The 267,572-nt window shown below is 42.3% G+C and overlaps 1 protein-coding gene and 1 long non-coding RNA gene across 2 annotated transcripts; one reads left to right on the top strand and one right to left on the bottom strand.

Annotated features, from left to right (window-relative positions):
* Positions 1-36,896: 36,896 nt before the first annotated feature.
* Positions 36,897-156,219, bottom strand: LOC120915679 (CXADR like membrane protein). Its single transcript, XM_040326387.1, has 7 exons — positions 155,671-156,219; positions 47,466-47,620; positions 44,985-45,180; positions 42,930-43,097; positions 42,686-42,802; positions 39,495-39,636; positions 36,897-39,097 (listed from the first exon to the last, which is right to left on the bottom strand). The coding sequence occupies exons 1-7, from the start codon at positions 155,696-155,698 to the stop codon at positions 38,908-38,910; spliced, it is 996 nt and encodes a 331-aa protein (XP_040182321.1). The 5' UTR covers positions 155,699-156,219; the 3' UTR covers positions 36,897-38,907.
* On the top strand, positions 79,880-164,711 carry LOC120915680. Its single transcript, XR_005743901.1, has 3 exons — positions 79,880-80,022; positions 135,510-135,616; positions 164,546-164,711. It is a non-coding gene; the product is annotated as an uncharacterized LOC120915680 (long non-coding RNA).
* Positions 164,712-267,572: the final 102,861 nt, after the last annotated feature.

Below are 267,572 nucleotides of genomic sequence, written 5' to 3'. Positions count from 1 at the left end.
ATTTTTTTTTACCTTTACAACCCTTTTAACTGTAACCTACCACCTATCCTAAACACTAAATCTTAAAGTCTTTGTAAAGATTTTTTATTTATTTTTAAATAACAAACATGTCGAGGCGCTTCTTCATGGACCCGGAGGCAGCTATGTCATGGTTGGAGGGTCGTTAATGGATCTTCCCCTACAGCAAGTATCTCAGCTTGATATACTGACAGTCACCCCCTACGTTTTTTGGCATTTGCTTTCTCCCTGGGGGCCCTGAGATGACCCCCCCCATTTTTTTGTCCCTGTTTTATTGTCCTTACTTTTCACTATGGCCGCTGCTGATTCCACCCTACCCTCAACCATCACTAGCCTGTGTGGGGCTGTCAACACGTCCTTGTGGGGTCGCTTCTGGCCTGGGGACTGGGGTTCGTTGACCCCTGCATACTTCCGACACTTTGAATTTGTTCACGATGGGGAATCTTGCCAGGCACTATCATAGGAGTTCTGTTGCTCAGTGCTCTGATCTGGACACACATCACCTCGGTTCATGGACATAGTAGCATTCCAGGACTGCTACCCCCCTGTTTTTCTTTTTCTTTTTTGCTGTTGTGCCCCATTTTTCCCGGATCCCGGACACTGACCGTTGGGTCATTTGCTCTGTACCACCGTCTGGCTGCAGAAGCGGGCGACCTGGCGCCTGCCGTGTAGGGCCCCCAATTTCGGAGCTCATTTACACTGTATTTTTTGTAATTTGTTGGGGAGAGAAACTACTCCCAGCCCCCCTACCTGTTGGTGGAGGGATGGGACATAGTAGGATAGGCACCCTGTGCCTGGGAAGTTTAATACTAGTTGTGCTGTTTTTTTTGTATGATGCTTTTTTCTGTTCTGTACATGTGGTATGCTTAAAGGGTCACTAAAGGAAAACATTTTTTTTGCTGAAATGACTGTTTACAGGGTATAGAGACATAAAAGTTAACTGATTCCTTTTAAAAATGATTAAAAATAGATTAAATTCTATCATATAATGTGCCTCTAGTTTCACTTTCGGTTTTAAACTGGTTTCATGTTTATGTGAAGTAAAGAGACCCACAGAACAAAAACAAACAAATCCAGGGCAGTGTTTTGTTTTTAAAATGAATCTGATTGGTTCTGAGGAGTTTTAGACACACAGCTTAGACCACAGTGAGAAGCTCCCATGAGTTTTTTCATAAGGAGCCAGACAAGCAGCAAGTGTGGAGATCAGAGCATAATTACAGCTACTTCAAAGCAAAAACGAGCAATGAGGACATGAAACCAGTACTGCAGTAAGGTAAAGGAAGCTATTTAGCTAAAAAAATGTTTTCCTTTAGTGATCCTTTAAGTGCTGTTGTCAATATTCAATGCAGTGTGATCAGGATTTTGCTGCTCCTGGGGTGCCCCAGGGTGCATCTTCTACGATATCCTTTCGTTTTCTTGCCCCCCTGCCAGATGTCTGACCGCTCGCCTAACTCCTTTACCATCCTTTCCTGGAATGTCAGAGGCCTCAACTCTAAGTTCAAACGAGCCCTCCTTTTTCAGTACCTAAAATCCCACTCCCCTCAGCTCATTCTCCTCCAGGAAACTCACCTTACTCACCTGACTCCTTAAAAACTTTGGATACAGCGAGCGATACACGCCACGTATTCTACATACGCTAGAGGTGTATCGATCCTCATTCACAAGAGTTTCCCCTGTGTGATAGAGGAGGTCCGCACTGACCCCCTTGGTAAATATGTGATACTGGTTTTCACACTCTGGGCGCAAAGGTATATTGTTGTTAACTTGTACATCCCTCCCCCGTTTTCATCTGCTCTGTTATATGATGTAATTGAAAAGATCATGCCGTTTTGCCCGGGGAAGGTTTTGATGATGGGTGATTTCAATGCCATTCTGTCACCGGACCTAGATAGACCTATGCCGCCCAAACATCTATGTATGGACCTGCCTGCCTGGGCTCAGGCGGTGGGACTGGAAAAGATCTGGAGGTTGAAGCACCCTGCCGCGAGGGCCTATTGCTGTTTTTCGGCTTCGTACAAAACCGCATCTCGGATAGATATGGCCTTCTCCAACCCCGCACTGGTAGCAGATGTGTTGGAGGCAGACTATCTTCCTAGCGGTCTGTCGGACCATAGCCCCTTGGCGGTGGTGCTCCGCTCACCGGCATCACAGAGTGCGGCGCTCTGGAGGTTGGGCGCCCAGTGGGTCACCCATCCGGATATCTCTGATGTTCTGCCCCCCTGCTAGCTGAATTCTGGGAACAGAATGTGGATTCCTCCTCCCCTGACATTATTTGGGATACCTTTAAGGCATACACCAGAGGGCAATACATCTCTTCCATCGCCAATGTTAAAAAACAGCATTCGGCTACGACGCGGGCGCTGGAACAATCGGTTACTGACCATACTGATACATACAACTCTGACCCCACCCTGGATCATTTTGATCTTCTGATGGCGGCTCAAAGGGATCTACAATTACATTTATCTGAGGCCACATGCTTAGAAACATATAAGGGTAAACAAAGGGCTTTCGAGCAAGGAGATCGGAACGGCCGTCTGCTGGCCATGATGGCCCAGCATGACCAACCTCTCACGCTGGTATCGATCTTGCAGACCCAGGGAGGTGGGACAGTGTCCTCCCCCGCGGACATCCTACAGACCTTCAATGACTTCTACAAGAATCTGTACTCTTCTAGCCTGTCCGCGGATTTCCGGCCTGAGATGTTAAACGACCTAATGGACCCATTGGCGCTCGGCTGGCTCTCCCACCACGAGAGGGAAACCTTGGTTCAACCATTTATGGCCTTTGAGGTTCAGAAAGCCATCCAGTCCTTTCCGCCTGGCAAAGCGCCTGGGCCGGATGGACTCCCGCTAGACTTTTATAGAGCACATGTGGGCCTCCTGGCCCCCCCGCTAGCACAATTATATTCCACATGCTTGGCGGATGGCAGTCTGCCTGCGTCCATGTACCATGCCTACTTAACGCTGATATACAAACCTCCCAAGGAACCCAATTCTGCGCTTCATACCGGCCCATAGCACTTCTTAATACAGACTTTAAAATACTAACTAAATTACTGGCCCTCCGGTTGCACCCCATGTTGCCCTCAGTGATAGATCCGGACCAGACGGGTTTCATGCCCCGGAGGTCCACTGATGTTAACCTCAGGAGGCCTTTCACTAACATTCATGCTCAGCACATTAATGTGGGAACGCGGGCAGTGGCTTCGTTGGACGTAGAAAACTGGGAACTTTGCGTATGATGGGTTTTCCTCTACTTTTTATAAAATGGCTCCAGGTGATATACAGGTCCCCCACTTCCTCGGTGTGCCTGGGTGGTGGACTATCCGTCCTCTTCAGGCTCTTCAGGGGAACTAGACAGGGTTGCCCTCTTTCTCCGGCCCTATTTGCCCTTGCTATTGAACCAGTGGCGGAAGCTCTGCACACTTTACCGCACAATAAAGATCTCTGTGTGGGGTTGCTAGAGGAGAGGGTGGCCTTCTACGCGGACGAGGGTGGCCTTCTACGTTGCTCTTCCTCAATGACGCGGGTCCCTCGCTGCGGGGGACATTGACTGTCCTGGACACCTTTGCCTCGGTCACAGGACTCAGGGTGAATTGGTTCAAGTCCCTACTCTTCCCGATTGACCGAGCGGCCATGTCCACCTCCCCACCTGATAGTCCCCTTTGCTGGGTCAATTATTTTAAGTATTTAGGTGTGCACGTCTCCGCCTCAGCATCAGAATATATATCGCTGAATCTGGCCCCAGTGCTTCTAGAGGCCCAATCAAAGCTTAAATCATGGAGTAATCTCCCTCTGTCTGTTTGGGGAAGAGTGAATCTTATTAAAATGAAGATTGTTCCCAAGCTTACTTACCTCTTCTGTCATTCCCCGCAGTGGGTGCCCAAATCCTTTTTTCGGAAATTGAACCAGATTTTCACCTCTTTCATATGGGGCCTCTCACCGCCCAGATACTGGCTGACAACATTAATGAGGCCGCGGACGCAGGGTGGCATGGCATTTCTGGACTGTTATAAGTACTACTTGGCCACACAGTTGGTGACTGTGGCTTGGTGGTTGCGGCCGGACGGGACGAATTCTTCCACTGTGCTGGAGGCTTCAGTGGTTGGCTCATACAGGGGCCCCAATGCTCCGTATCCTTTGACCCCATCCATGCTTACCAAATGCCCCAATCTGAATCAATCCTAGCCTGAATCAATCCACTTAAACTTTTAGATCCCTATGCATGGTCAAAATACGCCATTAAACTCGTATCTCATATAGTGTCACAAAATGCCTTGTTCCCCTGCTCTGATCTCTCCTCCACTTTTAACCTGCCCAATCATTATCTTTTTAGATACCACCAGCTGTCAAATGCTTTCACAGCTCAGTTCCCGCTTTCCTCCTGCATTGTGGCTCAGTCGGAGTTGGAGAGAACACTTAGGTTTAGCTGTGATGAAAAACCCACCTCGCATTTGTACTCGTACTTGCTCTTTGTGTCTCTCCCCCCCCTTGACAAGTTGTGGTCCAGTTGGCAAGGTGACATCCCCACTCTAGATACAGACGACTGGGACGATGTCTGGGATCTCCCAGTCCGCTATCTTGTCCCTATCAAAGACAGGTTGATGCAGTATAAAATAGTTCATAGAGCATATTTCACCCGCACAGACTTCATAGGATGAACCCCGCGCACTCTCTGGAGTGTTGGAGATGTGGCTTCTCCCCAGGCGACTTCTCCCATATCTTCTGGCAGTGCCCGGGGTGAAACAGTACTGGGAGACAGTGTTAAAAATGATCAATACAATTGCAGTGGTCCAGATGCCATTGGTGATGGAAGTGTGCCTCTTGGGAATCATTGAAACCATTTTCCCGACTTCCGCAAAACGCATTCTAGTCAGCCTGTTGCTTTTTTTATGCACGTAAAAATATTGCTATGCACTGGAAGAAACCCACACCCCCCTCTTTGGTGCAGTGGAAGCGCTTGGTGAACACCAACCTTCCCCTGTACAGGGACACGTATACCAATCGGGGCTGTCCACTGAAGTCCACCCGAGACTTCTTGCTGAAATGGAGCGCACAGGTTTGGCCCTCGTTACCGTATAGGTGGATTTAAATGTACCTGATGTATACGGGCGGTCCCGGCCGGGATGGCATACAGGTGTACTTTGGGCTGTTACTAGGAAAAGGTTCGATGTACCCCCCACCCTGTCTAATACACGTCAAGTACACATTGCAGCATTGTATTATGTTAGCCATTCCTGGGACTGTATTGTAAGCACTTGAGCTATGTATGTTTTGTTTTCTTTTGTTTTATGTACAAAACTTCAAACTTAAAAAAAAAAAAAAACAAGCAGGTCATACTAACCTCCACTGTGCAGTTTGTTTTGCACAGCTGTTCTGGGGTCCCACGGTGGCTCTCGTGGCTCCTCCCCGCAATAGCTAACCCCCTCTGGGAAGCTGTCTCCCGAGGGGGTTAGCTTGCGGGCCCACTCCCATGTTATACAGTCACCGTCTATAGACGCCGAGTGTATGACTCGGTCCCGCCCCGGGGAGGCCACGTCATTATATTTGATTGAGAGCAGTGGGAGCCAATGGCTGCGCTGCTATCAATCTATCCAATCAACACCGAGACTCCGTGGAGAAGAGGACACCGGGGGATGCGCAGAGCAGGTGAACGGGCTCAGGTAAGTAAAATGGGGGGGGGGGGCTGGGGGGCCCGTGACAGCGAGGTATTTTTTCAAGGTAAAAAATAACACGAATCTTTACAACCCCTTTAACCTGACAATATATTAATCCCAAAAGGTCATTCCTTTCTTAGTTGGGTTCAGATTTTCAGCACCCCAAAGCGTTGATATACTGTTCGGCTGCTTTGCCAGATCCTCAGCTTTAAGAGCAAACAAATCCGCCAATAAAAAAAGCAGCAATATCATTATCACTCCCCTGACGGTAATTCAACAGTTTGCTTAAGCATAGTCATAGGGGTTGATTTACTAAAAAGCAAACAGACTGTGCCCTTTGCAGGTTCAGTTGCACCAGAGCTTGATAAATGAGGCGAAGCTTCACTTTGCAAAGAATATTCAATCACATGCAAGGACAATAGAAAAACAAACAAACATAATTTTTTCCTTGCTTATGATTGGATGATGGAAGAGCTTCCCCTCATTTACTAAGCTGTGGTGCAACTGAACTTGCAGAGTGCACAGTCTATTTTCCTTTAGTAAATTCACCCCAGAATATCTAAATTAAATAGGTGATTTATGCAGAGGTTTAGCATGTCTTTGTCATCACATGTAAAGCAATAGGAATTATGGAAAATAGAAAAAATAAATAATATACTGTGTGCCAGTTATATGCTCATAAAAAATGCCGGGTTATTTAGGTGATGTTCACTTGGGTCATTGAATCCTGGATCTCCCACTGCTGCGTGTCGGCTGTTTCAGCATATAATGCTCAGGAAGTACATGCAGGGTGGGGTTTCTGTAATGTCTCTGAATTGTGAGTCACGTTCTTAATATGCAATTTCCTGACTTGATTCTCTCTTGGTTTTCTCTGCTGTTTACTTTGCACCCCCTTCTGGTAACTATGGAAATTTTGTGGTACATTTTTGAATGAATGTGACTCTTCCAAGATGAAGAAATAAGATGGATCAAATACATTTTAAAGCAATCAGACCACTTAAATCGAATATTTCAACTAGCGAACTCTACCTTTAGGCATATAAAGGGGTTCAGATAAATCAAATTCTATATTTATTAATAACAACTGTTATGTTGCTGAGTTTTTTTTTACCTTTAAAAGAAGAGGGTTACTCATGTGTCCTGCTTCCCATTCACTCTCTTGTAGCGCAAAAGCCTCTTTATATTAAAAACTGTGTGTATGATTCCTGATCCTCCTCTGAGCTCTGTGGATCCTCACAACATTACAAGACACAATAGGTGGTTCTATGTCCATTAGGACATAATGGGTCAGTGGCAAGAACGGGCAAACTCAGCGGGGGGGGGGGGGGGAGATGGCTCGGGCACCCGATGCTCCCAGAAGTGTTGAATGGGAAGATTTTTCAGGCAGCCAAAGCTCTTGAACAGAGTAATGGCAGTGGGACAGGTGAGTAGGTGAGTATAAATCCTCTTTTGTAGATTGCGCGTTTTGCCTTTTTTTTTTACTTGGATTTAAGATTGGGTTCATACCATTGTGAATTGGATGTGGTTTCCCCACATCCAATTCGCAATAGCAGGAGATTTTGACTGGCTCTCTATGGAGCCCATTCACATATCTCCACTGCAGCTCCGGTGCGAATTTGCACAGGAGCCCTGTGCGTCTTTTGGTCCGTTTCCGGTCCAAATTCAGCCAAATATTTGGGATGAAATCGGACCCCAAACGGTGAACCACGATGCACCGAACTCCTGCTAGGAGCCGCATGCAGCGATGATGTGAACCCAGCCTGATTGGTTTAATTGTATTTTTGCATAAAGTGTTGCATGACCATGCAATTGTCAGTTAATGTGGTAGCAAACCGTGGACTGCAAGGCTAAGGCATAATGTGCTAGTATGCATCACATGTAATTTTTTTGGGGGGAGGGAGTGAGTACCTTTTTTAGTAGGGCTTCCTGTCCCACTTCCTGCTTCCTCTTCTTGGCCACCTAGGCGACTCCTCTGGGACGTCACAGGTCCCAGAAGATTGCCTTGCCAATAGAAGAGCGCAGCGCGACTCGCCGCATGCGCAGTGCACGGCTGGTCGTGAAGTCGTAAGCTGTCACGCCCGGTGTCCACAGTTTCTATAAGACACAGAGAGGAGGGGGGGGAGAGGAGCGAGGCTCTGGGCGCCCGCATCGCTAGACCATGGGACAGGTAACTGTCTGTTTATTAAAAGTCAGCAGCTCCACTTTTTGTAGCTGTTGACTTCTAATAAACTAAAAAATGGGTGGAACTCCGCTTTAAACTGTTTGCCTGTTTGCTATAAGAACTTATTTACTGTTTACTAAAATAAAAGGTATTTTGTAATAAGTAGTTTAAGTTTAATGTAGTATTCATCCAATTGTGTATCACCTTATTTACCTTGTAAATAAAAATGCTGCATTGAACCAGATTTTTGGTGTGATTTATGTTCAAAATGCAGTACTGCCAAATGACAGAAATGGAATCTAGTGTAAAATCCTCCGCATGCCAATTTCCCAAATGAGCCAATCACAAAGCAAGTATCCCATTGAAAAATTGCATTGTATATGACCAGCACTACAAATATCATTTTATGTGTACGCAGTGGCGTAGCGTGGGGAGGGGGGGGGGAGCCAGTGCGGTCACCCCAAGGGAATAACAGAGAAGGAAGCACTGAATGCATTCAGAGAAGTTCCAGAAGTCAGAGGCCAACTCCATTTAGCGCAGCCTGGCTGCAGTGCCCCTACAGGGCCATTTAGTGCCGCTGCACTCCCCTCGCCTCCTGCCTATATATAGAGTGACAGTGACACTTTGGCTGTCAGTAGTCAGCAGCTGGCAGTGTCATTTGGTCGGAGAGTCCAGTGATTGATTGCACAGAGTCAGGTCAGCTGGCTATAGGAGCTCCATGGAGCTAGCCAACTTCTATGAGGTTGAATCCTGGCCATTCATGAGCACCCAGTCAAACTAGAACCCCGCCTATAGCTACAAGGAGCCCCCCTCTGCCAGGGACATTATCAAGCTGAGCGAGATAGACATAGACATCAGCGCCTTCATTGACCAGGCCGCCTTCAATGGCAAGTTCCTGGCTAATCTCCTCCATAACAGCAAGCAGGACTGAGCCAAGGCCACTAAAACTTCCATCATGGTTTGGAGGGGTGCTGGGTATCTGGGGGTGTGATCATGGTGGGGGTATCTAAATGTCCATGGGTTAAGGGGCACAAATTATTTACCTTGCCTTGTCCCCGGTGCTGTCAATCTACGGTACACCACTGTGTGTATATATACATTTCCTTGCTAAGGCCCACATATAGAGGGGTATGTTGCAGATAAAAAGGCCATGGTACTTTCTGACAGTTTGTGTTGCTATAAACATAACTGTTTAGCTTGGCGTGCATTGACAGTTGGTGCTGAAGGTATTTTAGATGGGATGAGTAGAGTCGTAAAACAGGTAATGGGACAGGTTTCTTTTAACCTGTTTGATCAATGTCCACAATATGATCAGTTGGCCAGCAGACACGCCTGTGCTACTGTGTGTTTGTCCCTACAGACATAAGACCATAAAACATCATGTTTTTAGCAAGGTTGAGGAACTGTCAGATGATGACCTTGGGCTGCTTAGAGTCATTCAGAAGAGAACTTTATGTAACCTACCTTTCACAGTGTGACAGAAGATTCTAGGCAGGGCGAGGCAACTTATATCAGCTCTTTGTAATGTAAACCTACAGGTCATCTTTCAGTTTCTAGATGGAAACAAAAGGCTGATATACGTAGTTAACAGCTGTTATTTCAGCCTGTTGTTTAACCCAGATAGCAAGTAATTGTGCTGCAAGTTTGAAAATGACTTTTTCCAGACTTGCCAGGCTTCACAAGTTTGTTGCACAATTGCAGCAAGTCCGCATTGCGTGACTCCAGATCAACTTTCTTTGTAAACATTCTGCAAGTCTGCTGCAAGTTCTGGTTCAGTTATGTTGTGTAATAGTTATCCCACCACAGGGGTTACTGTGGCTGAATTTTCATCATTGCTCCGTGTTGTGTGTAAGGTTTTTCTTTAACTGGTACTGGGGCAGCCATAGAATTACTTTGGGAGTGGAGAGCAGAGAGGTGAGTGGTAACCATGAGATCTGATATGGAGTCCAGGGAGGTAGAAATCAAGAAGTGACTAACCCTAATATCCCATTGGTGTAGCACAATTTGGAATGTTTTATTTTTCATTGTTTATATGATGAGATTTAGCAGAAAATGTGTATGTAGCACTGCTCCCTTGGGGACTTCTTGGATTTACCGGCACCTTCATGACCCTGGGAACATTCCAACCGACCTGACACTCCGGGTTCAGACATCTTTGCACCACCTTAGAGTAAGGCCTCGTACACACGACCGAGGAACTCGTTGGAAAAGACACATCGTTTTCCTCGACGAGTTCCTTGTTAGGCTTGTCGAGGAACTCGACAAGCTTGCATTGCGTACACACATAGTGATTCAAGGAGGGGAGGGGTTGGTTAAAGAACCTGGGGGAAGAATAAAGGAGAGGGGAGAAAAGAAGAGAGAGAAGAAAAATGAGAAGGAAGAAGAAAAAGGAGAGAAAGAGAGAGAAAGGGAGACGCAGAGGGGGAAGAAAATTAAAGTGGAAACACAAGGATAGCACTCACATGGGCCACATCTGTAGTAATATTAGGGGAGAAACAATATCAAGCAAGTGGACATTGATGGTCAGACTTTAAGGCCAAGGAAGTATGGTTTTGTAAAAATATATAATTTAATAGCATATAAATAAATTAAACAGGATATACAAAAAATAATAATAATAAATAAATACAAGAAAAATTATCACAAATTAATCAACAGCAAGTGACCACTGTACATTCCTCCGAAGTCGCCAACGCACGTTTCGCCGTGGGGCTTCTTCAGGGCGAGGATGAGGAATATAAAGTTAGCAGAGAGATAGAAACTTATCTGCAATGATACAGTGTGGCACATTAGTAAAACAGAAATATTAATCGAAATACAGAATTAAAATAAAATGAATTGAAGTGTCATAGTGTGTATTTACATGGCTGGTGGTCCCTCGACGGATGCGTCCACGGGGCATATAAGATACAGATGAAGATAAAACAGGTCGGGAGATAAGCTTAGGCACAAGCTTCCATATATCGAGAGTCTAGTTGACAAAAATATATATATATATATATATAGCAGTGATTAAATATGATATATGAATTCTTATCGTAGCTGCTGTCAACGTGCAGACACAGATACCATATAAAAAATAGTGAAGATAGAGTAAATAGTAAAGATAAGGGATAAAACAGAGAAAACACTAGAGACCTGCATATGTGTATATGCATGTATAAACCTAGATGCACATACATGCAGGCACATATACAAAAGAAAAAAGGGGGGGAAGAAAAAAGAAAAAGATAGAAAAGAAAAAACTATATGTAGATAAAATAATAAAATAATATGGAGGAAATGAAGTAAGGTAGAGAATCATGTGAACAGATGCACTGGATATCACTACTACATAGCTCCTGCGGTGTTAATATAAAGACAAAACAGCCACCATAATCACCTTGGATAAGTCGAAAGAGTCAAGACTACAAGTCCAAAGAGTGGAAAATATGTACCACAGGGAGAGTAGTTACTCGGACTGTAATAATAAAAAAATATAACGAAAGAAGCTATTAGACAGCCTTTAAAGACTAACATTTATGATGGAAGTAAAGAGTTAACCAAGAGATCCAGGTTACCTATTTTTATGAAGTCCTGAGCAAACTGGGACAGCAGATGGCAGTATAACAGCAATGTGGGGGGGCTTACATAAAGAAACCCTTTCTGTAGCAGCATTTACATGGGGCGTTAGTACAGGCCTGTTAAGATGAAACAATGTGTACATTCAATAGGTCATTCTCGAGTGTGATGAAATTGAGGGAACAATTTGGAGCAGGAGAAGTGACTTACCCTATAACTGATTGCAGCAATGCGTCTGTGTCCCAGGGTGTACACACGGTAACACAGCGCCATTGCATGAGCATCAGGTTTATATAGGCTGTGGGATCACATGGACGTATGACGTGATGACGTCATAAATGCGCGCCGTTTCGATAGCACGGCGCATAAATAAAGATCCCACTAAGGCGGAGTATTATGGCATATCGCCCAAAACGGCCTATAAAGTCCAGGGCATAAAACAACAAGAAACATATATGTCTAGACAGAAACCGCACAGGAATGGCCATTATGGTTTGACTACCCAATGAACATCAGGCATATAGTAGTGAATTAGGATATTTAGCATAGCTTAACTATAATGATTAGTATTGATGCTAGGGCTGCCATCTAGCGGTTATGTAGGGGAATTCATCCCCAATAGTAAACTGGATGGAAAAGACCTAGTTAATGGTCCATTAGGTATAGTATGTAGTAGTATGTTTAGTGTCACTAGTGTGAGTGGAAAGACGGTACACATGATATTCCAAATGAAAGGAAGAAAAGAAAAAGAAGAAAAAATAAAAATAAATATAAAAATAAAAATAAATAAAAATGAAAACTGTATCTGCACATAGAAAGCAGCATATGTCAATTATTGACAATATTGACAATATTGACTAATACCGCTGTAAACCGATTATCAATTAGGAAAGCCTTAAGATATGATGGTTATATTGTGAGGGAAGAACTAGTTAACGTAAATTAACCCTCACAGACCGACATTACTGGTCATACAGGTACCCGGTGCATCCGCAGAGGGGCGTCTGAGCAAAAAACACACACAAAGACACAATTTCATTAAACAAAGTAGACAGAATATACATAATGAATATATAGAGGTAAATATCTACAAATAAGTAGTTACAGAGTACTTCCTGTGTGGGCATGGAAATTCCATCCCATTATATCAGTTTAGTATATCTTAGGATGTATTAGGTTAACAATAACGAATGTAAAAAGAAAAAGAAAACCATTGTAGTAATTATAGCGATAGCAAAAAAGCAGTTTGCTAACCCATAAATACCCTCGAATTACTATTAAAGTCAGCGTTGATGAAAGCGTTGGCCGACAACCTGTAGCAATCCTATCCTATCACGGGGATGTATTCAAGGTGAAAAAATGATTGGTGTAAGTGATTAGAACATATATGTCTAAAAGCACCTATTCTTTTTCGATCAAGAAGATTATTTCTCACGAAAAAGCGGAGACATGGTCAAGAACTTCAAATGTTCAAGAAGGGTTTAAAACTCAATGAGTCGTTCAATCCTGGCCAAAAATTCGCCTTTAGGCGATAGATCCATTGAGTCTCGCGCTGTAGCACTTTCTGATCGAGATTACCACCTCTAGGGTCCTCTGTAATATGGTCCAACACGGCGAACTGAACTGATGGAGTTATATATTTGTGTGAAAAAGCAACATGGTGTCCCATGGTCTTGTTAAGCAGACCGTTTGTAATGTAATACATGTGGTCTTTTACCCGTTTCCAAAATGGGCGGATGGTTTTACCTACATAAAAGCAGCCGCATGAGCAAAAGATAATGTATACCACCCCATGTGTTTGACATGTAACGTGTTTATATAATCTATGTGTTCCACCGTTGGGGAGGTGGATGATGTGGCCTTCTTTCATAAGGTGGCAAAAATTACATTGACCGCATCTAAAGAGGCCCGGTGCCTCTGGAGTGCCTGTTGAGGGTTTATAGTAGTTACTTTTCACTAGACGATCCCTGATTGACATAGAACGTCTAAAGGTGATACTAGGATTTTTGCCCACATATTTTGATAACGTTAAATCCGTGGTAATAAGGTGCCAATGTTTTTGTAATAGCTGACGGATTTGGGTGTGTTGATCCGAAAATGTAGTGATAAATCGCGTAACAGTACTATCGGACACTTTTTTGTTGCTTTTGATAAGTGTGCTAGCTCTTTCTCGTCCGGCAGCCCGGTTGTATGCCTTTTTAAGGCAGGATTTACTGTATCCTCTCATAATGAGTCTAGTATAGAGTTTGTCTGATTCAAGTTTGAATCCATTATCGTCTGAGCAGTTGCGTCGCAACCGAAGGTACTGACTGTAGGGTATGGATCGTAGTAGTGGAGCAGGATGAGCACTTGCTGCGTGTAGGAGGGTGTTGCCCGCCGTGGGTTTACGGTAGAGGGATGTTTGAATGCCATTGGATTCATCGACATATATCAAGATGTCCAGGAATGCAATAGCAGAATTGCTGTAGTTCATTGTAAATTTTAAGTTAAACTCATTACGGTTCAAGAATTTCATGAATGCATGTAAGTCATCTACTGTACCCGTCCAGAACATCAGTACATCGTCGATGTATCTAAACCAGCTTAAAATGAACGACAAAAAATATAGATTAGACTCAGATGAAAAAAGTTTTCGCTCCCACCCCCCCAGGTACAGGTTCGCGTAGCTAGGGGCACATGAGGTGCCCATAGCGACGCCCTGTACCTGGAGGAGGTGGGACCCATCAAAGGAAAATACATTTTTAGTGAGGATATGGGAGAGGCATTTAAGCACAAAGCAGTTAAGTTTATCCATTTTAGGTCCTTTCTCAACAAGAAAGCCAGAAACCATTTCCAGGCCCTTTTTATGGGGTATTGAGGAGTAGAGGGCTTCCACATCTATTGACACCAGAAGGCATCCAATAGGTACTGAAAGTCCGTCAATAGTCCTGAGTAGGTCCGGTGTATCCTGAATATAAGATGGTAAGGATGTTACATGGGGCCTAAGGTATTGGTCAATGAATATGCTGGCTCTTTCGGTTTTGGAGCCAACCCCAGATATTATAGGGCGGCCTGGAGGTTGTAGTAAGTTTTTGTGTGTTTTTGGGAGGGCATAGAAGGTTGGAATTCTGGGATGGGGAACTTGAATACCATCAAAAATAGCTTTAGTAATTGACCCATCAAAGAGTGCTAATTGAATTAAATCATCGAATTGTTGATTGAATTTAGTAATAATTTCTTTGTTAATAGGTAAATACCAAGTGCGGTTTTTTAGGATGTCCCAACACATATTCCTGTATTGTAGGTCATCCATTAGAACCACATTTCCGCCTTTGTCAGACGGTTTAACAATTATTTCTGGATTTTTACTAAGTGTGTCTAAAGCTAGTTCATGTTTGGCAACAAATTCAGAGTTTGTACGTTTGACCAGGGAGAGTGATTCTACCTCTTTTATTGTCTGGATGAGAAACGCCCAAATATTGGAGTTTGTATGGAGGGAGGGGAAGTTGAGAGATTTTTTCTTTACTGCTTTTTCCAATGTTTCTAGGTCCTGCTTGTACATGGAAAGCTGCAATCTCTCTCCCCTCACTTCATATGTCTCAGGTACAATCTCCTGTTCTGGAGGGACATCGTTCTCATCCAGTAAGGAAATGAGGGTTTTGAGAGCTCGAAAGTCGGCAACTGTGAAGTTTTTCCAGATCTCCTGGTTGACGACTTTTTCTTTTCTTTCCCTGTCATACATAAATTTCAATGTAAGTTTTCGTGCAAATAAATATAAATCTTTAATGAGGTTAAATTTGTTTGTTACGCTATTTGGACAGAAATTTAGACCTAAGCCGAGGAGTTCCTCCTCGGGTTGGTCCAAAGCAAATTTAGATAGGTTAATCACTTCAAGTTTAGGTGCATCATTGGTTACTACCGGTGGTCTAGAAAGGGTAAGAAAGGGTGGTCTCTGGGCATTAAAATCAGGAAAAACCTCGTGTGTGTTTTGAGTATTCTTGGTTATTGGTCCAAAATAATGATCTATCTGTCATTTTTTGGTAGTGTCTTTTGATATTGCACCTGACAGATTTACATTATGAGATCTGGCTAAAGTTTGTGCCGAATCTAAGATGTTTTGACGTAGGGTCGGGTCCGTTCTAGGAATGAGAGAAGAGAGACAGCTAGAATTCTCAGATGAGACACCCGGTGAAGAGGCGGGAAACATAGGCGTCAAGTTGGTTGTAGATGGTAATTGACTAGATGAAGTAGCCTCCAATGAGTTACTTACACTTTGTACATCATCAGTGTCCGTAATTCGTTTTTTCATAAGTGCGCCGTTTAAGTACCCACCACCTTGTTGTGTTCTCTTTCTGTTACTACGTCCTTGTCGTTGGCCTCTCTCGCCAGTCTTCGAACTCTGTGAAACATGAGAGTTAGTGGAAGAATCAGAGTCAGTTTTATCTTTATTATTGACTGTTCTTCTCTTTTCTCTAAAGGGGCCAGGGTTCCTACGTCCTATTTTGGGGCCATTCATAACTGGCCAGGAATATGCATAGAGACCGGCAAATGCCATTTTGTCTCGTGCTAATTTCTCTTCTTTTTTGACCAATAATTCTCTAGTAAACCTCTGAATGTTCTCTTTTAGTCGCGCATCATATGTTGCAAAACCTTCCTTATTGAGAGTAATAACATTATCATCGTAGATTCTTTTAATTTCACAATCTACTACTTTTAGTTCTTTCATATAGTATTCAACCATCAGTTCCATCATTTTTTTCGAGCAGACTAAAAGGTTTTGTTCCCATCTGGTCTTGAATTCTGTATCGATAGACCAGATATTGGGAAAAACCTGTACCCGTAAACCTTTAGGGTTCATATTTTCAGTGATGTATTGCTCGAAATATCTGATGTGCCAAAAGAGGCTAGATTTTCTCTCGAAGGTTTGGAGCAACTTATGATAGACAATCTCAAATTCAACCTCTGAGTTCGCATTAGCAGAACACGTCTTCTGAATGTCTAGCATAAAACCTTCCCAATTGTTCCCTGTAAAGTCAGCCATCAGTGTCACCCTGCTAACTTATCAAGCAATAAGAGGGATTGTATAGGAAAAATTCTTTTTTGATTAGAGGTTATTGTATAACCGATTAAATAAAAGGAGATTAATTAATAAACTGAAGAAAGGGGGGAGTGATAGCCTCAAGAACAGAGGACTTAAAACACCCCTGAGTGCGAAAAGACAATAGGTGTTTGCCACCTGATATATATATAGTGATTCAAGGAGGGGAGGGGTTGGTTAAAGAACCTGGGGGAAGAATAAAGGAGAGGGGAGAAAAGAAGAGAGAGAAGAAAAATGAGAAGGAAGAAGAAAAAGGAGAGAAAGAGAGAGAAAGGGAGACGCAGAGGGGGAAGAAAATTAAAGTGGAAACACAAGGATAGCACTCACATGGGCCACATCTGTAGTAATATTAGGGGAGAAACAATATCAAGCAAGTGGACATTGATGGTCAGACTTTAAGGCCAAGGAAGTATGGTTTTGTAAAAATATATAATTTAATAGCATATAAATAAATTAAACAGGATATACAAAAAATAATAATAATAAATAAATACAAGAAAAATTATCACAAATTAATCAACAGCAAGTGACCACTGTACATTCCTCCGAAGTCGCCAACGCACGTTTCGCCGTGGGGCTTCTTCAGGGCGAGGATGAGGAATATAAAGTTAGCAGAGAGATAGAAACTTATCTGCAATGATACAGTGTGGCACATTAGTAAAACAGAAATATTAATCGAAATACAGAATTAAAATAAAATGAATTGAAGTGTCATAGTGTGTATTTACATGGCTGGTGGTCCCTCGACGGATGCGTCCACGGGGCATATAAGATACAGATGAAGATAAAACAGGTCGGGAGATAAGCTTAGGCACAAGCTTCCATATATCGAGAGTCTAGTTGACAAAAATATATATATATATATATAGCAGTGATTAAATATGATATATGAATTCTTATCGTAGCTGCTGTCAACGTGCAGACACAGATACCATATAAAAAATAGTGAAGATAGAGTAAATAGTAAAGATAAGGGATAAAACAGAGAAAACACTAGAGACCTGCATATGTGTATATGCATGTATAAACCTAGATGCACATACATGCACGCACATATACAAAAGAAAAAAGGGGGGGAAGAAAAAAGAAAAAGATAGAAAAGAAAAAACTATATGTAGATAAAATAATAAAATAATATGGAGGAAATGAAGTAAGGTAGAGAATCATGTGAACAGATGCACTGGATATCACTACTACATAGCTCCTGCGGTGTTAATATAAAGACAAAACAGCCACCATAATCACCTTGGATAAGTCGAAAGAGTCAAGACTACAAGTCCAAAGAGTGGAAAATATGTACCACAGGGAGAGTAGTTACTCGGACTGTAATAATAAAAAAATATAACGAAAGAAGCTATTAGACAGCCTTTAAAGACTAACATTTATGATGGAAGTAAAGAGTTAACCAAGAGATCCAGGTTACCTATTTTTATGAAGTCCTGAGCAAACTGGGACAGCAGATGGCAGTATAACAGCAATGTGGGGGGGCTTACATAAAGAAACCCTTTCTGTAGCAGCATTTACATGGGGCGTTAGTACAGGCCTGTTAAGATGAAACAATGTGTACATTCAATAGGTCATTCTCGAGTGTGATGAAATTGAGGGAACAATTTGGAGCAGGAGAAGTGACTTACCCTATAACTGATTGCAGCAATGCGTCTGTGTCCCAGGGTGTACACACGGTAACACAGCGCCATTGCATGAGCATCAGGTTTATATAGGCTGTGGGATCACATGGACGTATGACGTGATGACGTCATAAATGCGCGCCGTTTCGATAGCACGGCGCATAAATAAAGATCCCACTAAGGCGGAGTATTATGGCATATCGCCCAAAACGGCCTATAAAGTCCAGGGCATAAAACAACAAGAAACATATATGTCTAGACAGAAACCGCACAGGAATGGCCATTATGGTTTGACTACCCAATGAACATCAGGCATATAGTAGTGAATTAGGATATTTAGCATAGCTTAACTATAATGATTAGTATTGATGCTAGGGCTGCCATCTAGCGGTTATGTAGGGGAATTCATCCCCAATAGTAAACTGGATGGAAAAGACCTAGTTAATGGTCCATTAGGTATAGTATGTAGTAGTATGTTTAGTGTCACTAGTGTGAGTGGAAAGACGGTACACATGATATTCCAAATGAAAGGAAGAAAAGAAAAAGAAGAAAAAATAAAAATAAATATAAAAATAAAAATAAATAAAAATGAAAACTGTATCTGCACATAGAAAGCAGCATATGTCAATTATTGACAATATTGACAATATTGACTAATACCGCTGTAAACCGATTATCAATTAGGAAAGCCTTAAGATATGATGGTTATATTGTGAGGGAAGAACTAGTTAACGTAAATTAACCCTCACAGACCGACATTACTGGTCATACAGGTACCCGGTGCATCCGCAGAGGGGCGTCTGAGCAAAAAACACACACAAAGACACAATTTCATTAAACAAAGTAGACAGAATATACATAATGAATATATAGAGGTAAATATCTACAAATAAGTAGTTACAGAGTACTTCCTGTGTGGGCATGGAAATTCCATCCCATTATATCAGTTTAGTATATCTTAGGATGTATTAGGTTAACAATAACGAATGTAAAAAGAAAAAGAAAACCATTGTAGTAATTATAGCGATAGCAAAAAAGCAGTTTGCTAACCCATAAATACCCTCGAATTACTATTAAAGTCAGCGTTGATGAAAGCGTTGGCCGACAACCTGTAGCAATCCTATCCTATCACGGGGATGTATTCAAGGTGAAAAAATGATTGGTGTAAGTGATTAGAACATATATGTCTAAAAGCACCTATTCTTTTTCGATCAAGAAGATTATTTCTCACGAAAAAGCGGAGACATGGTCAAGAACTTCAAATGTTCAAGAAGGGTTTAAAACTCAATGAGTACACACAGTCAAGACAAAATCTCCTCGTTCTCAAACGCGGTGACATACAACACGTACGACGGCAGGGGAAGTTCGATTGCACTGGCACAACTCTTGGGGCTGGTTTTGCTAATCTCATGTGTTTGCGTGTTAAGTAAAATTTTGTTAAGAGACGATTTGCACTTTTCAGTCTGTTACAGCTTGAAAAATGTGTTATCTCCATTACAAATGCTACTTTTACTCCCGTCTCATACTTTATTCTGAGCAAGCGCGGGTTTTTTAGCATACACACGCTCGAGTTTCTCGTCGAAAGCCAGCCCGACAAGGAACATGACGAGCAAATTCAGACTCCCGTCGAGGAAAAAGAGAACTTGCTCTCTTTTTTGCTTGTCGTGTTCCTCGACAGTTTCCTCAATAAAAAACGTACACACGACCGGTTTCCTCGGCAAAAAAGCTCTCCCACCAAGTTTCTTGATGGATTCTGCCGAGGAAACCGGTCGTGTGTACGAGGCCTAATAAGTCAATCCACTCATGGAGTTTATATTCTATTAACGTTTACTGAATAACTCAAGGATTGTATTGTACAAAGGAGGTAATAGATCAACTGAACTTTGGATAACAGTCCTAGTTCAGAGGAAGAATTCCTCCACAATGATACAAGGTAAACAGTTTTGAGATAACAGTGTCTTATACACATGTATGTACAATGGAGCACCACTTGAATATGACCTGAAAGGATAAGACATTAATTTTAGCAGGACTTCCAAAGGGGAGACCCAGGCAGGCCGATTCAACTTTAATCCTAATGAAAGATCAATTGAACAAGAACAGTATGAGGGCCCTTTAAGTAGTAATGACAGTAATGTCCCAGTTGCAGGCCTGATAATCTTTGCCATCAGTTGAAGCTCGTTAACTATATCCAATAAGGTGTAGCAACAAGGTATTAATACTTCTTAGAAAAGGGTTGATACAACAGGTGTATATGTACAATGTTCAAATAGAGATGCAATAAAGTGTTTCCCCAGGGTAAAGCTGTCTGTGCACAGTCCCAGTGAAGCAGCAAAGAACGGTTTGTAAAGGTGGGCAATTGCCCTCTCACCAACGGCCAGGCCAATTTAATACCTTCCGAAACAGCGATTCCCGAAGAGGTGTCCTTGCAGCGGTTCCACTCGCGACGATCATCCGATGAACAGCACAAAGCGCGGGTTGTTGGACTATCAGGGTGATGCTGGATAGATGCCCGATGATCAGCAAGCAGGGATGGACCCTTCTCGGCTGGGTTTGAATGTCGTACACCGCATGGTATGCCACAACCTCACCCTCTCGGAATGGAGATGTCTGTCACACGCCAAGCCCAGGAGGAAAAGAGCGTAGCGCGCGTCTCTGGTCTCTTTTATGCTGAAATCCTTGCTAACCGCAGTTGTGGTTCAATCCCGTTTCCCTAGTGCTGTTAGGCCCCGTACACACGAGAGGATCTATCCGCTGGAATTTATCTGCGGATCAGTTCCAGCGGATAGATCCGCTGGTGTGTACAACCCAGCGGATATTTTTCCGCGGATTTTTCTCGGGCCGACCGATTTCCAGCGGATAAAAATTTCTTAGCATGCTAAGAAATCTATCCGCTGGAATCGGCTCCAGCGGATCGATCCGGTGGTCTGTACAGACTCACCGGATCGATCCGTCCGAAACCATCCCTCGCATGCGTCGTAATGATTCGACGCATGCGTGGAATTCCTTATATGACAGCGTCGCGCACGTCGCCGCGTCATCATCGCGGCGACGGCGCGACACGTCACCGCGGTGTGAATTCGGCGCGGATTTCGATCCGATGGTGAGTACAATCCAGCGGATCGAAATCCTCAGAGGATTTATCCGCGGAAACGGTCCGGAGGACCGTATCCGCGGATAAATCCTCTCGTGTGTACTAGGCATTACAGTTACATACTACTGACAAAGAAGTAAGGTACATAGACTTGATATCATCGACATCTTTGCAGCTTCATCGAGTAGGTATGTATTGGAAGTGTACCCAAACACAGAGCTTAAAACATAACATAATATTAATAATAATAATAATAATATAACTACACAGTCATTATGAATATCTTTAACCCGATAAATTTAGTATATATATACCAGTTTAATGTTAAGGGCATTGGGTCTTTCTGTACCAATCACACCATGTTCCCCAAGATGAGCTGGCAACCTGGTATTTGTTAACAGAAGAAGCTGTCTTTCCAATGTCTTACCAATGACAAGTGGATCGCTAGTAATATATTACTTATTGGACCCCTCACTTTGGGTGGCACTTTGTCCAATCCTAGAGAATATAGAGCTGTGCCTGGGGATATGGGGATTATAAAGCCATAGATCTGTTTTTTTTCTGGATCGGAATATTGCTAGCCAGAGGGGTGATATTGCTGGACAAGACCATAATATGTGAGTACCCACAGCGCCATATTGTCTAGAGCAAGTGGGCGATAGGATTGGTGAGAATTTTGAAATTCTATAGGGCATCAGATACCAACATAGTAGGATCTGTTGAGTAAGCTCCCACAAGTTTATAATTGAAGTTGATTGCAATTTGCCACAGCTCAGGTGTATAAGTTGATCCTAGATTGTTTTCCCAGGCCATTCAGGATGTAGATTTAATGAATTTGTCTTTGTTGTTGAGCGCAGTATATATTAAGGAAATGCCCTTTGTTTTAGAATTGGGCAAGGCAAAAAATTGGACTATCCTCCAGGGCAATGAGATATTGGTAGACTGGGTGGATCTTAGAAAATGTGTTATTTGTAAGTAGGTAAAGTAATCTTGAGAAGACAACCCATACTCCAGTTGTAATGCTCTAAATGTTTTAATGGCTGGTCCTACCTGGATATCATCTTAAAGTGGAGGTTCACCCTCAAAAGAATTTCTGCCATCACATGGAGTCGAGCCATCCTACAGACAGAATGCCGGTGTTTTTTTTTTTTCTCAGCACATACCTTGTTATCACGATTTTCACCTCACGGCAATCCCGCGGGAGTGGGCGTTCCCAAGCACTGCCTGTGATTGACAGGCTTCCGAACGGCGCATACTGCGCGTCACAGGTTGCCGAAAAAACCCGAACGTTGGTGCGGCTCTATACGGCGCCTGCGCACCGACGTTCGGGTTCTGTCGGCAACCTGTGACGCGGGTGAACCTCCACTTTAAAGGGTGAACCTCCACTTTAACACCTAATCCCCTTTAATCCCCGTTAGACAACGGATATATTAGGAATAATAGAGGGTAGACTAAAGATAGGAATGTGGATAGTGGTTCTAAATGAGTCGTCTAAAGGAGTATGTAGTAGTTCATGCCATGCTTGTACGGCAGCCTTAATAGTGGGAAATAACACAGTGGTAGTGCGCTGGGAAATGCGACTGTCTAGTACATGGGTGCTCAACCTGTGGCTCTCCAGCTGTTTCAGAACTACAATTCCCATGAGGCATTGCAAGCTACTGACTGTTACAAGCATGACTCCCAAAGGCAGAGGCATGATGGGACTTGAAGTTCTGCAACAGCTGGAGAGCCACAGGTTGAGCACCCATGGTCTAGTAGGTAGATAGTGGTATTGATTTTTGCCCAATACTTGATGACTCTCCAGTTGTAACCATCGATTTGGGGGGATTAGGGAAACTACGCTTTTAATTGTGTGAGGATTGATGCCGGGTAGTAGTCTTTAATTACTACATGCCTGACTCTACACTCTCGTCTAGTAGGTATGAGTTTACTAAATGCGCATCTGGCCTTCTTGCCCTTCCACAGGTATCTATTGATTGAAGATTGAGCAGTCTTAAAGAAGGGCCTAGGTACCAAATACGTCAGGGTTCTATACAAATAAAGTAATTGAGATAATAAAACCAACTTGACGGCTGCTTTTCTTTCATTTTAGCTTCACCTTGGCAAGCTTACAAAGCTTACACCTTTCCTCCTGTTCCTCTGGCTCACAAGTTTCTGAACAGGCTTGACCAGCAGTCACTGACAGTAATTGCAGTACTACCATTCTGTTCCAGACAGCCGTGGTTCTCCCTCTTGTACCAGCTCAGCATTTAGAATCCATTTCCTCTGCCTCAAGGCAGCGTAATCCATCTGTGCTTGGCTCGACTGAAATTGACGGCCTTGACCTTGAGAGGAGTAGGCTCTGGAAATAAAAAGGAATCAAGAACAGTCTAGAGCACCTTGTTGAAAGCCAGAGCACTGGGAAAAACTGGGGGTACCATATAACTGAATCTGAGAGAAATTCAGGAGGTTTGGGGTAATACCAGACTTCCATCCAGAGAAGTACAAAACATACTTCTCTTTCTTCATTCAGTGCTAGATATAGGTTCACTGAATGTTTAAGTATCCACCACACTGGCTTTCACAGACTTGCGTTGTGGACAGCACAGCAGACAGATCGTTGATGCAGTTCTAGGGCTGTTATTCATCAGAGGCCACCAAGAAAACCTCACTATCTTGAATGGAAACTGTCTATGTTGCTTGACTACCCTGTGGGCCCACTCTTTGACGTCTACACTGGGCAATCAATTGTCAGCTTTGATATGTTTGTTTAAAAGATTGAATTGCAACAGAATTTAAATGGGGAGAACAATGGCAATTTTGTCTACAGTAAGGATGGGTTTACACTTATGGGAATTGGATGCGGGTTTCCTCAGCATCTAATTCGCATGACAGGAGACTGTGAATGGCTTTCAAAGGAGCCACAGGGCGGCCGCAGAGCGCACTGGATAAAGGGTCATGCATGTCTTTGGCTGTTTCAGGTCTGAATTCAGTAAAAAATTAGAACCTAATTTGCACCTGAAATGGAGAACAGGGACGCACCTGACCCCCTGCTGTGCCCCGCGGCCACAGCTAGTGTGAACCCAGCCTAAATCTAATCACTTTTCCTACAACATTTGACCAGGACTTGTTCTATCCCATCTGTCTGCAGTTTATCTAAATTCACCATTTTACCTCTTCAGCTGCTATGCAGTTTGCACGAAAATAAGATTAAAAGTTTGAATGTTCTATTAAATTTCCATGTGTATTGCCAGCATTATGCTGGTCATATATACTGTATACTCAGACACTTTTGTAAAAATTTCAAACCCTTTTAACCTCCCTGGCGGTATGATTCTGTCTGGAATTACGTACCAAAAGCGGTACAATTATTTTGCAAGGAAATTTGGTGATTTGTACTGTAGGCCTGTAATTTTTAGGAATAACTTACTTAAATCTGACCAAACAAGAGTCTTGTAGCCATCCCGGGTATGACATTTAAAAAAAAAAAAAAATTATAAATTATAATATAATAAATAATTATAACAAATAATAATATAATTATAATACAAATTATTCAATAATGTAATCAACTCAAAATCACTGAAATTTGCTCAGTTGCAGAATTGTCGCTGTCAGTACTTTTTTTTTTTATGACGAATTTCCCCACAAATCGCTATTGCACAATTCTGCAAGTGATTATAATTTATTATCGCTGTTTTCTAGCTGATCTAAAACCATTTTTGACATAAAGGGACACTTTTGGACAATCTACAGTTTGCAGGCAGAAAGAACAGTTTTTATTATATAAAAGGGTAGGGCACTGGGCAGACCACTAGGGACAAGGGGGGTGTATTTTTTACATACAGTATACTGTATGTATTGTGTTTCTTTACTTTTTTGAATTTGGCGCCGTTCTCCGCCCCCGTGCGTCGTAACGTCGCAGGGAACGGAGATCGGCGGCACAGGAGGACACTGTGAATCGAGCAAGGTCCCGCTCGCTCACACAGCGGGGTGGCATCGCTGGATCCAGGGACAAGGTAAGTAACTTGCCTGTGGATCCAGCGAGAAGGTAAGCCGCGCCGCTGCACACTCTGCACGTCCACCCCGAGCGTGACTCGGGGATACCGATCCTAACATTGAAAACCCACCCCAAGTCACGCTCGGGTTTACCGCTAAGGGGGTTAAGTAGCTTTTGACCACTAAGTTGATTGATCAGATCAAGACAACCTACCGTCAATAGTTTTTAGCATTTTGCAATTTAGATACAAACTGATATTGATGGATTGCCTTGATCCATTCATGCGTTATTGCTGTAAAAAGATAGTTGAAAGCAGTTTAGCCCTCGTTCACATTGAATGTGGCTTTGAAATTGCACAACTTCATCTGAAATTGAACAATTTCAAAGCCACATGTCAGTGCGACTTTAGGTGCAAATTTGAAGACATCTGTGCGGCTTCATGCACAGATGTCTATGCAAGTAGCACCCTAAATCGCCAAAAGTAATGCAGGGACTACCTTTTCAAATGAAGTCGGTGGAGCATCGATTTGAACATGGCCATTGCCAACAAAAGGGTGCGACCTGTCAAATCGCATGACAAGTCGCTCCAATGTGAACTAATGGCTTAGATAAGAGTGAAATATTGTCAAATAGTGACTGGAATTGCTCAGAAATTTCCCACATGTATAGACAGCATAAAGTATTTAGTATGGTGCATTCCAGGAAAAGGCTTGGATCTCTGGTATGACACCTTTGCATACATACATTTTAAGGCCAGTACACACGATACGAAAATCGAAAGTAAAATTTCCTCCGACGAACGATCTGCCGATTTTCGGATTGTTAGTACGGTGCTTTCGGCAGCCGATTCCCATTGCCAAAAAACTGGATGTGCAGACTATAAAATTTCGGATGTGAAGACAACGTCTAAATTTTATTTAATTAGTACAGTTTTAGTCCGAAAAAATCATAAGACCAAGACTATGTTGAGAAACGAAAGAATACTTACAAAAATTTTCTACAAATTACGTCACTTCTGAAGTTGAATTCTGTTGTACGAACATTTTCTTATGGTGAGTAACCTCTTCACTTTTGACATGAAACTAGCATGCAACAAAAAAATGGATGAACGTTTGTCCGAATATCTGATCATGTGTTTGAACGAGGCTTTAGACCAGGGGTCCTCAAACTACGGCCCTCCAGTTGTTCAGGAACTACAATTCCCATCATGCCTAGTCATGTCTGTGAATGTCAGAGTTTTACACTGCCTCATGGGATGTGTAGTTCCACAACAGCTGGAGGGCCGTAGTTTGAGGATCCTTGCTTTAGACAATAGTGAAATATTGTGAAATAGTGACTGCAATTGCTCGGAAATTACCCACATGTATGGACAGCATAAAGTATTCTGTATGTTGCATTCCAGGAGAAGGTGTGGATATTTGGTATGGTATCTTTGCATATGTTTTAGTCAGCTGAAGTTGTGTCCACGTGTAGGAAAACAAACACGGACGTCTGAATTGCTGCTATGTGCAAAACATTCATTTTTTTTTTAGCATTAAGGCATTAGTTCTGTAGATCTTTGGCATTTTTTTACACACAGCTGTGAATGCTAACTTCAGTCAATTGTAATTGTCATCAGAATTGCAGTATTAATAGGTTGCGCACTTACCGCAAGATAAAGAAGCAATAAAACCTGACTTGATATAGATTTTTCCATTAACATTTAACAGTTTGTAAGAAGGATACATCAGTAAAATCTCTTTCCAATTAGACAACCGTAAAAAGAAAATGCTAAGCACTAAATGAACGTAATTGCTTATTTACTTATTTGACATTTGTTCTACAGTCTATGTTGATCATACCTGTGGCCGGTTTGAAAGCTTTCTGTGAGCTTTTGTTTAAAAATAAAAAAGGAATTGTGTAAAATAGAGCAGCAATATAGTTTTCAATTAATTCCCAGTTACAAGCAATCAAAATTGGGGTGAACTTGATTGAAAATCAATTTAGTCTGGTCTCTGTCAGTTTTCAATTGGTATCTTTTTGTGCCTCTATAGCAGGGATCCTCAAACTACGGCCCTCCAGCTGTTGTAGAACTACACATCCCATGAGGCATTGAAACACACTGACATTTACAGACATGACTAGGCATGATGGGAATTGTAGTTCCTGAACAACTGGAGGGCCGTAGTTTGAAGACCAATGCTCTATAGTAAAGACCAGTTCACACGATAAGAAGATTGGAAGAAAAATTTTGTATGAGAATGATCGGCACAAGCTGATTTCCACTTTTTGGACAACAAAACCTGAAGGTGCAGGATAGAAAATATTTTCGTAAGTGAACACAATGTTGGATTTTTGTTTGATTAGTACAGTTTTCGTCCGAAAAAAAATCATAACAGCAAGACTACGCATTCTCGGAAACTAAAGAATACATTACAAAACAATTCAACACATTAAATCCCTTCCAAAGTTGTATTCTGTCATACGAGAATTTTCGTAAGTTGAGTAACCTCTTCATTTTCGATTAAAAAACGGATTATTCATCTGATAATCTCATTTAGCCAGATTCACGTACGCCGGCGTAACTTTGTGCGTGTGTAACGTATGTCATTTACGTTACACCGCCGTAAGTTAGAGAGGCAAGTGCTGTATTCACAAAGCACTTGCGTCCTAAGTTACGGCGGCGTAGCGTAAATGTGCCAGCGTAAGCGCGCCTAATTCAAATTGGGAAGAGGTGGGCGTGTTTTATGTTAATAAGGCATGACCCCACGTAATTGACGTTTTGAACGTACAGGGCATGCACCTTCCGTGGACGTAACCCAGTGCGCATTCTCCAAATTACGCCGCAAAGACTCATTGGTTTTGACGTGAACGTAAATTATGGCCAGCCCCATTCACGGACGACTTGCGCAAATGACGTAAAAATGTCAAAATTCGACGCGGTTCCGACGTCCATACTTAACATTGGCTGCGCCATCTTTTTGGTGGTTTATCTTTACGCCTGAAAGCGCCTTACGTAAACGGCGTGTCTTTACTGCGACGGGCAAGGGTACGTTCGTGAATAGGCGTATCTCGCTGATTTACGCATTCTAGGCGTAAATCAGCGTACACGCCCCTAGCGGCCGGCGTAAATAGACAGCTAAGATACGAAGGCGCCGGCGGTCGTATCTTAGCTACATTTAGGTGTATCTCAATTTGAGAATACACTTAAATATACGACGGCGCAGATTCGGAGTTACGACGGCGTATCTACTGATACGCCGTTGTATCTCTACGTGAATCTGGCTAATTGTGTGTAACAGGCTTAAGAAATAGTTAAAATCCTGAATGACAAAAAAGTGAAATGTTTAGTTTGTTGTAATGATTTGTTTTAAATTGAAATCTGGTGAAGGATTTTCAGAATAGTCAAATGTTTGGCCAACATAAGGCTAGGGATAGATGCATTGATCATTTTCTACACTGCTAGGCATTTGTTTTTGTGATTTTAATTATAACTTGCTATTTAATTAAAGGACAACTTCTTCTTTTTTAGTGGAATTGGTAAATCCTGTGATCTTCACTCTCTGATTCTGCTCAGTGCTTACTCTTTTAAAACAGTCAGCACCAGAACCTGTGTTTGCTGCTCATGAGCTCATTGTGGATCTGCATTATTTTCTTATATTCTTGCATTTTTTTTTCTAATGCCGCGTACACACGAATGGTCATTAAAAACGATCGTGTGTAGGCTCCAGAGCATTTTTCTCGACGTGAAAAATGGGCATAAAAAATTTAGAACATGCTCAAATTTTTCTCGTCTTTTTTTACGCTGTCGTTTTTCACGTCGTGAAAAATGGTCGTGTGTAGGCTTTAACGACGGGAAAAAAAACGTGCATGCTCAGAAGCAAGTTATGAGACGGGAGCACTCGTTCTAGTAAAACTAGCATTTGTAATGGAGATAGCACATTCGTCACGCTGTAACAGACTGAAAAGCACAAAGACTGAAAAACGCGAATCGTCGCTCACCAAACTTTTACTAACACAAAATCAGCAAAAGCAGCCCAAAGGGTGGCGCCATCCGAATGGAACTTCCCCTTTATAGTGCCGTCGTACTTGTTGTACGTCACTGCGCTTTGCTTGAGCATTTTTTTTTTTCACGATTGTGTGTATGCAAGGCAGGCTTGACAAGAATCACGTCGTTTTTTCTAGGACATTAAAAATGGTCGTGTGTACGCGGCTTAAAATTCTTTAGGCAGGTCCAGTAATGTCACTGTTCATTCCTCTTTACAGTCTTTCTATCTGGACTGAGTTGTAAGGTGTGAGTGCTGCTCAATCCTAGAGTACTGTGAGCCGAGGTTACATGATAATGTATGCTGGGGAGTGGGTCCATGAAAGCCTGGCCTTTCAGAGGAGGTGAGTTGAATGACATTGGCCATCATTCAACCCTTAAGACTGGGTGGCATCTAGTGGTGGAGAAGTAGTGCAGGAATAACTCTAGACTGAAGAGGAGTTTTGCAGCAAAAGTTTTTTTGTTTTCTTTTGAGTTATTTATTTTTTATTCTTGACTGGAGTTCTGCTTTACGTTAAGATTACATACATAAGTTTAATGCAGTGCATACATCAGTGCTTACCTTATCTAGATAGTGCTTGTCTCAAGTGTCAAATCCTGTGCAACCTTTAGACATTAAATGATAACACAACAAAGCTCAACATTGTATTTTATTTATTTTTTATTAAATTATACTTAGAAATTATTTCATACTTTATAGGCATATCATCAAACTCTGAATAACCAATTCATTCTATGAGAGAAGAATGAGGCCTACACCAAAGAAAAATCTTCTGTAGTTAAAACTAAAGTGCAATAACATAATAACAAGAAATAAACTTTGGCGAAAACAGAAAAATAACACTTTTATTTTTAAATGGTACAAAAATACAACAGGTAACCCATGATGATAACAGCCCAACCACACACCTATTATAAAAAATGTCAACTTCACTGCAGGATAATGGAGGACAGTACAGTTGAACCCTAGCATAAAAGCTGGATTGACTGTAATATCGACTTGTGAATGTCGGTTTGCAGCACCTAACTTTAGTGTAACAATTATATTTTCCTATTACATTTTTTTTTGTTTCCCTTTAAAATACGTTCCCTTTTACTTGCATGGTAAAAAAAAACTTCAATTATGCCCTTGCAACCTATCAATGACATATGGTAGTAGCCTTTGCTGATTTGTTGCCTGTCAGTCATTGTAACCACTTCACTTTGAAACACCAAACTTAAAGTGATATTACAGTAAATTTCTTTCTGATAAATGAGATGCTAATAACAGAACATACATGCACTTGCTGTTTTTTTTTTTTTTCTGTTTGAGCCTTTAGACAGGCTGTAGGCAACTACCAGTGAGGGAAACAAGTATTTGATCCCCTAATTATTTTGTGGAGGGTATGACAGTTGGCAGTATTTGGAGGAGAGGAGTGTGGAGGGTATGACAATGGGCATAACGTGCAGGAGAGGAGTGTGGAGGGTATGACAGTGGGCAGTATGTGGAGGAGAGGAGTGTGGAGGGTATGACAGTGGGCAGTATGTGGAGGAGAGGAGTGTGGAGGGTATGACAATGGGCATAATGTGCAGGAGAGGAGTGTGGAGGGTATGACAGTGGGCAGTATGTGGAGGAGAGGAGTGTGGAGGGTATGACAGTGGGCAGTATGTGGAGGAGAGGAGTATGGAGGGTATGACAGTGGGCAGTATGTGGAGGAGAGGAGTGTGGAGGGTATGACAGTGGGCAGTATGTGGAGGAGAGGAGTGTGAAGGGTATGACAGTGGGCAGTATGTGGAGGAGAGGAGTGTGAAGGGTATGACAGTGGGCAGTATGTGGAGGAGAGGAGTGTGGAGGGTATGACAGTGGGCAGTATGTGGAGGAGAGGAGTGTGGAGGGTATGACAATGGGCAGTATGTGGAGGAGAGGAGTGTGGAGGGTATGGGAGTGTGGAGGGTATGACAATGGGCAGTATGTGCAGGAGAGGAGTGTGGAGGGTATGACAATGGGCAGTATGTGGAGGAGAGGAGTGTGGAGGGTATGGGAGTGTGGAGGGTATGACAATGGGCAGTATGTGCAGGAGAGGAGTGTGGAGGGTATGACAGTGGGCAGTATGTGCAGGAGAGGAGTGTGGAGGGTATGACAGTGGGCAGTATGTGGAGGAGAGGAGTGTGGAGGATATGACAGTGGGCAGTATGTGGAGGAGAGGAGTGTGGAGGGTATGACAATGGGCAGTATGTGGAGGAGAGGAGTGTGGAGTGTATGACAGTGGGCAGTATGTGGAGGAGAGGAGTGTGGAGGGTATGACAATGGGCAGTATGTGGTGAGAGGAGTGTGGAGGGTATGACAATGGGCAGTATGTGGAGGAGAGGAGTGTGGAGTGTATGACAGTGGGCAGTATGTGGAGGAGAGGAGTGTGGAGGGTATGACAATGGGCAGTATGTGGTGAGAGGAGTGTGGAGGGTATGACTTGCCCTCTCCAGTTTTAGTAAATCACCCCCACAGTGTAAACTCCCACTAAAATATAGTGGTGTATATAATGTACATTATCAATGCAGTTGCTTTTATTTATACTATGAAAGAACAGAATCAGAACATTGGTTAAATGGATAGAAAGATGGAGTAGTCCTTTCTGGGTGCATCCTGTTCCCTGCACCTACTTCTGCCTTTTTCCATCAAATCTACAAAATGTACTTGGTTATATAAATTCTGCTTCAAAAGTAAATGTTGTCATAGACCCACGGAAAGAAAATCAACATCCTGACTCACTTCTCTTTATTTTTGACTATCCTTTAATTTCCTCTCTCAGGAAATCAGTATTTTCAGTGCATTAGACAGGATTTGCCAGCTATTTTTTGGGTGTTGCTGTTGTTTTAAAACAGTTATCTGAAAAATGAATGATATTCATAACAAATGTATCAAAGGCCAAAAAAGCCAGTTGTTATATTAGACCCAAGGACCACAGCGGCCCCCTGTATACTTTTAAATGGATTTTGAATGCTTCATAGGAGCAATGCATATTCTAGTTTTACTTCAACGTTTTTTTCTATTTGATACCCATTAAACCTGCTTTGTAATTTTTGTTTACAAGTGTAATCTTTTAGCCACCTGCCGACCACTCACGGTAAATATACAGGCATGGCCATAGACATGTATGTCACCAGCAATCTTCTGGGTTTGGGGTGCGCATTCGGGGGAAGGGAATGGTCTAACCAGTAAGAGCATACCTCCCAACTTTTTGACATGGGAACGAGGGACACCTATTGGCAAATGTATGTAGGCATAGGACACACCTCCTGCCATGCCCCCTTAAAGGAGAATCATACCAAAAAAATCATTAGTTAAACCCACAAGTGCTTTACTTTTACCACTACTATTCCTTTCTATTGGCTTTTGAAGTTTACAAATGCAGCAATTAATTCGATATAAGATTTAGCACTGGGAAACACTTTTTGAAAGATAAATAATGAATTTTCTATACATCTATATAGATCAGACCAAAATGAGGGACAAATGAGGAGGAATGAGGGACAGAGGGACATTGCTCCAAATCAGGGACAGTTGGGAGGTATGTAAGAGGACCTTGAATTTCGAGGCAAGGTCTGCTTTAAAAAGAAGCTTAAGGCCCCTTTCACACGGGCGGACCGTTAAGGTCCACCTGTCAGTTTTTTAGGCAGACCTGAACGGATGCTCCGTGCACCTCTATGGAGCTACAGTTGTCAGCGGTGACATGCTCGCTGACATCCAACCCGAAATTCCACCGTAAATCGTCATTGCTTTCGACGTGAACGTAAATTATGTCCAGCCCTATTCGCGAACGACTTACGCAAACAACATAAAAAATTCAAATTTCGAAGCGGGAACGACGTCCATACTTAACATTGTATAATAAGAGGGGGAACCAATGCGCAAATCAACCTAATCAAGGATAATTCTGAACTAAAATTAAAATAAATAAATAGCAGCCACGACGAAAAGTGTTCTCACACTCAAGACAGATATGAATAATGGTAAGGTGTAATGGCGCTAAAAACACTAAAAAAACTAATAAGCAATAAATATTCTCATCACTAAACCCATAAAGTAATAGAGAAAAGAGTGGCTTGGCACAGCTGTTCACTTATCATTTATTATTATTTACCACTACCAATACCCTCCACATTTTTATTGATGTTGGATGGTATTCCAGGATTTACCCAGAGTGGAACACATTTTATTCACATCCATTGGAGGATTCACCACGGAATTTTTTCTCTATTACTTTATGGGTTTAGTGATGAGAATATTTATTGCTTATTAGTTTTTTTAGTGTTTTTAGCGCCATTACACCTTATCATACTTAACATTGGCTGCGCCTCTTAATAGCAGGAGCAACCTTATGCTGAAAAAGGCTAACGTAAACGACGTAAATAAATTGCGCCGGCCGTACGTTTGTGAATCGGCATATCTAGGTCATTTGCATATTCTACGCCAAAAACAACGGAAGCGCCCCTAGCGGCCAGCGTAAAATTGCACACAATTATACGCCGCCGTATTCAAGTTACATCGGCGGAGGAAGCCTATTTTTTGAACGTATCTGCCTTTGAGAATCGGCGTAAAGATACGACGGTGCAGATTTGAAATTACGGCGGTGTATCTGGAGATACGCCGCCGTAACTACTACCTGAATCTAGCCCAGTATGTCCTCAGCCTTCCTGGTTGAGCAAGGCTGGATGTTGCTCAACCTGGAAGAGTAGGACATCTTGTGATGAAAAAGAGGTACTGCGGGGAACAGCTACTGAAGGTAAGTTTTGTAGCCTAAGCTATTTTTATTTTATTTTTTTAATACTGGCTGATGGACACTTTTGTGAAATAAAAATTTAGCCTGGAGTTGGGTTTAGACATTCCTTGATTCACAAATGACCACAAGAGGGATCTTATACAGATCTGTAAATAAAATGCAGTAATCAATATATGAAACAGCAAACAGCAAAACAAGTACAAAAACCTTGAAAATCTTGTCAAAACGTTTTCAGTTTAATAAAAAACTGAAAATGTGTATTTACTGTAAATTCATTATAATTTCCATTTGAAAATACCTATGATATTTCACGCATTATCCATCAGTACATTAATTAGTTATTAAAGAGAACCAGTGATATTGGACCTATATATGAATACATGATGTGTTTGCCCCCCATATTTTGGTTTACATACTCTGACACTTTAGTTTTGTATCAGCGAATCAAATTTCACATGAGGTCATGCCAACCATTGTATACTCAGAAACTGGGGACTAATGTGTGGAAAAAAAGTTGACAGGGACACAACTGTCGGACTTCAGGTGACCTTTGACCCCTAACACAAGCTGTATTGTCAAACTCTGAGCCAGTCAAGCTAAATAAAATAGCAGATATAAATATGTCATAAACAATCTTTTCAGACTGAATATTTAGATGTTTGCACAGGCTCAGTAATGACTGGTTACCTTTAAGACTTGGAAGCTCTGGTAATGAGATCTCTGTGCTGGAGTCCCTGAGTTATATAAGAAGTGGTTAGGTGATTTATTCTGCCGTCATGCAGCAGTATGTGAAAATATGAAATATCAGTTATTGCTGGGCTTTCATTTTATTAAAGTAGACAGGCTAGGAAGTATATATAGTTGTGCAGGTTGTAAAATATCTCTTTTCCCATAAATGTCATTCTTAGAATACTATATTCCAATAGTCTCCAAACTGCGGCCCAAGAGCCAGATACGGCCCTTTGCCTGTTTTTATCTGGCAGTTGGGGCATTATTCCCCCCACTATCAGCAACAGTGGGTCATAGTTTCTGACTGACACCAACAATGGAGCACTATTCCTCTCACTGACACCATTGATGTGGCACTAGTCCTATCACTGACACCAATGATGTGGCACTAGTCCTATCACTGACACCAATGATGGGGCACTAGTCCTCTCTCTGACAACAGTGATGTGGCACTAGTCCTCCCATTGTAACCAATGATGGGGCACTATTCTTCCTACTGACATCAATGATGGGACACCATTTCTATCATCGACACCAATGATGGGGCACTAGTCCTGTCAGTGACACCAATGATGTGGCACTATTCCTATCAGTGACACCAATGATGGGGCACTAGTCCTCTCTCTGACAACAGTGATGTGACACTAGTCCTCCCATTGAAACCAATGATGGGGCACTATTCTTCCTACTGACACCATTGATGGGGCACTATACCTCCCACTGACATTGACGGTGGGCCACTATTTCTATTGATACCAACGATAGGGCACTATTCCTCCCATTGATTATATTCTCTAATACCAATGATTGGGCATTGTTTACTCCCACTGACACCAGTAAGTTTTGTTTGCCCACTGGCCACAGTCTGGCCCCCCTAAAAGGGGTTGTAAAGGTTATTTTTTTATTTTCTAAATAGGTTCCTTTAAGCTAGTGCATTGCTGGTTCACTTACCTTTTCCTTTGATTTCCCTTCCAAATGTTTTTTTTCTTTGTCTGAATTTCTCACTTCCTGTTTCTCCTCAGTAAGCTTGCCCCCGTGTTCTGGCTGGGGGATAGTCAATCAGAACAGCTTACTGAGGAGAAACAGGAAGTGAGAAATTCAGACAAAGAAAACAAAGAAAAAAAACATTTAGAGGGGAAATGGAAGGAAAAGGTAAGTGAACCAACAATGCACTAGCTTAAAGGAACCTATTTAGAAATTAAAAAAAAGAACCCTTACAACCTCTTAAACTCCGAAGGACAGTAAACAGACCCTTTGTTTAGAAAGTTTGGAGACCCCTGCTATATACTCACTGGGGCTACCTTTGAAAGACGTTTCAGATACAGCCACCATAATTATGCAGAGAACTCATGACATATCTTGGCTGTTGGATAGAGAGTGTAATGCTGTCTTCAATGGGTAGACCTCTCATACTTCCTGTCCGAGAAATACTACAGGAAGTGAGCTGAAAGCTCTTCAAGGGTAAGCACAATCCCACCTTTCACAGCTGTCACAGGAACAGGGGTTCTCATTGAGAGATCTTCCCTTGTCACCTAGTTTGCTGACAACTGTTATCTCTCTTGTCTTTATGATAGCGAATGAGAGAGGAATCAGTAGCCGAAAAGTATTCTCTTATGCTTTTTTAAGCTGAATTCTAGGCAGATATAAAACACATATATTTTCAACATTGTGATAAATAATACATCAATTAATGTAGTTTTTAGGTACCTGAATTTAACTTTTTGCATTCCCTGTACACTACCGCAGGGCTGGAATGTGAGAGGAAGAAGCAGCACAAGAGTTCAATCAGTTTATGTGCTGACAAGAAGAGAAATGGGAGCAACAGAGGGATGAGCTAATCATTGCACTGCTTCTCCTTTCACTGTCCAGTCACAGGGTGGAGAGGGAGTGGGTTGAATAATGCTGGTCATCAGTTTGAGGGCATCTAGGGGTAGATAAAAAATACTACGAGGGAAATCTCTAGATTGAAGCAGCAAAAGCTGGTTTTGTTATTTTATCCTTTACTGGGCTATTTGTTTTGTAATATTTTTTGCTGGAGTTCTGCTTTAAACTATTTCAGAGCAAGACAAAAGCTGCTGAAATAAGAAAATGCAGGTCATGTAAACTGATATACTTGTAAGAGAATTTGTAAGGTCAAAGGAAAGACGTTTATAAAAGCTGTTACATTTTTTTTCTGTAACCCACAGAATGCAATCTGATCCAAGCTGTATTTTTTTTTGCAATGCATTCATCTCTATACATAATTCATACTACATACTGTAATTCACAATGGCTACTCAAGTCACAAAACCAATATCATACTAGAGCAGTAACTTGGTGTTTATCAGCACGAATATATAAAGGCTTCATAGATGACTCCATATAAAAAGGTAATCACACTAGTTTCCAAATAGAAAAGTTAAGACATAGGACTGTTCCTATGATGTAGCAATTCGCATAGGTTTCTATTTTTTTGTTGTTGCAAGCTATGGCTTATATGTGGGCTGCTCCTTTGTGTAAGAGCAGGTAACAGCCAGAAACACACTTTGTATGTAAACATACCTGTTAGCAACTGTCTTGGTTGTTATTTTTCGTCCAAGAGCAATTGGGAAGAAAAATGCTGACAGTGGTTCCGTAAGGGAATACTCAGGAGTAATTACCCTTTTTAACCAACGTGAGCCCTTACTAGTATACAAAATATTTTACCTTTTTCATTATTGCAAAATTAATAGGTATTGTCTGAGGTTTTTATTCATTAACACCTTGGCTTGGCATGTTATCTTTTTTTTTTCTCTTTTAAGGCTGTTAATTTTAAGGGACCTGGATATGAACTGTACATGTTAAATTGAGCTTACACGTTATCAATGATGTCACCGTAGGAGTGATCTCAGCTTGAGGTGTTCCCTTACTGGCAAATTTGATAAATATTGGGGCAGCACTCAAAGGGAAAAAACAAGAAACAGAGGGCACATAAGCCTACCGCATTACCTTTGTAATTGCTTTATCAACCGCCGAGCGCATGCAAATATGCGGTCTCTCGGCAGCCAGGCCATGGCCCAGACAAGCGACATATTTGCGTGCAATAGCGCTGTGTCGAGAGTGCATACCCTGCGCATTCCCGACAGTTACAGGCGGGTAACTGAAAGCTGAGAGCTTTCTGATCATGTGACTGCCATGACAGCCAATCACGGCGGTCACATGACCATAACCCCTGCTCCGCTTCCCAACTTTTTAAGTCCCTAAAGGGTCGGTGTTCTGTCAAATTAGCCAACTTGTCAGAAACTCCAACCACCTCACTTCCGTTTTCTTTAAACGATCAGTAATTCGAGATTTCGACGAATTGCTGTTTGGACACAACATTGGCAACCAATTACAGTCTGCTGCATGATATTATGAGCAGAGATTTTTACTCGCTCTGATACAAACTAGCAGAATGGTCTCCTCCAAGGCGGCGACAAGTTTGTCCTCCTTAGCCACTGTGGTGTCAAAACAGCAAAATCTTTCTGGTACCAGACTGTATTCGGTTGTACCTGTGTAGGTGGCAGATGCACATTAGTCTATGTCGTTAGTGGCCACTAGACAACAATAAAATGGAAATTTTGGCAAGTTGTCGGTTCCCTTTTTGTCAAGCTAATTTCTTAAAGTCCTTCTTTGCAGACTAATCTGCTGCTAGAGGTTTTGGCTTCACAAGACATTGAAATGCACAAAATCAAAACAGTTTGAAAACATAAAAATAAAATTCCTTCTCATAGAACAAATGCTGATCATCAAAAAAATGTTTTGTACCTTTGTCGTAAAGAAGTTTCCCTTACAAAAACAATTCACATTGCTACATAGTTCATTGAAGTTAGTTACTTTACCTTCCTTGTGTTGTTCACAACACAAATCATAATAAGTTGTACCGCTTTTGTTCACATTTCCTTGCAGCTTTCATAAAAGGTTTTATTTTTTGTTGTACCTGTTTGACAAGAATAAATTGTTTTGCTCTTCCCCAGGTCCGTTTCCTTTTTATGCTTTGTAACTCCATATCTGTTTTCTGAAAAAAGGTGCAAATTCACTACTGGTGATGCAGTAAATCAAATAAAACAAAGATGTGGTTTTAAAGATGTACAAGTAACCCAGGCATCCTTTTATAGTCTTTATCCTTACAGATGGCCCACTGTTCTTATTCCTGTGTCATTAGACACATACATTCTTTTTAAGACTCCATGTCTCATGTTATCTTTGCTGGACTTTTCCCGCTATATCTGATCCAGGCAGTGGTGTCTTAATTCTCCGCGAGGAGTTTCCTGTGTTGAAAGAGTTCGTTGGCTACGAGAGGCACTGTTGGTTGTGGAGCGGGTGGATGAAGAACCTGAGCGTGAGCTTCTGGAGCCTGAGGAGCTTGATCCAGGTTTCATCAGCCGAGCTTTAGGAGCTTCAGCATCTTCCCTGAAAAAGAAATTCACAAAACGTTGGCGGACCTGAACTCAGAAAGTGGAAATTTGCTCTCTTATACAGAACATCTAGAAATGTTAATTTGAGAAAGTGGCTGATATGTCCTCGTTAGATACAGCACCTCATCCCAAAATGTAAAGGAAAAAATAGAGCAGGGAGGGTAGGGATTATTGCGGTGCCAGAACAAATCAATGACAAGTAATTTAAAATTTAACACATTTTATTACAAAGTATTATAAAAATAGTGCAAAGAGACAAAATATATTGAAGTCAAAATACAAGGAGAGCACATTTAATTTACTACTGGCCGAGATGCCTTTAGTTCTACTTTAAGGGTTGCTGTGTTTACCAAGTGATTTCTTTGAGGGTGTTTAGCATTGAGTAAATTTACCTAATTTCGTTGAGGAATTCATCTTCTTCCCTTTTCTTGAGCTCTTTTTTCCGTAAAACAAACCAGCAGATAAAAAACAAGACAAACACACCACCCACTGTACCACAGACTGTTCCGGCAAGAAAAGCCACATTAGTAGGAGCTGTAAAACAAATAAAAAGAAAAACATGCATGTTTTAATAATTTTTTTTAAGAGCTTCACACTACTAGTTTCTAGATAATAGTACTACTTATCTTCTAATTTTTTCCTAACTGTATGACAATGTCATCAGATTAGCAATGTAGCTAACTACTTTTCCAGGTTCCAGATTTATTTGAACTTGTAGGCAGATTGCCTACTGGGTTTAGTTAGCCAGCGCGGCTGCCCAGGTTAGGGGGAAGGGGTTAATGAATTTGCCACCTTCCATAGTGAGGTTTGCAGGCTTTCTGGGGTCCTTCCTCCCTTCCTGTGTCACATGAAAGGGAAGAGGCTGAGTCAAGAGATAACAGGAACTATTGCAGAAGCTTTCTGGGACCTCTGGTCTGCCTCAGGAGTACTACCGTACTAATGAATATCTCCATCCGACATTCTCCAACTATGGACTACTCCTATATAGAAAATTGATCAATCATGATGTACTGATCTCATATCTTGAGGCTTAAATACAAATACAAATATCCCCCAAATGACCCCTCTTTGGAACGTAGATAGTCCAAGGTATTTGGTAAGAAGCATGGCAAGTTTTTTGAAGCCGTCATTTTCTGTCAACATTTTTTCGAAATTGAGAACGAAGAAATTAAATATATATATATATATTTTTTAATCTGTCATCAGTGCAGTACAGCGTCATCATATAACTGGCGTAGGGGTGATCAGGCACACTGACTGGTGACAGTACGAAATAAATAAATAAAAACGTTCAAAAATATATATATATATATATATAAAATATATATATATATATATACAGTGGGTACGGCAAATGAGAATCATGAGGTCAAAGGAACTGCCTGAAGAGCTCAGAGACAGAATTGTGGCAAGGCACAGATCTGACAATCTGGCACAGATCTGTGCTCTTAGGGAACTTAAGGTTCCTAAGAGCACAGTGGCCTCTATAATCCTTAAATGGAAGACGTTTGGGACGACCAGAACCCTTCCTAGAGCTGGCCGTCCGGCCAAACTGAGCTATCGGGGGAGAAGAGCCTTGGTGAGAGAGGTAAAGAAGAACTCAAAGATCACTGTGGCTGAGCTCCAGAGATACAGTCAGGAGATGGGAGAAAGTTGTAGAAAGTCAACCATCACTGCAGCTCTCCACCAGTCGGGGCTTTATGGCAGAGTGACCTGACAGAAGCCTCTCCTCAGTGCAAGACACATGAAAGCCCGCATGGAGTTTGCTAAAGAAAACACCTGAAGGACTCCAAGATGGTGAGAAATAAGATTCTCTGGTCTTATGAGACCAAGATAGAACTTGTTGGCCTTAATTCTAAGCAGTATGTGTGGAGAAAACCAGGCACTGCTCATCGCCATTCCAATACAGTCCCAACAGTGAATCATGGTGGAGACAGCATCTTGCTGTGGGGGTGTTTTCCAGTTGCAGGGACAGGATGACTGGTTGCAATCAAGGAAAAAGATGAATGCGGCCAAGTACAGGGATATCCTGGACGAAAACCTTCTCCAGAGTGCTTAGGACTTCAGTCTGGGTCGAAAGTTTACCTTCCAACAAGACAATGACCCTAAGCACACAGCTAAAATAATGAGTGGCTTCACAACAACTCTGTGACTGTTCTTGAATGGCCCAGCCAGAGCCCTGACTTAAACCCAATTGAGCATCTCTGGAGAGACTTAAAAATGGCCGTCCACCAACCTTTACCATCCAACCTGACAGAACTGGAGAGGATCTGCAAGGAGGAATGGCAGAGGGTCCCTAAATCCAGGTGTGAAAAACTTGTTGCATCTTTCCCAAAAAGACTCATGGCTGTATTAGATCAAAAGGGTGCTTCTACTAAATACTGAGCAAAGGGTCTGAATAGTTAGGACCGTGTGATATTTCAGTTTTTCTTTTTTAATAAATCTGCAAAAATGTCAACAATTATGTGTTTTTCTGTCAATATGGATGGGGTGCTGTATGAAAAAAAATGATTTTAGCAAATGGCTGCAATATAACAAAGAGTGAAAAATTTAAGTGGGTCTGAATACTTTCAGTACCCACTGTATATGTACACACTTTGAACAGAGCAATATAATGTTATTATAGTAACATTATACTACTCTGAGGAAGTGATCAATATTTATTTATTTTTTACACATTATGTTTGCTTATAGTAATGAATTTCATGGCTGTAAGCAAGTGTTTTACTGAGTGAAATTGATTAAAGCGGATCTCCCACGCCAGATAAGTTTTTTTTTAATTGGCTATGTAAAACTTAAAATTACCTTAACCTCTGCAACTCATGTGTCCTGTCTCCGCTGGCCGCTCAGCCGCTTTGCAGTGTGAAATAATAAGTTATATTCCCCCTTCCGTTGTAGGCACCATTTTAACTGTGGGCATAAGCCCACAGCCCGGCACTTCCTTTTCCAAGTGGATGCTGATGTCCCAGCATCCACCGCTAGATCTCGCGCATGCGTGCGAGCAACAGGGACCATCGGCTTTGGCGTGTATTGCCATGAAATTGCGCGATATCTTGTCTAACATGGGAAGAATACGATATCAAGGGAGCTATGGAACGAGCTCCCAGAAGACACTGCGCGGGAGAGGAAACGAAGAGAAACCCGAGCAAAAACCTGAGGAAGGCAGACCGGAAGACCATCTAGTTTTATGGTACTGTGAATATTATTTTCATTGAAAATATCGGTTTCTGCATCGTTTTGGAGCATTATTAATTATGCGATCATGTTAAATTTTGGGTGGAGATCCGCTTTAATTCAGTTTGTTTGGTTGTGATTAGCTGTGATTGGCCACAGCTGATCACATGGCACAGATGGACTGTGATTGGCCCACTCCGTACCATGTGATTACTGTGATCACCAAACACAGCTAACAACACAATTGTACACAATGGATGTCCTATAAGGAAGGCTGTGTCCGGTGGAGAGTCACAAGAGTCACTCCCAGTTGTCATTTTGCAATAGGCTGGGTGGGAAATGGTTAAAAATTATGCATCCCCCATGTGGAACATAACCCCTTTTAATACCTGCTAATATTGTGACTTACATTTTACTGTCAAATTTATATTACATGTTTTTTTTCCGACGTCATTGCTCACAACACAACGGTAAGAGCCATTGTCTGCTGCGCTCACATTTTTCAGCACTAGTCGCTGGGCTGTGTCTAAAAGAAAATATAGAAACATATTGTAAATTGAGAATGCCTTGAGAAAAGCACACAACTTTGCAGAGTGCGTGATATTTAGTTTGTACATTAATCGTGATAAAATTATATGAATGGGGTGTCTTACCCAAGTGGGCAGTACTTGGTAAGGCCACTGCGATATCACCCATTTGCTTTATCCGCTCCCACCGATAGGACATGGGTTGTGACCCAGTTAATGAATGGCAATGCAAAGTGATATTTCTTCCTACTGTCTGTTCTCCTTCAACCCAACAGTCAGGTTCAGAAGGCTTCACTGTAAAAGGAATATAAATACTTACAAGTCAGAGAAACTTCAGCTATTCTGTTTTCTGCAGTCTTGTCTATAGAAAGGTATGCACTGTTGTATAAAGGATTATTATGGCTAGGATTGACATAAGAAAATTTAGATTCAATTATGGAAGAGCCCTGGGGCCATCATAAAAAAAAAATACAAAATTCTGAGTTTCAAAGTCAGAATTCTGAGATTAAAAGTCAGAATTCTATGTTTCAAAGTCAGAATTCTGAGATTAAATGTCAGAATTCTGACTTTGAAACTCAAAATTCTGAGATTTAATCTCAGAATTCTGACTTTGAAACTCAGAATTCTGACTTTTAATCTCAGAATTCTGACTTTGAAACTCAGAATTTTGTATTTTTTTTTATGATGGCCCCAGGGCTCTTCCATACTATACCATCCCATTTAAAAAAATAATTATACAGCCCTATGGTTTTGCAAGATTCATTTTGAAAACATACAAGTTGCCAATCTATAGTGTGGAAAAAATAATTTGATCCCCTGCTGATTTTGTACATTTGCCCACTGAAAAAGAAATGATCAGTCTATCATTTTAATGGTCGGTTTATTTTAACAGTGAGAGACAGAATCCCAACAAAAATATCCAAAAAAATGCATTTAAAAAAAGTAATAAATTGATTTGCATTTTAATGAGTGAAATAAGTATTTGATCCCCTATCAATGAGCAAGATTTCTGGCTCCCACGTGTATTCTATACAAATAACAAGCTGAAATTAGGAGCACTCTCTTAAAAGACACCTGTCCACAGAACTAATCAATCAATCAGATTCCAGATTCAATCAGATTCCATTCTCTCCACCATGGCCAAGACCAAAGAGCTGTCCAAGGATGTCGGGGACAAGATTGTAGACCTATACAAGGCTGGAATGGACTACAAGATCATCGCCAAGCAGCTTGGTGAGAAGGTGATAACAGTTGGTTCGATTATTGGCAAATGGAAGAGACACAAAATAACTGTCACTCTCCTCAGTCTGGGGCTCCATGCAAGATCTCACCTCTTGAAGTTTCAATGATCATGAGAACGGTGAGGAATCAGCTCGGAACTACACGGGAGAATCTTGTCAATGATCTGGGACCACAGTCACCAAGAAAACAATTGGTAACACACTACAGCGGGAAGGACTAAAATCCTGCAGTGCCCGCAAGGTCCTTTTACAGGTATGTAAAACATTAAAAATAAGTGCCTATACTGTTTAAAATCCAGTCTCTCACCCTGCTCTGCACATGCCCAGTTGATCTCTATTTTTAGGCACTGTGTCGAATTTGTAGAGGCCGATCTGTTGACAGCCTTGAGATTTACTGCTGCTCAGGGGCTGTGGGCTTCTGCAAAATTACAGCATCCAGCAAGAAGAAACCATAACAGTGCTGGAGGCAATTTACAACACAGTCCAGGTTTTGAATCATGTGTCCAGGTTTCAGTCTGCATAAAACCCTGACACATTATTCAGACTGGGCTGTGGTTCCCCAAGTAACAGAGATAGTCACACACATATCTGTTGTCGTCCGGAAGCTGCGGGTGGCTATCTGGGGGCAGGTTCTGCATCACTTGGGGGAGGGGCGATAATGTCAGCAAGAGCAGTTTGGCCACACCCACTGTTCCCTGAGTTATTTCTCTCCTTGGGTCACCCAACGATTTTATAATACTATAGTGTATACTATGGGAAAAAATGTCCCTCTGTCACTAAAGTGTTTGGGTTTGGCTTGAAGAAAAGGTGGCAACCCTAGTAACAAACCAGTGAAAAAGGGCCAGCAGTGAATGAAAATTGATGGAACAGATGAACAGGTGTTGTAATTCATGTCAAATGGACACATTTGAGCTTTCAATTCCATTTCACAAATGCTCACCAAGAATCTTCAGTCTGATATAGCTCCATTCATATTGGCCAGCGTTTTTCACTTTGCAGGTGTACAGGCCAGCATCACTAGGCTCCAGAGATCTGATGAACATGGCAGCATCTCCAGCTAAGAAGTTGGAGCTAAAACTATAACGGCCCTTCAGGTCTTCATTTTCATAGACTTGACCTCCACTGTAACTGAGGATCTGTGAAGTACATAACACTGGTTATATTCTCTTCTCTGCGTTTGGCATTTTCTGCAGACACTTATTGATGTCTTTTATAACCCAAGTGTGTGAACCACTAAGTTCAAGTCCTGTACTTTTACAGCTTGTTATGTGTTTCTAATTATAGGAAGCAGATACTTCTTCTTATCATACGTCATAGAAGGTGCAGTATTTATATCTCTTGTCACAACATAATATAATTATAGAACAGTTTAAAAAAAACATGTTAGAAGATAACATGTTTATGATGTCCCCATGTCTCCAACAGGTCATTTATATGTACTGTATGTAGCACCCTGTGTACAGTGTAGGAAACTTTATTTGGGCTCCTCTGTAGGTAGAGGAGCCAGAGTTAATTTGTTCAGAGTTAGCTGGCAGAGTCCCCCTGGCTTCTGGAACTGCTGGAGGATTCTAGAACCTAGAGGGCAGAGAAGCCCAGAAGGTGAAGAGAGGGACCATAAATGTTCTGGAGCCTGGCCAGGTGTGAGCAGAGCCCAGGGTCCAGTTGCCTGGAGAGGACCCCTGTGCTAGGCGGTTCTGCCCCAGGGCAGAAGAAAGTGACAATAGATTGACCTTGGTCGGGTCAACATCCCAATACATTGTAAAAGAAAAAAGAGGAATTCTCCACTGGGGACTTTTAAGGCCTAAATATACCAAATACAAAATTCTTATATATAAAAAGTATAACAAATTTTATTGAGAACAATAGTTCAAAGACAGGTATGGCTAATATTTGTACAACATGAACAATAAAAGCAAGGCATATAGGCGCAGTACTATATACTGTCTAGGGATGAGCCGAACAACCAGCGGTTCGGTTCACAGCAGAACATGCAAAAAATTTGTTCGAACACGCAAACACCCTTAAAGTCTATGGGACACCAACATGCTAATTTTAAAGGCTAATATGCAAGTTATCGTCATAAAAAGTGTTTGGGGACCCGAGTCCTTCCCCAGGGGACATGTATCAATGCAAAAAAAGTTCCACAGGCCACAGGAAAAGAGGGGGAATGAGAGAGCGTCCCACTTCCTGAACCATACCAGGTCACATGCCCTCAACATGGGGAGGATGTCCCCATGTTGATGGGGACAAGGGCTTCATCCCCACAACCCTTGCCTGGTGGTTGTGGGGGGCTTATCTGAATCTGGAAGCCCCCTTCAACAAAGGGGACCCCCAGATCCCGGCCCCCCCTATGTGAATTGGTAACGGGGTACATTGTACCCCTACCATTTCACAAAAAAAAGTGTCAAAATGTTAAAAACCACAGGAGACAGTTTGGGACAAGTCCTTTATTAACCACTTAAGCCCCGGACCTTTAGGCAGCTAAATGCCCAGGCCAGTTTTTGCGATTCAGCACTGCTTTGCTTTAACTGGCAATTGCACGGTCGTGCGACGTGGCTCCCAAACAAAATTGGCGTCCTTTTTTCCCCACAAATAGAGCTTTCTTTTGGTGGGGAAAAAGCACTTTATTTGCAGTGATTACATTTATTCTCTTCTTGTGGTGGGAGGTGGAAGCCTGTACCGATTAAGTGGAATCATCCTTCAAGCATTTGCTTATTATTCACTGTTTGGACTTTTCTTCTGCACATTATTGGTTAAAGATATCTCCCTAAAGGGAGTCTGTATTATGATGGACATTATTGTTTTGCAGTCTTATCAATAATATTATTCACTTTATATTTTCTCACCAATTATGATGAATCATTGTTGCTGATTATTCACTATTGATTATTAATTATTTATTTATTTAAATTTAGATGATCAATTATTCCTAGCGCCCCCCTTTTCTTCACTCATTCACATTGTTACATAACACTGTAATTTTGGGGTAGCAGCTCAGGTTGTTTATTATATTTTTATTTTTCTACTTATATTTTGGCGCCAGATTCTACCTTCCATATTTCCCTTCAGATTGTCTGATTCCCCATTAGGGAACTCAGGAACCCCACGGATGTGACTACACCATTACATTTTACCTTCTCTTGTTACATTTCACCCAACCATCTGTTACACCACTACACTATAATGAACTCTCCTGCAGCCTCTGTCTTTTTCTCCTTTTTCCTTCTTATTTTTGGAGGCACCACAGTTACGAGCAATTAGTTAGAGGGGGGTCAGAGATGATTTGCTGACATCCCAGGGATCAGTTTAAAGCCTATAATGTTCGAAACTGCTTGATAACCTGTTGCCTCTACCTTGTTTCAGTTTCTAGATATGTAGGATTTCATGGAACAACCAACCAATAAGGAATTGTATAAATTACCACTTTTTGACTGTGGTCAGAAGCATTTGACAGCCACTCAATGTCCAAGTTGGCTCCCACCAATCCCAATCTGTGCTGACACGGCAAGGTCACGTTTTCCTCAGATACACGTTTAAACTCTGTCTGTGCTAGACCTCCAGTCAAACAGCAGAGACCTGTGAATGAGAAAAAAAAATGTGGGGGTTATTTTAGCAATAAACATGCTTCGTACATATGTATATGTATAAAGTGAAGCAATTCGCTAATACACACGTTTAAACAAGGTTACAAATGTATGCATATTATTTGCATAGATCACTCTTTGCACTTTCAGCGATTGTTTTGGGAGCACCCTTTATCACATCATCATGCTTCGTACATGATTTTATAGACTATTAGCTGGATTCACGTAGGGCGGCGTATGTTTCAGCCGGCGTAGCGTATAGTATTTACGCTACGCCGCCGTAAGTTAGAGAGGCAATTGCTGTATTCACAAAGCACTTGCGTCCTAAGTTACGGCGGCGTAGCGTAAATGTGCCGGCCTAAGTGCGCCTAATTCAAATGAGGAACAGGGGGGCGTGTTTTATGTTAATGAATCATGACCCGACGTGATTGACGTTTTTAACGAACGGCGCATGCACCGTCCGTGGACATATCCCAGTGTGCATTGCTCCAAAGTACGCCGCAAGGACTTATTGGTTTCGATGTGAACGTAAATTACGTCCAGCCCCATTCACGGACGACTTACGCAAGCAACGTAAAATTTACAAAATTTGACGCGGCAACGACGTCCATACTTAACATTGGCTAGGCCAGCTTTTTGGTGGAATAACTTTACGCCTGAAAACGCCTTACGTAAACGGCATATCTTTACTGCGACGGGCAAGCGTACGTTCGTGAATAGGCGCATCTCGCTGATTTACGCATTCTAGGCGTAAATCAGCGTTCACGCCCCTAGCGGCCGACGGAACTAGACAGCTAAGATACAACGGCGCAGGCAGTCGTATCTTAGCTACATTTAAGTGTATCTCAATTTGAGAATACACTTAAATATACGACGGCTTAGATTCAGAGTTACGACAGCGTATCTACTGATACGCCGGCGTAAACCTCTCTGATTCTGGCTATATAACTGCAGTTAAGGGTTTGACCACAAGAGTGTGCAAAAGATCTAAATTTGTTTCCTGGCCGCCATCACATCCAACAGAATTCCTAAAATGCTTTCGTTTTCTGTGAGTGAGCTTGTGGAAATGTTACAGATCAGTACATCTTTGAATGACTTGTATACTGATAATTGTGTGCATTAACAAGCTTGCAGCATAAGGTCAACTCTTTCCAACATTTTATTTGAACTAGCATGTTTCTTCAGTTGTTTGTTTTTGTACACAAATATACAACTTCACTTTATTGACCTTCATACACACTGGCATTTGGTTTTGAAACTGTGCAAAGTACAAACTGTTCTCTTTTACGACTTATGCAACATTTACAGTATATTACAGGAAGCCTCCAAGGATGAAAATATGGGGCTTGGCATTGGCACAGTTCTGTAACACATTCTTAGATTTTTTTTCTCCTCAAAAGTTAACAAAATAAGGCATGACATTCTCACCACATCACTTCCTGATCCACCCAGTCTTACTGGGTTCTTCTCTCCTCCACTTCTCTCTACTTGACTCTGCATTTCTGATTAAATTGGTCTCTAATATGAAATCACCCACCTGCATACCTGATACTGTTCCCTCCCATTTATTTAAATCCTGCTTTACAATCCCCATTATTCTCAATCTCATAAATGACTCCCATAACATCGGTTTTGTACCAACAATCCTCAAAACTGCCTCTATCACCCGGTACCAAAAAAAACAAACAACAATGGACAATTTAACCTCCCTGGCGTTATGATTCTGTCTGGAATTACGTACCAAAAGCCGTACAATTATTTTGCAAGGAAATTTGGCGTTTTATACTGTAGGCCTGTAATTTTTAGAAATAACTCACTTAAATCTGACCAAGCAAGAGTCTTGTAGGCATCCCGGGTATGATTTTTTTTTTAAAACAAAATTATAAATTATAATATAATAAATAATTATAAATAATTATAACAAATAATAATATAATTATAATAAAAATTATTCAATAATGTAATCAACTCAAAATCACTGAAATGTGCTTAGTTGCAGAATTGTCGCTGTCATTATTTTTTTTTTTATGACGAATTTCCCCACAAATCGCTATCGCACATTTCTGCAAGTGATTATAATTTATTATCGCTGTTTTCTAGCTGATCTAAAACCATTTTTGACATAAAGGGACACTTTTGGACAATCTACAGTTTTTAGGCAGAAATGACATTTTTTATTTTTATAAAAGTACACGTAGGGCACTGGGCAGACCACTAGGGACAAGGGGGGTGTGTATTTTTTACATACAGTACTGTAATCTATAAGATTACAGTATACTGTATGTAAAGTGTTTGTTTACTTTTTTGAATTTGGCGCCGTTCTCCGCTCCCGTGCGTCGTAACGTCGCAGGGAACGGAGATCGGCGGCACACGGGGAGACTGTGAATCGAGCGAGGAGGTCCCGCTCGCTCACACAGCGGGGTGGCATCGCTGGATCCAGGGACAAGGTGAGTAACTTGCCTGTGGATCCAGCGACAGGTAAGCCGCGCCGCTGCACGTCCACCCCGAGCGTGACTCGGGGATACCGATCTTAGCATTGAAAACCAACCCCGAGTCACGCTCGGGTTTACCGCCAGGGTGGTTAAACAACAATATCTAACCCTTCCTTGCCAAGATCATTGAATGGGCTGTGATATCTCAGCTACATAACCACCTGACCCTGAATTACCTTGTTGAACCCTATCAGTCTGGTTTTTGGCAACTGCACAGCACAGAAACTGCCTTGGTCAAAGTCACCAACAAACTTCTGTAAGCTTCTGATTCCAGCTAACTAACTATTCTTATTCTACTGGATCTTAGTTTTGCCTTTAAAACTGTAGACCACAATCTTTTACTCTCTCCCCTTGAAGCCATATTTGGAGTCTCAAGCCTCGTACACACGACCGGTTTTCCCGTCGGGAAAACTGCCATGAGAGCTTTTGGCCGGGAAAACCGGCCGTGTGTATGCTCCATCGCAGTTTTCCCAACAGGAAAACTGATGGAAAAAAGAGAACCAGCTCTCTTTTTTCCTGCCGGGATTCCCGGCGGTTTTTAACCCGGCAGTTATCCTATGGGAAACACTGCGATGCAGCATACACATGGCCGCCGATTCCCGACCAAAGCTCTCATGGCAGTTTTCCTGTCGGGAAACCCAGTCGTGTGTAGGGGGAAAAAGTTAACGAGCAGGTTCTCGGTTTTCCCCTCTGGATTCCCGGCGAAATTTTTACATCCGGGAATCCCGTATGTGTGTACGAGTCCCTCAAGGCTCAATCTTGGGTCCCCTACTTGTTAGCATTTACATGTTTCCACTTGACCACCTGCTTAGATCTCATGGGCTCAATTGCCATTTATAAGCTGATGACATTCAGATATAAATCCACACTAAACCGGATTATACTTTGGCTTGGATGGCCCATAATTTCCTTCAATTAAACTGTGACAAGACTGAAGTCATGCTTATTGGCAGCCCCCCCCTCCCAATCAATTATGTAAGGCCAGTCCTAATAGCTTATCTATAGATGGCACTGTACTTGAGCTTCAGTCTAAACTAAAAAATCTAGGGGTAATATTGGATGCTAATGTAACCTTTAACCCACATGTACAAAATGTTGTCAGAACATCTTTTTTCCACTTGAGAAACATTGCTGGGCTGCGTCCTATGCTATCATACACTGTAGTTGACTACTGCAATGCCAGTGAATCAAGGAGTTGGGAGCGGGGTGGGGCTGAGCTCTATGTGTCTTATGGATGCATAGAGTCGTGGCTCAAGAGTGAGCACGCAGCAGTGCCCCCAGGGAAATTGCCTTTCTCTGGGGGCACTGCTCGAGGGGGCGGAGCCCTGGCTGAAGACCCGAAAAGAAGAGGATTGGAGCTGCTCTGTGCAAAACCACTGCACAGAGCAGCAAGTAAGTATAACATGTTTGTTATTTAAAAAACAAAAACAAAGCTTTAATACCACTTTAATATCATCGAGTCACTCTGGGCAGATCTCAAACGTGTGTGGTTCATGACAACTAAAAACAGTTTGCATGACCTGGAGGCATTTTGCCAAGACGAATGGGCATCTCTACCACCTGCAAGAATTCGGGGGCCTCATAGACAACTATTACAAAAGACAGATACTGATGGGGGGCAATACACAGTGTTAAGAACTAAGGGGATGCAGATAGAGCTCATTTCATTGGTTTACTTGTTGCCATGTTTTGTTTTAGAATTGTGTCATTCTGTTATGACCTACAGTTACAGAATATGAATCCCATAAAAAAAAAAAAAAAAATGTGTTTTTCCTGCTCACTCATGTTTTCTTTAAAAATGGCACACACTGTATACTACCAATTCTCCAAGGGGATGCAAACTTTTGAGCACAACTGTAGCATCTAATTCCTGTGGGTGTCCAGACATCCAGTTTTCTGCATCCAGGTATCACGAGTTACAAGCTTTATGTGCACCCGCTTTCCTTGGGCAAATGTAGACCGACCAAAAGTGGAACCTGTATAGTTTAGAATGATTTAATTTTCAACATTCAGTTCTCCTGGGGCTCATTACACAGCACAAAAACCTGAAGTAATATAGCCTTGCCTCCCAGATGACTTAGATGGTCAAAATCCTAAAATCAATAGCCTTGTATTAACTGTATTAGCCCTGAAGACTACATGATCATTGATTCTGGAGTTGCCCCCACATGCAACCCTACTGGCTTTCCCTTCTCTTGCTCATATTACTGGGATTGATCTGCAGGTCTGGATTTCCTTTAGCTACAGTGTGCTGATCTTAGATTTGGGCATTTTAAAGAGGTTGTAAAGGTAAAAAAATGTTTTCCTAAATCGCTTCCTTTACCTTAGTGCAGTCCTCCTTCACTTACCTCATCCTTCAAATTTGCTTTTAAATGTCCTTATTTCTTCTGAGAAATCCTCACTTCCTGTTCTTCTGTCTGTAACTACACACAGTAATGCGAGGCTTTCTCCCTGGTGTGGAGTGTCGTGCTTGCCCCTCCCTTGGACTACAGGAGAGTCAGGACGCTCTCTACGTTGCAGATAGAGAAAGGAGCTGTGTGTTAGTGGGCGTCCTGACTCTCCTGCTCGCCCCCTCCCCCTTAAGGAAGAGAGCAGGCATGACACTCCACGCCAGGGAGAAAGCCTTGCATTACTGTGTGGAGTTACAGACAGAAGAACAGGAAGTGAGGATTTCTCAGAAGAAATAAGGACATTTAAAAGCAAAATGGAAGGATGAGGTAAGTGAAGGAGGACTGCACTAAGGTAAAGGAAGCTATTTAGGGGGAAAAAAATTACCTTTACAACCCCTTTAACTTGGGGGGTGGTAACCTAATAAATTAATCAAGATGTTTAATCTGAAGCTTGAATAATCTGACACCTAATAGATTTGGCATGGTGTTTTTGGTGCCAAAAATTTGCTTCACCATTGGACCCTTCGGGGCCCCCATCACACATAGCCCTTCCCTTGCCTTAAACCTAAAGGTAATTTATTACACAGGCATTTTGGTGTGATGTGTTAGGAAAAAGTCCTGTTTGCTGAATCTGTAATACAGTTTTCAGCAAAACACACTCTACACAGGGATGAATGGTAGGGCTCCTAAAGCATGTAAAATGTGCCGCCCACTGTGTGTCTCAGCCATTCAGGAAGGAGAGTCCCAGACAGCCGAGTCTCTCATACCTTCTGACTTTGGAAACTTTTTAAACAATATGTTAGCCCAAAATGTCATACTTCTCCTATGTGCCTGCTTTACCATTAAAAAGTAGATCCTGCATTTCCTCAAATGGAGTTGGAGATTTGGTCAGGAGGTGATTCATCCATCCACGCTATTTATGTTGACGGAGAAATCTGTTTCTTTGGTTCAACCCAGAGGTTGAACATAATGAATCCACTAGTGAATGGCTAGCTTCAAGCTGGGTTCACACCATTGCAAATTGGATGTGGATTCCCTTCATCCAATTTGCAATAGCAGGAGATTTTGACTGGTTCTCTATGGAGCCAGTTCACATATCTCCTCTGCGGCTCCGGTTCAAATTTGCACAGGAGTCCTGTGCGTCTTTTGGTCCGTTTCAGGTCTGAATTCAGCCAAAAATTCAGGCTGGAATCGGAACTGAAACGATAAATGGGGACGCACAGGACCTCTGCTGGGAGTCCTATCAGTATTAGGTGTGAACCCATCCTTCAGGTCACATTTTAGGTAGAAAAAAGGTTTTATATATTTATGGCCAGATTCACGTACGGCCGCTCAAAGTTGTGCGGGCATAGCGTATGTAATTTACGTTACGCCGCCGCAAGTTAGAGAGGCAAGTGCTGTATTCACAAAGCACTTGCGTCCTAAGTTACGGCGGCGTAGCGTAAATGTGCCGGTGTAAGCGCGCCTAATTCAAATTGTGAAGAGGTGGGGTGTGTTTTATGTAAATAAAGCATGACCCCGCGTAAATGACGTTTTGAACGAACGGCGCATGCGCCGTCCGTGGTCGTATCCCAGTGCGCATGCTCCAAATCACGTCGCAAATAGTCAATGCTTTCGACGTGAACGTAACCTAGGCCCAGCCCTATTCTGAATCGACTTACGCAAACAACGTGAAATTCGACGGCGGTTCCGACGTTCATACTTAACATTGGCTGCGCCATCTTTTTGGTGGTTTATCTTTACGCCTGAAAACGCCTTACGGAAACGGCGTATCTTTACTGCGACGGGCGAGCGTACGTTCTTGAATAGGCGTATCTCGCTGATTTACATATTCTAGGCGTAAATCAGCGTACACGCCCCTAGCGGCCAGCGTAAATAGACAGCTAAGATACGACGGCGTAGGAAGACTTACGCCGCTCGTATCTTAGCAACATTTAAGCGTATCTCAGTTTGAGCATACGCTTAAATGTAGGACGGCGCGGATTCAGAGTTACGACGGCGTATCTACTGATACCCCGGCGTAACTATACCTGAATCTGGCTATTACTGTCAGTACAAGTGTAAGTATAGGTGGGAAAAAGAGAAACATTTTCACTATTGCTTCTTGGCCCTACTATGGGTAAAAGCAACAAAGAATGAACACATATATGGTATCCTGATTCACATTAGCAGTAATGTTTATTTATTTTTGGTGATAGGTCATGGTAATGGCATAAACAAATATGTATAAAATGTAAAAAAATAATATTTTTTGTTATTATTTTGGAACAGATTTCCTTTGATCATTAAAAATAAATATCAGGGGATATCAATTAACATTTACCACCAAATCAATGTCCAATTTGTCCTAAAAAAACAAGGTATAATTAGCTTGGGTGCCTTGACACTTCACATTATTTTAAAGGTTGCCGTGACTGAAAAAAGGTTGCGAAACGATGTGTATATATATAGTTTACTGGATAAAACCAGCCATGCTTCTGTATGCAGCTGTGATACACTAAAGACCTCCCTTTCTTCAGACATCCTGAAAAATGACTTCATGCTACAACTATAAACATCAATAGTAGAAAGGGTTGCTAAGTTACTGAACGCTAATGACATCGCCGCTGCCATTCTGCAAGGGCTGCTCATTTATTTGAGCCAGCATATAAGTGTTTCATCTATGCCTTTCTGTGTCTCTCACTAAACTCTATTGGTATGTAAATTTGTCTCATGACATAATTCTATTATAATTATAGCCACATTAAAACCCTTTCATTGAAAACAAACCTTTATGATGTCATAATGAGTCTTTTTTTGTCATTAAAACATGTAGGATTTTGAAAGCTTGGCTCTGTTGGTGGGTTTTCTGCTTTCTTAGCAGGTAACAGTTGGACAGATAGGTGTCAGGTAAGTAAAAAATGAACAATTTGCTTGCTGCAATTGGAGCACTATGAAAGCTGTGCTGTTGGTGAGCATGTTTTAGTAAAACAGCAAGGACACTGCATACATGGCAAGCCCTGGGCAGCATACTGGCTTGCTTAATCACTTCCGGACCGCGCGCCGTCGTTATACGTCGGTAATTTGATGATGAATACCGTTGTTATGGCAGCAGATAGCTGCCATAACCCCAGTATTTTTTTAAATGGCGGGCAGTCTGCTTTCAGTTAAAAGTGGTCTCTGCGGCGGGTTTGCCGCAAGATCACTTTGATCAGTGGAGGGAGAATTATTGCTCTCGCTCTAATGATCGTGCGATACCTTACATGTGTGCTTTGAACACTGTTTACATATGCGGGCGCTTTAAAAAACTGCCTCCTCATCCTTCTGATGAGGAGGCACGGATGAGGCTGCACTGATAGGTGGCACTGATGAGGCTGTACTGATAGGTGACACTGATGAGGAGGCACGGATGAGGCTGCACTGATAGGTGGCACTGATGGGCACTGATGAGGCTGCACATATAGGTGGCACTGATGAGGCTGTACTGATAGGTGGCTCTGATGGGCACTGATGAGGAGGCACTGATGAGGCTGCGCTGATAGGTGGCACTGATGAGGCTGCACTGATGGGTGGCACTGGTAGGCAGTACTTATTGGCAGTGGGGGCCCACACTGAAATATATTTTTTTTTGTAATTTCCAGAGTTCGGCTTTAAGGCTGGATTCACACCTATGCAATTTTTGTGCTTTTTGCAGATTTGCACTGCAGTCCATTTAACATGGTTTCCTATAAAACACGTTCTGTAGTGCAAATCTGCACAATGCAAAAAGCACTAATAATGCATAGGTGTGAATCCAGCCTAAATTCTGAATCTGTACATAAGTATCAAACAAATGCTGTAAAGGTAGTCCTTTTGATGAAGGTTTTAGTGTATTTTGGACATGCTGCATTTTAGACCTGTGTGTGCATACCTCCATATGTTGACAGTACAGTAAAAGATAGATCTTGAGGAATAAGGTGAAATTAGCTCAGCTGTCAGAAAATTAAGTCCTGCTAGATCCCAATCAGGTTGGCCCTTTTTGCAGGTATAGCTATGTAAAACATTACAAATAAGTGTCTATAACAGTGATGGTGAACCTAGGTTGTTATATGGCTGCACTGAATGGCCTTGGCAGGTCTGGGGACTTGTGCGGTGTATCTTTGATAAATCAACTTCATAGACTGTAAGCTCTAACGAGCCGGGCCCTCTGATCCCTCCTGTATTGAATTGTATTGTAACTCTGCCGTCTTCCCTCATGTTGTAAAGCGCTGCGCAAACTGTTGGCGCTATATAAATCCTGTATAATAATAATAATATGCAATGATCCTTTACTTGAAGCTTTCCAATTGACATCGGGATATCATGATCTGGCTACTGTTTCTCTCACAGACAGTATTTTCTGATGCCCAAATACCTTCTTTTATGCAGTTTTTTGTTTTCAATACAACTTACATGCACCTTGGAAATGCCTCTTTTTTCCATATTAATTCTCTGATTATATCAGATGACTTGGGGTATACAGTATATTCCTCTTACTCCGATTCCCACCTAGGGAGACTTTGCATGCGTACTCACATTCAGGCAAATTAGGCCTGTTGTTTTTTATACTTACCCCTATGTGTGTCCTGAGGAAGCGGACCAGCAAAACGCGTTGATTCACAGGGGCTCACTCACCCGAGATTATGTAACATGAATTATAGTTTGGAAGTATCTGGCTATTGCTGGCCCGACTGTATATATATTTGTCTATGGGTTTTTAAATTAATTTTTGGCTACTTTGCATGTGTAAACTTATTTTTATATGTATAAATAAAATATACATTTTCTTTACAAAAATACTATGGTCCAATCTGCCTCTAAAGTCCGACTTAGTGGTTTTCTCTTTGGTTCAAATTTGCTAAAAAGCACACGCAAATGTGACAGTTAGCAATACTGGCATGCCCGGACTGTAACTGTTTGTTTTTTAAAAACGTTAAATTGATGGATTTAGGTCTGTTTGTTTGTTTTGACATAAACAACAGTGAGTTATTATAGAGACATGAGGCATTCTGAAGTAGAGTTTGCTGTTGGTGTAGTAATGACAGCACAGGTTTGTTTAGCCGTTGTTCTGTCAGGTGAAGGTCACAGGGGGAATTTCATCCTAAAGATGTATAAAATGCACTGACAGAGTGGTCAGACAATGATTTAATGCCAAGGAGGCATGCTGTGCTGGTGTTTAGTGACACACACACACACCCAAAAGCAGAAAAGAATGCTATGATATACAGTACATCTTCCTATGTAAACATTCAATATATACACTATGGGCCAGATTCATGTAGAATCGCGGTCGGCGTAACGTATCCTAGATACGTTACACCGCCGCAATTTTTCATCGCAAGTGCCTGATTCACCAAGCACTTGCGATGAAAATTACGCCGGCGGCCTCCGGCGCAAGGCGGGCCAATTTAAATTTGCGTGTGCCATTTAAATTAGGCGCGCTTCCGTGCCGGACCTACTGCGCATGCTCCGTTTCTTAACTCCCGCCGTGCTTTGCGCGCCGTGACATCATTTTTTTGAACGGCGACGCACGTAGCGTACTTCCGTATTCCTGGACGGCTTATGCAAATGACGTTAAATTTAGAATTTCGACGCGGGAACGACGGCCATACTTTAGACAGCAATACGCTTGCTGACTAAATAAAGTTAGGGCACCAAAAAAAACGACTAACTTTGCGACGGGAAACTAGACTAGCGGCGACGTAACGAACGCGAAAATCCGTTGTGGATCCGCCGTAACTCCTAATTTACATACCCGACGCTGGTTTACAACGCAAACTCCCCCCAGCGGCGGCCGCGGTACTGCATCCTAAGATCCGACAGTGTAAAACAATTACACCTGTCGGATCTTAGGGATATCTATGCGTAACTGGTTCTATGAATCAGTCGCATAGATAGAAACAGAGATACGACGGCGTATCAGGAGATACGCCGTCGTATCTCTTTTGTGAATCTGGCATTATAACTTTTGCGCAAACCGATCAATAAATGCTTATTGCGATTTATTTTTTTTGCCAATATTTTTTATATATTTTTGGGGGATATTTATTATTGCAAAAAGTAAACAATATTGGATTTTTTTCAAAATTGTCGCTCTATTTTTGTTTATAGCGCAAAAAATTAAAACCGCAGAGGTGATAAAATACCTCCAAAAGAAAGCTCTATTTATGGGAAAAAAAGGACATCAATTTTGTCTGGGACCGCGCAATTGTCAGTTAAAGCGACACAGTGCCGAATCGCAAAAAGTGGCCTGGCCCTTTACCTACAAAATGGTCCGAGGCTTAAGTGGTTAAAGGCTGTCAGAAAATGGATGAACATATGCCTCTTGTTTTAGTGCGCTTATACAAGTATAACATTATAGGTATGAATGTTCTACATTATTATTGATTATTACAGCACCATCACCTACAGCAAGGAAATTTGTGTTTTTTTCCTTCCTGCATTTGACTTTTTCTTTGACCATTAAATGACACAGGCTTATTGACTCTAATCAAAGCCACACGTGGGCTCACGTGAAAAGTAAAGCTGCTGCACATAACAGGTGATCATTTTTAATGGGGGAATTAATAGAGAAATCTCACAGAGCAAAACGCATTGTTGAATTTATTTTTGTAATTTTGCACATTTCAGACCATCATTTACAGAAACCATGCAATTACTATAGTGAATAATGCACACCTTACATAAATAATTTAGATTATAGAGCTGGCATATTCCAAATGTGCCTCTAGGTTATTTGTAAATCTGTACAGGAACTCATTAAATAAGCAGGTGCTGTTCTAAAACACTTAATTTTTAAAATGCGATTTTTTTTTTTTTTTTTAACAAAACAGCCAGGCAACTATACTGACATCACACTATTCAACTCACCGTATATCAACACTGTGTATTGTAATGGCTGAGACGGTGACTGGGGTGTTCTGAATGGGGGGGGGGGGGGGGCAGATCGCTGTACTAACATCAAATAGTTAACACAGCAGCTCCTCCTGAGCTGTCAATTTTTTTCATGCAGCCTTGCTGGGTTGAAAAAAAAAAAATACCAGGCTTTAAGGTAAAAAACCCTCGAGCCTTTAGAATCACTTTAAGCCATGTTGCCCATATCACCTGAACCAATCTCCAGAAACACTTTGGGCCAGATTCAGGTACATCGGCGTATCTTTGTGCCGGCGTAGCGCTTCTAATATGCGCTACGCCGACGTAACATTGAGAGGCAAGCTGAGTATTCACAAAGCACTTGCTCGCATATTTACGCCAGCGTAACGTAAATGGGCCGGAGTAAGCACGCCTAATTCAAAGTAGGCATGTAGTGGGCGTGATGTATTGAAATTAACCGTGACCCCATGCAAATGAATGGCCGATCGAACGGCGCATGCACGCGCATGCTCAGAATGACGTCGCATATACTCCCTAAGATACGGCGGCTCAATGCGTACGACGTAAAATACGACGCTGTTCCCGCGCCCATACCTTAACATGACTTACCCCTGCTTTATGAGGGGTAAACTTACGCCGGACGTACGCCTTACGTAAACGGCTTAGCTTACTGCGACGGGCGCAAGGACGTTCTTGAATCAGCGTAACTAGGTCATTTACATATTCGACGCGTAAATCAACGGAAGCGCCCCTAGCGGCCAGCGTAAATATGCACCCAAGATACGACGGCGTAGGAGACTTACGTCGGTCGTAGGAAGCCAAAATTCAGGCGTATCTTGTACTGTGAATACGGCGCATAGATACGACGGCGCATTCTAGAACTTACGCGGCGTATCAACAGATACGTCGGCGTAAGTTCTCTCTGAATCTGGCCCAATGCTGCTATGGACATGGACAACAAATTCACAATCCAATGCCTCAATTTTTGTAGAATAATATGATTAGCAATCCATGTACTGTATGTGTCAAAACAGCAGCTGTGCGACATGCTGGAGAGATCACTCATAATCCAAATAACAATTTGCAGTGGGAAACAACAGCCATGTATTATTTATTCAACTTGTCATGACAATAGTTCTAGTATGGCAATCCTTAGCTATTGTTATTTCTAGATAAGTGATTCCTCCCCCTGCTATTCAACTCTATCACATCTGCAATAAGTCTTCATTTTTTTCCACAATCATGTTTATTGCTTTTCAAGTAAAAGGTAATGGCAGGACCCTATAAATGTCAAAAATGGCATCAATGTAAAATATTTTGAGCATTCGCAGGAGATATAAAGGGAAGTAAGACTGAAGTGAGAAGGAAGTATTTTGTAAAGAGCTGCACAAACTGTCAACACTACATGATTCCTGTATAGTAATAATTACAACAAAAAATAAAAAAATATATCACTTGGGTCAATGTCAAAGCCGCGGCATATGTGAGATGTTCAGAGGATCCAGGATACGGACAAATTTACATAACCATTATCTGAAAGCACATGAAACCCCTCACCCCACCTTTCTACATTTTTCTAGTCTTATGACAGAGCAGAGTATAGTGACACTAATTATATTTGATTAAGAGCTCCACGTATTAAAAATACATTACAGGGTTCCATAACAACCCATCACCAATAGTGACGTATACATTAATACTTGGTTTGTTTAGAGAAAGAAAGCGCAATACCATGTTCCAATAAACAAATAAAGAAATTCTAATTTACCAAAAATAAAAGCTTACTTTTAAGAGCACTTGCCTGTAAAGTTGCGGCGGCGTAAATCCCCCGGCGCAAGCCCGTCTAATTCAAATGATCGGGTAGGGGGCGTGGATCATTTAAATTAGGCGCGTTCCCGCGCTGAACCCACTGCGCATGCGCCGTCCCTAAAATTTCCCGACGTGCATTGCGCTAAATGACGTCGCAAGGACGTCATTGGTTTCGACGTGAACGTAAATGGCGTCCAGCCCTATTCACGGACGACTTACGCAAACAACGTAAATTTGTAAATTTCGACGCGGGAACGACGGCCATACTTAACATTGGCTGCGCCTCATATAGCAGGGGCAACTTTACGCGTCGCAAATCTTACGTAAACGTCGTAACTTCACTGCGTCGGTCGGGCGTACGTTCGGGAATTCGCGTATTTTGCTAATTTGCATACTCGATCGGGAAAACGACGTCGGCGACACCTAGCGGCGGAAAAAAAAATTGCATTTAAGATCCGACAGCTTAAGAGCCTTACGCCTGTCAGATCTAATGGTTATCTAAGCGTAACTGATTCTATGAATCAGGCGCATAGATACAACAGGCGGACTCAGAGATACGACGGCATATCAGGCGATACGCCGGCGTATCTCTTTTGAGAATCTGGCCCACAGACTCTGGCAGTCTAGGCCCAGGATCCATGTTAAGGGTCTAGGTGCCACATTTCCAGCAATGACTGTGGGACTGCTAATTAACTCACCTATTGTCTGCTAGCAAACTACGTATGATAATGGGAATGGCAATGGGAATGAGATCTCTGATTAATCACAACATTGTCCAGGTGGCTAGTTGTTTAAGTAACTTAATTGTTCTAGTATATGTTGGTCGCATGGGGGGGGCATAATTTTACGTTCACCTATGCTCCGCTTCTTTGACAATGTCGTGAAGGGGAGGGGCTTAGTCATTATCCCATAAAGCGCAGGCATGTGCCCATGATATGCAGCCTCACTGTGCTGATCAAATGTACAATACAGAGGGTGTACATTATGTTTATATAGAAGGGGTGGATTGTATTGGTATATAGAGGAAGGAAGGTGGGTATATACAGCTCTATATTGAGGACAGATGATGTATATCTGCAGTCAGTGATGATGGAGGAATGCAGGAAGGAAGATGGGTGTATATAGCTGTATACAGGACAGAACAGGACAGATGATATGATCTTTCCTCTATCTGGCACCCCCCTTCACCGATCATACCTGTGTGCACTCAGCTGCCCCCCTCATCTGTATATATGTCTGCCCCCCCCCCCCCATTGTACACAAACAGCCTTCTCCCTTCACTTGTACTCACAGCCCCCACTTGTAAAATCACAGTGGTCTTCCTTCTCCCAAGTCCCGTTTCCACATGTCCCTTTGAAAATACATTACAGGCAGCAAAGCAAACACGGGGGTGCACATACAGGAAGCAGCCAGAGGTGGCAGTAAAGAGCTCTGTAACTCAGTGACACTGATCTTGCAACAGCTGTGGAACCGACTGGCAAAAACACAGAGAGAGTCAGCACAGCTACAGATGCGACCCTTGCCGATTCCAGGGGGGTCACTCGCCCCCCCTTACCCCTATGAGCCCATGGTTGGTCGTTGTTTAGCTATGGTAATTATATTCCTGTGTACAGTTTGTATTGTTAGGGTAATATGATCAGGAGGGGGTGTGTCCTCCTGTAGTGTATAAAGTATGTATCTGAGTTTCAATAAAAGTAATTCCTTTGGTTTTTACCTCACATCTTGTCTGTGTACGATGTTTGGGGTAAGAAGGGCTGATATTAGCTCTCGATCTGCTCGGAACGGTTTGGAGGGCAGGAGGCGCTTGTTGGCGTAAAGAAGCATCTAGTCGGGGGGCCCAAGCGGTTCGGTCACAAGTCTGAAGGCAGAGGTCATGTAGTGACTCTGGAGGTAACAATGCATTAATGACAGCCCTGTAACCTGCACCTTAAAAAAAAATCTGAAAGGCAACCCCATATTTCTATCCTTACAGAGTAATTTAAATGTAAGCCTATTTTTCTAATGCAGTCCTCTATTCCCGACCGTATGGTAGCCCAATTATACTGCATGCTGAGAGAGGGGACATCCAGAGAGACAAACCTTTCTCTCTAAATGAGAACAATACCTGAAGATCTTTCTCAGCTGAAGAATGGAGAAAATGGTTTATCTTAACACATAAATTAACTGTCTTCATTCTTCCAGGAAAAATGCTATACGCTTGTCTCTCTCTGGTACAAGACTCCACTGGAACTGAGCCATATATTTCCTCCATCCCCAAAGGGTTTGCTGGAGGTACAAGGAAACAGATGGCTCCTCCATACATGTGTGGCAGGGATGTCATCTAATTACTCCATTCTGGCAAGCAATTTCTAAAATATCTAAATGTGCATGTCTGATGTTGGTGCCCCCCCCCCCCCCAAGGTGGCTCTACTATCAGTGATTTCTGGACCCATCTCTAAAATCAAACAAGGAATATTAAGATATTGGGGTTGATTTACTAAAACTGCAAAGCATCCGATGCAGCTGTGCATGGTAGCCAATCAGCTTCTAACTTCAGCTTGTTCAAAAGTGTTACTAATCCCACAATAGTAACATCAGCCTGTATATGCAGTAAAGCATGCTTGTTATACTCGCTGTGGAACCTAAGGGGTTAATCCTCTGCATTTTGCAAAAAGGCTGTTTGATCCTGTATTCTCTGATGCTCCCATTCTTCCAGAGTCTCCATTTCATCTCCTGATAGAACAGAGCCCATGCTCAGTTTGGTGTGTATTGCTAGAGAGTTGTTTTTCTCTTGGGAGAGTGCATGTGATCAACAGAGGGCCAATCAGCGCTGTCCAGACAGAGGGTCAGGGGTCCTGCATACTCATAGGACAATCAGGGGAGAATGAAAACTCTTTTGTTGTTGTCTCTGTTTGCCGCCCTTGGACATCGTGGTTTCTGGCTCTGGGGTAGGTGCAGGCGTCTGTGTGCATTGGGTCTGTGTCTGAGGCCACCATAATTGGACCCTTTGCGTTCTGACATCTTTTAATCTTCAGCTTTATTTTGAAAATTACTGTATGCAATTTTACCAATATTGTGTTTTTTCTTATTGACTATATTTACTACACTGAATGAATTTCACACCCCTGAAGAAGCCAATGTTTTGGTGAAACATGTTGGGATATTGTGTTATACTCAATACAATTCAGTGTATATCTTTTATGAATCATTACCTTCATTCTTACGCAACTGAGTTGAATAAAATGTTGTCTTCATTTAATTTTGTTTCCAATGTTTATGTGACTTGTTTAGGCACCGTTATAATCCCTCCATCCCTTCCTTCACTTTTTACCTATTGTACATGGATGAGGTGCCGAATCTATTAGAGGACACACCCACCACTTCCACCTTTAGGCTGATGAATACAGCTGAAAATGCTAGTTACCTGGAGGTTAATACTCAATATTTACCAAGCCCCTAATCTTGAATTAGTCTCTAAGGCTAGGTTCACACCTATGCATGTTGCCTTTGATGTGTTTTCCAAGTGCGTTTTTCTTTTTTTTTCTTTAACCCATTTTTTTTTTTTTTAAGTGTATTTTTGTGCGTCTACTCGAGAGAGGAACCAGACTGCAGGAGTTGGGAGTAGGCAGGCCTCCCCCAGAGGCAATCTGCCACCTTTCTCCATGCCCCGGGTGGCAATGGTGGGTGTGTGAGGGGGTCCTCCCACACAGCCCGCCCTACCTGCTCCGCTTTGAAGCCCAACGGGGCAGAGGGACTCCCTATAAGTGAGTGAGAGGATCTAGCCCGCTCAACCAGCCTCTCTTTTTTAGAGACCGCGTGGTCAAAGTGCTTGCATGTTAACCCAATTTCAAGTGCGTGTAAGTGTGGTTGTTTTATGTGGGAGGGGGGTGGGCGTACTAAGGGCAGGCTTACCTCGCATAGCACACCCACCGGGAGCCGGGCTGAGACCACCAAACTCAATTCACATGTAGCCGAGACCGGGATCCGAACCTCTAGCTGCAGAGGTGAATGGCTTGTCAGCGCAGTGCCAATCGCGTTGAGCCACCGCAGCTCCTTAACCCATTTTTTATGTTTTTTTTTATCCCTTTAGTATTTTATGTTTTTGGGAGGTGTCTGTTGTCATGCAGGAGAAACTAACAAAAACGCAGCGGAAACGCTTCAAAAACACAAGCACTGCATTTATGATGCGTTTCTGATGCTTTTTCTATTAAATTCTATGGAACCAAAGAAGCAACCTGCTGTGGGAGAAAAAGACTCTGACCCTTTTCCAAAAAACACACTGGTTGAAAACGCAAAGATGTGAACATAGGAAATCATGTTAAATGGAGTGTAGCGTGTTTCTGCATAACTGAAAACGCATTGCAAAATGCACAGGTGTGAACATAGCCTAACTGCATTCTTATGGGTTAGTGACTTCAAGTATTGAAGCAAGGGGGTTAGCAAAATAGCCAGGCAACCGGGATTTTAAGGAGAGCTCAACAATGGCAGGTTCCATTATACAGGTATATCCTTTAAGTAGAAGGTCTGTTTTGCTTTTCCATTGACTGGTAGTGTCCACGTGAGGTCAATACTCCAGGCCTGCCAGTCTCTTATTTTCCTCTGATTTTGCAGATCTAATTCCCTTTTAGATATGGTGGTCCTGCAAACAAACCAGCCATTTCTCTTCAAACTGGCATCTCTCCACTGCTCTGTAGAGCTAAAAGTGTAATGAAGGAGAGATGGGCTACTAGTGATGCTTAATTGCTGATAGCTGTGCACTGTGTATTCAAGGTCAGCTATGGCCCTAGGCTGAATCATCAACAAGCCATCCTATATCTCTTGGGAACTGAAATGGTGACATTTCCTAGCAGTAGTTTGTGAGTCCATCCCCTCCCACAAGACCATTACAGAGGTGACACTCTTGCAGATGAATATACAATTTTTTTTATTCCATATTATAAAGACTCCACTCTGGCAGTGCGACTCTATCTGTTAGCATATGAATTGTGGTGGCAGTTGGGTGGACAAGAGTGCCGGGAATATTTAATTTCTGGAGCCATATTGAATTCCTTTATTCAAATACAGTGAGCAAAGTTTGCACTACTGGCAGGGATACTTTAAAGAATATCTAAACCCAAAAGCCAAAACAAATTATATATTGTAGGTTACCAATCAGTGGCTGCATTTGTTTTCCTTTTTAAGCTTTTTTTTAGCCTGATGATCCTGTCTGTGTCTTTTAGTTTAGAACTTCCTTCAAGGCCCCTTGGACATCCTGCAGTGCATTCCTCCTGGAGTTTTAGTGCACCTGGGAGTGACAGGTGCCACATCCAGCCCTGCTGCAGGCAAGTCATGGTACGTTGCAGCTGGATAGGGCCGGATGCTGTACTGAGCAGTACTGTTGTTTAGGGCCCTGTGCATTCAGGGACGAAGGTCTGGAATACCAGCTGCAGCCTGCTATAGACTTTGACAGGCTGCCTGCAGTGGGACTGGACACTGCACCAGTCCCTTTTGGGCACATTAAAATGCCAGTAGGGTCACACTGCAGCTGGAGGGCCCCTCATGCAAGGGGTCTAACAGATCAAGCTGTCCAGCAAAGTGGCAATTAGAGGGTTGAGACAAACTATTTAACATTGACAGGGGTGCCTTCAATGGTCAGATTTTATTAATCTATGTAAAACCTTTATTCCAAAAGAAAAAAAATGTTGCTGTAACTGCTTAAAAATTGTTACCTGGAGTTCATCTTTTTGTTAGTCAAGTCCATTCGAATCTGATAGTTCATCTTACACTATCCTCTTCACAGGTTGACAATGCTGCTAAGACTGGCTCTGTTGCTTTTGCATAAAGTGGAGCCATCCCAATGATTGTGACTTGTCCTTTGACCAATCAAAGCAATTCCTTTGGCTCTGGAATGGATGAAACCTCACACCGAATTTATGAAAAAAATTGCATTGCCCCCCCCCCCCCCCCAAATCCATACCAGGCCTTTTGAGTCAGAACTCCATGGCAAGAAAATGGGGGCTTGGGATGCCCCCCAAGACCAAACCATACCATAAGTCTGGTATAGATTATGAGGGGAAATTCTGTGCCAAAAAAGAAAAAAAAAAAACAGCGTGGGGGTCCCTCCCAAAATCCGAGCATGCAGCCTGGCAGGTTAGGAAAGGTGGGGCGAGCAACCATGCCAAACCACATGCCCTTAACATGGGGGGTGCTTTGGGCAGCACGGATAGGGCACTTGGAGACCCCGCCCCTTGTGACATCACAAACCCATCATGCCCGAGTCCGTGACGTCACAACGGGGCAAGGTCTCTCCGGGATAGGTCCCTGCATGGCCACACCCCATAGCTATATAAGAACTGTCAGACCCCCATAACCACAGCCCAGGTTTGTGGGGAAGAGACTCTTGTCCCCCTGCTCTCTCATCCCCCCCTTTTCTGGCCTGCCGGGCTGAATGCTCGGATAAGGGTCTGATATGGATTTGGAGAGGGGACCTCCCGTCGTTTTTTTTTCTCCAATGCATTTAGCATTGCTAACATTACCTCTGAGCACAAGTTAGAGAGCGCTGGAGAGGTGAGTATTACAGTGAGATCTAATTTTCTTTTATTTTTTTTTACTTTGAGAAAGGTGAAGTTTAGTACTGATGTACTGTATGTTTTTCAAAGCACTCTGAAATCCAGAATTTAATGGAATTGCTCAGTCATCCCCTACTCTCTTTTTGTACATAGCAGTGTGAAATATATTTCTGTTCCCTGCTTGGTTGCTAGGGATATTGGTGTCATTTAGCCAGGCATGCAGACTGTACTTTTGAGACACTAACTGGAGCAGGTTTATCACCATCCATCATATTGTTCCTTCTGAGTACAGAAATGGTTAATCTATTTACTATTGCTGCAATATGTCATCTGTGTTTTTACTGTACATCAGCCAGACCCGTCACTTGTGTAAGATGTCACTGCCAAGTTTATAAATGGAAAACCACATCCTTCCATCCAGGAGGTGCCAATGAGCTGCATTTCTTTTTTTTTTGTTAGTTTACCTATGAGAGTGGATAGATTTCTCCTGCTACACACAGTCTGATTCTTCTTGGCCATTTTTTAAAATGTATTGTAACCGAGTGCAATTCAGTATTTTTAAAGGGTTGAACATCCTTTTCACCGGCCAAACATCTTCTTTGGCTGCAGTCTCTCTATTAAAGGCATGGAATGTTTGTTTCCTTTGGAGGTTCTTCTGGAGAGGCAGCCAGCCGTGGGGGAAATATTCGACATGTCAGTGTTTAATATGTATGTTCTGCAAATGATGAGATCTGAGCATATGTGCTGCGCCATAACATTCTCACTGTGTAAACAAACCGTTAACATCTACCGCTTATCTGTGTCCACATTGATTTTTTTTTTTATTTGCGCTCATTTCTGGTGTCTTTATTGGAGCTCATTGATTTTTTGCATTATTAGTAGTTAATTGGACCTATTTATCAAAGTGTCTACAATTGTAACTTTGACCTGTGCCCAGGGCAGCCAATCACAATCTTATTTCCATTTTGCAAAGGATGAAAGTGAGAACTTTGCTGCATTTAGCAATCAGAACAGTAATTTGTTGTACGGTTTGATGTGTGAACCATTGAATAGGCCAAAGAGTAACATTATAGAAGTACAAGGAAAACCTGTTCTCATTGTTGCACAGCATTACCATAATTTTTAATGAGCTGTCTACACACACAATGAACCCAAAAAGCACCATTTATCCTGGGAGTACTATATACGTTGTATGTGTATGTATGTGTTGTATGATGCCTTTTAGAATAAATGGCACAGCAATGCACATATATCAATGCATTAGGGGTAAGTTCTCCTTTATAGAAAAACTAGACCCACTAATTGGCTCACAGCAGGGGCAGGTCGTCAGCGGCGCGCGTGCATGCCCCAGACCCGGAAGTGCAGGATCACTTACTAGGTATTCTTATAATAAAGCTTACCTAAAAAAGTAAAATTTCTATTTCCTAATCATACACCCTTTTGGAGATATTCTAGTAAGCAGCAGCCGGTGACATCACTGGAACATGCACTCGGAAGGAACGGCATACCCGTGTCATTCCTTCAGAGCATCTTGCTGCGGCCGCGACTTCTGTGCGCACGTGCAGGAGTAATGTTATTGCTGCTCGGCCATTCAAGCGGCTGCAGCCAGGAAACGCGGAGGAAAAACTGGGTGAAGATGAAAGCCTCTGCATATGTGACAGTGTGCCCCTGGGGGGCTTTGTTTCAAGGGAAGTATTTAATAATGTGCTAGTATGCAATGCATGCTAGCACATTTTGGCTTTACCTTTCAGGGAGACTTTTTTTTTATCCTGAATATTTACAACCGCTTTAATAGCTGTTACTGGAATAAACCTGTTTACTTCTCATCTAAGACATGCTCACTCTATGACATAAAGATCTAAAAATATTGAAATCCAATTTTTTTCTACAGTGTGTTAGTAAATTATTTTGTATTCTGCACCACATATAAATGAGAGAAAATAGTATGAATAGATAACCGGAATGGGTTCACAGCCTACTGAACTCTATAAATCTCTGCTTTGCTTTTCATCTCCAACTGTTTTGAAACCCTTTGCTCCCTGGTGGCACTCAGCCTTTATTGCACCTCTATAAATTGCATGTTACAGTGTAATGTTCTTTTTCCAGGCTGGAGAAAGGATGGTGAAGAATCACTGAGCATTTATCCAAAGACTGAGAGTGCTCTGGTTCTGAGGGAGTTCTACACTGTTAAGCCTAGTACACACGATCGGATTATCCAACAGGAATTGTGTGCTGACAGGCTGTTGTCGGAAAATCCGACTGTTTGTACGCTCGATCGGACAATTGTGTGTTGTCGGATTTTCCGATCCTGTGTACACAAGTCCATCGGACAAAACACCAAAGTACAAACAAGCATACTCAGAAGCAATGCTCACCATAATGCCACGTACACACCATCACTTTATGTGATGAAAAAAAACGACGTTTTTAAAAACGTCACTTTAAATGACCGTGTGTGGGGGGAAACGCCGTTTTATGTCTTGTGAAAAACGACAAAAAAAAATTGAAGCATGCTTCAATTTTATGTGTCGTTTTTCAAAACGTCGTTTTTTACTTCACAGAAATTGACCGTGTGTAGCAAAAAAAGGCGTTCAAAACGACGTTTTTACACCCGCGCATGCCCAGAAGCTAGTTATGAAGCGAGCTTCAATGGAAAAACGTGGTGAACGTAACCTCGCTTTGCTAGAGCATTGTGAAAAAACGATGGTGTGTAGGCAACTTCGTCTTTGAAAATTGAAGTTTCAAAAACGTCGTTTTTTACTTCACAGAAAATGTTTTTTTTTTTCATCACATAAAGCAGAAGTTGCCCAAAGGGTGGGGCTAAAGAGCTAGAAAACCACATTGTTTCCTGTTTGTTGGCCGACGATTCTTTGCCGTTTGTATGCAACACAAGTTCCTGGCCAACTCCCTTCAGACAAAAGTTTTACGCTTTGTCTGCAGAAAATCCGATCGTGTGTATGAGGCATTAAACTGGTCTGATTCTGCAAATATAACATGGTCTTCCTCAGTAAAGTAGCTCTTTAGGTCCTACTGTCTCTCTCATATTCTACTTTGTTCTGACTTGGGTTGTTTATCTATTTTGTCTGTCTGTATACATAATTTTATTTCTGCTGTTATGATGGAAAGATACTTAATATGCAAAATGCCTGCATAGTAAAAATGACAGTTTACCTTTCATATGCTCCATTGCTCTCTATGGCCTCGTACACACGACCAAGGAACTCGTCGGAAAAGACATCGTTTTCCTCGACGAGTTCTTTGTTAGGCTTGTCGAGAAACTCTACAAGCTTTCTTTGCGTACACACGGTCAAGACAAAATCTCCTCGTTCTCAAATGCGGTGACGTACAACACGTACGACGGCAGGGGAAGTTCGATTCCACTGGCACAACCCTTGGGGCTGCTTTTGCTAATCTCATGTTACTGCGTGTTAAGTAAAAGTTTGGTAAGAGACGATTTGCACTTTTCAGACTGTTACAGCGTTACAATCTCCATTACAAACCCTACTTTTACCGAAGGTGCGCTCCCGTCTCATACTTTATTCTGAGCATGTGCGGGTTTCTTAGCATACACACGAACGTGTTTCTGGGACTCCCGTCGAGGAAAAAAAGAACTTGTTTTCTCAATGAAAAGCATACACACAACCGTTTTCCTCGGCAAAAAAGCTCTGCCACCAAGTTTCTTGATGGATTCTGTCGAGGAAAACGGTCGTGTGTACGAGGCCTATGTCATAAATATCTGAAGTTGCTGCAGTCAGAAAGCCGTTAGTCAGCTGTGATTGTTATTGGCTTCCAAGCAAATATTTTAGCACTGTCGCCCCAAAACAGCTGTATCATAACAGTCAGACAGAAAAAAACAAATAAAGGCCAACCATAGAAGGAGCCACTTTCTTTCCTGCAACCAAGGTTGCAAGAAATAAAATTGCTTGATTCTCCCATCAACACAGACAGTGCTTACAGGGGAATCCGTCCAGTGGAGCCATTGTGTTGTCCCGGCTGGAGAACATAGTGATTATGTCTTGCAACTATAACAGCCGCTAGCAATAATTGCATGTAAAATCCATCAGGCTGATTGTACCCAACTTGGGTACATTTAGCCTGCCCATACATGGTTCTAATGTTGGCTGGTTTCTGCTGAACCAGCTGAGATTCGAACCATTTATGGTCGGCGTTACCCTTTAAAAGTTGGCCACTGAAGCCACATACCAGTCTCCTGTTATTAGTGAAAGAAAGTTAGGAGGATGAAAGGTCAAACTTGCATTGCAGGAAAGTTGCATTGTGTGCAGTGACTAGCTGTCATGGCTAAGCCTAAAACACTTTAACCCCCCCCCCCCCCCCAACAATCCCACAATCATCGGTGGTCAATGTCATTTTAAAATCTCACTACAGCGTGCATGCACACAAAAGAAAACTGAAAAAACATACAGGTATGTCCGACCGCCTAGTAAGGAAACCAACTGGCCATTTAATTGTAATGTTGTTAAATACTGTATATGGTTATTTGCAGCTAGAAATGCATTTACTGAGTTACGGCCTTTCATTTAATTAGATTTACTGCATAATTTATTAAGTGCATCTGCCTTAAGGCCTCGTACACACGACCGAGTTTCTCAGCAAAAACCAGCAAGAAGCTTGCTGGGATTTTTTTTTGGGCGAGGAAACCGGTGGTGTGTACATTTTTCGACGAGGAAACTGTCGAGGATCCCGTCGAGACAAAAAGAGAGCATGTCTTCTTTTTCCTCAATGGGAATGGAGAAACTTGCCTTGTCAAGTTCCTCGACAGCCTAACAAGGAACTCGACGAGGAAAACGATGTGTTTCGCCCGTCGAGTTCCTCAGTCGCGTGTACGAGGCTTCACAGCGTTCTCTTAGTACTGCAAAGTCCCCTAAATGCCTGTTGATGCTGCCGGTAGTGTTCACCTAATTCAGCTTCCTGTGATGAGGTGCTCTTGAATTGAGGCAGGGCACAGCATGGGGTCCGGCGCGTCCTTGTTCAATATTTCAGGTCCCGAATTCAGGCAAAAATGTTGTCCTAATTCAGGACCTGCAACGGTGAGCGAGACGTACAGGACCCTGAGCCAAAGATGGACAGGACCCTTCTGGCTCCATTGAGAACCAGTCACAATCTCCTGTTATACGAATTGGATGCAGAGAAAGCCACATCCAATTTGCATAAGTGTGAACCCAGCCTCAGAGCAGAGCTGCCTCTCTTAAAGCAGAGTTCCACCCAAAAGTGTAACTTCCACTTATCTGTCTCTTCCCCCCATCCGGTGCCACATTTGACACCTTTCGGAGGGGAAAGGGGACCTGTTTTTCACAGGTACCCTGTCCCCACCTCAGTCGGACCTCGCCGCAGCGAGGTATGTCAGAGGTTCAGCCCCCCTCTTCCTCCTGGCTCCTTTCCCTGCTGCCGGGCCAGTAAGAGAGCACAGTGCGCTTTGCGCAGTCGCAGTAGGGACCTGGCTGTGAAGCCGCAAGGCTTCACTGCCAGGTTACCTTACCGGCAATGGTGGCGGTAGCACCCGACAGCCGATGGAGGCATCGACTGTGGTCAAGACATCGCTGGATTCCAGGACAGGTACGTTTCCTAATATTAAAAGACAACAGCTACAGTATGTGTAGCTGCTGACTTTTAGTTTTTGTAGGGGGCTCCCCTTTAAGTAGGCTTTGCATGCTTCCACTACAATGGAATGAACAATAAAATGTTTAACCCACTGTCAATTCACTGCCTGCCTCGGGGCTCATGATTCCTGAGAGGAGCTATGTACAGCACCCTGCCGGCCCCAACCACCAGCCATGATCTACCTTCAAGTATATGTAAACCCTCACCTTGTAGAACAACCTATTTAGTTAAAAAAAATTAAAAATGTAAACATTTGTCTGTATACATATAAAAAGCATTATAAATACATTTGTCCCCTTTTTTTATAAGTGATCAGAAAAGTAAAAATATAAGGAGATTAAACTTCAGTGTTAATTTTATATCTAACGAGTTGTCACTGGTCTCTTTGTAAATTAAATCACTATTGCAAATAAAACAGCCATGTTTCTAAGACTCCATAACCTCCAATCTCTAGACCACTAATGTGTTTCTTGTTCGCTTTGAAATGTGTACAGTTTGTGCAGCACAGTATCATGAAAGAAAAATAGGACCGGCAGTCAGGCACTCCTAGTGTAATTTGTTTCTGTAACAGCCAAGATATTACTCTTATAAATCCCTTTTGATATCCATTGTGATACTTAGCTTGCCATAGGACAATAGTAGATACGAACCGACAATAGAAAATTGCATAAAAGCTGTCATGTACCCATCTGAAACCGAAGAATTCTACTAAAGATCATAAAAAATGCTGTGCAGGTTGAATTATTATATATATTTTTTTATTGTAGCTGTGATGTTGTTTGGGTTATTGCTGCCCTGTGACCTCCGGAAGATTTACCCCCCAGGCCATTTTTGTGGCGTTACTTTAACTGACAATTGCGCTGTCATGTGATGCTGTACCCAAATAAAATGTATGTCCTTTTTACCCACAAATAGAGCTTTCTTTTGATGGTATTTGATCACATCTACATTTTTTATTGTTTGCACTATAAACAAAGGACCGACAGTTTTGAAAAAATATTGTTTACCTTCTGCTTTAAGCTTGATATAAAAAAAAAAGGGGAGGGGCAACAGTAGCCCACAGGTCGGACTTTAAGGGCACAATGAGCAGTGGTGAGTATACAAAATTATTACAATGTTTATTTATCGCAGTACATGGTACAAAAAGAACATTTGGGAGAATTATAAAAAAGAATATAAATATATATATAAAATACACGATAAAGAGTGAGCCCCTGTGCGTCAACGCGTTTCGCTGTCTAGCTTTGCCAGGACACATTCAGTGATTGTTGGAAAAGGAAACAGGTCTCACTATCTTGTGGAAAGAAGGAGTCCGTGTGAGATAATCTTACCCATGGAATTTCAGAAGATTACCTCCATTGGTGTATCAAATATTCAAAATATTCAGGGAAGCCAGTAGCTTATACGCCCCATATACCCATAGGGTACCAAAAACCAAATACAAGTCCAAAGGAGAAAGAAGGTTTGCTTTTCAGGGTCCTAGACTATGGAACGCTTTACCAACCAGCATTCGGTTGGAGGAAAACCACCTGACTTTCAGAAGACAGATCAAAACTCTTCTCTTTTGATGTCATGAGACACGAACAACTAGCGCCCAGAAGCGATTCAGTTCGCATGCGCCGCGCTTTATAAGTTTTTCATTCATTCATTCATATAGCAGGTTCTGATGTTGTTTATTCCCAAAAATATATGGGAAAAATCGATTCTGAGGTCAGTATATACTTCCTTAAAATGGAATCTATAGCCCTTAGGTCAGTTCCATATGTATGACCCCTGAAGCAGGAAAGCAGAAAACCGACGCAAAGTCCAGTAGGGTCCAGACCCTTGAAGCCATTGTGGCTAACAAAATCATCCGGTATACCCCCCAGGAGAAAAGATGCATGCTCATCACCAAATTTTTGGGAATAAACGTAACATCAGAACCTGCTATATGGGGCGTATGAGCTACTGGCTCCCCTGACTATTTTGAATATTTGATACACCAACGGAGGTGATCTTCTGAAATTCCATGGGTAAGATTATCTCACACGGACTCCTTCTTTCCACAAGATAGTGAGACCTGTTTCCTTTTCCAACAATCCCTGAATGTGTCCTGACTAAGCTAGACAGCGAAATGCGTTGACAAACAGGGGCTCACTCTTTATCATGTATTTTATATATATGCTTTTTTTTAATTCTCCCAAATGTTCTTTTTGTACCATGTACCGTGATAAATAAACATTGTAATAATTGTGTATACTCTCCACTGCTCATTGTGCCCTTAAAATCTGACCTGTGGGCTACTATTGCCCCTCCCCCTTTTTTATATTTATATGAAACTTTCATATGGATGTGGCCTTTCAATTTTCTGCTTTAAGCCCAGGTTCACACTGAGCTGCGTGAATGAAGCCATGTGAGTTCAGCTGAACTCGCACGATTTCACTCCCGCATGTCAGTCCCAATTTACAGACATCTGTGCGGGTTTCTGCACAGATATCAATGGAAATCGCAACCTGAAATCGCAAAAAGTAGTACAGAAACCACTTTTTTAAATCGGTGTTGCGCCGCAAATGCCACCTATTTGACATGTCAAATCGCACCAGTGTGAACCAGGGCTTACGTCGGCTACGTCGGCTCAGAGGGAGATCAGTCCGCAGATCTCCGCTGAGCCGACGGATGACAAGCTCCTCTCTGCTCACTGAGCGGGGAGGGGCTTGTCGGGCACCACTGTCTCCCTATGGAGCGATCTGATGAAAACGGACAGCATGTCCGTTTTCATCAGATCTTACCCGATCAGATACGCATGGACGGATGGGGACGTGGCCCCCATACGTCTGTTTTTAGTGGATCGGGTCGGATGTCAGCGGACATGTCTCCGCTGACATCCGACACTCCATAGCGATGCAGACGGACCCGAACGGCCCTAAGTGTGAATGAGGTCTAAGGAGTGCAGGCTCTGCTTGCGTATTGTAATCACTGCATGGGCAGAGAGAGGCATTTGAGTCCTCTACTGGCAGTTCATATTCTGTACTCCAGGTCTGATCTGGTATGAATCTTTAGCAATTCTCTATTTTGACAACCACCGCAATTCCTTTGTTAATAAGGTGCTGACCCTGCGCCAGTTTCACTGAAATAGAAACTGATGCAAGTGGCACAGATAGACCTGACATATCTCCTTTGTTAATGTGGCACATACCACTCATGCCAATTTCCTGTACCATTATGATGCGGGAAGCCTAGTTAATTATGTCTCCAACTGAAACCTTAGCTGGAGCCATGTGAAAGAAGGGATGAGTCACTACTCTGACCCTTACTCATGTTTGTGTAAGTATCGGCTTGAGCTGTTGAGCTCTGTAATAATAGGTCTTCCCACAAAGAAGAGCAATGGAGATACTAGAAAATATGAAAAGGATCTGTGAGTTCCACCTGCTGGCTGCATATAAAAATGCAATCAGTGTCACCATGCTTTCCCTTAAGGGGGTAAAGTTCCAATGCTGCTATTTTAAAACATTTGTTAACCCAAAAAATAAAATAGATCCTGCTCCATTAAAGCATGGTATATGACACAGTGCTTGCCCTGTGTCATTTGGCCTCCTGTAACACCTAAAAAAGCCTGGCTGATCCTGCCAGTTTCTCCCCACTGACCACAACAGTGTATCATGGCTGCTGAGACCAGACACTGTGGTCAGTTTACGTGCCTCTGTCATCAGCAGCCTGCTATCTGCTCTCCTCTCTGCTCCTGTGTCCTCCTCTCCCTCCCCTTTCTGCTGCTCTCATTAAACTAACCTGTATACACCATCAGCACTGATACCTCATTTAAGAGCCAAGATTGCGATCACATGACCAGCTAGCTATCTCCTCCTCTCCTCCTCCCCTCCAGACTGACATCAGCAGAGGAATCTCATCCCCGCCCGCTGCATCTCTCAGAGGAGGAATGGAGAAAGCTGGACAGTCATGTGATTGCAATCTCGGCAGTGAAATTAGGTATTTGCAGAACTTATTTTTACAAATCACACACATAGGGGGATACTACAATAGGAGGCAGTGCTGATGGTGTATACAAGTAAGAGTGGCTTAACAACCACTTTAAGAGATAAAACAGTTCCATTTGATGTGTGAGGACTGAAATCAATCGTTTCCAGTATCCTTGCATATTTTCAGGTTACGTGTTATGGACAGTTTTTAACATTTACCTCTGAAAGTGCAGAGAACTGTGAATTTGAACAATTTATGGGTAACAGTCTGTTTTTCCCACCTGAGATTTCTTTGTCAAAATTCACTGAGCAGAAATTTCACTTCCTATCCCCGACTTTCATCCATGCAGAATGCAGTAGGCAGTCTGTATTCCTAAATTCTCTTCTAAAATTAAGTGTTTAGGGGCCGAGGGGTAGTATTTTCATCGGCCGGTATTATTATCCTTTCGGTTTTTTGAAACTTTGCCCGAATAGCAGCAAATATAAAGACTCCCTCTGTGCCCTCCTCATTTCTAATTAATACCTTAATGAGACCCAAGTGAGCAGCATTGTGGATAAATAGCTACATGTGGAAGCTGTTAACTAACCTGATCACTAAAGAATAATTTGGGAAACTGTGATAAGCTGAGGAAATGTCCAGAATGGGCAGTAATTTCATGTGGCATTGCATGACTCTCATCATATGATAAACATAGAGAGAAATCTGTAACCTGCCATTGCTGACCTCTCCTTCTGAACATTTTTCAGAAAATTGATGTGGGTCACTGACCCGAAACAACTATTGAAATTAGCTGTTGTGTCACTTACTGCATTCCTATGCTGGTCGGGGACTAACAATTGAACTTTGGCTGAGCCCCCCTCCCTCCTGAAGCTCCCACCACCACCACTTTATGCTGCAGTCTTTAAGTTCTTCTTTTTTTCCTTAGTGGCATCCAGTGGTACCCCACATATTGCTCAGTCTGGGAGGAATGACCATGTCCAGACTGAGCAATATGTGGGGTACCACTCAGTTCAGGAGTACCCTGAGCCCAGTGATGCTGTCACATGGGAGTTGGGTCCATGACTGCCTAGAGTTTTAGAATGCTGGCTGTTGTTTGATCTCGAAGACTAATGACATCTAGTGGTGGAAGGAAATTATACATATCACAGCTCCAGATTAAAGGTTAGTATTGTAGCAAACAGTTTTTTTCTTTTCTGTTTCTAGCAGTTGCAGCCTGTGGTAATTTTCTTTTGGGGGGGGGGGGTGACAAACAGTTCCACCCCTGATCGGATGGGTGAGTCTGGTGCACTACTATGGTGGGCAGCGCTTTTCCCAGGCTTCACCGACGGCTTCCCTTGCTTGGCGGCAGAGACGGCTTTACCTTCCCCTGCTCTCCACGGGCATTGCGGCAGCTTTCATTACCTCCTTCCTCCTCGGCAGTCAATTGGGACTCTTCTCTTGTCGGTCAATTGGAAAACGGGTCTCAGACCTGCTTCTGATTGGCAGGATTGAGGATCAGTGTTTCAATAGCAAATATTTATTCGCTGTTGTAACACCTGGGAGGGCTCCTGGTGCAATGCTCTGCACTCCTAGCCCACCCTATTTTGAAGCCTGTTAGAGCCTCTGGCTCTAATCAGGTGTTTCAAAAAAACACACCCCACAAAAGAGATTCACGCATTTGGCATCCTGAAAGGGGTCGGACGCATGAATAGGGGGTGGTGGTGTCTTCTCAAAATAGCGGTCATGGATGGCAGCTGTGGATAGAGGTGGCAGCGCTTTGATACCCCTAATGGCCGGTTGCTATTGGTTCCTAGGCATCTTTTTCAAATTGGGAGTTCTGCTTTAAAGTATCAAATCCAGAGAAAGCCAGGTAACTAGCATTTTCTGCAGTTCTCTCAGTACAGGTTCCCTCAAAGCTATTGTGTTCTATGGCATGGTGTAAGGGTCCATTCACAACTATGCATCAGCAAATCAGCTGCTTTTTTTTTTAAAGCAATTTTTAATACATGTTGTTATGCATCATGCTATTCCACACACCTCATAACTCTTTAGAAAGAAAAGAAAATCAGACAGGTCATAATATTTCTCTTCTGCTCATTGGCAAACACAGCTCTTCTGAATCTTGACCAAAGCGTTTTATAGCAACACCTACAGGAGTAGGACAGGAGTAGGACACTAGACAGAAAAGAACATAGCACCACCTGTGGGCAGTCCACTCCAGTATAAAACCCACTCTCTGCCATAGGCAATCCAGTTCTCATGCCTAGTGTTCAGGAGTACAGACCCTTGTTCAGGCGTACACTATTAAGGGGCAGGCTCCTCTCTTTCCTGTTATGACGCACTCCACCAGGGCGATTACTGCCTCCTGGGCTGGGTAGGAGTCTGTGTCTTAGGTTTGCAAGGTGGTCACCTGGTATTCTGTGCACACGCTTACAAAATTTTAACAACGTTGATGTGTTTGCATCTTCATATGCTTGTTTTGGCCACAAAAATTAGCAGGCTGCAGTTTAAACGAGAAGTACAGCCAAAGCTCATCAAAGCTGGATCACAGGCATGCAGTTCGTTCTACACTCCTGTGATCTGTTTTCAGCAGACAGCTAACTGGCAAAGACGTTTTTATCAAAAATCATGTGAGCAGACTGCAGTTCTTCTTTAAGTGAATAATGTCTTATTCCTTTAGGTGGCGATATAAAACGCCCTGGTGGAGATGCAGAAGAGCAGTGTCCATCAATGAACTGAGAAAGGGAATTTTTGGTGAGTAACAAAAAATCTATTTTTTTCAAATCACATGGCAAAACAACGCAGAGATGTGAAAACATCTTTTTTTTTTAAACATTATAAGTACAGTGGAACCTCGAATTGCGAGTAACGCGGTTAACGAGCGTTTTGCAAGACAAGCACTGTATTTTTTTTAAATCGTAACTCGGTTTGCAAGTGTTGTCTTGTAAAACGAGCACGATTCAGGCCAAAGGTGCAGTAGCGTGTTTGGCCTGAGGTGGGGGGGAACCAGAGCAGAGCCAATTGGCGCCGTTCAGAGATGTACGGAAAGGCCCGAGGACAGCTCGACTGACCTGGGCAAATCTTGGGAACGGAGTCTTTCCGAGGTTTGCCAAGGTCAACCGAGGTATCCTCGGGCCTTTCTGCCCGTTTCCGAGGCTCTCCGGCGCCCCCCCCTCCACCTCTGGCTGCATGTGGTATTGCATGCCATTGAAGTCAATGCGGAACAAATAATTTTTGTTTCCATTGACTTCAATGGGGAAACTCGCTTTGATATGCGAGTACTTTGGATTACGAGCATTCTCCTGGAACGAATAATGCTCGTAATCCGAGGTTCCACTGTATGTGCACACAAGATATCAGGGTGTTGTAGTGCTTACATTGCAATGATACTTTGTGAATAGGCCCTTAATGGAAGTGTACCTTGAGTACAAATAAAGCCGCAATAGCTGCCGCCTACGGGCTTAGTTAAAGAGCACCCTTGCAATGTATTTAAGCTTGCAACAAATGAATATTAATTAGAATTCCTCTAGTAAATTGAGATGACAGAGTAATGTTGTTGTGGATAATTAGTTTGTCTCCCTGAGGAGTGTCCGCTTTCTGCAATTTATACAGAACTACATCTTTCAAACAGCTGCTTCTCATCAGTCTTCTTTGAAACTCAGGGTCAAGAGATGAAAGGTCACCTGCTCCCACGAGCCGGAGAGATCCCCAGTGCGTGCAGCCTGCAGCCAGCTTGCAGCCCGGCTCGCTACTTCATCTCCCAAGGGAAGCCAGTCCTTATATTAAAAAAACAATGTTCAGTCAAACTGCACACATCCAGGGAGACAAACTGTTTCCTCATATGTGCCTCTCAGAAGAGAATTGTGTAAACAAGCCCGGTCCTTTCCAGCTAGTCAGGAATGTTTGTCTCCTTCCAATATTTTCTAGACGCCTGCCTACACCTCCCAGGAGGAATACACTCATAGCAAAGAGCAAATTGAAGATAGTCACATGGGAGGAATTTGGCTTACACTTTTAGATCATTTCAAATAGTAACATATGTTGTATAGCTCCATGATGTTATAACGAGTACTTAATTCTTTATGTGGCTTTGCACCTTGAAATTTACTGTATGCATGTACTACACTTGTAATATTTATTTGTTTTTGACATCAGGCACAGCATATAACCATTTCAATACTGAAACATTTAATTAAGTTATTAATATTCCTGGCATCTGAACACAAATGCTGCTGGGCTCACTCAAATATTTTTCATCTGAATTGTGTGTTGTTCTTGCATGAATGATGCAAAATTGCACACAGAAAGAATAAAAAGATGGTCGGCTCATGCTTCTTTTTATGTTTTTCTAGCCATAAAACTGAGTGGTTCTATGTTCTAGTAACCAGTCACATGCATCCCTTTGTTCTCCTTCTTTGTACTCATAGATGAAAGGAGTAGGTAGCAAGAACTAATATTTTCTGGTATACAGTGGGTATAGAAAAGAATCACCCACCTTTAAAATAATCACATTTTGTTGCTTTGCAGCCTGAAATGAAGACAGGCACAGTTTTTGACCAACATGTCAGAAAAAATAGAAATAAATAAAAAAACAATGTCACTGAGTCGCCCCTCTTATGTCACCATTGAGTTGAACCACCTTTTGCTATAATTACAGCCTTTAGTCTTCTGGGGGTTTGTCTCTACTAACATTGCACATCTAGACTTTGCAAAATGTGCCTACTTTTCGCTCAAGTTAAGTTAAATTTGATGGCGATCGTTTTTGGACCGCAGTCTTCAAATCATTCCACAGATTTCCAATGGGGTCTGGGCTCTGACTAGGCCATGTAAGGATATTATTAGTATTATTATTATTATTATTGTTATTGTTATTATTATTATTATTATACAGGATTTATATAGTGACAACAGTTTCACCTTTTTCTCCGTCAACCTTTTTCCCATTGACAACTTTCTGGCAGAGGGCAGCAGACTTTCCTCAATAATTTGACAGTATTTTGCAGAAAAACACCACCATAACAGGATATTACCCCCCCCCCCCCCCCTCTATAACAGGATATTACCACCTCCATTCTTTACAGTAGGAATGGTGTTATTTGGATGGTGAGCTGTATTGAATTTCCGCCAGACATATCGTTTGGTGTTGAGGCCAAATAATTCCATTTTGGTCTCATCTGACCACCTTAAAACGCACCTTGAAGATTCTGAGGCCACATGGAAAAAAGGTGTTCTGGTCAGATGAGATTAAAATTTAATTATTTTAACCACTTAAGGACCGCCTAATGACGATATACGTCGGCAGAATGGCACCGCTGGGCACAATCACGTACCTGTACGTGATTGTATAAAGCCCAGCGGTGGGTCAATAAATGCAATGCAATAAAACGATCCCTTATTTTGTAAATGCTATAAATTTTGCGCAAACCAATCGATAAACGCTTATTGCGATTTTTTTTTTTACCAAAAATAGGTAGAAGAATACGTATCGGCCTAAACTGAGGAATTTTTTTTTATATATGTTTTTGGGGGATATTTATTATAGCAAAAAGTAAAAAATATTGAATTTTTTTCAAAATTGCCGCTTTTGTTTATAGTGCAAAAAAATAAAAACCGCAGAGGTGATCAAATACCACCAAAATAAAGCTCTATTTGTGGGAAAAAAAGGACGCCAATTTTGTTTGGGAGCCACGTCGCACGACCGCGCAACTGTTAGTTAAAGTGATGCAGTGCCGAATCGCAAAAAAGGGGCCTGGTCCTTTAGCTGCATTTTGGTCCGGGTCTTAAGTGGTTAAAGGGGAGTGATTATTTTCTTTGGGTCAGAGGTGGACAAGCAAGAAACTTAGAGACTTTGTGACAGGGCAAAGTGACAGTCTCACTGCAATACATAATAGTAGTCATTTGTCTGCCAGGGTGTCTTTGCCTCACAGGGTAAACTGTGCCCACCTGTCCAGTGCCACATCTCATATCTGGTGGCACAGTAGCTTGCACGCATATTACAACTAAACTAATCGTCATGGTCATGGTGCTGTGATTCCCTTTGGCCCTAGAATAATGCCCAGTGTTCAGAGGCCACGTACCCTGAACTCGAAAAGTTCTGAGGACATTGTCAGAGTTTGGTCTTTCACTGTGAACCCTAACCCTATTACAGACAGGGTTAGGGTTACAGATAGGGTTAGGGTTACAGATAGGGTTAGTGTTAGGGTTACAGATAGGGTTAGGGTTACAGATAGGGTTAGGGTTACAGACAGGGTTAGGGTTACAGATAGGGTTAGGGTTACAGACAGGGTTAGGGTTAGGGTTACAGACTGTAACCCTAACCCTATCTCTAACCCTAACCCTGTCTGTTAGGGTTAGGGTTACAGACAGGGTTAGGGTTACAGATAGGGTTAGGGTTGAAGACAGGGTTAGGGTTAACCTAACCCTATCTGTAACCCTAACCCTATCTGTTACCCTAACCCTAACCCTGTCTGTAACCCTAACCCTAACCCAATCTGTAACCCTTTCTGTAACCCTAACCCTAACCCAATCTGTAACCCTTTCTGTAACCCTAACCCTTACACTACCTGATCGATACAACATCATACCTGATGTTTTAAAGCACGTTATTCCAAACAATTTATGAATGTTAGGTGATTTATGCCCTTTATGGATTAAAAACGGACTATGCGACAACTACATAATTTTCCATGGGAGTTTTCCCATTGATCCCCCCCCGGCATGCCACAGTCCAGGTGTTAGTCCCCTTGAAACAACTTTTCCATCACTATTGTGGCCAGAAATAATCCCTGTGGGTTTTAAAATTTGCCTGCCCATTGAAGTCTATGGCGGTTCGCCGGGTTCCTGAACATTTGCGGAAGTTCGCGTTCGCCGTTCGCGAACCGAAAATTTTAGGTTCGCGCCATCACTACCCAGCATTGGGGCTTTATTTGTCTGCACAATAAACAGTTTTAAATGATATTATGCCATGGAGTTTCTTTTTACCATTTTCCATGTGAGTAGACAGCACCAGTAAGCAGCTTTGAAACAGACAGCCTGTCTAGAATCCTTAAAGTGATTCATAAGCGTGTTTGACCAAACTTAGCTGTGAGGTCACACGCTCAGAGGTGAGCAGCCATTACCTGAGGGTTGGGAGCACCAGAGTGTGAACACCGCAGCAAGCTGTTTGTCACATTTTTTTGAAGTCACTAAATATTTATCAAAAGAACTTTATATCAACTACACTGGATGGATTTTCCATCTTGAATTAGAATATCACTGTTTTATGCACTACAGCACTTTATGATTCATGTTTGTGGCACTATAAATTATCTATTTATTATATGCAAAACATGGGGTGATATCATACAGGGAAACTCCAAGATGTAGAGAAACCCAGAAGATATAAGAGGCTACTTATGGTAGTGACGGACAATACTCAGAATATAGGTAGAAAATATAAAATATTTATTAGAGTTTAAAGATTCCCTACATCAATAAAATCACAGCTGCATGCTACTATTAGCCAATCACCAAAACCAGCTTCTAAATTCCAAACAGTGTTACACCAGTAAACTCCGTTTACTGTGTGCGTGCAAACAATTAACACATAAGGACATAGACTGACATAAAACAAAGTAAACAAAAACCGTCCAGACGAAGCTACGCGATCACATTTGCAAAACGCGTTGACGTAATAGCTCCAGGACGCCACCTACTACTCCCCGGAAGAAGGGGGAGATACACGGAGATACATAGCGGTCTGGCTTTGAGGCGATACCGTGCGGCCAACGCCAGTCATCTGGACGAAAGGACAGCGTCCATCCACCCACCAACTAATAGGAAAACACCAAGGTCCAGTATACTTCGGAGCTTGAGGCACGTCCCACTCTGCGAGCAGAGGATGGGCCAGCCCAGGACATTCCTATGACTACGGAAGTGGTAAGGTGGAATGAAACTATAGCTGTCGGAGAGCCGGTTGTTTTACCACAAGTATTGCGCTGTGCACTGCTATGAGTACTCCTTCAAAGACATTCATGTCTAAAAGGCAACTGCATTAACCCGCATGGTTCTTTTCGGGCAGCAGCAACACTTTACAGCAGACCTATACAATAAGTACCCACTGAGTTGCATCACCCATGTCCACACAGGGAAACTGCTAATTATCAGTGACTTTTAGTTCAGTGGATGCCATGTTTTGCAAATAATTGGAACTATTTACATGCAGAAGGACACTCTGTTATTTAACAGTATCTCTGCACCAATTGTTTTGGGTCAATTGCAGCAATCTGGTCATCAGTATTCAAGCCCTAACATTATTCATTATATAACCGCTATCTCCTTTCATCCCCCGCGGGGACGCACTTGTTGGCCTACTCCTTATAGCAACATCATTATCATTATTTAATGCAGACACACAGAGGTTTTCCGTTAGGGACCCCAACAAGTGCGGATATTTAGGCGTCCGAACTGTTTTTGTTCACTTTGTTTTATGTCAGTCTATGTCCTTATGTGTTAATTGTTTGCACGCACACAGTAAACGTAGTTTACTGGTGTAACACCGTTTGGAATTTAGAAGCTGGTTTTGGTGATTGGCTAATAGTAGCATGCAGCTGTGATTTTATTGATGTAGGGAATCTTTAAACTCTAATAAATATTTTATATTTTCTACCTATATTCTGAGTATTGTCCGTCACAAAAGCAGACCACATCCCTTGATTTTCCCTTCCAATGATCACTAATTTAGGAGTATTAGAGCCGGTTCACACAGGGGCACCACGACTTGCCGAGCGACTCGGCAAAGGCGATCTGCACACGACTTTAGAGGCGACTTGCAAAATGACTTCTGTATTGAAGTCGCCCTGAAGTCGTCCCAAAGTACAGGAACCTTTTTCTAAGTCGGAGCGATTTGATTCGCTCCTATTGGAAGGGTTCCATAGTGCAGAACGTAGTGCGAATTGTGAGTCGTCTGACGAGTCACCCCTGTGTGAACCGGCTTTTAGACAACCTTTTATAACACGTACTTGTGCAAAATTGAAACAATAATTTAAAAAATCCTTTATAAAACCATAGTCTCAAATCTTAACCCCTTTACATATAAATATTAATTGTAAAAATAGTACAATAGTTCCCATAATAAATTAAATAGCCAAACTAAAAAACAAAATGATAATCACACCAAAAATATAGACACAAACATTATAGAAAAAGCTTGTATCTAATCATTTTGACTAATAAATGACATTATAAAGTAGTTAATAATCCTTTACAATATTAAATGTAATTCCAAATCATTAGAACCGCTAGGAATTTACATTTAAATGTATTTAAATCCAGTAGGTCTTCTGTTCGCAAAGTTTTGGTATCTATATTCAGTTAAAAAGACATATGGAGAATTCAATAAAGCTGTTGTGCCACTTTTCTGGTGTTAATTGCTCTTGTTAATGTGTTCTGCCTGATTCAAAAAACATCTGCGTCAGTTTTGGTTCTGACAGCGACCGGTGCAATAAATTCAGGTAGTTGTAATTTGCTTCAATTCTACATTGTAGCACATCTCCTACGCCAAATTCAAAATAAAATGCTGAGAGTTTGTATCTTATGAAGGTGGAGTTAATTAATACCAAGTGTCTCGCATTTGTTCTAAAAGTGGCGCAGGTAGACAGGCACATGAAATTTTTGTAAAACTTGTCTACGCTAGTCTATATGAATTCAAGGTATGGAGTTTCATTTACTAGAGTAGAGGCTAAAGTGACTGTAAATAAGGTATGTTCATTCTTAAATTTTAAATAATTTTACATTTTAGAAAAGCTGTGTTAATTTTTATATTGTGTTTATTTTAAATACTCAGCTATCTGCAAGGGAAATAAAAAAAATTGACGTTTGCTAGTACATGATTGGTTGATTGTGCGTGGGAGCCTCCAGTCACGGCACAGGCTTCTGAATAAACGTCACAGATGGCCATTACTTCAGAGCGCATGAGCCTTTGACATCAGGGCAGTATACAATAAATATCTCCTAAACGATGCAAGTTTAGGAGATATTTACAGTACCTATAGGTAAGCCTTATTATAGGCTTACCGATAGATGCAAAGAATAGGGGAAAGGTTACTTTCTCTGTAAATGATTCAGATAAGGCATCGGCATCTTCAGTAAGGGAATCAGGAAGTGAAGCCTTGCGGCTTCATAGCCTGGTTCCCAAATGCGGGTCACGCTGCGCATCCTGACCGGTCCCCGCTGTCTTCTGTGACCCGTATGTATGTCTCCCAGAAGACAGTGGGGGGACAGAGGAGGGGCTGGAAATTACGTAGATCGCCGCAGAATCTATCGCCGGAAATGGGAGCAAGTACCTGTTTTAGGCAGGTATCTGCTCCCCCCGGAAAGGTGCCAAATGTGACACCCGAGGAGGGGGAACTGGATAAGCAGAAGTTACATTTTTGGGTGGAACTCCCCTTTAATCAAATTTTTGGCAAAGCTGAGTTAAGTTTCATTTGTCACACCGAAGCCTGATTACTGCCAGACCTGTTGAATCAAGAAATCATCTAAATAGAAGCTGTCTGACAAATTGAAGCACACTAGAAGATCTCAAAAAGCAACACGTCATTTAAGAACAGGCGAGAAACAAAGTAATTTACATGTATCAGTCTGGAAAGGGTTACAAGGGGTTCAAATACTTTCTCACATCACTGTATAATACTTCCCTCATCACCTTACTTTCGTCAACAAGAAAGGTGATATTGTAACAGGTAGGGGGATTGGCTGAATGGTTGATCAGACAGGGGATAACTTTAACTTGGACTTTACTAAGCAGGTGGAAAGTAGGGTTTACAATGTAATAAGGGACAAAATGGCAAAAGGGTATGTGTTCACCACAGAACTATGTTAAACTGATTATGAAGCAGTACAGGAGCTCATAAGAGCAATGTCTCTGTGACATTAAGAACACTAGGTGACAGTACAGAACGGTCTCTATAAGGCTTCGTAGACACAGATACTAAAGAACGACCACTACTTCAGTAAACGGTACAGTACAAAAAGAACTACTTCTTTTAAAACAGTTTCTCTCACAGTGAAGTCCAGGATAGGTCTGGAAACACAGGCGAAGTGTGGGAGGGATCTCTGGGATGTCACCATGGGTAAGAGGCTGTAGGTGTCCCAGGGCAGATACCACAGGTGGGCAGCTAGAGATACAGAACCACCCTACTGTACCTAAAGCGCAGTATTGCGGTATAATTGAAGCAGTGCTCCCCACAGTGGCTGAGTCTTCCATAGAAAAAAAAAATAACAAAAAAGTGAGTGCAATGGAGAAGGATCACCAGTACGAATTCAAGCCACAAACAGGCAACTCACAAGCTCGGGGACCAAATGAGAACAATTGACACACTAAACCATGGACTGCACCTATAGGCACTCCATGGTTTAGTCTGTCAATGGGTCTTCAGTAGAATCCGCATGCTGTTGGCTAACAATGAAGAACCGTACAACTGGCTACAGATCACATGCCCAACCATTTCTGTCTCAGGCGCAGCCTTTCTGAGCTGCAGAATGTAGGACATAAGAAACCTTATATTCCCTGGGTGTGTCTAGGAGTCAGGGGCTTGTAGGAACCCAGAAACTGTGTGAACCCAAGGGATTGTTGGAAAAAGAGTTAGAGTATCCCACCCCTTCATCTGAGCATTGTAAGTCATGGGCATTCCACTGCAATAAAAAACAGATGTTCTTTGCCAGGGACTAGGGCGGCCATTCTAAAACAATGATTGACTCTAAAAATTATAGGCATCTGGTCACTTCACTGTAGGTTTGCAGAAAATGGTGTGCCACGGGCTGCACTGTAATGCCGCGTACACACGGTGTTTTTTTGTGATGAGAATTTTTTTTTTTTTTAAACGTCAATTAAAATGACCGTGTATGGGGAAAACGTTGTTTTATGTCTTGTGTAGCTAAAACGACATTTAAAACAACGTTTTTAAACCCGCGCATGCTCAGAAGCAAGTTAGGACGCGAGCTTGAATGGAACAGAGTGCCGCCGTACGTGCTTTACGTAACCGCGCTTTGCTAGAGCTTTTTGAAAAAACGATGGTGTGTATGCTACGTCGTTTTTTAAAATGAAGTTTGAAAAATGTCGTTTTTTTATGCTAAAAAAAATCGTTTTTTTTTCATCACAAAAAACGACCGTGTCCGTGGCATAAGACCTGCAAAGGGCATATATGTTCTACATTTTGTACTTCTAGTTACATTGAGGTTGATTTACTAAACTTGGAGAGTGCAAAATCTGGTGCAGCTCTATATAGAAACCAATCAACTTCCAGGTGTTATTGTCAAAGACCAAATTGAACAAGGTGAAGTTAGAAGCCGATTGGTTACCATGGACAGCTGCACCAGATTTTGCACTCTCCAGTTTTAGTAAATCAAACAGTAAGTGCACCTGCAAGACTGCAAGACATAATAACGTATGATAAGGATCATAATATGTCAGGGCAGGATACACTCAGTCCTGATGCCCACCACCAATTTATAGAACTGTCTCTCCTTCCATTTCTACCTGGTTGTATTTCTATCTATCCTGTTTGTCAGTGAAATGGTCTGGGGACTGCTTATCTACATTTTTACAGTGCATTTATCTGTGAAACTGAAAGCTCCCTATATGACCATATTATCCATTATATGTTATTAGTTTATTGTTTAAAGCCAGTGTGAGATACAACTACTATATTCTTGTTTTTCTGTGCTTTTGCGTCACTGATATTTCATTCTGTTCTCTGTTCAACCACAATTAGGCAAAAAGAGTTGGAAAAAATCTATCACCAGTTCAGCTGCTTTTTAAAATGATTGACATGTTGCTTAGCAACCCTGCTGCACCATGTTGCAGCATTGCAAGGATAGTATTAATCAGTGGTCTGATCCCCTAGCCAGCGGCATTGCAACAAACACAGAAGAGCTAATAGCCGATCGCAGTTGAATAAAGCTTTCTTTTGCCACCTCATTGCACCATTGAACACAACATCAAGATATCTTTATAGCTGCTGTCAGGGGACAGTCCAGGTATTGGAGTTTTGTTCCTAGGAATGGACAGCTGCATCATGAACTTCCCTTTTGTCAGCTAATTTGACTAAATTCTTACCTATTAATTCCTTTTTTATATCTCTGTGATAATATCTATGTGGCTTTAAAAATGCAAATATAGGCCCAGATTCACGAACGACTTACGCCGATGTAGCTTCTTATACGCCGCGTAAGTCCACGGATGCACCGTCGTATCTATGCGCCGTATTCTTGAAACCAGATACGCCTGAATTCTGGCTCCATCCGACCGACGTAAGTCTCCTACGCCATCGTATCTTGGGCGCATATTTACGATGGCCGCAAGGGGTGCTTCCATTGATTTATGCATCGAATATGTAAATGAGCTAGATACGCCGATTCACGAACGTACTTACGCCTGTCGCAGTAAGGCGTACGTCTTTAGCAGATGCAAAGGGGTGGCATTTATTCTTAATAAGACCCCCATGCACTGGAATGCGCAGCATGTTTTCAGGTGTGCAAAACCGCATTTTTGCTGCAGCACTATGTGGGTCCGTGCGACATTTTGAGAAAAAGAGATCTGGACTTTTTTCCCATATTCACTGTGCAAATGCAGCGCACAGGACCTGCACAATTAGGAACCTAACCTTAGACATGCAACTATTTGTCCATTTTCACCAAGGCTTAATGTGATCTGAAATCAGAATAAAAGTAACCAGTGAAAATGTGGTAGCTAGCATTACTAACTTGCATTTTAAAGGTCCAGACCCTAGGGCTGTCATTCTTCTTCTAGTTTCTCTACCTAGTGAATCATTGACCCTGTGCAAACAGACAAAGTTTTTACTGACTTTTTGTACTAGGTTATACTCTTTAAAAACCACTAGTCGAGAGTGGCAGCTTTCATATTTCTGCCTTTACTAGGTAAATTTAAGGTACCTACAGAAATAGAATCAGTTTTGCTTGATAGGTCTGATTTTGATGAGATGAACAAATTATCTTTTGTATGATTCAGATAACCATCCCAGGCATCACATGGTTGGGTCTTTTTAGGGGAAAATTAATTGGATGGTTGGTTTCTCCCAGTCAGTTTTTTCCTCCATGATAGACCAGTGTCGGGGATGTCTGCTGAGCGGAAATCCTAGACGCAAATGGTGCAAGTGTGGCCTACTGATGGTGTATGTTTTGTAAAGATCTTTCAGTTTGCACATCCTACCACCATCTAATGTCATTGTGTACAATTGTCAACTAACTTTAATGTTGAAAGTTTCTGTTTTCTTTTTAAATTTTAAAGTACAGTGGGGCAAAAAAGTATTTAGCCAGCCACCAATTGTGCAAGTTCTCCCACTTAAAAATTGTAATTGTCATCATAGGTATACCTCAACTATGAGAGACAAAATGTGGAAACAAATCCAGACAATCACATTGTCTGATTTGGAAAGAATTTATTTGCAAATTATGGTGGAAAATAAATATTTGGTCACCTACAAACCAGCACGATTTCTGTCTCTCACAGACCTGTATCTTGTTCTTTAAGAGGCTCCTCTGTCCTCCACTCATTACCTGTATTGATGGCACCTGTTTGAACTTGATATTAGTATAAAAGACACCTGTCCACAACCTCAAACAGTCACACTCCAAACTCCACTATGGTGAAGACCAAAGAGCTGTCGAAGGACACCAGAAACAAAATTGTAGACCTGCACCAGGCTGGGAAGACTGAATCTGCAATAGGCAAGCAGCTTGGTGTGAAAAAATCAACTGTGGGAGCAATAATTAGAAAATGGAAGACATACAAGACCACTGATAATCTCCCTCGATCTGGAGCTCAATGGCTCTGTGGGGTCAATCACAATAACAGTGAGCAAAAATCCAAGAACCACACAGGGGGACCTAGTGAATGACTTGCAGAGAGCTAGGACCAACGTAACAAAGGCTACCATCAGTAACACACTACGCCGCCAGGGAGTCAGATCCTGCAGTGTCCCCCTGCTTAAGCCAGTACATGTCCGGGCCGTCTGAGATTTGCTAGAGAGCATTTGGATGATCCAGAAGAGGATTGGGAGAATGTCATATGGCCAGATGAAACCAAAGTAGAACTGTTTGGTAGAAACACAACTCGTCGTGTTTTGAGTTGCAACCAAAGAACACCATACCTACTGTGAAGCATGGGGGTGGCAACATAATGCTTTGGGGCTGTTTATCTGCAAATGGAACAGGACGAATGATCTGTGTACATGAAAGAATGAATGGGGCCATGTATCGTGAGATTTTGAGTGCAAACCTCCTCCCATCAGCAAGAGCATTGAAGATGAACCGTGGCTGGGTCTTTCAGCATGACAATGATCCCAAACACACCACCCGGGCAATGAAGGAGTGGCTTCATAAGAAGCATTACAAGGTCCTGGAGTGGCCTAGCCAGTCTCCAGATCTCAACCCCTTAGGAGCGAGTTGAAAGTCTGTGCTGCCGAGCGACAGCCCCAAAACATCACTGCTCTAGAGGAGATCTGCATGGAGGAATGGGCCAACATACCGGCAACAGTGTGTGACATCCTTGTGAAGACTTACAGAAAATGTTTGACCTCTGTCATTGTCAACAAAGGATATATAACAAATTATTGAGATTAATTTTTGATATTGACCAAATACTTATTTTCCACCATAATTTGCAAATAAATTCTTTCCAAATCAGACAATGTGATTGTCTGGATTTGTTTCCACATTTTGTCTCTCATAGTTGAGGTATACCTATGATGACAATTACAGGCCTCTCATCTTTTTAAGTGGGAGAACTTGCACAATCGGTGGCTGACTAAATACTTTTTTGCCCCACTGTAAATACTAAAACAAGAAGAAGAATAGATGCTATATTTGGCACATTTCCCCTTTTGTTTATTAATCCCTAAAAATGAAAGTGGAATTGACTTTAAAATTTATCTTATACTTTTTCATTCCAAGAGGATATGATTAGATTTATTATGTGCGTTTCAAATTTCACTTTTGCTTTGAAGGATTAGCATAATTTACATATCCTTATATAATGATCTATTTGCTTCATTATGGCTTGTCGTTTTTTTTGGACTATATTTCAATCTTTTCCAAGTTCTTGGTTAGTTATGAGGGTTTTAATGACAACTGTGTAGTGATATAAAAGAGTGCATTTGGTGCACTTGTAGTCCGATTAGATAATTGATATTTAGATGTTAGTTTGATGACTATAAATTAGGTTGTTCCGCAGCAATACCCCTGGCTCTCCAGAGAGTGCATTTATTTGATTTCCAATACAGAACAAAGTCCAAATTCCACAGATGATACATATCCAACAGAGTAATTCAAAGTCTCATCTTTTCCTAGACTTGTGCCATACCCAGAGAATACACAGAGGATATTCTCAGTGACAAGACTGACTGAATGCCAGCTTGAATGTCTCAAATACTGGTCTCACACTGGAGGGAGGGGTTCTTCGAGGTCAACCAAATGTTTCCCTGAATGAATACCCCCTCAAGTCTAATTACCATCAATAAATACTTCCTAACGTATGTAAACAATATAACCTTTGAGGTTAATGGGCCATACCTCACACACACCTAGGTAGTCCTGGACAAGATTAACACATCTAAGGGTCTTCAGCTGTCCCTTTAATATGTGTTTGGCCACTAACCCCTTTGGTCAGCAAACACCCTTTGATGTGTAATCTTGAATGCCTGTATGTGACACATATATATCATGCCATACATATAACACAATATATTAAATACCTACACATATATATTAATATTACAACAAACTGGAATGCTAAATATATCATAACATACAGTAAAACCTTAGTTTGAGAGTAACTTGGTTTGAGAGCATTTTGCAAGACAAGCAAACATGTTTTTTAAATTTTGACTTGATATACAAGCGATGTCTTGATATAAGAGTAACGTCATGTCACAACTTAGTATAAAAGAGAAGATAGGCGCCTCTAAGAGTAGAAAACTGTTACATTTAATGAAGGTACAACATTTAGCAACATACAGTATTTCTACACTTAGAGGCGCCTCTCTACTCTTTTATACTCTGTAGCTCCTGCTGGATTTTCCTTCTAATCCTCTTGTGGAGGCTTCCATTTGTGGATGGACATTTTATGGTCACATTACTATAATCTTTTTATATGGACTATAAACAGAAGGACCTATAAATACATCTTATGGAACAAATCATTTGAGTTTCCATTATTTCTTATGGGGAAATTCGCTTTGATATACAAGTGCTTTAGATTACAAGCATGTTTCTGAAACAAATTATGCTCGTAGTCCAAGGTTTTGCTGTACAAATATAATAATAATAGTTGAGCAACTGCCCACAGAAGCCAATCACATTGCTTCTTTAATTTAAAACTTGATTAGCAGCAGTTGTGTTTGCTCCCATTTTCATAAATCAGCCCTTCTAGCATGGCTACAGTGTTACTTTTATCAGCTCTTAGAAACACTTTTTTTTATTGGTGTTCGATCTGTTCATTGTGTTTGCATAATGAAAAAGGAAGTTAGAAAATCTCCTGTTTAAGATCAAAAGAACGGATGACAGTGAGGATGAGTTGAGATTAAGCCGAAAGGAGCACCTTTCTTTTCTCAACTTTTCTCTTTTTCTTAAATCTTTCTTATCAATACCCTTCTCCCTAGGAGTCATTTGCTCCACTTTACCATTCAGGTTTACTCAGGATCGCTACCTAGATGCAACTGAAAAGTTAACTGCTTGGGACAGGGTACTTGACCCAAGCTTTTATCATTGGAAAAAGCCTATTATTTTTTGGTCTCTGGTACTCACATTGCAGATGGCATCACATGGCTCCAGAACCTGTCCCTCACATCAAAGTTTAACATAAGCTCTAATGAGCAGGGCCCTCTAAATTCTTCCGCTATTGAATTGTATTGTAAATTGTACTATCTGCCTTCACGTTGTAAAGCGCTGCACAAACTGTTGGCGCTATATAAATCCTGTAGTATAATGATAATAATAATTCTATACCCACATTGTGCATTGCTAATAATGTGTGTATTTAATATTTTCTTATTGCTACTGTGAATCGCCAAAATTACAAACCTGACAAATGTTTGTAAAACTTATTTATTATACTCAATAACAATAATAGAACAGAAAATGGGCACAACGTGTTTATTACCCCAGCATTTCAAATTCATGATATGTGCCTGCTGGTACCTTGTACTTGTATGAAAAACTCTCCTGTTCTCTTTTTTTTGCTTCCTTTGTGTGAGATCCTTGGTTTTCCTGACAGTGCCTCTGCTTTCCTGATCGCACTAGCACACCGTGGTCAGTTCTCTAGATGTGCTGGGAACTCACGGTTTAGACATTATTGGCTGTGTGATGAGTTATTTTGAGGGGACAGAAAATTTACACTGTTATACAAACTGTACACTCACTACTTTACATTGTGGTAATGTGTAATTTCTTCAGTGTTGTCACATGAAAAGATATAATAAAATATTTACAAAAATGTGAGGGGTGTACTCACTTCTGTGACATACTGTACACAGTATATATATATATATATATATATATATATATATATATATATATATATATATATATAAAATATATACAGTATGTCGCAAAAGTGAGTACACCCCTTACATTTTTGTAAATATATTATTATATCTTTTCATGTGACAACACTGAAGAAATTACACATTGCCACAATGTGAAGTAGTGAGTGTATAACAGCATAAATTTGCTGAACCTTAAAATTGTCTTTGGGAAATAGATGTATCATTGCTGCTCGCATTACTGCAGAGGTTGGAGGGGTGGGGGGTTCAGCCTGTCAGTGCTCAGACCATATGCCGCACACTGCATCAAATTGGTCTGCATGGCTGTCCCAGAAGGAAGCCTCTTCTAAAGATGATGCACAAGAAAGCCTGCAAACAGTTTGCTGAAGACAAGCAGACTATGGACATGGATTACTGGAACCATGTCCTGTGGTCTGATGAGACCAAGATAAACGTATTTGGTTCAGATGGTGCCACGGAAACTCGGGGCTCAGGTAAGTAAAATGGGGGGGCTGGGGGGCCGGACACTGCAAGGTGTTTTTGCATAGGATGCATTAAGGGGAAAAAACACGAAGGTTTACAACCCCTTTATGTTTTATTCTTGAAACTTTCCTCTTAAAATTAAGGTGCATGTTATACGCCTGTGTGTGTTTTACGCCAATAAATACGGTATATAATGCTTGGGGGTTCTAAGTAATTTTGTAGCAAAAAACACAGATTTTTACATATATGAGAGAAATGTCTGAATTGGCCCGGATTGCAAGGGATTAAAGACAGCCCTGATTGTACATTAGTTATCGTATTTTGGTTTTAGAATACAGCTAAACAGTCACATCTAAGTATCCAGGTTTCCATATTTCACCTCTCTTCCTTTATGTGCCTCTTTAGGGTGTTTTGTGGTGTGGTGTAATAATAGTATTAATTTCCTTTTAAGCCAAGAGTTTATCCATCCCCTTTAACTCATAATTCAGTGGCAAACAAAACCGCTGCTCTCCATAAAAATCAGTTTTAATTGGCAAAATCCCAAACGGAATAAAACAACAGCAATAAACAAATACATGCAGACAGCCCTTTGTACATTTCAATGAAGTGAAGCCAAGAAAACAGCTTTTATGCATTTAATATCTCGGAAGAAAACCTGGATAGGTAGAGAGGAAATTAATGGACTTGAGAGAGGTGATTTGTCAAAGGGAACGTGCTTTGCAGTCCTGAGGAGCATGTTCTAGAGAGTGAGTGCTGCTTATACTACATGTTAGGCACACTGTCTACAAAATAATGCATACTATATGAATTTGATGCCCCAGTTTTCTCTGCTCAAAGTAATCTCTTTCCAACAGACAGAGATTAAGTTAGTTAAATTAGCATGGGCCTTAAAATAGTATGTGTGGTGACATGATTAGATATTTTACTGGATGTCAAAACAGTTCTCTTCCTTGTTAGCGAATTAAAAATTAATACGATTTTAGGGGAAAAATATATAAAAAAAAAAGCTTAATGTTTGTGTCTGCTCCCCTCAAATGCCCTAAAGATGACATCTGAGGCCCGGATTCACGTAGATGCGCGTAACTTTGTGCGGGCGTAATGTATCCTATTTACATTACGCCTCCGCAACTTTTACAGGCAAGTGCCGTATTCTCAAAAGAAAGTTGCGGCGGCGTAGCGTAAATAGGCCGGCGTAAGCACCGCCTAATTCAAATTGTGAAGAGGTTGGCGTGTGTTATGTAAATTAACCATGACCCGACGTGATTGACGTTTTTCACGAACGGCGCATGCGCCGTCCGTGGAATATCCCAGTGTGCATTGCTCCAAAGTACGCCGCAAGGACGTATTGGTTTTGACGTGAACGTAAATGACGTCCAGCCCCATTTACAGACGACTTACGTAAATTTTTCAAATTCGAGGCTGGAACGACGTCCATACTTAAAGGATCACTAAAGGATTTTTTTTTTTAGCTAAATAGCTTCCTTTACCTTACTGCAGTACTGGTTTCATGTCCTCATTGTTCGTTTTTGCTTTGAAGTAGCTGTAATTCTGCTCTGATCTCCACACTTCCTGCTTGTCTGGCTCCTTATGAAAAAACTCATGGGAGCTTCTCACTGTGGTCTAAGCTGTGTGTCTAAAACTCCTCAGAACCAATCAGATTCATTTTAAAAACAAAACACTGCCCTGGATTTGTTTGTTTTTGTTCTGTGGGTCTCTTTACTTCACATAAACATGAAACCAGTTTAAAACCGAAAGTGAATTTAATCTATTTTTAATCATTTTTAAAAGGAATCAGTTAACTTTTATGTCTCTATAACCTGTAAACAGTCATTTCAGCAAAAATTTTTTTTCCTTTAGTGACCCTTTAACATTGGTACGCCGCATGTACACCACCATATAGCAGGGGTAACTTTACGCCGGGAAAAGCCTGACGTAAACGGCGTATCTGTACTGCGTCGGCTGGGCGTACGTTCGTGAATTCGCGTATCTAGCTGATTTACATATTTCTAGGCGTAAATCAGCGTACACGCCCCTAGCGGCCAGCGTAAATATGCAGTTAAGATCCGACGGCGTAAGAGACTTACTCCGGTCGAATCTAATAGAAATCTATGCGTAACTGATTCTAAGAATCAGGCGCATAGATACGACCGCTCAGACTCAGACATATGACGGCGTATCTTGAGATACGCCGTCGTATCTCCTTTGAGAATCTGGGCCTCAATTTTAAAAAATTTACTGCAAGTAAATTTATTATTAGCTTGATTGGTATTTAATGCTTTTGTGACAGGATTGTCCTGACACAAGCACTTGCCCATCAGCAAATACATTTTCTAAATACAAAAAATAAAAAAATCATTATGAAACCTACTAATAAACTTTGCGTTAGCTTATGAGTTTGTATGTTGTCCATTAACAAAGCTATTAATATTAATATTACATTAAAGTAGAACTATAGCCAATTGTTTATTTTTTTTTGCATTTTAGACAGAGCAAGGCAGGGTTATAACTTTTTTCCCATATATGTCCCATTCAGGGCAGGACTTAGGGTGGTGGGGGCCCCTGGGCTTGAGTCACTTTCGGGCCCTACCTTCTATACATTACTTTAAATAGAACAAAATTATACATACACAAGCTATGTATTAGAACTACACAATTCTGGATAAACTGAGAATAAAAATAGAGATCATGATTCTGAACAAATGACTAAACAAAATTACGTAATTTATGTTAATTGCTGAAGTCTATTAAAAATGTTTAATTAATCTGAATTATTAAAAAAAAAATGTGTTTGAATGAATGATTCAATTCCTCAATCAAATTTTAAGCGCGCCACTCTGATACCGTTTGTCCGCCATTACATCACTGTCTAATGCAGACAGGTTTTCTCAACAGCAGAAAACTAGGCACTACGTAACTGCCAATAACCAAACAGCAAACCTCAAGATGACTGACATTTAATTTAGCTAATTAAATTACATTTTTCTTTGCAGGGCAGGGCCAGATAAAAATGCTATGAAAAAAGGCAAAAACACCCACCAGTATATTAAATCCGCAAAAAAGAGAAGAGGTACAGAGGGAAGGTCAGCGTATCCAAAATTCCAGGATCAGATTCAATTATACTGGTATAAGCAACCCATAATGAAAAGTGGAGGGTACAGTTCTTTCACTTCAAAGGGGTATGCCTAAGGAAGCAAAACAGCATAAAATTAATGTGTGTATGGGGATAAATAACCCAACATCACCACAAAGAGCCTAGCAAGGAAAGTGCTTCCACTGTACCTGTCAGATGGAGAGGGATTATATAATTCCACCGTATGAGCCGTCACGTCTGTCCATCGGTAGCCGCCGCAGCTATAAATAGTGTCATTCAGATGCCCGCACATGCGCAGAAGAATGACCAAGCGTAATGACGTCATTGCGATAATGATGACGCATAGTCATCAATAGTAAACATAGCGTTGTCCCAAAGGACATGATGTATACTGCGCATGGGCACAAAAAAGCACTGACACAAGTCAGAGTGCAATGTATTCAAAGGGGAAATCCAGCAATTGGAGTCAAAGTACCGTATAAGACGACTGGGCGTATAAGAAGTCCCCCTATTTTTCCAGGAAAATTTTTGGTTTTGGGATATACTCGCTGTATAAGACGTCCCCCTTCCTTCTAGTCTGTCTGGAAGCTGAGGGGTAGCCAGAACAACCGCTGACAGGAACAACCGCTGACATAAACAGGCTTTTTTCAGCTTTTTTCGAATCTCACTGTGCCATTGCATTACATTACATGCCTCACTGTGCCATTACATTACCTGCATCCACTGTGCCATTACATTACATGCCTCCACTGTGCCATTACATTACATGCCTCCACTGTGCCATTACATTACATGCCTCCACTGTGCCATTACATGCCTCACTGTGCCATTACATGCCTCCACTGTACCATTACATGCCTCCACTGTGCCATTACATGCTTCCACTGTGCCATTCATGACCTCACTGTGCCATTGCCGACCTCGACGATCTCCCTACCTTATTTTGTTTGCAGAGTTTGGGTTTCAGGCTGCGGGCATCCTTTATTCAAAAGCCGCGCCTCCTCCTCAGACTGTTCCGTGATAGGCGGAACACTCATTTTCCCAGCAGAGCCTCTGTTCAGTGTTCCGCCTATCACAGATGTCCTCTTGTCCGAGGCCGAGGATAAGAAGGCATCCATGATAGGCGGAACACTGAACAGAGGCTCTGCTGGGAAAATGAGTGTTCTGCATATTACGGAACAGTCTGAGGAGGAGGCGCGGCTTTTGAATAATGGATGCCCGCAGCTTGACTGAGACAGGTACTGGCGTATAAGACGACCCCCGAGTTTTGAGGCATTTTTTTTTACATCCAAAAGGTCGTCTTATACGCCGGAAAATACGGTAACATTTCACATCCAGCAAAAGTACAGAGACCGGGCATAATATTGCAAAAATAGCTTCACAAGGGTAATAATAAAAGAAAGACAGTTTGTCTACTTGGACGGAGGACAACAATGATCAATGTCCCTAGAACAGGTAAAAATGCTAAACCAATCAACACTTTAAATTAAAAATTAAATGACTGGCATATTATTGAAAAAAATTAAACGTGAACGGGCGGGGCCCCCTATTGGGGGACTTATTGTCTCATAGCCAAACAGGAAGTGAAAAGAAAATCCCTGCAAATTAACCACTTGCCGAGCAGCTAAAGTAGATTTATTGCGGCAGGTTGGCAACGCTGCGTGAATCTGCCACCGGCGGTGCACTGTCGCTCCCACTTCACGCTGCAGAAGCGTGCAAAAGGGTCGGGCGGACTCGATGTCTGCCGGTGACATGCTATTACCTATTTTTTTTTTAATTGACGCTCTTTGTTTATATAGCGCAAAAAACGAAAACCGCAGTTGTGATCAAATACCACCAAAAGAAAGCTCTATTTGTGGGAAAAAAGCAGGTGGTATTAAATGAGAGTAACATTAAAAAAAATTTACTAGTCGGTTTACTATACTTTTTGTACAGATGAAGCATGAATACATTGTATTTCTTTTGTATTTTCTCGCATCATTTCTTCAGCTATTCACCACTTGTTTTGTACTTGTGTATTTTCCTTCTATAGAACAGTACCAGTTGTTTTCAGATTATTTCATTTTCAACATTGCAACTTGGCTGTAAATTGCTTTTCCTGAGCATTCTAAATGGGTTTTAAGTGATTTCTCCCCAGGGATGTGAGATGAAATCAAAGGCATGCTCTGTAGTGCCCAGTTGTGTTACTACTGCACACAGAGATGATACCCTTACAGACATACACTTCCTTAATTGCCCTTTTCCTATTTTTAGGGCAATTTAGGTTGGTACTGTTGTATGTGGGGGCCATAAAAATCCTTTAATAACAGCGAGAAATGTTGTATTTGAAATAAGGAAATTATAATTGTTATGACAACAGGATCCCTCATTTTACCTCATCGGCCTGCACAGGATTTTTTTTTTCAACTTCAGTTACTTTGTTTTGAGGGCATTGGTATTCAGCCATTAGGTTCAGAATTGCAGGCTTTCAGCTAAGACCAGACCTTAGAACTTATTACTTAGAACCCCCAAACATGATATATATATATATATATTTTTAGAAGGGACCCTAGAGAATAAAATGGCGATCGTTGCAATATTTTATGTCACACAGTATTTGCGCAGTGGTCTTTCAAAAGCAATTTTTGGGGGGAAAATACATTTTAATGAATAAAAAAATAAGGCTCCCACTTAATCTGGACCCACTTCTATGAGCCCTCTTATGAGACATACCCTTGCTATTTGGGACTCCACCAAATACTTTGGCAAATTGCTTTTGCCACATTCACCTCTCTCACCCCTCCTTGGTAACCCAGTGTTTACTCCAGGACTGGAGTCCCCAGGAGCCTTCAATTGGTGGCACCCCATAAGCTTCTTTGCGCTAATTATTTTCTCAGTGTCCGTAACATTTATACTTAGGCAGCAATTAGGGGAAAATATCAGGCCCCATCTTCTGAAATATTTTGATTCTTACAAATAAAACATTGGCTCTCTGCCATATTCACCAATAAAGACCTTAAGAGTCAGCTATCATTATTTGAACATATATGTCACCATGCACCTCTCTCCCCTAAACTGATTTATATTCTCTATTCTCAACTGAATACTTCGAACCACCACACCGATCATGCTTATGTTTCCAAGTGGGAGACAGAAATTGACCAGCATCCTACTGGACACGCAAAATAAATTCTCCCTGATATGGTCCCCGTGGATACAATATGCTTATCCGTCATTGTCCATGGAGAGCTAGAACTTATTATAAAAGTTAAGAATTGGAGTGCTTTAAATATATCAACAAGGAAAAGGTAAATGGCGCAAAGATAATTATGGTATAATCTAAATTATTGTCCAAAAGTCAATATGAGGAGGCACTGGAGGCAGCTACCATAAAAGCAGAAGCAGGCTCTGGAAGATATAATGAAAAGAAGGGAAGGTGCGCCAATCTAAGTGCAGTATAAAAGGATGTTTATTATGGCAGTAATATAAACAGGCAAATGGCTACTCACAAATAGGTGGAAAATACAGGGCATATAAGATGTGGGTGGTCCGGTGTCACTCAGCAGTCCGTGGGGTGGATGAAAAACCCAGATGTGAAGCGCTGGGCAGCAATCCGGTTTCTGCAGGGGAATCCTTGGCATGTAAGCAAGCTGGCTGTAATGCAATACACGACCTGCTGGAGGCCTGAGCCGGAACAGGAAATGTGCCTCAGCATGGACCTCAGTGTGGAGCGCAGCGCAGCGTCGTCGGACCGGAATTGACGTGGGAAGGGAAACGGACCAATGGGATGATGCGTTTCTCAGCATCGGCTGTTTCAACAGATCCATGCAATCTATTCAAGGGGAACACACTATATAGGACATAAAGGTGCTGTGATTGGTCATCAGCACACATGCATTTGTTGGAGAATCGCTGTCAGTGTTAATGAGTCTGACACAGGGGCGGACTGACCATTTGGTCACTCGGGCACTGCCCGAGGGCCCCATGCCACTAGGGGGCCCCATCAGGGTTGCCAGCCTCAGTAAAACTAGGGACAGTATGTAAAAATCTGTGTTTTTAAAAAAGATTAATCCCAAGATTATAGCTGCCCAACCTCTCCAGTACCTTTTCAGTGTGTGTATACTGTGTATGTATACTGTATGTGTGTGTGTGTAAACTGTGTGGCCCCCTAATCTCCTATTGCCCGAGGGCCCCATAATCTCCTATTGCCCGGGGGCCCCATGAGTTGTCAGTCCGCCCCTGGTCTGACATTACATGTATGGTATATAGTAAAATAGTGGCAAAAAACATAACTACAAGGATGTGAATATGAAAATGATATGTCTATATAAAATGCAAAAACGGGGATATAGGGCTGAAAAAGGACTGTCTATTTAGAATATAATTGGAGTGCTGGCTTTGGGCATCGCCGACGCTCACTCCTATTCCCCTTAACCTACCTCTCTCTCCCATCCTCTTACTGTGAACATACTTCTTTTCTCTTTCCTTCTTTCTTATTTCCTTGTTGCGAATTTTGTTATTGATTCAGACTTAGCGCATTGACCTGCTTATTGTTTCGCAGCCTGTAGAGACATTACCTGGCTTATCGGTACCTACTCTAACTTACGGGCTACAAGTTTTGTTTATTATTAAGCAATATATATTGTTGGCTGTTTTTACATTCTCAACAGCTGCGTTTTAGCTGTCTACTATCTTCTTGACAATTTCAAAAAGTTCTCATATACCATGTTTTGTACCTTTTAATTTTTTTCAATAAAAATGTATTGAAAGTGAAGAAAACAAAACACAATAGTTACCCCAATTGTTTTGTATAATGTGAATTGTTTCCTACAAGCACTACACTCTGTGAAACTATATGCTACTACATTGGACTATATCATGAATAACTACATCCCACTAACTCCCCCACAAAGCAGTCCTCAGAGGATCCCTAATAAAACTAGCCAGACAAATACAAATAAAAAAGGCAGCCTAAACCTCAAGGACTAGAGATAAATATAACAGATTATACCACATCCAAAAAAACAACCCGACCGCTACCAATAAAACAAATCTCGAAAGAGACAAATACACATTAAATCTACTACCCACTAGCATAGCAGAAAAGCAGCTGTGGAGAACCAAACAGACATTTTATTTAAAGGGAAACAAAGAAGATTCCATGTTTTCCTTCCAATTTAAAAATCTAGATCCCTCTTTTAAACTATGTATAGGTAAAACCCACATCACCTCAGACCTTGACTGAATAGAATGGTATTTTGGGCAACATATGGCTAATTCCCCGTACAACACATGATCGGAATTTCCAATGGAAAAACTTTTCAAATCGACGCATGCTCGGAAGCATTGAACTTAATTTTTCTCAGCACGTCGTTGTGTTTTACGTCACCGCGTTGGACAGGGTTAGATTTTTGACCGATGGTGTGTAGGCTATCCAACGAAAAAATCCATCAGATTAGATTCCATCAGATATCCGATCGTGTGTACAGGGCTTTAGTCTTACAATAGCTCCCTTGCCTCTCTAAAATGTCCTTTCTTTGAGTGTTTTTGGCATTTTCAAAATTACATTCCCATTTCTTTCTCCTTGCCACTGTATTCCCTTCCTTGGTTTTGTTCATATTCCCCTTTTATGCCTGTTCTTGATTGTAACAATCTGGAATTGTCCCTGAACGCCCTTCAAATGTTTGCTCTTAATGAACCATTGACCATTCCAACGTTTATAGTGTTCTTCTTATTGTTCTTAATCACACTGCAGATTTAAATGTGGTACAAAACCGGTTTCTTATTGCTGCCTGAATCAACATTTGTACCTGAAAATGTTTGGGTCGTCTTGATCAGAGCGGCTGAATCTGGTGAATACCTTCAATGTCTCCTCTCATTGGATATACTGTATGTAAGGTTTATTACGCTGATCATATTTGCGCTATGTTCTAGAAAATTGGGCTTTTGACCCAATTTTTGTATATGGGTTTCATCTATATACCTTTCTCCAAACTTACATTTAACAGTTCTAAATTAAAGCCACTTAATGTTCCATCACCCTGAAAATAATAGACTTAAATTGATAAGAATTGTCAAATCCCCCTGATCTGGAGCACCTTCCACCTAAATTGGTTTGGTTGCATTACAGCGGTAAAAATGACCAAAACACATATTTTTTCAGGGTCCTCCTGGTCTGCTTTCCTCCCCACACCATATGCATCATAGTAAAGAAAATTAAGTACCTGATCTTGGGCAACAGGAAATAAGACTTTCCTGGCTAACTATGTTCCTCGCAAAGCTCTTTGAGGGTGCAAAACAACTAAATATTACCAGGCGTTTAAAGTGGCACAACTTACCAAATACCATAGAACATCTGAAACGCCACTTTGGGAACTTTTGAAATCCTGGACATCAACCCCATCCAGAATTGACAATCTATTGTGGATGCAACCTGAAGCTCGACTTAGCTTACCAAACCCTGTCACAACAAATTCACTTAAAAATATGGGACAGTATAAAATTATGAGGCCACTTTGTTAAATCCCATCTACCCTTGCAAGGTGTTGTACACAATTATACCTTTACCACCAGATATGAGTCTGCCTAGACTTTCCATCGATGGTCACAGTGGGGTTTGGGCCATCTTTATAGGCTGCAAAGCAGCTCTTGCATCATTCCACCGTACAAGAGAAATATTCCTTGCTCTACCAAGGAATATTTTGATATCTTCAATAAAACATTAGATAATGCTACTGTTCAATCCACATTCAAGCACCCTTTTATGTTCCTCCCTGACAGGTTACACAGGATCCCCAGAGCCACTGAGTCTCTGTGCCAGGAACCCTAGTGGTCCTGGATTTCTTTGCTGCAAACTAGCACCAGGTCATGGCCCTCGGGATTGCCTGACCAAGGTGGATGACGGAAACAGAAAGGCTACAGTGCAGAGATTATTCAAAGGGCTGCAGACAAGAAAGTGGTCTGGTCAGGTAGAGGAGTAGACAAACAGGGATATAGGTACAGTAGGTGAGTAAGTAGTTAGGTCCAGGAAGGGTCGAGGCAGGCAAGAATGTACTCAGGTCCATGGTCATTGAGGCAGGTGAGAGGAGTCCGGTCCAGGCAGAGATCAAGATCAGTGGGAGACGAGAGAGTAGTCAGATATATACAGGGGTCATGGCAGGCTGCAGGCACCTCCCTATGAGAAAGTAAAGCTGGCTATAGACTGGTAGATTTACGAACAAACATTTATACAATCTTTTTTACAAGAATTCTGACCAGTACATTAAATGACTTGACAAATGTCATTTGAAAGTGCTTTCAAATTTTGTTTGCTTTTAACAAAAGATTTTGGAATGAATAGACATTCCCGAATGAAAACACATTCCCTGTTAAAATGTTCACATATCTCAGGAGGCATCAGCTTCCACACACTTTGGCTGAACCAAATTTGACGCAGGTTATCAGGGGGCCAGCTGCCTGAACCCTTGAAGAGAGAGATGGCTCCCAATGACATCAGAGAAGAAGATGGCCGTGCTGGACCCAGTGTTTGGTAGCCAAGTGGTAGATTACAGTAGGACAACGCTGAATTCACTGAGGGTGAGTATGTGAATTCAGGATAAAAGCTAAGAATAAACTTAAAAACAGATTGACATGGGAGGATTGAAGTTCCTTGTTAATGAGGCTGCCAAATAGTTCTGCTTACATTACTGTTTATTTAAAAATAAATACATGAACACTGTCAATCCAATGGTTATCACTGTTCATGTACTGTATGAGCTGCCATCGTATATAATGTACATTCCCCCATACATCAATAAAAAAATAAAGCAATCCCCATTTATGTGAAAACAATTAAAGTAGAACTAAAGGCATTTTTTTTCCATTTGGATAGAGTAAGGGAGGGCCATAACCACCGTCAGTTTTTTTTCCTTCTGTGTCCATTGGGGACAATGGCCTTCACTGAATACGAAATCCCTCCAAACTTAGGGAGTCCCTGGTTGTCACCAGGGTCACCAGAGCTAGTGTCCCAATTGAAAGATTTCCCCTCTATTCCTGTTTTGGCGATAAAACCCAAAATGTAAGATTTTCTTTCACGCTCAGTGATAAAAGTAAACAGGACAAATAGTGAGCGTTTTCCCTTTAGTTACACTTTAGTGCTGGAAATGGTTTTCATTGTCAGATCAATAGTTCAGATGCAGGGACAGTAATGCTGTATGCATGTATGTCTGGGTCTGTGTGTAGCTTTGGCCATTTCCATGTTGTAAAGTATCCAAAGGTGGGCAAGGTGATAATTTGCATGGGTATACATCCATCCTAAATTGCTCTCAATTACCATTATCCAATATAAATTTCATATTTCTTTGGGGAAACCAGTTCAATGAAGATATTCTGGTGGTGGTAAATTAAAAGTATTCTACATGTGTCTTTAATGCAAAGTACTTCCTTGGAGAATAGGACTGTGAAACAATTTTTAGAGGTTGAATATATCATAAGCTGTCAGCTTATATCTCCAGTGCTTACTATTAACTGTCATAATTTATCCTTATATTTCCTTGAAAATACATTTGAATTTTCAGAAATAAATGCATGTGTATTTCTAGTCGGATGATATCCATTTAGAAAATTAGATCTCTTTAAATACAAAACAATTAAAGGGTGTCATGCTGGGACATTAATATATCCATTTCATTAGCCCAGTTTACAGAAATAATTAAGGGGCTTATGTTATTGCCTATCATAGTTGCTGCTCCCAAATGCAATTTAAAAGGGAACTGCTAATATTTAGTTTTTCTTATTGTAGAAAGTCACCCTGACCTGTTTTATTGAAGCCCATTTGTGTTGCTGCCGGGAAGACGTCCTCTCACTTCCTGTACCTATGACATTCTAGGCAGGAAGTAAGGGCAAACCAGACACAGGTTCTGTACGCATATGTTACCATAAAGTGATCTAAACAATTTTGCTGAGACAGATAAATATAAAGAGTAGAAGAAGGAGCTGAAAGCCTGTTTTGCAGAAAACACTGCTACAGGTTCCCTCCCACCTCATTCATGTGAAAACTTTTTTGAGAACTTTGGTCACATAATCTCTGCTGAAGGGAAGGATAAATTGTTCCATACTCTGTTGCTTCCTTTAAACAAAAATCATATGACCATTTGTGTATAATTAGGTATCCTATCTGGCAAAATTACATCTTCCAAAAGATGGATCTCTCTCGGTCTCGGCTCACAAGGATGTATAAGGCAGTGCTACATCAACAAAATACACTCTTCAAACCATTAACAGGAAGGTGTTGTGACTTGCTGATGCCAAAGTACGTATAAAGATTCCCATTAGTGAGATTACGTGGTTTTATTTATCTGCACATTTCTTTCTATTTATGGTACCCATAGGATGATTCCTGACCCTCATTCCTTTAGCGTGGTTTTCTGCCCCTTACAAGCTAAAATGTCCCGATTCCTTAAATCCTATTTTTTTGTTCAAGCTCACTAAGGGCCAGATTCTCATAGAATCTGCGTTGGCATAGTGTAAGCCATTTACACTACGCCTCCGCAAATTACTGGAGCAAGTGCCGTATTCTCCAAGCACTTGCTCCGTAATTTGCGGCGGCGTAGTGTAAATGGCCCGGCGTAAGGCAAAGGGGGCGGCTTGTATTTAAATTAACTGCACATGCGCCGGGCGGAAAAATAGCCCAGTGCGCATGCTCCAGCTCACGACGGAAAACGACGAGGCGACACCTAGCGGCGGGAAAAAAAAACGCATTTAAGATCTGACAGCGTAAGAGCCTTACGCCTGTCAGATCTAAGGGATATCTATGCGTAACTGATTCTAAGAATCAGTCGCATAGATACGACGGCCCAGATTAGGACTTACGACGGCGCAAATGGCGTTGCGCCGTCGTAAGCCCTTTGAGAATCTGGGCCAAAGTTCTCATAGCCATATCTCTCTTTTTTGGAGATTGCACTCTATGAGCGCATTCCTTTATTTATGGAACTCATTCTCCGTGATGTCAAAACTTATGACTGCTCCAGGTAGCCTTTGGCTATACTTAGTTGATTTATTTCTAATACTCACACCTTGTCTGTTCTGACTTCCCATGCCAGAAGTCAAGGGTTGGTTTGATTGACAGCCCTTTAGACTTATAACTTATTTTGCTGATCAATGTAACTCTTTGTTTATTATATCTCTCTGTTGATATGCAACGCTCCACCTCCTTTTTCCCTAAAGGGGTTGTAAAGGTTTGTTTTTTATTTTCTAAATATGTTCCTTTAAGCTAGTGCATTGTTGGTTCACTTACCTTTTCCTTCGATTTCCCTTCTAATTTTTTTTTTCTTCGTCTGAATTTTTCACTTTCTGTTTCTCCTCAGTAAGTTTGCCCCCATCATCCGAGCCGTTCTGGCTGGGGGTTAGTCAGCCAGAACAAGCTTACTGAGGAGGAACAGGAAGTGAGAAATTCAGACAAAGAAAAAAAAACATTTAGAAGGGAAATGGAAGGAAAAGGTAAGTGAACCAACAATGCACTAGCTTAAAGGAACCTATTTAGAAAATAAAAAACAAACCTTTACAACCCCTTTAAGGTGAATGAATGGTTGTCCTCCACAGGAACTACTTTCACCTTGTGGATTTCTCTTCCCTAATCTGGAATACCAGGTTGGCTTGCAATGTCTTTTCTGTTTTGGTACATTCTTCTTCATCAGGCCTTCAATCGAACTTTGATTCTAGTAAGGTTCCACATCTGTTGGTTTTCCCTTTGGCTTGCTCTCCCCTTAGTTTGACTGTTTTTGGATGTCCCACATGCCCAAAACCTAATACAATGCTCTGACCCTCAATGGATAATAAAGAAAATAAGATTTTTGTACTTACCAATTTAATCTGTTTTATGAAGTTCATTGAGAGACACAGGTCTCACCCCTCCGTAGTTTGGCCTATGCACCTCTTGCTCACAAAACTGATGCATGACTGTTGGAGGGGTTATTCAAGTTCTGTTTTTACATTGTAAGTTTTGCCAGTGTTTATCTAGGTCTTAACACAATCCTGTGTCCCTAAATGGACTTTGGAATCTGATTTTATGATAGGTGCAAAAATCTTATTTTATGCTCCATATGCTGTCTATCATTTTACAAATAATATAATACATTAGAGCTGGGCTGTTCTTTTGCTGTCTAACATTCTATAGCAATTTAGCAAATAAATCTACTTTTTTCACATTGAGGACAAGCTTTCCATTCCAGCCTCTGCTGGTTTTCTGACCCCCCTCAGTGCATCAATACTCCATCTCATTAAATTTCCAGGTCCACGAACTGCAGTCCCTAGTGACCCCTAACAAGGCCACCTGTCATTTGAGGAAATCTTTAAAACCTTCTCTGCTAGGGCTACTAGAGGAGCAGAGAGAACTACTGATCTACACTCACACCTCCTATTCACAGGCTTTCCTATTGCTTCCTTCATTTCCCCGTACGTTTCACCTCGTTATTCTTTGTCTCCTTTTTCTTCTGCAAGAAGAAATGTTACATAAGAATGAAAACTAGCAGAAACAAATGTCAAGGTTTGCTGAGATTTGCAGCCTGGAGTCGGCCTTCTGGTTCCTAGCTGCATAATCCATCACATACAAAGTCATTTTAATGTCACAACATTTTAATGTCACTGCTTTGCTAATGTCAGTGCCTCTGATTCACTTTTAGTGCGCAGATCCTCAACGTTTCCCAAAGGACATTTTAGGGACTTTAAACAGATATTTGATGCAAAAAGTATGAGATTTCTCTCTAGAATATCAGACATTCCTTCGGGATAAGGCTGTGTTTTGCGGTTCTTGTTGAAATACGCAATTATTTTTCATATGCAGAGTTTTCTATCTTTTTACGCTGCGCTGATGTACAGAAACTGTTCCAGCTACACGCTAACTGGAAACACCTGGGGTCTGAAAAGTTTGATATGGACACTTTGTGTTAATTAATTGATTTTGATTTCTCTATTTCTTTCTGTCTATAAACCTGTGTGGTTTTAAAGAAATCCTTTGCTCAGAATGTAATTTATTTCTCTAAAGCCTCGTCTGAAGGACCGTTGTCATCGGTTAACCGATGAAGCTGACTGATGGTCCGTGGCGCCCACACACCATCGGTTAAAAAAACAATCGTGTCAGAACGCGTGACGTAAAACACAACGACGTGCTGAAAAAAACAAAGTTCAGTGCTTCAAAGCATGCGTCAACTTGATTCTGAGCATGTGTGGATTTTTAACCGATGGTTGTGCCTACTAACGATCGGGTTTGACCTATCGGTTAGGAATCCATCTGTTCAATTTAAAGCAAGTTGGCTTTTTTTTAACCGATGGTTAAATAACCTATGGGGCCCACACACGATCGGTTTTGACCGATGAAAACGGTCCATCAGACCGTTGTCCTCTGTTTAACCTATCGTGTGTACGAGACCTAAAAGGCTTCCTCAGATCAGACGCCATATGATAATTTGATTTTGCCTGAGTTAAGCCCTGCCAGCCACCATTTCCTTGTCCAGTGAGAAGGTCTTAGTGGCCAGTATGGGCAATCTCATTGGACAGGGGGCTAGAACTTGGGTAATGGTCAGCACCACTGTCAGGTTACTTTTTCTTGTCTGTGTTCCACTGGGGAGGTTTTCTTTAATTTCCTGTCTTGAAGACAGTTGAATAACAATCTGCATTACTAGTGAATAAAGAATATAGGACCATCAAGTCCCTTGAGTACTGAGTCAGACAAGACTGTAGATAATAATTGATGATGTTACTTCTTAACCTTTGGTCAGACCTAGGCTAAAGCAATTTATATACCACAATGTTTTTTTTAGCTGTTATTTTCACAAATAGGTTTTATTTATATGTTTTAGCAAATATATCAAGGAACATAGTCTAAAAACAAACATTACTTTTTATAGATGTGTTTTCATCAAGCAAAGCAGCTGATAATGTGTCACCTGGTGTGTAAAAACAGAATATTGCTCCATTTAAATGAAAAAAAGTAGCAACCTGAGAGCTGAAAGCATATCATGAAGGGCAGATGCTTCTTCAAGATGTGTGACACATTCAGTATATTTTTTACTTTTTTAATGAGAAAGTGGAGCAAAGGCTTTAGTGTTAAAGCTTGCTATTTAGAATGCAGCTATAATTATAAAAATTATTATGGAAGGAGAAACACGGGCAAGGGTTTTCACAGTGATGATGATTTTAATATGGAACTGCCATGCATAGTGTTTTATTTCCAAGGGGTCACAGCCTACCTTACAGTATGTACTGTAACTAATAATATGTTATGGGGAGAATATGAGCGCATTCTCCCTCTAGTTCAGGGAGTCTCAAACTTGTGTCCCTCCAGCTGTTGCGAAACTACAAGTCCCATGAGGCATTGCAAGGCTGGCAGTTACAAACATAACTCCGACAGACTGAGGCATGATGGGACTTGTAGTTTTGCAACAGCTGGAGGGCCGCCAGTTTGAGACCCCTGATAGTTTACTCTTCAGTGCCTTAGCAACTTACGTTTGCTTTGGTGTCACTCTCAGGAAGGAAGATAGGCTAGATGGCATGTAGGTATGAGGTGGCAGCTGGTGATGTCTTTTATTCAAGGCTAGCCTCATATTTTTATTTATTTGGAGAGACTTTATTGTGTGAAGGAGCAACAAAGCGCCAGTATTTTGTGGCACTACAAAATAAGACCTAGGGACTACATATGTAATGAACAATCATGATCTATGTACGTATATAAATACAGTCTACAGACTCTTATGACTTAAGGGGGTTGATTTACTAAAGGCAATTAGGTTGTGCACTTTGCAAAGTACAGTTGCTCCAGAGCTTAGTAAATGAGCAGAAACTCTGCCGACTTTCATCATCCAATCATGTGCAAGAAAAAATGCTGTTTTTTAAATTTTCATAGGATGTGATTGGGTGATTGGGTATTCTTTGCAAAAGGAATTGTTACCTTATTTACTAAGCTCTTGGGCAACTGCCTTTGCAAAGTGCACAGCCTATTTGCCTTTAGTAAATCAACCCCAAAGAGTCACTAAAGGCAAAACATATTTTGTTTATTTTAAATAGAGTAAGGGAGAGTTATAACTCAGATAGTAAGGCTAACTTGCCACAAATTTGTAAGTCTTGTTAACTTGCTGCAACATTTTCACTGGCAAGTTTTACACTTGCAGAGCACTTGATCCACAAGTTCTAGTTGACACTTTTTCAATTTGTAGCAAATTTGCGTGACAAGTCTCTACCAAGAGCAATGTTGCAGTGGTGAGTCTACTACAGCAAGAACTCTGCAAGTCACAGTGACCCCATGTGGTGGGATGACTATTGCACAACATAACTGAACCGGAACTTGCAGCAGACTTGCAGAATGTTTGCAAAGAAAGTTGATCTGGAGTCATGCAATGCGGACTTTCTGCAATTGTGCAACAAACTTGTGAAGCCTGGCAAGTCTAGCAATAGCTTAGCAAGTAATTTTCAAACTTGCAGCTCAATTTCTTGCTATCTGGGTAACTCCAATGAGTTTGTGTCCTGTTGGGGGGGATTTCCCTTTACTTCCTGTTACATGGCCAAACAGGAAGTGAGAGGAAATCCCTCTAAAGCAAGGGAATCCCTGGGGTGTCCCTATTGGAAGATTTCCCTTCTATACCTTGTTCTGTTGTCAACCCAAAATTTGGGATTGAGGCCTCGTACAAATGGGCAAGAATCTCGTCAGGAAAAAAACGTAGTTTTCCCTGACGAGATTCTTGGCAAGAATCTCTTGCCGCCCAAGTGTACAGACACTCATTTCAAAAGAACCGCGGTTCTCTTGAAAGGAAAGAACGCTGTGACGTCATCGCGTACGACGAGCATGCACTCGTCACATTCAATGTCGTCGCCGCCATCTTGCTTCACCCTACCTATGCCGTGGAAGCTACCGCGCATGCGTCAAAGTCATTTCGAGCATGCATGGGTTTCCACGGTGACAGGTAAGTATACACACTCTTGGGTTTCTCGTCTGGAAAAAGGCCGACAAGAATCTCAACGAGAAAATAGAGAGCAGGATCTCTATTTTTCTTGTCAAGATTCTGGGCAGATTTCCAGATGAGAAACCTGAAAGCCTCGTACACACGCTCAGTTTACTCGGCAAGAAAGCTCTGCCAGCAGTTTTCTTGCTGGTTCTTGCCGAGAAAACCGAGCGTGTGTACGAGGCTTCACTTTCAACGATGATGGTAAACAGGACACATAGAGAGGGTGAGTCTCCTTAAGAGGGGCACAGATAGTAATAAATACCTGACCAATGTTTTATAATCTCTCTTCACTCTATCCAAATTTAAAACAAGTTTTGCCTTTAGTGACACATTAGTTACATCAAGTTGATCTCTCTTACATGTATATCTAAAAAAATTAAATTTAAAATACTATACATTTCTTTTATATTTAGGAGCTAAATAATTTTCAAGTCATTTTTCAAACACAAATTAGTTTAGCTGCATGAAAAATGTATTACATTTTTGCCTTTGGTAAACTAGTTTTATTCAGTAATGCTACACAAGAAGTATAAATTAATCAGGGTTCCCAAACGTATAAAGCAATTGAGTCTGATCCAGAACATGTATACTTTAGGGTATGCTTTATCAAATAAGGTGCATTGTTTGGATTTTTCCACACTTCTGTTTAAATTGTTTTTATTCGATATTTTCAGAAGAATAAGGAAAGAACATTACAAGGCGAATCAGCGAACAATTCTCGCCAAGCTTTATACATTTAACATCATAAATGCATAAAAATATTAATGATAAAAAAAGGGATGGGGGAACATAAGGCCTCGTACACACGATAGGTTAACCAGAGGACAACGGTCTGATGGACCGTTTTCATCAGTCAAAACCGATTGTGTGTGGGCCCATAGTTTATTTAACCATAGGTTAAAAAAAAGCCAACTTGCTTTAAATTTAACCTATGGATTCTTAACCGATAGGTCAAAACCGATTGTTAGTAAGCACGACCATCGTTTAAAAATCCACGCATGCTCAGAATCAAGTCGACGCATGCTTGAAAGCATTGATCTTCGTTTTTTTCAGCACGTCGTTGTGTTTTACGTCACCGTGTTCTGACATGATCGGTTATTTAACCTATGGTGTGTAGGCGTGACGGACCATCAGTCAGCTTCATCGGATAACCTATGACAACGGTCCTTCAGACCGTTGTCTTTTGGTTAACCTATCGTGTGTACGAGGCCTTAAAGGGGCCATTGGATGAGCCGAGGGTGTCCCTTATAAAGTCAGACAACTAGGGAGGTCAAACATCTGATGACTAGCTATAAAATATAGACCCCATAATGCCATAACGAATGGAAGAAGGCTATCGCAGAAACATCTTAGGCTCCATGCACACTGGAGCTGATGAACTGTAGTTTATTGGAGTTTGGTCGTTTTTTTAAAAGCCCATAAACTCCACTCTATGTTAGCCTATGTGTCCATGCACACATGGACGTTTTTCAGCTTTAATGAGCAGTGGAGTTTATGGGCTTTATTCTGAACGCATGAAAATCACATTCAGGAGTCTGTTTCTGACCACAAAAAACGGGAAACACTCATAAATGCTGATAAACGCTCAAAAACGTGGATCACCATCATTTTTTAATGTTTTTTGATCCATTGAAAAAAATGCTAAAAAAAAATTCTAAAAAACGCTAATAAACGCTATTGAAAAAAAGCTACTGGCGTTTTTATAACGTTATTTTAACATCCAGTGTGCATGATCTAATGTTCTTTTTTTTTCAATGTATGTATTTCTAGGAGTTTTCCCTGCATTTTCTTTTCTTGTAACAAGGGGATACAAAGATGTGATCAAAAATATAGACAGAAAAAGTACAGTAGCAAGAAACTTTATTTATTTTTTAATAAGGAATGGGAAAAATGTTATTGCTGTTGAAGGCCAAGTCCAGTAAGCATAAACCTACCCTATGAAGTCACATAACAAAAACAGCAATTTGACAAAAGTTCCAACCATTGTGCACACTATTAAAACCAAAAACAAAAACATTTCTGGAACCTAGGGGCACCTGTGCATAGCTGCTTCTTAATAAATGCAATGCTGGTCTTTGAGGTAGTGTCAAGCTTAACTGCAACCTCTCGCCCCCCCCACAACAGGCCAATGTTAATGTACAGGAAGCACTGGTCAATCATATACAATACAAAAAGTGACAAAGCGTTGCCTGTGAGGCCCCGTACACACGACCGAGTTTCTCGGCAGAATTCAGCCAGAAACTCGGTTCAGAGCTGAATTCTGCCGAGAAACCCGGCCGTGTGTACACTTTCGGCCGAGAAAGCCGACGAGGACCTCGGCGAGGAAATAGAGAACATGTTCTCTATTTCCTCGTTGTTCAATGGCAAAAGTCGGCAGTTCCTCGGCGGCTTCCACACTGAACTCGACGAGGAACTCGATGTGTTTGGCACGTCGAGTTCCTCGGTCGTGTGTACGGGGCCTCAGAGTTTCTCAGCATCAAAACAGGGACTAGAAGGCTGTTGCAGGTACATCTAGCTTCTAGGTGCTATTTGTTCAGTGGCAGGTTCTTCTTTTGGGGGGGGGGGGCGGAAAACAAACAACACCCCTCCCCCGGTGGCACGGCATTGAAACAGAACCCACCGCTGGTGGTCTAACAGGGCACTTACCCCCTCTAGTGTGGTGGGGCTGTGGTGTCCTGTCCTCGAGTGTGGGCAGCGGCCGCTGCAGCTCCGGTGTCCGCTCCTCCAGCTTCCTCCGCCGCGTGTCTCCTCTTCCGCCAAAGCGCTAGGCATCCAATAGGATCGGCTGATGCTTTGGCCAATCAGGAAACAGGTCTCACAGATTGGTGGGGAGGAATTTTAGTGTGATAATAGCAAAAATGTATTTGCTATTGGTCATACAACTGGGTGGGTTCTGCGCTCCGAGCCTACCCTTTTTTAAAGCCTATTAGAGCCTCTGGCTCTAATCAGGTGCTTAAAAAAACACCCCGCTGCATTGGAATCCAAGGTCCAGCGCCACTGATATGTAGATTAGGGGACTGAACGCATGGATAGGGGAGGCGGCCCCCGTGCGCCCTCTATGCACAGGCCGCCACTGTATTTGTTATAATAAAGTGATATCTAACATACAGATTGCACACACCTACAAACTACACTCCTACTATATATATATATATATATATATATATATATATATATATATATATATATATATATATATATATATATATACTGTATATAGGCCGCACAGTGGCTAAATGGTTAGCATTTCTGCCTAGCAGCACTAGGGTCATCAGTTTGAATCTCAAACACAATACTATCTGCCTTAGTTTGCATGTTCTCCCTGCATTGGTTTTCCTCCAGGTACTCCGGATTCCTCCCACACTCCTGTCTTAATTGGTCCTACTGTAGAGTGTGAGTTAGAGACCTTAGATTATAAGCTCCTTGAGGGCAGGGACTGATGTGAATGTACAATATATATGTGTAAAGTGTTGTGTAAATTGACAGCTCTCTATAAATACCTGTAATATAAATAAATATGTATATATACACACACACATATGTCATATCGTCCACTCTTAAAAATCCGTGTTATATGTCACTATGTAAATTTGTATTTTAGCAAGTTAATAAAGTGTTACATGAATTAATAAATGTATCACTCAATGCAGGATAATGGGCTAATCCAACCATATAAAATTCTATGTTCCGGGTAAAGAAGCGCTTAACTAATTGAGTGTGTATCAAGAATTCATAGCGGTGTGTAATGACAACAATCTGCATAAATATGTGATGGAGATCGCCGGATAAAGTGGCTTTCTTGAAGAGTAGACACTTTTGTGAATTTTACAGTCTACTTCACTGATAACTTTAAATGCATCACTTGCAGAATTCCTTATGTCAAACGTGCAGAGCAAACAGTTTAGATTTTGTAGGCAGTGCTGAAGAGGACAGCACTACGAAGCGTTCCTATAAATGGTAATTAAGAGAGATATAAACAAGAAGTGAGAGACACAGTCCAGCTTATTCTGTAAATAATGATGTGGAGTCTTAGGCACATTCTTCCCCAGACTGGCTGCTGTGTATACACAACTTCAACATAAATTCATCTTTGAAATGGGTATTACAGCAGTTTGCTGCTACATAGCTAGCAATGAGTACTCCTGCATTAAATAATAGAAACTTGATGTGTATGGCTATGCATGTTTATTTAGGTAGTTTAGATAATATTGCCATTCATGCATTGAAAATTCCTAAGGGTTCACAAACTTTGCCTCAAACTACATATTGATATGCCAACCAGAAGTTTTCAAAGCGACATTTACTCCTATGGCCTACCCTTGTGACCAAGAGTATGGCTGCACAGCTTAAGATGTGAGAATATTTTTCAGGCCAGGTAATTCTGCAGACATGTCACTGCCTTGTTTCCTAAATGCCATTTGAACTACCAGTGACCATCTCAAAGTATATTAATCGAATAATAAACCTTACTGTAACCTTGGGCAAATAAAAGCATGTCAGTATATGTTAGCCAATACCAACACTAAAAAAGTTTGCTGTTTATATAAACTTGCTTACTCAAAGCGATATTAAAGCGTTTGTACAGGAATTTTTTTTTTTAGTTTAAAATAACAAACATGTCATACTTACCTCCACTGTGCAGTTCGTTTTGCACAGAGTGGCCCCGATCCACGTCTTCTGGGGTCCCTCGGGGGCTGTCTCGGTCCTCCCCGCAATTAGTAGCCACAGTCATGCCATAGCCTCTCACTGTATCACTCGGCCCCGCCCCTCGGCGCGCCGCATCACTGGATGTGATTGACAGCAGCGCCAGCCAATGGCTTTATGCAATGTTTTTTCACCTTAATGCATTAAGGTGAAAAAATGTTTTCATTTACAACTCCTTTAAATGCATGAAGGTAAAACAAAACTTGTGCCTTTACAACTGCTTTAAAGAAAAACTGAACTCAAAAAGTGATGATTTGCTGTGTTGTACAGAACATTAATTTAGGTTAATTGTGCGTAAGCAGTGCCATTACATAAAATAATGTGGCATTAAATAAAAGGGCACCTGGTATGTGAGTGTGCCTCATCCTGCTACTCTCAGGAATAAAATTTGGAGATGTCACTTCTGTTCTGCTCACTGTTCTCCTTGCTGGAGGCTCTGGCATGAGGAAGCAAAATCCGGCCCCTACCAAGATGGCTGTCTCCACATTAAGACATAGTGCAGAGCAAGGTATTTTAAATCTGTAATGGGGCTATATCAGCTGCATATAAGCTAAGGGCTAGACTGGTGGCTAGTCCCTTGCCATTTGCCTGTCTTTTTTTGGGCACAGCTTCCAGGGTTCAGTTTATCTTTTGGAAATGAAAACATTTTGACATGAACCATAGGCAACTTATTGAAAGCCATAGTGAGTGATTCAGCACAACCCAGGAGAAATCCCAGTTTACTCATCTCTAATCACAAGATAAGCATTGAACGCAATCAGGAATGGACCGGGGAGTTGAGAGAGAGTGCCCACCTTACAGCCGTATATGCAGTGCTCCAAATAGTGGGTGTGAATTTCTGTGAGCGGGTCATGGAATTGCCATTGCCATTTATGGTTTAATGGTGACAGTCCTACATTATACAATGCCATTATATCAGACCACAACAGCATATAACAACACAATAGTATGATATCAAGTAACAGTTATATCACTAATCGGAAGCATGTCATAACACAACTACCCCCCTCCACTGCCACATTTGGCACTTTTTTGAAAACAGGTACCCGCTCCTACTTCCTGGTGTGATCGCTGCACGGCGATCGCGGCGAACTACAAAACTTTCGACCCCTCCTCCTTTATCCCTGCTGCCTTCTGGGAGACACACAGGTCCCAAAAGACAGCCGGACCAATCAGAAAGCTCAGCATGACTCGCGCTTGCGCAGCACAGGCTGTTTCACTTAGTGAAGATGCCGCTGCCTGCACCCAACGCCGATTGACGAATCGGCTAGGGGTGCCGACACCACGGGATTCTAGGATAGGAAGTGTCCTTATATTAAAAGTCAGCAGCTACAGTATTTTTTTTTTTTTTTTTTACAAGCTGGAACTCTGCTTTAAAGCTAAAGTTTAGCTAAAAAAGATTTTTAGTCCTACAGGTTTATTGACCTGTAATTATGTATGTCCACATTGTGCAGGCAGCTGAAACCTGTCGAAATTTTCACTGCAGGGGTGACAGTCCTCTTCCTGGCTCTGAACCTCTGGCACTGCAATTAATAATAGCTTCAGGTCATATAAAAACAAGTTCCAGAAGAACTAAAACTGGTAGCAAACTTTTACAACATTTTCAAGCCTACAGGGAAACAGGAAGATAATGGATAACATATAATAATATCCTTCAAAGGTAACCGTAACATCCAGATAATCGTAAACTGGGTAGATCCCTAGGAGGATTGTATAACCATTAAACTGTAGTCTGTCTGTAGATTGGCATGAATATTGCAGTGGCTTGACATGTTTCGCGTCGCCTGACGCTTCTTCAAAAAGCCTTAGTTGTAAGTTTGCTACATAGAAAGAGAGGATGTTAATGAAAATAGAAATACAACAATCTTATACAACAATGAATTCTGTCATTCATTGAACTCACCCCTATTCAGAGATCATGTTACCGTACATGCAGTGAAAAGAATTAAAAAAAAATTCAATGGAGGATGGTGGAGGGGCGGGTTCCTATCAGGAGTTTTTTTCTTTTGAATTCAACCCAGAAACCCAAAGCCGTTAACCACGGTGGTGCCAGACATTCAGAGGCAGGAAGAAGACCTGTGTTCCTGCAGTGAAGATTTCTCCAGGATTCAGCTACCTGAGCTAAGAATAGTGTTCCATAGGGAAGAATAGCCCCCAAAATCATTGCCAGTGATATAGTAACCCCTGGGGGAATAGTCCTTTAAATCATTGGTGTCAGTAGGATAGTGGTCCCTAGAGAAGAATGCTCCCTGAATCGTTGGTGTCAGTGGTTGTATTTGTGATGGGAGTCACTTTGGGGCGGGGGGGGCTTGTGGAACCCAGCTTACATTGGAGAGCTGTGGAAACTCCTTTTCCATCTCCCCCACCCCCTCCTATGTATAAGTCACCCTGTGTCTATTAGGGGCACAGGGTGACTGAGAACCCCAGTCTGATCTGCACTAATCGGACTCACCGTACAACCACACCGGACTCAGCAGTTCCTTCAACACAAATCACACATATAGAACCCTGGATAACAGTGGTAAAAGGAAATGCTGAGTTCGGTGTGGTTGTACGGTGAGTCTGATTAGTGCAGATCAGACTGGGGTTCTCAGTCACCCTGTGCCCCTAATAGACACAGGGTAAATTACACATAGGAGGGGGTGGGGGAGCTCTCCAAGATAAGCTGGGTTCCACATTCCCCCCCGCTCAAAGTGACTCCCGTCATACTATTTATCCTAGGACCAAAGCCAGCGCCACCTGGAGATGAAGAGTGACGATCCTGCACACTGCCTGTCAGTGCCTCTTTTAATATTGTCTTACAGTGCGTAGGCATAGCTGTGCCCGAAATATATCAGATCCATCGGGTGCAAATCAATCTGCCCACAGAGTGATTTCTGCCAGGGTACTTTTATTCATAAAATGTGCTAATAGTATTCTGGCTTTTTCAGTGAAGGCAGCGGGTGGGGGGCTCACCGGAGGATTCTTCGACCGCTCTGAGCCTGGAGTAGATTTCTAGGCCATTTGTCATTTCCTCATTCAAACACATTTGGAATGTGATTGACAGAGCCATTATTGCATGTGGACACGCTGGCTTGAAATATTGAAGAACTGACTAGCCTAGGTTATACAAGTCTGGAATAACATTGCTCAGGGAGCCATCAAGCATCTTTTCAATCTAATTCCTAGCAGAATAAATGGAAGGATTACTGTAAATGTAGACCATACCTATTACCTATTTATTTTTATACTGCTCTGAATCAATGTAACATGTAATAATGTATTTATTGCTACGTGCATTTAAATAAGCATGTGTCCGTCTTATTTATATATAATGTTATTACTGTTCATTCTTTATTCTATGGTTCCTACTGTTTAATTGGCTGTTTAGCATTGCTTGTGCTGTGCAGTAAATAACACTGGGATCTGCATGGCTAAACCGTGTTTATCATTTTGCCTAGTGTGAATAGCAGAGTGAAAAATAATGAACATCCAACAGAAAGAAACCCCCTTTAGATTTACACTATTAAATCAAAGTACCCGTAGTCCATCATACTGCCACTGGTTGCTCCTGCTGCATTAGGGTACCAGTGATATGATCGCAATAATCCACCTAGTAATGTATGCGAGAAATATATACTCATCTGTATAGGGGCAAATGCATTATGCCACTCACATGCACACATAGCTGATGCCACAATTGCAAAACAATGAACCTGGTACATACAGAAGGTTTATTTCAGCAAATAAATAGTAATAAAGTAGGTGAATACTCATTCATATTTTTTTCATCAGGTGTGGCCAATGAGGGGATTCTGGATATCCAGCCTCTTCCATATTGTTTTGTAGGGATGTATTGGCCATTGATGCCTGTTGTATATTAAAGGGGAATCTGTCAGCAGAGGATTATAGAAATTGCTATTGCTGACTTGCTGAATGATCCACAGCTATACCACAGCTTTAAAAAATAATAGACAGCAATGTGCTTTAAAAATATGCCTAGATCTCCACTAGTCAGAAAAATGCTATTAAAATGAATGGTACGGAAAGAAAAAAAAACCTGAGAAGAGCCCAGTCACCTGTCAACGTCATGTGCTTTCTGACATTAGATCCCTGATCCCTTCTCTGTCCTCCAAGGCAGGTGATTAAACAGAGGTCTTGTTTGATAGGCTGCTTCCCTGGTCGATACTGGGCAGGAAAACAGCGCTGAGACCAGAAGTGATTAAATAGTTGTCACTTCTGGCTTCATTCATCACAGAGAAGATCAGGGAATGAGTGTTCCTCCATCCCCTCTGTGGGCAGCCGGCTCAGCCACTTGCAGCGGTCCTGAGCATCTCATGGAGTGGGAAGGGTCCCGAAATGGCGACAGGAGGTGGTGGTGGGGGGGTTAGGGGGCACGAGTCCTGTAAAAGCCATTGTTTGGCTGTAGAGCCACTTGGATACCCTGATAGCAAGCAATTCTGCTGCAAGTTTGAAAATGACTTGCTAAGCTATTGACTTGCCAGGCTTCACAATTTTGTTGCACAATTTCAGCAAGTCAGCATTGCATGACTCCAGATCAACTTTCTCTGCAAACAAGTCTGCTGCAAGTTCTGGTTCAGTTATATGTATGTCATGCCACCACAGGGGTCACTGTGATTTGCAGAGCTCTTGCTGTAGACTCACCACTGCAACTTTGTTCTTGGTAAACACTTGCCACCCAAATTTTCTACAAATTGGAAAAGTGTCAACCAGAACTTGTATTTCAAGTGCTCTGCAAGTGTGCAATTTGCCAGTGAAAATGTTCAGCAAGTTAACAAGACTTGCTATCTGTAAACTTTTACATGAAAGACAGTTGCTGGTGTTCAGTCGATTAGTGCCTCCCATCGGGAAAAAAAATGCCTCAGATGGGTGTTCTATCGAGAAATACTCTCCATCGAAAAATGCCTCTGATGGGTCTGCGCATAGTTACATAGTTACATAGTTAGTCAGGTTGAAAAAAGACACAAGTCCATCCAGTTCAACCACAAAAATAAATAAATAAACAAACAAAATAAAAAACACAATACAATCCCATACACCCAACTCCATACCCACAGTTGATCCAGAGGAAGGCAAAAAAAACAGCAGAGCATGATCCAATTTGCTACAGCAGGGGAAAAAATTCCTTCCTGATCCCCCGAGAGGCAATCGGATTTACCCTGGATCAACTTTACCTATAAATGTCAGTACTGAGTTATATTCTGTACATTTAGGAAAGAATCCAGGCCTTTCTTAAAGCAATCTACTGAGCTGGCCAGAACCACGTCTGGAGGGAGTCTGTTCCACATTTTCACAGCTCTTACTGTGAAGAAACCTTTCCGTATTTGGAGATGAAATCTCTTTTCCTCTAGACGTAAAGAGTGCCCCCTTGTCTTCTCTGTTGACCGTAAAGTGAATAACTCAACACCAAGTTCACTTTATGGACCCCTTATATATTTGTACATGTTGATCATATCCCCCTTATTCTCCTCTTCTCAAGAGTGAATACATTCAGTTCCTCTAATCTTTCCTCATAGCTGAGCTCCTCCATGCCTCTTATCAGTTTGGTTGCCCTTCTCTGCACTTTCTCCAGTTCCCCGATATCCTTTTTGAGAACTGGGGCCCAAAACTGAACTGCATATTCCAGATGAGGTCTTACTAATGATTTGTACAGGGGCAAAATTATATCTCTGTCTCTGGAGTCCATACCTCTCTTAATACAAGAAAGGACTTTCCTCGCTTTGGAAACCGCAGCTTGGCATTGCATGTTATTATTGAGCTTATGATCAACTAAAACCCCCAGATCCTTCTCCACTACAGATCCCCCCAGTTGTACTCCCCCTAGCATGTGCAGTACACAATGTCATTCCAGCTGATATGTTGATCAGCTGGCGCGACTTGATCATAATGCATGCACAGATCGTCCACGGCATTATCCGACGCAATGCAAACAGCGGAGGGAGAACGTAATTGTCAGATTATGCCCCACTGTGGGCCATTTTTTGTGTGTGTTGCAGGAAGTCTTCAGTGTGTTGAACGGCGGGTTTTGGCTGTGTGTAAGGTCGTATTGCAACACACAAAACCCACCGTTCAACACACTGAAAATGCCCTGCAAAAAACATCAAACAGCGGGGCATAATCTGACAAATTCAGCTGGAGTGACGCTGCATACTGCACGTGTGTAGACCCATCAGGGGCATTTTTCAACTGAGGGCATTTCTCGATAGAACACCGGCTCTAAAAAAAAAATGACAGCTTCTCGCCCAGGACGTTTATATACGTACGCTGGATGAGAAGCTGTTAAAGTTATTAACCCTTGTTTACTGTCATTCTGCCAATCCACAGTAGCAGCACATATAGAAATAGCAATTACTAGTGGAAAGTTAGAACCCCTGGTGGACTTTGTCTATGTCCCTGTTGCAAATTTCCCATTACTTCCTGGCTAGAGAAACTTGTCATTCTGACAGAAAGTGAGGGGATTTAAACTTTACTGAATGCAAAAATTTGGTATCTGTTATTACAGAGAAAAAAATAACATAAGCAGTGCCATTAAAACTAGAATCAATGCAGAATATACAAACTGATTTACAAAGAACCTGTTATCAAAATCACTCGAAATAAAACCTTATTAATGCTATATTTAGACCAACTGTCACATACTGATCTGAAGCTTGGTGTTTAACACATATAAATGAGAAGATGCCTCAAGTATGAGAACAGAAGGTGTTAAGAAAAATGTATAAAGTAGTTTGTGAAAATTGACTATGGAGACAAAGAATGAATGAGAACACAGAAGACTTTATTGGAGAGGCAGACGTACGTTAAAACTAATAGATTAAGATGGATGGGACATTGTAGAGAGAGTGGGAAGTGAGAGATGTGAAGAGAGATGTGATCAGAAAGGTGTAAAGGAAAACTACAATGCAGAAGAGGTATTTGTAGGCCAAGAAAAATATATACTGTACATTGTATAGAGGGTATGTATTATTATTATACAGAATTTATATAGTGCGCAATGCTTTACAATTCAAAGGGAGAGAGTACAGTTACAATAGAATTCAAGACAAGAGAGTGAAGCTGGCTGTAGATGGGTAGAATTTTGAATGAAAAATATTCATGGCTAGAAATTCTATTCATCTATGGCCAGACATGTGAAACTGTGGGCACGCGCACCCGCTGCACACTGCAGGAGCGCGCCCATGGGTCCCACAGACTCGCTGTCTGCTGGCAACCCGCGATTGCAGTACACAGAAGCAGAACGGGGTTCTGCCTATGTAAACAAGGCAGATCCCAGTTCTGACATGGGACATCTCAGAGATCTGCTGTTCCCGGTCATTGGGAACAGCGATCTCTGAAATATCCCTGGCAGCCCATTCCCCCTACAGTTAGAACACACCCAGGAAACACATTTAACCCCTTAATCACCCCCTAGTGTTAACCCCTTCCCTGCCGGTGTCATTTATACATTGATCAGTGCATTGTTATAGCACTAATCAGTGTCATAATGTCACTGGTCCCCAAAAAATGTCACATAGGGCTATATTTGTCTGCCGCAATGTGGCAGTCCCACTAAAAATCGCAGATCGTTGCCATTACTAGTAAAAACATTTTAAAAAAGTCCATAAATCTATTCCCTATTTTATAGACGCTATAACTTTTGCACAAACCAATCAACATACGCTAATTGCAATTTTTTTTACCAAAAATATGTAGAAGAATACATATCGGCCTAAACTGAATAATACATTTGATTTTTTTTCACAGCGCAAAAAATTTACGCCGCAGAGGTGATCAAATACCACCAAAAGAAAGCTCTATTTGTGGAAAAAATTCAATTTTGTTTGGGTGCCACGTCGCAATTGTCAGTTAAAGCGACGCATTGCCGTATAGCAAAAAATGGCCTGGTCAGGAAGTGGGTAAAACCTTGCGGGCTGAAGTGGTTAATAGGTAGAGCTGTGGTAGGTTTCCCTCAAGAGATGAGTTTCCAGGTATCATCTACTGTAAATCAGGGTTCTTAAACTGGCGGCCCACCAGCTGTTCCGAAACTACAAGTCCCATCATGCTTCTGCCTGTGGGAGTCATGCTTGTAACTGTCAGCCTTGCAATGCCTCATGGGGCTTGTAGTTTCGCTACAGCTGGAGGGCCAACAGTTTGAGAGACCTGATCTAAATGCACACAGAGTTAGTGATAACCAGAGTGATTGAGCGTTGCAGAGGATGGGAGAGACGCTGCAGAAGTCCTGGAGGTGAGAATGGGAGGAGGCGACAAGGGAGCTAGAGAGCAGGAGGTCTTAGAAGGAGCAAAAGGACAGTTTGGGTGATTTTGAAATAAGGTTCAGAAAGTAGCTTGGGGCAGATTTGCAGACAGCTTTGTAGCTTTGTATGTTGTTGTTAAGGAAGATTTTGCAACATCTGGAAGTCCAAGGCTAAAGAAGGTAGGTAAGAAATAGGCACATATCCTACAGGAGAATAAGACGTGTCATGGAGTGGCCAGTCCCATTCCTTTCAATGCAGTGGCCTTTAAAATGTGTAAATTGCTTATGCTCCATTAACCATTACCATTAACACTAAAATACTCATGAGAGGAATGACTAGAGAATGACAGAATGATGTGCTTAATCACATGAACCTCTGGGTCCAGGGCATCTCCTTTTTTTAATTTACATTTACAAATGTGAATTAGATTTGTTTTAAGCAGTGTTTTCCCATTAATGAGACACATTAAAGTATCCATAATAATTAGTTTAGCACATGGCATGATGACTGTTTATCAAAGGCTTATTTCGGGGATGTACTTCGTGTTTGTGCGAGTTTTATATATTTATGGTAAAACCAGAGATAATGTAAGGCAGAATGTGGTGCTAGGTAAGAGAGCAGCTTATTGCAATACCATAGAGGAGCTGCCCCATTTGCATTGCCTGTTCTTGCATGCCTCATCCAAATCCGATACCTTGGGGTTGACTTACTAAAACGGGAGAGTGCAAAATCTGGTGCAGCTGTGCATGCCAGCCGATCAGCTTCTAACTTTAGCTTGTTTAATTATGCTTTGACAAAATAAACTAGAAGCTGATTGGTTTCTATGCAGAGCTGGACAAGATTTTGCGCTCTCCAATTTTTGTAAATTAACCCCCCCAAATGTCTATAAGTACATGCTGTAAAGTGACAGATTTTTAAAGCAATTTCGCGGCTGCGTTTTTGCAGCGAAACTGCTGCGATTTTGCCGCGATTGGCGGCCGCAATTTTCAGGGAATGCCAGTCTTTAGAGCTGAATTTCGCATTGCACACGGATCAAACTTGCACAGGACACCCGCAGCTTATATTCACAACGCATTGAATGCCAGTCTTTAGAGCTGATTTTCGCATTGCACACGGATCAAACTTGCACAGGACACCCGCAGCTTATATTCACAACGCATTGATGAGAAAGGCACTAATGTTAAACGATGTAATTTAAATGACTTGCGAATTTGAGAAATCGCAATTGCTCAAATTCACAATAGAATTCGCAGCAGTGTGAACCTAGCCTCAAGGTTACTCAAACTGTCTTCAGTGTCCCATCATCTTCATCTTAAATTTTTCAGTGATGCAATATAGTTCTTCTGAACTTATATACCCAATATATTGTAAGTGTATCGCTATAGCATCACATGTGCCATGGGGCTGCCGTGGGGACCGTTGGTACATGTAGACCATTACCACTAGGCTGCATTATCTAAGCTACAATAGCATTTGGGAAGTAATTTTTTGATGGAATTAATGTACTGTACATATGGTTTTCTCTACATATAGTGTGTGATTAAAGTGTGTTGCTGTATAAGTTACTAACTTCTATTTTAGACTGACATGTCTCTTTAGTGAGATCAAAGTCATGGACTAATAACAATTTACTGTTGTTACAGGTAATGCTACATATCAGCACTGGTTCACATCAGTGCAGCTTTAAAATTGTGCTACTTCAGCGCGATTTCAAAGCAACAGATCAGTGCAGACCTCTGATTTCATTGCAGCTTGCAACTTAGCTTAACAGAAGTCTATGCAAGTTGCAATTAAATCCCCAAAAAGTAGTGCAGGAACCCTTTTCAAAATCGCTGCAACATGAGTCGCAACAATTTGAACGGTTCCATTGCCGTCAATGGGGTGCAACACGTCATTCGATTTTGAGCTGTCGAATTGCATGACAAATCCCACCGGTGTGAGCCAGGGCTTCAAGTCATCCAAGCAGCCACACAAAGCTTTGCTATTATATTTAATTTTGGAAAGTGAGCTCAGCATTTATCGGTCAGGGTTTTCATCATTCTCTCGTTTTACTAACGTTGCAATTTTCTGCATATTTCAACTTTGTGTACAGAAGTAAGCAATTTTGTTTGAACTGAAACTAGGCTGTTTTCTTAGCTGATCCTTGTGATGTGTAAGGTCATGGTCAAATTTTATGCCAGTTTCTTCTTTTTTACAAATTCTTACCTTGCTTATCACGTAAATAGTGTTTGCAAAATCTGTGTTGTTAGGTATCTAAATTTACAATTTTACAATATATCCGCGAGTACAGTATATGTAAATTTCTGTGTATTTTGAAGAAAAAAAATCCCTTTTTTTGTTTTATAAAATCAGCAATGTTCAGATTTGTATTATTGTACCGTGCAGTGCTTTACAATATAAAGGGAGACAATACAGTTCAATACAGAAGGAATAGGGGCTGCTCATGGAGCTTACAATCTTAAGGGAGGTGGTACAAAAGGTGATAACTGCAGGGGATGATCTGATGGAGGTGACTCGAGTACTGTACAGTTTTGTTAGTCAAGGTGGGGTAGGCTTCCCTGAATAAATTAATTTTCCAGGATTGCCTAAAGGTGGACAGGGTAGGAGCTGACCGGACATACTAGAGTTGGGCGTTCCAGAGGGTAGAAGAGGTTCTAGAAAAGTCCTAGAGGCGGGTATATAGGAGGAGGTAAGTGCTGTGGATGGCTTTGTATGTTGTGGTTAGTATTTTGTCCATTGGACTAGTCAGTGGAAGCCAGTGAAGAGATTGGCAGAGAGGGGCAGCAGTCACGTTTCTGTTAGTAAGGCGTTTAAGTCTAGTAGCAGTATTCATAATTGACTGAAGGGGGAATAGCCTGTGTAAGGGTAGGCCAGTGAGGAGGGAGTTGCAGTAGTGATGGCAGGATATAACCAAGGAGCGAATAAGTTGTTTTGTAGTGTGATTAGTCAGGAAGGGGCGAATTCTATAAGATTTAGCCAGTAATTATATGTGGTGCCCAAAGGAGAGGTCAGAGTTTAGGATTATACCTAGCACCCTGGCATGTGCAGAGGGACCAATGATTGTGCTGTTTATCTCAATGGTAAAGTAATGGGGGGGGGGGGTGAAATCAGGGAGGAGGAAATATTACAAGCTCGGTTTTAGAAAGATTGAGTTTGCAGAAATGGTGTGTCATCCATACTGATATGTTGCTCAGTAAATTTGTGATACATGAGAAGACTGAGGGGGTGAGCTGGGGAGTAGGGAGATAGATCTAGGTCTCATCAGTATAGAAGTGGTATAGGAAGCCATGGGAGGTTATCAACAGATCCAGGAAGAGGATGTAGAGAGAGAATAAGAAGGGCCTAAGGACAGAACCATGGGATATTCCAACAGAAGAGGAAGAGGAGTGGAGGAGGTGAAGGAGGTGGTGTGACTCTGAAAGTGTGCTAACATAGGTAAGAGGAGAACCAGGAAGGAGCAGTCGTGGAGGCCAAGGGAATGGAGTTTATTGAGAAGGAGTGTGTGGTTACTGTATCGAAGGCAGCGGAAAGGTCTAAGAGTATGAGAATGGTCATTGGTTTTAGTAGTTAGCAGGTCACTAGTGAGTTTTAGACGGTCAGCTATGGTGGAATGTTGATGACGGAAGCCAGACTGTAGAGGATGGAGAAAGTTGTCAGAAAGGTAACAACTAATGTGGTCGTGGACAAGACGTTCAAGAAGCTTGGAGGCAAATGGGAGCAGAGAGATGGGTCACAAGGTGTTTAAACAGGTGGGGTCCACTGAGAGTTTTTTACGTATGGGGGTAACACGTCATGTTTGAGTGGGGAGGGAAAGGTGACAGTGGAGAGGGAGAGGTTGAAGATGTGGGTTAGAGCGTTTAGGATAGAACAGGAAGGGGGTCGCAGTAATTGTGTGAGTAGTGAGGTGGGCTTCAGAAAGGAGTTTGGCGACTTCTTCAGTGGTAACAGGGTCAAAAGAGTAAAGTATTAAGTGTTGTCTTGGATCTGGTATGTTAGTTGGAGGTGAAATCTGGACACTGGATGAGATGACTCTGTAGCTCTTTGGGGTTGATTTACTGCTTATGGTAGCCAATCGGCATCTAGCTTGTTCAATTAAGCTTTGACAAAAAAAAGTGGAAGCTGATTGGTTTCTATGCAGATCTGCACACGATTTTGCACTCTTCTGTTTCAGTAAATCAACCCATTTTTTTTATATATATTTATGGAAATGTATGTTATTTTGTGAATTCATTCTATGCTTTAAGCTCCTCTATTCACTACTTAATACCCAGAAAACGCTTTTCATCCTGTCAACTCTCCCATCATGCTTCCAGACACCTTGCTTCATGTCCCTGAGGGCCAAGTAGAAAAAACTGTGATCACAACATTTCAATCCTGACTTCATCTGTTATAATCCATTTATTGGGGACCATTAACCACAAGACCTTAATTAGCAGGGTCATTCTACTGTCTGCTGAAATTCCCAGCTGTGTATGTTAAGAATAAAATTAGAGGGACACACACAATTTGAAATGTTGTTATAATTTATATGCATCTGTATATGTAAACCAGAAAAAAACAACCTGTTATATCAGAATTTATTTTTTTTCGTTTTCTCCGTAGGGATAGTGGTACACATTACATATTTGTAGATATGAATTCAGTGTTCCCTAGGATATCACGTTTCCAGAGAGAGTGTAACACTAGAAATGTGTTCCATATGTTCTATAGAATATTAGCATTATTTCCATATGTTTTATAGCATAACTTCATTAGGTTACCACACATTTGCCTGGCATTCTCTTTGATATTTATTTAATTTTTGTTGTAGGCTATACAAAATATCTTCAGTTTTTACCAAATAAAACATGTGCTTAAGACTTTGTCTTGATCTTGTACTCAAAAGTATATCATTTGCAACACCTCAGGGGCTACAATGTGCTTCTGATACATTGAGAAATAATGTACAATCAGGTTTTTATTTGTGAGTGCCGTAGTTCATAATTCCATAGGGAATACACACACAACAAATTTGTTCCAGATTTTATTGTAAGAATCTTTACTAATGGATGAATTTATCAAAGTATTCTTGTCATGGAGTTTAACACCTTTCGCTGGCTCCCTTCTCAATTATCTTGGTCTATACAATAATGTGGGGTTCTGCGGACGTATCCATCGAGTAGGCTCATAGCGTGTGCAAGTAAGTTGTTTAGCATGCTTGTAGGCAGGGCCTAATCATTGTACCTGAGAATTGAGTAAACACACATGCATACTTAATCTTTTCTATATTGTAGAAACTGATCACAGACATACGGCAATTTACAGCAATAGCACCACATATGTTGCAGGTCACTGTTTAGCCACAGGTAATTTTCAATAGTAATATATCAGGCACTAACATACCATACAATGCAAGAGGAGCACTTTCCTAGCAGGGAATTTGATATAGCTTGTTCACAGTACAGTTCCCAAATGTTCTTGCAGATACCCAGCTTCCAGTGGGAGACAGTTTCAGGAAGCGGACAGGGGTGACACCCTGTAATAGTAAGCCTATTCTTTCCCTCCACAGCAGGCACCTCTCCATAATGTTTCTCCTACTCACTGCCTATCCAGTGGGTGCTCTGTGCCTATCTTACTCCCACACTGCAGTCACACAGAATGACACAGAATTCAACTATTTATGGAATCCTCAGTGAAAATGGCTGCCCAAATCTCATGGGATTTCAGTATTTAATTGGGTTGCTATCCTCCCCAAGATGGCTGCCTGAAGCCCATAACAGAAGGCAATTAGTCTTCAATGTGCTCCTGCCACCCTAAAGAAATTACACAGTGCCACCTTTAGGTTGGAGGATATACTGCAGCCTCCACCTGCCTGCATACTCACTCCTTGAACTACTAGACACAACTAAAAACAATGTAAGTCACTTTGTCTTATACGGTGTTGTGGGGGGTTTACATTCTTCTCCCCATGCCTGACACAGTTACTTACTTAGATAATTACTTTATTGCAGATGCATCACATACCTGCTCCTGATGAGTGGTTTAAAGCCGCGAAATGTGTCGAGCTACTAGCAGTATTGTGTATCCAATTACACACCTATTGAGATATGATTTCTACTATCGTTACATTTATAGGGACTACAAAGATCATAGATTGTGCAGATTTTACTCTTTATATTGGTTTATTCCAATTACGAATATGGTGGACCCCCTCATTTTACCATGCGATTAATGTTCTAAATCATGTTCCAACTGGTTATTATCGGGTCAAGGAACTGGCACCACGTACTTGGTGCCTTCCCCTGTATGTATAACTTATGTGTGTAAACATGTTTTTTATGTATCAATAAATCGTTTATTGTTCCACCATTGTATTTAATTTGTCACCATGAGCTTCATTCAAAGTCCCACCCTTTTTCTGCGACCTTGCTGTGTTGCAATTTTGCTCCCATTTAGTTAAAAACAATGTTTAGTTTGACTTCCTGTCTGTACTTCTCAAACCCAATTATTACTACTGAGATAGCAATCACTATACAAAGCATTTTTGCAAAATCAAGTTGCGTTTTTGCACCTTGACGCTAAAGCAGGCCATAGATGTTGCAATTAATTTCCTACAACAACAGGGGCAGGAAAGAAAATAGCTCTATTTACCCATCAACAAAGTTAGTGTTGATGGGGTAATCCTTCCCGTGAAGCTATTGTATTTCTTCTGGACGAAAAAAGGGGGAGGGGAGCATGGGGAGCCATCCCTGCTGGGAGAACACAGTGATTATTGATAGCAGCTATAGCCACTGGCAATAATCTCATGTAGAAATCTGGCATGCTGGTTGTACCCAAGTCGATCCATCAACCTAACCATAGATGGTTTGATTCTTGGCTGATCCCTGTTGAACTGGCCGAGATTCTAATCATCTATGACTGGCTTAAGTATGGCTTCTTCTAGGATAGGAGGAAAATAGCAGGCTACAGGTTTTAAGGTGTAGCAGGATTAAAAAGTAAAATATAGAAATCAATAGATTCTGCCTTGTAGTTAGACAAAATAATTAAAGTGTTTGTTAACCCCCCCCAAAAAAAGGATCCTGTTTCCTTAAAGCATGTTATACAGCAAAGTGCTTGTGCTGTGTAATTTGAGCCCCTGTAACACCTGAAATACCTGGCTGATCCTGTCTGGCTATACCCTTCACCTGTATGCTGGGCTGCTGATACCGGAGTCAGCATATGTACCTCCGTCATATGCAGCCCTGCTCTCCTGTGTCTCCTCTGTCCTCATCCCCCTCCCTTTCCTGTCTGCTCATACCAGTGCCCACCCCCCCTGCCCCCGCTGCTGCTGCTCTCATATCTGCAGATAAATGCTTTAATCCCCTCTGTACTATAATAAGTGTCCCTGTGCCTGTGTGATGTAAAAAAAATACTGTTCTGTATATGAGCGTGGCTCCCGGCGTTGGCTCTCTCTCTCCTCTCTCCCCCTCCTCCCCAGCTAACGTCAGCGGGAGAGCTCGGCCCCGCCCACTGAAACTGTGAGCCGGAGAGAGAAGACAGCTGACAAGTCAGTTGAGCGCTGGGAGCAGAGATTATATAGGTACAGATCGGCAGTTTTTTTACATTACACAGGGACACTTAATATTATAGTCCAGAGAGGATCAGAGGATTTTGTAGAAGTGGGTTAACAATCACTTTAACATATAATTTCAAGGATTTTATATACCACGGAAGAATTTTACTGAAGTTAAAGTCAGATTGTGTAAAGGGTCAGGAAGGACAAGGTTACAAAGGGCGCTTCATACAATGAAAAGGTCATACTTATCCCTTAAAGTTCCCCATTTGGCATTTCTTCATAAATTGATATTCTTTTGGAATAATATTTATGCATTACAGCTCATTCAAGAGTACACTTCATGCTTATAGGAACTGTTTTCTGCTCCAGTACATGCCAGCGTAACACAAACAAGGCTTAATTGGTTGTACCCATAGAGATCACTGATGCCTGCTGCATTTCTGGTACATTGTGCATTACAAAACACTCCTGTCACTGGACCACATAATAATATACTGATGTGCTATAACAAATGCTAGAGCTCAGGAGAGGGAATGAATTCAGAAATATATCAAGATGAACCCTATACATCTGACCCCTGTATCCTTGGATTCCAATTCAATAAATAAATGTACTTGAGAGAGAGTTGTGTGTGTGCTGTTCTCCATAATGTTTGTATTACATTATAATGAGACATTTATTATATTGTTATTATATTATTCTTAACAGGTGTACTTTCATCAATGACATGTAAAAATAGAAGACAGTGAAGACTCCATTTTGTCACAATATGAAATATTACTTCGAACCTGCTGTAGCAGTCTGCCGTTTCCTAGGTAAGATCACTCTGAACATTTGTTTGAAGTAAGCATTTGTCCGTCTAACAAAACTTTTTTTTAAATTTCATATAAATTGAGAAAGAACTAGAACCCATGTTGTATTTTTATGGTTGTCGGGGGCCTCATTAGAAAGATCTCCCCTCACTTCCTGTCTTGATGACAACAATTCCACCACACAGGAAGTGATTGTATATCTCATACAGCAAGGTAAATGGAAAATGTAGGGCTAAAAAGTAAGCTATATTCAAATAATCAGATGTTGCTATACACATGAAGGTAGGTCACAAAGTGTGAAAACATAACATATATAAATATAACACATATATGGAAGATTATGGGAAATGTGCAAATGAATGAACCAATCCGTCTAGTGAACACATAAAGTCCAGTATAAAAGAGTTGTTGCTCAGAAGTGAAGCACAGTGATATAGTGAACATGTGGAAACATTGAGGTGTTGTATCTTCAATCAAAATAATGGGGTATGTACTCTGACCAGAAAAGGTGAACTCAAATCTCGATGACGAGTCAATCGAGCAAAGAGAGCCAAGATGGGCAGTCTTCCACAACGATCATGGAAACTCAGGCGTTTCCAGGAGCAGCTTCCAGGGGTCTTGTAGGTGACGTGAGGTTGAGAAACCAGGTTGAAACAGCCGGATGGAAGGGCCCCAAAAAACTATCATTGAGGAAGATAAAAGAAGGGCTCCACATGATATAGATAAAAAAGGATAGGTTTTATTGAATAAAAACCGATTGGCATCCATAGTAATAAATGGTAATTTGTGATCACAAAAGTAAAAAGGAGCAATATGGGGAGCAATAAGCCAAGCCCGACGCGTTTCATCTAAGTAGACTTTAACAGGGGTGTATGTCAGCCATCTCATACAACAACACACACAGAAACAGAAACACTTATTTTTTTACTAGCTGAGATAGTTATTGCTAGGGTTGTCCCGATACCACTTTTTTAGGACTGAGTACAAGTACTGATACTTTTTTTCAAGTAGTCGCCGATACCGAATACCGATACTTTTTTTAAATGTGTCCCCAAATGCAGCCATGTCCCCCCACAGATGCAGCCATGTCCCTCTAGCCATGTCCCCTCACAGATGCAGCCATGTCCCTCTAGCCATGTCCCCCCACAGATGCAGCCATGTCCCCCCACAGATGCAGCTATGTCCCCCCACAGATGCAGCCATGTCCCCCCCCATTATCCAGCCATGTCTCCCCCCATTATCCAGCCATGTCTCCCCCCATTATCCAGCCATGTCTCCCCCCATTATCCAGCCATGTCTCCCCCCCATTATCCAGCCATGTCTTCCCCCATTATCCAGCCATGTCTCCCCCCATTATGCAGCCATGTCTCCCCCCATTATGCAGCCATGTCTCCCCCCCATTATCCAGCCATGTCTCCCCCCATTATCCAGCCATGTCCCCCCCATTATCCAGCCATGTCTCCCCCCATTATCCAGCCATGTCTCCCCCCATTATCCAGCCATGTCTCCACCCATTATCCAGCCATGTCTCCCCCCATTATCCAGCCATGTCTCCCCCCATTATCCAGCCATGTCTCCCCCCATTATCCAGCCATGTCTCCCCCCATTATTCAGCCATGTCTCCCCCCATTATGCAGCCATGTCTCCCCCCCATATCCCGCTTACCTGCATCCCCGCTACCGCCAACTGTGTAATACGCGTCGGGAACATTACAGCTTAGAATAGCTGTAATGATTGGCGCCGCGCATAGACACTCCCCCTCGTTCGGGATTGGACAGTTCACCCGAGCAAGGGGGAGTGTCTATGCGCGGCACCAATCATTACAGCTATTCAAAGCTGTAATGTTCCCGGCGCGTATTACACAGTCGGCGGTAGCGGGGATGCGACGGGAATGCAGCATGACGGTGACGGCGGCGGCGCGGGGTGGGGAAGTATTCTATTTGGGTATCGGGGGTATTTGCGGGAGTACGAGTACTCCCGCAAATACTCGGAATCAGTCCCGATACCGATACTAGTATCGGTATCGGGACAACCCTAGTTATTGCTATCTGTGACCCCACTGAAATGTTTTCCTCACTACCTATCTGATAAAAGCATTGGTATAGTGACAATAAGTAAGAGCAAATCTCTCTAATGGAACCGCAGAAAGCAGTAAACACCCAAAGGGGGTTTTAAACTTTTCCCTCTCTACCCAAAAAGTTTTGGCTGGGCATACACATTAAAGCAGAAGTAAACCCATCAATTTAACTGTTTCCAAAAAAAGTTTTACTTAAAGCATACTGGCAGGCCCGGACTGGCCATAGGGCATACCGGGCATATGCCCGGTGGGCCGCGGCGGCCCGCGGGCCGGTAGTGGCCCGCGAATGGCCCTTGGCGGCCCGCGGGCCGATCGCGGCCCGCGAACGGCCCTCGGCGGCCCGCGAACGGCCCTCATGTCACTTCTACCCAGAGGTGTACCAAGGCCCTTGGGGCGGACTGGGCTGGGTTGAAAGAATGCATTTGCCCCCTGGGCTGCTCTAATGTCCTGCAAAAAGGCCACTGAGCTGGCCGAGTGCGCCACCTGCCACAAGTTGTGGATTGTCCACTGGCCACGTCACCTGCCATGTCACCTGGCCACGTCACCTGCCACAAGTTGTGGATTGTCCACTTGCCATGTCACCTGGCCACGTCACCTGCCACGTCACCTGGCCACATCACCTGCCACGTCACCTGGCCACATCGCCTGCCATAAGTTGTGGATTGTCCACTGGCCACGTCACCTGCCACGTCAACTGGCCACGTCACCTGCCACAAGTTGTGGATTGTCCACTTGCCACGTCACCTGACCCCGACACCTGCCACAAGTTGTGTATTGTCCACTTGCCACGTCACCTGCCACAAGTGGATTATGCACTTGCCAAATCACCTGGCCACGTCACCTGCCACAAGTTGGGGATTGTCCACTGGCCACGTCACCTGGCCACGTCACCTGCCATGTCACCTGGCCACGTTACCTGCCACAAGTTGTGGATTGTCCACTTGCCATGTCACCTGCCACATCACCTGGCCACGTCACCTATCACAAGTTGTGGATTGTCTACTTGCCACGTCACCTGCTTCAAGTTGTGTATTGTCCACTTGCCATGTCATCTGCCATGTCACCTGGCCACGCCACCTGCCACAAGTTGTGGATTGTCCACTGGCCACGTCACCTAGCCACGTCACCTGCCACAAGTTGTGGATTGTCCACTTGCCATGTCACCTGGCCACGTCACCTGCCACGTCACCTGGCCACGTCACCTGCCACATCACCTGGCCACGTCACCTGCCACAAGTTGTGGAATGTCCACTGGCCACGTCACCTGCCACGTCAACTGGCCACGTCACCTGCCACAAGTTGTGGAATGTCCACTGGCCACGTCACACGCCACATCAACTGGCCACGTCACCTGCCTCAAGTTGTGTATTGTCCACTTGCTACGTGATCTGCCATGTCACCTGGCCACGCCACCTGCCACAAGTTGTGGATTGTCCACTGGCCACGTCACATGGCCACGTCACCTGCCACAAGTTGTGGATTGTCCACTTGCCATGTCACCTGGCCATGTCACCTGCCACATCACCTGGCCACGTCACCTGCCACAAGTTGTGGAATGTCACCTGCCACGTCAACTGGCCACGTCAATTGCCACAAGTTGTGGATTGTCCACTGGCCACGTGACCTGGCCACGTCACCTGCCACATCACCTGGCCACGTCACCTACCACAAGTTGTGGATTGTCCACTTGCCACGTCACCTGCTTCAAGTTGTGTATTGTCCACTTGCCATGTCATCTGCCAAGTCACCTGGCCACGCCACCTGCCACAAGTTGTGGATTGTCCACTGGCCACGTCACCTAGCCACGTCACCTGCCACAAGTTGTGGATTGTCCACTTGCCATGTCACCTGGCCACCTCACCTGCCACGTCACCTGGCCACATCACCTGCCACATCACCTGGCCACGTCACCTGCCACAAGTTGTGGAATGTCCACTGGCCACGTCACCTGCCACGTCAACTGGCCACGTCACCTGCCACAAGTTGTGGAATGTCCACTGGCCACGTCACACGCCACATCAACTGGCCACGTCACCTGCCTCAAGTTGTGTATTGTCCACTTGCCAAGTGATCTGCCATGTCACCTGGCCACGCCACCTGCCACAAGTTGTGGATTGTCCACTGGCCACGTCACATGGCCACGTCACCTGCCACAAGTTGTGGATTGTCCACTTGCCATGTCACCTGGCCACGTCACCTGCCACATCACCTGGCCACGTCACCTGCCACAAGTTGTGGAATGTCCACTGGCCACGTCAACTGGCCACATCACCTGCCACAAGTTGTGGATTGTCCACTTGCCACGTCACCTGCCTCAAGTTGTGTATTGTCCACTTGCCACGTGATCTGCCATGTCACCTGGCCACGCCACCTGCCACAAGTTGTTGATTGTCCACTGGCCACGTCACCTAGCCACGTCACCTGCCACAAGTTGTGGATTGTCCACTTGCCATGTCACCTGGCCACATCACCTGCCACGTCACCTGCCACATCACCTGGCCACGTCACCTGCCACAAGTTGTGGAATGTCCACTGGCCACGTCACCTGCCACGTCAACTGGCCACGTCACCTGCCACAAGTTGTGGATTGTCCACTTGCCACGTCACCTGCCTCTAGTTGTGTATTGTCCACTTGCCACGTGATCTGCCATGTCACCTGGCCACGCCACCTGCCACAAGTTGTGGATTGTCCACTGGCCACGTCACCTGGCCACGTCACCTGCCACATCACCTGGCCACGTCACCTGCCACGTCAACTGGCCATGTCACCTGCCACAAGTTGTGGATTGTCCACTTGCCATGTCACCTGGCCGCGACACCTGCCACGTCACCTGCCACATCACCTGGCCACGTCACCTGCCACGTCAACTGGCCATGTCACCTGCCACAAGTTGTGGATTGTCCACTTGTCACGTCACCTGCCACAAGTGGATTATCCACTTGCCAAATCACCTGGCCACGTCACCTGCCACAAGTTGTGGATTGTCCACTGGCCACGTTACCTGGCCACGTCACCTGCCACAAGTTGTGGATTGTCCACAATGCAATGCAAGCAATTTCATTTTTTAATGTTTTTTTCATAATTTGCCATCATTTTTGAGATTTCTAATGTAAAAAAATAGGTCACCTTTAAAAACGCCTATAAACGAAATCGCGGCAAAACGCCGGTACCGCGTTTTGCCGCGATTTGCGTCTGAAACGCGAAAACTTTTGCGTCTGAACCCAAAATTTTGCTTCTGAAAAAACGAGCATAAACCCAAAAAACGTGAATGTGTGCATGGACACATAGGATAACATTAAATGTGTTCAGGGGCAGTTGAAAAAAATGCCCAAATGCCTCTGAACTCGAGTTTACCAGCGTCTCGTGTGCATGGGGCCTTAGATATGCCCAGCCCCTGCCTCCTCCACACAAAGCTCTATCAGAGGCTGGGTGGAGCTGCTCTTTCTTTCCCCGCCCACACTCCTGGCAGCCCTGTGTTGTCCGTGAAGAAGATTTGTGGGCGGGAAAGTTAAAACAAAGCAGTCAGCTCGGCATCCACAGCCTTAGAAAAAAAAACAAGTGAGCCCCTCCTGGGACTGTCCATTATGTCCCATCCAAGTAAGTGACAACAAGTAAGCTTCTCCTCCCTCCTTTCCTGCTCTCTCTCCCCTTCTCTGCATATTAAGTGTTATATTACAGCAGCCTGTGACAGTTTCTTGCCCTCCTAGATGTTATGATGTGGGTTCACACTGGCAAGCTGCAGTTTAGCTGCAGTGCTGGTGTTCTGGCATGTTACCCTCCAGTCCCATAGACTTCTATTAGGTTGTACATTTTTGCTGCATGTCCTGAAAGTGCACAAAAAGTCCTGCATGCCGCATATGTGGTGCAATTCCAAAAAATGCAGCAAAAACGCACAATTTCTAATTAGAAGTCTGAGGGACTGGGGCTATGGAAAACCGCCACAGTGGCGGCCTGTCCATTAAGGGCACACGGGCACTGCCCCCTCCATTATGCCACCCCCATATGTAAAATGGATAGATTCATGCTTGACCGGCCACTAAGATGGGGTAAGTGTCGGTCAGACAGCAAGTGGGTGGAGGGTGTGTCACAGTGGCTGCATTTGATGGGACAAAGTGACTGCATTTGATGGGGCACAGTGGCTGCATTTGATGGGACAAAGTGGCTGCATTTGATGGGGCACAGTGGCTGCATTTGACGGGGCACAGTGGCTGCATTTGATGGGGCACAGTGGCTGCATTTGATGGGGCACAGTGGCTGCATTTGATGGGGCACAGTGGCTGCATTTGATGGGGCACAGTGGCTGCATTTGATGGGGCACAGTGGCTGCATTTGATGGGGCACAGTGGCTGCATTTGATGGGGCACAGTGGCTGCATTTGATGGGGCACAGTGGCTGCATTTGATGTGACACAATGGCTGCATTTGATGTGGCACAGTGGCTGCATTTGATGGGGCACAGTGGCTGCATTTGATGGGGCACAACGGCTGCATTTGATGGGCACAGTGGCTGCATTTGATGGGCACAGTGGCTGCATTTGATGGGGCACAACGGCTGCATTTGATGGGACAAAGTGGCTGCATTTGATGGGCACAGTGTCTGCATTTAATAGGGCACAGTGGCTGCATATAATGGGGCACAGTGGCTGCATTTGATGGGGCACAGTGGCTGCATTTGCTGTTTTTGTTCAGTTTGATTGCTTCCCCCCCAAAAAAATGTTGAGCACCAGTGTGAGCCAAAAGGCTTGCACTCACAGATACTCCACTGAAAAGTTATCAATTCTCATGTCACTTTTCAGAGGCATTTGACAGACAGTAAGGAGGTGATGCCTAATTTCCTCCCTGCCTGTTTTAACCTCAGCCGGTCCCTCCAGATATTTCACTTTGTACTCCACCTTATTTTCATTACTCTTTATAGGTATTAGATGTTCTCTCACCTTATTCTTTGCACATCTAATACATAATGAGAGTTCTGGAAATAAGGTGGAGTTCAAAGTGAATTTCTAAACCTAAGTTGAGAACCCCTTTCAGAAGATTTGAGGATATTATTAAACTCAGAGACTGGTGGACTTAGGCCATCATAAATAGATTGAAATTCTGCCAGTTCAGCAGAAATTTCAATCTATCAATGTGCAGACTGGTTATACAGACTCCGATCTATCAACTGACTTCAGTACAACAATGGGAAATGTCTCTCTGTTCCAGCAATGTGGAGTGATTTCTCTCTCTGTGCCACAAATGTGGAGCAGTCTCTCTCTCTGTGCGGGCATCCCATCATTAACCCCCGCCGCGTGAACCCCCCCCCGCCCCCCCGGGGTGCTCAGTCTAAAATGCCCGGGCCTATTTTTTGTCCCAGTCCGGGCCTGCATACTGGTAATGATAAATGTCACAGTTGCTTGTGCCCTCAACTGAACTATCAAGCCATCAAATAGCTGGTGTCATACTTGATCATATGTGCAACGTCACGGTTACTGCTGATCAAACAGAGGCTAAAAGGGCAGCTTCCTTGGCTGTAAAGGATAGGAGGGTTTTGTTTTTCTTTAGTATGGTTCAATTAAGTTTGTAATTGGTTGACAAAATATAATGGTAGACAATAATGGGCGATAGTACTTAAAATTCACAAGCTGGTTGCTTGCATACGAACAGCACTGCAGAGAATATCCCGGCCAACACTTGATTATGAGCATATACCATTATCGGTTCTCAATCAGTGATAGGCTGAGCTCATTCAGTGGATGAATGCCAGCTCGCTGAGATTTAATCATGATAAAACAGCTTTCTTCTTAGTGGAAAGATTTGCTTGAAGACAAGAATAAGTCTTCAACATGAGGGAACCAAATTATCAATTCCAGTTACTGGGGCCTGTTGTGATCCACTGCCTGTTACTTCAAATAGAACCTGATAAGGATCTCCACAAACCACATAAAACTGTATAAGGAGAGATGTCCCCTGGTATTTATGAGCTCTTATTCTAGAGATATCGGTCTCCAGTTTGCTGAAATAAATTCCATGCTTTAGTTTTAGTGTAGTAGTCCAAAATATTTTGTGCATTTATTTGATTTGTTCCATCAACCCAAATGCATTGCTACAACAAAGGATAAAAGGGCATCCTGTAATATTGAATAGATTAGTGGGAATTTAAGTGAAGTTTCTATTACTAGCTACTCATTTCTCAAACATCAGATCCAGAATGTAATGTGCTTTATGAATAAGGACTTGTGCACACAGGCATCAGAATATAGGCATGCCAACTACATCTACAAGAACACAAGTTCTGGTGCATTCAGGATCACTTAAGGTCAAAAAGTGAAGATTTACTACCTTATATTATAGGGAACATCTGGAAATTGTATTCATGACAACACAATACTATGGCTACAATCACCTCAAGTACCCTTTGTCTTGAATTTCTCCTGAAAATGAATGGTATTTATGCAGTGTGAGATCATCTAAGGCAGTGGTCTCGACACCTTCTAAGGAAAGGGCCAGTTTACTGTCCTTCAGACTTTAGGCGGGCCGGACTGTGCCCAAAGGGAATAAACAATGCCCAATCTTTGGTATTAGGGGGAGAAATAGTTGGTGTCACTGGGAGGAATAGTGCCCCATTGTTGGTATCAGTGGAAAGAATAGTGTCCCATTGTTGGTGTCAGTGGCAAGAAGAATGCCCCATTGTTACTGTCAGTGGAAAAAATAGTGCCCCATTGTTGGTGTCAGTGGCAAGAAGTGTGTCCCATTGTTACTTTCAGTGGAAGAAATAGTTCCCCATTGTTGGTGGCAGTGGCAGGAATAAGGCCTTGAGGGCCGGATAGAAGCAAGGAAAGGGCCACATCTGGCCCCAGGATCACAGTTTGGAGACCGCAGATCTAAAGCACTGGCACAAGCACAGTAAGACTTCTCTATGTTTCTCTGACTGCAAGGCCCACTAGATTTGAGGTCACATTTGATGATGTCATTACCATGCTGCTCACTGTTCTTCTTGCTGGAGAGGAAGCTGTACCTGATAACCTGCAGTGCAGGAATCTTCCTGTTTTTACTTTTTGTCTTCTTAGGCCTCGTACACACGACCGAGGAACTCGTCGGAAAAGACACATTGTTTTCCTCGACGAGTTCCTTGTTAGGCTAGTCGAGGAACTCGACAAGCTTGCTTTGCGTACACACGGTCAAGACAAAATCTCCTCGTTCTCAAACGCGGTGACGTACAACACAGGGGAAGTTTGATTCCACTGGCACAATCCTGGGGGCTGCTTTTGCTAATCTCATGTTACTGCGTGTTAAGTAAAAGTTTGTTAAGAGACGATTTGCACTTTTCAGTCTGTTACAGCGTGAAAAATGTGTTATCTCCATTACAAATGCTACTTTTACTCCCGTCTCATACTTTATTCTGAGCATGCGTGGGGTTCTTAGCATACACACGCTCGAGTTTCTCGTCAAAAACCAGCCCGACGAGGAACACGACGAGGAAATTGAGACTCCCGTCGAGGAAAAAGAGAACTTGTTCTCTTTTTTTCTCGTCGAGTTCCTCGTCAGTTTCCTCGATGAAAAACATACACACGACCGTTTTCCTCGGCAAAAAAGCTCTCCCATCAAGTTTCTTGATGGATTCTGTCGAGTTTCTCGGTCGTGTGTACGAGGCCTTAATCTAATCCTTTTCAACCTCTCTTGCTAATTCTTAACCATTACTTCACCAGTCAGGGGATCAGTTCTGATATGAGCTAGCAAAGCTTACTACCTCTACAATGAAGGAAACATGGGTATGTGGTTTGGAGTGCCTAGTAAAAAAAAAGACATCTCACTTGGAAGTTTGTTTGAATTGTTTAGTAGTATGAGAATATCATATACAGCTAACACGTTTTGGGGGAACTGCACTCCCACTTGTTTACGGCTTCAGCAATAATGTGTAATAGTACTGGTAAGTAAAGATATTTTTAGCCCCGATTAGGGTTGGGTGTCAGTGTGACCTGATATCAGTAAGGTCGTGCCAATTGATCTGGAGATCAAGTCGGCTGCCCTCGCTGCAATCAAGTTCCACAGACACTTAGCCCTACTCCAGCCCTAATCAAGGCTGCAAAGCACTTTACTTCCTGATACCACTACACATTATTGCTAAAATTGAAGGAGGTGGGGGTTCATCCTTACCATTCCAGCACTAACACAAATCTATCAGTATCTCCACAATGAGACACAGTGCAGAACAAATCAAATCAAGGAATGTCTATAATGGAAAAGATCAGCTGTAAGGAGCCTACATGCAATACTGGTGACCTTGCCCTCTGGTTTCCTTTTTTGGCCACAGCTTCAATTAAAGGAGTTGTAAAGGAAAAACAAAATTTGCCTAAAATTAATGTCTGCAAGGTAGACAGACAGAATAGTGTAATGATTCTGTTAAAAAAACGAGTAAATACCTATTAAATTCCTTCATCTATATCACCTCCGGCGTTCTAGTTTCTGTTCTCTCATTCACTTCCTGGTTTGCATCGCTCGTTCATGTAAGAACTATATTTCCCAGTATGAATTGCGGCACGCCCAGTAATTCACACCTCCTTGAAGTCTCTAACACGTAGAGAGCGTCCTGCCACACAGATGTAGTTCCCAGGAGGGGGTGAGCACGTTACTGACCACCGCAGTAAAGCCTCCCTTCACGGTGGTCAGTAAAATCAGACAAGCAGGAAGTGAACAGAACAGAGAAGAAATAGAGCAACTTATGAGCAAAAACGAACAATGAGGAAGTGAAAAGAGGAATGTCTGCAGGTAAAGGATGCTTATTATGAAAAAAAAAATTCCTTTACAATCCCTTTAAATCCTATTTGAGAATAATCTGTGATACACATGATATGTCTTTACACTATGTTTGTGATGTGCTTGAGTTTGGCGCATTTGGCCATTAGCAGTAATCACTGTGTTCTATTGGCAGGGACGGCTCCCCCCACAGGGAGAACACAATAGGTTTGCAGGAGGGTTTCCACCATCAACTCTGACTATGTGAATGGGCGAGTCAAGCAATTTGCTCAATTGAAGGAAAGAAAAGCAGTCGCAGAAAATAAAATTGCTCCATCTATTGCCAGCTTAATGTGGTTGTAAAGGCAGAAGGTTTTTCATCTTAATGCATATGCATTAAGATAAAAAACCTTCTCTGTGCAGCAGCCCCCATCAACCCCCCTAATACGTACCTGAGCCCGATCCTCCTCCAGCGATGTGCACGGGTGCCTCGGCTGTCCGGGACTCTCCCTCCTAATTGGCTGAGACACAGCAGCGGTGCCATTGGCTCCCCCCACAGTCAATCAAAGTCAGTTAGCCAATCAAGAGGGAGAATGGCAGGGTGGAGCCGCAGCTCCGTGCCTGAATGGACACACGGAACTGCGGCTCGGGTACCCCCATAGCAAGCTGCTTGCTGTGGGGACAGGAGGGAGGGGCCAGGAGTGCCGGTGAGGGACCCGAGAAGAGCCCTGAGAAGAGCTCTATGTGTAGTGCTGTTTCTGATGCTTATTCTGATTTCAGAATAAGCACTACAACATATACCAGTCCCTACATTCCTAGACATTTTGTATGGATTTATAACAAAGCAAAGATGACAAATATATATATATTTACACAATACTGTTTTGTTTGGGTTTCTTTTTTTGTCATTCACATACAGGTTTGTTTATCTACTAAAAGCAGTAGATTGCAAGGCACTATTCTAAGGCCCTGTTTACACGGGTGCTACCATTCCATTCCGTTGATGCATCCCTATTCCATCCCATAGTTAAATCGAAGCAGAAATGAATGGCACATATCTGACATCCAGGTCTGTTTTGAATCCTTTCCTTTTTTCCTCCATTTTCTGATGGAAAAACAGACTCATGTAATCCCTATTACCAGCCAGATGTAAACAGATGTGTGTCCGTTTATATCCATTTACATGTGTTCCTTTCTGTTTAGTTGCAAATTTATTGCATTCTGTTTGTTGAAACCAAATGGACCCGGGTGTAAACTCAAACACGTGTTTAAATCCATCTACCATAATTTTAGTTTATATAGAATTGCAAGGTATGTAGATTTTATTTGATACAGGGTTGGGTCCTCTGCATGAACTTGACAGGTTGCTGGCACAGCTGTTTATATTTACCCGAAATTCTCATCCATCTGACCGATGTCGGCTGTTGCCTAACTACACAAAGAACCTTTGGAACAAAAGTACATGGGCCAAAACCACAGCCCAATACACATTTCACAGCTGAAAATAACATCTGAAACTTCTAATGAGGTCAGAAGGAAAAACGTAACTCTCTGCAAAGTATAAGGAGACATACCTTTCCCCTGAATCAAACCAGACCAAACTAAAAGCATCTTGAGGATTTACAGTGTTCCGTAATGAAACAACAACATTCTGCCTTAACCCCTGACTGTCCTGCTAGTAGAAAAGTAGAAAATCATAGAAACCAAAGCTTTCTAGGCAGGGCTGGGGAAAACAGAACACCACAGGACTGGAGGAATTAAATCAACTCAAGATGGCAATTTAGCATTGTACAGTAACACTGCCCTTTTCTAAGCCATGATTCCAGATTTAGCATTGTAGCACTGCACTTTCTAAGCAAGGTTTTGAAAATCCTATAGATTAAATGAACTCTTCGTTCAGAGTTTTTCCCCTTATTTATGAGATTAAAAAACATAGTTTTCTTATTTACAAGCATTTATTGAACCATAAATACAATTAGTGGTATTTTTCTCATATCATCATAAGACTTCTATTTATTTAATATATATTTTGCGCTAAACATAAAATTGCTCATAAAGCATTGATAGAAAATAGTCCAACTGTAGAAAAACTCAAAAAACACAAATCCGTGAAATTGCAGATGAATCCAGAAGACCCTCTTCCTCGTGCATATACCGCCACCTCAAGCAATATAGACTGTTGCCAGAGAGCCTGGACCCTTTATTACAGGGGGTCAAACTGGTTTGATGTAATAACCTTTGAAGGGGTCATCAGCTGGAGATGTGTCCTCAGAACAAATTAAGAACTTTCACTGGATAATCAGACCATGCTCTATTCATTCCACGATTAAATTTAACCATGCAAATGAAGGAGAAGCCAGATAGTGTAAAATCCCGAAAGACTAATTTAATAAAAGGTATTGCACTTACATATGTTCAGATAAAAACCAGCGTTGTATACAACATAGGCGGCCGCCATAAAAACATCCAGATACTGTACACGGGAATGCAATAGCAGGAAACAGCTCCTTAACCCAACCGGTTTCATCACTATGAGGACTTCTTCCGGCTGTTCTTTCTGAATGAAAGTTTTGTACATAATGATCTAGACATATAGCCCAAGATTTTCTTGTGGTGTCCCACTAAGGTCCCCGTGGCCCTCTGAGGACAGTCTGGCTTCCATGCAGCACCTGACTTTCATGCATTAAGATAAAGCAGGGTTGTCAAAAACAGGCTGACCGAATATTCCGGTTCACGCATAATAAAGGAATTCCCTTGAAAGTAGATAGTCATAAAGATTTTAATGCCTTATTCAACCTACAGCAGAGGTGTACACCCCCAAATTCCACCAGATCATTTTACATACAATAACAACATAAAATCTGCTCTTAGACCACCTAAGCTGCTAATACAATTTGTTGGTCACAAACAAAGCATAAAAACTGTAAAAATGCAGCGATTTCCTCCTAAACTAGAATACACATTAAATTATTTTTTTTAATTCCAAAGAAGACACTCAGGCTTTAGTGGAATAAATGAGTGAAAGTCCCAAATGTAAACCAAAACCAAAAAACACTCGGTCCTCAGCAGGGTGAAATGGGAATTGAGATCCTGAGTTTAAATTACCACCAAGAACATTCACAGCCTCTTACCAGAAGCAATAGACCAGCCCATCACAGAGGGTCAAACACACATTGGTGATCTCAAAAAACGGCTCCAACCATGGTCCCCCCTCTCAGTTAGTTCTTCAGGTATATTCCTTCCAGTCTCCAAATAATCGTGCAGAGGAGTTTTCAGTACTCTATCCCCAATCATCCAAGTCACAAATCTCAATAAAGCAAATACAGCCCCTTCATAGCGCAATATGTTTCTTATTAATTTATTAATACATAAAACACCCATTCGTGGATATAAAACAGAATTGGAATTCTCATAAAGAAGTTTCCAACCCGAAAGATGGCCGCACACTATATGTTCCTAATGTCGTGATGACATGACACACCAGGCCAATTTGACGTCTCAGCCATAAATATTATAGATATATGGTGTTTATAATACATTCAGCCTGATTTATGAAAGCTGAAGGAAAGAAATCAAGCTGCTTACAATAATAACCAGGCTAGGCCCATCATCCATGCCCATATCTGCACTGGCAACCATAACCATAAATTGTTTTGTCATTAATGGCAATTTTTTTCTTTGCACAAATTTTCAGAGGTTGGCACTAATTACTTAACGCATTACCTGATAGGTGTTTGTTGCCCCCCTGGCCCCCTTCTGCCCTTGCCCGTTGGGAGTGCTGGCCTCTCCCTGCTCTCACAGGACAGATTAAAAGCAGTGGGAACCATTGGCTCCGCCAGTAAGGAAGGAGGGAGACATGGCTTGCTTTTTAGGGAACACTCAGGAGAGGAGGAGCAGATAGTGCCTTCGAGGGACCTAAATAATAGAAGGTAGGGGGTCATTCTGTGCAATGACCACTTGCATAGAGCAGATAAGTATTTTGGGTAAAAAAAGAGAGATTTTAATATTGCATTAAATACTCGGTCACCGTTGTACTTTTGTTGCAATTGTCCAACAAATTGGAACTGTTTGTTGCAATTTGTTGGACACTTGCAACAAAAGTACAATGGTGTACAGTACAATACAAAAGTATTTCATGTGATATTAAAATCTCAGTTTTTTTTTTTACCCAAAAGAAAAAAAGAGGTTTATACTTATATTATATTTATAGATTGATATTAAAAGGGACTAAAAATTGTATCTAGAGGAACATTTCTCATTGTCTCTAGAATTCTCAATTGTTTTTCTTTAATATCTCCTTGACTCCTTTAATAATGTAAAAGAGAGAATACATTTTTGTGAAGGGGGGCAAGAGTATCTGTTGATCGGTTTGGTATGTTTGCCCCTCAGGCCAGGTCTGGTTATGTAGAACCCTGTGTAAAATGATTGGTGCCCCCTACTCCCAGTAAAAAGAAATCTCACTATCTTTCCTTTACCATTAGCAGTTAAGTCTAGAAAAGTGGCCTTGTGCATTGAATGCTGTCCTGACCTCTCATTTCCTTATTACATTTCTACACCTGTGACCAGCACGATGCAGTGTTGCCATGGTAATTTGCTACTACTAGAATCATTAAATCTTCATTGCCTGATTGGTGCCATGGTCCAGAAAAGAAGTTGATAGAACACCTCCTTAAAGGGGAAGTAAACCCTCTCTAACATACTAGCGCATTATGAATTACTTACCTGAGATCGAAGCCCCTGCAGCGGTCCTCGTTCCCCTCCTCCATCACCGCCATCTCTCCCAGAGTGACTTCAGGGTATCATGGCTTCAGCGCTGTGACTGGCCGGTGCCACAATGACGTCATCGCACGGGAGCCACCAGTCACGATTGCCGTTGGAATACGGCACGCTCAGTGTGCCTGTGCCGATGTCTACGGCGCATGTCCTTTCTGCAAATATCTCCTAAACCTTTTAGGTTTTGGAGATATTTGTTGCACCTACAGGTAAGCCTTAATCTAGGCTTACCTGTAAGTAAAAGTGGTCTGTAAGGGTTTACAACCATTTTAACCCAACTTTGTAACAGGAATTTCACCATATCACTGAAATCAGTACCTGAAAAACATAATGGCTGCATACTGCCGACTTCTGATTTTCTGTAACAAGATCTCAGGGGAAATAAAGTGGTATTTACAAAATGAGTAAGATGAGGAGGCATGGAAGAGGTTGCTAAACTAAAAAGTGGAGGTTATTATGTTTTTTTTTTTAATTATGAATTTTTCTTTTTTTCTAACCAGAAATGGTTTTATTATTATTATGTTCTAATATTATTTTTTTTATATTTTAATTTGTTAAGAAAATCCAGCAGTGATTCCCCCACTCATAGGATAGGTCCTTGTGTTACAGCCCCGGTTGCACATTGAAAAAGCCAGCACTGCCTGGGTTCCATTGTTCTCCACTGAACTTTACATTAATTACAATGCAGAAATTACTTAGGAGCAGAACTGTAAAGGTGGCAGGTTTTATGATGCTTTCTTTTTTACATCCCTGCTGTTACTTTTATTGGCTTATGTTGCAATATTTCTTCATATAGAACCAATACCTCTATCATATTAATGGTAATGGAGCATGTAATATGTATGTTTTAGAATATCATGACAGGTGCATTACAGGCCATTATAGCACATATGTTCCATCCAAATGTATTGGTGGAGACTTTAATGTACAGAAGGCATTGAAACCTTCTCGGTGGAGATCATGGTAGCTTTTGAAAAAACTACATGTCTTTCCTAATTTGGATATACCATATTGAAAATACTTAACCTGAAAGCTGGATGGGTCAGAGGAAGAAAGGTTTCACTTGCATTTAATACATGATTAACTCCAAAGCATGTTTGCATTGTATTCCTACCTTATGCCTTGTGTAACTTCAGCCCTGGTTCTCACTGATGCAGTGCGAATTAAGTGCGAATTTAAAACAGTGCACGGTGCAAATTCCCATTCCGATTTTTGTTTTACATTGCAACGCGAGTTCTCCTTAGCATGTGCAGTTTCCGGCTATGTTCACACTGGTGCGAACACAGACATCGCATGTGATACGCACCGCATTGCTGTGCATATCACATGCGATGTCTGTGCAAAACAAATTCAGCCATACAAACTGTATGGCTGAAATCGCGTCGTATTCGTACCAAAATGGTGCAGGACCCTCTTTTTGGTCCACACTGTACACACACAATGCGATCCGATTCCTGTACCATTTGACAATTTGCACTGCCCTCGCAGAGGGCGGTGTGAACTGCCTGCGAGTGTCATGCAATGCGGGAACCCGCACAGGAATTGCGCTGATTCCCGCATCGCATAAGTGTGAACCCAGCCGGAGCCTCGGTTCACACTTATGTGAATTCTATGTGGATCAGGTGCGATCCAAAAAGCATAGATTCACATGTCATATAAAAAAAAAAGCAGTATTTCCGGTGAAAGATGTTCACATATATGGGGCGTGAATTTTATTTGGTTAAAAAAAGGGTCCTGTGCGATTTTAGTGCGGTACAAATTTCAGCTCCACAGCTTTCTATGAGACCGAATTGAAATCGCAGTCCAGGGTTCACATCACTGCAAATGTTTTCTTTTTTTCTAGAAAATCACAGATGTGACCACTCCCCTTACAAATTTATCACAAAATTAGCATTGAGAGTACTAAGTTGGCAGTAAATAAATAAATCATAAACATATAAAATATGCATAGTTACATTGTAATATATTGTGTTTTATTACAGTGTGAACAAATACTTCAGAGCACTACATACACACTATTAATAGCTGTGGAGCACTGAGAAGAACCTGGGGTTTCATTTGAGATTGTCAGGGTTCAAGAAGCCCATAGCTATCTGTCATTCCCTATAACAGTGATTACCAATAATTGGCAGTGTTTTTACACCACACAGATACGGGGTGGCAGGCGTAGTAAATCATGACATCTTGACACCTTGTTTGATAAATAAAAGCCTTGTGGCAAGTAGGCAATGAAAACAAAGTTTAGGAGAACACCAGCAATTATTTTTCTGCATAAAGGTCTCATTACCAAATGTACTTTGTTTCTTCTAAACTAATCAGACTTGAGCTGTTTTATTAAATTTTTTTTATCCATTTTGCTTTTCAGACCATAAACTTCATAAAAAAAAAAAAAGTAATGGCAGATTTTAAATTTTCATTAGAACCCTACCCATTAAACTGAGCTCAGAGGCTTCTCTCCACCAGCACATCTCATAAATATTGTGAATGATGTTTGAACCATCCCCCTCCGCTTGTTCTGACTGGCACATGTACGGAGATCTGGGTACACAATGAATCCCATCAATGTATAGAAACTGATCTGTTCCTGGTGACAGGAGACCATGATCTGTTCTTTACACCTTTATCTGCCATTCACAAGGTGAAGGAGGTGGCAATCTTGTTTTTTTTGTTGGTTAATTTTTAGGCTTATTTCATCAGAGATATACATAGGCTTTTTTTTTTTTTTTTATTGTATGTGAATGTAAAAGGAAATATTGTGTAGACCATGTGTCAAATCTTTAGGTATCAGGCTTTGTTCCAATAGACATCTCAGACATTAGCTCCTCCGATGTGATTGTGACCTGGGGCTTCTGTCTGATTACACTGTTTACTCAATGTCATGTTTCTACAGAAGATATCAAAATTGGGGAAAGCAAACGGGTGACCCCAAAGCTTGTGTACTCAATGTCATGTTTTTCCAGAAGATATCAAATTGGGGAAAGCAAAACGGTGACCCCACAGCTTGTGTACTCAATGTCATGTTTTTCCAGAAGATATCAAATTGGGGAAAGCAAATTGGTCACCCCACAGCTTGTGTACTTAATGTCATGTTTTTCCAGAAGATATCAAATTGGGGAAAGCAAACCGGTGACCCCACAGCTTGTGTACTCAATGTCATGTTTTTCCAGAAGATATCAAATTGGGGAAAGCAAATTGGTCACCCCACAGCTTGTGTACTCAATGTCATGTTTTTCCAGAAGATATCAAATTGGGGAAAGCAAATTGGTCACCCCACAGCTTGTGTACTCAATGTCATGTTTTTCCAGAAGATATCAAATTGGGGAAAGCAAACCGGTGACCCCACAGCTTGTGTACTCAATGTCATGTTTTTCCAGAAGATATCAAATTGGGGAAAGCAAATTGGTCACCCCACAGCTTGTGTACTTAATGTCATGTTTTTCCAGAAGATATCAAATTGGGGAAAGCAAAACGGTGACCCCACAGCTTGTGTACTCAATGTCATGTTTTTCCAGAAGATATCAAATTGGGAAAAGCAAATTGGTCACCCCACAGCTTGTGTACTTAATGTCATGTTTTTCCAGAAGATATCAAATTGGGGAAAGCAAACCGGTGACCCCACAGCTTGTGTACTCAATGTCATGTTTTTCCAGAAGATATTAAATTGGGCAAAAGCAAACCGGTGACCCCACAGCTTGTGTACTCGTGTCATCTTTTTCCAGAAGATATCAAATTGGGGAAAGCAAACCGGTGACACCACAGCTTGAATATTAGATGTTCTGCTTGTCTTGCTGCCACCATACAAATCACAGCAGACTGTAAAATGTCAGGATGAACCCCCATTGTCCTCATGCATTGTGTTCCCTTTTTTTACAGATTCTCTGGTAAGCTCAGTTTCATTGTTCTTCCTTCCGAACACTTTTATTCTCTCCATCTCTCCCTCCCTCCTTCCTTCTCCAGCCTCCCCTTCCAGCACATCTGTTTCCAATATGTGCCGTTGCAGGCGCCTGTTCCAGGCAAACAATAGCCTTCTCTATTAACCTGAAGAATACTTGTGTGCCTAGACCAGCAGCAGCAGCAGCAGCAGCAGCACCTCCTCAATCCGAGACACACAAATATCCTTTTCTCTTAACTTTAATTCCACACCACCATTTATGCATGATCTGCCTATTCCAGATGCAGCCATTAACCTTTACAAAGCAACCATTTACATCTGTAGGGGGAACCTCGAGGCTCATGGGTTACAGTAACATTTTGACTGCTGAAGCCAGATTGAAAAATAGATATAGAAATACAGAATTAAATACACACAGTAATGAAACAATGCACACACAAAAGAAAAAAAAATCTGTTTTGCTGTAAGAGAAAGGAAAGGGTTTTCTTTCAAATCCAACAGGTAACTGCTCTCAGCTTAGCAGCACAGAATCAGTCATTGTCTGTCACACCTTTAACAGAACACTGACAACCAGCAAATGAAGAAGAAAAAAAAGTAACTCACCCAGAAAGAAGGCGAGAAGCGTTTGCATCTTTGTTCATAAGTCCAGAGGAATTTGTGGGCTGGTGAGTTGGGGCAGAGTTGGAGGTGAAGTGCTGTGCATTGGCTCCTTACAGGAATGGCAGATAGCCCTGCATGGGGGGAAGCATCACAGAGTGTGGAATGCAAGCAGCATAATTACCTCCATGTGTCAGCCCAGGAACCAAGTTTTCTCTGCCTTTTGTGCCAGTACCTGTCACTCTCCTGGTCCCTGTCTGGAGATAATAGTGCAGTGCCTTTTTTTGCTTTCTACAAGCCAAGAAAGTCCTGAATTGGCGAACGCAGGGAGGAAAAAAAAAATTGTAATAGCAGCGACTTATCCGTGTACAGAATGGAAGGAGTGCAAGAAAATATACTGAGCACTGAACATTCACCACATGGCAGCGTCCCAGACCTGCTCCTCCCAGCTATCTGCTGGGATTAGCCAAGGAGAGCTAGCTATGCTGAACTCCTGCAGAGTAGGAGGGATGGAGGTGCACTATATGTCCAAGCCTCACACACTCTTTCAATCAACTGCCTTTCTAATGGAAGCACTTTAAATCTTAGCTACAAATATATGTGACTTAATAACATTTTCTTCTTCTCAGCGGAAAGCCTTGGAAGGGGGGCTCAGAAATTCCCTTATTTGTCATGCTGATCTTCTGTCTCCCCAGGCTGAGCAGAAACCATTTGTAATTGATTTATATCCAGAACAGAAAAATCAGCCCCCCACCCTTTCACTTTTGAAAATGATTTTCCAGCGGGTGGGAGACATTGTTAATGCTTCTACATTAGCATCCTTGCAATTTGTAAAAGAAATTTCTTTGTCATTATATATTCAATTCACAGCAAGGAATATCTTCTAAAAATTGAACTATGACAGTTGTTTTCATTGTCATTATATACAGGTTTTTGAGATATACCAGAATTATTTGGAAAAATACTACGGGGCTGTGCCCAGATTTCAGCTCACCTAGAGGCAGTCATCTAATTTGGACTTTGATTTTTTATTTCATTGTGCAATTTGACTTGCAGAAAATTTACAGAAGATTGGCCTCATTTAGCCTAAATAGCGCTAAGTTCAGTTACCAATGGCAACCAGTCAGAATTTACTCTGCCAATATCCAACCAAGATTGGAACACACAGAATAAGACATTATGGGGTTGATTTACTAAAGGCAAATAGACTGTGCACTTTGCAATGTGCAGTTGCTCCAGAGCTTAGTAAATAAGGGAGAGCTCTGCTGATTTCCATCATCCAATCACGTGCAAGCAAAAATGCTGTTTTTTTTTTTCCTAGCATGTTATTGGGTATTCTTTACAAAAGGAAGATTTAACTAATTAACTAAGCTCTGGAGAAACTGCACCTGTAGAGTGCAATTGCACTTTGCAAAGTGCACAGTCTATTTTCCTTTAGTAAATCAACCCCTATGTGTTTTAACCCTTTTCAATTTTAAACAAATATATTAGATCACTACTTTTTGTAAAGTAACATAAGATTATAATATGTCTTTGATGTGTGTCATTTTTGTCACACTGTTATACTTGTCAACTCTCAATAAAAATTTTGATTGAGGGGAAAAAAAAAGATTGGGTCAGCTTTGTTTGCTATGGGTTTCTTATATTAAAGGAACACTAAAGGCAAGAATGTTTTTGGGGTAAAATAACAAACATGTTATACTTACCTCCACTGTGCAGCTTGTTTTGCACAGAGTGTCCCCGAACCCTGTCTTCTGGGGTCCCTCGGCAGCTGTCTCGGCTCCTCCTCGCAAAAGCTTTCCACCTTCATGCGAGCTCCCTCGCATGGTGGAAAGCTCTTGCGAGCGCGCTCTCGTGATACAGCGGCGGCCATAGCTGCCGACTGTATCACCCGGCGCGCCGCGTCATTGGATGTGATTGACAGCAGCGCCAGCCAATGGCTGCGCTGCTATCAATCCGTCCCACCTAGCCAATCAACGACCAGGCTGGGAACCGAACAGGATGACAGGAACGCGCGCTGGACTTTCGAGAGGTGAGGTAAGTAAAACGGGCGCTCGGGGGAGGGGGGGTGGGGGCGGTGCTGTCAGATGTTTTTTCACCTTAATGCATAGGATGCATTAAGGTGAAAAAACATTTACCTTTACAACCCCTTTAAACAAAACTAGAAATGTTACTTTACTTGCTCTTTTCTTGTTCATGGGAGCTCTTTGTGAATGCATTCAGTAAAAATACACAATATTGTCAAATGTATTGGGACGCCTGCCTTTACACACACATGAACTTTAATGGTATCCCAGTCTTAGTCCGTAGAGTTCAATATTGAGTATCAACCTCACAAATGCACTTCTGGAAGAATGGTCAAACATTCCCATAGACACACTCCTAAACCTTGTGGACGGCCTTCCCAGAAGAGCTGAAGCTGTTATAGCTGCAAAGGGTGGGCCAACTCAATATTGAACCCTAAAATACTCGGATGTCATTAAAGTTCATGCGCATGTAAAGGCAGGTGTCCCAATACTTTTGACAATATGGTGTATGTAACATAACATTGGTGCAAAATAATTTCTAGTTATATACAATTGATCAAAGAATTAAGAGAAACAAATCATCAGTACACCTTTCATGGACTTTCTGGTTATATTTCTGTCTGGCTTTTGGGGGGGGGGGGGGTCATTTCAGGACAAGTCTGGTCATTGGCATAGAGCACGCTGAGTTCTCGGCACAGCTAGAGAACTGACCACGTTGTGCTCTCCTGCTTAGCGTGGTCAGGTTTCGATAGGAGAGCAGAGGGACTGGCAGGAACACCAGGGATTCCACACAAAGGAAGCAATACAAAGAAAACAGGAAACTTTCTCATACAAGTACATGGTGCAGCAGTTACATATCAGAAATATGAAATGTTGGGTCTACATATTCTTTAATCACTATACATTACTGCATATTATTTCACTGCACTTGCATATTGTATTGTACATCAGTGCACCTGTGGAAGTTTTCACCTGAAAAACAGGCCCCCAATTTAAAAAACAGACACCTCCAGGTGCCTGCCCACATCTTAATATTGCATTCAGAATGCTTTTGTATGTATACAACCTTGGTGTCCTGTTGTGCAACTGGCTACTTCAGCTTCCTGGTGGATCTCAGGCACGTTACTTCACACAACTGTTTCTTCTTATTGGCCCTGGAGGCTGCGTGTAATGCTTCAGCATTACAAGCTAGCACATGATTGGATGAATAAACATCTTTGTGACTGAAATAATATCATAAGGACCCCAATTTAATCCTTGTTAGAGAAGATATACTATTAGCATGATAAACTGATAAGATTAGCTTCAAAAGGAATTTAAACCATTTTTTGTCTCCATGGAAAGGAGGCATCACCAAGTTTTTCTACCTTTTTCAACTGATTTCTTTATCATAATCCAAGATTTTGGCTTAAACATTTTGATAAAGTTCTTAAAATAGCAACCTAATCATTCTCTTCGCTCCACCCAAGACCTCCTGCTTTCTAATTCCCTTGTCACCTCCTCCCATGCTCATCTTCTGGACTTAACCAGAGCCTCTCCCATCCTCTGGAATGCTCTACCCCAATCTGTCTGACTTTCTCCTACTTTGTCCACTTTCAGACGATCCCTGAAAACTCTCTAATTCCCTTGTCACCTCCTCCCATGCTAGTCTTCAGGACTTAACCAGAGCCTCTCCCATCCTCTGGAATGTCTACCCCAATCTATCTGACTTTCTCCTACTTTATCCACTTTCAGACGATCCCTGAAAACTCATCTTTTGAGAGAAGCCTATCTGGCCCCCACCTAACAACTGTACATTTACAGTACTTTCTCCATCAGCACATCACCCACAGTTATTAACTCTTGACCTTCCCTCTTATATTTTTGGCCACGAAGTAGACGATTGCAAAAGCGTGGAAGATGCCGATTCTCAACTTCGATGAGGTAAAAAAGTTGGGTGCATGGTACCCTGGTGAATGAGAGGCTAACTGATACACACAATACATTTTTAGGCACTTGGCAGCCCTGGTTAGATTATTTACCACCTACATGCTTTCTAGAACTGTAATCCAACAGTAAGAGTCAGTATATTCATCATAGTGAACCTCCAGGACAGAGATGGCCTCCTCCTCCTTCCCTTGTTCCTTCTCTTCTCTGTTTAGCTCTAACTTTTTTATTTGTCTCTCCTGAGCCTCTCCTCCTAAACATTGTTTCCCTTTTTTGCCCTTGAGCAAGAGCAGTACCCTGTTCTTTAGTCCTATGGACCAGTGGTCATCAACCCTGTCCTCAGGACCCACTAACAGGCAAGATTTTATGTATTACCTTGGGGAGATGCAGACTAGAATACTGCATCACTGAGCAGCAAATTATATCACCTGTGATGTATTTCAGTTATCTTGCATACCTGGCCTATTAGTGGGCCCTGAGGACAGGGTTGATGACCACTGCTATGGATGACTATACTGCTCTTGCTTGTTTAAGAGCCCCTACCAAAAGGCCTTTTTATCAAAACAAGGCACATTGCATCTCCAGGCAGGGCTCTGACAATTGATTATCTAACAACATGATATTGTTCAGGACCAATGGTCCTTCATTTCTATATCATTGTTTAATGTTACGTATCGGTGGAGAGAAACTCCTCCTGCACTTGTTCATATTTTTGCATAGTATTCTTGGCTATGCAACTGCCTATTGTTCTTGTTATTTCTAAAAATAATAACATTTAAATGAAATAAAACTCATCAATACTTGATATAGATGGTTGGTCTTGCCCCCACCTGGACACAGCTTGCTCCCAACAGGGATGTCCTGGGGGCACGACCAACATCAACAGTATATGACAGAGTTCCTCATACTTAGACCCCTTTCACACTGCTATAGTGTTAAAAATAGCGCCTGCAAACGTCCTAAAACAGCTGCTCCATTCACTCCAGTGTGAAAGCCTGAGGGCTTTCACACTGGAGCGGTGCGCTGGCAGGGCGTCAGAAAAAGTCCTGCCAGCAGCTTCTTTGGAGCACATTAGTAGCGGTGAACTCACCGCTCCTAATGCGCCCCTGCCCATTGAAATCAATGAAATCAATGGGCAGCGTCGCCGTAACGCCGGCAAAACGCCGCTGTAGCGGTGCTTTGCGGGCAGTTTTAACCCTTTTTCATTTTACGAAAAAGGTGAATGATCCCACCTAACGTTTCATCAGTCGGTCTGGTGACATATAATCGGTGACGAACAGTATCATTGTCATATTTCTATTTTGATAATCATGCATATTTTTATTCTGTACATCATGACATTTTAAATTGTAATTGTATTGTATTTATACTTTGTAATAAATTATACTTTTTATAATTTTTTAAGTTTAATTTTGTTGCCTTAAAAATCCCGCCTTTAGAGGGTTTTTTCATTACAATTGGGATGATGGCAACCACATTCTCCCTTACATGAGTTGATTCTTTTCATAGTTTCTAATCTATGTCACCTCTCTAGAAGCCTACAATATATGGGGAATCTCTAATGAATATTGACAATGGCTATAATGCTAAAGCAAATAAAAGAGGTGACAGTGTGATGTCCATAGTAGGACATATAAAGGGGTTGGACAAAATTGTGGAAACAAGTACTGTATGGTTAAAAAAATGAAATTGTTGCCTAATCTGGTGTTGGACCACCTTTGGCATCCAAGACGGCCTGAATTTTCCTGGAAATTGACAAATATAAATCTTGGATGGTGGATAATGGAATCTGATACCACTCCTCATTCAAAAATCCAGGTAACAATCCTGCGCAATGTCATTTTGTCTCTTTCTGACAGTTGACCATGTCGATTAAGCTTATGCTTATCAGACAGCGTTTTCCCAGAAGCTGTACATGCCGTCATAACCTTGGATACTGTACCTCGCGACATCGCAAATAAATTTGCGACTTTACTCATAGAGGCATCATCTAAGTGGCATTTGCCCTTTTTGAAACTCAGAAAGCTCTGAAATGACTAGCAACGCAAGCAGTGAATGGTAAAAGTGACGCTTCCCACCTTAGCTACGTGTCTCATTACACAGCGGAAGCAATAGAATATTACATCACTTCCGCTTTCAACACAAAACCTGCCGTCACTTTCACACCTGCAAATCATGTAGTGTTTCCATTTCTGTTGTCCAACCCCTGTCGGAGCAAAACATTTGCCATTGATGATTGCTTGTTTATTTGGTGTTGTTTTGTCTGTATACAAATAGGAATCATCTTATGTTGTTAAAGTCTTAAGCGACAGTACATATATAATTCACTGTATCTTTAAGTAACACTGAATAAAATAAAGCTTCTACTTTAAAAAATAAAGCCCCAGGACTAAATCACATTGTAAAATCCAATGTTGTGGAGGGTAAGAGGCCTGTCACACAATGTATACGACATTGTCACTTTCATGCACAGCCTTTTCACACATAATGACATTTACTGCAATGTGTGGCTACAGAAAATGGTCAGCAGAATTCAGTTCTCTGTATAAAAATTATCTACACATGGTTTATATTCCCACTGCCGTCCTTTCATCTACCCAGACCCCTTTGCATCTATCTTCCTAAAGCTGAACTCCAATCAAACAGCTACATACACAGATGTGATACAGATATAAGAGCCTTTTTTTACTTGCCAAAGGACCTGCATTTCTGCTCACCCTGGCGACATCACCTGGTGCCACCAGGTGACACCCCTGGGTGGCCCAAGCCCCTTAGCTATTTAAGAACTGTCAGGCGGCAGACAACCAGAAGCTTTTTTTCTTTCTTTTTTCGGGTCGGCAGTAGCGGCAGGTCGTCCAGATTGACGATGGATCTACACTGGGGGGACATTGTTTTTATTTTTTTAAATAAAGGACTTGTTATAAACCGTCTATGTGTTTTTATTTCTTTTTGACACTTTTTTGGGTGAATCAGTAGGGGTACAATGTACCCTATACTCATTCACATAGGGGGAGTGGGATCTTGGGGCCCCCTTGTTAAAGGTGGCTTCCAGATCTCGATAAGATCCCTGCCCGCAGATCTCCACAACCAACGACCAGGGTTGTGGGGAAGAGGCCTTTGTCCCGATCAACATGAGGACAAGGTGCTTTGGGGCAGGGGGGACAGGCCCCCCCTGCCCCAAAGCAACATGAGGGCATGGGGTCTGGTATGGTTCAGGAGGGAGGGCACTCGCTCACCCCCCCTTTCCTGGCCTGCCAGGCTTCACGCTCGGATATGGTTCTGGTATGGATTTTGGAGGGGACCCCACGCTAATTTAAAAAAAAATTATGGCTTAGGGTTCCCCTCAAATATATACTAGACCACGCCTTTTTTTTCTTGGATCAAATTTGTGTTCAAATCATATCAGATGTGCGATTCAGATGTGTTCCAATAGAAGGCAATGAGCCTGGAATTTGCATCTGAACCATACCGCAATTATCAGAAAACGCACAGGACTCTTTTTGAATTCACAACAGTTCGCACTGCCGCTGCCGGTTTTGGTTCAAAACGCATCTAATTCGCATATATGTGAATGGAGCCTTATACTTCTACAACCCCTGGCAAAAAGTATGGAATTTCCACTCTTAGAAAATGTTCATCCAATTGTTTAATTGTGTAAAAAAAAATAACTAATTACAGACATGCCTCTAAACTATTTTCATTCAACATTCCAAACTTCTGGCTTGAAGAAACACTTAAAAAATGAAATATAAAAAAATTTGCAAGTGTTTTTGCCTCTCTTTCACAAACTGCAATACCATAACCAGGGTTTCACTTTACAGACCTAAATCTTTCTATTATGCTTATTTGAAATTGCTGCAGCAGTTGGGTGGAACTTGGATGGTCTCACCACTGTCACTCTCAAGAAACAGAAAAGAAGCCAGTTTGTGGTTAAACCTGTCAACGTCCACACAAAATATTAGAGGAATATTAACTGTGTAATAGTATCTATACCCAACATTATCATGGCTTTATTGATTTTTTGTGTACATTTTAATTAAAACTTAAAAGTATATGTAAACCCTCACCTCGTAAAACAAGTTATTCTGTTTAAAATAGAACTGAAAGGCAAAACATTTGTGTATAAATATGAAAAAAAAAATGATAAATACCTATTTTTTCCTTTTTTATAAATGTATATATACCCTCTGTTATCAGTTACATAAGGCTCTCAGAGAGCTGTGGAGGAGAAACAGCAGCACACTGATCTTCCCAGTGAATGGCTGTGGAGGGGAGGGGGGTTCAGGACAAGTCTGATCATTAGAGGAGAGCAAGCTGAGTTCTAAGCACACTGTGCTTTCCTGCCCAGTGTGGTTAGTTTTGATAGGAAAGCAGAGGTTCTGGCAGGAACATCAGGAATTTTATACAAAGGAAGCAATACAAAGAGATGAAGATACAGCAGGCACATGTAAGGTATATGAAATGTTGGGTATTCATATTCTTTAACTTCAAGCAAACATCTAATTACACCGATGAGCTTTACTGCGTACAGTATATGGAAGCTGGTTTGCCTGCCTAAGGATTTACTGTATTTATTGGCGTATAACACTCACTTTTTTACCCTGAAAATAGAGTGTAAACTGTGCCTGCGTGTTATACGCAGGGGGCTGTGGAAGGTTTTTTCCCTGAAACTTCCCTCTTAAAGTTATGGTGTGTGTTATACGCCTGTGCGTGTTATACACCAATAAATACGGTACATTTCTGTCTATTCAATTTTGAGACCTACCTAGCCCTGCCAGATAGTACAGCTACAATAATGACATCACTTCCTATGGTACAGTTAAGAAATGCAGTGGTTGTTTTCTACCTTCAGTATTTGATTGGAGGCTGAAGGAGCAGCAGACTAATTAGCTAATCTCTCTGCTCAATTTTCTCTCTCTATCCTTTAGCATATTCATTGCCAGCACATGAAGTCCACCTCAAAGCCAACTTACAACAGATAATTCAGTGTGTGAGCCAAAATGAACATCCAACAAGCCAGACATGCCGTGAAAGACAGGGACCGTGATCACGCTGAAACTGTAAGTCCAATTTACTATTCAGTACACATTAAAGTGGAATTCCAGGTTTGTACTAACTAATTTAAAACTGCTCTCATTCCTTTTTTTTTTACAATCAAAATGTTATTGAGTGTTGAAAAAATAACAAGTTTGCAAAGTAATAACGGTTGCTATGTTAGAATTGTTTACTTATGTGGAATGTGTTAGGTATTATTTTCTGTAGTTAACAAAGGGAAATGTCTTGCACTCTCACTGCAGATATGTAAAGTCGGCCGACAACAAAAAGGTAGAGAGAGTATTATGTGGTTATGCTGTACTGTATTGGTAACGTACCATGGGTATTCCACCTTATTGGAAAAAGGACAGAAGTAATAAAGTGTCTCCTAGTTTCCCCATCAAACCTCATCTTCTCAATAACCTACACAAACCTGTGTTGTAGAGGTTTACTAATTAGTTGGCTATATGCAACAATATCTCACCAGGTACATGAGCGCTCTGGACCTAGTGGGAAGCTGTGACATAACTGGGAGTAGAAAAGGGGTGCTGCGGTGCCAGCAAATAGAAACCAAAACACAATAGATATATAAAAATAAAAAAGATTTATTGGTTACAAGAAGATACAAATTGGTTCAAACATGTAAACAGAGCAATAGAAACGTGGGAGCAAGACATAGAGATACAGGCCATTGGTCAGGTCTACCAAACTAGTTTTGCCAATCGTTGGCTTCGTCTGGGGATTTGTGACATGACCGTCTCAGCGAGTGGCTCTGAAGGGATAGAACAAGAATTATTTAACAATTTAATCAAATCCATTAAATACAAGTGCATACTTTATTCATCATTTGTAACATATATAGTTTGGCTGGAACATATGGCAAAGCAACAGGAGCCAAGGTACCACAACATAAGGTCCAAAACCCCCCCCACACGCTACCATAATAGAAACCCCCACATGTAATGCAAACTAGCGCTAAGGTCCCTGTAGGGCAGAACTGGGAGTAGATGTCACAGGGAGGATGGTTCCTCCAGTAATTGGATTAATACTTAACCTTGGTTCCCTATGATTATTTTGAGATGGGGAAAGGAATGGTTCTTATAATAAAATCTGCGTATGTCGGGGGCAAAATAAAAATTTTGTGGGGGAGAGTGTGGGATGTCAAAATCAGGTACCCCATAAAAAAGGATTGTAGTTTTGCTAATCGAGAAAGTAAAACTCATGGCATTTCTGTTAAATCGCCAGTAGATGGCAGCATAGAGTTAAAAGCCTGAATGACAGAGAGCACATTCTAATGAAACCATTGCTAATAAGCGGGGGGAACCAAAAAGACTGACCTTTGCTTATGGTGGGAACGCAATAGCAGTTGCTACCCAGTCTATCAGTCTGAAGGTCATGTGTTTGTGTTGAATAGAGGGAGGAGTGAAAAATGGACTTTGTAGGCACTTATATATAAAAATACAAAATCTTTAATGATACATAAGAAATAAATACAAAAACACGAGATAAATTAAGTTGATAAAAACATAGTGTGGGATAATTAGAAACAAAGATGGTGGGCCGTGCTGAGTGATTCTGATGATATGGATCACTTGAAGGCCTTCGGTTCGCACTCGGTCCACTCTTTGTTCAACCCTTTAACCATGTATAGTGTTCCACAGATGTGGCACTATGTTACTCAAGGATGACTGATTGCCATCCAAGGGCATAAGCAATCAAATTTCTACACGTGTTTGTGTTATTGCAGGTAAGAGGGAGCATATTTAGAGTTATAAACAGGGTGAAAGTGATTTAATTTACATCCCTGTGATCAGTAAAGGCTGCTGTGTGATTAATTAACATATCTGCTCTTTTGATGTCATGAGACACGAAACATCAAGCGCCCAGAGGCGATTCAGTTCGCATGTGCCGCGCTATATAAGTTTTTCATTCATTCATTCATTCATCAACACATGTGCAATTTTTTTTGATTTTCTATGAGGATGTTATTCCTGTATATGAGAATGTTATTATTACAGATATAGATGTGTATTATTATGTTTGAACACAATAGCAGTTGCTACCCAGTCTATCAGTCTGAAGGTCATGTGTTTGTGTCATTGCAGAAACTTTTCAATAAAAACACTGGTTTCACCCGACCCGCTCTCTTCGCACATTGGAATTATTGACCATACTTTCAGCATATGTGCAACACTAGCAAGACTTACAGGCACTTGTGCCACTCTGTACTCCACCCCCTCCTGTCTACGCTATCAGGGACCCCAAGTTGGAGGTGTAAGAGAGGCCTTCCTCATCATTTCAGGCTTTGCTACCAGGCAGGTACGTGATAGCTGTACTCTGTTCACATATTCTCCAGGTTTTACAGAGTGGATTCACAGGTCTCAGCTGATGCAAGCTTCTGCAGCAAGGTTCTTTTTTGGGTTCCTTTACTCTTGTTTATTGTTAGTCTGTTGGCAGTTTTGTTTTTTGTCTCGTTTCCCTCCCCTCAATTTATTGTTTTGGGACGTCCCATTGGCTATGAATGTAAGTCCTGTGTCCTGTATAGTACGATTAAGATAATAGAAATTTTGACATACCTTTAAATTTGTTATCTTAGAGAACAAATACAGGACACAGGCCCCTCCCCTATGTCTTCTGTAGTCACATCTTATTAGTTGCATATTAACTGGAGTGTCACAAAAAAAATTGTCAGCGTCCAATCACCTGAAAGTAGAGTACATATAACCCATGGTCTATGAATACAAGTCCTGTGTAATGTATCGTTTACAGGTAAGTCAAAATTCCTGTTTTTAAGCTTTGCAACATTTTATGCCAAAGGGTGCAATATACATATTAAAGGCTGCAGCCAGCATTACAAATTTAATCTGAGTGTGCAAATCTTATTTTGAATTTTAATTGCATTATAACATATACATTGCAAAATGGCATTATTGTATTGTTTGAAATGGCATTGTATAGGCTAGAATACCCCTTTAACAATGTAGCCAAAGGAAAATCTTGTCACACACAGATCTGAGATTGCTTTTAGATATGGGCAGAAAATATTGCGCTACTGGAGTAAAGAAAAATAATTACGCACCTTTGTTCTAAAAGTGCAATAGAGACAAGGAAATTCAGACAATCTTGGACTTTTGTGGTATGGTATAGACTTACAATGCTGACGAGTGACGTCACCGGACATGATCTCCGACCGCGCATGCGCCAGAACGGAGCATGCGCAGTGCCGCAACAAGGCGAATCCTAGAAGATCTCGGAAGAAACGCCGTCTGCCCATTTCAACATAGGATGGCAGATATAGGCCCCATCTAGTGGACGGAATGGGAACAGCCATCAGGAAAGGAAATCACACACTCGCCCGGAAAAACTAGACATCCAGGAGTCGTGTGAACCAACAGCAGAGACAAATGTGGACCAGAATGCAGAAGGGGAAGAATGAATGAAGAAAAAACACCATAAAACACTGAAAATAATATATAGATTGAAACACAAATACTTACACTGTGAATCAATAGCATAGTGCCAATATAACATCAAAAAGGTATATAAAACAAAATAGATTGTCCAAATTTTTTTTTAAATAACAAACATGTCATACTTGCCTCCATTGTGCAGCTCGAACATCCTCTTCTGGGGCCCTTCGGCGGCTCTTCCCCACATCAGATAACCCCCTGGGAGAAGTGCTCGCCTGAGGGGGTTACCTTGTGGCCGTGCTCCCGAGTCCAGCATTTGCATCCACAGACACGAATGCCGGACTCGGCCCCGCCCCCTGGCGCCCACGTCAGTGGATTTGATTGACAGCAGTGGGAGCCAATGGCTGCGCTGCTATCAATCTATCCAATCAAGAGCTGGGACCCCGTGGAGAGAGGGACAGCACAATTTCGAGGGAAATTCGGGGGCTCAGGTAAGTGAAACTGGGGGGGCTGGGGGCCCGGTGACTGCAAGGTGTTTTTTCACCTTAATGCATAGGATGCAACCCCCTTTAAAACCCTGCAGACACAAGACCAAAGGGTCAAACAGCATCTCAAAGGCTGGTTAAAGACGAATACCAAATTCCCCATTGTGGGTTGATACATCCATTATTTTCCAGTTCATATCAGAGGAATTTGAGTATTTAAGGGTGTTTCTTGTTATAGGATATTTTGCACCTTTTGTATGTTATCTGTCTGCCCTTTGGGTACTTTTTAATAATCTTCTTAAAATGGAGGTTCACCCTAAAAACTAATTTTTAACATTAGACTAAGCATACTAAGGACATTTACTTTCCGCAGGTCTTTTTTTTTTTTTCTCCGTACATACCTTTATATTCTGATTTGATCCAGGGCTTCCGCGTTCTGATGACTCCGGGACTGGGCGTTCCTATCCCTGCCTCAGGGTTCCGATGACTGCAGGACTGGGCGTTCCTATCCTTCGGTTCGATGATTGACGGCTTGTGAAACAGGTGACCTGTCGCACAACGTGCGTCACCAGATTTCCAGAAATAGCCGAGCTGCGAGTCGGCACTATACGGCGCCTGCGCCCGCCGTGTAGAGCTGACTGCGCAGGCACCGTATAGTGCCGACTCGCAGCTCCGCTATTTTACGACATTTGGTGACGCGCGTTGTGCGACAGGTCACCTGTTTCACAAGCCGTCAATCATCGAACCGAAGGATAGGAACGCCCAGTCCCGCATTCATCGGAACCCGGAAGCCCTGGACAAAAACAGAATATAAAGGTATGTACGGAGAAAAAAGGAAAAATTACCTAGTAAAAATTAAAGTAAATGTCCTTAGTATGCTGGCTCTGCTAGATGTAATGTTAAAAAATGTTTTTTGGGTAAACCCCAGCTTTAAATATATTTGCGTTTAAAAAAAAAAGAAGCTGTTTTAGCATTGTAAGTCTATACCGTTCCAGGAAAGTCCAGGCTTGGCTCAATTTCTTCTAACAATTGTTAGAGGATTATCAATAGTGGTTCAGCCGTGGGTAACAGAAAACTTTCTCCAATCATCAACACTTTTCCCCTTCCATTGTATCTTTCTAACAATGTGTCCTCCCCTGTTTACCAGTAACATGCATGAATGACAGTCGCACTAATGTAGCTATTAACCAGCAAACCAATGTCTTATTTCAGGAATGGATATCATTTGGAAACCATGTTCTGGATACACATTCATATTTTCAGAACTGACAATTAGGTCCAACTCACTGAACCTAATGCAATAACCGACTGACACTTTTATAGCTGCAACAGCTGAAGGTTGTTCAGATATTAGTAGATGCATTCTGTAACAGAGATAATGGCCATGTGAAATTTCACACAACCCACCAAGCGCTCCTGATGTCTGCTGTGCTTCACTGAGCTGCTGTCAGTCATCCTGACACATAGATAGTACGGCACAGACCTGGCAGGGTGTCAGAGACCTGCTAATTATTATATTGTCCATTCTTCCAAAACCAGGAAACAAAATAAAAAATAAAACTCAATTATATTTATAGATTTGAAATGCTCCATCATTTAAGCCATTAATAAATAAAATTATAGTGCAGCTCTCTAGTACTTAAATAGAACATACAATGACACATCAATAGTCCATAAAGTGAAAAACAAAAGCAGGATAAGTGATCCAAAAGAGCCCAGAAAAACAAAAAAGAAACCCCATAAATTTCAGTGATCGCACATCCGTGATGGAAGTAAGAATCTCCAAGAATGCCCAGTGACACCCTTCACTCTCATGCTCTGCTTACCAAAAAGATTCTGACCCCCTGATAAGAGTGGTCAACCTGCGCTATTTTTAACATGGCCCATCCAGGATTTTACAGGCAGGAGGGTCCCTTCAGGGGTGACGATCAAACAACTCCAGCACCCAGGCAGCGGCAATAAAAGCATGCACACCCGTTCCAGAGCAGTACCAAACCGAATATAGACTGAAAACACTCCAATAGTGTAATATTGCCAGAACTAGTATTGCTTTAATAAAAAGCAAAGATGCACTCACATGTCATATAGTAACATTAGGCATAAATTCGACGTAATGTAGGCCAACAGATTGGGCTTCTTTCAACAACAAAGATGGACAACGTGCGGCTGCGCATGCATGGTGGCATGTGTATGTGCCTCCACCCTGTGCATTTTGTCACATCTGACGTCATCAGAGGCACCTTATTTTTACCTGATTAACCTGCCAGATACATGCTTACTGTCCTAGGGTGAAACCAAATACACAATATCTGTGGAAGAGCAGTTTTGTCACCCCAGGCGTCTCTAATTATTTGGACTACAAACACCTGCCCTTTCCTCATCTCCATTACATAGGGGGAGGTGTTGTGCAGTTTACAGAATATAGCTGGTAAAGCTGATAACATTGTTTGAGATCATAGTGCAGCCAACAGAATGTTATAAGGACACTGCATCGCTGGCAAAATCAAAATATATTTTTCTGTAGATACAGAAAATGTTCTGACCTGAAAAATGAAAATGATTGTGGTCACTACATCGAAGGACTGGTAATTTGAGATATATTATATTTTTGTCCTGTAGGTTCTTTAATATTGGGTGGGCAAAAAAAAAAACCCGATTAAGCCATGTACAGCGATCTCATATGTGTGAATACAGCCTCTCTTGCATATTGACAGAGCAGATTATTTTAGAATAGGTAATTAAACCTTCTATCTACCAGTGGCATACATCTGAATAGCTATAGATAAGTGGTTAGGTCTTTGGCAGTATGGGTAATGTTGAGTTATTTATCAGTGTTTTGCATGTATTTACTGAATCATTCTTATTGAATAATGTTACAATACAGTGATGAAGGTTATATACAGTTATAATGCATATGGCTGTAATAATGATAACCTATTTGTCACGTATAGACCAGCCTTATTCTGTTTACGAGTCTCACTGTATTGGAAGGCTTTGTTGGATTACAGCAGATATTTTTGCATTCCAAGGCTTATGCAAATTGATTGGTGAGCCTGAGGATCTACTATCTTCCTGTATATTTCTAAACAACGGCTTTTAGCTATGAATATTAAACACTTCCAGCAGCTACTGCTGTCCAGTAGATAAAATAAATATAAAGATAAATCTGTGAAAAGTCTTCATGTCTACATGCATTATCTAAAATGACTTAGCGTTTAGAATTTATGTGCAGGGGTAAAAAAAAGGACTTTAGTGTGAAAAATCTCTAATATGCTGTCACCTCTGAATAAAGCCGGTCATAGATTGTTCAAATCTTGGCCAGTTCAGCAGGGACCGGACAATATTTGAACCATCTATGGGCATGCATAGATCACTTGGGCAGAACCAGCATGTCATATTTTTACACACGATTTATGCCAGCGGCAGAGTTCTCTTGGCAGGAATGGCTCCCCGCGACCCCCCACCCAAGGAGAACACAATAGCTCCACAGACTGTGTTGATGGTGGAATTGAGCTATTATCTTTTCTCATCTATGGTCTGCCTAACAAAAGATTGTTTTTTGGTGGGTTTAACCTTTGTCAAAAATGAAAGAATTGGCTTACTATTATAGGAGAAGTCCAACCTGAGCTCGTTTGGCTGGGCTTTTCCTATGGGTCACGGGAGTGCAATTCGTTTTGCACTCCTTTGACCTGTTTTCAGCAGAGAGCGGACCGCTCTCTGCTGACATCACAGAAATCACTGATGCCTGTCTCAGCCTCTCAATGAGCCACTGAGAGCCTGAGATGGCCGCTTCCCGGCCCTCCACAGCTCAGCGCTCCAGTGAGTGCGGGGGGCAGAGAGCAGAGCTGCTGACTGACAGAGGCAGCAGCTCTCTGCTTGGGGAGCTGAGAGAACCGAGCCTTTGGCGGTGTTCGGTGGCTTGGTTCTCAGTGTAGAGGCAGTGGGGGGACAGATGCAGCACTTGTACTTCTCTTTTAAGACCAGTGGCATTGACTGGCTTGCTGGCGCCTGGGGGAAGAGAGGGGAGAAGAGATCCAGCGATGTGCACTGCTGCATCTCTTTTCCCCTCTCTTCCTCTTCACACGGGTACTCGGGCTGCAGTGGGAACAATTGGCTCCTGCTGCTGTCAATTAAATGCCATGAGGAGGAAGCGGGCACTAGGGCTAAGCCCTGCTGTGTGTGTCTATGGAGCACAGTTCAATAGATACGCACAACTCAGGAGCAAGCAAGCACTGTGTGCCCCTATAGCAAGCGGCTTGCTATGGGGCCACACCAAGAAGAGGTGGTGCCAAGATCGCCGACCCAGAAAAAGGGGGCCGGGGCTGCTCTGTGCAATGCCATTGCACAGAGCAGGTGAGCATAACATGTTTTTTTTAATACAATTTTTTTTTTTACCTTTTAATAATACTTTAGGTTAGAAGTGAGTATTGGATATAGGCTTTATATTGAAACATCAAGCTCAAAAAGTAGTGGTGAACCAACATCCCTTACACATCAGCTATTCCAATTTATATCCAACTTTGTAAGCAAGTCAAATTAAAATCATATGTCATAAAATTACATATCTTTATTTATGTACAGTCTAAAACATGATTTTCACATAAAAACATATTATAGATCATGTGCATATCATTCTCATACAATGTTACAGAATACCCATCTAGTCACAAAGGGGATTCTAGCATCACCAAGACCTCCCTCTTCTTTCCAGAAGATTCTGGAAAGAGGAGGAGAGGAGAGGTGGAGCTGTCTGGGGTATTCTAAGGAGCATTGACCAATCCCCAACTTTAATTGGCAGGGGGCAGGCCTCCTTAAATACCCAAGGTCAGCCCAGCTGGGGAGCAGTTGTCAGGTGGAAGAGGTGGAGTGAGAGAGTGTGAAGGCTGTCGGGCCCACAGGGAGCCCCCCAGTCTGGGGGGGGGAGGGGACCTTGGGCTGGGGTTCGGGTGCATCCAGGATGAGAGAACAGATCCTGGTAGAGAGGCACATGAGAGAGCAAGGAGAGGACAGCGGGAGAGAACACTGCTAAGAGACTTAGGGGAGGACAACAATTAATCTTCTGGGCATCCCATAATTTCCCTTTCCATCCAAGTTCAATCCCCTCAAATAAAAACAAACAAAGCTTATAGACTGCTCTATGCCTCTGAGATCATGAGGTATGGATGCTGGGCTGGGTGACAGGTGAACCACAACATTCAGCAACCCCTATGGGGGCATGGCTACACACAAAAAAAAAAGGAAAATATAGCAGCCTAATTATAAAAGCAAGACAGCCACCGTCAAGGACCACACGCATACACAAAGTCCACTTGCCTATAAGGTCCCAATGGATAGAAATAGGAATATGTTATATTAAACCATTGTGTTTGGAAACAGTTGCTTGGTAGAAGGAGCTAATTTCCTTCTTAGTTTTGACATGGCTGCTGGACAGTTGAATCACAATATGACTTATTATAGGCCTCAAAAAAGAGGGGCTGGGTGTTAGATATTCCCCTGAATCCTCCCAGTTTTACTAACTTCTTTTTTTTTTTCATTCAAATTTAAGTTTATTTTCAATAAAATAAATACATACATTTGTATTAAATTAGCAAGAAATAAGTCAATAGCACGCAGAAATATAATAATTTAAATACATTTCAATTCATAATAATCATTCCTGTCTTATTAACTGCCACTTATATCTATCCATCCTATATGTAGTTTTACTAACTTCATGCAGTCTTCATACTGTACAATAAGCAAACCGTTTGGGGTTCCAGCTAGAATAGATGCCGCGATTCAGATACATTGTCGTATCTTTGAGCGAGCGTAACGCATCTTCTATGCGCTACGCCGACGTAACATTGAGAGGCAAGTACTGTATTCAGAAAGCACTTGCTCCCAAAGTTACGTTGGCATATCGTAAATGGGCCGGCGTAAGCCTGCGTAATTCAAATTATCAAGGCAGGGGGCGTGTTGTATTACAATGAGCCGTGACCCCATGTAAATGAGGAGCCGACCGAACGGCGCATGCGCGCGCATGCGCGCGCATGCTCAGAGTCACGTCGCAAATACTCCCTAAGATACGTCGGCTCAATGCTTTGTCGACGTGAACGTAACATACGCCCAGCCCCATTCACGTACGACTTACGCAAACAACGTAAAATACGACGCTGTTCCGACGTTTCCGATGTGCATACCTTAACATGACTTACCCCTGCTTTATGAGGGGTAAAGTTACGCCGGACCGACGCCTTACGTAAACGGCGTAGCTAAATCCGACGGGCGCAAGTACGTTTCTGAATCGGCGTATCTAGGTCATTTGCATACTCGACACGTAAATCTACGGAAGCGCCCCTAGCGGCCAGCTTAAATATGCACCCAAGATACGACGGCGTAAGAGACTTACATCGCTCGTATCTTGGCCAAATTCAGGCGTAACTGCCTATATGAATCAGCGCATAGATACGACGGCGCTCATTTGGACTTACGACGGCGTATCTGGAGATACGCCGTCGTAAGTCCTTTCTGAATTCGGGCCAGAGGGTGTAATATTGTTTATATGGCCCTGTGGGGAATTTAGAGACACAAACTACAGCTGGGACATAAGACGTCATTGAACGATTGCACCCGTCAGTGGCTACCCTAATCTGGTCCTCTTTGGGTGGAGTTAAACTTTATTCATTTATGTGGATTACTCTATTTTTAACCCTTAAATGGCTGTCTCCAATAAGCATGGCTGGGGGAGACATCATTGTAGACTGGATGCTGCACTTACAGTATGCGTCATTAAAACTTTAGTGAGTTCCTTGATGTACTGCTGTACTGCATATTGTTAGATTTGAAAATATTACTATTAATGCAGATTAATCTATCAGTTTTCTGGCAGCATGTAACTTCTACAAGGGATGAATGGTAGACCCGGACTCTAATAACATCCAGTGCTTGGGAAACACTGATGCCAGTGGATTCTGTAGGAGCTGAAGATCTCAGTTGTCAGGTTTATGATAATGCAATGGATATATATTCCACTGACTTGAATCCTTTGGGAATTCAGCTCCTTCCGTGAGCTTTTTATATTTATTCCTGCCTCCAAGGCTCAAATTGTCTATCATGAGACACATACAGTAACTGTCCCTCTGGCACCTGCATATTCATTCATAAACAAATGTACTGGTCTCAGGACTTCCGACCTTGTTTAGGCTTTATTACAAATATTGTGATGAAATATTTTTTTTCCCATGTTTACTGACAATTTCTACATTAATGGACTAAAACAAATATATAAATAGATAGAATGGAGAAGGGGTAGAACGCCAGGTTTTCATTGCTCTCTGTGTTCCATTGAGGACAGGACCTTCAGTTCCTTTGTGGCCTCCAGGACAGAATGTGAGGAGAATCTCTTAATAGAGACATAGAAATAGCACCACCTTTTATTTGACCAGGAAAGGATTTTTTTTACCCAGACAAAATGGACGCCCTTTTTTCCCCACAAATAGAGCTTTCTTTTGGTGGTATTTGATCACCTCTGCAGTTTTAATTTTTTTGCGCTATAAACAAAAAAAGCGAAAATTGTGGAAAAAAAACAAACATATTTTTTACTTCCTGCTAAAAAAACATTTCCACAAAAAATATTCATCAGTTTTGTTCTGCTACGTATTTTTGGGAAAAAATCCCAATAAGCGTCTATTGATTGGTTTGCGCAAAGCTTATCGCGTCTACAAACTACCGATAAATTTAGGGACTTTTTTTTTTTATTGCTTTTATTAGTAATGGTGGCGATTTTTAGTGGGACTGCGACATTGCTTAGCAGGAAGACAGAATCTGTGTGATCTCCCCTGTCAGAACGGAGATCTGCCTTGTTTACATACACAGATCCCTGTTCTGTCACTGCAGGGAATGATCGCAGGTGGCCAGCGGACACGATGATTGGCTCTCCAGTTGGCCAATGGGAGTGCACGCGCCGCGCCCACAAAAGCGAGTTCCCGGGCCAATGTACACCTACGGTGATTTGTGGGATCGTGACACCTTGCCACAAGTGGTTAAAGTGTTACTAAACCCACAACACTAAAATCAGTTTATGTGCAGTAAAGCATGCTTGTTATACTCACTGTGTAATCTAAGGGGTTAACCCTCTGCATTGTGTATAAAGGATGTGTGATCCTGTCTCTCTGATCCTCCTCTTCTTTAACTGACTCCAACCCATCTCCTGATAGAACAGAGCATTAGGAGTCAGGCTGCACATGCTCAGTTTGGTCTTTATTGCTAGTGTTCTTTTTTTCTTGGGAGAGTGCATTTGATCAGCACAGGGCCAATCCGCACTGTCCAGACAGAGGATCACTGGAGAATGAAAACTTGTCCTACAAGCTTTAAGCAGACACTGATACAAGTCACAAGACTGCTCTAAACTGCTGATGAAAAAAAGGTAATTAGCAGTTTATTTTTAATAAAACGATTGCATTTCCTTGTTCTGTGCACTGTGGAAGACCAGACATAGTGAATGCAGGCTCCTGGGTTAAGTAACACTTTAAGTTCAGCAGCAGTGATGCTCTGAAAAACTCCTGAACAGGTCCAGAATTTAAAATAGATGTAAATAGAGACCCAAACAGAATGACATTTATTTGCCAAAACACTGTGCAAAATACACAATTGCCCCACACAACTGCAGCTGCACATCTTTCCTCAGGGCAGGTGTCCTGATAGTGGCAAATTCAGAACATGCCTCCGTGCGTCCTAAGCATCAGCATGACCACTTGTGGTCTTTATGGGAAGCCCATGTGACAAGGTGACAGTAGTGTACTGGGTAGCACTCCCGCCTAGCAGTAAAAAAAGGGTCGCTGGTTCAAATCCCAACCACGACACTACCTGCCTGGGGTTTGCATGTTCTCCCTGTGCCTGCGTGGGTTTCCTCCGGGTACTCCGGTTTCCTTCCACACTCCAAAGAAATGCTGGTAGGTAAATTGGCTTCTGTCTAAATTGGCTCCAGTATATGAATGTGAGTTGAGGACCTTAGATTGTAAGCTCCTTGAGGGTAGGGACCGATGTGAATGTACAATGTATATGTAAAGCACTGCGTAAATTGATGGCGCTATATAAGTACCTAAATGATAACAATAGGGGACAGGGATTGACTTTTGTCACGTGATAACAGGTACCTAAACAATGACCTTCATGGCAGGATCCAGGTGTTATTTTAAAGTGATTGTACACAATCACCTTGTAAAACAACCCATTCAGTTTAAAATATAAATGAAAGGCAAAACATTTTTGTATAGCTATAAAAAAAAATTATACCTTTTTTTTCCCCCTTTTTTTTATAAGAGCCGTTTCACACTTTGGCTGCCTGTGCGTTAGCGGTAAAGCGCAACTCGTTTTAGCAGTGCTTTACTGCTGTTTTATCAGTGCTTTTCGGCTGCTAACGGGATGCTTTTTACCCCCGCTAGCGGCTGTAGAAGGGGTTAAAAACGTTGTGTTGATACGCTAGCACCACCGAGAGTAGGGCTATCCTCTTCTCTTTAAATTTGCATTCATTTATATGTGTCTGGGTGTGTATTTTTGTTTTCTGAATGCCTGTGCGGCAGTGATTAAATTGAGAGCACTTTCTTTAAATGGTTCACTGGATCTGTGAAAGAACATAAATCAATGAAAAATAGTACATTGAATTGCAGAATCTCTCTCTCCCAGTGAACACAGCTAGTATTGAGCTTGTCTCTTTGCATTACGCCTCTGACAGAAGAGGACTTGGCGTCTACTACTCAGAATAGGCACAGCTACTCTGCGACCAAAGAGAGAGATCGTCAGCTTCTCTCTTTCTCTGTCCTGCTGTCTCAAATCATTTCGTTCACCCATCCCATCCTCCCACTTCTCCTCTTATCATGCTGACTTTAATATGCAGTCTCTCCAATTTTTTCGGATAATGTCACTGGCCTTTATGGTAACATCATCATTATTTGGAAGTTGATCCTGGTCTGTGATGAAGTTTGCCAGCCTCTGGCAATTCTGTACAGCATCCTTGCACTGCACAACCAGTTCTGATTTTTATTTTCCTGTCCCTGGAGCAAAGGCCCAGTCCTAATGAAAAATGACAGCCTGAAAATCCCTGCTCCACTTTTGTAGCAATAATGAACATACAGATCTTGCACATACTTGCTTCAGACGCAGGCTCATTAGGGTGTCAGCTATAAGAACAAGGACCCCCCCCCCCCTCCTGTTCACCTGCATGGTTTCCCTGGGATCGGTGTCTCTCTTGCAGATCCATTATCTTCAGATTTGTAAGTACACCTCAACGCTCACAATTGCAGAACATGACTCCCGACTAGCAGCTTTCCCCCCCCCACCAGAGAAGCAACAATTTTCCTGTCAAGCTAGAGTGAACCTGCACTCCCATGAAGGCCAATCTTAGCTGTGATTTATTTATACTCTGCTCAAAAGACGAGATTTCTCCAAATAAATGTTCTCTTTGCATTAATTCCACACTGTTTCACTTCTCTACTGTATGAAGCTAAACCAATTACTTCCCAGCAGTGGTCAGGATGTGCAGGAAAAGGTCTTTGGCTAACAGGGGACTGTATGTGACGTTCCCTACTCGATCAGCCTAATGTTCCTCACTGTTCATCTCTACAGCGAAAGTAACCAATTGTGGCTCACACATTCCGCTCGGCGGAGACAACAAATTAGCTCCTTTCACAGCTTCTGTAGGCCATCATCAAAACCGGTGGCTTTTCCCCCCTCAGATATTACTATGTTTCTGTATCAAGTCTTCAACATTCAGCTCTGTGACTGTAATCTTTTTGATGTGTAGAGATTTATGTTATTTCTTTGTTGAAAGGCTATGAGCAGGTTGGGTTATTTATGAATGGAATCCATTATGTCCAATAGGAAATGATCACATTATGCTGTTAGGCATGTTGCCACTTAGAAGACGTAAAATATTATCTACAGCAGGCGCTGTAATAGCCTAGAGGCAATCACAAAATGGTGACATGTCAGCCTGAAGACTTTGCAGTTTAATATAACAGTGAATAATAAGGGTCAACTTCATTGAGAGCTGACTCTTCAATTTTTCTGCTTGGCGCTGGCAGTTTGAATCACTTTCCGGCTTGTTGGAAACTTCCGTGTAGAGCAGGGGTGCCCAACCTTTTGAAGGCCGAGGGCCACTTAATGTGACTTGGTAACCTGTCACGGGCCACAATGAGTGGAGTGGGCAGATGACTGGTCTTTGTCCAGTCTGCATATGCCAAGCAGACACAGCCCAATCTACTCTATGTTTACATCTGCCGATCCATAAAGGTGAATGGAGGGTCCAATTGGGTTGGACCGATTGCTTGAAAGGGGCCTAAGGCTGCTTTTATACTGATGGTCTGTGGTCTATTGCGGCACAGTGTACCTGTGGTTTTCCCGCTGGTTGGCTGCAATTTGCCATAGGTGTCTATTATATTTTGCAGGTGTGGTGCACTTTCTGAAAAGCCGCTTGCTTCCTCCCTCTACCGCCAGCTTTATTTACAACACTGATGCTCTCAAATGGCAGGTAGGCAACCTGCAATCTGGGCTTGCCAACCGGCCATCCCAGATCAGGAGATTGCGGGCCATATGAGAGGGCTCCGTGGGCCACATGTGGCCCCAGGGCCACTGGTTGGGCACCCCTGGTGTAGAGGTTTGTCTGTAGTAGGCTGTGTCTCCTTCCCTTACAGACGGCCATAACAATTATGTTCCTTACCTGGATTCCCCAATAATTTGTATATTCTACATTATGGAGAGTCGTGAAACTATACTTGTGCACAACAGAAAATTTTGTTTTGTTTTGTTTTCATTTGTAAAATACATAATTTTGTTCTGTTATAGTCGTTATGTTCCATATAACATGCACTTTTTTCCCCTTAAAATAAGGGGAAAATCGTATGTGTGTGTTATACGCTGATATAGGGCTGACTCACAGGGGAAAAGGGAACGAACGCAGCCGAAATAGACAGAGCCAGATCTCCTGTGTACTCGGCTCGGCTCGGAGTCACGCCCAGTCACGGCTCCTAGCATTGATGTCCCCGGATTGGACCGGTGTTATGTCCATCATAGAAGCCGAGCCAAGGGGCGGGACTGGACGTGACTTCGAGCCAAGCCGTGTTGGCTCGCCCCCGATCCCTCTTCAAGGCGTTTGATTAACAGCAGTGGTAGCCAATGGCCCGGCACTGGAAGCTGAGCTGCACATGTGAAGTTCAGTTTACAGTACCAGAGAAGAAGAGAGCGAGCAGGCAGGTAGGGGCATTTTGTTGCAAAAGAGACAGTGCATGTTTTTTCTGCAATACAAGTCTGCCTGCTTGGTGTTTCTTATAGCAGAACTTCAGTTCTGCTCTAAAGTGTATTTCCACTTTTGCAGCCAAATTGTGATAACACTTACTTTATATTTGTTACATGTTCCTATTTACATAGCATAGCTTCAGAAATATTTTTTTTAAATGCTACTTACAATTGTAGATGCTCTTTTCTGATAGCTCCAGTATTAAAAACAATCCTACTTAGTCCTCTTTGTTTCTGAGGGGAATGGGGAGCTGTGTATACCAAAATTCACTGAATCTGTACTGTGCTGGCAGATCTCATCAGTTGTAAACCAGATTTGAATACTGTCCTAACAAAAGGTTAAAGCGGTATTAAACCCAAAGGCAAACATTTGTTATATTGCAGCTTACCAATTCTTAGATGTGATCTATGTATTTAGACTTTCTTTACTTTATTTTTACCTGGCAATCCAGCCAGTAAAGTAATGCCACATACACACGATCGGAATTTCCGTCGGGATTCAAGCTGTCTTGCATACACACTGTCACACCAAATTCTGACCGTCAAGAACGCAGTGATGTACAACACTACGACGAGCCGAGAAAAATTAAGTTCAATGCTTCTGAGCATGCGTTGACTTGATTCTAAGCATGCATGTTTTTTCCTCCGTCGGAGTTTCATACAGACAAGCAAAATTTCCGAAGGAAAAACTCAAATGGGGCACACACACGGTCGTAATATCCGCTAAAAAAATGTTGTCTGACTTTTTTCATCGGAAATTCCGATCATGTGTACAAGGCATAAGTTTGTTGTTTTTCAGAACAAGCTCTGCTACAAATGAGAGTGTTGAGACAAACTATTTACCATTGACATGGGTGCTTACAATGACCAGCTTTTATTTATTTATGTAATCCTTTACCTCAAAAGAAAAATAAACTGTTGCTGCAACTGCTTGTGCAACTGCAGTGTGAGCTGGAATTCAGCTTCTATTTGTCAGTGTATCTAAATCTGCTGGTACATCTAACACCCCCCTCCACCCAGACTGACAATGCTGCTGTCCAAAGGTGTTTCTGTAAATGTTTTATTCAGCATGGGGGCGCTCTAATACAGAAGGTGTGTTACTGGCCAACCCACCAGGTGAAAACAGAGGGGGGAAAAAAGACTACAATAAAATTGTGCAGGCAGCACATTTAAGGACTGGTAAGCTGCAATATATAAAACATTTTTTGGGGGTTTAATACCACTTTAAATATTTAGAAGCTGGTCTCATCCATTGTATGGTATTGAGGGGAAACGTTGTCTGTCCTCGAGACAGATTGAAATTGTTCAGTCTGCCATGGAGCCTTCTCCTGAAAATCCTCTAAAACACATGTGTCAAACACAAGGCCCGGGGGCTGAATCTGGCCCACTAGGCTATTTCATGTGGACCTTAAACCTCCCCTGCAGCTACAGCACCCACCACATCTCTTCCCCCACCTCAGAGGTCTGCAGCAGAGAGGAGGACAGAACTCTTCCACCAGATCCTGTGCTTCTCCGTGCAGCTGCAGAGAGGATCTTCTCTATCTGCCCCTCTCCCCCGTCTCAGCGGTCGGCAGCGAGTAGGAGGACGAAACTCCTCCTACTGTTCTTTCGGCTCTCTGTGAAGCTGCAGCGCCCCCTCATCCCTGCCTCCCCTGGTCTCAGCATTCAGCAGACTCTTGAAGCTGACTCCATCCCTCCTTTAGTCCTCCAGATCCTGCACTTTTTGCTTCCCAGTGATGTAAGGGAGGGCTCTTGACTTCTGATGGTGGGGGGTCTCACACTGCTGGTATCATCCACAAAAAACCTTATTGGAGAACACCATGGCAGAACCATGTTCTGTCTGAGCAGTTTCCAATAAAGTTTCTTCTGGATGATACCAGCGGTGTAAGGACCCTCCTTTTTAGACTTGCACCATCTGCTACAGGAGTGTGAGTGGGCTCCATGCCAGTCTGCACACCGCCCTTTACAGCTAAAGTCTTAAGCTTTTACTAAATCAGTAAAATTTAAATGCAGAGGCAATTATTAAATATATTAAAGAATAGATACATTTATATCGTCTTACAGGCAGAACCGGCCCTTTGAGGGCAACCATAATGGCGATGCAGCCCGCAATGGAATTGAGTTTGACACCACTGATCTAAAAGGTAAGAAAAACTGTAAAAACATTTTGTATGTATGCTGTCTGAATGGCAAAACATAACAAAACATATACAGGCAGTCCCCGAGTTACAAACACCCAACAGGAAGTAAAAGGAAATCTCCCCCTAGGAAGGGAAATTCATTCCTGTAATGCTGTGTACACACGATCGGAACCTCCAACAGAAAAAGTCTGATGGAGCCTACACACTGCCGGAATTTCCGATCGTGTGTACGCGTCATTAGAGTTTTTATGGGAAAAGGGTGTCTCCACTGAAGCTTTATCACCAATCCTTGTTTCCATGACAATCCAACATTTTCAAAATCCAATTGTGGCAGGGACAGAAAGTGAGGTGAAATCTTCTGAACAGTGGACAGCAAAACAAACATTACAGGGGTGTTAACTCTTCCCTATGCTATCCAAAAAAACGTGAAAAATATTTATTTGGCTGGAGTTATATTTAGAAAATGTACCTGTTCCAACTTACATACAAATTCAACTTAAGAACAAACCTCCAGAATCTATTATGTTTGTAACCCGGGGACTGCCTATAGTGTTTTCTCAAATTTGACTGCGAAAGTAGAATAAAAACTTTAGAGTGCAGCTTAACTTTTTTGAAAGTTGTTCTTGAAATAAACTCCTACCACCTTGAGTGTAACCAACATACCAACAGACCTTTCAAAGTTGAGTATTGCAGCAAAGGCTTTATTTTCAATACTGCTTTTTATTATTAAAGGGGTTGTAAAGGTACATTTTTTTTCCCTAAATAGCTTCCTTTACCTTAGTGCAGTCCTCCTTCACTTACCTCATCCTTCCATTTTGCTTTTAAATGTCCTTATTTCTTCTGAGAAATCCTGACTTCCTGTTCTTCTGTTTGTAACTCCACACAGTAATTCAAGGCTTTCTCCCTGGTGTGGAGTGTCGTACTCGCCGCCTCCCTTGGACTACAGAAGAGTCAGGACGCCCTCTAACACACAGCTCCTTTCTCTATCTGCAATGTAGAGAGCAACCTGACTCTCCTGTAGCCCAAGGGAGGGGGCGAGCACGACACTCCACACCAGGGAGAAAGTCTCGTATTACTGTGTGGAGTTGCAGACAGAAGAACAGTAAGTGAGGATTTCTCAGAAGAAATAAGGATATTTAAAAGCAAAATGGAAGGATGAGGTAAGTGAAGGAGGACTGCACTAAGGTAAAGGAAGCTATTTAGGAAAAAAAATGTGTACCTTTACAACCCCTTTAAGCAAGAGTTCTGTATTAAGTTTGCATCCACTAACAAAACCGTTGCTCATGAGCATTTGGAGCCAGAATTTAAGACCATATGAGGACATCATATTAATAGGTGTCATTCACATAAACATCTAGCCCAGATGTTCCCTGAAAGGCAGATACTTCCAGTAAAACACGCAATGCTAATGAAGGACTAATCATTCCAGTTGTGTGCTCTTGAGGATGACAGGTTTCTTCCTCTGTGTGTAGCAGTCAGTGTGACATAGATAGACAATTCCTACAAGAGAAGACACCAATATTCACCTCTTGTTCCACTTGGACATTTCCTTTTCTCTAATGTCTGTACAACCAGATATTCAAATGGATATGGGCCTGGTTGATTTGAAAGTTTATCTAAAACCCCAAATTTGTTTCCATTTTATACAGAGTGGAAAAGTAGAATTCTTACCTAACACTGTGTTTAAAATTGCCCTCTGCTGCTATCCTTTTGCCCACTTAAAAAAAATAAACGTTTACCTTATTTCAGCCCACTCTGGTTCGGTAAAATAATCTGGTTCCCCTGAGTCAGCCAGTGGCAGCTGCAGGGGAGAGGAGGCATCACCAACAATGATTAGGATATTGGAGCCTATGGGTGAGGTCACCACTCCTGAAATTCCCAGCTGTTGTCAGTGCTGCCTCTTCTCCTCTGAAGCAGCCACTGACTGACACTGGGGAGCTGGAGCTGCAGATCACTTGACCAAACCGGAGCTAGTCCTCTGCAACCCATGAAAGACAGAGTGTGGACATTGCTTCTGTGAGACCTGTATGAATTCGCTGTTAAGGTAAGGTCTGCCTGAAGCTTTCATGGCCTGAATATAAATAAACATACACATTTTTTACACAGATTAGGCAGCATAGGTAACAGTAGGGGGAAAGGGATTTTTAAAAATAGTAAATCTTAGGCCGGAATCCCACTGTAAAATCTTTAAGAGGATTTCCTTAATTTTCCTTTTAGGCCGCGTACACACGATCGGACTGAACGGACCGTTTCATCGGTCCAAACCGACCGTGTGTGGGCCCCATCAGTCAGTTATCCTCGGTTCAAAAATTTAGAACTTGCTTTAAAATTCAACCGATGGACGCCTAACTGATAGGTCAAAACCGATGGTTAGTACGCAAAAGCATCGGTTAAAAACCCGCGCATGCTCAGAATCAAGTCGACGCATGCTTGGAAGCATTGAACTTCATTTTTCTCTGCACATCGTTGTGTTTTACGTCACTGCGTTGGACTCGATCGTTTTTTTAACTGATGGTGTGTAGGCACATCAGACCATCAGTCAGCTTCATCGGTTAACCGATGACAACGGTCCTTCAGTCGGTTCTCATCGGATGGACTGATCGTGTGTACATGGCTTTAGACAGTTATCACTGGAACATGTTTCCCCATTGGAAGATTTTTCTTCCCTTCCTGTTCTGGTGACAACTAAAAAGTATATATATTTTTTTTCCCACATTAATTTCCAGTTTGGCCACCAGAACAAAAAGAAAGAGTGAATCACCCCAACGGGGGGCACAGATACAGTGCCTTGAAAAAGTATTCATACCCCTTGAACTTTTCCACATTTTGTCATATTACAACCAAAAACTTAAATGTATTTACCACACTTCTCAGATATTTATTTGTAAAAAAAAATAAGACCATTTATCATGTTTATTTCCACTTCACAATTATGTGCCACTTTGTGTTGGCCTATCACATAAAATACATTTACCTATGAATACTTTTTCAAGGCACTGTAGCAATAATAACCAAGAAGGGGTGCTAGCCTTTCACCACTCCATCAAAAAGTAAAAAGTTTTGGCTTTAGAAACACTTAAAGGGGAGTTCCAGCCATTTGTATGTTTATTAAAAGTCAGCAGCAACAAAAAGTGTAGCTGCTGGCTTTTAATAAACAGACACTTACCTGCTCCAGCGACGCGCCGGCCGGGGCTCCGCTCCTCTCCCCCCCTCCCCGGCCGGCGTCTTCATTCTCAGTGTGGGCACCCGGCCGTGACAGCTTTCGGCTTCACGGACGGGCACCCACTGCGCATGCGCGAGCGGCGCGGCATGGCGTCGCGCCGTGTAATTGGCCAGGAGATCGCCTAGGACCTGTGACGTGTCCTAGGTGATCGCCTACAGCAGCCCCTTCCTGAAGGCGATTAAGCTTAGTCGCCTACAGGAAGGAGGAAGTGGGACAGGAAGTCCCACTCTTGCTGAAGCCCCCACTCCCCCCCCCCCAAAATTACATGCCAAATGTGGCATGTAAGGGGGAGAGGAGTGGGTTAAGAGGAAGTTCCAAATTTGGGTGGAACTCCTCTTTAAAAACTGGACATTAGACATCCATTCAATTGTGCATTTTCAGTTCATTTAGTTGTATCAAGCATCCTAATAAACTTACACTAACTGATTACAAATACATATGAAGATTCATTTACAAGGATTGTAGGTTAGAAGTATGGCAGCTCCTGTTTAAATATTTATTTTTGAATAGTTAGATCAGGATTATTTATTTCTTTGATGGGTCTCTGACGGGACCAGCTGTTATGCTCACCTGCCATACACATGTTCCAGTTCACAGACTCACTAAGTCATAAAAAAAGGATAAGGACAGTGGCTGTGGACCATGCATATATTAGCAGTCAGATATGGCAGCTCCCATATTTCTGTTCTGACAGATTCAATATAAAACAGACCAGGGAACCAGCAGGCTATTTTAGGAAGCAAAGCTGTACACACAGTGGCGTCTGTAGATGGGATTCCTAAAGATTGGATGCCAGCAGTAATTCTTTACTTATGTTGGCTCCTGGATTTTGGCCAACCCTGAAGAACAAGAACATACACACAATCAATAGATTAATCAGCATTCAGCATGCAAAATCAATTTTTATGGAGTCATAGATTGTGATGTGATGAAGAACCATTTATTTTAGAAATTCCTTCCAGGTCAAGGTCATTTCTTTCTTATCCACTTTGATTATTAAAAGCTGGCAAGATGATTGAAGGCAACCTGTTCTGAGGAAATTAGGAAGTTGCCATCACTGAACTCTCCTTTTGAAGATGCTAGTTTCTTGGTTGTTATGCTGACCCAAAAGCTTTAATACTTTTAGGCCCTGTACACACGATCAGTCCATCCGATGAGAACGGTTAACCGATGAAGCTGACTGATGGTCTGATGTGCCTACACAGTACACACCATCAGTTAAAAAACCGATCGAGTCCAACGCAGTGACGTAAAACACAACGACGTGCAGAGAAAAATGAAGTTCAATGCTTCCAAGCATGCGTCGACTTGATTCTGAGCATGCGCGGGTTTTTAACCGATGCTTTTGCGTACTCACCATCGGTTTTGACCTATCGGTTAGGCGTCCATCGGTTGAATTGTAAAGCAAGTGCTAAATTTTTTGACCGAAGGATAACTGACCGATGGGGTCCACACACGGTCGGTTTGAACCGATGAAACGGACCTTCAGTCCGTTTACATCGGTTTTGACCGACCGTGTGTACGCGGCCTTAGAGTCACAGATCAGGAGTTTTAACCTTCCATACAATCGGCATGATTTTTCTGAACAGTGACTCAGAATGTATAGAGGCAAGAGACAGCCAGGCAACCCCTTTTTCAAGAGGTCAGCAATAGCAGGTTTTGTTTTTTCAGTACAATTTTCACTTTTTTCTTTTTGAATATCTTTCAACTGAAAAGGATAACTCTCTCTCCCTCCTTTACACCTCAATCTTCATGTTCAGTGTGAGGTTCTACATGCCCGTTTAGATGCATTTGTGGTGTGTTTGTTTTTAATTGTTTTTACTTTGATTTTCATGTACACAGGTTTGCAGTGCGTTTCTATGCATTCTGGTGCATTCACATGCAAAATAAAATAAAATAAAAAGCAGTATATTTTACTTTTTTTAAACACGTCACAAATAAGCTCTTTAAAATACACAACGTTTTCTTGCATATGTGTTTGTACTGTATTTAAAAATGCGTGCAACTGAATTTGGTGTAAATGAGCCCCTAATTATTTAGAATATTTGTTTATGTTGAGCTGACAACATACTATGTAAAAAACATAAATTAGTCTTGCAGCAGGAGTGCCTGCTGTACAAGCTTCTGGGTGTGGGTGGCGTTTACCAGAGGAAGAAATCAATATGTGGGAAACACCATAACAGTGATGTTCATTAGCAGAGAGAGATTTAGGCATAATGGTGACCTAGGCAAGGTAGCACCTTTGCCCTCCCTCATATGCCTTTAATTGATCTAGTTGAGAACTGCTATAGGCACAGATGAGCCACATCATTTGCATTTTCTTTACTGGCATGGACTTTTCTGACACCAGCTGCCTTTAAGCACATCCTCTCTTGTGTGAGAGCAGGTGTACAGCTTTTACCAATTTGCTATTGCCTAGTTTACTGCATAAGAATGAAGGTTGTATCTAGGCCCCTTGGACATCCACATGGCCTTAGGCTCCCTCCTAGACTGACTTGTGGATGCTCCAGCTCTGTAGGTGCGTTTTTTTGCTGAACTGCCATCTCTAAAAGGGTTATCATTATATGTTTTGTAGCTGTAGCTGTACAGGAGTTACCCACACTACTGTTCAAACATTTTACGCAGGTGTGAAAAAATGCTGTAAATTAAGAATGATTTCAGAAATTGAAGTGTTAATAGTTTATTTTTTTCAATTAACTAAATAGAAAGTAAATGACCAGAAGAAAAATCCAAATCAGATCTATATTTGGTGTGCCCACCCTTTGCCTTCTAAACAGCATCAATTCTTCTAGGTACACTTGTATCTGACCATATTTCTCAGCATTGAGGACACCATTGTTCCTGACCAAATCTCCAACTCCATTTGCAGAAATGCACCTCCAAACTTGCAAGGAACCTCCCCGATGCTTCACTGTTTCCTGCAGACATTCATTATCGTACCACTTTCCAGTCCTTCTGTGGTGGCAGCCCAACTTAGACAAAATAGAAGCTATGACAAGATGAACCTTTCTGACAAACATGTCTTTTTAAGTTTTAGCAAATTCCTGATGCCGCGTACACAAGACTGTTTTTCGGGTTCTAAAAAATGACATTTTTTTTTTTATGTCATTAAAAACGATTGTGTGTGGGCTCCAGAGTATTTTTCCCGATCTAAAAAATGGCCATTAAAAATTTCTAACGTTTTTTAACGTTGTCATTTTTAAGGTTGTAAAAAAGTAAGCACATTCATCACGCTGTAACAGACAGAAAAGCACGAATCGTCTTTTACTAACACAAAATCAGCAAAAGCAGCCCCAAGGGTGGCATCATCCAAATGGAATTTTCCCTTTATAGTGCCGTCGTACGTGTTGTACGTCACCGCGCTTTGCTAGTTACCCTTTGAATGAATGAGCCTATGATTAAACGGGGGGGAAAAACACCCTGTAAAAGTACAGTGTTCGTACTTACCTGCCCTGCCACCCGTGCCTCGGATCTATGCTGTTTTACAGTGCTAAAGTATCTGACAATTCAGCCAGTGGCTGTAATTCTGCAAGAGAGTGAATATCTGGGGCACCCACAGCAGGACAGATAAGCATTAGTACTACTCTTTTGCAGGGTATGTTTGTTTCTGTCTAGAGAGTTACTAAAAAAAAACACTTGCTTCAAAACATGGCTTTGGACAGGCTTTGTTAATGCTCTCTGAACGCCAGTCAAAAAGCCACCGTCACTAACTAAAATGGTTAGCTTACAGTCCTGTTTACACCTTGCATTTGCTTGGTGCTTCGATGAAACTTTGGTGGGGCTTCGATGAGGGTTTGGTGGGGCTTCGATGGGGCTTCAAGCGAGCTTTGCCATAGACTTCTATGGAGGCTTTGAAGATGCTTTGAAGCACCACTAAAGCTACATGGGGTATCATTTTTTAAGCAAAGCAAAAACAAGGTGTAAACAGGACTGTAAGCTAACCATTTTATTTAGTAACAGAAGCTTTGACTGGCATTCAGAGAGCTTTAACAAAGCCTGTCCAAAGCCTTGCTTTGAAGGAAGTGTAAACGAGCCGTTAACCTCCCTGGCGGTATGATTATGTCTGGAATTCTGTACCAAAAGCAGTACAATTATTTTGCATGGAAATTTGGCGTTTTATACTGTAGGGCTGTAATTCTTAGGAATAACTCACTTAAATCTGTCCAAACAAGAGTCTAGTAGACATCCCGGGTATAATAAAGTTTGAAACACAAAATTATAATATAATAAATAACTATAACAAATAATAATGTAATTATAATAAAAATTGTTCAATAATGTAATCAAATCAAAAACACTGAAATTTGCTCAGTTGCAGAATTGTTGTTGTCATTATTTTATTGTTTGATGATGAATTTCCCCACAAATCACTATCGCTCAATTCTGCAAGTGATTCTAATTTATTATCGCTGTTTTCTAGCTGGTCTAAAAACACTTTTGATGTAAAGGGACACTTTTTGGTTGCTATGGACAATCTCCAGTTTCCAGGCAGAAAGAACAGTTTTTATTATATAAAACTGCATGCAGAACACTGGACTAACCGCTAGGGACAAAGGGGGGTGTGTATTTATTTCATACAGTACTGTAATCTGTAAGATTACAGTATACTGTATGTGTATTGTGTTTTTCACTTTTTGAATTTGGCATCGTAACGTCGCAGGGAACGGAGCTCAGCGGCACTGTGAATCGAGCGAGGAGACACAGCGGAGGAGCCCGCACACACAGCGGGGACACATCGCAGGATCCAGGGACAAGGTAAGTAACTTCCCCCTGTATCCTGCAATGCAATCCCGAGTCTGGCTTGGGGATACCGCTTTTGGTATAAAAAATTCACCCAGAGCCAGACTCTGGAATACCGCTAAGGAGGTTAATAATGTATGTTGAAGCCGAAGCAAGTGTAAATGATGGGTCACATGATCTCTGGAAAGTTATCCAACCTACTGTCATGGACACCTATGATACAGTGAGGAACATCCATCTGGTCATTCCACTTCCTGGTTCAATCCTAATCCTTCCCACTCTGCGTGCAAGCCAAAGGCCGCGGCTGGGTCACAGTCGAATGCTCTTTGTGCTTGCCTTTTGGTAAGCGGCCATTTATTACGGTGGTGGGCACTTGCAATTGTGTGAATCACTTGGGTGCTGCTCAGTATATAGCCTATAGATTTTTTTGGGTTGGACATTATCGATTCAAGATATGGGCTTATGTGGAAATTAATCATAATCATTTTTTTCTGCAATATCACTTCATGTGCTAATTATTATTTATGTCATTTTATATATGCCATTTTTATGGTTAATGTGGCTTATTGGCTCAGTATTCTATCTTTGTTTTCTAAGTGTATATTAGCCCTTAGGACACACTAGATGTTTTTGGATGTTTTTACAGCTGCTGTTTTTGGATTCAGACATTTTTTTTTACAGTCAATAATCTCTCCAGCATGTTATCCTATGTGTCCATGCACACATAGGCTGTTATCAACTGTTTTTGGCTGGGATATTTTTTGGCTGTAACAAAAAAAAAAAACGAGTGGGTTCTGATGCCGCGTACACACAACGTTTTTCGGGTTGTAAAAAAATAACTTTTTTTTTTATGTCATTAATAACGATCGTGTGTGGGCTCCAGAGCATTTTTCACAACGTAAAAAATGGGCATTAAAAATTTTGAACATTTTTCACGTCGTTTTTAACGTCTAAAAAAATGGTCGTGTGTGGGCTTTAACGGCGTGAAAAACCCGCGCATGCTCAGAAGCAAATTATGAGACGAGAGCGCTTGTTCTGGTAAAACTAGCGTTCGTAATGGAGTAAGCACATTCATCCCGCTGTAACAGACAGAATAGAGCGAATCGTCTTTTACTAACACAAAATCAGCAAAAGCAGCCCAAAGGGTGGCGCCATCCGAATGGAACTTCCCCTTTATAGTGCCGTTGTACGTGTTGTACGTCACCGCGCTTTGCTAGAGCATTTTTTTTTTCACGATTGTATGTAGGCAAGGCCGTTTTAATGATCGGGTTAAAAAAAACGTTGTTTTTTCTAGACTCTTAAAAACATAGGGCCAGATTCACAAAAGAGATACGACGGCGTATCTCCTGATACGCCATCGTATCTCTGTGTTAGGGCCGTCCTAACTATGCGACTGATTCATAGAATCAGTTACGCATAGCTAGCCCTAAGATCCGACAGGTGTAATTGAATTACACTGTCGGATCTTAATGATGCAATTCTAGGCCGGCCGCTAGGTGGCGAGGCCATTGCGGTCGGCGTAGAATATGCAAATGAATACTTACGGCGATCCCCGAACGTCCAAGCTGCCCGACGATCTAACTTTACGTAGTTTCCGTCGAGTTACGTCACGTAAAATTAGGGATACCTCCTAGGTGTCCTAAGCCATGTTAAGTATGGCCGTCGTTCCCGCGTCAAAATTTAAAAACAACGTCGTTTGCGTAAGTCGTCCGTGAATGGCGCTGGACGCCATTTACGTTAACGTCTAAGCAAATGACGTCGGTGCGACGTCATTTAGCGCAATGCACGTCGGGTAATTTACCCGACGGAGCATGCGCAGTACGTTCGGCGCGGGAAAGCGGCTAATTTAAATGGTGCCCGCCCCATTTGAATTGGGCGGGCTTGCGCCGAGCACATTTACTATACACCGCCGCAAGTTTACAGGTAAGAGTTCTGAGAATCAGGTACTTACGCTGTAAACCTGCGGCGGTGTAACGTAAATCACATACGTTACGCTACCCAGGAGCAACAAAATTCTATGTGAATCTGGCCCATAATGTTTTACAACCCGAAAAATGGTTGTGTGTACACGGCATTAGAGTTTTTCAGCTGTAAAAACGCTCTTAAGTCAAAAAAATGCCTAAAAACGCAGATAACGCTCAAAAATGCTTTTAACATTCTTTGATCCCATTGAAAAAAAAGCTTAAAAAAAAAACACTATTGCAAAAGCTCTGAAAATTTATGAAAAACTCACTGCAAAGCTACTGGCGTTTTTATAACGTTACTAGCTGAATACCCGGCGTTGCCCGGTCTTCATATCTTAACCTTTTGGGGTAGAAAATCATAGTAATATAAATATACCCATCTTTTATATAAGGGTGTAGGTAAGGGTTAATGTAACTGTCATATATTTTTATTTGGCATATAAGTAATATGTGTACCAGGTATTATTGAAATATCTCCAGGCGTACAGAAGTTATGTGGGAACATACATTTCCCATTGATTTGCATGGGACTTTAAACAAAAACCCCGACCCTCACAATGGGGGTAGTTAAGGGATAAATTAACTATCCTATAGTTTAAGTGGACATATAAGTAACATGTGACCAAGTGTTATCGAAATATCTACAGCCGTTTGGAAGTTATGAAGTAACATGTATTTCCCATAGAGTTGAATGGGACTTTAAAGGAAAACCCCAACCATGGCAAATGGGGGTGGGTAAGGGTTAAACCACCTATCCTATGTTTGTTGCTGACATATAAGTAACATGTGTGCCAAGTTTCATGTTAATATCTTTAGCCGTTTGGACGTGATGCTGGAACATACATACATACATACATACATACATACATACATACACACACGTTGAGTTTTATATATATAGATTATAACGTCCAGTGTGCATGAGCCCCAAAACTTTATTCAATTTTTGATATTCACACAATGCTTATCACAGTCAAGCAGTTGTAACAGTAAAGAGGAATATGTTCGTCTTATTTACCATAGTGTATTCCATATGTCACGCAGGTGATAACACTTTACACAGTGACAGGTCTGAAATGATGACAGAATCACAATAACGCTCAGCGTGTGATAGCTGGTGTATAGGGATTGGTTCTTGTGCCGAGGATTTAATAGAAGTGTACATCACGCCTACGAATATGCAATTAACTCATTTACTCCATTTAGTTGATTTGCATAATCTCTAATGCAGCTGTCAATACATTTATCACCTCGCAAACACACCAACATCACATAAAGAGGCCCCTGCAGTCCTTGTAGCCGGTGAACGGCAAATACCTAATTAAAACAATAGTGTTCTGCTGGGAGATGCAGAGTTACTGCACACGGATTCCAGTAAATGTATAAAGCTATATATGGAGGTAAACACAGGTGCAGCTGTTGCACAATGTACTGCCATTATTATATCGGCCAAATTGACGGCACAATAGATTTGAGTAACAAGCTGCTGCGTAATTGAGGAGATCAGCTCCGGTTTTCCCCCGAGGTGATTTATGTAAGATGAAGGAAATGTAGCATAGATTTTTACCCGCATAATTCCTCCAAGGCCATTTCATATCCCTTATAACAGGTCAATAACGTGCAAGCTGTGAGTTGGTATGACCACAAGAAAGACCTTTCAAGAATCTGTCCACATTTTATGCTGTATATTGTGTCGGGGGCTTCCACTTTTCTGTGTACATCAAATAATACACATGCACAGATGTGAACTAGAGACAATTTATAACAATGGCTACTTGTGTTGACATGCATCAAAATGCATACGTGGGAATGGACCCATTGGCAGATTCTGGTTGGTAGAGAGAAATCTCTAGATCAGTGATTCTCAACCTTTCTAGTGCCATGACTCCTTGATAAAATTTCCCAAGTTGTGGTGACCCCTAACAGTAAAATTATTTTCATAGTATGGGTTGTCAGCACCCAAGACAAGTAATTTGAGCCCCTAAACAACAGACATTTAGCGCTCCCTAAGTCCCTTCCACTTTTACAGTATTAAAACCCCTTATGGTACATTTTTGGATGTACCCCTCTCTTTGTTCTCCTTTCTTTCCCTTTTATCGCTCTCTATCCTAATTTCTTGTTTTTTCTCCCCCACCCCTCTCACTAGCCATCTTTCTTTTTCTTTCTCTCCATTTTTCTTTGTTCCTCCCTCTCTTTTCCTCTCACTTCCATGTATTCTCTATTTGTATTCCTTCTCTTACTCCTTGGTGGGGGGGTTGGGGGGAACGGAATGAGTGGCAGTGCTGGTGGGAAGTTGGGATGAGTGGCCCCTGACGAGGCCCCATTGACCCCACCCCTGGCCCTGCTCTCAGACACACAAAATGCAGAATTCAGTGGTGTGCTATGTACATAGTACAGAGTTAAGGAGTGCGTTACACATGGAGTGCAGAGTTTGAGCAGTGCGCTGTGAACTGAGTGCAGTGTTGTTCAAATAGAATCAATTCAAATTTGAATAGAATAGAAAAGAATAGAATAGAAAATTACACAATAGTATAGAAGAAACAACAGAATAGAATAGAATAAATATAACCACCTTCCGAATTTAATCTGTTCTTTTCTATTCAAATTGATTCAATTTAAATTTAAAAAAATTCTATGGTTTTTTTATTCTATTCTAGTCTATTCTTTTTTTTTCTATTCTATTAGTTTTTATTCTATTATTTTCCTATGTATTCAAATTCAAATTGATTCTATTTGAAATTCTAATTTCAGAAGATGATTATATTCTTTCTGTGTTATTCTATATTATTTTATTTGTTGCTATTATATTCTAGTCTATTCTGTTCTTTTAATTTCTAATCGATTTTGTTCTGTTTTACTCTATTATGTTATATTCTTCTAGTCTATTATTTTTTTTTTCTATTCTATTGTTTTATTTTTTATTCTAATTTATTCTCTTTGGAAATTGGAAAACCATTCGAACTCGAATTTGAAAAGTATTCAAAAACTATTCAAATTTTGGCCAATTTTTTTTTGTTATTTCAGATTCAATTAAATTTAGTACTATTGTAATTCTGAAATTTGGATACATCTGAATTTCCCAAAAAACTAAAATGTGTCAATTTCAAATAGAAATTAAACAAACTGCACATGTCTACTTTCTGCACTACATATAAACTCACTGACTTGGATCAAGTTCACAGGCTCAACACTTGCCCCTTCAGGGTCAGAGAATTACTAAAACAAATATACAAGATGACAGCCTTGAAGACACAATAGCTAAGATCATTGGTATTGGTAATAGCGTAATACTGAGGGTTAAATCGGTTGTATACTTTTTTTTTATATACCTGCAAAGCAAAGGCGTAATGAGCTAGTATGACTAGCACACTAGCTCATTATCAATTACTTACCTTAGATCAAATCCCCCGCTGCGGTCCTCCGACACGTCCTCCGCCACCGCCATGATACCCGGAGTGACTTCCGGGTATCGCCGCTCCGGCGCTGTGACTGGCCGGAGCGACGATGACGTCACTCCCGCGCATGCACACGGAACGGCACGATTCCCGCGCATGCGCACATTTCCGGTACTTTCCGTTAGGCTCCTATTCAAGAGCCGCCGCGCTCAGTGCGCCTGCGCCGTTGTCTACGGTGCGCATGTGCCGTAGACATCGGTGCCTGCTTTTCTGCAAATATCTCCTTAACCATGTAGGTTAAGGAGATATTGCAAGCACCTACAGGTAAGCCTTAATGTAGGCTTACCTGTAGGTGCAATTATGATAAGAGGGTATACAACCACTTTAAAGGAAAGAGAGAGAAAAGGAAAAAATGAGAATGTGAGGAGGATAAAGGGTTGGGGGTAAAGAATAAGAATGGGGTACATATACTTCACAGACCCACTGCTATTTGGAGGCTCCAGAAGGTCCAGGTCAAATCTTGCTGTGAGGCCCAAGGATACAATATAATCAAGTATTTGTCCATTGTATCAGTCTAGCTTCTTATTTTTTCATAGAACATCACTAGAACGAGTTTTTGTTACCCCCAACATTTTATATTCCTGATTTGTCTCTGCTGTACCATGAACTTGTATGAGATCATATCCTGTTCTCTTTGTATTGCTCCCTGTGTATGAAATCCCTGGTGTTCCTGCCAGTCCCTCTGCTTTACTATTAAAGTCTGACCACACTAAGCAGGAGAACACACTGTGGTCAGTTCACTAGCTATGCTGGGAACTCAGCCTGCTCTCCTCCAATGATCAGACTTGTCCTGACCCCTCCCCCCGCTCCACAGCCATTCACTGGGAAGATTAGTGTACTGATGCCACCCCCCAGCTCTTATTCAGCTGAGAACAGTTTACAATCACTTTAACCCTGGACTTGATTGCAGCCACAGAAAGAGTGAGCCCTTCTTTATATTTTGACAGATTTTCTTTGAACAGGAACATTTTGTAAAATTTCAAGAAAAGCTATACAGCTGACATTTCTGGCAAAGCACAAACTCACGAAGCAGCTGTATTTCCTCCTGCATTAAAAAACAGCAAAGTTGGAAGTTCTCTTGCAAAAAAATGTTATCTGATTCCCATATCCATATGGATATCACATGTGGGGAAAGCTGCATAGTTGTAAATATCATGATGCTTCTAGAAGGGATTTTGCATTGACTAGCTGTACTAAGCCCTCCACGCCGATGTAAACAGTGGGAAATGCAGTCTGCTGCTGACAACGATGTACTTCAAGTTCAGCTCTAAACTGATTTTCAGCAATTTTCTGCTCAGCATGGGGTTTGCACGTCATGCCCTTAAATGAAGAAAACTGCTGTGTACAGAACTGCCAATCTGACATTGCCCAAAGTCCTTTAATGCAAAGTGGAAGTTTCCTGGCTCTTTAAAAGAAAGTAATATATTCCTTTGCTAAAGGCATTTTCGAGGATCAAAATAGATAGAGTTATGTAACAATGTTATGTTTTATTTCAACCAAAACTGAATGAAATTCAAAAATCTGTGTCCTTGTGTTTTCATAGAAAGCCTTGACCCGTGTTAGGCCCTGTACACACGCTCGTTTTCCACGGCAGTCAAAAGTCTGCCGTGAAAACCGAGGAGAAAGCCGAGAACCCGGCAGGAAAACTGCCATGGAGCTTTGGCCGGAAATCCCGGCCGCGTGTATGCTCCATGGGCACTGCCTCGCAGTGTTTCCCATAGAGTATTAGTAAATCTGGCAGGAAAAAAAGCCGTTGGGAATCCCAATGGGAAAATAGAGAGCAGGTTCTCCATTTTCCAGTCGAGATTCCCATCTGTTTTCCTGATGGAAAAACTGCGAGGAAGCATACACACGTCTGGTTTTCCCGGCCAAAAGCTCTCCTGGCAGTTTTCCTGATGGGAAAACTGGTCATGTGTACAAAGCTTAAGAGCTAATTTATTAATCCAGAAAGAAGTCCAAGAATACGTTGCTGATCTATCAAGTTCTTGTAATTTTGAAAATCAAACAATATCATGAGATGTTTAAGTAGATCTGAACTCAATCAATAAAACAAAATTTCTCAACCGTTTTATTACAGCGGAACCCTTGAAATATCTTGGGGAACCCCAGACAAATTATTCCATATCTAGCTCTCAGCACATTTGCGGTGACAGTAAATAGTAAATATAATAACACATAAAATAATAAAGAGTGTAGTGTAGCTAGCATATTTAACATCCAGAGCAGTTTTTTTTTTTTTTTTATTACATTTTCTAAATTACAAGCATATATTGTCAATAAACATAGACATTATAAATAGTAGCAGTTAAGGAGAACACAAGTTAGATATTTACATCAAGCTCCAGTGTTTTTTAGAAGGCAACAACAAAAGAAAAAAAAAACAGTAATTTGAGTTTAACATATGTTGACCATTATCTGGAGACTTGCTAAAATATATGCTTAGTGTTGAATTTAGTAATTAAAAACCAGATATAGTAATATATTAACAGTGTAAACCAGAGCAGTTTTTTAACACTACTGTGCTCTATAGGAGAAAAAAAGGTTCAATCCCAATAATGAAATGGAACAAATAATCGTGGCCACAAAATAAACACCAGCGGTGAAAAATGTAGTGCCTCTTACAATGGTGATCAGTGGAAAAATGCCTTCATATATTGGTGGTTGGTGTATTAGTCCCATACATTGGTGCTCAATGGGAGATGAACCCTTTATATTAATGTTCAGTGGGAGGAGGACACTTTGTTAACAAGAAGGAAATCTGCCCTCCTTACACACACCTATAGATAATTGATATCAGTGGTTACTAGGAGTTATACATTCTTCATTACCTAAGGAACCCCTAGCAAGCTATGGAGTAACACCAGGGTCCTAGGAAACCCTGGTTGAGAAATCCCACACTAAAGGTTTATATATGCTTTAACCACTTAAGGACCCCCTACCGACGATATACGTCGGCAGAATGGCACGGCTGGGCACATCCATGTACATGTACGTGGCTCTTTAAGCCCAGCCGTGGGGTTGCGCGCGCGCAGCGGGAGCGTGCACGCGACCCGGTCCGAAGCTCCGTGGCCGCGGGACTCGTGGACCCGATCGCCGCTGGAGTCCCGCGATCAGTCCCCGGAGCTGAAGAACGGAGAGAGCTGTGTGTAAACACAGCTTCCCCGTTCTTCACTGTGGCGCTGTCATCGATCCACAGTGTGTTCCCTTTTATAGGGAACCACAATCGATGACGTCACACCTACAGCCACACACCCCTACAGTTGTAAACACACATGAGGTCACACATAACCCCTTCAGCGTCCCCTTGTGGTTAACCCCCAAACTGCAACTGTCATTTTCACAGTAAACAATGCATTTTAAATACATTTTTTGCTGTGAAAATGACAATGGTCCCAAAAATGTGTCAAAATTGTCAGAAGTGTCCTCCATAATGTCGCAGTCACGAAAAAAATCGCTGATCGCCGACATTAGTAGTAAACATTTTTTTAAAATAAAAATGCAATAAAACTATCCCCTTTTTTGTAAATGCTATATATTTTGCGCAAACCAATCGATAAACGCTTATTGCGATTTTTTTTACCAAAAATAGGTAGAAGAATACGCATTTTTATTGCATACGCATATTGCATTTTTTCAAAATTGTCGCTCTATTTTTATTTATGACATGTGAATCTATGCTTTTCGGATCACACCTGATCCACATAGAACTCACATAAGTGTGAACCGAGGCTCCGGCTGGGTTCACACTTATACGATGCGGGAATCAGCGCAATTCCTGTGCGGGTTCCCGCATTGCATGACACTCGCAGGCAGTTCACACCGCCCTCTGCGAGGGCAGTGCAAATTGTCAAATGGTACAGGAATCGGATCGCATGGGTGGGTCCAGTGCGGACGAAAAAGAGGGTCTGCACCATTTTGGTACGAATACGACGCAATTTCAGCCATACAGTTTGTATGGCTGAATTTGTTTTGCACAGACATCGCATGTGATATGCCAAGCAATGCGGTGCGAATCACATGCAATGTCTGTGTTCGCACCAGTGTGAACATAGCCGGAAACTGCACATGCTAAGGAGAACTCGCGTTGCAATGTAAAACAAAAATTCGGAATGGGAATTTGCACCGTGCACTGCTTTAAATTCGCACCTAATTAGCACTGCATCAGTGAGAACCAGGGCTGAAGTTACACAATGCAGAAGGTAGGAATACAATGCAAACATGCTTTGGAGTTAATCATGTATTAAATGCAAGTGAAACCGTTCTTCCTCTGACCCATCCAGCTTTCAGGTTAAGTATTTTTAATATAGTACATCCAAATTAGGAAAGACATGTAGTTTTTTCAAAAGCTACCATGAACTCCACTGAGAAGGTTTCAATGCCTTCTGTACATTAAAGACTCCACTAATACATTTGGAACATATGTACTATAATGGCCTGTAATGCACCTGTCATGATATTCTAAAACATACATATTACATGCTCCATTACCATTAATGTGATAGAGGTATTGGTTCTATATGAAGAAATATTGCAACATAAGCCAATAAAAGTAACAGCAGGGATGTAAAAAAGAAAGCATCATAAAACCCGCCACCTTTACAGTTCTGCGCCTAAGTAATTTCTGCATTGTAATTAATGTAAAGTTCAGTGGGGAACAATGGAACCCAGGCAGTGCTGGCTTTTTCAATGTGCAACCAGGGCTGTAACACAAGGACCTATCCTATGAGGGGGGGAATCACTGCTGTATTTTCTTAACAAATTAAAATATAAAAAAATTAATATTAGAACATAATAATAATAAAACAATTTCTGGTTAAAAAAAAGAAAAATTAATAATTACAAAAAAAAAACATAATAACCTCCACTTTTTAGTTTAGCAACCTCTTCCATGCCTCCTCATCTTACTCATTTTGTAAATACCACTTTATTTCCCCTGAGATCTTGTTACAGCAAATCAGAAGTCGGCAGTATGCAGTCATTATGTTTTTCAGGTACTGATTTCAGTGATATGGTGAAATTCCTGTTACAAAGTTGGGTTAAAATAGTTGTAAACCCTTACAGACCACTTTTACCTACAGGTAAGCCTAGATTAAGGCTTACCTGTAGGTGCAAAAAATATTGCATTTTTTCAAAATTGTCGCTCTATTTTTATTTATAGAGGAAAAAATAAAAACGGCAGAGGTGATCATATACCACCAAAAGAAAGCTCTATTTGTGGGAAAAAAAGGACGCCAATTTTGTTTGGGAGCCACGTCGCACGACCGCGCAATTGTCAGTTAAAGCGACGCAGTGCCGAATTGCAAAAACTGGCCGAGTCCTTTAGCTGCCTAAAGGTCCGGGTCTTAAGTGGTTAACATGCCCCATCCAACACAAAATACTTTAAACAGTTGCCCCGACAAAAAGTAACTTTGGCCTCCAATGCTTTCAGGAGCTCCCCGTGCCTTCGCCATGCCTCACTGCTGCCTTGTGGAATAGCTGGATGCTTAAAATCTTGAAAGGTTTCACTCTTGCACTAGCTTGGAGTGCACTTTTGTGGAATTATGAGCTCCCAGCTCTTCAGGAAGGCACAGTGACGTCATCCGTGCCTCAAAAAACATTAGAGGCCTGGGCTGAGATAATTTTTCTTCAGGTGCTTCTGCAACTCCCTTCCCACATCCACAGTTTTCACCTCTACGTTCCCCTTACCACATCCACAGTTATCACCTCTGCATTCCCCTTACCACATCCACAGGTATCGCCTAGGTATCCCCCTTCCCACATCCACAGTTATCGTCTAGGCATTCCAATTTCTATCCTACAGAGACTTGCCACACAAATTTGCTACAAATTGGAAAAGTGTCAACTATAACTTGTGCTTCAAGTGCTCTGCAAGTGTACAACTTGCCTGTGAAAAATGTAAAACAGTTAAAGAGTTACAATTCAACACTGCCACAAATTTGTGGCAAGTTATCCTTGCTATCTGTTAGGGCACTTCTATGACCCAGATTCAGCCGATATCAGGCTAAAGAGCTGGTCCAGGCTCTGCAGTAGGGTTGCCACCTCATGCCTTTAAACCCGAACACATATGAATTACACAGGTTCTGAGGCTAATTTAATATAGATAAGTCACCAAGTGAGTTTAATTACCACCTTAATCAGCCACAGAACCTGTGTAATTAATATGTGTTTGGTTTTTAAGGGATGAGGTGGCAGCCCTACTCTGCAGGGATCCTGAGAATAATGTTGGGATCTGCCCATATGGGGTACCAGCAGCTGTCCTAGGCTCTCAGTACACCACTGAGAGCCTTAGCCAGCCACTCCTGCCCCAACCCTTCCCTCCAGTGAGTACTGAGGGGGCGGAGCACAGAGCGGTGACAGTCACTGTGCTCAGAGCGGACCCCAGAACTGAGCGATCAGTTGTCTTTGATCACTCAGTTCTTGGTGTAAGGCGGTGGGGCTCGGATAGGTGCTGCAGCCATCTAGGTGAGTATGTATGTTTGTGTTTTCGGTATGCCCCACTTCTCTTTTAATGGTATTTTCATTAAAGAGCGACTGAAATCATTGTGGATTGCAGTTATTTTTTGGTCATTTGTTTGAATTCTCTGAGATATTACAAGGTCAGTTCAGTTGAAATCATTATTTTTTTTTACAATTTTTGAGCTATATGGTAAGTTATTTGTAGATTGAGGATGCTCGGCACAATATGTATCAAATGGAATTGAATGCTTATCTGATTTTACAGTCCAGGTTGGATATCTCTGTAGGCAATGTCTTTATGTACACGGCTTCTAATTCCTTCTCAAATCTTATTACACAGTATCAGTAAGGCAAATACACTAGAAGCCATAAAAATTCAATTTCTATACTGTCAGGTCACATCAATCTACCACCTAGTTAAAGTAGCTGTAAGTTCAGAACATTTGAAAAGCCTTTTGTCTCAGTATTACCTAGGTGTGCTGTCTGCACCAGGAAACCTGTGTAATGAGCACTACTCAGAGCAGACATGGCTCATTGTATAGAGCAGCTTTCTCAGAATTCCATCAGGGATTACACTATTATTCTTACTACCTTCAACAAGAAAATTGGATTGGAAGGTTCTAAAAATGTCATTACACCACATCAGGCAAATGTGTTGAAGCTGTAAAACTAAAGTGAAGTAAAACTGGAGGATAATTACAAATTACTCCAAAGTCCTGTAGCGATTCTACTTGATATCCAGTGTAAACTGCCATTGCATGTGCTGCTGGCTCATTATTATCTATTGAACAGTAACTAGTAACAGGTCGTAGTCTTCATTCACATTTGAGCATAGCGTATTCCGGTGATTGTTAGGCTTTAGGTTAGAATTGAATGAATTCTTTTTAGGAGAAATGTGTTGTACAAACGCTTCTTTAGGTCAAGATTGCAAATTTTGACTTATTATAGGAGAGCCTGAAAAATGCAATTAAAGGGTTTGTAAAGGAATTTTTTTTTTTTAAATAACAAACATGTCATACTTACCTCCACTGTGCAGTTCGCTTTGCACAGAGTGCCCCCAATCCGCGTCTTCTGGGGTCCCTCGGCGGCTGTCTCGGTCTTCCCCACAATTAGTCACCACAGTAATGCGAGAGCTTGCATGGTGGTCACTAATTGCGGGCGCGCTCCCGTGATACAGCGAGCGCCGCGTCTCTGGATGTGATTGACAGCAGCGCCAGCCAATGGCTGCGCTGCTCTCAATCCATCCGCGCTAGCCAATCAGCGGCCAGGCTGAGCGGTGAAGAGAATATCGGGACCGCGCTGGACTTTCGAGGGGTCAGGTAAGTATAACGGGGCTCGGGGGGGGGGGCGTCAACATCAGATGTTTTTTCACCTTAATGCATAGATTGCATTAAGGTGAAAAAACATTTTTAATTTACAACTCCTTTAACATTCCAGATAGCAAGCAATTGTGCTGAAAGTTTGAAAATGACTTGCTAAGCTATTGTTAAGCCTCGTACATATGATCGGATTTCCATCGGACAAATCCGTGGATTTTTGTCCGAAGGGCATTGGCCGTGAACTTGTTCTGCATACAGCGGGAGAACTTTTTTAGCCAACATTCACAAAACTATGGGCCAGATTCACAGTGGACTTACGACGGCGTATCTCCACGTACGCCGTCGTAAGTCCGAATGTGAGCCGTCGTATCTGTGCGCCTGATTCATAGAATCAGTTGCGCATAGATTTGGCCAAGATACAAGCGGCGTAAGTCTCCTACGCTGTCGTATCTTGGGTGCATATTTACGCTGGCCGCAAGGGGAGTTTTCCCGTAGATTTACCTGTCGAATATGTAAATTAGGTAGATACGCCGATTCACGAACGTACTTGCGCCCGCTACGCCGTTTACGTTAGGCTTACGTCCGGCGTAAAGTTACCCCTGCTATATGAGGCGCAGCCAATGCAAAGTATGGACGTCGGCAAGCGTATCTTTTTACGTTGTTTACGTAAGTCGTACATGAATGGGGCTGTGCGTAGGTTACGTTCACGTCACAGGCATTAGACCTGGCATATTTTATGGAGTAAATTCGACGTGATACTGAGCATGCGTGCGAATGCGCCGTACGATCGGCGCTTAATTTGCATGGGGTCACGGCTCATTTTAATAAAACACGCCCACCTCTTCCACATTTGAATTAGGCGGGCTTACACGGGCCGATTTACGCTATGCCGCCGCAACTTACGGAGCAAGTGCTTTGTGAATACTGCACTTGCCTGTCTAAGTTGTGGCGGCGTAGCGTAAATAGGATACGCTACGCCCAACTAAAGATACGCTCTCCTACGTGAATCTGGCCCCATGTGTTTTTTCTGCTCTTTAGCACACCCTTTGGGTAACATCTGCTAACGTTGTCTTATGGTTAGCATTGGTTTGGAGAATGTGTGTTTGCACTTTGGATTTTAGTCCGACCGACTTGTGTACACACGATCGGATAATCCAACGGAACACATTTGTTGTAGGACAATTTGAGAGCATGCAATCCAACATTTGTTGTTGGAAATTTCCGACAACAATTGTCTGATGGAACGTACAGACATTCGGATTATCTGACAAAACACGTCCGACACAAAATTGTTGTTGGAAAATCCGATCGTGTGTAACGGCCTTTAGACTTACCTGGCTTCACAAGTTTGTTGCACAATTGCAGCAAGTCTGCATTGCATGACTCTAGATCAGTGATGGCGAACCTTGGCACCCCAGATGTTTTGAAACTACATTTCCCATGATGCTCAGCTACTCTGAAGAGTGCATGAGCATCATGGGAATTGTAGCTCCAAAACATCTGGAGTGCCAAGGTTCGCCACCACTGCTCTAGATCAATATTCTTTGCAAAACATTCTGCTGTAAGTTCTGGTTCAGTTATGTTGTGCAATAGTCATCCCACCACAAGGGGTCACTGGGTCATGCTGTAGACTTGCAGAGCTCTTACTGTAGACTCACTACTGCAACTTTGCTCTTGCTAGAGACTTGCCAAATTGCAAATTTGCTACAAATTTGGTCAAAAAGTGTCAACTAGAACTTGTGCTTCAAGTGCTCTGCAAGTTTACAACTTGGCAATGAAAATGTGCAAGAAGTTAACAGACTTAAAATTCAACACTGCCACAAATTTGTGGCAAGTTATCATCGTTATCTGGGCAGAAGTCTATTTGACCAAAAACGTTAAATTCTGCCTGAAAAAAATAATAATACTGTTATTACTATTATTATTGTACAGTATTTATATCATGCCAACATTTTGTGCAGAACTTTACATTATAAAGGGAGACTGTACGGTTACAATACAATTCATTACAAGAGGGTTAGGAGGGCCCTACTCCTGAGAGCTTAAAATTTAATAGAGAATAGTAAGTGGTGCAAAGGGTAAAATCTGTGAGGGATGAGTTGATGGAACTAAAAGTTTGGTTGTTAGGTGAAGGCATGATAGGCTTCCCCGAAGAGATGAGTTTTCAGAGATTGTCTAAAAGTGGAGATAGCTGGAAAGATTAGGGTAGGGAATTCCAGAGGATCGGAGAGGCTATGGAGAAGTCTTGGAGGGAAGCATGGAAGGAGGAGACAAAGGGGGCTAGAGAGCAGGAGGTCTTAGAAGGAGCAGAGAGGACGGTTTGGGTGTAATATTGAGACAAGTTTGGTCATGTAGCTCGTGGCAGAGTTGTGGATGGCTTTGCATGTTGTTGTTTTGAATTTTATTCATGGGTATTCAGAAGCCAGTGTAGGGATTGGCAGAGAGCTCCTTTTAACTACCCTAGATCTGTTCTTGTGCCAAAAACAGCACCTCATTTGCTTCATTATTTCACCAAAAAATTTAAAAGACTGAAAAAAGTAAAATAGAAAACGCACGCTGAAATACAAATATTTCTACAAACAGACAGCCCTCTAAAAAAAAAGAAATAAAAAGTAGATTCAAGTTTTCTAAGCAAATTATGCCGAAGCATCTAAATGAACGTAATTGAGAGTTTCTGCAAAGACAGTAAATAAATCACTCTGCTCATTTCTTCTGTAGATTTAAACAGTTTAACGGTGCCAAAAATCATTATTTATAATTGTATTAAACCCAAAAGCAAACATTTTATTGTATTGCAGCTTATCATTTCGTAGATGCAATGAATGCCTTAGTTTTTTTTAGGCTTTCTTTCCTTTGTTTTCATCTGGTGAATCAGCCAGTAAGTTTTTTGTTTTCCAAAAGAAGCTCTCCAGCAGAATGTATCAGTTACAGAGACAAACCATTTAACACTAGCAGAGGTGGTGCTTACAATAATCAGTATTAGCTGGAGTCTGCCTTCAATTGTTTAATGTATTTCAATCTTCTAGTACTCTAAAGCCTCATACACACGATCGGCATTTCATCTGACTTTTCCGTGGATTTCGCTCCGAATGGGCGTTGGCCATGAACTTGTTCTGCATACACACGGCGGGACTTTTTCAGCCAAGTTTCACCAAATCACATGGTTTTTCATCTCTTTACCACCACTCTTTGGGCAACTTCTGTTATTGTTAGCTGATCTTTAGCATTGTTTCTGAGCATGCGTGTTTGTCCGATGGACTTGTGTACACACGATCGGATTATGATCAGACATTTGTTCTCAAAAAGTTTGAGAGCATTCACAGTGAACATTTGCCTGATGAAAAAGCGAAAACAATTGTTCGATGGAGCATACACGCGGTCGGATTGTCCGATCAAACAGGTCCATCGGACATTTGATGTCAAAAAGTCTGATCGTGTGTATGGGCCTTAACACTCCCCTCCCCTCAGACTGACAATGCTGCAGGTGCCCCCTGTGGTCATTCATCCAGAGTGGCGTACTCTAATAACAAGTGTTTTTTTCCTGACCAAATTACCAGATGAAAACAGAGGGAAAAAAGCCCCCCAAAAAATTATTTGTCTACAATTCTGTAAACAATCAAAGCGTATAGTCAGTGCAAGCCAGTAAATCAGGAAGCCAGAGATCAGTGTAGTCAGGGACAGCAAACTGGATCAGGAACCAGAAGGGACGTCAGCCAGGCAAGTCTAACAGGAACACAGCAGAGAATCTTCAGATATGTTGACCAAGGTGAACGCATGGGAGAAATGAAGGGGCTAGCTGACAAGCAGGAAATGATCACCAGGTGAGGCACTGTGGAACGATGAGTGCTGGAAATTAACCGACAGCTGAGCACTGAGAAAGTAGGGCTGAGCCGAACACCCTGACACCTAGGCTATAAGAAGATTGTCAAGACCCTGAAACTGAGCTGCAGCACGGTGGCCAAGACCATACAGCAGTTTAACAGGACAGGTTCCACTCAGAACAGGCCTTGTCATGGTCAACCAAAGAAGTTGAGTGCACGTACTCAATGTCTTATCCAGAGGTTGTCTTTGGGAAATAGACGTGTTGAGTGCTGCCAGCATTGCTGCAGAGGTTGAAGGGGTGGGGGGTCAGTTTGTCAATGCAAAGACCATACTCTGCACACTGCATCAAATTGGTCTGCAGCAGACGGAAGCCTCTTCTAAAGATGATGCACAAGAAAGACAGCAAACAGTTTGCTGAAGACAAGCAGATTAAGGACATGGATTACTGGAACCATGTCCTGTGGTCTGATGAGACCAAGATAAACTTATTTGGTTCAGATGGTGACAAGCGTGTGTGGCGGCAACCAGATGAGGAGGACAAAGACAAGTGTCAGGCATGGTGGTGGGAGTGTCATGGTCTGGGGCTGCATTAGTGCTGCCGGCACTTGGGATCTACAGATCATTGAGGGGACCATGAATGCCAACGTGTACTGTGACATACTGAAGCAGAGCATAATCCCCTTGGGAGACTGGGCCACAGGGTAGTATTCCAACATGATAACGACCCCAAACACACCTCCCAGAAGACCACTGTCCTGCTAAAGAAGCTCAGGGTAAAGGTGATGGACTGACCAAGCATGTCTCCAGACCTAAACCCTATTGATCATCTGTGGGGCTCCTCATACGGAAGGTGGAGGAGCGCAATGTCTCTAACATCCACCAGCTCCCTGATGTCGTCATGTATGAGTGGAAGAGGACTCCAGTGACAACCTGTGAAGCTCTGGTGACCTCCATGCCCAAGAGGGTTGGAAAATAATGGTGGCCACACAAAATATTCACACTTTGGGCCCAATTTGGACATTTTCACTTAGGGGTGTACTCACTTTTGTTTCCAGCGGTTTAGACATTAATGGCTGTGTGTTGGATTATTTTGAGGGGACAGAAAATGTACACTGTTATATAAGCTGTACACTCACTACTTTACATTGTAGCAAAGTGTCATTTTTTCAGTGTTGTCACATGTAGCGCTACCCCCTCAGGAGCCGCTGATTGATTTGGGATCGGCGTATTAAGTTACCTCTATGTAGTTGCCTAGGGGTGAAGGTAGTGAGTAGAGCAGTAATTAAATGTCCAATCTGTAGATTAAGTTTTCTGAATGCTTTATTTCTTGGTCCAACACGGCCAACACATCATTTTAAGGTAGACAGGACAGGTTGATGAAAATATAATAACTTTGCAGTATCAGGCTTTGGATAGAGAAAGCAGTCCTGCCTTCTGTAGTTGCGTCAGTATGTCGCCACTCCAGTCGGAGTGGGTGAAATGCCCCTGGACAGACCCCTGCCACTGGCCTGGCAGCCAGAGCGTCACTTGAAGTTTCTGGGAGGAACAAGTCTCTGCCACAGACTTGACTCTGATTGAATGTTGAGACCTCTGCCACAGGCCTAGTGCAAGGTTTAAGTTGAGCGGCAGAGCGAATCCTCCCAGTAAATTACGTTAGGGTCACCGGTTGACAGTGCAAATGTACCTGTCAATGTTCCGGTCACCAGAACCCCGATGGTTCGTTCAAGCCCTTTTGGATAACCTGCCTCCGGGTTCTCCTCAAGCCGATCCCCCACCGAACGGCACACAGCCTGGGATCTTCTCCAAAAGAAGTGGGGACCCAGTAAGTCACTGGGGCCCCTTGGTAGCATCAGTTGCTCCACGCCAGGAGGGCCCAGAGTCTGGAACTCCGCGTAGCACGCGACGCCAGGCCAGGAAGGCCATAGTGGTGGGGCCCGTTATGTACGCACACCCTAAAGGTGGGTGCCGCACCTGGAACCAGGAACCCGCGAAGAACTCCAAACAACGGCCTCCGCCACAGAAATACCCCTCCCAGCATGCACAGCGAGGTCCAACTCCTCTCATTGGCTGCTGGGAAGAAGCGGCTCCGCCAGGATCCCTCTGGCGCAATCTGCCGTCCAGAGATGAAACCGCATCTCTGGACACACAGACTGACCCACAGACCAATGCAGATTTGGCGACAGCCAAATTTAACAAAATCAAGAATGAGAGCAACATAACTCTCTCATTCCCCCACTAAATTTAACATAGAGTCCTTTCTGAAGGTAAAGGGGCGCTACACAAAGATATATTAAAATATTTACAAAATGTGAGCGGTGTACTTACTTTTGTGATATACTGTGTGCCTATATATACATGTGTGTGTGTGTGTGTGTGTGTGTGTTTTTATTACAGCAAGACTTTTAATTATGTTGTGGTTTATCTGCGTGGATTGTTTCTGATGTGTACAGACATGCATGCTTTAATCATGTAATAAATAGCAATCATTGTCCCCTACATTGTTCAACAAATTAAAATTACCCTGGTGTTCAGTTAGGTGGATTTTGTACATATTAAACTTACTTAGAACTGACATCATAGTGTTATTTTCAGCACTCGTGGTCTATCATGCGTTTAATATAAAAACAACTTACATTACCAGCCAGCAGTCTGAAGAAGGTGTGTAATGAAGAGCAAGCTGTGGAGACAGCCGATCCATATCTAGCTCTGGAGTCTTCAAGCCGTAGCTGTGAAAACTTCAGTGGTTAAAAGTCACAGACATGGGCTTCAATAGGCCCTTGGGAGGGTTTTGCGGGATTTTATTTTTTGCTGTTGACTTTCCTATAAATGGCAATACTTTTTCAAGCTTTTGGCTTCTGTTATTTTTGTAGTAAAGATGGAACCAAGCTTATTTAAGAAATAGGACATTTTCAGCTTTCTCTCTGTGAGACATAACATAACTTTCCCATTATTATTGTGCGTTGGCACTGCTGCTAGAAACCCTTTATACTCCATTCACAGGGATAGTCCTTTGTTTCAGAAACTTATGTCACTGTATAGTCAGCTGCCTAATAAAATTTATATATTTGTACTTTGAATATCATTTTCACAAGCATATTATTGGGTTTTATGAGACAGTATTTAATGAATAGCGATGGAAGAACTCCAAATGACACATACCTCTAAATACCTATTAATCTTCGGTGTATGAATCTATTCTGAACTTCCATCTAACATGTATTTATTTTTTTAGATTGGGGAAGGATAACAACCTTTCCATTGTGGCCATTGTGGCAATCTACCATTATTACCTGTGTGATTTTCCTTATATTATTAGTTGACTTAACCACTTAAGACCCGGACCAAAATGCAGCTAAAAGACCAGGCCAGGTTTTGCGATTCGGCACTGCGTCGCTTTAACAGACAATTGCGCAGTCGTGCGACCTGGCTTCCAAACAAAATTGACGTCCTTTTTTCCCCACAAATAGAGCTTTCTTTTGGTGGTATTTGATCACCTCTGCGATTTTTATTTTTTGCGCTATAAACAAAAATAGAGCGACAGTTTTGAAAAAAAATCTATATTTTTGACTTTTTTCTATAATAAATATCCCCCAAAAATATATAAAAAAAATATTTTTTCCTCAGTTTAGGCCGATACGTATTCTTCTACATGTTTTTGGTAAAAAAAATTGCAATAAGCGTTTATCGGTTGGTTTGCGCAAAATTTATAGCATTTACAAAATAGGGGATAGTTTTATTGCATTTTTATTAATTTATTTTTTTTACTACTAATGGCGGCGACATTATGGCGGACACTTCGGACAATTTTTACACATTTTTGAGACCATTGTCATTTTCACAGCAAAAAATGCATTTAAATTGCATTGCTTATTGTGAAAATGACAGTTGTAGTTTGGGAGTTAACCACAGGGGGCTCTGAAGGAGTTATGCTTCACCTAGTGTGTGTTTACAACTGTAGGGGGGTGTGGCTGTAGGTCTGACGTCATCGATTGTGTCTCCCTATAAAAGGGATGACACATTCGATGCAGCCGCCACAGTGAAGCATGGGGAAGCCGTGTTTACATACGGCTCTCCCCGTTCTTCAGCTCCGGGGAGCGATCACGAGGGGGCGGCTAGAAACGAATAGCCGCCCCCTCATCCCGGATCGCTCCGAGACGATTTCTGACCGCCGCATGTACCCAGGGGGTCCCGATCGGACCCCCGACCCACGTCTAAGCAGGGACATACGGGTACGCCCATTTGCCTGTATGTGCCATTCTGTGGACGTATATGTACATGCGGCGGTCATTAAGTGGTTAAAGCAGAAATTCACTCTCTCAATCAACATTGATTATTTGAATCCTTATGTTGCAAGCATTAGTAAATAGATAGGGAAGAATATCATATTTACTGGTTTTAAACATTTTTTTTTCTTTCTTTACATTTCTTCAGTTACTTCCAGGTTTCTGGCCTAGGCAAATGATGTCATATATCCCAAGAGTCTACAGGAGGGGAGGAGGGGTTTTCTCAGCTAAGCACACCCTCCTGTCTGCATGCCTGAGCTAAGGGCAGATGTATTTCAGAAACTAAATGCTACATAAATCATCTGACCTTACTCAAGATGACCACAGCCAGAAATGCTGGGTGGGTGTTTTTCAAAGTGATTTCTCAGCAAAATAAAGTATAAAGACATGGATGGATGAGTTTGCTTTAAATGATACAAATTTATTTTGGTTTGTGGTGCTTAGATGCAGTGTAGTTCATCTTTTAAGCATTGGATCCCAACCCCCCCCCCCCCCAAACAAAAACAGCTCCACCGCCCCTCTATAGTTGGCCTAAATACTCACCTAAATCCATGGTCCATGGACTTGAAGGGTTCGGACTGGAGTCCTCTCTCTTCAGCATTGTGAAGTGGGAGAGTCCTCCTTCAGAAATCCAAGTTGCTCTCCAGTAACAGATGCTTCTCATTGGCTGTCCATCAGTAGGGTATTTACGGGTCCTAAAGACTGCAGTGAAGGTCTGGTGACATCATGACAAGGGACATTAAGTAGGTCTGTAACTTTGGATCATCGGACTTCACTCTTGCCATTATGCAGCTTCACATGAAAATGGATTTAGGTAAGTTACAATGGGCTTAGGAAAGCAAAATAGTTCTGGATTTCATTTTTGTCTTATTTCCTTTTCAGAAGTTACAACATATCTAAATTGCATATGATGCAAATACAATTGGACAGTTTGGTGTTATAACGCATTGGGGTTGATTTACTAAAACCGGAGAGTGTAAAATCTGGTGTAGCTGTGCATGGTAGCCAATCAGCTTCTAACTTCAGCTTGTTCGATTAAGCTTTGACAAATAAAAAACCTGAAAGTTTATTGGTTTATAGGCATGGCTGCACCAGATTTTGCACTTTCCAGTTTTAGTAAATCAACCGCAATGTCGAAAATATTATACACTGTGCCTGTTATATACTTTAAAATTCTAAATAAAATTTGTAGAAAATAATAGGTTTAGGAAAGTAAATAAAAAAAATAAATTGTAACATTTGCCTGGAAATGGGATTTAACCCACAGCAAGGCCAATTTATGAATGCAGTTGCGAAGTTAAAGCTAACTTGATGCCTCAAGTCATCCAGTTTTCATGAATTAGCCCTATATCCACAAGATAAGAGCATATCCCTCAACAGATTTTTTTTTAATCTTTGTCCAAAAATGATAAAAAAAACAGTTACCATGTAATTTTCAGCTATGGGTAATGTGGAAAAGCTGGGTCATGTTGTAGTGTCGGCTTACAAAATGATTTCTAGCCTGTAGTCTGTGTTGTGTTGCTTGGCCATCTGTAAATATGTGACTGCTGATTGATGCTAAGCAAGACGCTGTCGCTTCAAAGGTTGTCTTTTGCTTTTAGCTAATTGTAACTACAAAACACAAAGGCCGTGAACACTGTGGAATAAAGCGGGGCGAAGACTCATAATACACAAAACCCTTTAGGGGACTTGTCTAACTGTCCTGATAATGTCAGATAAAAGCTCTGGGAGGACATGAAATTGTGTAAACATCCTGTATGATGCATAATCTAGACTGTGGCATGAGATAGACAGCAAGTGACTGCTGTGATTCAGTTTTAGACATCTAATAGAGATTAGAGAGGTGTCATCGTTGTGCTGTGCAATTTAGAGCACAACCAGCATTGGCTGCAATTTTATTGCCACATGCAGGCAGATAATAATGACCACAGGGGTGATGAATTCGGGAAGCCTTAGAAAAGGAGAAGGGTTTGGGATTTTATATGAGGCCAAATAAATGTTCCTCCATCCCCGACAATTGAGATATATAGGAGCAAGATTTGGGACTTTATATGAAACATGCAGCCAGGGTGGCATCTCTGCATAATAATGTCTGATGGGTATACCATAGATTGTAACCATATGTTTTTGCATAGTAACATAGTACATTCAACATAATAAAGTAGAATAAAGAAACGTTATTCCATAACATGGTACATAATAATATAATAACATATTGACATAGCAACATAATAGTTTTGCAATAATAACATCATAGAAATGCCAGAATCATTGTTGTGTGCCTCCACAGTAAAAAAAGAACATCATTTTAATTGGTAGGATCCAATAGAACATATTGGCCCAGATTCTCAAAGGGCTTACGACGGCGCAACGCAATGTACGCCGTCGTAAGTCCAAATCTGTGCCGTCGTATCTATGCAACTGATTCTTAGAATCAGTTACGCATAGATAACCATTAGATCCGACAGACGTAAGGCTCTTACGCTGTCGGATCTTAAATGCAAATATTTTTTTTGCCGCTAGGTGTCGCCTCCGTCGTTTATGCAAATTAGCAAAATACGCGAATTCCCGAATGTACGCATGGCCGACGCAGTGAAGTTACGACGTTTACGTTAGATTTGCGCCGCGTAAAGTTGCCCCTGATATATGAGGGGCAACCAATGTTAAGTATGGCCGTCGTTCCCGCGTCGAAATTTTTAAATTTACGTTGTTTGCGTAAGTCGTCCGTGAATGGGGCTGGATGCCATTTACGTTCATGTCGAAACCAATGACGTCCTTGCGACGTCATTTGGAGCAATGCACCCTGGGATATTTTCCGGACGGCGCATGCCTAATTTAAATGCTCCACGCCCCCTACCCGGCTAATTTGAATTAGGCGGGCTTGCGCCAGCTGATTTACGCTACGCCGCCGCAACTTTACAGGCAAGTTCTTTGTGAATAAAGTCTGGGCATAGGCATGGGAAGGTAAGGGAAGGCAAGGGCCGGCCGGGCATATTTATACATTACCCAATTATTATTATTTTTCCAAATTTTTCTAGACATCCATACTGCATCTTCTCCTGAAGAGTGGCACTTTAGCCACGAAACATGTCACACTAATAGATTCCCCTCTTTTCATATCTTAAAACTGTTATCAACAATATGTTCTATTGGATTCTACCAATTAAAATTATGTTTTTTTACTGTGGAGGCACACAACAATGAGGCTGGTGTTTCTATGATGTCATTATTGCAAAACCTTTATATTGCTATACCAATATGTTATTATATTATCATATACCATGTTATGGAATAAACTTTCTTTATTCTACTTTATTATGTTGGGTGTACTATGCAAAAATATATGGTTACAATCTATGGTATACCCATCAGACATTATTATGCTGTGATGCTTCCCTTGCTGCATGTTTCATATAAAGTGCCAAACCTTGCTCCTATATATCTTGAATCCAGGAAGCCAGCACTTTGCCATAGCCAAGCAAAAAAAATCCAGAAATATTGTAGATTGTCTGCTGACTAAACAGTCTGTAGTCTAGCTGTCTTTTAAACATGCCAGAAAGAGTGTCAGGACAAAATGAGTACAATAATCTGTGTCTTCAGCAAGGGAAATTGAAATAGTAATACCCAGTTATAACGTGTCAGCCATCTGTAATGCAGTAAAGCCTCTATGGTAAAATAATGATCTTACCTGTGTAAAAAAAAAAAGGCATGCCTTACATTCTGAAATAATACCAAATACAGTTATAAAACAAACAAAACAAAAAATACATTTACATAGTTAGTCAGGTTAAAAAAAGACAACCCAAAAAATTAATAAAATATTTGTAATTTTTTAGATTACAACAGTCATTTGCATGTTGGTATACAGTAAATTATTAGCTGCTATAAAGTACCGTATTTATCGCGGTATAGCGCGCTCCCGGGTATACCGCGCACTCCTAAAGTTGCCCCGAATCCTGTGAAAAAAAGTTTTTTTGTACTTACATTTTTGGGGTCTTGCGCGGCGTCCATCGGCGGCCTCGTCGGGTCCGGCGTCCGTCTGCGGGTTCGGGTGTCCTCTTCGTCGGGTCCGGCATCCTTCTGCGGCGTCCTCGCGTCCTCCCCGCTCGTTTCCCACGCCGAGTTTGAATACTGCGCTGACATATACAGAGCGCAGTACACTCGTGTATTGTCGGCAATGCTCGGCTACACTCGCGCTGACGTCCTGTACGTCCAGGACGTCAGCGCGGGAGGAGCCGAGACTGCCCGACATTAGACGAGTGTACTGCGCTCTGTATATGTCGGCGCAGTATTCAAACTCGCGGGAAAGCGGGTATCGGCGTATACCGCGCACCCACGATTTTGCCCTGATTTTCAGGGCAAAAAGTGCGCGGTATACGCCGATAAATACGGTAATAAAAAGCTCTCACCAGCTTTGGTGGGTTCTAACCTGCATTTATTAAAAAGAAAAAAAGTAAATGTAGGCATACCTTTTTTTCCAAGGGTCTTCTGACCAGTGACATTACCTGTTCTTCTTCCTGTCTGGCAGTGGTAAGCAGTTCTTAAGCCGGGTACACACAATTCGCAAAATGAACGAAAAATAAAACTGACAGCTCCGGTCAAAGCCGCTGTACTAACCATGCAAGGTTAGTTCAGCGATCTCCCCCGCTGAGCTGTTGTGTTCTGGCAGAGGGATGCCCCCCCTGGCAGAACACTCTGATTAGCGCTCTCTGCCATTGGCTGATTTTTTAGCATGCTCGTCCGACAAAAGCCGGCTTTTGTAGGACAGACTGTCTTACACAAGGGCTGAATGTTGGACGTTTTTTTTTTTACCGGCCATTGTCTCCTGACATTCGGCCCGTGTGTACCCGGCTTTACTCTTGAACTGAATGGAGCTCCAGCTGTGACAAATGACCTTTGTTCAGTGCACTAGTATTGTGAGACCTGGCCAATGCGATGGCAGACCCTCAAAGGGTGGGTAAAAGACAGCCAGGGCTTACAGGAAGCATGGTGAATGGTGCTGGTTGTCATTCAGCTTGGAGGAGAAGCCACATCCAGTGGAGGAAACTTTCTAAGGAAAGCAGCTCCAGATTGAAGGTGAGTATGGTCGTGAAAGGTGTGCTTTATATTGTTTTTTTTCCCTGTTCCATATTCATTTGTATGTACTGTATGTATAAATCTATTAATTTGTATGTGACTGTCTGCAGTTCTATGGGCCAGATCTCTGGCACCACAACTAACTAGCTTGACCTCCAATTGTGTGACCGCAAGACATCTATCTATAAACATAAATATTGCAACTACCGCCATTTTGTTTTCCAGGGTCTCTACTTTCAGAAAATATATACTTTCAGGGGGTGGGGGTTACAGTAATTTCTAGAAAAATGTTTTAACTTGTGTGCAAAAATGAAAAAAAAAATCTGAAATAAGTACCCACAACAACCAGATTCCATTTGTATTTATTTTTTGGCCTGGAAATAACAGAGGGAATCTGAATGCTGCTGGCTGCACAGTTTGTTTTCAGACACTGAAGAATTAATCCTGCTATTAAGAGCTAGCTGCTGTTCCTGCTTAAGTTGAACATCTAATATTATTTCTCTCTTTCCCCAACACTGCTCTAAAACTGACCCAGCCAAACTTGAATCAGAGATGGTGAAAAGTAGATTGCTTGTCACCGACTGTTCTCAGTGAGCGAACTTCCAATCTATGGGTAGCCTAAGGCAAGAAGGCAGACTAAATAGTCCATAGCATGATTTTTTAACTGCTTGCGGACCAGCTGTTGCAATTATACAGTACTGCAGCAGGTTGGCTCCGCTGGGCTAACCGTCGTAGCTGTACATCGGTCGCTTTAAGCGGGCTAGCAGACTGCATCGCGGGAGTGCCAATGCTCGTGACTGGCTGTCGCAATGACAAAGGCCGTGAGCAAACTCCGGGCACGAGAGGCAGAACAGGGACGTGTGTGTGTAAACACACACGTCCCTGTTCTGTGAGCTGAGGAAAGACAGATCGTGAGTTCCTAATATCTAGGAACCACGATCCATCCCCCCTTCAGTTAGAACACACATTAGGGAACACAGTTAACCCCTTGATTGCCCCCTAGTGTTAACCCCTTCCCTGCCAGTGACATTTTTACAGTAATCAATATATTTTTATAGCACTGATCCCTGTATAAATGCCAATGGTCCCAAAAATGTGTCAAAAGTATCCGATGTGTCCGCTGTAATGTCACAGTCCCGATAAAAATCTCAGATCGCCACCATTACTAGTAAAAAAATTAAAATAATAATAAAAATGCCATAAATCTATCCCCTATATTGCAGACGCTATAACTTACGCGCAAACCAATGAATATACGATTATTGCAATTTTTATTAAAAAGTAATTGTATCCAAAAAAAAAAATGGGGATATTTATTATAGCAAAAAGTACAAAATATTGTGTTTTTTTTCAAAATTTTCACTCTTTTTTTGTTTATAGCGGAAAAAAAAAAATCGCAGAGATGATCAAATACCACAAAAAAAAAGCTCTATTTGTGGGGAAAAAAAGACATCAATTTTGTTTGGGTGTAACGTCGCACGACCGCGCAATTGTCAGTTAAAGCGATGAAGTGCCGAATAGCAAAAAAAATGGCTCGGTCATTGTGCAGCCAAATCTTCCAGGGCTGAAGTGGTTAAAAGAGGCCATACATCTAGACATATTTTGTTACTATGTGGATACTCCTAGCAAACTTTTTCTGGTTTTGCACACATAGGCCCAGATTCTCGTAGGGAGCGCGTATTTGTGTGCGGGCGTAGCGTATCGTATTTACGCTACACCTCCGGAACTTTGACAGGCAAGTGCAGTATTCACAAAGCACTTGCTCCGTAAGTTGCGGCGGCGTAGCGTAAATTGCCCGGCGTAAGCCCGCCTAATTCAAATGTGGAAGATGTGGGCGTGTTTTATGTAAATTTATTGTGACCCCACGTAAATGACGCTTTTAATCGAACAGCGCATGCGCGCGCATGCTCAGTATCACGTCGAATTTTCAAATTAAATTGCGCCCGCTCAATGCCTAGTCGATGTGAACGTAACTTACGTCCAGCCCCATTCACGTACGACTTAAAACGTGAAAAATTTTACGCTGTTCCGACGTCCATACCTAACATTGGTACGCCTCATCTACGCCTCATAGAGCAGGGGTAACTATATGCCGAAAAAAGCCTTACGCAAACGACGTAAAAAAATGCGCCGGCCGCACGTACGTTTGAGAATCGGCGTATCTAGCTCATTACCATATTCGACATGTAAATCGACGGAAGCGCCACCTAGCGGCCAGTGTAAATATGCAACTTAGATACGATGGCGTAAGAGACTTACGCCGGTCGGATCTAATACAAATCTATGCATAACTGATTCTAAGAATCAGGCGCATAGATACGACGCCTCAAACGCAGAGTTACGGCGGCGTATCTGGAGATATGCCGGCGTAACTCGTACGAGAATCTGGGCCATAGCTTCCATCCTGATTGGATACAATTACTTTTTACTGTACACTTTGCTGAATATACATACCGTGTATACAGACCTGCTGTCTCCAGATGGACATCGTTTTGAACATTGTTGCTAGGTACCTTTGAGTTTATGTCAGCCATAGGCCGGCTTCTACAGAGTACAATTTCCATTCATCAAACAATGTCTCATTTGCTTTGGTTGCTTCATTCATTTTAATTAAATCAATTTTTCTGTCGAATATCAGTTCTGTTGTCTCTCTGCCTTTTTATTCAAGCACAAGGCTTCTCCATAGATCCCTTACTACCTGTATATGCCCATACCATACAGTATACTGTACATATGTCTGCTTGCTTTAATTGCTTTTTATATGGTTAGCATTGTGCATGAAGCCATACAATGAGACAATTGTTTGATTTTCAGCGATCAGGCAGAAGCCTAAAATGATTTGTATGACTTGAATGAGGAATACATCCTTTGTTTTTTAATTAGTGACAGAAGTTAACCACTTATAGAATGGAAGGGGTTTGGGACTTTGAGTGAGGCATGAAGTCAAGGCTATCAAGCAATCAATGTAGAAAAAATACATTTTATTTTTCTACAACCATGAATGGCAAAACATATTTATAACAGTAAAGGCAGATAAAGGCATGGAAGAGCATTGTATGGCAAAACCATGTGGGTGATCATAAAGCATGTCAACAATATCATGACTTATTACATAGTACCATAGATAAAACTGTCCTCCACATCAATGAGTCACTTGGGACAACATATAAAAATGTAGTTTACAGTATATTGCAAATGAAAATAAAAAATGATTAAAACATATAGAACCAACTATATAGCATCTGTTTATGCCCGACGCGTTTCATGGGATGATTGCCCACTCTTCAGGGGCGGATGCTGCATATATCTATAATCAAACATGTACGTATTGTCACCATAGTCTCATAGTTGACCCAGGGAAAGGGGAATGGTGGTTACAGAGGACAAATAACATCCCTTTGTATGCTCACGTTGGCTTGCTTTGAGGTGAGGACCACTGGGAATGTTCCCAGCGGGAGCTGAGGTATCGGGACACAGGAAGATAACAAGGAGCACTAAAAAGAATCTAAAATCCCTAAAAAATCTAAAACTAAAATCCCTAAAAAAAGGTGTCCAAATGGTAGTGAGAAATGGGCTCCACGTCTGTGAATATAAAAAAGGGGTGTATAACAATCTATAGTAGTGTATGTATTAAAGAAGTAAGGCAAATCCATGACCAAATGGAGGGGAATGAAAAACACCAGATTGTAATGGTTGACATTAGGCACCAGAGCCATAGGGCTAGATTCAGATAGCCCGCCGTAAGTTTATCTCAGATACGCTACGCCGCCGTAACTTAGTGAGGCCTGGGGCAGGATTCACAAAGAACCTGCTCCCTAAGTTACGGCGGTGTAGCGTAAATCTCCCGGCGTAAGCGCGCCAAATTCAAATTCAAGAGGTGGGCGTGTTTTATGTAAATAAAACATGACCCCACGTAAATGACGTCTCTAACGAACGGCGCATGCGCTGTCCGTGATTGTATCCCAGTGCGCATGCTCCTAATCACGTCGCAAATAGTCAATGCTTTCGACGTGAACGTAATTTACGCAAAGCCCTATTCACGAACGACTTACACAAACGACGCAAAATTTTACGCTGTCCCGACGTCCATACTTAACATTGGATATGCCTCATATAGCAGGAGTAACCTTACGCCGGAAAAAGCCTAACGTAAACAACGTAAAAAAATGCGCCGGGCGGACGTACGTTTCTGAATCGGCGTATGTAGCTCATTTGCATATTGAAATCAACGGAAGCGCCACCTAGCGGCCAGCGTAAATATGCACCCTAAGATACGACGGCGTAGGAGACTTCCGCCGCTTGTATCTTAGCCTAATTTAAGCGTATCTGGTTTCCTGAATACGCTTAAATTTACGACGGCGTAGATTCAGAGTTACGACGGCGTATCTACTGATACACCGGCGTAACTCTCTCTGAATCTAGCCCATAATCTTTTAAGTAAAAAAGTATCAAGTGTGTAGTGTAGTGGTGTTGCGAGCCACTTAGAAATGTGAAAACAAAAAAAATATTAAATTAAACGCTATAAAAATGCACTGATTACTGTTTAAATTACACTGGCCAATGGCTCATGCTGCTACATCTCAGCCAATCAGGAGGGAGAGACCCAGGAGAGCCTTGGGTCTTGTGCGCATTGCTGAATCAAGATCTGGCTTAGGTAAGTATTAGGGGGGTGGGCTGCTGAGCACTGAAGGTTTAAAAAAAAAAAAATTCATCCATTACAACCACTTCAAGCAAGCAAGATTGTATAGCATTGTATTTTATTATAGGGCTCATTTGCTACTTAGTTTTCCTCTACTCCATATATTGACTCCAACCTCTATTTCAAAGAAGCTATTATTTCCATATTTTGTTTCAACCACAACTAACAAGTCTTGAATAAGCTGTACGCCATTTGGATGTTTAGGCTTTATCTCTACTGTAAACCAGTAGGGTAAGGACCCGAAGTAGATAGCAAGAGCATAAAGGAATGATCTGCTGGCTCCACCTTCAATCTCTTAGGCCTCGTACAGACTACCCAACATGTCCGATGAAAATGGTCCGCGGACCGTTTTCATCAGACATGTCCGCTGGGATCATTTGGTCTGATGGCTGTACACACCATCAGACCAAATTGCCCGCGGACAGGATACGCGGTGACGTGGCGGCGATGTTGCAGCGGCAACGTACGCGACCCCGGAAGTCCAATGCTTCCACGCATGCGTCGAATCACTTCGACGCATGCGAGGGATTTCGGCCGAACGGACATGTCCGATGAGTCGTACTGACCATCGGACATGTCCGACGGACATGGTTCCAGTGGACATGTTTCTTAGCATGCTAAGAAACATTGGTCCGCTGGAAACCTGTCCGCTAGGCCGGGAATCCGGTCCGGTCGGGCCTACACACAACCGAACATGTCCGCGGAAACTGGTCCGCGGACCAGTTTCAGCAGACATGTTCGGTCGTGTGTACGAGGCCTAAGGCCCAGATTCTCAAAGGAGATACGATGGCGGTCTTTCTATGCGCCTGATTCTTAGAATCAGTTACTCATAGATTTCTATTAGATCCGACCGGCGTAAGTCTGTTATGCCGTCGGATCTTAAAGTGGAGTTCCACCCATTTTTTTATGTTTGTCTGTGCTGCATGCTCTAATCTCATAGTGTTCAGAATGGACAATTTTTATTTAATTTGTTGCTTGTAAATACCTTTATTTTGTAGTCCTTAATTACTTCCTCCTCCTTATTTGCCTAGGCTATTTGCAAGGGTTTCTGGGATAGGCATCATGTTTCCCAGTAGTCCTTGCAAACCTGACTGAAACCTATTACATTGCTTGTGCACTGAGCATGTGCGAGATATGCAAAGCTGAAATCCAGGAAGTCATACAGTCTGGCTTCATGATGCCCACACTTAAGATGGCCACGGTCTATTTCTAGATTATAAACTATTTAAATGCTGTAACAACCTAACAAAACGGACCTTAGTTTACAGACTAACTTTACTAGAATACATTAAGCTTGTGTATTACAGGGGTATTTATATTTAAAAGGTGAAATTGTGGGTGGAACTCCCCTTTAACTGCATATTTACGATGGTCGCTAGGGGCGTGTACGCTGATTTACGCCTAGAAATATGTAAATAAGCTAGATACGCGAATTCACGAACGTACGCCCGGCCGATGTCGTTTACGTTAGGCTTTTCCCGGCGTAAAATTACCCCTGCTATATGGTGGCGTACATGCGGCGTACCAATGTTAAGTATGGACGTCGTTCCCACGTTGAATTTTGAATATTTTACGTTGTTTGCGTTAGGCCGCTTACACACGGTCGGACAAAACCGATGAGAATGGTCCGACGGGCCATTTCCATCGGTTCACCGCTGAAGTTGCCTGATGGTCTGATGGGCGTACACACCGTCGTTCCAAAAACCGATCGGGTCAGAACGCGGTGACGTCAAACACACGACGTGCTGAATAAAACAAAGTTCAATGCTTCCAAGCATGTGTCGACTTGATTCTGAGCATGCGCGGGTTTTGAACCAATGCTTTCTGTACTAACCATCGGTTTGGACCGATCGGGCAGCGGGCCATCGGTTCGATTTTGAAGCAAGTTTTAACATTTTGGACCGAAGGACAACAGACCGATGGGCTATACACACGGTCGGTTTTGTCCGACCGTGTGTACGCGGCCTCAGTCGTCCGTGAATGGGGCTGGACGTCATTTATGTTCACGTCGAAACCAATGACGTCCTTGCGGCGTACTTTGGAGCAATGCACACTGGGATATTCCACGGACGGCGCATGCGCTGTTTGTGAAAAACATCAATCACGTCGGGTCACAAGTTATTTACATAAAACACGCCCCCCTGTTCCAAATTTGAATTAGGCGGGCTTACGCCGGCCTATTTACGCTACGCCGCCGCAACTTACGGAGCAAGTGCTTTGAGAATACAGCACTAAGTTGCGGAGGTGCAACTTACGGAGCAAGTGCTTTGAGAATACAGCACTAAGTTGCGGAGGTGTAACGTAAATCGGATACGTTACGCCCGCGCAAAGATACGCCGATCTACGAGAATCTGTCCCTAAATGAGGAACAAACCACCCATGATTTGCAGGGAACACAGTGACATGTACATAACTTCTATTATAAGAAGACAATGTTGTACTATACAAGTCATACTTCGACTGAGTATTATAATCCCAGACAAAAATCCATACTCATAATAACAGTTTAATCAGTTCATGAGTCTGTTATTCCCTGGAGGCCATCCAACTGGTAGGATGTTGGAGATCTAATCAGCTGTATAACAGATTTATTAATAGGGATGTAATGCAAAAAATAGATTCATTGAAAACTGTTACTCCTTTAATTTTCTGGGCTTCTTAGACCATATTCAAATGGTTGTCCATGAGGTTATATATATATGATGCTTGCTGTTAAAGACTGGCATAAAAAAAAAAAAAAAAATGTCGAGACTAATGATTACACCTTTCCCTTTAATGGCTTTTTGAAATGACAGGAGCCGCATTTTCCTGAGGTCGACTGAAAAGTCAGAAGTGAGTAATTAATGAAATCATTTAAAGGGGTTATGCATGGTGACTCTGGGGAAATGACTGCTGAGAGGTCAGACTGAGCACGCTGCAGCTGTAGAAGATTGACTTTTTGCATCACAAAATGAAGGGGTTTCCACCCCCCCCCCCCCCGGGGATGGCACTGTCAGGGCATGTCATTGTGCTTTATACAATTTCCCAACATTTGGCATTTTCTCCATTAAGAGAAAAAAATGATTTTATGATGGAAAGTGGAATAATGGGGACTTAATATACAGCACTGCTTAAATGAATAATGACAGCCTTCAAGGTTCTACCAGCCTGGATCTATACATCTCAGCGGGGGTTTAAATCAAATTCTCAGATAAAATAGAAGATTTAAGTGAGCAACATTTAGACAGACATCCAGTGGAAGGAGGTTGGGAACAGCTAGGAGACCAGAGATAACCATTTAAAGTGGCTGTAAAGTATACATATAAAAAAACAAACATGTTAAACTTACCTGCCCTGTGCAATAGAATTGCACAAAGTGGCCCTGATAGGTCCCTCGTGAGCACTCCTGGCTCCTCCTCTTCTCTGTGTGCCACCATAGGAAGTTGTTTACTATGGTGGCACACCTGTGGACTCAATCCCCAGCCACGCTGCCTGTGTCCATAGACACAGACAGCACAGCTTTGCCCTGCCCCATCACAGAATTTGACTGTGCAAAGCAAAACCTATGAGAGCAGGCAGAGACGCTACAGGTGGGCACAGTGTTGAATCGAGTGGTGGCTCAGGTAAGTGAGGGGGCGTTAATAATACCTAAACATTTTTACTTTAATGCAGGGAATGCATTAAAGTGGAACTATACTTACCTCTGCTCCAATGATGTGATGTCCCCGAGCTCCCTACCCAACCGCTGACATCTTTCGGACAGCCGGCTTCTGGGTCTCAATCACTGACTGTTTTCATTGGCCGGGCAGGTATGACGTTACTCCTGCGCATGTACAGGAGTTCAGTCAGATTCGACATTGCAAAAGCGTGTCTCTTCTGCATTAGAATTTCTGCCTGTTTGCCCAATTTTAATTGTGGCCCAAAGTTCCACTTTAAGGTTAAAAATGGTACGACTTTAGAACCACTTTAATAATCAGATATGTTTTGCATATTGACTGCATATCTAGAGATGGCCAGTCATTTAAATAATAATCCTATCACTGTCCATTACAACATTTAGTTATTCACCTATTTTGATCTAGTTGTTAAAAGGACACGTCTTCAACCCCCCCCCCCCAAAAAAAAGTTAAACCTCCCCAATTGTGTTCAGGGTGTCTTCTAGTGTCTTACCTCAAAAGCAGTGCCGCTGGCCATCACCTCTTTCCTTGCTACTGCACAGTTCCCATGCAAATACTGACTGTTCCTGAAAATCACTTCTTGAACATTGCTAAAGCCGCAACCCTGCATCCCCGCGTGACTGTGCTTAGGCTTGGCTATTGGCTATTCAGGCACCAAGCACTGCATTATGGGAGAGCACTAATAGCTAGATTCAGGTAGGGCGCCGCACCTTTAAGGCGGCGTAGCGTATCGTATTTACGCTACGCCGCCTTAAGTCAGAGAGGCAAGTACTGTATTCACAAAGCACTTGCCTCCTAACTTACGGCGGTGTAGCGTAAATGGGGCCGGCGTAAGCGCGCCTAATTCAAATGAGGATGAGGAGGCGTGTTTTATGTAAATGGGTGGTGACCCAACGTGGTTGATGTTTTTTACGAACGGCGCATGCGCCGTCCGTGTACGTATCCCAGTGTGCATTGCTCCAAAGTACGCCGCAAGGACGTATTGGTTTCGACGTGAACGTAAATTACGTCCAGCCCCATTCACGGACGACTTACGCAAACAACGTAAAATTTACAAATTTCGACGCGGAAACGACGGCCATACTTAACATTGGCTACGCCACCTAGGGGGCAGCTATATCTTTATGCGGTGTATCTCTTACGGAAACGGCGTATCTTTTCTGCGACAGGCGCACGTACCTGAATCGGCGTATCTAGTCATTTCCACAATCTACGCCGAACTCAACGGAAGCGCCACCTAGCGGCCAGCGGAAAAATTGCACCATAAGATACGACGGCGTAGGAAACTCATCTGGTTTCCAGAATACGCTTAAATTTACGCGTAACCATACCTGAATCCAGCTATAAGAGTGCAATATGCTCTCTGATATTTGGAAGCAGGGGAGGGCTAGGCTGAGGGATATGGGGATATATGGGGGGTATAGGGGACTGAGTACTCTGATGTGAAAAGAAGAGGGGGGGGGGGAGTGGGACTGAGGACTCTGATCTGAAAGAGGGGGATTTTGATGTGATGGGGATAACCTTTAAGAATAGGGCGCCTCAAGATTTTGCATACTTTCAGAGGGTGACACAAAGCTTGAGAAACACTGGTCTAGAACCCTGATCCTGTGTCCTATAATGTATTGCAAGAAAAGGAATTTACAGATAGGTCAGAAATCCTATTTTAATCTGTTTCCATATCAATTTCAACCATTTGGTCACTTGGAACTGGGAAACAAATGAAACCATGAATGCGATTCAAGGATTCAATGGAACAAAAGTGCCCAATTTTGTGGCCAGCATAAGAGGTGATCGTCAAAAGCAATGTGGTTTGATAGAAGTGCAGTGTTCTGTGTAAAAGATTGTCTGTATTCAGTGCACAGTTTAATGAGCGTTTTCTTCTGAACAAATTACTTGGCATTTTATACTTTGGTGCCAAATTTTTGTCATTGATATATTACGGTATTGAATGGTTTTGCCGCATTAATTGTTTATTGTCACTAGGAGTATGGCTGTTGTTATGTTAATTTTCTATGGCAAGGTTGCCTTGGGTTGAAGGTTACTGGTTAGGGAAGGAAGTTTAGGTTGAACATTAGGTTAAAAGTAAAATTGTCTGTAGGCGGTGTAGAGTCCCGGACTTCCTTATTTACCACTTCCTGACCAGCTGCCATCATTATACTGTGGTAAGATGGCTCGTTCCTGCAAATCAGCGTATTTTGGCACGGGCACTCGCTTTTGTGGGCATGCGCACGCTCCCATTAACCAGTGGAGGTGCCAATCAGCGGGTCAGACAGACTTTATGTCTGCTGGCCACCCACGATCATTCCCCCGCAGTGACAGAATGGGGAGCACATTTAACCCCTTGATTCCCCCTGATGTTAACCCCTTCCCTGCCAGTGTCATTAGTACCAGTGCATATTTTAAGCATTGATTACTGTAATAATGTCACTGGTCCCCAAAAAAGTGTCAAAAACTGTCAAAAAAAATCAGGTGTCGTCGGATCTGTCCGCCGCAATGTCGCAGTCCCACTAAACATCACTGATTGCCGCCATTACTAGTAAAAAAAAAATATATATTTTTTTTATAAAAACTGCCCATCAGTGATGCCAGTCAGTGCTGCCTTTCAGTGCCCATCAGTTTCATTCATCAGTGCAGCCCATCAGTGCCACCTATCAGTGCTCATCAGTGCCGCCCATCAGTGTGGCATATTAGTGCCTCCTCATTAGTGCCACCTAATCAGTGCCTATAAGTGCCACCTCATCAGAGCAGCCTCATCAGTGCAGCCTCATCAGCGCACATCAGTGAAGGAGATTAAGTGATTAAATACCACCAAAAGAAAGCTCTATTTATGTGAAAAAATTATAAAAATGTCGTTTGGGTACAGTGTTGTATGACTGAGCAATTGTCATTCAAAGTGTGACAGCGCTGAAAGCTGAAAATTGGCCTAGGCAGGAAGGGGGTGAAAGTGCCCAGTAGGCAAGTGGTAAATTGAAAGAAAATTATTAATTTTTTTTTTTACATACTGTCACCAGTTAGGCCTCGTACACACGATAGGTTAACCAGAGGACAACGGTCTGATGAACCGTTTTCATCGGTCAAAACCGATTGTGTGTGGGCCCCATGGGTTATTTAACCATCGGTTAAAAAAAGCCAACTTATTTTAAATTTAACCGATGGATTCCTAACCGATAGGTCAAAAACGATCGTTAGTAGGCACGACCATCGGTTAAAAATCCACGCATGCTCAGAATCAAGTCGACGCATGCTTGGAAGCATTGAACTTCATTTTTTTCAGCACGTCGTTGTGTTTTACGTCACCTCGTTCTGACACGATCGGTTATTTAACCGATGGTGTGTAGGCACGACTGACCATCAGTCAGCTTCATCAGTTAACTGATGACAACAGTCCTTCAGACCGTTCTCATCGGATGGACTGATCGTGTGTATGAGGCTTACACACCAGTTATATAAAGATGCTGTACTGTGCTGGTTACAGTATGTAAAAAATTCAAAAAAATTGTGACAAAAAATTACAACTTCAAAAAACTCACCATGCCTCTTACTAAATACCTTGGACTGTCTACAAATATCTCTCAAATGACCCCTTTTTGGAAAGTACTGTTTTGGCCTCAAGAAATGTGATAGGCCGTCAGTACATCACGATTGGTAAATTTTCTGATATACAGGTACATCTCATAAAATTAGAATATTATCAAAAAGTTAATTTCAGTAATTCAATCTAAAAAGCGAAACTCATATATTTTGTATACATTTTGTACAAACGGAGTGATATATTTCAAGCATTTCCTTCTTACAGCTAGTAAAAACCCGACATTCAGTATCTCAGAAAATTTGAATATTACATAAAACCAATAAAAAAAAGGTTTTTAATACAGAAATGTTGGTGTACTGAAAAGTATGTCCATGTACAGTATAGTATGCACTCAATACTTGGTCGGGGCTCCTTTTGTATGAATTACTGCATCAATGCGGCGTGGCATGGAGGCGATCAGCCTGTGGCACTGCTGAGATGTTATAGAAGCCCAGGTTGCTTTGATAGCGGCCTTTAGCTTGTCTGCATTGTTGGGTCTGGTGTCTCTCATCTTCCTCCTGACAATACCCCAAATATTCTCCATGGGGTTTGGGTCAGGCGAGTTTTCTGGCCAAGGGAAGGTCTATTTCTGTGAAAAAAGTGGTAAAAATGGGGCAGGAAATGGGTAAAATTTCCCGATATTGAAGTGGTTAAAAATACCCCCTATTTTGTAAACGCTATAACTTTTGCGCAAACCAATCAATAAACTCTTATTGCGATTTTTTCTTTACGAAAAATATGTAGAAGAATACGTATCGGCCTAAACTGAGGATTTGAAAGGCACTGTAAAAAGGCGTTTGGGGTTTGGAAATGTAAAATCTGGCTTAGTTAATTGGGTCAATCATTCCCCTTATAGGAAGAACATTGCCATGCTCCATTGTTATATGTGCCAACTATCATAACATGAATGTTTTGTGTTAAAAAATAACTTCTGTTGTATAACATCAAATGCCTCTACCGCCATCATAAATGAATTAAGTAAAGAGACTTCTTTGCTCGCCAAAACACCCTGGAGATATTTTCTTCCTACCTCTGCGTCGAATGATAAAAAAAGGTAAATACTTAGTCACTGCTCCAGTTCCTACTGGAACTCAGGGGGGTGTTATCTTCCGCTTGTTTGGTTTTGACATTAATAAAAGCTCTGGCTGTGTTTTATCCAAACTCCTGCAATGGCTGTTTTCTCTCCAAACTCAATGCAAAGTGGCAGGTGTCAGCAGTGAGAATCTCCAGCACACACAGACTGCTATGACAACAGGCCAAGCATCAGACCTGGAAACAGCTTGTCTGCAAGACAGTCGCAGAAAGCAGCTTGGGATCGCCAGTGACAAGAATGGCAAAGTGACACTTCCCAACTCTTCATCTTTCCCTCTGCAAAATTCAAAGTCACAGATAAGTGAAAGCCCTGGAAGTTTTCTGGCACCAATCCACTCATATCTAACTAGATTTTACAATACAGCTACTGATTCTGTAGCACATTGCAAATACAGTAAAACATTGGATTGCGAGCATAATTCATTCCGGAAGCATGCTTGTTATCTAAAGCACTTGTATATCAAAGCAAATTTTTTGACACACATTTCCCAGGAGCATTAGAGGAAGATGATGTCAGAATCCTAGGTGGTTTCAAAGGCAGATCTCGTAGGACCGCATAGCAACAGGCATTTCCAGATGAGTAAAAAAAAAAAAACATTTTCTTTATTTTTTTACTTTATTAGGTCTAATGAGCCCAATAATGAAAAAAAAAATTTGGGATGGAAACTCCACTTTAAGGTAAAATTATTTAGTTTCTACTGCATAAGCCATAACTGCAGACTTCTAACCTCTGGAATCGGGACTGGTCAGTGGTTGACACAAACTACTTTCCTGCTACTACTGAGCATCATCACGTGGAAGCGTGCGTCAAAGACCAGGATTCATCTGTCCTCCCTTAAAGTTACAGCTGGCCTGCTCCCTGCCTCAAAACAGGACCCTGAACTGCAAGCAAAGCTCCGATCCCTGTTACAGTGGGTGCCACTGCAGTCAGGGTGAAAAAGGGAGGAAAGTATGGAGGGATCGGGAGGTAAAATTCAAATACAACTTGGGGACAAAACTGGGGACAGACATGGTCCGGGACAGTGTTCTGAGGCCGGGGACTGTCCCCAAAACCGGGATGTCTGGTCACCCTACTCTAAGAGCTTATTTTTGCTTACAGTATTGGGTACAGGCAGTCCCCCGGTTACAAACAGGATAGGCTCTGTAGGTTTGTTCTGTTACTAAACCCACAACAGTAAAATCTGTCTGTATATGCAGAATAGCTTGCTTGTTATACTCAATGTGGAACTTAAGAGGTTAATCCTCTGCATTGTGTAAAAAGGCTCTTTGACACTATATGGGCAGATCCTTCCCTCCTGCACTGGCAAGGCCATATAATACATGGAGGGTAGCCGTCCTGCACATGCTCAGTTTAGTCTCTATTGCCGGCGAGAACTTTTCCTGTTTCAGTTGAACTGTTCTTGTCACATGAAATTGACATCACCTATGTGGGGGTGTATACAGGCTATAGTGGAAATTTCCTCCTACCTGAAAACTCAGCACTGGACAAACTGTGCAGTTTATCATGTGACCATGGAATACAGATCAGCAAAAAGGTATATAGTGGCAGTATTTTAATGTAAAAAGATTTATAAGAGAAACTATTTTCATATTACTGGGTTTAGTAACACTTTAAGTTAAATTTGTATGTCAGTTGGAACAGGTACATTTTTAAGTGTAGCTCCGGGCAGTTTTTGGGATAGTATAGGGAAGGGTTAACACTGCATGTAATGTTTTTTATTTTGCTGTGTGACTCTGGTAAGAAGATTTCACCTCTCTTTCTGTCCCAATGACAATTGGATTTTGAACATTTTGGGTTGTCGTGGAAAAAGGATTGGTGAAAATCTTCAGTGCAGACACCTTTTTCCCATAATAACTCTTAGGCCTCGTACACATGACCGAACATGTCCGACGGACAGGCTTCCAGCGGACATGTTTCTTAGCATGCTAAGAAACATTTGTCCGCTGGAAACCTGTCCGATCCGCCGGACATTTGTCTGGTCGGCCGTACACACGACCGAACATGTCTGCTGAAACTGGTCCGCAGACATGTTCGGTCGTGTGTACGGGGCCTTACAGGAGTGAATTTCCCAACCCAGGGAGAGATTTCCCCTCACTTCTTGTCTTTCTATGTTTGTAAATATGAGTCCTATGTAAGTTGGATGTTTGTAACTCGGGGACTAGCTGTATTTATAAGGCAGTCAAAAAAGAAAGGAACGGCTGCACACCAAGATAACAGATATGAGTCCTATTCTTTATTCCATAAAACAGAGTGACGCACCACAGGCAGATTGGCAATCAAGGCAGACGCGTTTCACACAAAATCATGTGCTTAATGATTAAGCACATGATTTTGTGTGAAACGCGTCTGCCTTGATTGATGTTCTTCCTGTGGTGTGTCACTCTGTTTTATGGATCAAGAATAAAGGACTATATCTGTTATCTTGGTGTACAGTGGTTCCTTCCTTTTTGCAGTCTGTACGGCGGGCGAGCCGTGGCTTGCACCTTTTGGGAGGTGTCCTTCAACTCATTCATTGATTTTCCTGGATCTACTCACCTGAGCGGTGTTATCTGCCTTTTTTTTAACAGGCCAGAAAACGATGAAAAAGTACATTTTTCAGTAGCCAAAGACATTCAGAACAATGGTGTTTAAAGACGTGGATTCTTCCTTTAACAGAAGCAGCACTACTTGTAAAATCTGTGTATATGCCATCCTGCAAAATGACTTTCCATGATTCATAATTACTGTACAATAAGTTTGTTTACTAAATACCAACCTAATCATTCTCTTCGCTCCTCCCAAGACCTCCTGCTCGCTCACCTCATTCCATGCTCGCCTTCAGTACTTCTCCAGAGCCTCTCCCGTCCACTGGAATGCTCTACCCCAATCTGTCTGACTTTCTTCTACTTTGTCCACTTTCAGACAATCTCTGAAAATGGATCTCTTCGTGGAAGCCTATCTGGCCCCCACCTATCAACTGTACACTTGTTTTCTACATCAGCACATCCCCCACAGTTATTACCTCTTGTATCCCTTGACCATCCCTTTCAGATTGTAAGTTGTAAGAAGCAGGGATCTCTGATTCCTACTGTATTAAACACTTAAGCTCTGGACCATTTGGCTGGCCAAAGACCAGAGCACTTTTTGCGATTCGTGCGACGTGGCTCCTAAACAAAATTGACTTCCTTTTTTCCCCACATATAGAGCTTTCTTTTGGTGATATTTGATCACCTCTGCGGTTTTTATTTTTTGCGCTATAAACAAAAATAGAGCGACAATTTTGAAAAAAACACAATGGGCCAGATTCAGAAAGAAGATACGGCGCGTAACTTCTATGATACGCCGTTGTATCTTAGTTGCATATTTACGCTGGCCGCTAGGTGGCGCTTCCGTAGATTTACACAAGCAATATGCAAATTAGGTAGATACGCCGATTCACAAACGTACGTACACCCGGCGCATTTTTTTACATCGTTTACGTTAGGCTTTTTCCGGCGTATAGTTACCCCTGCTATAGGAGGCGTATCCTATGTTAAGTATGGACGTTGGGACCGCGTAAAATTTTTCACGGTTTACGTCGTTTGCGTAAGTCGTCCGTGAATGGGACTGGGCATAAGTTACGTTCACGTCGAAACCAATGAGTCTTTGCGGCATAATTTGGGGCATGCGCACTGGGATACATCCACAGACGGCGCATGCGCCGTTAGTAAAAAAACTTCATTTACGTGGGGTCACAATTAATTTGAATAAAACATGCCCACATCTAACACATTTGAATTAGGCAGGCTTACGCCGGCCAATTTACGCTACGCCGCCGCAACTTACGGAGCAAGTGCTTTGTGAATACTGCACTTGCCTGTCAAAGTTGCGGAGGCATAGCGTAAATAGGATACCCTACACCTGCACACAAATGCACGTTCCCTACCTGAATCTGGCCCAATATTTTTTACTTGCGGGATGTCCCGGGAAGATGGAAGCCCTCTCAGCGGTGACACTGAGAGCATCATTCTAAGGTAAGTATTTCATAATGTGCCAGTATGTGATACATGCTAGCTAGCCCATTATGCAATTGCCTTACAGGTGTTTTTTTGTCTCCACTCGGTCACTCATAAAAAGAAAATTTTAACCTTTTAAGGACCGAGCCTCTTTCTGAGATTTGTTGTTTACAAGTTAAAAATTTTATTTTTTTGCTAGAAAATTTACTTAGAACCCCCAAACATTATAAAAAAAAAATCTAACACCCTAGAGAGTAAAATGGCGGTCGTTGCAATACTTTCTGTCACACCGTATTTGTGCAGCGGTCTTACAAGTGCACTTTTTTAATTAAAAACAGTAAAGTTAGCCCAATTTTTTTTATATTGTGAAAGATAATTTTATGCCGAGTGAATTGATACCCAACATGTCACGCTTCAAAATTGCGCCAGCTCGTGGAATGGCGACAAACTTTCACCCTTAAAAATCTCCATAGGCGACATTTAAAAAATTCTACAGGTTGCATGTTTTGAGTTACAGAGGAGGTCTAGGGCTAGAATTAATGCTCTCGCTCTACTGATCGCAACGATACCTTTTTATAAGTGGGCGCTGCTCACGTATGTGCTCACTTCTGCACATGAGCTTGGCGGGACGGGGCGTGTTTAAAAAAAAAATCTTATTTATTTTAGCTTTTATTTTTATTTTTTGCACTGTTCTTTTAAAAAAAATTGTGTCACTTTTCTTCCTATTACAAGGAATGTAAACATCCCTTGTAATAGAAAAAAGCATGACAGGACCTCTTAAATATGAGATCTGGGGGTCAAAAAGACCTCAGATCTCATATTTACACTAAAATGCAATAAAAAAATGTAAATAAAAAATGTTGTCATGTGAAAAAATGAAAAAAATACGTCTTTTTAAGAGCTATGGGCGGAAGTGACGTTTTGACGTTGCTTCCACCCTACAATGGTATGTAGACAGGTGGGGGCCATCTTTCCCTCACTCGTCTCCATACCACTGAGGAAAAAGAATCCGATCGCCGCCGTTAAAAGGGATCTTGCTCTGAATCCACCGCAGAGACCACTTTTATCTGAAAGAGGACCGCTCACTGAAGAAGAGGATACTGGGAATATGGCAGCTAGCTGCTACCATAACAAAGATATCCCTCTTCAAAGTGCTAACATATATCGGCGTGAGCTGGTCCGTCAGAAACCATTAATCAGACCGAGACAGAAGTACAATTAAATCACACTTGTTTAATAATAATAATAAAAAGAGTAAGCGTAGTCAAAACATAGCCAGAGTTCAGGAACCAGGTCGTATAGTCAGCCGAGCCAAATGTCATAGAGCCAGAGAAGAACGTAGTAGAACAGCAAGCAGGATCTGGAGCCAGAAGGGATGTCAACTGAGCAAAGTCGTCAACAGGAACACAGAAGATAGTCTCTGTGATGTTGAACAAGGCGAAGCCAGAGAGCAAGTGAACTGGAAGGCTTAAATAGGCAGGACTGAGAAGCAGGATCATCAACAGGTGAGTCACTGTGGAGAGATAGGAGCTGGCAATTAGCCGACAGCTGAGCCGCCAGCTCAGAGAAGGAAGGACTGAGCCCAGACCAGACAGTCCCTAATTTCTCGGTACCAACTTAAACAGTGTATACCCAAAGTTTGATAAAAATATTTAATTATTTTTTTATACAAAAAATTGGTAGCTGGATTCACGTAGATGAGCCTAACGTTAGGCAGGCGTAGCGTATCTCATATACGCTACGCCGCCGTAAGTTAGAGAGGCAAGTGCTGTATTCACAAAGCACTTGCGTCCTAAGTTACGGCGGTGTAGCGTAAATGTGCCGGCCTAAGCGCGCCTAATTCAAATTGTGAAGAGGTGGGCGTGTTTTATGCTAATGAATCGGGACCCGACGTGATTGACGTTTTGAAGGAACGGCACATGCGCCCGTGGTCGTATCTTAGCTAGATTTAAGTGTATCTCAATTTGAGAATGAACTTAAATTTACGACGGCGCAGATTCAGAGTTACGACGGCGGGGGGGGGTTTTAGGGGGGGTGGGGGGACAAGGTATGATGTGATTCTGCTCAACCACAACAATTATTGCAGCTTATTATAGGCGTATGTGGGGGAGTCAGGCAGCTCTGCAACTTGGTAGCCATTGGTATATCATGTCCTTTTACCCACACTGTAAGGAAATCATCCACACAGACACAGATCTGCTTGGAGGGCATTGCTTGTTTTTTAGTGTTACTATTGTAATTTTAGTCGTTTGTACTTTGTAGGAAAACACTTGTTTAGTGCTATCCTGTAACCCCCCCCCCCCCCCTATAGGTTAAAGTATATAGTAAATAAATGAGCTTAGCTCTTCTTTCCATGATGACTTTCATCGCCATATGTGACATTTGCAGATTTTACTATTCCATATCTAATCTAAGAAGTGGAATATTTCATTACCTTCTCTCTGATGTGCTTTTCCTGCACATCCACATGCTGTATACCAACAAAATTAATTTGATTTTCCGGCTAAGCGACGGCATGGCTGGGGACATCTGGTGCAATTGATCTTTTAACTGAAAGCCGTTAACGTTCACACATACAAATGGAACCAATCGACTGAACTTCAGATGGATTCAAATTGATTCTGTTCTGTGCAAGTTGAAGCTTTCCATATAAAAATGATATGTGCATTAACTCTTGTAGCCCTTTCATTTCCTGTGCATTTTCCAGGCTGTCCTGTCACTCCAGACACCAGCGTTTCCCGTAACCAAGGCCTTTGTTTGACATGTAATATATTACCAGTCCAATCTGCCACCACCAAGCATTGCATTTCTTTCTATAAATTCTCTCTATTATCTAGTGTTATATGAAGCATTATTCAATTCTAATAGACTGACTTTACTTGCTTGATATATATCGCTAATAACATCTGATTATTGTCGGCAGGCCAAGAATTACATTTTGATATCATGAGAAGCGCTTCTTGCAGATTTGCGTTTGCTGTCTAATATATTCCATATATTACTCGTCAGATTTATTGTGGAGGGGTGAGCTCTTGTGGGACTGCAGCGGGCTTTCCGCCACAATAAAATTGCCCTAAAACCATATAAAACAGGTTTAAATCTCCGCTCTGCCAGAGTGACCTTGGCCTTCATCACTGTGCACCTCAGGCATTGCATTTAGATTGTGAGCTGTTTTGGACACCGATTTGCTGTGCCTGCAAAAAACGCAGACGGTTTCCTACAAATATTTATTTCTTGGCTTCAATGTAGAATACAGACGTCGCCTTCTCTGTGGACACAATCTGCTGCATTTTCTACATTTATAATTCAGCCTGTTCTATTCAAATGTCTAATTTCTTGTGTTTTCTTTAAAGTGTTACTAAACCCACAACAATAATATCTGTCTGTATATGCAGAGTAGCATGCTTGTTATTAAAGCAGAGGTTCACCCTAAAAACTATATAACATTACATTCTGCATAATTCCAACATTTACAGTATGCTGGGTTTTTTTTTGCTGTACATACCGTATTATTGCTATTTTCCACCCGACTTCCGGGTACTCACTCCCGCGGGAGTAGGCGTTCCTATGCAGAGGCGCAGTGTCATGTGGAACGGAACTAATTAATAATAAAAAACCTTTTAAAAACATTTATTTAAATGTATATGCTCTTACATCAACAGTAAAAAAACGTGTGCAATGTTAAAACTTGAACAGCGGCGTTCTCTGCGCCTTCTTACGTCACTCCAGGTGCACGTCTGTCCACAGCCAATCCCTACGCGTTACGACACCGTCACGTGTCTTCATCTCGGGAAAAATACATATGAAGTCTGCAGGAAGTCTGAGGCCTAGTACACACGAGAGGATTTATCCGCGGATAAATCCTCTCGAGGATTTCCACGGATTTGGATCCGATGGAGTGTACTCACCATCGGATCGAAATCCGCGCCGAAATCCCCTCGCGATGACGTGTCGCGCCGTCGCCGCGATGATGACGCGGCGACGTGCGCGACGCTGTCATAAAAGGAATTCCACGCATGCGTCGAATCATTACGACGCATGCGGGGGATACCTTCGGACGGATCGATCCGGTGAGTCTGTACAGACCACCGGATCGATCCGTGGGAGCCAATTCAAGCGGATAGATTTGTAGACATGTCTACAAATTTGTATCTGCTGGAATTGGGAAATTTCCGTGGATAAATATCCGCAGGAATGTACACACCATAGAATCTATCCGCTGAAACCGATCCACTGAGATTTTTCAGCGGATGGATTCTATCGTGTGTACGGGGCCTGAAAGATACCAGTGGAAGTGTATACAGTGGGAATATCGCTTGATGTATGGAGGTGAAGCTCTCTATGGATTTCCTTGTTGCTGTATTTATTTATATATGAGGTGAGAGTTCTGAGAGACCAGACACGCTGGGGATCAGACCACTTATTCATTGATTTGGGCATACAGATTGACGAACGCTTTGTTTGTTTTTTCCATATGCACATATTTTTATTTTTTGTTTCTCCTTTTTAGCAGTTTATCTGCCCTATTTATATGGACTATTTTTTTGGTGTTATACACTATTTATTATCACTGTTATTGTTTTACTCACTTCATTGCAATATTTATGCGTGTTTTGATTATGCACGAGAACCTTTTTCTTATATGGTTTAAAACATTGACGCATGATTCCAAACCCGAACTGTCCGGGTGAATTCCAGACAGGTGGCAACCCTATCTTGGCTCCTGACCTTAAGTGAAATCAGGGATAAAAAAAATAAAAAACAGATCTGGGTTGTGTTTATAAATACGCACAGATCTGTGCTGTGATTGGCCACCTTCCGTAGGTTCACAGCATGAGAGTCAGGGGGGCGAGAACGCCTGTAAACCAGGAACAACAAAGCCCCCAGCCAGCATTAATAGTTAAACTGCTGGTTGGCAAGTGGTTAATGGTATAATGTCGCTAACGTTTGAAATTTGTTAGTTAACCACTTCCCGACGGCCGTACGACTTTGTACGGCCGCAGGGTGGTTCTACTTCTCTGAGTGGCCGTCTTTATACGGCCTCCGCTCCTCCTGGCCACTGCGCATCACTGGGATGCCGATGCGCGTGCCTGGCGGCCGCGATGTCTGTGTCTCTTGTACATAGGGACACAGATCGGTCACCTCCCCCAGTCAGTCCCCTTCCCCCACAGGTAGTAACACTATGCAGGGTACACATTTAACCCCTTCCTCACCCCCTAGTGTTAACCCCTTCAATGCCAGTCACATTTATACAGTAATTGGTGCATATTTATAGCACTGATCGCAGTATAAATGTGAATGGAGCCAAACATGTGTCAAAAGTGTCTGATGTGTCCGCCATAATGTCGCAGTACCGATAAAAATCGCAGATCGCCGCCATTACTAGTAAAAAAATAATAATTCTGTCCCCTATTTTGTAGCAAACTATCCGCTTATTGCGATTTTTTTTTTTTTTTTACCAAAAATATGTAAAATACGTATCGGCCTAGACTGAGAAAAAAAAAGGTGATCAAATACCACCAAAAGAAAGCTCTATTTGTGGGAAAAAAAGGACGTAAATTTTGTTTGGGAGCCACGTCGCACGACCGCGCAATTGTCAGTTAAAGCGACGCAGTGCCCAATCGCAAAAAGCCCTCTGGTCAGGAAGGGGGTTTAAGGGCCAGATTCACAAAAGGGATATGACTATCTATGCGACTGATTCATAGAATCAGTTACGCATAGATATCCCTAAGATCCGACAGGTGTAATAGTTTTACACTGTCGGATCTTAGGATGCAGTACCGCGGCCACCGCTGGGGGGATTTTGCGTCGTAAACCAGCGTCGGGTATGCAAATTAGCAGTTACGGCGATCCACGATATTTTTTTCCGTCGTTAGGTCGCCGCAAGTGTTAGTTTGCCGTCGCAAAGATAGGGCACCTTTTACAAAGTGTAAAATTAGTACACCATGTAAAAGTATACCTGTCTTTCCCTCGTCGCTTTCAATTTTTTTTTTCCCGGCGCAAGTCTTTTTTACCCGTCGCGATTCACAAAACGTCGGTGCGTCGTAACTTCGCGCAAAGCACGTCTGGAAATTTGCGACGGGAGCATGCGCAGTACGTCCGGCGCGGGAGCGCGCCTAATTTAAATGGGACTCGCCCCATTCGATTGGGCACGCCTTGCGCCGGACGGGTTTAGGATACACCGCCGCAAATTTCCAGGTAAGTGCTTTGTGGATCGGGCACTAACTTGGAAAAATTGCGGCGGTGTAACTTAAACCAGTTACGTTAAGCTGCGCCCGGGCTATGTGAATCTGGCCCTGCCCAGTAAGGAAGTGGTTAAACTAAATGCAGAAAAAAGGGAGAGGTAGCCCATATTGTAACGGCTACCCAGGCAGTGAGAGGGTATCAGCCGTTGGAGAAGTCCTTTTCCCTGGCAAGCTGCGATATGAAGGTACCGCCGGTATATCCCATCGAACGCCCTTCCAAGAACGAGACGAGGCTACGTTGTGCAGAGTCAAGCAGGACTGATTTTTAATGGTTCACTCTGAGATTTTATACAGTATTCAAGGCACATGAACAATCAAACTGTCCCCACCCACACATCACACCGTGGGGAAGCTTCAATCACCTTCTTTGAGCTAATTATAAACATTTCTTCATTACCAGAACTCAAACACAATGATCTCCTTCCAATCCACATTTCTAGACAGACGTTCTGTCTCCGATAAGTTCATTCCACACATAAACAGTATTTAGCATACATAACACCTTTACACAAGGGACAATGAAATCTCTAGGAGTAGATGCAATTAACACCTTTCAAAAGAATGTGTCCCCACATTGAATAGCCAACAACTTGTGACATCTCCAGACATCCTGCAAACATGGATTATGATTCACTTGCCACCCCATCTCCTGGCTCAATCTGTGCCCAAAAGTCACTCTACAATTAACCCTTGGTATGCCTCACTGCATGATGATTATAAATGTCCCGGCAGAATACATAGTTCCATTACACTACTCCCCTTTTGTGGAACACTCCGGCAGACCCGGATTGATCCTTTTCGGGTCAACTTGGGGATGTCCAGTCTGCTGTTAGGGTAAAAGTTCAGTTTGCCTGGACAGTCCATCGGCCATCCCATTGGCTTACCAGGTCGGTAGCTGATGGTGAAGGTGAATAATGGAATTCAGTTCTGGAACAGTCACTTGCTTTGCTCTCTCAATGGCTCCCAAAACCTGTTGCTGATGCTCTTGGGACAGATACGGCACCACCTGGATGCAAATCCCATTTAATCTTTTGACAATTTCCGCCTGTTTGTGTATTTCAATGTTCAAGCCACGGGACATCTCATAATACATGACATACTGTCGTTGCATCTCTGATTTCTCACTGGCCAACTTGTCACATTCCCATTTTAGACTGTGATATTGTGCCGGATCTACAGTACATGTCGGGGAAGGTAGTCTTACCCGGGTCTCAGCAGCAAGCAAGTTGATTCCAGCAACTCGGGTGGTCACGGGACAAGCAGCAGCAGGTGTAGGTAAATAAGCCGAAGTCAGAGGGCCAATGTCGTTGCCCAGCACAACCTCAGCAGGTAGGTTGTCCATGATACCAACTGTGGTCTTTCCTGACCCGGCTCCCCAGTCTAAGTGCACCCGGGCGGTGGGTACGCGAAATACAGCACCCCCTGCGACCCGGACGGCAACTGTGCGAGTGGACACGTTCTCTGGCTTTACCAGATGTTTTTGAATCAAGGTGATTGTAGTCCCAGTGTCTCTTAGGCCTTGTGCTACTTGTCCATTCACCCGTACCTCCTGACGGTGATGCTGACGGTTATCCGGAGAGGCAGCTTGTATTGGGTCTGCCTCATACAAAATTCCCAGACATTCCTCAGGGCCCCCCTCGGTCTCTAGGCAGTGGGCCACAGAGGGACGTGATGGAGTGACCTCTGTGTTGGGTGTTGTCCGTCTCCAGTTGGTAGTTGTAGCTCTCAGAGGGCAATAACGAGCAATATGTCCCGTGTTGCTGCAGTGATGGCACGTCACCCTCGACGAATCTCGGGGGTAGTTGTTAGGCCCCTGAGGGCGTGGTGGGACTGGAGCCCGAAATTCTGGGCGTGGGGTGATGGTTGGAGTACGCAGTTCTACCTCATGAGCCAGCCGTGTAGTACCCTGGCTTACTTTCCTTGTTTCCGCGTACTCATCTGCTAGCCGAGCCGCCTCGTTTAAGTTAGCGGGTCGGCGATCTCGTACCCAGTCTTGTATGTCTGCGGCCAGGTCTTGGAAGAAATGTTCCATTAGGAACAGCTGCAATACTTCCTCCCCGGTGTTGGCCTTGCACCCTTGGACCCAAAGGGATGCCACCCTTTGTAACTGGTTGGCCCATTCCATGTGGGAGTCCACAGCCTTCTTCTTGGACTCCCGGAAGCGACGGCGGTAGGCTTCTGGAGTTACAGCGTATCGGGTTAGCAGCGCCTTTTTAACTTGCTGGTATTGTAAAATATCCTCTGGAGCGAGAGCCCGAAAGGCTTCATTGGCTTTGCCCGACAATTTCCCCGACAAAATAGTGACCCATTGGTCTGGTGGTACCTGGGGTAGTGAGCACTGCCTCTCAAAGTCCGCCAAATATCCATCGATTTCCTCCTCACTTTCTACAAAAGCTTTAAATGCAGTGAACAGTATTTTCTTTCCTGTAGCCGCGGGTGGGGGAGTAGGAACTGCATGTGTAATGGGCTGTCTAGCTCTTACCAGTTCCAGTTCTTGTCCCCTCTTCGTTTGTATCTCCTCCCTTGCTTCCCGGAACAGCTGGTTTATTAGTTCCACGGACGTTTCTGGATACAAGGATAATCTCCGCTGTACAATCCCAGTAATTACATCTTCCTCGCTGACCGGTGCAAGGGGCTCCGTTCCTTCCATGGATCCATCCATTTCGTCCAGCTCCAGCAGGTCAGCTATCAGCTCCCTCCGTGGTCTGTTGCTGGCACTCCTACCACGACTCTCTAATAAATCTTTTAGTGTGGATCTTTTCAGCCTGGCGTACTGCGACTCCATTCAGAACTTGCTCTTTGGATAAAAGGACCATCCCGCTGCTGCCAACCAATGTAACGGCTACTCAGGTAGTGAGAGGGTATCAGCCGTTGGAAAAGTCCTTTTCCCTGGCAAGCTGCGATATGCAGGTACTGCCGGTATATCCCATCGAACGCCCTTCCAAGAACGAGACGAGGCTACGTTGTGCAGAGTCAAGCAGGACTGATTTTTAATGGTTCACTCTGAGATTTTATACAGTATTCAAGGCACATGAACAATCAAACTGTCCCCACCCACACATCACACCGTGGGGAAGCTTCAATCACCTTCTTTGAGCTAATTATAAACATTTCTTCATTACCAGAACTCAAACACAATGATCTCCTTCCAATCCACATTTCTAGACAGACGTTCTGTCTCCGATAAGTTCATTCCACACATAAACAGTATTTAGCATACATAACACCTTTACACAAGGGACAATGAAATCTCTAGGAGTAGATGCAATTAACACCTTTCAAAAGAATGTGTCCCCACATTGAATAGCCAACAACTTGTGACATCTCCAGACATCCTGCAAACATGGATTATGATTCACTTGCCACCCCATCTCCTGGCTCAATCTGTGCCCAAAAGTCACTCTACAATTAACCCTTGGTATGCCTCACTGCATGATGATTATAAATGTCCCGGCAGAATACATAGTTCCATTACACATATCTACAGCTGCATGAATCTGTATGGGTGCTTGAATCTAGCGTGTTACACTGTGAAATTGCCTAATTAGTGAAGAGTAAAGTATCAAAGAGAAAATGAGGACGCTCATTTCAAATGACCGGGTACAGGCCTGGCCTGAAGGCTGACAAGGTAAAAACCAAAGGATTGTTAGATTGGTATTAATGATGAAATAGATGGCCTCAGCCCAAATAAGGTCTGTCATAACAATGCAAGTCAATTACCAATTATTTGTTTGAAGCAGAACTTCAGCCTATGTCCTCATACATTGTTTGCATCTATCATGACAACATCGTTGCTGATCTGATCCATGGCACAGGCAAATCAGACATTCGAATGATAAAGTTCTGGGTTTAGTCATCTGTCCTGGATATGTTTAACCACTTGACCTCCAGAAGTATAACCCCCCTTAATGACCAGGCCATTTTTTTGCGATATGCCACTGCATTACTTTAACTGACAATTGCACGGTCATGCAACGCTGTACACAAATTAAATCGATGTAATTTTTTTTCCCCACAAATAGTTTTCTTTTGTTGGTATTTTATCACCACTGGGTTTTTTATTTATTTTTTGCGCTATAAAACATATCCAATAAATTATAAAAAATAAAAAAAATGTAATTTCTTAATACATTCAGACCAATATGTATTCTGCTACATCATTTTGGTGAAAAAAAAAAAAAGAAGTGTATATTGATTGGTTTGCGCAAACATTATAGCGTCTACAGACTATTATTATTAATATACATGATTTATATAGCGCTAAACAGTTTGCGCAGCACTTTACATCAGGGAAGACAGTACAGTCACAATACGAATCAATACAGGAGGGATCAGAGGACCCTGCTCATTAGAGCTTACAATCTAGACCAGGGATCCTCAAACTACGGCCCTCCAGCTGTTGTGGAACTACACATCCCATGAGGCATTGTAAAACTCTGACATTCACAGACATGACTAGGCATGATGGGAATTGTAGTTCCTGAACAACTGGAGGGCCGTAGTTTGAAGACCCATGATCTAGACTATGGTATTTATACTGGGATTTTTATTTATTTTATTTTTAGACTTTAGACTTATAGTGGGACTGCGATACTGCGATGAACAATCTGACACTAACTGACACTTTGTGTAAGCCAGTGACACTAATACAGTGATCAGTGCTAAAAATATGCACTGTCACTGTACTAATGACACTGACTGGGAAGGGGTAAAACATTTAGGGGATCAAAGTGTTAAATGTGTGCTTAACCAGTGTTTTTGTGTACACAGCGTACTGCTTTTACTAAGGGATGTGCTGCATTTTATTCTTTGCAGGGAAACAAAATCCATAAAATTCCCACTGTCAGGACGGATCTCTGCATTGTTTACATAAGCAGAGCTCTGTCCAGCCTCTCTCTCTTCACCGATCAGCGTGTGCCGGCGGACATCCATTAGCTGGCACCCACTGATTGACTGCAGTGACTAATGACAGCAGAAGTGGCGCACCCCCTACCCAGAAGTGCAGAATCACATACAGTATCTCACAAAAGTGAGTACACCCCTCACATTTTTGTAAATAGAGAAAAAATATCCAACATTCCCATACTAACAATCGACTTCTGTCAAACAGGGGTGGCCACACATAGACCAAAATTCAGCCTGTTCATTCTGAACCAGCCACATTTCAATCTATATATGGCTAGCTTAAGGCCCCTTTCACACTGGGGCGGGAGCCGTGGTGGCTATAATGTTTGCGCAAACCAATCAATATACACTATTAACCCCCGCTAGCGGCCGATAAAGGGTTAATACCGCCCGCAATGCGCCTCTGCAGAGGCGCATTGCGGGCGGTATTGCCGCAGTTTTCCATTGTTTTAAATGGGAAGGAGCGGTGAAGGAGCGGTATACACGCCGCTCCTCTCACCGCTCCAAAGATGCTGCTGGCAGGAGATTTTTTTCTCTCCCGCCAGCGCATCGCCTCAGTGTGAAAGCCCTCGGGCTTTCACATTGAATATGCAGTGCAGGAGTTTTTCAGGCGGTATAGCAGCGCTATTTTTAGCACTGTACCGCCTGAAAAACTCCTCAGTGTGAAAGGGGTCTAAGAGTAGTGCAGATGGTTGTAATATCAGCGGATCCTCTCATTCATAAATTGGTCTGAGAAAAAAACAACAGTTTCTGCAGAGCAGCAAAAAGGTATGAATATGCAAAAGATTTGTAAAAACTCCTGAAATATGTATAAAGTTTACCTAAATGTTATCAACTTATTATTAAAGCGGGACCTTCAGCCATTTTTTTACTTTACATCTATTAAATCTTCCGCCCTTGTTGTTTTTAGGCTACTTTCACGCTGAGTCACTTTGCAGACGCTATAACACAAAAAACTTTGCCTGCAAAGCGCCCTGAAAGAGCCTCTCCTCTCACTCCAGTGTGAAAGCCCTGAGGGCTTTCACACCGGAGCGGTGCGTTGGCAGGACGCTCAAAAAAGTCCTGCCAGCCGCATCTTTGAGGCTCCTAAAGCGCCCCTGCCCATTGAAATCAATGGGCAGCGCCGCCGAACCGCCAGCAATGTGCCGCTGCAGTGGTGCTGTGCCAGCAGTTTTAACCCTTTTTCGGCCGCTAGCGGGGGTTAGCGCCCCAGTGTGAAAGTAGCCTGACTACATTTTTTTTCTGCCAGTAAATACCTTATACAACCCAACTTCCTGTGTCTTGTCTTGTCATTAGTCTATGCTTATGACATCATGCACAACTCTCTCTGAATCTTGTGTTTGCCAGGAAGGGAGGGGGTGAGTCATAAGAGGGCCAATGATAGCTGCCGAGCTGCAGAGCAGCTGCCCACAGTTAAAATGGATGCAGCCAGACTTAGTGGAGGGAGATTTCTGCAGCATATTTGTCAGGTACAGAATCACAGTATATATAAAATAATATTTAGTGTGGTTGAAGGGAAGCTTCAGAAAGGCAAAGATGCTTTTATTACAAAATTATGTGAGAAGACTGCAGTTCCTCATTAAAACATTTACATTTTAGAAGAAAAATAAAACATTTCCAACTAAGTGCTTTATCTTTGTGAATTGAACATTTTATGAGAAAATGATGACAAAATTTTGACATAAAAGCACAAATGGACTCATTTATATTTGTAAAATGAGGCTAATGTTTCCAATAAAGCTATTAGAACTAATAACGACTACGTTTGTCTAATCACACTTGTCAGTTTCCCTGCATTAAAACTCATGGCTGCATAATTACAATCACTCACAATGCATTTGATGTATAAACCACATCTTTCCTGTGTGACTGATTAACATCTATTTGATGCAGTTTTGTTTAGTTGTAAGTTTTTAGTGTTAAAGGTAAGCTGCCAATGTCCATTCACACCTAAGCATGTGTATTACCAAGTCAGACCATGTTTTAGGCCTGACTCACACTTATGCATATTTAGTCCTTTTTGCATTTTGCAGATTTGCACTACAGTCCATATAACATGGTTTCCTATGGAACACGTTCTATAGTTCAAATCTGCAAAATGCAAAAAGCACACAATAATCCACCCGCAATTTTTTTATACTTTTAATAGGAACACTTACCTGTCCAGGGAACCCACAATGTCAGCCCCTCCGAGGCTGATCCGCCCATCGTATCGGGTGCAGACGCCGCTATTTAACCGCTTAAGGACCGCCTCCTGCACATATACGTCGGCAGAATGGCACGGCTGGGCACAAGCACGTACAGGTATAATTTATGTCCGTTTACACCCACTGCCTAAAGACAGATGGATGAGGATCGGATGACAGTAGGATGGAAATGGAGAGGTGGTCTGTTTCCATCCGACAGCCTATAGAGAAAAGTGGGCTGTGTCCATGTTCACTGTGCATCAGCGGATTGGACACGGATCTGTCATTCACCTGCTCAGCAGGGATCAGTGGAGAAATCCGGATCTGCTGGCGGACTCCGACAGTGTGAAAGGGGCCTAAGTCTGTTGTTTTTCAACAGAATACGGTCCTAAAATTGTAGCAGTTATTCTATATAATGTAGAGTTACATAATTTTCCAGCCTAGCTGGGGTTACTCTTGGTTTTAATTTAATTTATTTCTAGAAAAACTATTTCAAACATAGGGGGTTAAACCAATCACCTACTATGTATCTGTTGGTCTGATCTCTGTCTGTAAAATTCACCTTTAGGATTCTTTCCAGGTTTTAGTTTATTGGTTATAAAGTAATAACATGATTCATTGTAGTGTATGATAACAACCACATTGGAACACTTGAGCCCTTTTGCTAAAGTATATTTGTGCTCCACTGGACACCGGTTTACACCATGAGTTTTCACAGCATACACTTTCATTTTTTAACATCAACATTGTAATAGCAATACAAACAACACTTATATTTGACATTCTAACATAAGTTTACTTGTAATATCTTCATTCATGTTGTGGGTTGTGTCTGTTTGTTGTCTCTCGCCCACAACTTCCTGGATTGGCTGCATGCTTTGCAGCTTTTCCTCTGCTGTTTACTTTCAATTTCTAAGGACTACATATCCCATGATACCTTGCTCCTTGCAAGCAGTGATCCCACAACTTCCTGGATTGGCTGCATGCTTTGCAGCTTTTCCTCTGCTGTTTACTTTCAATTTCTAAGGACTACATATCCCATGATACCTTGCTCCTTGCAAGCAGTGATCCTTGTACTGACTCCTCCTCTTAATAACTCCTCCTCCATAGAGGCAGGCTCTATAAAACGTGTGACACAGCAGTGCCTACTCACAGGACATTGTGAATACAGTATTTGTCACAGAATTCAAGGAAGTAAAGATGTGGTGATCTTCACAAAGTAAGTTTACAAACTTCAAGATGCTTCAGATTAATAGAAGAAGGCTAGAAATAATTGGAATACAATGTGGAAATGAATATATGATTTTACATTTTGACCATAGATGCTCTTTAAAGCAGTTGTAAGCCTCTGGGAGCGATCCGGGATGACTCGAGACTCGATCGATGACGTCAGTCCTACAGCCACACCCCCCTACAGTTGTAAACACACACTAGGTGAAACATAACTCCTTCAGCGCCCCCTGTGGTTAACTTCCAAACTGCAACTGTCATTTTCACAATAAACAATGCAATTTAAATGCATTTTTTGCTGTGAAAATGACAATGGTCCCAAAAATGTGTCCGAAGTGTCCGCCATAATTTCGCAGTCACGAAAAAAATCGCTGATCGCCGCCATTAGTAGTAAAAAAAAAAAAAAAATAATAAAAATGCAATAAAACTATCACCTATTTTTTAAACGCTATACATTTTGCGCAAACCAACCGATAAACGCTGATTGCGATTTTTTTTACCAAAAATATGTAGAAGAATACGTATCGGCCTAAACTGAGGGAAAAAATATATTTTTGGGGGATATTAATTATAGAAAAAAGTTAAAAATATAGCATTTTTTTCAAAATTGTCGCTCTATTTTTGTTTTTTTTAGCACAAAAAATAAAAACCGCAGAGATGATCAAATACCACCAAAACAAAGCTCTATTTGCGGGGGAAAAAGGACACAAATTTTGTTTCGGTACAACATTGCATGACCGCGCAATTACCAGTTAAAGCAGCGCAGTGCCAAATTGTAAAAACACCTCTGGGCATTTAGCTGCATATTGGTCTGGGGCTGAAGTGGTTAATATTAATCTTTTCTGAGATTGTGGAAACTATGCTTCACCAAACTGCAGCCTTCCAAGCACAGAAGAGGTACAAATCCCAGCATTCATTTTTCTAAGCAGTTACAAGAACATAGGTTGCCCATGTTTGATGTGAATTGCATTACAAGAGGTTCTTCTTACATCTGACATTCAATTTATGCCTGAATATTCCAGTTGCTTGGGTAGAGCACTGTGCTCCTTGACTGCGCTGAAGGCATACATACAGTTGATAATATTTCTTTAATGTCTTCACAAATCGCACATATCTTCCAGCAGTGACGCACGGACCCATCTCCATGTATATAAAACAAGTGTTGCAATGAGGGCAGATTTATTACAAACTAAAGTAATACAGGCAGTGTTCCAGCTCTAACACATCTAGCCAGGTTCACAGACATAACCACCAGACATGGAACATTCATCTTTTGTTCGGTATAGAAATAAATAGCAAATAAATTGAGGTCAATTCACGTATCGCCCAGTCTAATAGAGAATCGGATGGGTTTACTGAAGCGGAACAAGGTTTTAACACTCAGTGTAGCCAGACAATCCTGAAGGAGGGGTAGAACATCTTGCCAACAGCAACGGCTATGAGTCATACCGCAGAACTCCATAAAAAGTTAGATAAAGCGGGAGATGAAGCGTGATGTGTCAGAATGCAGATTAACATGTGTCTTGGTGGCTGCACATAGTATAATTTTTATATATTTTATATATATAGTATCTCACAAAACTGAGTACACCCCTCACATTTTTGTAAATATTTTAATATATCTTTTCATGTGACAAAACTGAAGAAATGACACTTTGCTACAATGTAAAGTAGTGAGTGTACAGCTTGTATAACAGTGTCAATTTGTTTTCCCCTCAAAATAACTCAACACACAGCCATTAATGTCTAAACCGCCGACAACAAAAGTGAAAATGTCCCAATTGGGCCCAAAGTGTCAATATTTTGTGTGGCCGACATTATTATCCAGCACTTCCTTAACCCTCTTGGGCATGGAGTTCACCAGAGCTTCACAGGTTGCCACTGGAGTCTAAACCGCTGGCAACAAAAGTGAGTACACCCCTAAGTGAAAATTTCCCAATTGGGCCAAATTAGCCATTTTCCCTCCCCGGTGTCATGTGACTCGTTAGTGTTACAAGGTCTCAGGTGTGAATGGGAAGCAGGTGTGTTAAATTTGGTGTTATCGCTCTCACTCTCTCATACTGGTCACTGGAAGTTCAACATGGCATCTCATGGCAAAGAACTCTCTGAGGATCTTAGAAAAAAAAGAATTGTTGCTCTACATAAAGATGGCCTAGGCTATAAGAAGATTGCCAAGACCCTGAAACTGAACTGCAGCACGGTGGCCAAGACCATACAGCGGTTGAACAGGACAGGTTCCACTCAGAACAGGCCTTGCCATGATCGACCAAAGAAGTTGAGTGTACATGCTCAGCGGCATATCCAGGGGTTGTCTTTGGGAAATAGACGTACGAGTAAAGCCAGCATTGCTGCAGAGGTTGAAGGGGTGGGGGGTCAGCCTGTCAGTGCTCAGACCATACGCCACAAACTGCATCAAATTGGTCTGTATGGCTGACGTCCCAGACGTGCACAAGATAGTGCGCAAACATTTTTTTTGAAGACAAGCAGATGAAGGACATGGATTACTGGACTGATGAGATCAAGATAAACGTATTTGGTTCAGATAGTGTCAAGCGTGTGTGGCAGCAACCAGGTGAGGAGTACAAAGACAAATGTGTCTTGCCTACAGTCAAGCATGGTGGTGGGAGTGTCATGGTCTGGGGCTGCATGAGTGCTGCCGGCACTGGGGACGTTCATTGAGGGAACCATAAATGCTAACATGTACTGTGACATACTGAAGCAGAGCATGATCCCCTCCCTTCGGAGACTGGGCCACAGGGCAGTATTCCAACATAACTACGCCAAACACACCTCCAACCACTGCCTTACTAAAGAAGCTGAGGGTAAAGGTGATGGATTGGCCAAGCACGTCTCCAGACCTAAACCCTATTGAGCATCTGTGGGACTCCTCAAATGGAAGATGGAGGAGCGCAAGGTCTCTAAAATCAACCAGCTCCGTGATGTCATCACGGAGGAGTGGAAGAGGACTCCAGTGGCAACCTGTGAAGCTCTGATGAACTCCATGCCCAAGAGAGTTAAAGCAGTGCTGGAAAATAATGGTGGCCACACAAAATATTGACACTTTGGGCCCAATTTGGACATTTTCACTTAGGGGTGTACTCACTTTTCCTGCCCACAGTTTAGACATTAATGGCTGTGTGTTGAGTTATTTTGAGGGGACATCAAATGTACACTGTTATAAGCTGTACACTCACTACTTTACATTGTAGCAAAGTGTCATTTCTTCAGTGTTGTCACATGAAAAGATATGCAAAAAAGAGGATATGTGGCGCACGATCCAACAGTGCAAACAAAATAAACTGAGGTATATGAAGGTCTAATAATAAAGTCCAATAATACTAATAATGTCCATGAAAGTCCTGGATTAATAAATTGTAGTATAAATGGCTGTGGAGAACACTTAGCGGCAGCACCTTAAAGCAGAAGCATTGCTCTGAAAAGATCAAAAAGAAAAGGACAAAGTGCGCCAATCTGAGTGCAGTAAGCCCAAATTTAATAAATGAAACAAAATAAGTATACATATAAACTGCCTACTCACAAACGAAAGTAGATGGTAGGCAAAAGACCAGGATGGGGAGATGCAGATGATCAACGAGGGGATGCGTGCCTGGAGTCATGCGGTGGTCTCGACTGGCGGGCATCCAGAGTACAAACTGTAGCAGACTGTTGGTAATCGGTGTCGGGGAACAGGAACACCGGAGAGCCACCTGATTATGTCAGCTGTTTCATCTGATGAAACAGCTGACGCTGTGAAACCCGTAATCCTATTGGCCGGCCCGGACCTGCACGTCACTTCCGGTGCGACGACGGGACGCTGCGCTCCACGGTGAAGCGCACACCGCATCCTCTGTGGCTCTCCGGTGTTCCTGTTCCCCGACACCAATTACCAACAGTCTGCTACAGTTTGTACTCTGGATGCCCGCCAGTCGAGACCACCGCATGACTCCAGGCACGCATCCCCTCGTTGATCATCTGCATCTCCCCATCCTGGTCTTTTGCCTACCATCTACTTTCGTTTGTGAGTAGGCAGTTTATATGTATACTTATTTTGTTTCATTTATTAAATTTGGGCTTACTGCACTCAGATTGGCGCACTTTGTCCTTTTCACATGAAAAGATAGAATAAAATATTTGCAAAAATGTGAGTGGTGTACTCAGTTTTGTGAGATACTGTATGTGCAAAATAGAGTATGCAGCAGGGACAGTTGTGGAAGATAAAAGGAGCAGATGGGAGTTTTGCTTATGCACATTTGTTCCCCCCAAATTAACTGCAGGCAGCGGTATAGGGCGATAATAGGGTGATTCTGTTTCATTCGTTTTTTATTACGTTTTTCTTTCCAAAATATAAAAGAAATACAAAATATAGCAACAACAGTAAATTGCTAAGATAACATACACAACAGTATTTGTATACATAGGACAATAAGGAACAAAGTTGAACTACTCGATAGTTCGATTAAAGGTCCAGGTAGTTTTTTGTAGGCCGACTCACAGCAATTCCATGAAGTGAAGGACCCTGTTTGGATGGAAAATAGTGCCTTTCCAAATAGGAAACCTAAAAGCCCTTAAAACCTAGGGCATCATAAAAGCTTAATATCAATGAAAACTCTATACAACAACATCCTATATCCAGTACCCTCTCAGGGCCAGGTCCAGGCATCTGTTCGACCATGTATTTGAGTCCAAGGACGGACCCCCTCTATCAATACCAGGAGGGCCATATACATATAGAAAGAAATGAAGAAATCAAAGAAAAGAGAAGTACTGCGGGAGTACAGAAGAAAGAATAGTAGGTCTAAGAAGAAGAAAAAGAAAGGGAAGAAAGTGGTTCCGCCCAGGAGGGGTCGGGTTCTCTCGATCCTGGGGGTCAATGCAGCGTGTCAAGTGCCTGCAAATAACTAAGCCAGGGGGACGATTGCTTGTCCTGTAAGACACTCACAATCTTTTCATTCAGCATGATCCAGGTGAGCTTGCATTTCATCAAGGAAAGATCTATGACTGGACTTTTCCATGCCGATGTAATAGCGATTTTAGCCGCTAAAAACATAAAGTAGATTAATGTCTGTGTGTGTCTTGGGACATTCTCAACCGGCAGAAATTAGGATGATTCAGCAGAGGAGAGGCTATGGAATCACTTGGTGTTTTCTGGTTTGTGTATTCTTTTTGTGATTTTGTGACTGTTCGAAAGATGACAATTATACACTGAGGATTTTGGATATTGAAATAATGAGTGATTGTCAAGGATTCTTTAACCCAGGCTATGAGTGGAATAAGCCTAGGGTGCCCTAGTGTAGTTTGGGTATGACCAAAGCAATACAATCTCACCTTCTTGTATGTTATCACTCAGTAGATTAATCTTGGCTTTAGGAAATGATTACTGACAGATATCTCTGAGCATGTACAGGTCATCACATACTCCTGACACATAATCACTGGGGGGGAAGATGAGTGATCAGGGGGGTAAATACTGTAGAATTGATGAGTAGCAGGACTTGAATAAGAAATCCTATTCAACCAGCTTGTGGTTTGAGAGTCATCATTTAAAATGTAATCTGCTTTCTTACAGATCCTGACCAGTGACCACTATGTTATTCCATTCATGAGATGGACAGACCCAGCAGCCCATAATCCCTTCCATGGAAGTATGAATAAGGACTCATAGATGCAGGTATCGGTTAGTCATAATTTGTAAGCAGTAGTCTGAATAGATTCAGTCAGCATTTACAAAGCATTTAACAAGCTTCAAACTGAATTTCAGGGCCTTTTAAAGCAGCCTTCTGATACAATCTGGGATCTTAAAGGGAGAGGGGACTTTATCATTAAACAAGTGTAGCGCTACCCCCTCAGGAGCGGCTGATTGATTTGGGATCGGCGTATTAAGTTTCCTCTATGTAGTTGCCTAGGGTGAAGGTAGTGATCAAGCAGTAATCGAATGTTCAATCTGTAGATGAAGTTTTCTGAATGCTTTATTTCTTGGTCCAACACGACCAACACATCAACTTAAGGTAGACAGGATAGGTTTATGAAAATAGAATAACTTTGCAGTATTAGGCTTTGGATAAAGAAAGCAGTCCTGCCTTCTGTAGTTGCGTCAGTATGTCGCCACTCCAGTCGGAGTGGGTGAAGTGCCCCTGGACAGACCCCTGCCACAGGCCTGGCAGCCAGAGCATCACTTGAAGTTTCTGGGAGGAACAAGTCTCTGCCACAGACTTGACTCTGATTGAATATTGAGACCTCTGCCACAGGCCTAGTGCAAAGTTAAATTGAACGATAGAGCAAATCCTCCCAGTAAATCACGTTAAGGGTCACCGGTTGACAGTGTGAGTGTACCTGTCGATGTCCGGTCACCAAATCCCCGATGGTTCGTTCAAGCCCTTTTGGATAACCTGCCTCTGGGTTCTCCTCAAGCCGATCCCCCACCGAACGACACACAGCCTGGGATCTTCTCCAAAAGAAGTGGGAACCCAGTAAGTCACTGGGGCCCCTTGGTAGCGTCAGTTGCTCCAGGCCAGGAGGGCCCAGAGTCTGGAACTCCGCGTAGCACACGACCCCAGGCCAGGAAGGCCATAGTGGTGGGGCCCATTATGTGCGCACACCCTAAAGGTGGGTGCCGCACCTGGAACCAGAAACCCAGGAAGAACCCAGAACAACGGCCTCTGCCACAGAAATACCCCTCCCCAGCATGCACAGCGAGGTTCAACTCCTCTCATTGGCTGCTGGGAAGATGTGGCTCCGCCTGGATCCCTCTGGCACCATCTGCTGTCCAGAGATGTTTGGAGTAAGCTGTGGCATTACATATGAAGTCTGCAGGAAGTCTGAAAGATACCAGTGGAAGTGTATACAGTGGGAATACCGTTTTGTTTATGGAGGTGAAGCTCGTTATGGATTTCCTTGTTGCTGTATTTATACATATATGAGGTGAGCGTTCTGAGAGACCCGACACGCTGGGGATCAGGCCACTTATACATTCATTTATCTGTGCACAAAGATTGATGGACATTTATTAATATCATCTATCAATATACTTTTTCCTTTTCTGTTCTCCCCTTTGGCAGTCCACCTGCCTTTTATATATATGGACCATTTTGTGTTTTTTATTACCACACATCACTGTTATTGTTAGATTCACTCACTTCATTGCACTATTATTGATGCGTGTACAGTTTTTGTGCGAAAACCTATTTTATTTATTTGGGGGCAGATCCTCAAAGAAATTACGCCGGCGTATCTGTTGATACGCCGCGTAATTTCAAATTTTGCACGTCATATCTTTGTTTTGGTATCCACCAAACAATATACAACGGCATATGTGTTAGATCCGACAGGCGTACGCCTTAGCACACCGTCGGATCTAAGATGCAATTTTCCGGCGGCCGCTGGGTGGCGTTCACGTCGAGTATGCAAATTAGCTTTTTCCGACGATCCACGAACGTATGAGCGGCCGTCGCATTCTTTTACGTCATTTCCGTTTGGCTTTTTCCAGCGTATAGTTAAAGCTGCTATCTGGTGGCGTACTCAATGTTAAGAATGGCCGTCGTTCCCACGTATAATTTTGAAAATTTTACGTCGTTTGCGTAAGTCGTCCGTGAATGGGGCTGGACGCCATTTACGTTCACGACGAAAACAATGACGTCCTTGCGACGTCATTTGGAGCAATGCACCCTGGGAGTTTTGACGGACGGGGCATGCGCAGTTCGTTCGGCGCGGGGACGTTTAAATGAAACACGCCTCATTTAAATGAAACACGCCCCCTACTCGCCGCATTTGAATTCCGCGCCCTTACGCCGCGAGAAATACACTACGCCGCCGTAACTTACGGCGCAAATTCTTTCTGGATTCAAACCAAAGCCAGGTAAGTTACGGCGGCGTAGCGTATCTCAGATACGCTGCGCCGGTGCAGATCTTTGAGGATCTGCCCCTTAGTCTTTTTCGGTGTATTGTAAACACTACTAGTTTTTGCTGCATTTTCTCTTTTTATATTTGACCTATTTCTCACAGTAGCGCGAAGGACATCATTTATCACTTTCTGTTAATTTTGCATGTGTTACACATGCACAGGCTTCCTAATTTCCTGTGCGATTTCCGTTTTTTTCCACAGGGGGATCATTTATAACACTAACACACATGTCTGTGTATCCAGTCACACAGTAATGTTTGGGCATGGTCTGCATTTAGAATACTCTCACATTTCAAGATAGCCGAGAGGTTGGAACCTATCAAATGGAGTTCAGATCCATTCTAGACCCAAGCAAGCAGAAATATACACCGGCGGTCTCATGGCGCTAGCATTACACTATGGAAACAGTAAAGGAGTGACAGAAAACAAATGAAGGCACAGGTGTATCTACAGATCACTAGAATACAATAGAGATATTCCAATACAATAGAGATATTCCGAATGATGACTTACATCTCTGAACTGCTCCCCTCTGTCATTAGTCACATTCAGAGATCTGCTCCATCTCAGAAGACACAACATTTCTACGCAGTAATTGCATCTTTACCAATCTGACACAGATGCCTGAATTATATATACATTCCTTTCATACACAGTCACAGCTGGGTCTGATTACTGGCTGCATACATCACTGAGCCAGAGGTGGGGTGAGAGGCACGCATCTTCCTATGATTCCAGGCCCCATCGCCTGCTGGGACCCACAGCTGCTTCCTGACCTGCTGTGGGCTATAGTAACACATTCTCAACAATCGGTAAACCAACCAGGTAAAGGAGGCATTCTGGCTTGCATGGTAGCTGATAGAAGAAATGTGCTATGCATGACATGATGTATTTTTTTCATAAGGCTTCATGTACACTAGCCTACACTGCCAGCTCCTTCAGTTTAGGAGTTTTTGGCATATTTTTGTTGTCGAAGCTCCTAAACTCCATGTACATATAGGCTTTTAGCAGAGTTTAGGAGCTGCCGTGTTAAGGTAAGGTTAAACCCCCCTCTCCTGAACGCGGAAGGATGGGAATGGTCTGATAGCTGCCCGTGGGAAAATAAAAACCGCAAAAACACGGCAAAAACATGCCATGACTTTGCTGCGTTTTGTGTTTTCCCGTGGCTGCGTTAAATGTAGGCTAGTATGCATGAATCCTAATACAGCAAGCAGACAGTTAGGTGTAGTTTAGATGATTGAGCTTTTTAGATGATGACGTCCATTTAAAGTGGAAGAAAACTTTAAAAGGTAAATATTTGCTGTGTTATAAGGAAAATTTACAAATGTTAATTGTGCTTAAGCGGGACTTTTGACTTGAATATCTCCTGAAAAATAGCAGTGCATGTCCTGTGCCTAGGTACCGCTGTTGCTTGTACCTCATAACTGTATATCTGCAGTGTGAGATCATCTAAGCACTGTTAGTCTTATGGGATTTGGAGATGTCACTATTGGGCTACTTATGCTCCTTTATGGAAAGGAAGCTGTACCTGAGCACATGCAGTGCAAGGTTATCCCTGCTTCTGCTTTATCCATTCTGGGGATCTGTGGTTTGTACACCACTCTTGCTGGTTCTTGATCAGTAACTTAGCAGTCGTAAGGTAGGGTGACCAGACATCCCCGGTTTCCGGGGACAGTCCCCGGATTGAGGACACTGCCCCTGGACCAAGCCTGTCCCCGGTTTTGTCCCCAGATTGAATTTGAACAGGGGCTGGGGCAATTTCAAAGACAGTCATTGCAGAATAATAAAGAAAAACTGAATTACACCCCCCTCCCCGCCCTGCTGTTCCTACTAGCTTGAGGGGTGTATTTTTTCCTCTATCTGTGCCCTTTTCTGATGATCATGTGCTGGTCGGATCAGAGGGAATATTTTTTCAGTTTCGGGTGCATGCCTGTTCCGCTCCCACTCACATGTTTTTCTGCCTTGGCTCAAGTCCCATCCAGCCGCCTGCCTCCTATCTCCTTGCCTTCCCTGGCTGAGTGATCTTTGTCCGCTTCCCACCCAGTAGTAGCCAGGCCCGGAGAGTAAGACTTGACAGGCTGTAAACCATTACTAGTAAAAAAAAAAAAAATATATGTCCCTGGATTTCATTTTAAAAATCTGGTCACCTTATCATAAGGGGGCAGCTCTTCCATAAGGAAGCAAACCCTTGCCTCTACCAAGATGGCCATCTCTATACTTTAGTAAAGGGGAAAAAGATCAGTTGCATGGAGCCTACAGGCAATACTGGTGACTGGCTCTTTGCTCTTCACTTGCCTTTTTTGGGCACAGCTTCCACAGTTCAGTTCTTAATAGAATTATTTGAGCAAGGAAAACAATGATACTGCCACTTCTTATGTAATGGCCAACAATACCTCTGTAATGCAAGCTTGAGTATCGATAATAGTATGGCTCTATACTGTCTCAGAAATGGTGTCAACCAACCGACACCAGAAAGCAAAACATTCAATGAACTTGTAATGCTATATAAAACATATTGCAACCCTGCCAAAGCCAAAAGTTCCGCTCAACTTTCCCTTTATGTGTTCAGTTTTATTTGTAATTTAGCCATTGCCAGAAAGAGCATACCTTTTGTCAGTTATTCTATGTTATGCAGCTTGTTTCCTATTTATTTTAAATAGGTGGAGCATTAGTGGGAATAATTTTTTCCTGAATGATCTTGTGTGTACATATGTATCAAAGGTGTGCATAATTAGACTGTTACATTTCTTTATTGTATAATGGATCTTCAAAATCACAGTGTCAGGTCACCTGAGTCCAGGTGACAGATGCACCCCATTGGGGTCTGGAGTGCACCGCAAGGTAGTGGACCCTAATGCTGGCTGCTGCGGATGGAGCACTAGGTGTTACAGGAGAGCAGGTACTCTGTAGTACCAACACGGATGAAACTGGGTGCTAGAGCATGAGATTTCCCAGGGCACGGAATCTAAGAGCCAGCGGGTGTTCACCAGAGGCCCCTAGTGGTGGGGATGAATTTAGCTGCAGTCTGGCTCCAGGTCGCGACCCCTAGGGCCTCCCAGCTAACGCTCACTGTAGACTACAGGGAGGTAGAGAGGAAGCAGCCGACTGCGACAACAAAGGATAGTCAGGAGAGCTAAAGGTCGGGGCAACAAGCAGGTAAGGATAGTCAGGAGATAGCTTAAGGTCGGGGCAACAAGCAGTTAAGGATAGTCAAGAACAAGCCAAGATCAGTAAATGGAATCAGACATAGAACACACAGCAAGTAGCACACGGAAGCCAAACACACAATATTGATTGTTTTGCAGTGTACAAGTTAATATAGAGTTCCCTGATAGGGGCTGGGGTGGAGCCATGCTTTAAGGAGAGATAACTTATGCAGCTAGGTGAGAGTGGTTGGCCTCTTAATCTGAGCACATGGAGAGGTAAGCTGACAAACATTACTGCATAACCATGAGACACAGAATACAAGGTTACCTTTAAAAAACATTGTAGATAGAAAGCTTATCACAAAACTTGACGATTCAGTCTGAGCATACGATGGGAAATAAATCACATTGGGAGAGGTCACCATGGGTGAAAGTTGCATATCAAAACAATAGATCCAGATATAGTAAGCTGAAATTGTGCAAATTTCTAATTTTGCTTTAAATGTCTTACTTGGCTCCAGCCCTCCTGCCTCCTGAACGTTTTTTTAGTTTTCCACTGACTTAAAGGGTATATGTTAACCCCCCCCAAAAAAAGTTCCTGCTCCTTTAAAGCATGTTATGACACAGTGCTTGTTTGGCTGCCTGTCACACCTAAAAACCTGTCTGATCCTGACAGTTTCTCCCCTCCCCTCTGTAAATTGACCATGGTAATCATGGCTGCTGAGCCCTGACACCATGGTCAAACTGTGTCTCCGTCATCCGCAGCCTGCTGTCTCTCCTCTCTGCTCCTGTGTCCTCCTCCCCACTGATAAGATATACACAGCTTTTTTTTATACAACAGACAAACAGGGTGACATATCATTATAAGACAGAGCAGATTATAGAAAGTACACGGTGTGGGTTAACAAACCCTTTAAAGTGGTTGTAAAGGCTGATGTTTTTTTTTTACCTTCATGCATTGCTGGAGTGCCAATGGGAGAACCAAGAAGAGGAGGATCTGGGCTGCTCTGTGCAAAACCACTGCACAACGCAGGTAAGTATAACATGTTTGTTTTTGTTTTTTTCCATTTACAATCACTTTAACAAACATTTAGCTACAGCTAATTCAAGATTTAATTCAAAGATTGACCACTGGTCCAGATTCCTCCTGCACTAAAACCTAAACCCTGATGAAGGAAGACTTGTGTATAATGCCTGGAATGTGCTGACTGTCAACTCTTAATAAATATTTTTACAGATATATGTTATACTTGGACTGATCCCTAAGGCCCCGTACTCACGACCAAACATGTCTGCTGAAACTGGTCCGCAGACCAGTTTCAGCAGACATGTTTGGCCGTGTGTTGGCCCGAGCGGACCATTTTCAGGCGGAGCGGACAGGTTTCCAGCGGACAACTGTTTCCCGGACTTGCTTTAAAACAGTCCGCTGGAAACCTGTCCGCCCGGACATGTACGGTCGTCTGTACAGACCTACCGTACATGTCCTGCCGCCCGCCATCCCTCGCATGTGTCAAATGCATTTAAGATCCGACAGTGTAAGAGCCTTACGCCTGTCGGATCTAATGGATATCTATGCGTAACTGATTCTAAGAATCAGACGCATAGATACGGCGGTCCAGATTAGGACTTACGACGGCGTACATGGCGTTGCGCCGTCGTAAGCCCTTTGAGAATCTGGGCCAATGTATCTTGTAGCCTAACTGGTGGGGGGGGGGGGGGGCTACATCTATATTGACTGGGTGCCTGAAGAAACAGCAAACTGTCTCTGATATATTCCTCAAAAGTCAGCAACCACTTCATAAACGTCCCTTTCTTTGGTCTTTGTACAGATTCAGTGTACTTCTTTACTATGTAGTATATACTATTTTGTTTTGACTCAGCAAGATCGTTTGCCCTGTAAGCATTAGGAAACGTATTAATAAATTCCATCTGGTGAGAATTAAGCAACATATTACTAAGCTTCTGTTGTCTGTACATGAGGCAAAACAGAAAAGATTCTGTCTTAATCATATTGCTTATACTCAGTTATTAGCAGCAGGCTGTGGTCTGATCTCATCTATTATTTTTTCCTTTCTAAGCTTCCAAGTTTTTTCGTCCTGGTCTCCTTGGCTCTCTGGCTTTCTGTGTAGGAACATTACTGCTGAAGATGTCCCGGCGGAATGTATTGCAGTATTTTAGAATGAATCCTCAGCTGGTTTGCACATCTGGGGTGTCCACAAATTTGTAATTAGTGAAATCTTAAACTGTCATTATGATGGTCTGTATTCTGAGTTCCATCTGTAGATTCTCTTTCTTTCTTTGCTGAATAGCAAAAAACAATGTTACTCCTTCTGGACCATCATTGTTCGCCCCCACAGAGCTTCAATCAAGAAATGATGATTGCTGTTTTTTAAAGGGAAATCGTAACTATTTATTTTTAAATATACATAGCCGGATTCAGGTAGAGCGGCGTACATTTGAGCGGGCGTAGCGCAGCTCATTTGCGCTACGCCAACGTAAAATAGAGAGGCCGCCCCCCAAGAATATTTGAGCACCAGCCGTTACCTTCTTGGGTGGTAACAGTAGTCAGCAGAGCAGTGGCAACTGTCAACAACATCCACTTGTGGGCCCTAAAATTGTTCTTGCACAGGTGCCATTTTGACTCTGAGGGGTTTGTGGCCTTAGCAAGGGCGGATCCAGAGTCTAGTCTTGGGAGGGGCACTGCCAGAAAATAAGGTGTTGCTTACAGAACTCAATTAGGTGTCCGGTGTGTCCGCTGCAATGTTGCAGTACCGCTAAAAAATCAATGATCGCCACCATTACTAGTAAAAAATATTTAAATATAAATGCCATAAATCTATCCCATAGTTTGTAGACGATTGTCAGGGACTGCAGACATGGTACAAGAGATGGTCAGGGACTGCAGACATGGTACAATAGATGGTCAGTGACTGCAGACGTGGTACAAGAGATGGGCAGAGACTGTAGACATGGTACAAGAGATGGTCAGAGACTGCAGACATGGTACGAGAGATGGTCAGAGACTGCAGACATGGTACAAGAGATGGTCAGAGACTGCAGACATGGTACAAGAGATGGTCAGAGACTGCAGACATGATAGGAGGGATGGTCAGAGACTGCAGACATGGTACAAGAGATGGTCAGAGACTGCAGACATGGTACAAGAGATGGTCAGAGACTGCAGACATGGTACAAGGGATCATCAGAGACTGCAGACATGGTACAAGGGATGGTCAGAGACTGCAGACGTGGTACAAGGGTTGGTCATGGTACAAGGTATGGTCAGAGACTGGAGACATGGTACAAGAGATGGTCAGAGACTGAAGACATGGTACAAGAGATCAATGCAGCCTCATCAGTGCCCATCATTGCAGCCTCACTGTACATATGAATGCAGCCCCACGGTATATATGAACGCAGCCCCACTGTATATATGAACGCAGCCCCACTTTTTTATATTAATGCAGTCCCACTTTTGTATCTAAATGCAGTCCCACTTTTGTATATAAATGCAGTCCCACTTTTGTATATAAATTCAGTCCCACTTTTGTATATGAATGCAGCCCCACTTTTGTATATGAATGCAGCCCCACTTTTGTATATAAATGCAGTCCCACTTTTGTATATAAATGCAGTCCCACTTTTGTATATGAATGCAGTCCCACTTTTGTATATTAATGCAACCCCACTTTGTATATGAATGCAGCCCCACTTTGTATATTCATGCAGCCCCACTTTGTATATTAATGCAGCCCCACTTTGAATATGAATGCAGCCCCACTTTGTATATGAATGCAGCCCCACTTTTGTATATGAATGAAGCCTCACTGTGCATGGCATTCACCATGGCATTGCCTCGATCACACACAGCAGGTATCTCATCTCCCGATGTGTGTCATGGAACAAACAGGAGCTGTAGGTCTGTGTTCGGCAGGGCAGTGTGCTCTAGCAAGGTCCACCCCTAGACGGGCTTGTGTGATAGACAAACCGCTGATTCAATCAGTGTTCCATCTCCATCTACTATCACATGAGCAGGTCTAGCACAGGCAGCACAGCCGAACACAGACCCAGCTCTCACTCACAGCGAGAGATGCCCGGTGTCATACACGCAGGAGAGAGGGGGAGCGCTGCAGTCAGCTACAGCTCAAAGCAGCCTCAGGACAGGCAGCCTACCGGGCTGGGCCAGATCGGCCCTGGTGATGACAGAGAGAGAGTGAGAGACTCGGCAGCTGCAGGCACTGCAAAGCAGTTTTAAAAAAAAATTATAATTTATTTTTTTAAAAAGCCAATGTGACATGATTGTCTCGGAGGGGGGGGGGGGACAATTTCCCTGTTGCCCACCCCCCCTGGATCCGCCGTTGGGCCTTAGTTCCAATAGCAGTGCACACAACTTGTGACCTACAGCAGATCTAAGCGCCTGAAAGATGCTGAACATTGAAGTGTATTTATCTCATAGTTTGAGTTACATGATGTAAATTGTCAGAACATGTGTGTACACCTTGTAATTCTAAGTGTGTTTTGTCACATACATGTCCTTTTAAACAGTATTCTTTTTGTAGTGCCCCCTTCGAAGTCATATGTTAAAAGACATCTTTACATTGAGCACAGTGGGTATGCTAGATAGGCACAGACAGCAGTACAAAGGAGAGAAACAGATGCCAGTGTATCACCTGGGGGTGTGAGGTGCAAAGACTGTCTTATAGGAATTCTCCATAGTGGGCCCGCAAGTCATCCAGCGTCTTGCTTCCTGTTTTCACTGATTCCACCTGACAGGCCCTGGAGTGTGTGCCAGAGGAGCTGTTTTCCCAGCAGATCTGTCCATATAATTTATTCTCTGTAGAACTATGCCATTTACAGCTCTCTGTGTCACTGTCCTGCCACCCAACCATGCCAGCCGCATGAGATTCCTATGTGAGTGCGCAGTTCATTAACTGTACAGAGGTGATCATATGCTGTGCACTAGTGTTGTATATACAGTGTCTCTCTGATCACCTGAATAAATAAATGTCCAGCATCAACATATTGTCAGTTATACATTATAATGCACAGTGGTGCTTTGTTAATAATTAGCCAGTATCTACAGTCATTTGTCAATCTTTTTTCAGGCTTCATGTGAATGGTAAAGTGGTTGTAAAGGATGAAGGTTTCTATGCATGAAGGTAAAAAACCTTCTGTGTTCTGTTCCACAAAACCCCCCCAATATTCACCTAAACCCCCTCTCAATCCAGTGATGTGCACAAGAGTCTTGCCTGTCCCGGGACTCCCTCTCCTCATTGGCTGAGGCAGCAGCAGGAGTCATTGATTCCCATCTCCAAGGGCTTGAGGCAGGGGTGTCCTCCTCCCCCTCTCCTTTTCACCCTCTATATTGAACCCCTGGCTGCTCATAACAGACTTAACACAATCATACATGGTGTCCCAGTTCTTAACAAAGACTTTAAGATGTCTCTCTTTGCAAATGATATTCTTATGACCCTTTCGCATCCACTTATGTCCCTCCCTAATCTCCACAAACAATTATAACTATAGAGTTCCCTCTCTGGCTGTAGGGTTAGTAACACAAAAACAGAGGCCCTCCCCCTTGATGTATCCATGTCAATGCTGCAATGCTTAAAGTGGAGGTTCACCCGGAAATGACAATTTTTAAGATTAGATTGAGGCTCATTTTGTCAAGGGGAATCGGGTATTTTTTTTTAAATTGAAGCCGTACTTACCGTTTTAGAGATACATCTTTTCCGCCGCTTCCGGGTATGGGCTGCGGGACTGGGCGTTCCTTCTTGATTGACAGTCTTCCGATAGGCTTCCAACGGTCGCAACTATCGCATCACGATTTTCCGAAAGTAGCCGAACGTCGGTGCGCAGGCGCCGTATAGAGCCGCACCGACGTTCGGCTTCTTTCGGCTACTCGTGACGCGATAGATGCGACTGTCGGAAGCCTGTCAATCAAGAAGGAACGCCCAGTCCCGAAGACCATACCCGGAAGCGGCGGAGAAGATTGCTCTCTAAAACGGTAAGTACTGCTTCGTTTTTAAAAAAAAACTACCCGATTCCCCTAGACAAAATGAGCATGAATCTAATCTTAACATTTTTTTTTAGGGTGAACTCCCGCTTTAACTCAGTTGTTTCCTTACTCATGGAAATCTTCCTCGTTGAAATATCTGGACATCAGTCTAAGGATATTCCCCCCAAAATTGCATCGTTAATACTCTTCTGTCCTGGTGAAAAACTCAAAAGCTTTTTGGCTGCATGATAACTTTTAAAATGGCTATTTTACCAAAATTCCTTTATCTTTTTGAGACCTTACCCATTCATATTCCATCGTCGCACCTTAAAACATTTTAGGGTAATTGGCTTAATTTCTTTTGGATCTATAAGACACAGGATTGCTAAATCTGTTTTGTATGCTCCTTATGACCAAGGGGGTTTGGTTTTTCCAAATATTGCCAAATACTACTTGGCTGCTCAGCTGCATTCCCTTGCTTCGTGGTATACTTTCCTTGTGTATAACCACTGAACTGAGATTAAGAAGCTATGGTTAGCTCCCTTTCACCCAAACTCTATGCTATGGGGTAGAGAGGTGACTTTTGATTTCACCCACTCCTTGGGACCTATGTCTCTTCTACAAAACTTGTGGAGGCATGCTAAGCAGTCTTATCCTTTTACTTCTACGGCCTCTTTAGCAACCAGTTTCCTATTTATGCTAGATAACCTGGACAGTTAAACCTTGCAGATGTCTCACTTCTGGAAAAATAAGGCTTTGTTTCACTTTGGTCAGTTGGTGGATGCTAGAACCGCAATATTACGTTCATTACGCGCAGGAAGCTTATGATTTACCTCAACAGGCGTTTTCTTAGGCATTTACAAATTTGCCATTACGCTCAATCTCCATGAATTCACTTCAGTTCTCCAAATGTATGGTGTTTGAAAGAAAATGCATATCCGGCATGTCCTCCAAAGGTCTAATTTCCCAGATCTATAGAATTCTCATATCCACCCACACCCAAGATCCGCCCCTGCATGCATAAATGAAAAAGTGGGAGCAGCTACTGGGGGAGGAATTACCTTTTGGCAACATGGGAAATGATATGGTCATGAGCCTCCCAGAGCTCCATTTGCACACTGTATAAAGAAAACTAGTATAAAATCCTCCACCATTGGTACCAAACCCCAGAGCAGCTCCACTCTATATATCCATTTGCCGAAAGGCATTGCTGGCATTGCAAGAAGGATCTGGGAACGCTGTAACACATCTACTGGTCCCACCCAGTGCTCATACCTTACTAGTAGTCAGTTCACACCCTTATTATCTATTTCCTCTTCGGATCCTGGATCTCTTTTGACCCCAAAACCTTTCTTTTGGTGCTCCCTTCCCGAACATTTTCTAAATCCTCTAAAAAAAATGCTGGCCCATGTGCTGAGAGCTGCAAGGTGTTTAATTGATTTTTAGTGGAAACAGAGGGACCCTCCTTCTTTCATTGAGCTGCATATGAGGATCCGAGATGTATAGAGAATGGAATATCTTACAGCTTCTCTGAACAGCTCCCTGGACAAACACAATCGAGTCTGGGAATTCTGGGACCTACTGGATACTCCACTCACTTGATTTCCCCCCTACATTATCTTGTGCAGAACCTGCAGTAGGGCACACTATGGAGAACGGGCTTCAGGTGCATTGGGG

Source organism: Rana temporaria, chromosome 10 (genome assembly GCF_905171775.1).
Source record: "Rana temporaria chromosome 10, aRanTem1.1, whole genome shotgun sequence".
Lineage (NCBI taxonomy): Eukaryota > Metazoa > Chordata > Amphibia > Anura > Ranidae > Rana > Rana temporaria.
Note: the sequence above shows the minus strand (reverse complement) of the source record. Positions and strands in the feature narration are given on the sequence as shown.

Excerpts from the sequence above, each read along its gene's own strand:
- LOC120915679 (XM_040326387.1), bottom strand. The coding sequence starts at position 155,698 with ATGCAAACGCTTCTCGCCTTCTTTCTGG. Across the intron at positions 45,181-47,465 it reads CTGACCACAGTCAAAAAGTG|ATCCTCAGTTACAGTGGAGG; the intron begins GTAATTTATACA and ends TGTACTTCACAG. Across the intron at positions 39,098-39,494 it reads GAATTCCTCAACGAAATTAG|GGAAGATGCTGAAGCTCCTA; the intron begins GTAAATTTACTC and ends TTTCTTTTTCAG.